At 43.6% G+C, this 288,358-nt stretch overlaps 3 protein-coding genes across 10 annotated transcripts in view; 2 read left to right on the top strand and 1 right to left on the bottom strand.

Annotated features, from left to right (window-relative positions):
* AXDND1 (axonemal dynein light chain domain containing 1) overlaps positions 1 to 34,117 on the top strand; it is a 383,395-nt gene extending 349,278 nt beyond the window's left edge. For 4 of the 5 annotated variants that reach the window (XM_033916370.1, XM_033916373.1, XM_033916369.1 and 1 more), the window contains 4 exons: positions 19,289 to 19,429; positions 21,477 to 21,568; positions 28,552 to 28,682; positions 33,484 to 34,117. In XM_033916370.1, the coding sequence (XP_033772261.1) occupies positions 19,289 to 19,429; positions 21,477 to 21,568; positions 28,552 to 28,682; positions 33,484 to 33,581 (462 nt within the window). In that variant the 3' untranslated portion in view covers positions 33,582 to 34,117. The remainder of the gene's footprint in view (positions 1 to 19,288; positions 19,430 to 21,476; positions 21,569 to 28,551; positions 28,683 to 33,483) is intronic. The other variant, XM_033916371.1, reaches the window with a different exon arrangement.
* Positions 34,118 to 58,126: 24,009 nt separating this feature from the next.
* NPHS2 (NPHS2 stomatin family member, podocin) lies at positions 58,127 to 96,883 on the bottom strand. 2 transcript variants are annotated; one of them, XM_033916889.1, is made up of 8 exons: positions 96,552 to 96,883; positions 85,444 to 85,547; positions 79,117 to 79,189; positions 77,612 to 77,694; positions 77,086 to 77,289; positions 72,582 to 72,637; positions 63,259 to 63,337; positions 58,127 to 61,466 (listed from the first exon to the last, which is right to left on the bottom strand). In XM_033916889.1, the coding sequence occupies exons 1-8, from the start codon at positions 96,871 to 96,873 to the stop codon at positions 61,191 to 61,193; spliced, it is 1,197 nt and encodes a 398-aa protein (XP_033772780.1). In that variant the 5' UTR covers positions 96,874 to 96,883; the 3' UTR covers positions 58,127 to 61,190. The 2 variants fall into 2 exon arrangements, with proteins under 2 accessions (XP_033772780.1, XP_033772781.1); XM_033916890.1 differs by having other exon boundaries at positions 77,612 to 77,649.
* A 35,316-nt stretch (positions 96,884 to 132,199) lies between these two features.
* TDRD5 (tudor domain containing 5) lies at positions 132,200 to 253,066 on the top strand. 3 transcript variants are annotated; one of them, XM_033916886.1, is made up of 16 exons: positions 132,200 to 132,339; positions 135,916 to 136,155; positions 150,045 to 150,416; positions 158,819 to 159,270; positions 167,396 to 167,479; positions 172,727 to 172,783; positions 184,698 to 184,848; positions 207,700 to 207,884; positions 214,092 to 214,312; positions 214,410 to 214,622; positions 215,340 to 215,406; positions 226,499 to 226,699; positions 227,116 to 227,295; positions 233,810 to 234,040; positions 239,868 to 240,135; positions 252,410 to 253,066. In XM_033916886.1, the coding sequence occupies exons 1-16, from the start codon at positions 132,231 to 132,233 to the stop codon at positions 252,670 to 252,672; spliced, it is 3,294 nt and encodes a 1,097-aa protein (XP_033772777.1). In that variant the 5' UTR covers positions 132,200 to 132,230; the 3' UTR covers positions 252,673 to 253,066. The 3 variants fall into 3 exon arrangements, with proteins under 3 accessions (XP_033772777.1, XP_033772776.1, XP_033772779.1); XM_033916885.1 differs by having other exon boundaries at positions 233,810 to 234,076; XM_033916888.1 differs by lacking the exon at positions 132,200 to 132,339 and adding an exon at positions 132,362 to 132,577 and having other exon boundaries at positions 233,810 to 234,076.
* The last annotated feature ends 35,292 nt before the right edge of the window (positions 253,067 to 288,358 follow it).

Here is a 288,358-nt window from a genome sequence, read left to right as displayed (position 1 = left end):
GCGTCTACCATCACTCCCAGGTCTCTCTCCAGGTTACTAACCCCTAGTGGTGTTCCCCCCATTTTGTATGTGAACATCGGGTTCTTTTTCCCCACGTGCATGACCTTGCATTTCCCCACGTTGAAGCTCATCTGCCACTTTTCGGCCCACTTTTCCAGCTGCGTTAGATCCTTTTGGAGATCCTCGCAGTCTTCCTTGGTTTGAGCCCTGCTGTATAGTTTGGTGTCATCTGCAAATTTAATGACTTCACACTTAGTTCCCGCCTCTAGATCATTTATGTAGATATTGAACAAGAGCGGTCCCAGCACCGACCCTTGCGGAACTCCGCTCGTGACCCCTTTCCAGTCTGAGTAGTGTCCCTTTACGCCAACCCTCTGCTTCCTGTTTGCCAGCCAGTTTTTGATCCATCGGTGGACCTCCCCTTGTACCCCGTGGTTACATATCTTTTTAAGCAGTCTCTCGTGTGGCACCTTGTCGAAGGCTTTTTGGAAGTCAAGGTAAATGATGTCTATAGATTCCCCTTTATCCACCTGGCTGTTCACTCCCTCAAAGAAGTACAATAAGTTTGTGAGGCATGACCTACCCTTACAGAAGCCATGTTGACTCGGTTTTAGCTGCCCATTTTTTTCGATGTGTTCACAGATGCTGTCTTTAATCAGTGCCTCCATCATCTTTCCCGGGACTGAGGTCAGGCTCACCGGCCTGTAGTTTCCCGGGTCCCCCCTTGCGCCCTTCTTGAAGATGGGCGTGACATTTGCTATTTTCCAATCCTCCGGGATCTCTCCGGTTTTTAAGGATAGGTTGCATATCTGTTGAAGTGGCTCCGCTATTACGTCTTTTAGTTCCTTGAGTACCCTTGGGTGAATGCCATCCGGACCCGGCGATTTGTCGCTCTTTAGTCTGTCAATCTGCTTGAGTACATCCTCTTGGCTTACCTCTAAACAGACCAGCTTATCGTCTTGGTCTCCTATTACGATCTCCTCGGGTTCCGGAATGGTGGTTATATTCTCCATCGTGAAGACTGACGTGAAGAACTCATTTAACCTGTCAGCTATCTCTTTCTCTTCTTTTACAACTCCCTTTCTGTCTCCATCGTCCAATGGTCCCACTTCTTCTCTCGCCGGTTGCTTCCCCTTGACGTATCTGAAGAACGACTTGAAGTTTGTTGCTTCCTTTGCCAGTCTCTCTTCGTATTCTCTTTTTGCTTTTCTAATCACTCGGTGACACTCTTTCTGGTGTTCTTTGTGCCCTTTTTGGTTCTCCTCTGTTTGGTCTTTTTTCCATTTTCTGAACGATGCTTTCTTGTCGCTTATCGCCTTCTTCACTGCACTTGTTATCCACATTGGGTTTTTTGTTCTATTTTTTTTGCACCCTTTTCTAAACTTGGGGATGCATATGCTTTGTGCTTCGTGCACAGTCTCCTTGAATAAGGTCCAGGCTTTTTCTACGGATTCCTTCTTCTCTATGTTGCCTTTGAGCTTCTTTCCCACCATTTTTCTCATGGCATCATAATTTCCTTTTTTGAAGTTGAGTGCCGTCGTTGTGGTTCTTTTCCCCTTTGATGATCCAATTTCAAGCCTGCACTGGATCATGTTGTGATCGCTGTTACCTAGTGGGGGTAATACCGCCACCTCCTTTGCTGTCCCCCCTAGTCCGTTGAAGATTAGGTCAAGAGTGGCATCGCCCCTTGTTGGTTCCGTGACCAGCTGCTCCATGAAACAGTCCCTCGTGACTTCTATGAATTTTGTCTCTTTTGCGCAGTTTGAGTGCCCAATACTCCAGTCTATCCCAGGATGGTTGAAGTCCCCCATCACCACCACATTTCCGCTTCTGCATACCTGCTTCAGTTCAGCCTCCATCTCCTGGTCGATTTCTTCCGGTTGTCCAGGTGGGCGGTAGTACAGACCCAGTTTAATGTCTGCTCCTGCTCCTCCCTGTAGCTTAACCCATAGTGATTCCAGGCCATCCGCCCGTACTGTTGTTTCTGTCCTGGCTGATGGTATGGAGTCTTTTATGTACAGCGCTATTCCTCCACCCTTTTTATGTGTCCTGTCTTTCCTGTATAGTTTGTACCCTGGTATGGCCACATCCCATTGATTGTCCTCGGTCCACCACGTTTCTGTGACTCCAATTATGTCTAGGTCCTTATTGCTGGCTGTGATTTCCAGTTCTCCCATTTTGGCCCTCAGGCTCCTAGCATTTGTGTATAGGCAGTTTAAGACCCAGTTTTTAGTCCTCTCTTTTTGTTTCCCTTGTGCTTTGGTATTCCTGTAGTTTCCCTCATGGTTTGCCAGCTCCTGAGCTTCGTCCTCCTCCTGTTGTGTGTGTGTGACGTCCTCTGCCTGTTTCCCCTGCGCCTCCTGCTCTCCTAGTTCCCACTCCGTCCTGGGCTCTTTTTCACAATGACTTTGCCCCTCTGTTTCCTGTTGTTCTGTGTTGGTGCCGCTTACCTGGTCCATTTGTGCCCTTGATCCCTGCAATGCGTCTTTAGGTCCTTTTTCATCCCATACACCCTCAGACCCGAGTCCTCTTTTACACTGTCCCAGTTCAGTACCTTTGTCAGGTACTGATGTCCGATGTGTCGAGGTCAGGTCGACTATCGGCTTTCCCCTTCTTCTCAGTTTAAAGCCAAGTCTATGACGTTCTGGACGTTGCGTGCCAGCATCCTCGTCCCAGCTGTGCTAAGGTGCAGTCCATCTTTTCTGTAGAGCTTGTTCTTCCCCAAGAAGGTAGTCCAGTTCCTAACAAAGTGGAAGCCCTCCTCCTCGCACCATCTCCTCAGCCAAAAGTTAATTGATTGTAGTTCGCTCTGTCTCTTTGTGTCCGCTCTCGATACTGGCAGGATCTCTGAGAAGGCTATCTTCCTTGTCCTTAGTCTCAGTTTCCTCCCCAGGGTCCTGAACTGGTCAGTTAGTGTAGTCCTGTTGAAGTTTCTCCTGCTGATGTCGTTGGTTCCGATGTGGATCACTACTGCTGTCTCCTCCGTCTCGGCTCCTTCCAGGATCCTCTCGATATTGCTGATGATGTCTTTTGTTCTTGCCCCCGGGAGACATGTTACCAGTCTGTCCTCTCTCCCTCCGGCTATATGACTGTCTACTCCTCTCAGGATTGAGTCCCCGACCACGATAGCCGATCTCCCCTTCTTCAACTGTCTCTCTGGTCTCAGATCTGTGTCATGTGTGTAGTCCGTTTGTCCGTCCTCTGGGCTCTGCTGTGTCTCCGCCCCTGGTCTCAGGTCTGTGTCATCTGCGCAGTTCGCTAGTCCTTTCTCCTGGCTCTGATGGATCTCCTCCTCCTCTGCCTGCCCAGGTCCTCCGCAAGGTCCTAGTTCCATGGTGTCTGGTGATTCCTGTCGTCCAACAGAGAAGAAGTATTATACAGAAGTTAGATATTAGATATTGCTGCTGGGCTGCCTGGGCTCCTTCTCAAGGCTCCTTAGCAAAGGCACTCTCGCTAAGGCGAGCGCCTTTGCCGCTCGCCTTTGCCGCGCGCCGAACGGCTGCGCGCCGTTGGCTCTTCTCCTATTAAGGAGGAGCCCGGGCGCTGACGCTGCCTCTGACGCGTTGGGGGTGGGCGGAGCTCCCTCTCGCCGCTACCCCAGCTGTTAGCCTGCCTGCCCGCCTTCTCCTGCTTCCTCGGCGGCTCTCCTGTTTCCCCTTCGGCTTTTGCAAGCCTCTCCTGCTCTGCCCTGCTCTCCGGCGCGGTCACAGCACGCGGTCCGAGTCAAGTCGCTCCGTTGGCTCTTCTCCTATTAAGGAGGAGCCCGGGCGCTGACGCTGCCTCTGAAGCATTGGGGGTGGGCGGAGCTCCCTCTCGCCGCTACTCCAGCTGTTAGCCTGCCTGCCCGCCTTCTCCTGCTTCCTCGGCGGCTCTCCTGTCTCCCCCTTCGGCTTTTGCAAGCCTCTCCTGCTCTGCCCTGCTCTCCGGCGCAGTCACAGCACGCGGTCCGAGTCAAGTCGCTCCGTTGGCTCTTCTCCTATTAAGGAGGAGCCCGGGCGCTGACGCTGCCTCTGACGCGTTGGGGGTGGGCGGAGCTCCCTCTCGCCGCTACCCCAGCTGTTAGCCTGCCTGCCCGCCTTCTCCTGCTTCCTCGGCGGCTCTCCTGTCTCCCCCTTCAGCTTTTGCAAGCCTCTCCTGCTCTGCCCTGCTCTCCGGCGCGGTCACAGCACGCGGTCCGAGTCAAGTCGCTCCGTTGGCTCTTCTCCTATTAAGGAGGAGCCCGGGCGCTGACGCTGCCTCTGAAGCATTGGGGGTGGGCGGAGCTCCCTCTCGCCGCTACCCCAGCTGTTAGCCTGCCTGCCCGCCTTCTCCTGCTTCCTCGGCGGCTCTCCTGTCTCCCCCTTCGGCTTTTGCAAGCCTCTCCTGCTCTGCCCTGCTCTCCGGCGCGGTCACAGCACGCGGTCCGAGTCAAGTCGCTCCGTTGGCTCTTCTCCTATTAAGGAGGAGCCCGGGCGCTGACGCTGCCTCTGACGCGTTGGGGGTGGGCGGAGCTCCCTCTCGCCGCTACCCCAGCTGTTAGCCTGCCTGCCTGCCTTCTCCTGCTTCCTCGGCGGCTCTCCTGTCTCCCCCTTCGGCTTTTGCAAAGAAGAAATTAATTTTAGACTATTTATTAATTGATATGGAAATTTCTACTCTATTCAAATGCTTATTCATATTGAATTTATTATGAATGATGATATGTGAGAATGTTTAAATTGATTGTATTAATACTACTATTAACTTAGATAAATTGTATGAATGGGTATATATAATTTAAACAATGAATATTTATATACATGGAATTATAGCTAAAATTGATTTGTTAAAAGTATATTGAAGGGGATAATATATTATTTTAAATTGAGGATATGTTTATAATTTTATGACTTCATTACATATTGATCTTATAATTATAAATTCACATAGATATTAATTGAAATGAATTACAAAAATTATTAAATAAAGGGCTAAATATATAGAATTGGTACCTTTAAAGATGGGATAATTAATTAATGAGCAGGTAAGGAAATATGGTAATCTAATTAAAATATATGACTATTATTACTATATTTAATAGATAATTATATTGAATTTCATATAGATACTTTTATATAAGAATATGGAAATGAATATTAAATGAATGAGTATATATAGATAAGTAATTAAAGATTTATATATAAGGGGGAAAATATTGTTGAATTTTTGGGATATATTAAGTAATATGGAAAGATATTAGTTGCCTGGGGGAGGGGATTTAGGTTTTGCTTACCAATGTGTATTCCAGGTCAGACAATGATTATGGGAGGGAGGGGAGGGAAAATAGAGGGAGGGAGAGGGGATCAGAGGACTAATATATTTATGAGAAATGAAAATGGAAGTACAGTAAAATTTTAATTGTCTTTATATAATTTTATCTTTTGGGGGGGAAGGGTTGGGGGAATTGGGAAAAGGAGATATATATAATAAATGTGCTGAGATCTGGTCATGTATATTATCATAGAATATTGGTTAAAATTTGATTATAAAATAGATGGATATAAAAATTTATTCTATTAATGTCAGTGGTTTAAATCATCCTATCAAGAAGAAGAAAGTATTATCGTTCCTTAAGAATCAAAATGCGGACATTTATTTCATTCAAGAGACGCATCTCTCTGAAAATTGAATCTAAAAAGTTATCTGGGGGTTGGATTTCTAAATGTTTATTTGCACCGGCTATAGGGAAAAAAGCTGGGGTGGCTGTTCTGATAAATAAGAAATGTAATGCAGATTTTAAATTAATAAATTATGACCCTTTAGGTAGATGGGTGCATATCAAAATGGTTCTAAGAAATACAACCCTGGATTTATTCAATTTATATGCTCCTAATTCGAATCAAATGGAGTTTTTCAAACAAGTTCAACAATTACTGTTACCACTGGCTGCTTCTAATTTAATAGTAGCAGGGTATTTCAATGCTGTAATGGATCCGATTTTGGATAAGAGACCAAGTAGAATTATGAAATCGTTAGGTTTAGATAATTTGATTCAATCTTGTGATTTAGTTGATATATGGCGTATTCTTCATTTTAATGATCAGGAATTTTCTTTTTGTTCTCAGGTCCACAAATCCTTTTCACGAATTGATTATATATTTGTTTCCAATAACATAACGCAGCAGTTATTGATCCCATTATAATTTCAGATCATGCTGGTGTGTGGATTGACCTTCAGAATTATGATGTTGAACACTTTAATTCAATTTGGAGATTTAATAATGCTTTACTAGCGGATTCGAACTTCCTGGAAGATCTTAAATTAAAAATGCAAGAATTTTTTCAAATTAATAATTCAGATAATATTAATGCTGAGATCTTGTGGGACGCTTTTAAAGCAACAATGAGAGGAAATATTATTTCATATTCAGCATTTATTAAAAAACAACTTAAAAAACAATTTGTTGATATGGAAAAACAAATTAAATTATTAGAAAATAAATTAATTGAGAAATGGGAAAATAATACACTACAAGAGTTATTAAAAGTAAAAGTTAAATATAATGAGATTTCTTCTCAATTGGTGAGGAAAGATATATTCTATAGACAAGTTCAATTCTATGGTAATTCAAATAAAGCTGGAAGATTATTAGCAAATTTTCTTAAAGCAAAGAAAAGAAAATCTAAGATTATTGCAATTAAAGATATACAAGGTAATACACACACTAACATTAAAGACATTTTAACACATTTTCTTGATTTTTACAAAGATTTATATTCTTCTGAATCTTATGAAAATAAAGAACAAGATGGATTAAATTTCTTAAATTCATTTATTGGGCCAAATGTTCCGGATCATACAAAAAGAAATTTAGAAGAGCCTATATCTTTAAAAGAAATAGAATCAGCATTGAAGTCTCTTAGAGTTGGATCCGCTCCGGGTGGTGATGGTTATACTGTTGAATTTTATAAATCATTTCAAAACATTATTTTACCATATCTATTAAATTTGTATCAGTATCAAATGAATAATGGAAATATATCAGGTACTATGGCTGATTCAGTAATTATTGTCTTACCAAAACCAAACAGGGATCCTACTTTGGTTTCAAATTACAGGCCTATCTCTTTATTAAATGTGGATGGTAAAGTGATTGCTAAAGTATTAGCAATAAGATTGGCAAAAGCTCTTCCTTTTATTATTGATGTACACCAAACAGGATTTATTGCTAAAAGACATTCATCAAATAATACTAAACTAGCATTTCACTCATTAAATTTAGCAAAAAATATTAATGATCCAGCTTTTCTAGTATCTTTAGATGCAGAAAAAGCTTTTGATAGAGTGGAATGGAGTTTTATGTATCAAGCTTTAGAATGGTTTGGTATAGGCCCCGGTTTTATTAAAATGATTCAGACATTGTATAACTCTCCTGGTGCAAGATTATATATTAATAATAATTTATCAGATAGATTTAACTTGCGTAGGGGAGTTAGACAAGGATGTCCTTTGTCCCTCTTACTTTTTGATGTTGTTCTGGAACCCTTATTAATTGCAATTAATCAAACTAAGGAGATAAAAGGAATCCCATTCTCCAACTGGGAATTTAAACTTTCTGCTTATGCAGATGATATTTTATTATATTTAAGAGAACCGGGGAATACTATTCCATGTTTGCTTAATCTGATAGAGAAATTCGGTAAATTTTCTGGATATAAAATTAATTGGAGTAAATCTGAAGTTCTTCCAATTAATGTTCATTGTACCAAAGGATTATTTGATTCATATTCATTTATCTGGAAAGATGATGGTTTAAAATACTTAGGAATTATTATCAAAAATACTATTGAAGATACAGTCAAAGAAAATGAAAAACTTTTATTAAGAAAAATAACAGAAATGTGTGAGCAATGGAATCCTTTACATCTTTCTTGGTGGGGAAGAGTTCAAACAATTAAAATGATGATATTGCCTGTGGTTTGCTACCAAATGAGTATTATACCAATATTTTTTCAGGGGTCATTTTATAAAAAATTAAACAATCTTCTTACAAAATTTGTTTGGTTTGGGAAAAGACCCAGAATTGCTTTAGTATCATTACAAAGACCAATTGTGGAGGGAGGGGTAAATTTTCCAAATTTTTATAGGTACCATCAAGCCTATATTCTAAGACAGGGTATGTATTGGATCCTCCCAGATCTCATGGAGAATGCACCAGATTGGTTATATTTAGAATGGCGGCTCCTGTTCCCATTACATTTAGAACATTTAATTAGTATAACAATGCCTAGAAGATACAAAGATAACAGAATTTTATTAGAAACTTGGAAAACATTAAGATATATCAGTAATCTATCACCAGAACCAATAGCTAAATCACTAAATCAATCTATTTGGGTAAACTCCAGGATCAAGATTTGCGGATTTAAGATCGTCTGGAAACAATGGATAATTGCAGGTATACGGACATTGAATGATGTCATTTCAGAAGGATCAATGCTTAGTTTTTCACAATTGCAAAATAAATTCAGTTTAAATAAAACACAATATTTTAAATGGATGCAATTGAAGCAGGCCATTCAGGCAGGGTTCCCTGATTGGAAAGATCTTAATACTCAATATAGTCTGCAGGTTTTATGTTTCCAGGCGGATTTTTTGGGTCACCAAGCCGCAAAATGGTATAAATTGTTATATGGATTTTTAAATAAAAAAAAGAAAACTGGACTTAGGGATATTTGGAGTATTGAGATTGGACAGACAATTTCTTCTTCTCAATGGCCACGATTTTGGTCCTGGAGATTAAGGTCTACAAGGTCAGCATCTATGAATCAAACATGGAAGTTCTTGTTACATAGAGTGTTATGGACCCCTACGCGCCTGCAAAAGATAGATAGTACTAGATCCAATAGATGCTGGCATTGTAGAATAGAAGTAGGGACGTTAGATCATTTAATTTTTTTCTGTCCCTGTGTAAATGCCTTTTGGAATTTAATTTGGCCCCAAATTAATAAGTTATTAGAAAATCATGTAGGTCTCTCATATGACACCATACTATTTGGCACTGCAATGAGAACTCAGAGTCCGATCTCAGCAAATAATAATAAGCTGCTATTAATATTGACAGGAGTCGCCATGCAACAAATAACTCAAAATTGGAAGGACTATACCAAATTAAATTATACATTCTGGTGGAACTCTGTCATATATACAAAATGGAAAAAGTAATAGCGTTACAACAAGGGAATCTTCATAATTTTAAGAAACTATGGCAACCATTGACTAATTATTCTACTGATCAGATTTCTTAGCACATTGGTAGTAGATATATAGGATTGGGGAGGGATTTGTATAATTTTTGGAAATAAGAATTGAAAAAAGGGGAGGGATTTATTATTTATGATACGATGTATTGATTGTAATTACAAATGTTATGTAATAATTAATTATATTATATGTGAATTAATTGCTGTAAGAATGGAAAATTAATAAATTAAAAATTAAAAAAAAAAGAAAATAGGTTTCTTTTTTTAAAAAAATTCTTTATTCATTTTTGAAACTTACAATAAGTGCAACAGTATATAACATCATTTTTATTTAAGTACAATACTTAATAATCTATTAAAATCTAATTCAGATTCCATATCCCTCCCTCCCCCCTACTTAATAACTTTCTTCAAACACAAAAACCACATAATATTCCCACCCCCCACCTTGAATGTGCAAATTTAAGGGGAAAAATGATATTCAATCTTTACAGTATCTTGTTAATGGCTCCCAAATATCCTGAAATTATCCCTGCTGCATGGCAAGTATCCTTTCCATTTTAAATATGTGATACAGAGTGTTCCACCAAAAGCTATAATTCAGCCTATACCAATTTTTCCAATTATTCATAATCTGTTGCATGGCAACCCCAGTCATAATCTAATCTAATCTAATCTAAACTTTAAGTTTATATACCGCATCATCTCCATGAGAATGGAGCTCGACATGGTTTACAAGAACTTAAAATAGTGGGTAGAGAAGAAGAAAAAGGATTACATGAATTTATGTGTAGAAGGGGGGAGAGAAAGGGGGGAAGGATAGAGCTACAATTTGCTGAAAAGCCAGGTTTTCAGTTGTTTGCGGAATAACTGAAGGGAGCTCAGGTTCCGCAGCGGGGTGGTGAGGTCGTTCCAAAGACCTGTGATTTTGATTTTGAGTAAAAGCTTATTATTATTAGAGGATATTTGGCTCTTACACCTCATTGACATACCAAACAAAACGGTATCATAGGATAATGCTACCAGATTATCCAACAAACTATTTATTTGCCCCATATTGATTTCCAAAAAGCACGTATCAAAGGTCAATAGAATAGCAAATGATCTAATGTCCTTACTTCAAGATGACAGTGCCAGCATCTATTAGATTTAGAGCTATCTAACTTCTGTAAACGAACTGGGGTCCAAAATGCTCAATGTAACAGAAAAAACCAAGTTTGTCTCATAGATGCCGACACTGTACATCTCATCCTCCAAGTCCAAATTCGTGGCCATTGAGCCGCAGTAATTTGATGCTTTATCTCAATGCTCCAAATGTCCCGTAGACCAGTTTTTGGTTTCTTATTTAAAAATCCAGATATTAACTTATACCACTGAGTGGCCTGGTATCCCAGGAAGTCCACCTGAAAACATAAGAACGGCAAACTATTCTGATTACTAAGATTTTTCCATTCAGGGAATCCCTCCTGAATGGCCTGCTTCAACTGCAACCATCTATAAATTTGTGATTTATTATGACCAAATTTGTGTTGCAGTTGTGAAAAATGAAGCAGCTTACCATCAGAAATATCATCATCCAAAGTGCGTATACCCGCCTTCATTCAATATTTCCAGATGACTTTAAATCCACCAATTTGAATTTTGGAGTTCAGCCATATGGTTTGATAAGTTAATTTATAAATGGGATTAGGTGTTAAATTATTCACACATTTTAATGTTTTCCATGTATCAACTAGCATTCTATTGTCTTTGTATAACCTGGGCATCTTAATACTTAACACATGACTCAATCTCAATGGTAACAACAAAACAACAAAAATTTGAATACTGTATTGATAAAATAAACAAATGACAAAAACCATTCACAAAACTCAAAAAAGAGACACCGATTCCAAAGCTATTTATTAAAATTTACTATAAACCCATTAAATTATGAATTAATCTTGCCTCGCTTGGTAGGGAAGTGGGGAATTAGCCTGTGATGTTATAAGGAGGCAAGAGATTAATTCATTCTTCTCTTGAATAGTTCCAGCAGGAAAGATTTACTCCTAAGTCTGAGGCATTTTCCCGTAATAATTAATTAATAATTTAAATATTTTAAACAATTAGATTTAAGGTTTATAGTAAATTTTAATAAATAGCTTTGGAATCGGTGTCTCTTTTTTGAGTTTTGTGAATGGTTTTTGTCATTTGTTTATTTTATCAATCTCAATGGTGATATAAGTTGCTATTCCAACCTCAACCAATCTGGAAAATTTTCCATGAGCTCTGGAAGGATCCAATACATACCCTGACATATAATATAGAATTGATGATACCTATAAAAGTTAGGAAAATTTACTACACCCTCCGCAATTGGCTTTTGTAAAGATACTAGAGCAAATCTTGCAATTTTACCATGCCAAATAAATTTTGTAAGAATGCTATTCAATTTTTTATAAAAAGACCCAGGAAAAAAAACTGACAACATTCCCATTTGGTAACAAACCACAGGCAGAATCATCATTTTCATAGTTTCAACTCTTCCCCACCAAGACAGATGTAATGGATTCCAATGCTCACACATTTCTGTGACCTTCTGCAATAAAGATTTTTCATTTACTTTCATTGTCTCCTAGATATACCTAGATATACCTAGATATTTTATCCCTTCTTCCTTCCAAAGAAAGGGGAATGAATCAAATAAACCTTTTATACAATGTACATTAAGCGGAAGAACCTCTGATTTACTCCAATTTATCTTATATCTTGAAAATTTCCCAAAATTCTCTATCAAATCCAGTAAATGTGGAATGGTTGTTTCAGGATTCTTCAAATGAAGCAATATGTCATCTGCATAAGCAGAAACCCTGTATTCCCGACCTGCCGAAGGAATACCCTGTATCTCATCTGCCTGTTGAATAGCCAATAACAAGGGTTCTAAAACAATATCAAACAGTAGAGGAGATAATGGACACCCTTGTCTAACTCCCCTCTGCAAACAGAAACGCTCTGCGAAATTATTATTAATATACAATCTAGCAGCAGGGGAGCTATACAAAGTTTGAATCATTTGAATAAATCCAGAAGCAATACCAAACCAATCTATTGCTTGATACATGAAAGTCCATTCCACACGATCAAAAGCCTTCTCTGCATCCAAGGACACAGAGAAGGCTGGATCGTTCATGTCTTTTGTTAAATTTAGCATATGAAAAGCCAATCTAGTATTATTGGAAGAGTGTCTCTGAGCAACGAACCCCGTTTGATGCATACCAACAATATAAGGGAGAGCTTTGGCCAAGCGCAAAGCCAATAACATAGTCAGAAGTTTTTCATCTACATTAATTAAAGAAATAGGACTGTAATTTGAGACTAATATGGGATCTTTATTTGGCTTCGGCAAAACTATAGTTAAGGATTCTGCCATAGTATCTGTAATGCAACCTTTAGTCAATTGAACCCGATATAAATTTAACAGATGTGATAATAAGGTGCTTTGAAATGATTTATAAAATTCTACAGTGAAACCATCACCACCTGGAGCGGATCCAATTCTAAGAGATTTCAACGCTGTCTGTAATTCTTTTAGCATACTTCCTTTTATTTGCTCAGGAATATTTGGTCCCTTAATTAATTTTAAAAATTCTAAACCCTCTAGCTCCTTGTTTGAATAAAGCTCAGAAGAATATAAAGCATTATAAAAGTTCAGGAATTGTTTTAAAATAGGTCCAATTTAAGTATAGGTATCACCTTTCTCATCTTTAACTGCCACAATTTTTGTCTTTCTTTTCTTTGCTTTGAGATAATTTGCCAATACTCTTCCCACTTTATTCGAGTTTCCATAGTTTATCAAGTTTATTAGGATTTTATATACCGCCTATCAAGGTTATCTAAGCGGTTTTTACAATCAGGTACTCAAGCATAATACAATGCTTGCTGTGAAAACAAATCCTTCCTGGCCAACTGTGACGAAATCTCTTTGTATTTTCCTTTAGCTTTTAAAAGGGCCTGCAAGGTAATTTGTTCCCACTTTTTAGCCAATTTCAACTCCAAAATCTTTCCTGTTCCAAATTAGAAAATTCCCTTTTGAGTTGTTTCCTAATATATGCTGAGTATGAAATGATTTGCCCCCTCATGGTTGCTTTTAAAAGCATCCCACAAGGTTTCTAAAGAGATTTCATCTGAGATTTCCATTAATTTGGAAATATTCATTCATTTTTAACTGAAATTCTTCAAGAAAGTTTGAATCTCCAAGCAGTGTATTATTAAATCTCCACACAGGTCTACTATTATCCTGTTCAGCAAATTTAAATTCTACCCAAACTCCACCATGATCTAACAATATAATTGGATCTATGGTAGCTTTTATTACCTGTTGAACTAATTGATCTGAAACAAAAATATAATCTATTCGTGAAAATGATTTATGAACCTGGGAGCAAAATGAAAATTCCCGATCATTAAAATGAATCCACCATATATATTTCAAACCACAAGATTGTATTAGATTTTCTAATCCTAATGATTTCAAAATTCTACTTGGTTTTTTATCCATCAATGGATCCATAGCAGCATTAAAATCCCGTGCCACTACTTTACTAGAAGTAGCCAGTGGTAATATCAGCTTTTGCAGAGTTTTGAAAAATTTTATTTGATTCGAATTAGGGGCATATACATTAAGAACATAAGAACATAAGAAGTTGCCTCTGCTGAGGCAGACCCTTGGTCCATCCTGCTCAGCGGTCCACATTGACGAGCACCAGCATATTATTTCCCAAGCTCATATCCACATGAATCCATCTATCTAGGGAATCTGCAGCAATTAATTTAAACATAGCTGAACACTTCTTATGAACTAAAATTGCTACCCCAGCTTTCTTTCCCACAGCAGAGGCAGAAAAACAATGTTTTTTACCCATCCTCCCTCTAGTTTTTTTGATTCTGCAGCCAAGTGTGTTTCTTGGAAATAGCATACATCCGCATTCTGTTGTTTCATAAAATTAAGCATTTTCTTTCTTTTAATTGGATGGTTGAGGCCATTAACAGTTAATGAAAAAAATTTAAATTCCATTATTTTTTTAAAAAATGAACCACAGAAAATCCCATAAAATATTCTGTTTTCTCGATAGATTTATAATTCCCCCGGATCTAAAATCTAAAATACATATCCATCCCCCCCAATAACCCCCTCTCCCAATTAATTAATTACTAATACAAGACTCTCTACCTAATTGTGAATTTATCCTTTTATAAGATCAAGAATTGAAGTAATCCTATTAAAGATATCATGCAGTTTAAAAATTAAATATTAGCTAATTAATCAAAATATTAAAACCAATTTAGCACATAAGTATCATTACTAAGCTAGCTAAATTAGAAAACCCCCTCAAACCTCAGAATGATATTAAAACACCCTATTATAAGAAATTTTAATAATAAATCCCATAGATTTGAGAAAAAAACTAAAACAAAGAAAAACCTAAAAACCACCAGTCTTATCAAATAAATAAAAATACCAAAAGTTTATCAAAAGTGACTCATATATCTTCATACATTTCAACTTGCTGACATGAAGAATCTTCAGGTTGAAGTCGCTTGCCTGCACCATATTTCCAAGACTATAATAGTTCAACTCATTTTAGAAATCTGCATTCAGGAAATGTCACTCCCCTGCCTTCATCGATTCGATATCTCTCCCAACATTCGAGCATGTAATTATTACTCCAGGAAACTTTCCAATCCACAACACTCAGAGCCATTAGCCAAAGCTAATAAATATTTCCATCATGTTAGCCTGAAGAATCTTCAGAATGAAAGTCTCTTACACAACCGGACTACCATTCTTCTCTGACATACAGATATAAAGACATGAAAGCTGACATGAAGAAACCTTTTGATGACATCACTTCCCCAACCAATTATCAAATCCTCCAAAGTGATTTCTGTGTCAATATCACATATACCAGGGGTGCCCAACATGTCGATCGCGATCGAACGGTAGCTCAGGAAGGCAACGTGAGTTGATCGCAGAGCCCATCCCGGGCTCCGTGATAGACTCGTGTTGCCGTCCCGATCTACCGGGCCTATCAGCCTTCCTCTCCCCGACGTCAAAGACGCCGATGCCAGGCATCCACTTTAGGGGGGGAGGGGAGCGTGGCAGCGGCAGCAGCAGCCTGAAAAAGAAATCATCCTGGCCGGGGTCGGTGTCATGCTCCGGAGCTTCTACAGCCTTCCTATCTCCCTCTCCCTTCTACCTGCTTCCGGCCACACCCACTGCTCCGCGGCTCTCTTCGGCAACTCAGCAGTAGCGATCAACACAAGTTTCTGACGTCGGGGCCTACCCTCTGCGAGTCCCACTTGTTTCAACTTCCTTTTTCCACAAAGGTGGGACTCGTAGAGGGAAGGCCTCGATGTCAGCAACTTGTCTTGATCATCGCTGCTGACGAATTGCTTAAGAGAGCCGTGGAGCAGGGGGGTGTTGCCAGGTGCAGGTAGAAGGGAGAAGGCCAGATGCAGGATTCATGGGTGAGGGAGGAGAAGAGAAAGAGAGAGGGGAGGGAAACAAAAGGAAATATTTCATACTGGGCTGGGCCGGAGTGGAGGGAGGGTGGAAAGATTCTGGCTACAGGGTGCAGTAACAAAGGAAAAGGGGGGAAAGCTGAAAATGGAGATAGTGACACAAAGAAGAGAAAAGGTAAGCAGGACCTACTGAATAAGGATAGAGATACAGAGGGGACATGAAGAGGAGGTGAAATAGAGACATAGAAGTAATGCTGAAAAAGTGGGGGGGGGGGAGATAAAGACATTGAAAGGGCAAATGGTGAACATAGGGTAAAGACAAGGACAGAGACAAATGAAGATTCTGAAAAAGTGGTGAGATAGGGATATAGGTGAGATGGACACAAAGAAGGGTGATGCTGGAAAATAGGTGGAATGGTAATTCTGACAGACACAGAAGGGAAATGCTGGATCAAGGAGAGATGAGACTCTGGCTGGATGGAATGAGGAGAAATGCCTTGTTGGCCCGGAACTTCCTCTCATATGTCAGAATTGACGTCAGGGAGCTGAATGCTGGTCAGCGCAACGCTTTTGCAGGGAAAGCTTGGGACGGCGGTGGCTTGGGGGCTGTTCTCCGATGGCGGTGGCAGCAAACCGAGTGGCTTGGGGAGGGCACGGAGAAAGAAAGAAAGTGGGCAGACAGGGAGACAGAAAGAAGGGGGAACAGGGAGACAGAAAGAAAAAGTTGAGGGAGAGAATGAGGTCTGGAGGAGAGGAAACATACAGGAGGCTGAAAGAAAGGAAGAAAGATTGGATGCACAGTCAGAAGAAGAAAGTGCAACCAGAGACTCATGAAATCACCAAACAGCAAAGGTAGGAAAGATGATTTTATTTTCAATTTAGTGATCAAAATGTGTCGGTTTTGAGAATTTATATCTGCTGTCTGTATTTTGCACTATGGCTCCCTTTTACTAAACCGCAATAGCGTTTTTTAGCACAGGGAGCCTATGAGCATTGAGAGCAGCGTGAGGCATTCAGCGTAACTCCCTGTGCTAAAACCACTATTGTGGTTTAGTAAAAAGGGAGGGGGTGTATTTGTCTATTTTTGTATTTTGTTACTGAGGTGACATTGCATAGAGTCATCTGCCGTGACCTCTTTGAAAAAACCCGGAATATGAATAATTAACATTTTCTCTGCCTTTCAGTGTGCTTTGTGTTTTTTTTAAATTTTATTGTTGGTAGATCATTTTGACTTAGTCATTACAAAAGTAGCTCGCAAGCCCATAAAGTGTGGGCACCCCTGATATATACCATCAATTAATTCAAAAATTTCCAAGACTGTTATGATCCTCCATTCAAGAACTAATCTTCTGTGACAGTGCAGCACCGACATCTCCCAGAATTCGAGTCTGTAATTAATGCTGCAGGACACAATCCATTCCATACTTCGCAGCCATAAAGCATAATCGCCACAGTCCTATCAGGAACCAATCATGCAAGGCTTTAGAGCCAGCCAATCCTCCTCATAAGTTGCAGCTATACTCACTCGAGCATAGAGAGAGGGGAGACATGATTGAGATGTTCAAATATGTCACAGGCCGTATTGAGGTAGAAGAGGATATCTTTTTTCTTAAAGAACCTATGGCGACAAGAGGACATCCGTTGAAACTCAGGGGTGGGAGATTTCATAGTGACACCAGGAAGTACTTCTTCACCGAAAGGGTGGTTGATCATTGGAATAGTCTTCCACTGCAGTTAATTCAGGCCAGCAGCACGCTGGACTTTAAGAGAAAATGGGATAAGCATGTGGGATCACTTCAGTGAAGAATTTAGGGGATGGGTCATTAGAGTGGGAATACTTGTTCTGCCATCATCTTCTATGTTTCTATGTTTCTATTCAGGTTAAAAACCACATTGCCCCTCACATTCAGTCCCCCGACTTTATCAGTCTGACTCCATATCCATTTCAATCTTCAAATGCAGAAATGAAACAAAATAAAATAAATATTGTTTCTAAAACAATCAAAAATAATATATATAGGAAAACAACTGAGTAAAGTCATTTAACTTAGGATTATGAGGACATTGGCTCTCCATTTTGATTCAAAAATTCCTGAAGCATATCAGGGTCCTCGAAGCTCATTGTTTTGTTAGCGTAAGTTACCCTCATTACAGCAGGATAAATTCAAGTTTCAAGTTTTATTAGGATTTTATATACCGCCTATCAAGATTATCTAAGTGGTTTACAGTCAGGTACTCAAGCATTTTCCCTATCTGTCCCGGTGGGCTCACAATCTATCTAACGTACCTGGGGCTATGGAGGATTAAGTGATTTGACCAGGGTCACAAGGAGCAGCGCGGGGTTTGAACCCACAACCCCAGGATGCTGAGGCTGTAGCTCCAGCCAAATTAATCCAAACTTGGCACCAAGTTGCCTAAGTTGTGGCCGTAGCTCCAAAAATCTTTTCCTTCAATTGGCAGTAGCCATCACAAGGTTGGGCACGATCATTATCTTGGAGTCCTGGCATTTTAAGTTTCTGTGTTCCTTTGCCAGCTTGACTACCTCCATCATTTGCTGGAATCTATGTAGTTTAAAAATAAATGACCGTGGCCCCGTTTGATGGTTGGATCTTCTAGCTGGGATCATATGGGTCCGTTCAACCTCCAAAGGATACTTCATGTTAAGAGGCAAAATTTTTGGCAAAAAGTTCTCCAAAAATGGTATTGGATCCTCTTTTTCAATCCCTTTTGGCAAACCTAAAATCCTTAAATTATTTCTTCTCTCCCTATTTGCACAATCTTCTAGATCCCTCGTCAGGACTTCAATTTTTGCCCGATCCAGCTTGTACTGAAGTATCTCCGCTTCAGTTATTTCAACTCTCTTCTCCAGCTGTTCTACTTTTACATTAGCAAGTTGTAGTTGCTTTGTGAGGCTGGCAACCTCTTCCTTGACCTCCTGAAGTTTTTGTGCGTTATCCAACACAATCTCCCTTATCCCTCGAAGTTCAGCCAAAACTTCATTGTTTTCTTTGGGTTTTATAGGGAGCGGAATTTTTGAAGGGGTAGCCGACTCGGGTTTTGATCTTTTTGCACTACCTGTAGCGGTCGCAAAAGCCGAATCAATCTTTGCCTGCCTCCCATTAGCCATTCTGCATCCAAACCACTCAATTTTAAGAGAAAAAAAATTTACTTTGTAACTTATACTTAATTCCAACGATGCCTGTCAGCGAGGAGCTCAACACTCACCTGACCATTTTGATGCGTTGCCAAGCCACGCCCCCCCCTAGAAAATAGGGTTCAAAAATAGCAATTTGGATGGCTTGGTGAAGAAAAAGTTCATATAGAAAACAGGTTTTGAAAATAGCGATTTGGATGGTTTGGTGATGAAAACACCCATCTTGCACTTTAGGCCACTTTTTAGACATTTTTCTCTTTTGAAAATGAGCCCCTTACTGTGGGGTCATTTTACTAAGGCGTGCTAGCTGTTTTAGTATGCTAAACGCTAATGTGTCCATTATAGTCTTAGTAAAAGGACCCCTATGTGATCAGATATCCATTTTTGTCTCCTCTTATTTATATCTACTTACAGGATTCCTGTACATCAACTTCCAAATCATCTCTGCCTAATGTAACTCATAGATTGAACTATGATTTCATGAAGATCATTGGTCATGACGCCAACATCTTTCAGAAGTCCATAAAGGTGAAAGAAGAGGCACTGTCACCAGGGGTAATAATCTCAGAATTAGGCTTGTGTGTACTTTAAAATGGATGCATGCATTGATGTAATAATTTTTAGTGCTGTTGGTTTCATACTTTCATTGATTTTCCCATTTATTCAAAATAACTTCTCCCACCATGTATCATAAGCTTCTCCCACACTCCACTGCAAATGTATCTGAACTGGCTTTAATTGGGACTATTTTGTCTATGCAATGCCTATGATATTAATAACACTGTGCCTTTAATTTCTTAGTCCTTTAGCTAGCAGCAAGAAGTTAAAGTTCAAAAAAAAAGGAGGCGGGGTACAGAAATGGTTATCATGTTCAGTTATAATAAAGAACATTATAAGGTAGTAAAGCCTTGTGTGTGTTATGAAGAAGAAAACATGACAGGGACTGTATGTACAGAAGAAAGGATAGTTTGATTCTGTGCAGTCAGGACTAGGGGCTAGATTCACTAAGCCCACCGATCGTGTTTGCGATCGTGTACCGACCCATTTTTCCTTCGACCTGATTCACTAACCTCGTGGCCGATCAACCTCCGATCCGCACATGCAAGGTAGGAAGGCAGCGATTCACTAAAGAGAAGAAGGAACACCGACTGGGCTGGCCAATCCAAAAAGAAGCTGACTCTCCTGCTCTCTGATGCCCCGACTTTACAGTAGTTTCAAAAGCAAAATCCCAAACTGCCTACACAGAAACAGTCATTCCCAGCAGCATACAATTTTTTTTTTCACTGTGCTTCAACGCCAACTGCAATATGCTGACCTTCCCTGCCCTTTTAACCCACGGGTTTAAAGTGGGGCTGCACTATGGGTGTCGGAACCGGCAGAAAAAGGACAGTGAAGGAGGACAGGGAGAGCGAGCACTGCCGGCAGGACTCAGTCAGCTGAGCCAGTGGAAAGGGGAAAGGGCTTCGGTGGGGAGGCAGGGAAACGCTGAGGGGTGGCCAGGGGACTCCCTCACGAGAGCCAAAAAAGCGGCGAAGGAGAGCAGTGGGCGCTGCCGCCACAACTCAGGCACCGGAGCCAGGAGGGATGAAAGACAGAGTTACTGGGAGAGTCAAAGTGGTCATGGGCGACGAGACGGAAGTCAAGAGAGCAAGCGCATGCGCAGACTATCTACAGGCAAAGAAGATGGGCTGCGCATGTGTCTGGATCACTCTGCAACAATTCATGCAGTCAATGTGGGGCATGCCTCCAACCGAGTCAGTTTGCATGCAGACTCGTCATGAATCGGTCACCCGGCCACGGATCAGATCAGAATGCTCATGGAGCGGTAAGGTTAGTGAATTTAGCCCTTGGTCTCTCTTTGAGTTTCCAGCTGGATTGTAATTATAATCTGATTGATGTAGGCAGGTGTCCACTATAATGTAAAAGAAAGTCTCCACACACTTCACATAGTCTGCTCAATGACATTTTGGTAACAATGAAGACGACTCTAATAAACATAGAGAGCCAGTGGCTAGTTACTCTTAGAAGCAATCATTCCTAGGATAGAAATTTAGGTTTTCACTGTGAGGCAATCTACAAAGACTAGACATTCTTGCCATTAGTTTTAATACATTATTTAACTTTACAATGTCTCCTTTTAACCTTGTTGCTTCCCTAACATAAACCTTAAAAAAGGAAAAGTTATTGTATATAATACCATATAAAAAGACAGAGACATAAAAATGGATAAAAGTCACAAATCATACAGATAAAATCAAGTATTATGGCACTTAACGCTGAGTTTTACTAAATCTGCATATTCATCATGTTCATGTATTGTATGTTATTTGATATACTTTTCATTGTAACTCATTTAGAGATACTATCTTAAGTAAGTCATCAAATTAAACAATAGACTGAACAGATAGGGTGCCAAATACCAGGTATCAAGATAAGTGAATAAGTTATCTGCTTATTTTTTAAATGTGGTTCTATGACTGTATGTTACCTCAAGAGATGACTAAATGATCAATCATAAACCATTTTGATAGGTAAGAAGATGTAATTATCTTTATCATAGAGGTACATTGTGCTTTCATGGGTTTGTTCATTATCTCTCTAGTGTACAGTAAGTGTCAGCAAACCACAGACTGCAAAAGCCTATGAAGCATTTAATTCACTGGTCTCACTGGATAATCTACAGCACCAGCTTCTGTAAGTTTGGGAACCTGTATCACAGCTTTACCACCTCACCCTCTCACTTCTCCCCCACTCTTTTCTCAGCCTTACAGCTACTACACTCTCTCCCTTTCATACAGAGATCCCCACTCTACTTATATGTATCTCTACCATGGTGTAGCCCCCATGCCTCTCCTACACACTCTCGTATCCTCCTACTCCTTCTCTTGCTCTCTGCTGGGGACATCGATCCTAATCCCGGTCCTCCCAATCATCCCTCAGCCTACTCGTGGGGATTGCGCTGCAGTCTAACAAATCTTATTTCTGTTCCTCTTGTCCCTCATTCCTCCCTGCCCTTCTCATGTGCCCTGTGGAATGCCCGCTCCGTATCTAACAAACTTACCTTCATCCATGACCTCTTTTTTTCTAAAAAGCTTCACCTGCTAGCACTACCTGAAACCTGGATCTGCCCTGAAGACTCCACTACAGCTGCTGCCCTTTGTCATGGAAGGTACTTTTTCTCACACACGTCTCACTCAGATTGTCATGGAGGCGGTGTTGGACTCTTACTCTCACCATCTTGTAAATATCAACCCCTTCACCTCAATCTCGCTGTTCTCCCTCCTTTGAAGTTCACTCCATCAGTCTATTCACCCCCCTGTCTCTCAGAGTAGCAGTTATTTACCGATCCCCTGACAAATCCTTCTCCTCCTTCCTCACTGAGTTTGACTCCTCAATATCCATGCTGATTCCTATATGTCTAGGTTTCTCGCTCCAACTGTGCTCCACCACCCTACTCACCAGAAAGACCACTGCCTTAATCTCATCCTCTTCTCCAACTGCTCTATCACCAAATTCTGCACCTCAAATCTTACCATCTCTGACCATCAGTTGTTAACCTTCACAACTCATCACCCTCCTCCCCAACCCTGACCCCGATCACTACCCGTATGTTTAGAAACCTTCAGGCTATTGACCCTGACATGCTCTCTACCACTGTCTCATCTCTTCTTTCTACTACTATGTCAAACAAGTCTACCAATGAAGCTGTCCTCTCCTATAACTCCGTTTGCTCATCTTCTGTTAATACCCTTGCCCCTTCCATTTCCCGTCCTGTAAGACGTGCCAAACCCCAGCCCTGGTTGACCCCCAAAATCCATTATCTGTGCTCCTGTGCCCGAACTGCTGAACGTCTTTGGCTTAAATCCCGCACGCTTGCTGACTTCATTCATTTCAAATTCATGCTGACGTCCTTCCAATCTACCCTCTCGCTTGCCAAACAGGACTACTACAACCATTTAACTAACTCTCTTAGTGCCAACCCTCGCCATCTCTTTGCCACACTCAACTCTTTACTCAAAGTGCCCCCGCCTCACATCCCCTCTTCACTCTCCCCCAGACGATAGCAGAGTTCTTCCATAACAAGATCCATCTTGAATTCTCAACAATGTCGCCTCCCCTGCCACCCCTTCCGACAGTCCACTCTATTGACCTCCCTTCAACAACCCTTACGACCCTTTCTTCCTTTTCTGAAGTTACGGAGGAAGAAACTGCTCACCTTCTCTCCTCCTCCAAACCCACCACCTAATCCTCTGATCCGATTCCTACTCGCCTACTCATATCCATCGCTCCCACTGTAATTTCTCCCATCTGTCACATCCTTAACCTTTCATTCTCCATTGCTACAGTTCTTGATGTCTTCAAACATGCTGTATTTACACCCCTCCTTAAAAAGCCCTTGCTAGACCCTACATCCCCCTCCAACTACTGCCCTATTTCCCTCCTCTCCTTCCTCTCCAAACTACTCGAACGTGCTGTTCACCGCTGCTGCCTGGACTTTCTTTCTTCTCATAATATTCTTGACCTGCTTCAATAGGGCTTTCACCATCTCCACTCTACAGAAACTGCCCTAGCTAAAGTCTCTAATGACCTGTTCCTGGCCAAATCCAATGGACTCTACTCTATCCTCATTCTTCTTGATCTGTCCGCTGCCTTCGACACTGTGGATCACCACCTCCTTTTCAACGGGTTGTCCTCGCTGGGATTCCAGGGTTCCACTCTCTCCTGGTTTTCTTCCTATCTTTCTCATTGTACCTTCAGCGTACAATGCCACCTCTGCCGCCATCCCGCTGTCTATTGGCGTACCCCAAAGCTCTGTCCTGGACCCTCTCCTCTTTTCCGTATATACCCGCTCTCTTGGTATGCTGATCTCCTCTCATGGTTTTCAATATCACCTCTATGCTGATGACTCCCAGATCTACCTCTCCAAGATGGATATCTCTACAGGTGTTCAGACCCGAATTTCAGCCTACCTGTCCGACATTGCTGCTTGGATGTCTCATCACCGTTTCAAACTGAATATGGCTAAAACTGAATTCCTTGTCTTCCCGCCTAAACTCACCTCCCCCCTCTCACCGTTCTCTATTTCTGTGAATAACACTATCCTCCTCCCTGTCTCGTCAGCTTGCAACCTAGGGATGATCTTTGACTCCTCTCTCTCCTTCTCTGATCAGATCCAACAAACCGCCAAATCCTATCGCTTCCTCCTCGCCAAATCCTATCGCTTCCTCCTCTATAATATTGCAAAAATCTGTCCTCTTCTCTCTGAACACACTATCAAAACCCTTGTACACACTCTCATCACCTCGCGCTTAGATTACATAGAAACATAGAAATAGACAGCAGATAAGGGCCACGGCCCATCAAGTCTGCCCACCCTACTGTCCCTCCCCTACCTATGCCCTGTGAATAGATCCCATGTGTCGATCCCATTTGGCTTTAAAATCAGGCATGCTACTGGCCTCAATCACCTGCAGTGGAAGACTATTCCAGCGATCAACCACCCTTTCAGTGAAAAAGAATTTCCTGGTGTCACCTCGTAGTTTCCCGCCTCTGATTTTCCACGGATGCCTTCTTGTTGTCGCGGGACCCCTGAAAAAGAAGATATCTTCCTCAGCCTCGATGCGGCCCGTGAGATACTTGAACGTCTCGATCATGTCCCCCCTCTCTCTGCGCTCCTCAAGCGAGTACAGCCGCAATTTGTTTAGCCGTTCCTCGTACGGGAGATCCTTGAGTCCCGAGACCATTCGGGTGGCCATTCTCTGAACCGACTCCAGTCTCAGCACATCCTTGCGATAATGCGGCCTCCAGATTTGCACACAGTATTCCAGGTGGGGTCTCACCATGGATCTATACAATGGCATAATGACTTCCGGCTTACGGCTGACGAAACCCCTGCGTATGCAACCTATGATTTGTCTTGCCTTGGATGAAGCTTGCTCCACTTGATTGGCAGTCTTCATGTCCTCACCGACGATCACCCCCAAGTCTCGTTCTGCTACCGTTCTTGCTAGGATCTCGCCATTAAGACCAGCGCTCCAGTAGGAGTAGGTCGTGTATCATGTTGTCGGGCGTTGAATCTTCGTCCGTTGTGCATTTGCCCACTACACTAGTGCAACATATTTCTCTCAGGCCTCCCACGCACCTGTCTCTTGCCTCTTCAATCTGTTTAAAATTCTGCTGTGCGACTCATATTCCATGAGAGCTGCTATTCTCATATTACCCTTCTCCTCAAGTCGCTTCATTGGCTCCCCATCCATTTCCGAATATAGTTTAAACTCCTCTTGCTGACTTACAAGTGCATTTCCTCTGAAGCTCCCCCAATATTTCTCCTCACTTATCTCTCCCTATGCTCCCCCCTGTGATCTTCGTTCATCGGGCAAACCCTCTTATCTGTACCCTTCTCTTCCACTGCCAACTCCAGACTCTGTCCCTTCTTTCATGCGGCACCGTATGCCTGGAACAGGCTGCCTGAATCAATACGTCATGCTCTATCCCTGGCAGTGTTCAAATCCAAGCTAAAGGCCCACTTTTTTGAAACTGATTTCAACTCTTAACTTCCACTCACTGCTTTCAGATACCTATACCCACTGTATCATTTCCTATACCATAATCTCCCCAACCCTGTAATGTCCTGCCTAAATTAGATTGTAAACTCTTCTGAGCAGGGATTGTCTTTTGTATGTTAAATGTACAGCGCTGCATATCCCTTTTCAGTGCTATAGAAATAATAAATAGTAGTAGTAGAGCTGCACGGGAGTGAGGACAAAGGGAATCCTGTGGAGCCTGCGGGGATCCTGTAGGGTTCCCCCTATTAGGGTCACAGGGATCCTGCGGGGCTCGAATGTTACCTCAGTAGTGCGCCTCATTTCCTGCCCTCAGTTGCACTCGACCATCCACAAAGCAATGTCCCACAGTCCTGCAAAGAAGTAAATGCAGCTGGAAGGCAGGAAGGAGGCGACTGACCTGGATGCCTCCAGTACAGTCTCATGGGAGGGGGGCAAGGAAGTAGTTGGGCCACTGAGAGGAAGCGGGCAACTGAGCGAGCGTGCATGTGTGCCATGGAAGGGAGAGGGGGGCATGAACTTGGGATAAAGGAGGGAGCACATTGGGATATGGGAGGGGCATGAACTTGGGATAAAAGAGGGAGCACGTTGGAACATGGGAGGGGCATGAACTAGAGACAAAGGTTGGAAGAAGAGAGGGGCACAGAAGGGAGGGATGGAGCGCGTTTGGACACAGAAGGCAGGGAGGGAGCATGAACTTGGGACAGAAGAGGAAGGGGGCACAAACTAGGGACATAGGATGGAAGGAGGGAGGGAAAGAAATGCTGAGATTAGGGAGGAATAGAAAGGGAGAATTTTGGGGCATGGGTGTGTGAGTGAGAGGGAAAGAGAGAGAGTGCACACGGAGAATGGAATAAAGGAGAATTGTTGGGCATAGGAAGGGAGAGGAGTGAGGTACATATGAATGGGGAAGAGAAAGATGAGAGGGAGAAATGGATATGGTAGTGGAGAGGGAATAGTGGGAGAGATTGAAAGGGATACAAGAGGGAGGAATGTTGGACATGGGAGAGATATGGCATGGTGCTGGAGAGGGGTGATAGAAGGAGAAATTTGATGGACAGTGAGAGAGAAAGGGAGATGTGTTGCACATGGGGGTGAAGGAGAGAGGAAGAAATGCTGTGCAGGAGTGGGGAGGGGAAAAAGAGGGAGAATGATCCAGGATGGAAGGGAGGGAGGATGTTGTACAATGGGAGGGAGGGAAGAGAGCAATGCTGGACCATGGTAGGAGGAACCAATGGCCAGCAACTGCTTGAAGAATAATTTGCAGAAGACAGGAAAACAGAAAAAAAAGAGGAACTGGGACTAACTTGATGGAAAATAAATCTCTAGACAACAAAGGAAAAAAAGGAATTTATTGACTCAAATATGTTAGCTTTGAGAAATGTATATAGCAGATGTCTTTATATTGTGTTCAAAAGAAAAGGAAATGCATTTCTGGTTTTATTTCTCCAGTGCTGAAGTACTTGCTGACCCTTGCTGTGGCTAGTGAGAATCCCCAAGCACTGCCAGCTGAGGACCTTCTCCATAGATGGCCAGAACTCTTCTCCACCAAGTGCAGCAGTCGCTGGCAGCATCCCTAAGCCACTGAATGCCATTATTTGTGACTCAGAGATGCTACTGCTGCCTGCCAAGCTTGGCAAAAGGGACTTCCGGCCACCTTCAGAGGATGTCCTCAACTGACATAACTTGGGGGTCTTCATCAGCTGGAGTATTTATATTTTATATTTACATTAGATGCTCTGGCAGAGACCCATTTACAAAGTACGTATTCTTCCCAATTAATATTTCCAAATAAATAAAGTGTCTTTGCTTATTTGTAAATGGGTCTCTACCAGAGCCTTTAATTCAGTAGTATAATTAAATGAAATAACTACTTCTATGGGGATGGAAAAGTTTACTTGCGGGGGTGGGCAGGGATGGATTAAATTCCAGCAGGGATGAACGGGGAAGGGTTTGATTCCAGCAGGGACAGGCTTGATTTCTGTCCCCGTGCAACTCTCTACCTCCCACTGAACTAGCTCGCTTCCCTTCAGTTTCTTCAAAATTCAGCTGCCCAACTTATCTTCGCCAATGTCACTACACTCACTCTTCTCAAGTCACTTCCTTGGCTCCCTATCCATTTCTGCATATGAGTCAAACATCTCTTACTGACCTACAAGTGCATTCATTCTGCAGTTCCTCAATATTTCTCCTCTCTTCTCTCTACCTACACTCCTCCTCAGAAATGCCGCTCATCAAGTAAATCACTTTTATCGGTGTCCTTCCACTCTACCATCAACTTCAGACTCTATTACTTCCACCTTGCTGTGTCATATATATGTTCCATCTGTGGCCTTGTTCAAATCCAAGCTAATAGACCACCCTTATGCAGCTGTTTTTAAATCTTAACCCCTAGTCACCTATTTAATACCCATGTTGTTTTCATTATTTCCATAACTAAAATACCCTAATCTCTTATTTGTCCTGTTTTGAATAGATTGTAATCTCTGTTGAGTAGGGATTGCTCTTTTATAGTGCTGCTTACATCTACTAGCACTATAGAAATTATAAGTATTAATAGCAATAGCAATAATAGTAAAAGCAACTAATGAAATCAGAAGAAATTGTTATACACTTGCTGGATAATTACCATGACAGAGTCTAACACATAAGTATAAAATATAGTCCCAGGACCAGGAGTCGATAGTGTTCTGAGTCCTCAAGCAATAAGGACCATGGGCCCCTAATCAAGTGATTATATTAGATAGAAGCTACAGGAGAGTGGGCATCCTACTGCTAAGGGTCCTCTTATGATCAGTCTGTCCCTGCGCAGTATCACATATATACTTTCAGATAGTTTTATTAGAATTATGAAAACCTTTGCTTGATTTAATTTTGAAAACTTTAGAAAGAAATTCAATTAAGAAACATGCCATCTTGGAATTTTGTTCCTGCATAGCTAATAGCTCTGTATGATGCCATACATTTTTATAGCATCAGGCTGTAGTTAGGACTTTCTACCTACACTATACATAATACTAACATGTATATGCTCTTATAATGTGTGTTTGCCTCTATGGCTGCTTCAGTTTCTGTAGATAGCTCTGTTCTTACACCGGTTTCTTTTTCTTGCAGGTTGACAGAGCTGCGTGCTCAGAGGGCAGAGGAGATAACAGCAAATCTGAATGAACAGCTTAAAATAGCTCAAGAGAGGTTACTGGAATTAGAGCAAAAATTAGAAAACCAGTTAGTAATTATAGAAGAAGGTGACTACAAAAATTCTCTCTTATATTTTTCCCATTTCCTTGGCATTTTTGCATATATAATAATTTCTTCACTTGCTGACCAGGTACTGGAGGGCACCTTTGAAGAATTTTATTTATGTATTTATTTATTTATTTACTGCACTTTCTTAATCACCTTTATAAAAACTGGTTGGAAAAAAAAAGTTGAACCCCCTTAACACTACCTTGAGTCAGTAGGTATCACCCTCAACAAAAGCAAGTGCTGCTATCTATCTCCCAGGTAGAATTGATCTTTAAAGGGGTGCAAACAGGGCAATTACCCTCGGTCCCCATGTTACAGGGGGCCTCAAGCCTATGTAAAGTTGAACAAGATATAGCATGATATGCTGAGCTTTGGAGCTCCCCACTACATTTCTATCCTGGACCCCAGCATATTTAATACTTGCCCGGATTCCAGGAGTTTTTAGGATCACCTCTTTTGCATACCCTTCGTGCCTATGTGATCTTTATGAGTGTACCCACTGTCTAACTGTCTTGGTTCGGTGTTTTTGTTAATTATCACTAAGGGCTCCTTTTAGGAAGGTGTGCTAGCGTTTTTAGCGCACGCACTGGATTAGCGCGTGCTAGCTGAAAAACTACTGCCTGCTCAAGAGGAGGCGGTAGCGGCTAGTGCGCGCGGCATTTTAGTTTGTGCTATTCTGCGCGTTAAGGGCCTAACGCGCCTTTGTAAAAGGAGCCCTAACTGTTCATTGTCTATTTTATTTAATGCTGTACATTAGTAAATCTTTGATTTTTCCATGTTCTAATTTGGGAAGTGGTTGAATGTGCATGTGCAATCTTCCAGCGCATTTCGAAAAGGGATTAAGACTGTACTATTTGATAAATTTATTTCTTAACTGAAGTTTTATTGTTAACAATAATTTTATACTGTCTATATCAGGGGTGTCCAACCTTTTGGCTTCCCTGGGCTGCATTGGCTGAAAAAAAAAGTTTCTGGGGCCGCGCAAACGCTGCAACAAGACAGAGGAGGGAGTCGGCAAGACGGTAAACACCCAGGGGCAGCAGAGGAAAACACTGCATCACCCTTGATCGGGCCGCACAAAATAATTCACGGGGCCGCAGGTTGGACACCCCTGGCCTATACTTTAGATAACATATTGTACTTTTATTCTCAATACTTTGTACTTTGCTGATTGTCCAGTTTCTCTTCTGTGTAAACCGCCTAGAAGTCGTTTGATTGTTGGCGGTATAGAAGAATAAAGTTATGTTATGTTACATGTCTGTTGTAATCCACCTAGAACTTTGGATAGTGTGGAATAGAAATGTAGAAAAAAATAAATACCCAACATAGCCTTTCCTAACATACAGAAGACAGGGCTATAACCAAAACTGTTACTGGATACTTAAAAAATTATTTCTTACATTTTAACCTGCTCCTCTGTAGAAAAGTAAAGCACCATTTACAACAGTGAACACAAACAGGTGAGCAGCACTGGCAACCTGGACATCTAACCTGCTGGGTTTTTGTTGAGAGGGAACCTCCCTCCATTCCACAAAATGATGCAAAAAACAAACAAACAACCAAACCACCCAAAACAAACCATTCACAACCTATAGAACACTAATTGTGTTGGTCCCAGCATCTCTTTTCCATTTTCCTCTTGGTTTTTGTTCTCCTGAATCCTTGTACATAGTTTCTTTTCCATTGTTCTTTTTTCTATCCTTCATCCTGTTTTCTTACTTCCTTAGATCCCTTTCTTTTTCTTCTTTCTTTTCTGCCTCCGTATGCACTTGTACCTAGATTTTATCCCCTCCTTCTCCCTCTCTCATTCTCTGTTTCCTCTTGGCATCTAATCTACAGTACCTACTAGTTAGTTTTCTATCTCTGTCTGTTCCTTCCCAGCCTGTCTCCGTGCTATTTCAGCCCTCCTGTACTTTATCCTTCTCCAATGTTTCTCCATTTCCCTGTATTGCTCATTTATTCCTAACTTCCAGCTCCTTTTTATTCTTTCTCTTACTCCATATCTAGCCTCCAATTACCACTTGTTCATCTCCTTCCCAAGCTTATTTTCACTCTCTTCTCATCTTTTCAGACCCAACTTTCTCCTCTGTCTCACACTCTCTCTCCATTTCTTTCCACTTCTTTTCAACACCTCATTCCTCCTACTTATCATCTTGCAAACTCTCCTGCCCTATTTAACAACCCTACATATATGTCCACCTGATGTAGCTCCCTATCAATCTGCCACCACTCACTCATTCACTTTGGGCTAGATTCACTAACTTGACTCTCTGTGCCCGATCCGTGGCCGATTAGTGCAGGCCCGACCAATTCACCAAACAAAAAAATTAAAATGAGGGCGATTAGAGGAACATCCCCCCTCCGACTGTACATATTGCTAGTGTGTGATCTTGACGCATTCACAGACCATCTGCTTTCACTGTAGGTGGTCTGCGCATGGTCTCCGCACTGGAAACTTTCTTATGTTGTAAAGGAGACTGAAATTAAGAGATGTCTTTGCACTGAGAGTCTTGGCGAGGGCAGGGGAAGGAGTGCCATTGTCTACGGGAAACCAATTGCCTCAGCTCCAGCTGGGCTATAGCTGGGGGGTTGAAGTGGCGCTCAGGAACAGCCCGGCTCTAAGCTTCCCATGTGCTGCTCTAGATCCACTTTTGATTTCTCCTTGCGCTGCAGAACCTGCCTCTAAACGTGTAATTTTAAAATTGGTTGTAATTCTGGGTAATTTAAGCTAACAGCTATTTGCCCCCAATGCCGGTCTCTTCGTGGGAAGCTGGGTTTTGCTGCCCCAATTCTCCTGCTCTCTGCCGCCCTTCCCTGCAGTGTAGCCCCGCTTTAAACCCACAGGTTAAAACTACGGGCTCACACTGCAGGGAAGGGCGGCAGAGAGCAGGAGAGTCAGGGCGGCAAGAGCAGGGTAAGGGCTATCCTCCGGTGCTGTTCTGTGAAGGAGAGGTGGCAGAGGGCAGAAAGCAGGGCGCTTTTGATGGGGCAGAGAACAGTTTTTTATACAAGCGACTGGTCCTCACCAGTTGCTTGTTTTTTGATTGGCCAGCCAGTTGGTCTGTCAGGAAAAAATTAGTGAACCGCGTCCTTCCTTTGCATGCCGTTTCCTCTCATTTGCACACACGGATTGGAATTGGATCGGAGGTTAGTGAATCGGGTCGGAAGGAAATCGGGTCGCAAAGGGCTCGCAAACCGATCGGTACACATTCGGTTTGCTTAGTGAATCTAGCCCTAAGTCCCTCCTTAATCCTTACTCGGCCTCTGAGCCCACCTTATAGCCCTTATTTCATCTTTATTAAAATACTGCTCATGAAGTTACTATCTAAGTGGTTTATACATCTATAAAAACAATTTAAAGAAAGCAATGGGGGAAGGAGAAAAAAGGGGCCTATTCTCCTAGCCAGTCTCTGAACCTTCATGCTCCCTCTTTCCAACCAAAATTATAGTAAATGATAGCAGATAAAGACATGAACTGTCCATCCAGACTGTGCAGTAGTCATGGTCATTATACATTCATGGTTTAATTGTCTTTTCTTTGATAGACCATAGAAGTCCACCCGGTATTGTCTTTAGGTTCCCACTGCTGGAGTTTCCATTGAATTTCACTCCAGCCTATCCTAACCATACTAAACCAAATCATCATATATGGGATACAGACCATGCAGGATTTCCAATACTGGCCTTAGTTTGTTTTATTAAATAGAAAAAAGGGGATAATACTATGAATCAAATACAATATATTTCAAAAAAGGTTTTCATAAATTTACTCAAAACTAGAAACTGAAACTAAGGAGGAGAGGACATCATAGAAAATAATGAATCAGATCATAGAATTTCTTATAACACACATTCCAGATCTCCATCCTGGGGTCACGATTCTAATCGTCCAACCCCTCTATCCAAATCAACTAATAACCAAAACACTGTTATTAATACTGAGGTCTGCAAATGTAATTCTTAGGTCCAGTGTTTCCAATAAATCACTCAAAAATGGCAACATTTATCTCAACTATACTCCAGTGCTGGTTTTGCTTTATAATGCCAAGTGTTTAAAGCTCTTCTGTGTCTGTGGATAATTTGGGATCCAAATCAGCTTCCATTTCCTATGTTATTTCTGACACCCTCTTTCCGTTGAAGTTTGAAGTCCAGCAGCCCTCCACCTCTCAGTGTTCCTTTATTAGCGGCACTAATGCACAGACAAATTTTTGTCCTGCTCATCCAGACATCACTTCCTTAGTCACTCATCAATGGGAGTAGTGGCATAGCAAGGGTAGGGGGTGCCTGGGGCAGACATGGACTTTTGCACCCCCCTGCATTCTGATCAACCCTCCCACAAAATCCTGGTGGTCTAGTGGGCTGTTTCTGTATTCCTCAGTTAATGAGGACTAGAAATATTACTGGAGATGTTTCCTTTCTTTTTGACAGACCTGCATTGTCATTTGTCTTTACTATTGCATTTTCAATTGCATTAAAACTTTCCAACAAAAAAAAAAAAAAAAGAAAAACACTATAGAGAAAGTTAGGATAAAATGCATATTGGCATCAATTTCATTTTTGGATGGAATTCCATAATAGGAGCATTTTACAAAATCTATTTTCAAGAAGAAAGCATAACATAGAAGCGTATGTATGAGATATATAGGTTCTAGTTTCTGTACATAGCTTTTTATTTATATTTTTATAGTGAGATGAAGAGTGTTTAAAATATCAATAGCTTAGAACCAGAATCAGATATGAGGTGATTTTTAAGTGAATTGTGCAGTTTAGGTTTCATAAAGTTACTTATCTATTTTTCAGAACCCCCCCCTGAGGAAGACCTTGCAGAATCCATGGTTTCAAAGATGGGAAGTCAACTGAAAAAAGCCTTTAAATCTAAGAAATCCAAATTTCCATAATGAGTCATTCACTTTATAAAGAAGGATGAGCATCACTTTATCACATTTATCTATTGAAGCTTTATTTTTAATGCATCATGGAGCAGAACAAACTTGGACTTTGTCAACATCCTTGGACCTCTGTGTAAACCCTAACTGAGGCTTCCTACGCCCAAATTTTCTTTGGTTTGAGGGGGTGAATAGTGCAAGATATTTGGATCTTGGCAAATATCAACTATTGTAGAATTAAATAGTCATGGAAAAGGAAAATTCAGCCAGCATTTTAGAAAGATAAATGGGCTATGACCCTTTTAGAGTTCACTTCGTCATTATACTATTTTCTGATTTACTCAGATCTGAACACACCCTTTTATATGATTCTCTCAGGCCACATACTAATGCACCCACACACATTTTCTTTCATCTCCATCAAGAGAACTCTGGCTTTGCAGGCCTAGTGTTAAAGGGACAGCAAAAACAAGAAGACCCAAGTTTCCACAGGAGAAGAAGAACAGATCCAAACAAATGAGACTGTGGAAACTCAATGTTCTCAGACCTTTGGTAGTAATTTATTAAAAGTTTTCTTGCTAAAAGCAAGATCAACAAAAAGACTTGCTCCACATGTGTCATAAGAGGACCCGACACGGGCCATGTTTCGGCTAAACATGCCTTTTTCAGGGATCCAAGATGTAATGTACAGTCTTATACAAATTGGAGAAAAGTCTTGAGAATCCAAATATAGGAGTCTGACTACTGAACACAAACATGTAGTGCTGAGGACAGTACTAAGGCAATGCATCAGTACTGCATGCTCTCATTCAGTATTCAGATTCCTATATTTGGATTCTCAAGACTTTTCTCCAGTTTGTATAACTGTACATTACATCTTGGATCCCTGAAGAAGGCGTGTTTAGCCGAAACATGGCCCGTGTCGGGTCCTCTTATGACACATATGGAGCAAGTCTTTTTGTTGATATTTCTTTTATCAAGAAAACTTTTAATAAATTACCACCAAAGGTCTGACAACATTGAGTTTCCACAGTCTCGTTTGTTTGGAGCTAGTGTTAAAGAGACCTTTCAGATCTCTCTCTTCTGATTTTTTTCAGTTTTCCTCCTTTTGTCCTACTTCCACTTTTACTCTATATGAAATGAATCTTTTAAATTTCCATACATTCCCTGGTTTAAAAAAAGATATTGCTCTTCTTCAACCTTTTCAGGTACTCCTTTAGGGAATACACTCATTCCATCATTTGCTTCTCTTCTCATTCTAAACTAAACTAAACTAAACCTTAGTCATTCTCCTTCCTTCTCTAACCATTACCTTCTGAATATTAACTGCAGTAGCCACACAACTGTTAATATATTTGTGAAGGCCTTTTTTGACAATCTTAACCTCATTTCTTTAATGGATTCTTTTCACTTTTCTGTTAATACATTTCCTGCCTTACATTCAGAACAATACATGACATTCTTTTATACTTGGCAATGAATACACGGGAGGCATCTTTTACACCACAATGCACATTTAACCCATTTTATACCTGCAAGCTTCTTAGTATTTAGCGTGCACTAAGTTTTAGTAAAAGGGCCCCTAAGACTCTTTCTTTCTTTGTATATACATTATACATAACAGTATATCACATATATTTTCTTTTATCATGGCATGGTGTAGGTGGGGCAGGATAAACATGTTCCTTCCCTACTAGAATGCCAGGTACTCTCTGCCCCAGCCTTCTAACTGATAGTGTAGATGTAATTGTGTAAATAAGGATGTGAAGATATACTATCCAAGATAAGGAGGCTGGAGGGGTTCTCCTGTGCAAAGACAGTATCTTGGTTGCTCTGTTTGTTTGTCTTTGTTATTGGTATTTAGAATATATTATGTAGTTTGGGTGTAGAGTAGACTAACTAGCAAGATATGATATAACTGCTCTATTTATCACCCCTAATCTATATCTGCAATTTTGATATCTGCTACTATACCTTTCAACTATATAATTTAGAGGATATCTTATTTACATTATGGTATCATTTTTGGTATAAATCAAATTATTTTTAGACAAAATTCTCTGTTGCTTTTTAGTTCCTGTTTTTAACAGGAGAAAGCAAGTTTTTTTTGTTTGACCTATGTTATTAACTTTAAGCTCTTTCTTCATGTTGATGGGAGAATTCAGACATTAATATTGTACTTTCTATATGCTTTCTCCATACGTGAATAATGTTCTAAGAGCCAGAGAGGTGGGGTTGGGAGAGTTGAAAGGGTTGTGGAAAAGAAAGAGAAACTATATATTTGGAAAAACAATACACTTCCCCCTCCGTATTCGCGAACTCCATATCTACGAATTCGCTTATTCGCGGTTTTAAATCAAAAAATACATTTTAATTTTTTGGGCTATTTTAAGCCCTGTAAGCACCCCTTTAAGCCTTACTTGGTGGTCTAGCGGGTTTTCGGGGCAGGAGCGATCTTCCCACGCTCCTGCCTCGTGCAGATCGCTCACAGGAAATGGCTCGAGAGACTACGGGAGCTCAAGGCAGCCATTTCCTGTGAGCGATCTGCACGAGGCAGGAGTGTGGGAAGATTGCTCCTGCCCCGAAAACCCGCTAGACCACCAGGTAAGGCTTAAAGGGGGGCCTACAGGGCTTAAAATAGCCGGGGGAAGCGGGGGTTAGGGGCAGAACTGGCCTGAATATTATTCACGGTTTTTTAAATATTCACGGGCCGGCTCTGCCCCTAACTCCCGTGAATACGGAGGGGGAAGTGTAATGAAATTAGAAACTTAGGGATAGATTTTCAAAGGGGTTTTAACAGGCAAGAGAGATTCCTGCCAATTTAAACCCTAATCAGCAAGCTGTCCCTGGATATTCAGCAGCACTTAACCACATGGTACCATGGACAGTGTGCAGTGGGCAGAAGATGGAAGTTCTGCAGGCACCAGCAATACTTAATGTCAAACCTGCATGGCTAACCGGGCAAGTAAGACTGCATAACAGGCAGTCCTAACTTTGCCTGGTTAGCTATGCAGGTGCTCGCATTGAATATCAGCTGGCTCCTGCATAACCTGTGGGTCTACAGTTGATCTGGATATTCAATACTGATGCGTGGACATGACCCAGCATTGAATATCAAATTAGATACAACCTGCGGCGGTCAATACCTTTGAAACAACTGACTGAGAAGGGCTGAATATTATGGGGGGAAGGGGAAGTGAAAAATAAGACGGTAACACATTCTATGGCTCTTAGGACTAGATGCACTAACAGGATTTTCCTAGTTTGTGTCTACAAGGAAACAGCTTGGTACATCTTGAAAATTATTACAGGTATTTTGAAATTTCTAATGTTTAAACATAGAATATACTTTAGTAAACCAAGGTTATTTGGATTTACTTCTTTTCTTGGTGGTTCAAATAAAGCTGTCCAACTTGAAGTCATCAGCTTGAAGTATTCTTAAGGTTAATTATTGATGCATTATGTTTGAAAAATTTGCTGTCAAAAACTATGAATATACTAGTGGTGTATAGTGACATTTATAGCAGGGGATTCAGTAGATGAGCTAAACAAGAGGTGACCAACCTCAGCCCTTGCCAAGTCAGGTTTTCAGAATTTCCACAATGAATATCTAAGGAAATACTTTTTATCTAAGGAAAAACTTTTTCACAGAAAGGGTAGTAGATGCATGGAACAGTCTCCCAGAAGAGGTGGTAGAGACAGAGACTGTGTCTGAATAGGCACGTGGGATCTCTCAGAGAGAGAAAGAGATAATGGTTACTAGGGATGGGCAGACTAGATGGGCCATTTGGCCTTTATATGCCATCATGTTTCTATGTCTAATATGCATGAGGCTATATGCATACAATGGAGAAAGTGCATACAAATAATCACTTGCATATTAATTGGAGAAATCTTGAAAACACAAATAGTTTGAGGCTCTTGAGGACCAAGGTTGGACACTCCTGTTCTAAACAGTGCAATACCCTTATCAAGGTTAATGTTCTAAACCAGGGCTGCCCAAGTCCGGTCCTCGAGATCTAATGGCAGACCAGGTTTTCCGGATATCCACAATGAACATGCATGAGAGAGATTTGCATACTAAGAAGGCAGTGCAGGCAAATCTCTCTCATGCAATTCATTGTGAATATCCAGAAAACCTGGCCTGCCAGTAGATCTCGAGGACCGGCCTTGGGCAGCCCTGTTCTAAACAGTTCTAAACAATGCAATAACTTTTATCAAGTGCAATAACCTGTTCTAAACAGTGCAATAACCTTATCAAGGTGAATGTGCTCACTGTACTGAACAATGTCACATCTTTGTCTCTTTCTAAGAGTCACTTATAACATTTGCTACTTTTCCTTTTGACTTCTGTATCGATGTGAAGAAATTTAAGTTCCGTATCACTACCACCTTTCCAAAATCTGTCCTTCAGAGTTATGTACAGACTGACATTATGTGATGTAGAACTGCAGATTCCATCAAAGAAATACTTTGAGCAATACAGACTTTGTGATATTGTGAAGCTGAAGCAGCAAGTTATTGTAGACTAACAAACAAGAGGCAAAAGAGAAAGCAGCAGACACAAGGTACATACAACAAAATCAGCTTTGCCTTGTCAGGTCATACTCAAATAGGAGCGACAGTAGACAATGCAAAGTCATTGAGACTATGAGCCAAACTGATGGTACAGTTGTCTGCAACATCCATGGAAATGTCCTCAACACTGGAAACAGAACCAGTTAACAACATCTCAACATATAATACTCCCAGAGAAACAAAAAGGGGCTCAGCAGCCCAAGCATATCACTTCATGCCCCCCAAAGAAAATGTCAGCTTCATCATATCATTTGTTTCTATTTCTAATGGTTCTTATCTGTTTAAGTTAACTATTGTAAACCGAATAGAACTTTCATAGAATGATGACTCGATATATAAAGCCAAGCATTACATTACATCCTCAAAAGGAGGTGATAGGTTGGTACTGCCAAGCCCCTCTTATTTTTCTGAGGCATGCCAGCTAGTTGCACCAACTTGAGCTGCCAATGCAGCACCGTAAGCATGCTCAGTTCATTCATGAGAACTGTGCGTGTTTGTGGTGCCAGCATCAAGCTGCTGCTGATTACCATCTGTTTCTGAGGGAAAACAGCAGCAGGCTCTTCATTCCTTGGGGATCCTTGCAATCTGAGGTATTGTTGCCTCCTCTCCCTTACCTTTTTGGCTACATTGCTGGTAGAAATGCTCTATAATTTTATTCTATCTTGTTATACAGCTTTTCTGCAAAAAACAAAACAAAAACCAACCCCTTAAATATCTTTCAAATTTCAAAAATGCCATAGGGGTAACCTGCATTGAATGGTAATTATAGCCCTAAACAAAACAGAAAAGGAGGTTATCCTGCATGGCACAACAATTACAACCCTAAACAAAGGTGAGGTTGGGGGGGAGGTAATTTCCAAAGAGGGACACAGGTGCATTTCTAGCTACCTTACTGAGCAGACTAGATGGACCATGCTGGTCTTTACCTACCATCAGTTACTATGCTGCAGTCTCCTATGCTCACAACCTTGGACTTGTCTTTGATTCCAACCTCTCATTTTCTATGCACATCCAATAGACTACTAAAGCCTGTCACTTCTATCTTTACAACATCGCCAAAATTTCTCCTTTCTCTCTGAGCACACTACCTGGACTCTTGTCCACACTTTTGTAACCTCATGCTTAAGACTACTGCAATTTATTTCTAACAGATCTCCTGCTGAACCGCCTCTCCCCCCCTGCAAGCGATGCAAAACACAGCTACATGACTTCTGCCAACCTCGCTACACTCACTTTACCCCTCTCCTCAAATCACTTCACTGGCTCCCTAACCACCTTCGTATACAGTTCAAACTCCTATTACTAACCTATAAGTGTGTTCATGCTCCTCAGATGCCTCCCTGAGAATTCCGTTCCTCAGATAAGCTGCTTTTATCTGTACCCTTCTTCACTGCCAGTTTCAGACTTCGTTCCTTTCATCTAGCTGCCCCTTATGCCTGGAATAAACTACCTGAAATTGTTTGTCACACCCCGTCCCTTACCTTGTTTAAAAGTAGACTGAAAACCCACCTTTTTGATATAGCCTTCAATTCATAACCCTAATCCCCACTGCCCTCTGTTCACCACCCTAGCCAGCAGATTAACCATCCCTCTCTAACTGTATCTCCCACCCTGGCATCTTGTTTGTATGTCTTATCTATTTAGATTGTAAGCTCTTTCGAGCAGGGACTGTCTCCTTCGTGACTCTGTACAGCACTGCATAAGTCTGGTAGAGCTCTAAAATAATTAATAGTAGTAGTACTACAGTCAGAAGAAAGCCTGACTCTGGACCTCCCCTCGCCCCCTCCTCAGTAACTGTTCCCATGTAGGTAGGATGCTGCAGAGAGGCGACTTCCAGGGCAAGCCAACGGCAGCCTCACCTTGTTGCTGCTGACGGCTGCCCGAAGATTCAATTGCAGCGGAAACCAATTATATTAATATTTTCTGATTGTTACTTTTTTCAGTATTTTTTTTTAGTTACTGTTAACCAAGTCGAGCTCCTTTCTTGCCCGGTATACAAAGCTAAGTTTTAGTTTAGTTTAGGTAAGTGGGTGGAGTCAGGAGAGCCAACCAACTCTGGGGCATAAGCTTGCCCTGCCAAACTGGGTGAGCTTGCAGTCTGGCTAAATCCAGACTCCCTCATTAAAAAAAAAAAGCGTCCAGACAGCCAGACAGTCCTCTAAAAAGAGGACATGTCTGGGTTTTCCGGGACATATGGTAACCTTACCTTTTTTGGAATACCTGCAGTCCTCCCACCTTCTAATAAAGTTAGTTTTCCTGAAGTCTAAGACCCTCAGTTTTGAATGAGCATAAGAACATAAGAAGTGCCTCTGCTAGGTCAGACCAGAGGTCCATCGTGCCCAGTAGTCCGCTCGCGCGGCGGCCCATTAGGTCTAGGACCTGTGTAGTAGTCCTCTATCTGTACCCCTCTATCCTCTTTTTCTTCAGAAAATTGTCCAATCCCTTCTTGAACCCTAGTACCGTACTCTGTCCTATCACGCCCTCTGGGAGCACATTCCAGTGTCCACCACCCGTTGGGTGAAGAAAAACTTCCTAGCATTGGTTTTGAATCTGTCCCCTTCAGCTTTTCCGAATACCCTCTCGTTCTTGTAGTTTTCGAAAGTTTGAAGAACCTGTCCCTCTCTACTTTCTCTATGCCCTTCATGATCTTGTAAGTCTCTATCATATCCCCTCTAATTCTCCTCTTCTCCAGGGAAAAGAGCCCCAGTTTCTCCAGTCTCTCAATGTATGAAAGGTTTTCCATACCCTTTATCATACGTGTCGCTCTCCTCTGAACCTTCTCCATACATGTTCTAATATTGAACCACACTATCTGGTGATAACTTGAAGCCAAATAATCACCCACTATCACATCAGAAACACATCATTCAAAAGGACCAAGTCCAGTATGGCTCCCTTCAACATGGATTCAGTTATTAGTTCCTGGCTGAACAGAATGTTTAAACACTGTGATTTAGGAATGCCGTTTAGGCACAGAGACATCTGGGCTTCAAAAACCAGAGCCCATGTATCAGATTATGTTAGAATCAGCCATTCCCTGAGGCTTAATGGGTGGCACTGAAGGGAACTTTCAGCAATAATTACTTCCTTGTTACACTGATTAAATAGTTATAACACTGGAGGGAATTTTGAGCAAGGATAATGGTTAAGGTGTTTTTAATCCCTCTTTGAAAAGCACAGTAGGAGTAATCTCAAGTCTCAAGGTACAACAGAGCTTGGGTACAGGGCAAAGATAAACACAGGGCAGGATTAACCAATAGGCCAAGTAGGCAGGTGCCTAGGGTCCGAAATGGTCAGGGGGGGCCCGATGAAGGAGGGCATCAACATTGTTTTTTTCAAACGGAAATGGGCCCCTCCAGCATTGATCAGCAACACGGGCCCCACCCCAATCGGCAATGCGGCCTCCCCATCGACAGAAAATAAGACAAGCAAGCAAAGTGGGTAAGAATGGCAACGGGAACTGTAATTGTGCAAGTGGTGCTGCTTGCCCAAAGCTTCCCCCTGACACAGCTTCCTGTTTCCACCTGGGCGCATGGTGGGGTGCGGTGGGGCAGGGGGCCCAGTGTACTTGTGTGCTTAGGGGCCCTCGACGAATTAATCCTGCTCTGTATGAACCAGCTTATGGTAGATGTTGCATGAGAGAAGTGTTTAGAACCTAGAGAGATAGGGTATGAAGCTTCAGTGATGAGAGGTATAGCTCTGGGGTGGTGGGGCAAGGTGAGGCTTTGGCACAAGCAGTATTGGCTCAGTGGAAGTTACTGGATGCTTTCCTGCTTCCAGAGGCAGAGTCTAGGCAGTGAACGGAGCAGGAGCTCAATTGGTACTGTTTGGGTCTCATGGGAGATGGTAACCAGAGGTGATGGGTCTCAGAAGTAGATGCACAGCCTTTTAGGACCTGCCACTGTTCAGAGTGGATTATAAGTGAGTTGTCCAGACTAGTCTATGCTGGGGCAGGGAGGGATCATCAATTCAGAGAGAAAATGGATGTGTACTTCAGAATGAAGAGAGTGTTGTATATCGCAGAATTGGGGGTTGCAGTTAGCATCCTGAGCAAGGGACATCGACGCCTTTGTGAAAGCTTCAGGTTTGAAAATAATAACACATGTAAAATTACACCAGCACAAGGTTTTAAAAAATTAATTAACATTTATTGAATTATTGTTTCTATTTTTCCATTATGAGATCAAAAGCGTCAGCATAATTGCTTAACAGTTGCGCTAATGGGAGATCATTATGGATGCCAAATGCTGGCCTTCTCATAATGGTCTCGTCTTAATAGCTCCAGATTTTCTATTATATGCTGTTGGATCATTATGACATCATCAAGTTTGACAACCAATAACATTTCTATGGGTGGTCTTAAAAGTTTAGACAAAGGAAATATTCCTCCACGTTTAAAAGTTAGACAATTTTAGAAAATTACTTTTGATTTCTGAATTAACATTATAACATTATTCAAGAGAATCTACAATTATTAACATGGTGCTGAAAAGTTCTCAGCCCTAAGTTTCATCCACACACAGTGCTGCAAAGTTGTTAGCCTGAAGGAGGGAGCTGACAGCTTCACACAAAAGCCCTCCTATGTTAAAGCAGGGGTCTCTGACTTAATTACTTCCAGATGTTGGTTTAGGATTTCTTTTAAGTTGCAAATATATATTATGTTTTTTCAAACCCTATGCTTTTGTTCAACACAGTCACACAAATCACTCCAGCACTTGCTTGGCCAAGCCTTCCATACATAATTTGCATTCAAACCTATATTTAATTCAGTTTGAGACACGTTATCCTTCTTTACCAGTCTAAAGCAAGCACATGTGGTATTAATTAACACCACGCTACTGAGAACAAAGACCTGGACACACAAAATGGATTCCTCAACTCAAAATGGATTCCATGTAATCATGATTTCCACCATGATTTGGCTCAACAGCAAAGTACATAAACAGATATTATTATGTTTTCCCTTATATTAATCTGTGGTGTGTTTTTCTCTGGCTTTAGTTACATATTATTCAGATTTTTTTTATTCACCCGTTTTTCCGTACGCTTCTATTTGGGCGTGTCCCTAACTGACACAGATGTATCTAACTAGAATTACCCAGAATCATACGAAAAACAGGCGCTTTTGTAGAAAAACTCCACAAAAAATATTGCACTTATCATGTCCTGACATCCATTCCCATTATAGTTCCATAAACAGCACCCCCTGCTGGCCACGAGCCACTACTCCTCAATCCCCTCTTGAATATTACTTAATTTATGAAGTAATATTCATAATTGAGCTCGTGGTCTTATCTGTGGCGCTGGGGTTTACTCTGGGTACGGTTCTTCTTATGGATCAGTGTGTGTCTGTGCAAGTATATTATTTTAATGCCAATTAGATAGCAAAAGCCAGAAAAATGTACTACCTAAGCCTGCAAAGGCAGGTGCCTAGAAGATCTTACCCAAAGCTTACTTGAATTCTCTAGTGAGAATGCAAGCAAATCCCATCCACTATTCTAGATAAAACCCATTTAAGTGTACATTTATGTAAATAGCTGGCTAAGCCATATCATACAGGAAACTTACCATTCCAGTGGTAGTTAGACAGTGTCTGTTCTAGGTGCAAGTACAGTCCCAGAGCAGAGACTAAACTAGTGTCTGTTGTTTTATTCATAGAGGTATTCATGAAACTCCAGTACTTTTGAAGTTAAAAAGGTCAGAAAATGTAAAGAAAGTATAGCTAAAGAAAAATAGAACCCTAGATTTCCCTAAGATAAAGAGAACCTCAGTATTACCTAACTTAATTGGTCCCTATGCTCAAATGTGGGGTTTTGTTTTTTTATAGTAACCTAGAATTCAATCAATAAAATGTAAAATACTGCATAGCGTTAAGAAAACCAAATATATGCTTAATATGGAAATGTAACTCGTGTGCAGATAATGCACTCAGTGAATGCACATCAGATATAAGTTTTCTTTTTCTGTGTGTGTTGCAAGAACTCATTTCTCAAATTTAAATTAAAATCATTAAAAGGACTGATGATATCAGCTGTTAAACCCAATTAAACAATATTGTGGCACTGTGTAACAGCTTAGAAGCAGCCACTGTATATGGAAATACAGTAATATGAAATAAAATTTAAAATACAGGATAAACAAAATATTTTCTGAGAACAATGCATAAAGACAATGATAAAGAAAATACAGTTATTAACACAATATCAGAATAAGTCTATTAAATTATGCAAAAGCATATTTAAAGTTCAGAAGCCTAATTCAAATGAAATGATTTAAAGTAACGTGGTTTAAGATAGTCTTTTCTTTCAAAAAATTTTTATGAGTCCAGAAATGTCTTTTGCAAATAGTTTTAGCAACTTGTAAGGTCGGAGTCTCTGAATTAATTTCAGTGAAATTTAAATCATGGCTTTAAAAGTTCATGCTGTAGCGTTTTCAGGATTCAAGCTCGTCTGTTCTGTAACTACGGAACTGTTGTTTTTTTTTTTCTTTCTTTCTTTCCTGTGTCCAAGGGAAAACACACCCGTACTGGTACAACTGAAAAATAAGCACAGCTAATTAGTTGAACAAAGACAAAGGAACACTGAAATTCCCACCGAAAATTCAGCTTCGGAATTTTTCTCTGTGTTCTCCACAGCTCTAGTGGTGGAATGTGGTACTGCTGGTCAGTGTAGATCATGGTCATTAACAAAAGGACAAAGAAAAGAAACACATGAAACGTTTTCCCCTCTGCAAACAGTGCTAGTTCTTGCATCGCAGAGTCCCAGTCTCTGTGTTGACTTGTGAAAAAGATTCAAAGGAGATTTCTTAACTGAAACACAAAACACACAGATTAAATAATCTTTTCCAGGGTCCTGTGGTACCAAATATGGCCACAGGAAAATTTAAACATGCAGACACATTCTCTACATGGTAAAATTAGACTTTCTTTTTTCCTAACACCAGGGAATTATTCTCAATCCATGTTCTTTATTAGGTTCCTATCCTGAAGAGCTTACTCGTAAAAATTAAGCAAAATTCAATTCCGAATTCATCCACTTACATAAACGTTTATTATAATTGTTCAGTACCGTTAACCAGGTTAGCAAGCCCTTTGTTTCACATTTATTTTAATTTTCAAAAAATATAGGTACTTAACCTCTATTTTTCTTAATCTTTTTATTTTTTACTTCCCAAATTTAATTTTAAAATATATTAACATTGATCACTTCCTAAAAATACCTTATAAACCATGCAGGGGAACAAAAATACATATTCAGAACTAATTTGAACCCTGAGATAAAAATACAAAGGCAGGGGAAACTTTTTCCCTTATGCACACTGTCACAAAAACAATATTTCTTTTAAAAATATTCCATCACTCTTTCCTTAACATATTTCACAAACCTTTCTCTAACATACTTTGCATTCAATTTCCTGCTTTGAAAACAGCTAGACTTTTAAACTAGCTATTAAACCTTTCTTTCCCTTTTCACTTAACCATCTCGCCCAAACATCACCTTCCAATTCCTTCTGATCCTACATTTCTTTTCTTTCAACACTTAAAAGTTAAGCTACACCTAACAACTTTTGACACGCTACCAAAATACCTCCATTGTTCTTAAAACCGCAGGGATCATTTAGCTATATAAACTACACTGCAAAAACCCTTTTGAACTTAACAACATACGCAAACTGTCTGTGTTTCCCCGACATCAAAAACAATTGGATTACATTCTCGCAATTCACAAGAAACTTTTCATCAACATATCGGCTGATCGGAACTCCAAACAGCATGCATGTTATAAGGCTGGTAAAGTTTTATCAGAGAGAGACCACATTGAATCCCCCTCTGGGTCCTGATATTCACACATCCTTGATTTTACATTCCTCTGCTAGCTAATAGTTAAAACAGAATTTTAAAATCGATACCTGTGTTTGAAAAATAGTAGAATTGCAGACAAAGAATCTCCATGCTGTGGGATTGTCCCCCTCCTTCCTTCCCCTTCCCCCTCCCCTCTGCCTGGTAGAGAACAAAGGAGAAGCTCAAAAAGCCCGCCTTCCAGCTCACGTGATAGCTCTGTGGAAGGCATCGAGGGAGGAAAAAGATGGGGGTCTCTTTCTTTCACACAAAGAAGACTGTCCAGCAAGGGAACGGGATGCCATTAACTTTATTTTTCTTTTTCCAGACACAAGAGAAAAGGTTAGGTCAGAGAAAAAGAGACAGAGGGAGACAGAAACTGGAGTTTAGAAAGACAAAGCTGAGAAACACAAATTTTTTTCTTTTCAAACTAGCAATACAACAGCTACCAGTTTGCTTTACTTCAGACAGGCACTGAAATGCATTGAGGGAGAAGAAGGAGGAGGGGGTGAATTCCCTCAGCCCGTTTTTTCAAACAAAGAGACGGAACAGCAAGGGAAAACTTTTTTTCCAAACAAAGTCAGATTAAAACGGACAGTTTTCTTTTTCACAGAGAGAAAAAATTTAGTTCAGAGACAAAGCTTAGACACACAGCAGGGAAAAACAATTTTATTTTTTTTTTTCAAACTCAGTAACTTCTGTTATCTCAGCATTCGTAGCTTAATTCAAATAAGCAGATGACTCGGCTCAGCAAAAACTTGCCGCTGTCTCACGTTCACAGAAGAGACTTGCTCTCTACTGGGCACTTTTACCTTAATTTTTTTTCATTAACATAACTGACTTTACACTAACGTCACACCCCTCTACACACAGATTTATACAATTATTTACAGATTTACAAGCATGCTATTGTTAAAAAAAATTTTATTTTTTATTTTTTTCCTTTTCCTCTCCTACTTATATCTTAAAAAAACATCTTAATAGTTAATACAGGTGCATACTCACAATTTTTCCCGTTTTGTCTCTAATTGCCACCATTTTTTCCTGCGCAGCCAGTCAAGGTTTGATAACCCGACTTAATACACTTTTGCTTCACACCCATGCGAAATCTCTATTCACTAGAGTTTCTATGAATAACCTATAAGCTTTTACGGCGTCTCAGATCCGAGTCACGGCACCAATTGAGCAAGGGTCTCTGACTTAATTACTTCCAGATGTTGGTTTAGGATTTCTTTTAAGTTGCAAATATATATTATGTTTTTTCAAACCCTATGCTTTTGTTCAACACAGTCACACAAATCACTCCAGCACTTGCTTGGCCAAGCCTTCCATACATAATTTGCATTCAAACCTATATTTAATTCAGTTTGAGACACGTTATCCTTCTTTACCAGTCTAAAGCAAGCACATGTGGTATTAATTAACACCACGCTACTGAGAACAAAGACCTGGACACACAAAATGGATTCCTCAACTCAAAATGGATTCCATGTAATCATGTAATCATGATTTCCACCATGATTTGGCTCAACAGCAAAGTACATAAACAGATATTATTATGTTTTCCCTTATATTAATCTGTGGTGTGTTTTTCTCTGGCTTTAGTTACATATTATTCAGATTTTTTTTATTCACCCGTTTTTCCGTATGCTTCTGTAGAAAAACTCCACAAAAAATATTGCACTTATCATGTCCTGACATCCATTCCCATTACCGTCCCATAAACAGCACCCCCTGCTGGCCACGAGCCAAGGAGCTCAATTGGTACTGTTTGGGTCTCATGGGAGATGGTAACCAGAGGTGATGGGTCTCAGAAGTAGATGCACAGCCTTTTAGGACCTGCCACTGTTCAGAGTGGATTATAAGTGAGTTGTCCAGACTAGTCTATGCTGGGGCAGGGAGGGATCATCAATTCAGAGAGAAAATGGATGTGTACTTCAGAATGAAGAGAGTGTTGTATATCGCAGAATTTGGGGCTGCAGTTAGCATTCCTGACCCCTTCCTAATCCTGTCTGGATCTGATGAGATGTGTAGAACAGTGCCAGTTACATGTATAACTAAATTGTTAAATTAGTTGCTAATTGGCTATAATTGGTCTTAACTGGCACCAATTTGCACCCTTGATATCCTACAGAATTGATACTGTGCAACTGCAAGGGGGGAGCTAGGAGGGGAGGGAATCAGGGATGTGCCTAGCATTTATACACATAAGTTATAGAACACTGTTAGTTATGCTTCTAACTGACAGTGGTTAGGCACCAGCCATTGACCAAGCATAAGTACTGGCGCTTAACATTGGGTGAATAATGGCTGACTTACAATGCTATTCTGTAATGGCACTTACACACATAATTGCTGATATAGAACTCACACTGAGCATACATCATCATCATCCCAGGAGGCAACTGGTAAAGAATCTTCCCCTATTGTATGTCATGTTTCGAGTCCTCAAAAAAAAGAGGAAAATCCAACACCAAATCACCTACGACAAGTATCATAGAAAACCACTTTTATAATAGATAACTAACAAAAGCGATTTATCCAGGTAAAATAAAAACAAAACAATGAGTACTGTGTTAAGGATTAATAACTGCATGCGCCGTAAGAATACCTGTCTAGAGAAAGCTGCATGCTAGCTCTGCCACAAATTATTCGGGGTCAGAAGCCACATTGCTGTTCCCCTATCTTTTTTAATGTGCAAGGAAACCTGCAAAGATATCAGTTTGGAGCAGAGAGCTAAACATTTTCTTCTTTTCAACTGAGTAGTCCTGCAGACTTGTCCTAAAGCTTAAAAATAACAAAATCCTTAAAAAAATATCCAAGAACCACCTCTTTATCAGATACTGTAGAGGCAAAGATAACAGCATAGCTGAAAGAACCTCATCTTCTTATGGAGTTCCACAAATGAGCATAAGATATAACCTATCAAAGAAAGGTACTACTGTACTTCCAATATTTCCAAAGCCCTATTAGAAGTACACAGCACAGTTCAGGTACACAAGAAAAAAAAAATCTTTCTTAGGGTCTCTTTTCATCTTTTTGACCTTAACATGGCCCACAAAAAAAAAAAAAAGCCCATACCTGATAAGTTCCTGAGAGGTCCATGGAGAGGTGGAGTCATATTGGGTTGATGACTGAGAGGCAAGCGACAGAGGAGAGAAATTGGGCAGAGGGCTGTGGTGGCACCTTACACAGCAGCAGGGCATCCACACATGTTTTGGGTTTCACCGACTTGGGGCTGAAATTGGCAGCTTTCCCTCCTCACTGCCTCCCCATTCTTGTTAGAAGAGGCGGGAACATGCCAGGGGACTGGGCGGGGCATTGTATCGCTTGAGCTGGCTGGGGATTCTAAAATCACTTCATTGTCTTCCCATCCATTTCTGAATACAATTAGAACTCCTCCTACTGTCTTACAAATGCATTCACTCAGCTACCCCTCATTAACTCTCTTCACTTCTCTCCCCCTATGATCTTATTGCCAGAGCAAGTGATTAAAGCAATTAAAGTAGCTGGATTTAAAAAAAGGTTTTGACAAATTCCTGGAGAAAAAGTCCATAACCTGTTGTTGAGTTAGATCTGGGGAAAGCCTTTGATTATTATCCTTGGGATTAAGTAGCATGGAATCTTATCGCTTTAAGGACCCTGCCAGGTACTTGTAATCTGGACTAGCCACTATTGGAATCAGGATAGTGGGCTAGATGGACCTTTGTTCTGTTCCAATAGGACAACTCTTACTAGTGGGAAACTTAGAGGCACTCTAGTTACACAAATCCTTCATACATTTCTTCAACTTTATCAGGTGAACAGAATCTACTGGCACTTTTTTAATAAGTGTTTTAGATTTTGAGTTCACTCAAACAATAGTTGTAAATTTTGTGTAGCAACACCACCAGGAATCAAAGTGGGCAAGCAGTCTCTCTGGTTCTCTCGCTCATCTTTCCAGTGCCCTGCTCATATCTTGGCTTATCTTTCTTTCTTTTTTTTTTCCATCTATATCCTCTATTATATTCTTTTCCCTATCTCCCTCAGAGGGTTGAGAGCAAGATATATAAGAGAACATAGGAAATTAGAAAAGAAGAGGAAAAAGGAAAGAGAAAAGTTTATTCTCTTAACATTTTTTTCTTTCCCCATTGTCATGCATTTCTGTAACAAGAATTGTACCCATTCAGATCCTCTGCTCCCACAACCCTCCTTACAGGTTCTACTTTTCCTACTTGTGATTCTTCCTTGTTTCCTCCATCTTCTCATCTCAATTTCCTGTCTAGTTTTTCTCTTCCTGTCTTTCCATCCATATTTCTGTTCTGTCCTCTTTAACTTCACCCACCAGGTGCTTCTGCTGTTGCTTTCCCCCTCTACGCCCTGGTTCTTATCATGTCCCTATGATTTTATAGACTTCCCTCTTCTCAGGCCAATGTCAGTGAGAACAGAATAGGAAATTGGCAGCACAAGTATGTATACAGGCCTTACAACTGTTTTTCCCCTTCACCTACCCCATAGTTTCCACTCTGGATAAGAAGCAAATAATTGAAAGGAGTCAGGGTTGAAACTAGAGTTTCCAGGACTTTGCTCTAGGCACCATATTTCTGGGGTCTTGATCTCCAGTCTTTGGTGAAAGAAGGGGGAACTCTGTCATACCATGATGTTGTTTGACATAATGTTTTTAATGCTGCAATGGCTGGTTCCAGTGCTGAGGAAAGCAGATGGTACAAAATTAGATTGTGTTGAACATGCTCACTGTCGCCAAGTAGAAGCTGGGATATGAAGAAAAAGATGCCTCTGCCTTCATAGGTGGTGGTGGTGGAGGTTTTAACCAGGTTGGGTTTTGGCCATCATGTACACTATATGGTTATAAAAGCAACCCATGTAAATGTTCACTTCAGATGCTGAAGATTATTTCCTTTCTAGCATTTAGAGGAAGCTCCATCACTTGTAGATAGGAAAACAATATCCTAGGCTTGAATTCCCTGGTCTGAAATTGTTTGGCACCTTGCTAAGAAATATGAGTATCATGGCCTATATTTCCAGGATCTTTTTATTTTGGGATTAGCATCTATAATAAATGGCAGCTTAGAAACATTTGAGCTGATATTCACCTGTCACAGCTGGCATTTTTTCAGTGGCCAAAATATCCAGATTTTCAGCACTGATATCTAGATAAAGGGCTGGCAATGAATATCCAGATAGAGGGGCCCTTTTACTAAAAGCTAACATGCACTAATGGACATTAGTGTGGAAGTCATGTAACCCATAGGTATAAAATAGGGCATGCAGCTAAGCTTTAATGAAAGGGTCTCAGAGTGGTAACTTACACCACCATCCAGATAATGGTGGCATCGAGCCCACTATCCGGATAACTAACTGGATAAAATTCACCTGCTTCCTGAAGTAGAGATAGTCTTGTATTAAGCGAAGCCTTTCAGGAAGTGCATTCCAGAGTGTGAAGGCTCGCTGGCGGATATCACATTTTGTGATGTCCTTTGGGGAGGGTATGGTTAGAGATTCCCTTTAGTGACCATGGAGGTGTATAAGGGGAGATCCTGTTCTTCAAGTACTCTGGAGTATTTCTTTTGAGGGCCTTGTAAGATCAGACACAGAGTTTTAAATTTTGCCCTGTATTTTTCTGGTAACAAGTGAAGTTTTTGCAAAACTGGTGTGATGTGGTCATGTTGTTTACAACCTTTTATTAGTCTTGCTGCAGCATTCTGAATCTAATGGAGCTGAAGCAGACCGTATGCAGTCAGACCAGTGTAGAATGCATTACAGTAATCCATGCACAACTGAGCCAAGACTTACCTTCTCAATGTAAGGAAAGAGGCTGCATAGTTGCAAATAATAGAAACAGCTCTTGAAAGTTGCTTGGATTTGAGGGATTAGAGTAAGTGTTGAATCTTGCTATATTCCAAGGTTGTTGATTTCAGATTTGAGGGAGAGTTTATATTTCCCAAAAGAGATTTTGATGTCAGGTATGTGCCCAGTTGTGTTAGGGACCCATAGAAGTTCAGTTTTAATTGGATTCAGGTTTTTAGCCCATTCTTGAACTGATGTTAGATAAGTAATCAGTTTATTCAGAGCTGTGGATAAATCAGGTTCAGTGGGTATGAGTAACTGCATGTCATCCATGTAGATGTTGATATTGAATATTCAATAAATAAAAATGATTGAAAGAAGAATGTTAGACAGCATAAGGATAATGGGCTCAATATTAGAATGGTTTAGGGATTTTTAGAGTCAAAGAGGAGGGTCTATCCAAGCCATGGCTTACGGATTGTGGTGTTTCACAGAGTTCCATCATTATCACCAATTTTATTTAATATCTAAATGAGTTCTTTGGGTAAAATTCTAGCCAATTTGGGTATATATTATTACAGCTATACAGATAGTATCACATTATTTATACATTTATCTTCATTCACTAATGGCTGCTCAGAGACTGTTTTCAAATTTTTTACTACAGTTAAAATATGTGTTTCTTCTCATTTTTTGAAGTTGAACAGAAAAAGACCAAACCACTTTGGTTAGGAAACTAGCATTCAAAATGGCTAGACAAGGAAACAAAATGGCATCAGAGTGAGGCATGAGTGAGAGAGCTCTCTCATCCTGAGGTTTAAATTTCCATGAATTACTTTCCCTTTTAACATATTTATGCCCCCAAATAGAGGGTTTAACCTATGGCTCCTCCTATCTCTTTCCTTTGGCAGGCTGATATTACAACTTTTATAATCCTTATCATTATGGGTGAATCTGCTGTTGGGCTTTGGAAGGAGCCTGTCTTGGACAATGAAGCTTTGAGCTTTGGTGGACTGTTTACCCCTCCCTCCAGGGATGTCACAGGCATTGCTAACAACTGTTAAGAGGATCCTGTGAGCAACTCTGGAAAGCTACAGCTGATACTCCTAGTGAACTCAGAAGTGTTTCTATAGCAAATGTCAGATGAAGCACGTTGCCATTAGGGAAAGAACTGCTGTTTGCATCCTGTGATGGTGAGAGTATGGTGCAATGAGTCGGGCCTGCTTTGGCAAGTCCTAAAGCCTTGGTAGATCTGGCTCTCTCAAGCCACTGGTGAAACAGGCCACAGTAGACATAGAGGTATTATGGACTGCTATGGAAAGCTTTCATAAGATATGCTCCAGTCATGTAATATTTTCACTGAAAACTGCCAGGATGCAAAATTTAGAGACTACTTTGCAACAGCACATGACAAGGATGGACAAAGTAGAAAAAACAATTGGAGAATTAGAAATTACAGTTACTCAATAGGCTGGAGATAAAACCTTTTTAATGAGGAAAACAGAAAATTAGGAAAACTCTGTGTCCAGATTACTGGCTCCTAAGGCAAGAACGACTTTGACGTTTCCAGAGACAAATAAGCCCCCTATTCAAAAAAAATGTTTTACTCGACAACATCAAAGGTAGAGACAGAGGCTGCTGATGAAATTACAGTTCTAGATGTTTCTGGATTCTTAGGAGTCCACAACTTTGACAGAAGAAGTTCTTAGCATTTTGTAAATTAGTAATATCATTGGGAGCTGTTTTTTTGGTTATGCTTTCTATGTAAATGTTTCATTTCTTATCAAGGTAACAGATGTATCTTTTATGAACTTGCTCTTCATTTTTTTCTAGAAGGTAAAGGCATTTCTATAGCAGCTCCTGCCACATCCTAGATATTAAGTCCTATGGGTCCTATGTAATTGGTAATGACAGGCATTCTGATATTGTCCTTTTTTTATTATTTATTGGAATATTCCAGCTTCCTATGGATATTTTACCTTGGTCTCCCTCTCTAGTAATGTGGACTGCAGTTTGAAGTCTGTATTTATTTTGTTAGCTAATGAGTTAATTAGCTTGTTACATTTCTGAATTTCTTTTCAAAGTTGTTTTTTTTTAAAAATGTAACTTTTATAATGCAAATAAACAAAACAAAATGGTTAGACAAAAGGTTAGATACCGGAGAGCTTCATCTTGTTTTTGAGACTTCATTGAAAGCACTGGGAGTATATCCAGATCCAATTTTGGTGTTTAATTTTTTTTTTTTTCTCAATTAAAAAGATACTTGGGTGATGAGACAGTTTTGAAGGAGCATTTAATGAATCAATACCTCCTTTTATCCTCAAGAAATATTTTTCTATATTTGGTCCATATATACATACATTAATCAAAATCAGTCTACAACAAAGTAAAGTACCATTAGACTGGAAAAAATCTCATATACGCCCGGTTATTAAAGATCAAAAAACAGGCTCCGATATAAAAAATAATTATAGGCCCATTGCCAATATTCCATATTTAGCTAAAATAACTGAAAAAATTATCTTCAACCAAATATCAGAATTCATAGAAAAAACCAATGTGCTACACCCAAATCAAACAGGATTTAGATTAAACCATTCTACCGAACACTCTTTAATTGGTTTAACAACATCAATACTATACCATTTAGATCACCATACTTCCGTTATACTGATTTCTCTTGATTTATCGTCTGCTTTTGACACCATTGACCATAATCTTTTAATAAATAGACTTCAATCAATCGGGTTGACTGATCAAGTTCTACTTTGGTTCCAGTCTTATTTCAATCACCGCACTTCGATCGTCTCTTTCGACGATGCCTTTTCAAATAGTTTTTCTCTTCCTTATGGAATCCCACAAGGTTCAATACTTTTGCCTATTTTATTTAATATCTTCTTAGCCCCTCTGTTGACACTGTGCCAATCCATTGGATTTACAGTATATGCGTATGCAGACGATATCCAATTAATACATCCAATTAACACCAAAAATTCACAAGAAATAGTAACAATAAATGAGAAACTGTATCAAATTTATTATTGGCTTGAAACCAATAAACTCGCTTTAAATATTCAGAAATCAAATCTTATGTTCTTCCCCTGGAAAGATTGTGAAATACTTTCTTCGCCTATATCTATTAAAGGCATATCTTTAAAGATGGCTAATAATATCAAGATTCTAGGAGTAACCTTTGACAATAAATTGTCTTTCCATGATCACATAAGCCAAGTGGTAAGATCTACTTTTTATAGACTTCGCCAGATTCGATCAGTATCAAAATTTTTATGTGCAAAATCATTGAATATCTTAATTCATTCCCTTGTAGTCTCTAAAATTGATTACTGTAATGCATTATTTATAGGTTTGCCACAGAAAGAGCTTAAGCTATTACAAATAATTCAGAACGCCGCTATTAAAATAATTTATAAAGCCAAAAAATTCGATCATGTTTCACCCCTACTTAAGAAAACACACTGGCTTCCAGTAGTACATCGAATATTATTTAAACAATGTTTACTCATCTTTAAAGCTTTAGAACATAAAACTCCAGCCTTTATATTTAGACTTTTGATACCTTATACTACATCTAGATCTCTTAGATCTCAAGACCAACACCTATTAGTAATTCCTTCACTAAAAGTTATTAACACAAGGCGTAACACAATCTTTTCTATAACAGCCCCTCAATCTTGGAACAACCTTCCACTGTACCTAAGACAAGAAAAAAACCTGGCAAAATTTAAGTCTGAACTTAAAAGTTTTCTATTTATAGATGCCTTTAATGATTAAATTCTTCGCATTCTTAATTTAATTACTAGGTCAATTGTCTTCGTCTCCCTTCCTAATGTTTTTCCCTTGAATTAATGATTTTAATACTGAATGTAACTATTAAATAATTTTCCTTTTGTTTCATTATAGTTTGTTGAAATACCCTCTAAATGTACCGTAATTTGTATATATAAGATTATCATTTTTTAATTTAATAATTGTAAGTATGTTATCAAAAATTTTATTTACTTGTATATCGCCTTGAATTTTGAATAGGCGATAAATCAAAATACTTAATAAACTTGAAACTTGATAAAGTATTAGTTCCATTAGGATCAGTTTTAAATACTGATCCAAGCCTATCGGCCTCTTTTACAAAGCCGCGCTAATGTCCCCGAAGCCCATAGAGATTTAAAGGGCTTTGGGGCCGTTGCTGCGCAGCTTTGTAAAAGAGGCAGTATATTTTGACACAACTTGATTTTTATAACAGCCTTTATATAGGCTGTGCCCCAAAAAGTTATTATTAAATTACAAACTTTTCAACCAGATTGTTATATGAAGCAGTAAATTTGAGAAGTTACTCCATTGCTCTATGAGTTCCACCAGTTGCATATGGATTTTAGGGCTACATTTAATCTAAATTGTTTAGTATTTAAGATAATTCAAGGTAAGGACCCTTTCCTTCTTAGCCAGCTAATATGTTTGCAACCATATTTGAAACAATTGTACCAGAGAAATAATTTTCAAAATTTCTCAGTTACAACAGAGGTAAAATATAAAAAAAGAGTTCTCTCAAATATTTGTATATCAAGCAGATTTCCATTTAAAATTAGATCTCAAAATAATTAAATGACTTTTCAAAATAAGTTGAAAACTTATCTGTTTGGGAAATATCTCCTTGTTTGAGTAAATCTCATTTATATTTAATTATTGTACATCCTATAAATGTCGTTATTCTCTTTTATGCTACAAATAAGGGTTCATAGTCAGTGGTGCGCAAGACACCAGCACGCTGACAATTCAGCGCAAGACAGAAGCGTGCCGCCGAAAAACGTATTCATGGAAATGTGGCTACATTAGAGGATACTACAGTTTTTGGAATCCAATAAATTGCAGGGTTTGAGCCAGTATGGTTGTCAGACAAATCTAATTAATTTCTTTGGCTTGGTTACCTGAGAGTTTGATTGAAGGAGAGTGCTAGCTGCGGAGTACAGTTTCAGCAAAGCCTTTGATATGTTCCATATTGTTAAATTTCAAATAAACTAGTGCCTTAGTATGGCCCCTGACTGACTGGGTTAGAAACTGGTTACGTGAGAGGATAAAAAGGGTAGTGGTAAATGGAGCTCACTCTAAGGAAAGGGATATTACCAGTGGTGTACCATAAGGTTCAGTTCATAGGCCAGATCTTTTTAACATTTTTGTAAGTGATATTGCTGAAGGGCTGTCTGGCAAGGTTTCCCTCTTTGCAGATGATACTAAATACTGCAATAGGGTAGAAACCCCTGATGGTGTGGCTAATGTGAGGTGACACCTAGCGAAACAGTCTCGGCATGCTCAGAGCAGGAAGAAAACGGAGAGTGGCGGCACTGTAGTTATTTGGTTGGTAGAGCTCAGTATCCCCACCTGCCAGGTAAAAGGATGTACTGGAGCTCTGGAGGGGTCCTGAGCCCAAAGTGAGGTCCCCATATGGCTACATTCCTGATGATGATGTTAAGGTACCCAAACAAGTAAAAGAGGCAATGGCAAAAGCCAGATAGATTCTTGGATACATAAGGAAAGGAAGGGCCAGCATGAAAAAGGTGATAATGCCTCTTTATAAGTCTCTGGTGAAACCTCAATTGGAGTACTGTGTATAATTCTGGAGCTCACACTTATAAAAATATATAAACAGAATAGAGTCTGTCCAGAGGGTGGTTACTAAAATGGTCAGTGGTTTTATTATAAAGCAAATGGAGACAAACTTAAAGATCTTAATAGGTATACAGTCTGTTCTTGTTATTCATAGTACTATGGTTTGTGGAAATGTTTGTGAACTTTGAAATTGCAAATAACATATCACAAGAATCTATGGGAAAATAGAGGTTAGGTTCCAGCAGTAATGCTGCCCGATTCACTGATTCACTTTGGTTAAACGATTCGAATCAATTTGTTTCCCAAAAAAATCAGACACCAATTCAGTAAACAGCCCTCCCCTTGGTGAGGCCTGATATATCTCCAGGGCCTCCTAAAGCAGCAGCGGCAGCAGCAGCAGTGGACGGCTAGCAGACATTGGCTCTGAACAGGCTTGTTCGCAGCCTGCCCTGCTGGGGTCTTACCTCTGCCGCATCACTGATGATATAACAGATGAGGAAGCAGAGAGAAGCCCTGGTGGGGCAGGCATGAACAAGCTTGTTCAGAGCCTGCATCTGCTAGTTGTTCACTGCTGCTGCTGCTGCTGCATTAGGAGACCCAACGGTATGACAGATCTCGGGGGGGGGGGGGGGGGGGAGGGAGGTGTTAGTTGGGAAATGCTGCACGGGGGGGGGGAAATTGTTGGACATGGGGTGGAGGAGAGGGAGTGCAACAACGAGGTAGAAAACATAAAAACATAACATAAATATTTATTTCTATACCGCAATACCAATAAGTTCTATGCGGTTTACAAAATAGAATAAAAAACTGCACATATACAGTTGAATGTAATACATTAATTTCCCCAAAATCTTGTAAATAAATACATTTTCAATTGTCACCTAAAATGCTGAAATGAGCAAAAGGTCACTATTAGAGAATTCAAATCTTTATCCCATATTGCAGCTTGAAATGACAGGACCTCTCTCATGTATATTAATTAGGGCTGTCTTGAAATTATAATCCGTTGACAGCACTCGAACGGGAATGAAGGCAAGATCTTAGGGAGAAGAAGGGATTATAGCGCTACGTAGCTGGTATGGATAGGGAGAGTGAACAGTATGGGAGGCATTTCTATAACTTAGCACCTTGGTTTAGGGGGCGCTACAATGCCACTTAGCGCCAATTCTAACACAGCACAGGCCCAACTAAGCAGTTTTAGAATATTACACAAACCTGCATGAGTGTGCCATAATTAAGTGCAACCCATTATGCCATGTCAATAGCAAGTGTAAATGGGTTGCACCTAAGTGCATGAAGTGATAATGCATGTAGCTGATAGTATCGGAGGCACCTTCAGTTCGGGCCCCCTCTGCTTTCATGGCTGGCAGGGATGCAAAAACCCACGAACAGAAGACAGCTTCTGCCTGAGCCACACCTACAGCAGCACTTAATTCAGCAGGTGCACTTTGGCCACTATACAGGCTCCCTCACACATGTTCAGTTCAGGTCCAAGGGAGCATGCTTGGGAGAGCTAGCATTAGTGACCAAAGTGCGCCTGCTCAATTATGTACTGCTCATTTCGCATAGGCACAACTCAGGCAGGAGATGTCTTCAGCTGGAGGGGCTTGGCATCCCCACCAGCACAGGTAATATTTTATGGCGGCAGGGAGAGGGGGAAAGGAGCGAAAATATCGGCTCCAAAAATTGACTTCTAGTTGTGCCCCTGGATAGTATTCTATAAGTTACCCCCTTACTTGGTGCCATGCTGTAACCAGACAGACATCGTGCCTGACCTGGTTCCAGCTAAAGTTCCTGCTATGACTCAAAAGAAAACCCGTAAGGGAATGGATAGGGATTGTTCTAGGGGTGATTTTCAGGTTAACCACCAGGGGGAGCCTGAAATCTCCAAGGACCTCCTGCAAGAGCCATATCTAGGTCACCACAGGAGGAGCCCAAGAGCCCCAGGCAGGTCTGCTGACTTAGGTAGAATAGGGCATGCCCCTGCAGTACAAAAGCCAGCAGCTGAGAGCAAGCAGACAGGCAGGCTAGGGAGAAGGTTCAGACCTTTACTCCCTGAGAGTCTCCTCGGGCCAAGCAGGGATGATACAGCCTCACCTATGGAGGTACAGGAGACTGGAGAAATGCTGGAGGAAGTTCTTTCTGATGCTGATCTTCCCATGGAACTTGACAACCTGCCTGAAGAAGTGAGTCCCTGTGAGGAAGCCATGGAGGTTGGTCTTTCCATCAGCTGCAAGTCCTAATTGGCTGAAACAGTGAGTGTGTTTCCAGCTCCCTTTGTTTGAAAGTGACTGTGTGCTGGAATTGAACCTTTTGGGATTTTTGCTTTACTTTTCTTTTGCTTTTGTGAAGCTGATAGTGTCTAGTTTGGGAGAGGTTTGCTGTTACCTGGGAGGGCAATTTTGTAGGCTATAAGATAGCTAATTGAAAGCAAACCTGGGACACTCTTCCTTGCCTGGCAGTGCAGTGAAAGGCTGCCAGAGGCTTCACTTTGAAGCACTGTGTATAGAAAATTCAGTGACTTGAACTCTATGTTTGGACTAAAATGTACAACCTGTTTGGGAGCAGGTTGCAGTAAGCTCTGAGGTGAGCCTAACCTCAGAGTAGGATAAACCTGAAGAGGAAATAGTAAAGAAGGCAGTGGAGCCTTATTCTTGGAACTGTTTATTGCTCACTTTTTGAGTTTGAGACTGCTTGAAGGTTTATGATTTACTTACCTGTTTGTTTGGTTCGTGTTTTTCCTGATTTTTTATGTTGGAAAGAATAAACCTGAAGTATTTTGATTTACTACCTTTTTGAACATTTTTTGCTTTTGATTTAATTGGTGTCAGTCCAAGCCTGCAGGGTGACTCCAGTCCGGGTCACACGCAAGTGCGAGTATATATTGTAACCACTGAGGGGTGCTGTTGAGTCACGATCTGACCAGGGTCCCGGTTACAATGCCTATTTATGCCCACCCTGGAGATACACACTACTGCACTTAGGCTCCACTATATAGGATAGCGCCTACTGCACTTATGCACAAAGCGCCTAGTGCACTTATGCACAAAGGTGCCATTCAATAAATGGCACCATCTGCCTAAAAAATGGCTGTCGATCGCGTGTCAATCACACAATGGCGCTTTTTGTAAAATCGTAACTTTGTGAAAAGTAGGTGCCGGAAAAGTAGGCCAAGGTTGGAAAGGCCTACATCCAGCGTTAGGCGCACCTACAATGGCATTAGGCATTGTAAAATGCTTCTGTAACCGCGATGCAGACACTGTTTTTTTTTTTATAGGTGCCTACATTTTTTTTAAACAATATTAATCATTTTTAAATGGCTTTTTTCACTTGTTAGGCACCTATCTTAAGGCGCCATTTATAAACTGTGGGCCAAAATGGCCAATTAATATTATCATTCATGTGCATACATAATGTGTTTTTATGTGATACAATTAAAACGTTATTCTTATTTTGGCCATGCATGTAGCCTTCTTCTATTACTTGCTCTTTTCTTTCAACTCATTTGAAGCATGCCCCCCCTCCCCCTTTTTCTTGCGATTTCTGTTGAGAAGCAAAGATTATTTATTTGTGGCAGTAATGAACCTCCTTCCTAAGATGGGATATGAAGAGTGTGATCTTAGTCCCTCAAACTGAATGCTGACATTCACCATAATACCTAGAGTTTACAGGATGTACAGAATATTACCTGTTCCATCCCTCTGATGGGAAGATTTTAATCTAATTCAAGCCAGAAGATTTTGTCCTGTATAAGAGTTTGTTGTGCCAGATAATAGAATCACATCCCCAGCAGAGCTCTACAACATAGGCGAGTCTTTTTTTATGCTCTCCTGTAGCATCTCTTCAGGTTGTGTTGTACTGGTTGAGGAGCTACTTGCTGGAGCCCTATTGGTAGAGATCATGCTCAACAGATCAAAGGGTAAAGGTAATATAATGGTAGAACGTTTCTCAGCAGATAGTGATTGGAGGGTGTGAAGGTAACGCAACTGGGTAGCAGCTGGGCTTCCAGACAATATTTCTGCTGCTATCTTCAGAGATTCAGAGGCAACCTTCTCACTTTCTGCAGCAATCACCTAGAACCAAAGGAGAGAGAGCTGTAACAAGCATCTCATAGTGACTGCATTGTCTCTTAGCTGTGATCAGAACTCCTGCACACCATTTCCAATTATATAGGTCCCCCTGCAGCTTTATTCTCTGAGCCTGTCATTGGCCATTTCCTGTTCTGCAGAATGCTTCCTTCCTTCCTGTATGAATATATATGGAACCTAACGGAGAAGTTAGAGAAGCAGTCAGGAAGACTGCACAAGCCTCTCTTCTATGTTCCCTTATTAAAGAAGGAACAGCTAAGTGGCAGTGCTAGAGTGTAGTAGCATGGAGGGACACCGAGCATGAGAAGGCTGGAGACAATTTGATTTTTTTTTAAATAAAATACTTTGTGCATTCTACTCCAGCCTCACGCTCCACTGATTGCAGACCACACTTGAAAATGTTTCCTTCCTAAGGAAATTTTAAAACTGGAAATATCTGAGTCAAATGTATTTCAGAAGGTTATATACCTTCCATCATCTCCAGCAATGTCAACTAGAGGATCTGTGGATGTAACTCCAGCATTAGCAGCTGGGGAACTTGCTGCCTTCTTAGAGGACACTCAAGATATAATTTCCACTCATTCAACTTTGTTGGTAACTCTCTTGTTGGAAAGAAATACATTGCTAGTTTTAAAGAATTACTTTAAATATTAAAAAGTTTTTTTTTGCGGGCAGCCAATTCAAATTTTTTCAGATGTACTGAGAGCCACTCAGGAACGTAGGAAACAGTTCAGGATTCTGGCGTTTGGAGCAACTTTTTTCCTGCCTTTTCCCTGTAGATATATTTTACATTATCAGGAGAAGAGGAGGAGCACCAGCCTAGTGTGGCTGCCAATATCCCTTACCCTTCTGCACTTAGGGCCACTTTTATCAAGTTGAATAGCGCGGGCTGGCACAGTAAGTGCACTGATGTCCAATGGGATTTAAAAGGCTTTGGTGCATTGGCCATGAAGCACTCACTAGCCCAGCTTGATAAAAGAGGCCCTTGGTACATAGTTCCAATGTCACGTTCCTTCAGCCAGCTAAGAGATTTGATACTGGAGCCTTTCCCAAAAAAGCAGAAGACTTGAGCAATCCAATTTCCTGATGCTTATGCTTAAGGGGAATGTAAACAGGAGTGTTCTGCGTGAGAAGCGGAGTTTGTCCAGTAGGATGTAGTGTTTCAGAAGGTAGGTGGGAGTGGTGCCGAAGAGTGTCTTGTAGCAGAGGCAGCCGAATTTGAAGATTATTCAGGCCAGTGAAGTTTCTTTTAATACGGGGGTTATGTGTTCGGATTTTTTCAGGCCAAAGATTAGTCGAAAGGCCGTGTTCTGGATTAATCAAATAAGATTGAAGAAAATGGAAATTTGTTCAAAACAAAAAACTAATATGAACCAGAGAACAAATTCATATCAAGTTTATATTGAATTTGTTCACGTGTTCTGGATTAGCCTAGAGGTGTCACTGATGCCTATAATTTTGCCTTCAACCATTGTTTCCTTAAAAGAAGATGATGAAATTGGAAGAACTGTGAACTCTCGCCTGGATAGTGTCCCATTCCCTCAGCAGGGAGAGACTGTTTTAGTGTCTTCTGACAGGATTCAGGTTGTTTAAATTTACTTCAGTCTCAGAAACATTTGAATTTTAGCAATACATTTAGTTGCGGTCTGATCAAGGTACAGTGAATGCTATTCTACTGCAATTATTCTACCCTTTTTTTCTCTCTTTGCCTGTCTACCTTGATATTCAGAAGACATACCACTAGAACCTGATGTTTCCTTGCTCTGAGTGCTATTACCTTCACTTTAGCTTGTCTCTGGGCTTCTGCTTCCACTGCTATTGACTGCTGAAGCTCAGCAGGAAGTCGTACATCCTTACTGCAAGAGAAGCAAACATTCAAATTGAGCAGACTGAAGAAGCATTTCAGCAGAAACCACACATGGATGTTCTCAGCTATAGAATTTCCATGTTTGCAGAAAGGTGGCAGACAATTAAAGGGAGTTAAACAGCTGGGAATGGCCACCAACCAGTGAATTCGCTTGGGTATAGCTATCTAGTCATTTTCAGCAGCACTTAAAAGTGGAAGGCAGCTATGTTAGGGGTGTTCTAGGGGTGGAATCTGGTCATCTCCCAATATTCAGAGCTAACTGGCCAGGTTTAGCCCAAAAAGCACAGTTACTTACCGTAACAGGTGTTATCCAGGGACAGCAGGCAGATATTCTCACATGTGGGTGACGTCATCCACGGAGCCCCAGCGCGGACAGCTTTTCAAGCAAACTTGATTGAAGTTTCAAGTTTGCACACTGCACCACGCATGTGTGTGCCTTCCTGATCCACTAGAGGGCGCATACCCTCCTCATGGTCCTCAGTTCAGATAGCTAGCAAAGAAGCCAACCTCGGGGAGGCGGGCGGGTTGTGAGAATATCTGCCTGCTGTCCCTGGATAACACCTGTTACGGTAAGTAACTGTGCTTTATCCCAGGACAAGCAGGCAGCATATTCTCACATGTGGGTGACCTCCAAGCTAACCAAAAAGGGACGGAGGGAAGTTGGCAATACAAGAAAACAGATTACGCAAAACCGACTGGCCAAACCGGCCGTCGCTCCTGGACAGAGTATCCAGGCAGTAGTGGGAGGTGAAAGTATGAACCGAAGACCAAGTGGCAGCCTTGCAAATCTCCTCGATAGGCGTCGACCTGAGGAAAGCTACAGAAGCCGCCATCGCTTGGACTTTATGTCCCGTGACTCGACATTGCAGCGCGATACCAGCCTGAGCGTAGCAAAAGGAAAAACAAGCAGCCAACCAGTTGGACAAGGTGCGCTTGGAAACTGGGCGTCCCAACCAATTAGGGTCGAAGGACAAAAAGAATTGAGGAACCGTCCAAGGAGACTGAGTGCGTTGAAGACAAAAAGCCAACGCCCTCTGACAGTCAATTGTGTGAAGCGCCACCTCGCTAGGAGGCGAGTGGGGCTTCGGAAAAAAGACCGGATCCGAAACCACCCTGGACAAGAACTGGGGTTGAGTACGCAGGACCACCGTGTCATGATGAAATACAGGAAAAGACGGGTCCGCAACCAGAGCTTGCAGCTCACTGACTCTGCGAGCAGACGTGAGAGCAACCAGGAAACCCACCTGCCAGGTGAAGTAATTCAAAAGAGCTTCATCAATGGAATCAAATGGAGGTATCACCAATTGAGCCAGGAACACACAAAGATCCCAAACCACCGGAGGGATGTACAATGAAGAGATCCCTCATAAAACGGGAAACCATCTGGTGGACGGAGAGCAGCGTCCCATTTAGCGGCCGAAGAAAGGCAGCAAAAGCACAGAGGTGGACTCGAATAGATGTAGATTTGAGACCAGACCGAGACAAGTGCAACAGAAAATCCAGCACTGAAGGCAAGGAGGCAGAGAGCGAATCCATGCGGTGCTCAGCACACCACTCAGCAAATCAGGACCATATCTGGGAAAAGCATTGCCGAGTGGAGATCTTTCGAGAGGCCTCGAGAACACCCCCACCGACTGAGAGAAACAGAAGGAGGGAGGCACGTTGCGAGGAACCAAGCTGATAAGTGTAGAGACTGCAGATTGGAATGCAACAGAAACCGCAACACTGAGACAGCGGAGATGGGAACATAGGTAGAAGCTGAGTCTCCCTGACACGCTGGAGGAGCAGGGAGAACCATGGCCGCCAGGGCCACAGAGGAGCCATCAAGATCCTGGTTGCGCAGACCGACAGGAGGTGTATCAAAGACCCGAGAATCAGAGTAAAGGGAGGGAACGCATAGAGGAACCTGCCCATTCCATCGAGAAGGCAAGCATCCTCCTCGATGCGAACCCAGGAGAACATCCTCGAGCAATATCGAGGCAACCAGTGAGTGAGGGGCGAAGCGAACAGAACTACCTGTTGGGTTCCCCACCGAACAACCACATGCCGCAGAGTCCGAGAATGGAGCAACCATTCATGCGGTCGAAAAGGGCGACTCAACGTGTCCAACAGACAATGCTGCACGCCCTGGAAAAACACCGCCCGAAGAAAGAAGCAGTGGTGTAACGTCCCCTGCCAATGACGAAGGGCTTCCCTGCAAAGTAACAGGGAACCTGTACACCCTGGCTTGGTCACAGAAACAACGCCACCGAGATGTCGGGACGCACCAGGACCCCGCAATCTTGCAACCCATAACGAAAATCCACCACGGCATTGTAAATGGCCCGGAGCTCCATCAGATTGATGCGGCTGCGACAGTCTGCACCCGACCAAGGACCCTGAGTCCGAAGGCCGTCGAGATGCACCCCTAAGCCCATGCCGAGGAGTCCATCGGCAGAACCTTCTGATGCGGGGATACGAAGTGGTGGCCCACCAACGAAACGAGCGTGTCCAGGAGGGAGGCACCACAATGTGCTGGGAAGCGGGATCCCGATCCTGCCATCACTGAGATGCTCGGGTCCAGCGGGGAACACGAAGATGAAACCAGGCGAACAGCGGGACATCACCGTGGAGACCCCTGATCCAAAAAGGATCAGCAACAGCTCAGCCGAGGCCAAAGACCGCTGAGACACCAACTGACTCAAGCGCCGACAGGCAGCCTGCCGAGGCAGAGGCAGAAAAGACCGGAGGCGGACCGAGGACAGAGGGGCCACCTTCCGGCATAAACAAACAAGGGCCTCCCCCTGAGGCCGAGACAAGAAGGAGCGCAGACAAACTGGGTCCAGGTCCGCCCCGACGGACTCCCGAGACCGGGGTGGGCAGAGTCTGACCCACTCCCGTACTAGAAACTAGTGCAGGTCACGAAGGGCCAGGACCAGACGCAGAAGGGAGGATGGGAATGCCCAACCGACAGAAGAGAGGCAATACTCCCGGTGCGTAGACACAGAGACACCCCTCCCGAAGGGAGGGGAGGAATCCCCAGAAGGGGAGCAGCCCAGAGGCTATGCGAGAATAGTCAAAAGGACGGCCAGGAGTCGCCGAAGCCGGCGGCTGAACCCTAACCCGGCGCTGCTGCAGCTATTGCGGCTGCTGCAAAGGAGGCCGAGATAACACAAGAAAGGTATCCAGAGGGCCCCTCCGGAGAAGGAGACCAACCCACCAAGGCAGACGGGATTTAGCTGGAGGCGTCCCGAGGGGCGAAGGACCGGTCGCGGTCTGAGAGGCGGTTAGTGGCCACCGCAAGAGAGGCCTGAAGAAGCGCAGAACTCACGCAAGTAAAAGCGGCGAGACGACCCTGGAGGTTCGGATCCTCAGCCACACTCTGCGCCAAGCGAGATGACGCATGGCGGGAGCAATAGAGCCGGAGCAGGGAGAGAGTCTCCTCCAGGAAACCAAACTCCGCACTACAAGATTCCGTCACGGCTGCCCGGAATGAACCGAAGAGAAAGCGGGGAAGCCTCTCGAACCGGAGCTGGAGACGCCGAGGCGTAAACCCGCAGTCGACGCCGAGGCCCAATACCTCAGCCGCTGCCGAGGTAAAACGGCCCAAGTGACGTCAAGGCACAAAGCTTCCGTCGACGGCACGAAGCCTCGGCAACGACGAGGTACCGAGCTCCAGCCGACGATGAGGCCCCCAGCCTCAGTCGACGTCGAGGCACAAGCCTCAGGCGACGTCAAAGCACCAGCGTCAAATGACGCGGAGCACACGGCCGCAGCCGACGTTGAAGGTACAAAGACACACAGCCTCAGTCGACATCGAGACCCCAAGCCCCAGTCGACATTGAGTCAGAAAATCAAAGCACAAAGCCTTAGACGACGTCGAGGCACCCAGCCGCATACTACGTCGAGGCACAAGGCCTCAGGCGGTGGTGAGGCACCAAGCCGCAGTCGACGTCGAGGCACAAAGCCTCAGTCGAGGCACCAAGCCCCAGTCGACGTCGAGGCACCAAGCCCCCAGTCGACGTCGAGGCACGAAACCTTCGTCGACGTCGAGGTACGAAGCCTCCGTTGAGGCACGAAGCCTCAGTCGACGTCGAGGCACGAAACCTCCGTCGACGTCGAGGCACGAAACCTCCGTCGACGTCGAGGCACGAAACCTCCGTCGACGTCGAGGCACGAAGCCTCCGTCGACGTCGAGGCACGAAACCTCCGTTGACGTCGAGGCACGAAACCTCCGTCGACGTCGAGGCACGAAGCCTCCGTCGAGGCACGAAGCCTCCGTCGAGGCACGAAACCTTCGTCGACGTCGAGGTACGAAGCCTCCGTCGAGGCACGAAGCCTCCGTCGACGTACGAAACCTCCGTCGACGTACGAAACCTCCGTCGACGTCGAGGCACGAAGCCTCCGTCGAGGTCGAGGCACGAAGCCTCCGTCGGGGCACCAAGCCTCCGTCGGGGCCCCAAGCCTCCGTCGGGGCCCCAAGCCTCCGTCGGGGCCCCAAGCCTCCGTCGAGGCACGCAGCCTCCGTCGAGGCACGCAGCCTCAGTCTACGCCGAGGCACGAAGCCTCAGTCGACGTCGAGGCACGAAACCCCCTTCGACGTCGAGGCACACAGCCTCCGTCGAGGCACGAAGCCTCCGTCGAGGCACCAAACCTCCGTCGAGGCACCAAGCCTCAGTCGACGGCGAGGCACGAAGCCTCCGTCGAGGCACGAAGCCTCCGTCGAGGCACGAAGCCTCCGTCGAGGCACGAAACCCCCGTCGAGGCACCAAGCCTCCGTCGAGGCACCAAGCCTCAGTCGACGGCGAGGCACGAAGCCTCCGTCGAGGCACGAAGCCTCCGTCGAGGCACCAAGCCTCCGTCGAGGCACCAAGCCTCCGTCGAGGCACCAAGCCTCCGTCGAGGCACCAAGCCTCCGTCGAGGCACGAAGCCTCAGTCGACGGCGAGGCACGAAGCCTCCGTCGAGGCACGAAGCCTCAGTCGACGGCGAGGCACGAAGCCTCCGTCGAGGCACGAAGCCTCCGTCGAGGCACGAAGCCTCCGTCGAGGCACCAAACCTCCGTCGAGGCACCAAGCCTCCGTCGAGGCACGAAGCCTCAGTCGACGTCGAGGCACGAAGCCTCCGTCGAGGCACGAAGCCTCAGTCGACGTCGAGGGACGAAGCTCCAGTCGACGTCGAGGCACGAAGCTCCAGTCGACGTCGAGGCACATCGAGTTTCAGAAGTCGGCACCGTACCAATGAAACTGGTAATAAAGGTGCAGCAGTGCACTCCATAAGGGCAACCTCGATATGAGTATTCCCATGAAAGGAGGCACGCTTTGAAGGTCTCGTAGAGGCGGGCACGATCGCACTCGATGCCTGGAATGCCTGAGACTCAGCCGGTGGCGTTACCGAGGTAACGCACCTAGAAGAAAGAAAGAAAGAAAAACTTACCGGGGATCGAAGCTGCACAGTCCGATTCCAACGAAGGAAAGAGGGTCCCGGCCATTCTGCTCACACGAGGTGAGCCCAGAGAGAGGCCAGGGAAGAAGAAAATACAGCTGCAGGCAAATGAGGCCTAGCCGCATGGCTGGGAAAAACACAATAAAAAGTCCTTTCTTTTTTTTTTTTTTTTGAAACAAAGAAATACACGATCAATTAACAAACGCACAGCGACTCCCTAACAAAATAAAGAAGCCGCGGTGCCAGAAAGGCACTTAGAAGAACGCAGAGAAGAGAGACAAGGTCTTTCTGGCTCAGCGGAAAACTAAGAACTGAGGACCATGAGGAGGGTATGCGCCCTCTAGTGGATCAGGAAGGCACACACATGCGTGGTGCAGTGTGCAAACTTGAAACTTCAATCAAGTTTGCTTGAAAAGCTGTCCGCGCTGGGGCTCCGTGGATGACGTCACCCACATGTGAGAATATGCTGCCTGCTTGTCCTGGGATAAAGGCTTTTTTGAGCCGCTTTTTCGGCCCTTTATTTTGCTCTTAACCCTTTCAGGACCATAAGGATCGTAGGCCAATTTTTGTGGTTTTGACGACATTTTTATGGTAAAAAGGGCTTGCAGATGCCAAAAAATTGATTTTTTTTTGTGAAATATCATTATTTTTATTTAAAAAAATCACACTTCTGGCTTATGGACAGTGTGGCAAGTGAATCTTCTCGTCAATCTAGCAATGACGCTAATGAATGAATGTCGGAACCAGTTTGTTTACATAAAGGCAGTATCATATGGAATCCGTACATATCAAATTTAGAACTGTAGACTATCCCAATCAAAATTTATAGGATTTTAAAGTTATGGGACAAATATGTCCCTTGGTCCTGAAAGGGTTAAAGCCTTTCACTGAGCATTTATTTACATCAATTACTTATTATTATAGAGACCGCATGATGTACGGGACAGGACTTATTAAGGTTTTCTAAACCTGGTGCTGGTCACCTATGAGTTTTCTTCCAGGGGCCACAAAAAGTTAAACTTAGGCCCGTACTGAGGTGTCTCACGTTTATTAACTTTTACTTATTTACAGCCAGTGGATGTTCTTTGAGAGCTCTATATAGGGTACTGCCAATGCTTTCTTGTCAGGTTTAGCCCATACATAAGGCCGCATAAATAAATAACTATCCTATCTTAGGCGCCAGCTCAGTGGTCTCCAAGCTTTTTCATGCAAAGGGATACAGTGTGAATACAAGAAAGCTCTGAGGGCCATCATAAGATTTCAAGCTCACATCCTGCTAATTTTTTTTTTTTGTAATTCTTTATTTAGACACTGTGCCCACATTTACAACAGTAAGGCAAGGGGGGGAGACTTTGCTTTTCAATGGGGAAGGGTAAGTTAGCTGGTTCTATGGGGGGGAGTTGGGAGGTTGGGATGGGGAGGGGGTGGGAGTGGGGGGGATCTGTCGTGGGGGGAAGGGTGTGGTATTTTGTATACACTGTACTCTTGCTGCTAATTTTAAAAACCGCCTTGTCCTGCATTGCCACCTTCTTCTAGGAAAAGATCAGAGAAGTTCTAAAGGAGAAACTGCCACTATATTAGATTACTAGTCTTATAGCCCGTTACATTAACGGGTGCTAGAATATATGTGTGTGTGTCTGTCTTTATTTTTTTTCTCTCTCCTTAGCCGCTTTCTGTATTTCTGTCTGTCATTTTTTTTTTTTTCCTTGGCTGTCCACTACCACCCCTTGCCTGCTCCCCCTGTCCATTCTCCCTTCCTTTTACCTCCCCTGTTATTAACGGGTGCTAGAATATATGTGTGTGTGTCTGTCTTTATTTTTTTTTCTCTCTCCTTAGCCGCTTTCTGTATTTCCGTCTGTCTTTTTTTTTTCCCTTGGCTGTCCACTACCACCCCTTGCCTGCTCCCCCTGTCCATTCTCCCTTCCTTTTACCTCCCCTGTGTCCTCCACCACCCCATCATAAGAACATAAGAAGTTGCCTCCACTGAGTCAGACCAGAGGTCCATCGTGCCCAGCGGTCCGCTCCCGCGGCGGCCCATCAGGTCCGCGACCTGTGAAGTGGTTTCTGACTATTTCTATAACCTACCTCTAGTTCTATCTGTACCCCTCGATCCTCTTATCCTTTAGGAACCTATCTACACCTTCCTTGAACTCCTGTAATGTGCTCTGGCCTATCACATCCTCTGGAAGCGCGTTCCATGTGTCCACCACCCTCTGGGTAAAAAAGAACTTCCTAGCATTTGTTCTAAACCCTTTCAGTTTCTCTGAGTGACCCCTAGTACTTGTGGTTCCCCACAGTTTGAAGAATCTATCCCTGTCTACCCTTTCTATGCCCTTTAGGATTTTGAAGGTTTCTATCATGTCTCCTCTAAGTCTCCGCTTTTCCAGGGAGAACAACCCCAGCATTTTCAACCTGTCAGCGTATGAATAATTTTCCATACCTTTTATCAGTTTAATTGCTCTTCTCTGGACCCCCTCAAGCACCTCCATGTCCTTCTTGAGGTGCGGCGACCAGTACTGAACACAATATTCCAGATGTGGGCGCACCATTGCACGATACAGCGGCATGATGACTTCCTTCGTCCTAGTTGTGATACCCTTTTTAATGATGCCCAACATTCTGTTGAGTCCACCATCACCCCCAGGTCTCTTTCAAGGTTGCTCACCCCTAGCAATGATCCCCCCATTTTGTAGCTGAACATCGGATTCTTTTTTCCTACATGCATGACCTTGCATTTCTCTATGTTAAAACTCATTTGCCACTTTTTTGCCCATTCTTCCAGTCTCGTTAGGTCCCTTTGCAGGTCTTCACAGTCTTCCGTCCTTCTAACCCTGCTGCAGAGTTTGGTGTCATCGGCAAATTTGATAACCTCACATTTTGTCCCCGTCTCCAGATCGTTTATAAATATATTGAACAGGAGCGGTCCCATCACTGCTCACCTTATCCAGCAGAAGCCCTTCTCCCTTTGTTTTACCTCCCCCTGTCCATCATCACCTCCTTCCTGCTCCCCCTGTCCAGCAGTAGGCCTGTCTTCATTTTTCTGCCCCCCTCCCTGTTCATCAGCACCTCTTCCCCTGTCCATCAACCCCTTTTCTGCCCTCCATTTCCGTGTGTTGCAGCATTTGGGTGGGCCTGAGCCTAAAGTGATTGGGCATGAGACCCCATCCCCTGCCCAGCATCTCTGCTTCTTCTCCTCTCCCCCCCCCCCAGGTGACCAGGAATCTTTGAACTCTGTGCCTTCTCGCTCATCCATACCTTTGAAAGTCTGCATTTTTGTTTTATTTTGATTTGATTGGAGACATCCGACTGGGGCCGTCGCGGCCGACATCCGACTCGGGCTGCAGCGGTCGACTTCCGCCTCGGGGGTGGGGGGTGGAGGAAGAGAGAGCGGAGAGGCGGCGAAGGCAACATGGAGCAGGACAGAGCAGGACAGAGCGTATGCCGCGCATGCGCACTTCCTATGTGTCGCTACAGCTCACGGAAAACCGGCACACACATAGGAAGTGCACATGTGCGGCCTAGAGTTTTATTATATTAGATTCTCCCGTGGCTTTTGCTTTCCTGCCAGTTTTAAGGGAGCTCTTTTCTTCCTTTTGATTTGATTGTAAATCACCCCGATATTTGCCTTGAAGGGCAGTACAGCAAATTAAACATAAAGAGGTAGGTAAGTGGAGGAGAGAGAGCAGCGCCTAACCCACAGGAGAATAAAATGGAGGGATTTATGTTAATGACATGGGACAGACAGCAGTCTCTATTTAATTATTGGTTCTTGAACCAGGTTCTCCTTTCATTAGGCATTTTCCTACCTACATTTCTGTTCTCTCCACTTTGATCCCCCAGCGGCATGTGACAGCATCCAGGGCCACCTGCAAAAATGAAACAGGACGTAATGTTGATTGGTAAACATCTGTTGAAAGGATCTGTAGTATACATCTGTTCAACTTCTAATTTTAAAAGATGGGGGGGCCTACAACTCCATTGGCTCCCAGTAATTTCCAGGGTCTGCTTTAAATGTGCCTGCCTAACTTTCAAGATTCTCCACAGCATTTTTCCCCCTTTAATTCCTCTGTCTTGGAATGCTGCAAGACCTGACATCACCAGATCTATCCAGAAGCTTAAATTATCTTTCCCCTCACTAAAAGGCATTACCTACATTGGAAAACTAGGGAAATCTCTTCATTTTAAAACGACAGAGTTCTGGAATAATTTCCCTGCCCAGCTGCACAACATGGGCTCTTTCCGCCTATTCCGTAGACAGCTGAAAACTTGGCTATTTTCAAAAATGTAAATTTCCGCTTCCCCCTACCACCAACTCCCACTGTACAGTAAACCCCTGCAAATTTGCAGTTTGCGAATCGCGGACTCAGTAATTCGCGGCATTTTCTTCCACCACTTCCTTATACTAAAGTCATGGTTACACTAATCAGGAGCTGCTTTGACACGCTAGTTGGCGTGTCAAAGCAGCTCCTGATTGATGTAGCCTGACTTTAGTAACAGGAAGAGGCCGTCGGAGCATATCGCGAGTGATTTTCTGCACCCACCAGCGCCCCAGCTGCCCTCTCCTGCCTTTTGACAGGCAAAAAAACATATTTGTGTTTTTTCAAAATTCGCAGGGGTTCCTGCGAATTTTTTTAAACCGTGTCGAGCTCTATATTTATAGAGAAGATGCGGTATATAAGCTTAAGGTTTAGATTAGTGTTTTCACTCTCTGAATTCCAGTTTGTGTTTTATTAGTCTAACAGTTCACAATGTACATGCTTAGCACTGTGCTGTGTACGAACTAAGCTGGCTTCATGTTCAGTTTACGGCAGCTCTTACTAGGAGATGCCTGACAAAAATAAATTATTTCAAAGAAAACCAACTCGGTACAAATAATTCATGTTTTGAGACTCATATATTCAGGTCTGTGTTTCAAAGTAATTAATGAACTCTGCAGTATGGAAAAAGGCAAAGAAGAAATTCTTAGGGATGAGGAAGTGACCCAAAGGTTTTTGGGTCAGCACCCTACTGTAAATTAAAATGCTGCCTTCTTCCATAGACACCCAGGATAAGGGCTGACCCTAGTGAGTTGCAGGTCCAAGGCAAATCAGTTGGAAAGGCACCCATTTCCCCTCAGATCAAAGCGCAGGAAAGAGCTGTCCATGTCATCTGCTGTTGTAGCTTCTTACGCAATGCAGAATTTCTACAGAATTGCACAGTCATGTAGAATTCCCTTTTCCCGTGCAGAATCCAGACTGTATCAGCATCTTTGGGTCATGGTATCAGTAGCAATTCCCACATGCTGCCTGCCACTAACCTGAAAGTCTCTCTGCAGCAGAGGGGAGGCTTTCGGGTTAGCGGCAGGCAGCATGTGAGAGTCACTGCCGATACCGTGACCCAAAGAAGCAAGCCTTAAGAGTACAGGGGAGGAAAGGAAGGAAAGTTGCTGGCACATGGGGAGGGGAAGGGTGAGAGGAAGGAAAGTTGGTGGCATAGGTGGAGAGGAGGGGTGAGAGGAAGGAAAGTTGGTGGCACGGGGGAAGGGAGGGATGAAAAGAAGGAAAGTTGTTGGCACAGAGGAGGAGAGGGGAGGGTGAGAGGAAGGAAAGATGCTGGCACTGGGGGAGGAAAGGAAGACATGCATGGTAAGGAGAGAGGATGAAATTGCACATAATGGAGGGGAGGAAGGGATAGAAGTTGCATGGAGGGGGATAGAGAAAAAATTAACACATGGTACAAAGAAGAGAGAGAGAGGTGGATGAGATGGAGGGAGAGATACACAGGAGGTGGAGGGGGAGAAGGAGGGAGATGGATCCAGGAGCAGAATGGAGTGATGGAGAGATGTCTGGAAATGGGAGTGAGGGAAGAGAGTGGGAGACATGCTGGACCATGCGTGAGAGTGCAGCAGGGAAGAGATAGGGCGATGTCAGACTACAAGGGTGAGGAGGGAAGGAAGAGAGAGCAGATGCTGGGCTATAAGGGTGGATGAAGGAAGACGCTAGGCACCTAACTTGACTTAGGCACCAGTAGGTTTCAATATTAGGCGCTGGTATTTTATTGATTCATTCATTCAGTTTTCTATACCGTTCTCCCAGAGGAGATCAGAACGGTTTACATGAATTTATTCAGGTACTCAAGCATTTTTCCCTGTCTGTCCCAATGGGCTCACAATCTATTTAAAGTACCTGGGGCAAATTTGACAAAGATGGAAAAATAAAGTTTACAAAGCATGGTAAAAATATATGACAAAACATAGCACGATAAACACAGTATTACAAAGCATGACTAACATAGTATGACATGTCTAGTAAAAATGGTTAAGCAAGCATGCATGACGAAACATAGCATTGTGTGGCAAACATGGTATGAGAGATCGTAGCAGGGCCAAGCTAGTATGGCAGATATATGGTGCATATGGTGTATAGTAAAGTATTCTAGGACAAGGATGACGAACAGTGTGACATAGTGTGGTAGAACATTGGATGATAAAACATGGCATTAGGCCAAGGTTTTCTTGACCTAATTTACCAATGCCTAAAGCAGATGCCTACCGGTACTTAAGGCATTCCACACCCAAACTCTGCCCCTAGCCATGCCTACTTTTGGGGTTTGTGCGGGTAGGCGCCTCATTGTAGGTGCCTACCTGAAAATTAATTTTTTTAAATTGTTTTTTATTTAGTTTTTAATGGTGCTGTTCAATTAACAGCGCCAATTGAACCAATTAAAAAAAATAGCAAGTTAGGGCATCCCAATCTAGGCACCTACCAGTAGGCACCGTTTATAGAATCAGGGCCATTGTGAAGTAATACAAAACCCTACAAATGTCACTCGGGACCATGCCATAACAGCACTGACCTCCAGAACTCACACAAGGACCTAGTGAGGCAAGGCAGTACTATAAACATTGGAGTGGGCACTAGAACATAAACACATAACTGGGAAAACTCAATAAGCCGGACTGCTAAAGATCTTTTTACAGAAGCAGGGCTAGTGTTAGAGATACAGGAGTTATGGGCAGAATTTGAGAGAGGGCACTAAGAACAATTCACAGGCAAGAATTTGGGGGGCAGGGTTGGAGCCCTCTGTGACGTGGCAATTGTCCTTTTTGCACCACTTAATGTTAACGCTCTATGGAAACGTCATGCAAACGGATTACACACAGTCTGACCGTCATCTCTCAAATTATGCAGACGAAAATGAAACTAAAATGTCAAGAATCCACCCTCTGTGGTGTGGAGTAGCAGTCTAATGGTCAGCGTAGAGGTTTGAGAACCAGGGGAACGGGGTTTGATTCCCATTGCATCTGCACAAGTCACCTAATCCTCCGGTATCCCAGGTACAAAATAAGCACAGTCAAATTTCGGTTTGCGAGTAACGCGGTTTGCGAGTGTTTTGCAAAGACGAGCAAAACACTCTTGCAAATCTTGTCTTGCAAACCAAGCATTGACTTGATTTGCGAGCCCACACCCCCGAGAACTGACATCGCACTCCGCCCGCCCAATCCCTTACCGCGATCGGGCACTGGCACGCAGCACCAACCCACAGGATGTGCCGGTGCCCAAAGAGCCTGCCGCTGATTCTGCTGGGCCTTGAGCATCTGCACATGCTAAAAGCCTTCTGGTTCCCGCTCTCTCTGAGATTCTAATGAGATTCTCGGTGTCTCCAAGAATCTCATTAGAATCTCAGAGAGAGCGGGAGCCAGAAAGTCTTGAGCATGCGCAGATGCTCAAGGCCCAGCAGAATCAGCGGCAGACGGCAGGCTCTTTGGGCACCGGCACGTCTTGTGGGTTAGTGCTGCGTGTCGGTGCCTGATCGCGGTAAGTGATTGGGCGGGCGGACGGGGGGAGATGTCGGTTCGCGGGGGTGATGCTGGTTCTTGAGAGTGGGGTGGAAGCGTGCCAGTGGCCTTGGGGGGAATCTTTTAGGGAAGTGGAACGAATCAAGTGAGTTTCCTTTACTTTCTATGGGGAAACTTGCTTTCATATACGAGCACTTTGGTTTACGAGCATGCTTCTGGAACGAATTATGCTCGCAAACCAAAGTTCCACTATACTTGTATATACAGTAATATATAAACTGCAGTAATACTGTAAAAGCAGAATGTCAAATTCCTTTCCCTCTGCATGCAGTACAGCACTGCACTTCGTATGCATAATATAGAGGAAACAAATCTATCTCATGCATAATTATTGCGGGTATTCTGAAAACCTGACAGGCTGAGTGTTCCCAAAGACTGGGCTGAGAACTACCATTGTATTAGCTTCTTCTCTTCCCTCCCTGGCTCCTTTGCTCTCATTTTGCTACCCTGCCCCCCCCCCCCCACACACCTCTGTACCTTAACTTCCTGGGCAATGCTTTTTCTTTCCAGCAGGATTTCAGAGAAGGACCTGTGTGCAAGTAGCCGTTTAATGGTTGCCTGTACTAACAGCTCCAGAGCGTTGGACAAATTGAAGATGGAGGTAAAGAGGAGACGGGCATTCTCCATTCTGTAATAGCAGATTGCATTGATCTCCAGAGTGAACATGTCTTTGGTTACAATCTAGACAGGAAAAAAACCGACACATTTTCTGAAGTCAACATCAACATGAATTGACTAGCAGAGTAAGTGCTGACATAGCCACAATTGTGGCTTGTTCGTCAAAAGAAGCATTTTCAGGTCTCATGCTCCTCATTGTTCAAGGATCAGTAATTACACTCAAAGATTTACTTTTACTGAGAGTCAGGAAATTGATGGAACAGTCAAACCACTGGTATCCAAATACATTTTTAAATGCCAACATTAAGTCGGAGGAAACACCAGTTACTAACCCACATTCAGCATTTATTTTTAAATGGTTATAGTATCATAAAATAGTACTTGCCTCATGAAAGGGGATCTCAGTGGTCTTCAGACGAAGGTCTACTTTATGATAGGTGTCCAGGCATGGCAAGAAGAAGAAAAGACCTGTTCAACAAAAGCAGATTAGCTCCCCTGAGGTGAAATCTCATTCTCAGGATATGACTCGGGCCTGTATCAGCATTTGGGCAAACTAGAAATAGGGGTCGTTTGAGAAGCCTTGCAGATCTCCACATATAAATAATGGCATTTACATGTGTAAATTGCACAAAAGTGAAAATGGCAATCTCAGAATGCTACTTTTTACATATACAGTGGTACCTCGGTTTACGAGTGCACTGGTTTGCGAGTGTTTTGCAAGATGAGCAAAACATTCGCAAAATCGGCGCCTCGGAAACCGAGCGTGGCTCGATTTACGAGCAACCCCCCGTGATCCGGCACCCCCCCCCCCGCTGCGATTGGGCACACCCCCCCCCAACGCCGCTTCTTACTGTCTTCTGGGCCTGGGCACCGGCATGTCCTGTGGGTTGGTGCCGTTGCCTGAAGATCTGCCTCCTCTTCTTGCTGGGCCTTGAGCATCTGCGCATGCTCAAGGCCTGCGAGTTCACATTCTCTCCGAGGAGATCGCGGAGAGAACGTGAACTCACAGGCCTTGAGCATGCGCAGATGCTCAAGGCCCAGCAAGAAGAGGAGGCCGATCTGCCCAGATGACGGTAAGAAGCGGCGGGGGGATGCCCAATCGCAGCTGGGGGGGAGGGTGCCGAATCGCAGGGGGAGGGTGCCGGATCGCAGGGCCTTCGGGGGGAGCAATGCCAGTTCTCGGGGGGGGGGGGGGGGGGGAAATGTATCAAAGCGAGTTTCCATTATTTCCTATGGGGAAACTCACTTTGATAAACGAGCATGCTCCTGGAACGGATTATGCTCTTAATCCAAGGTACCACTGTATATAGATGCACAGATTCAGAGGGGGTATGTCTTGGGCAGGCTAGAAAAATAAATAAATGCATTTTCCATTTGGAATGACTCTGTCTATCTCAGGTAGGCATCATTAGGAGTTTCAGGGTGCCTTGACTTAGATGTCACTAGGTGTTGAGTGCATATCCGCAAGCAACCTAAATTGGCAATTAAAAAAAAATTGTTTTAATGGGTTTTTAATGGTGTGGGCAGTTATCATGCCATTTAGCCCATTAAAAGAACAATTAAGTTGTGCGTGAATTTTAGTTAGGCATTGCTAGGCATCTGTGATTAGGGCACCCAGTGACGCCTAACCTAGACTTCGTTTACAGAATCAAGCCCTGCGCGTAAAGTTGGGCGGCCAATTTTATAGAATTAGGGGATAATGTGCTACATTTTGCTAGTGCAAACATTGGGCAGGAACATGTCAGTCACCAGAAGACGATAGTACCTAAGGCAGTGGAAAGGAACACAGTACATGTACAGAAGGGGGATCCCTGTTGCTTCAACCCTGTGTTCCCCAGGGAGGGGAGAGCAGGATGCTCTGAGATTCTGAGGCAAAATCAAGTTAGTTACCAGGTCCTCTAGCCCTTCCAGGAAGGAGACGCCCCAGTCGGAATATAACTGCTCTCTCGTACTCGCGCACAATCTGAAATATCAAAGCAAGAAAGAAGAAAAATGAGTTTGAAAAAATGATAGAGGCATGGAAACTAATAGAAGTGATGGAAATGAGAAAAGGAAACCAAAAAAAACCTCTGTGGAGTGACGATGTTCCTAAATGGACTTTATTTGAAAGTGTCAAAGTTCCAAAGGTACACTGAAATCATCCACATAAAATAATTCCATCCACATAAAAGTAAATTATCCACATAAAGAGCCTTAAAGGACCTAGTCTGCTAGGGATACAGGACCCAACACGGTCCGCGTTTTGACAAAAAGTCTTCTTCAGGGGTCCTATAAAGGTGAGTACGTGGGAAACAATTGTGTGGTGAGCCGGACACTTTCAAATAAAGTCCATTTAGGAACATCGTCACTCCACAGAGGTTTTTTTTTTTGTTTTCTCTGGATTTTCTTCTTTGTGGATATTTTGGGGTCAATTCCTTTTGTTTTTTGCTTGGAAACGAGAAAAGGGACAGAGACAAAATCTCAGGTCGGAAAAGTTTCTTTTTCAAGGTTCAACGATGTTATTAATGTACTGTATAAATCATATCAAAACACAAAGGGCTCGAAATTCAGAAAATGCTGAGCTTCTAAATTTATGATCCTATTTCTGCCCTATTTTCAACCACACTTAAGAGCATACCCTTTCAGCTGAAAATTTATACTAAATTAGAAGCTTAAAAATTATGCTCGTAAATTTAGGCCTGCCATTAGTTTGCCTAGATTTATGAGCCTAATTTATAAGCCTAGTGCTAAGCTCCTAACTTGTTCTCCCCATCCTAAATCTGCTCCTGGGGACACCCACTTTTTTATGCTCCTAAATGTAAGAGTTTAGTGAGATTTTGAGTAAAAATGTATTCACTCAGTTCTAGTTCATTTTCAAAGAGGCCAATTTATGAGCATAACTCTCAAAGTTAGGAGAATAATCATTTGAATATTGGACCTAAGACTTTTTTTTACTGAATAGGAAAAACATGGAGAAGATTGGAAAGAAGTTGTTCATGTAAAGTTCTGGGGGCTTTGGATGGATCAAGGGTGTAACAGGCAAACACAATTACAGTGTTACTTATTCTTACTTTTCAAATGATAGTCATAGTTTTCAGGGTATTTGAACTCTGACTCTTTCTTAACTATGAACATTAAGAGGGTTTACACTAGTGCTGCCCGATTCAGGAAAAAAAATTTTGATTCGATTCAGCCTATTTAATTGGTTTTTCGATTCGATTTTCCTTCCCAATTGGATGTTTTTTCAAACATCCTGGTGGGTTTATTTTACAGCCTCTTCACCCTCTTTGCCTTCTCCTAATCTCACTGGTGCTGTGGTGTAAACAAAATCAACAAACAAAAAAGACTTTTCCTCTCTCTGTTAAATCCTAACTCACGTTTGCGGTCTAACACCAGCTTTGGCAGGATACACATTTCAAATCTGACAAATTGTAATCACAAAACAGAAAATAAAATTATTTTTCCTACCTTTTGTTGTCTGGTCATTATTCAAATCTTGTTGGTCCCAGGCTCTGGTTGTCTTCTGATAACTTGCTTCCCAGGGTCTCCTTCTTTCTTCTTTCTCCGTGCTAACCATCCATCTGCCATCTCTGTCCTCTGTCCTCTGTTCCTTTTTTTTCGTCTCCCTCCACAGATCCTCCTTTTCTTAACTACCTTTTCATCCAGCATCTCTCCATCCTTCTCCACCACCCCAGGGTCCACCATCTCTCCCTTTCTTTTCTCAACTACCCTCCTATCCAGTATCTCTATCCCCCCTCCACACCATCCCTTGTGTCCAACTTCTCTCCCCTTCTGTTCCTTCTCTCCCTAAATCCCATTGTCCATCATCTCTCTTCTTCTCCTCTATTTTTAGACCCATTATTTCTTCCCCCAAAGTCCAGCATATGCATATCTCTTTGAACCCCCCCTTCCCTCCCTCCCTCCGTTGAAGGTCTGTCCCCCCTGAAGGCCTGCACCCCACCCTGAAGACCTGCCTGTCCCCCCTGAAGGCCTGTCTCCACCCCTTGAAGGCCCGTTTCCCCCCCTTGAAGGCATGTCCCCTTCCCTTAAAGGCCTGTCTCCCCCCCCTTGAAGGCCTGTCTCCCCCCCTTGAAGGTCTGCCTGCCTGTTCCCCCTAAAGGCCTGTCCCAACCCCCACACCAAAGGACTGCTCACACACACCCCTCCCACAGAAGGCCTGCGAGTTCCCCCTGGCCTGCCACTGGTGTTCGGCTTCCCCCCTGGTCTTCCTGCACCCATTTACCTTTGAAGAGTAGCCTGCACAGAAGATCGCAGCATTAGCGATGTCTGCAAACAGCTTCGGAGCTGTTTCCTCTGCCACAGTCCCGCCCCCTCCTCTGATGTCAGAGGAGGGGCGGAACCGCGGCAGAGGAAACAGCTCCGAAGCTGTTTGCAGACATCGCTAATGCCGCGATCTGTGCAGGCTACTCTTCAAAGGTAAATGGGTGCGGGGAAGCCAGACGCCAAGGGGGGGAACCGGACACCGGGGGGGGGAACCGGACGCCAGGGGGGGACTGGACAGCAGCACTTCGCGACTGACCCTCCCCCTCGCCCTCTAAAGCAGGTGCGACAGCGGCCGGCCAACAAGAGCAGCACTGCCGCTCCTGCTTTAGGGTGCGAGGGGGGAGGGTCAGCTGAATTGGGAAGCCGATTTTTGTTATTTTAAATTGATTCGAATCGATTCACCCAAAGTGAATCGGTGAACCGATTTGAATCGTGAATCGGGCAGCACTAGTTTACACTGATTGGTGAAGTAATCACATTGTGGAAGTAATCACAAAAGTGGAAGTAAAGGAGAAGTAGGGAATTACAGGCCGGTAAGTCTGACTTCTATGGTAAGCAAATTAATGGAAACGCTTTTAAAACAGAGAATGGTGAAGTTTCTAGAATCCTGAATTACAGGACTGGAGGCAACATGGATTCACTAGAAGTAGGTCTTGTGTGACAAATCTGATCAATTTCTTTGACTGGGTGACCAGAGAATTGGATAGAGGATGTGCGCTAGATGTGGTGTATTTAGATTTTAGCAAAGCCTTTGACAGTGTTCCACACAGACGTCTAATAAACAAACTAAGTTTCTTTGGGATGGGTTCCAAAGTGGCGGGCTGGGTCAAGAACTGGTTGAGTGGAAGGCGACAGAGTGTAGTGATCAATGGAGATTGCTCTGAGGAAAGGGATGTTACCAGTGATGTGCCTCAAGGTTTTGTTCTGTTCTTGGGCCTGTTCTTAGTAAGATCTGCAGATGATACCAAAATCTGCAATAGAGCAGACACGCTGGATGGTGTGAACAACATGAAGAAAGACCTGGTGAAGCTTGAAAAATGGTCTGAAATTTGGCAGCTAAAATTTAATGCTACGAAATGCAAGGTCATGCATTTGGGCTGCAAAAACCAGAGGGAACGGTACAGTTTAGGGCAGTGGTCTCAAACTCAAACCCTTTGCAGGGCCACATTTTGGATTTGTAGATACTTGGAGGGCCTCAGAAAAAATAGTTGATGTCTTATTAAAGTAATGACAATTTTGCATGAGGTAAAACTCTTTATAATTTATAAATCTTTCTTTTTGGCTAAGTCTTAATAATATTTTCATTTATAGCTAAAGAAACATATGATCAAAAAACTGTTTTATTTTACTTTTATGATTATGATAAACATACCGAGGGCTTCAAAATAGTGCCTGGCGGGCCGTATGTGGCCCCCAGGCCGCGAGTTTGAGACCATCGGTTTAGGGGGCAAAGAACTTATGTGCACGACAGAAGAGCGGGACTTGGGTGTGATTGTATGTGATGATCTTAAGGTAGCCAAACAGATTGAAACGGTGACGGTGAAAGCTAGAAGGATGCTAGGTTGCATAGGGAGAGGTATGGCCAGTAAGAAAAAAGAGATATTGATGCCCCCTGTATAAGACTTTGGTGAGACCTCATTTAGAATATTGTGTACAATTCTAGAGACCGCACCTTCAAAAAGATATAAAAAGGATGGAGTCGGTCCAAAAGAAGGCTACTAAAATGATGCGTAATCATCATCATAAGGTGTATGGGGACAGACTTAAAGATCTCAATCTGTATACTTTGGAGGAAAGGCGGGAGAGGGGAGATATGATAGAGACGTTTAAATAACTACGTAATATAAATGTGCATGATTTGAGTCTCTTTCATTTGAAAGAAAACTCTGCAATGAGAGGATGAAGTTAAGAGGTGATAGGCTCCGGAATAATCTGAGGAAATGCTTTTTTACAGAGACTGTGTCTGAATTCACGAGGACCTGGGATAGGCATGTGGGATCTCTCAGAGAGACAAAGAGATCATGGTTACTGTGGATGGGCCGACTAGATGGGCCATTTGGCCTTTGTCTGCCATCATGTTTCTATGAATACTTTCCCCATCTCTTCCTGTTTGTCAATGAATAGAAGTCTAATTTTCCCTTGCTTTGATTACTGCATCAATCTGTTGTTGAGTTTGTCAAAAAATTGTTTAAAATCTTTACAATTTACCCAAAATGTGACCCAGAATTTTAGCTGGATGCCTCAATATACTTACAGTATATTATACTATTTTGAAAAAAAAATTTCATTGGTTATCAATTGAACAAAGGGTAAAATTTAAGTCTGGTTTTTAAATCACTTCACTAAATGATTTCACATATTATCGCTTCAAGTTTGTGACTTTATCAACCTGCTAGAGCATTTCTAATTTCTAGCCAGGAATTACTTGAGATCTTTTTTCATCTAATTAGATTGGAAGTACATAGGAAATCTTTGCTCAGATTAATGGGTCCTAACCTAAGGCTGTTGTGATTTATCAAACGGACACTCACTGGAGGGCCTCTTAAGCATGCACAGATGTGACGCAATGATGTCACATTCATGCGCGCATGTGATTGCATCATACCCGTGCATGCTCAGAGGCCCTCCAGACACAGCCCTGAACTTGAAACCCCAGATGAACTGATGCTTTCTAAAAATCCATCTGCACACCCAGACAGTCCTCTAAAAAGAGGACATGTCTGGGTAAATCTGGACATTCGGTAACCTTAGTACATGTAGTCTAGTGGGCAGCTTACAAACAAGCTCAAAACAGTCCCATTTACATTAGATGGTAATATGGTCTAGTGCACACATGTCAAACCCAAGGCCCAGGCTCAGAATCTGGCCCGCCTAGCCATTTTATGTGGCCCACAGTGACTATATCACATCTAAGTGCCTGACTGTGCAGCTCCAGTGGTGCTCCAAGCGCCTGAACGCGCTGCCCCACTCCCAGCGGTGCTCCAAGCTCCTTACCATGCTGCCTCGGTATCCATTTGCAGGCAGAAGGACCCAGTCCCAGTGTAAAAGCTAGGTTGGATCAGGGCACTCCACAAGTGCCTGACCGCACCAAGGGTGTCTGAGGGTGAGGAAAGATCTATACTTTTACTAAGACACGTATCTTAATAAAAAATTTGGCCCGCGACTTAGCCTGTGTTTTAGATTTCGACCCCTTATGTGATTGAGTTTGACATCCCTAGTCTAGTGGATTAACAGGGCAAACTGATTAAAAGGAATTTATTTTCGTTATGTATTGTGCAATTGTTGTTTTTATATGTAACTCCCCCTCCCCCAGAACTTTGGAGGGGGCGGTTTATAAATTTCTTAAACAAATAAAATTGGATTGAATGGAGGCTGGGATAAGTGTCTGAATCCATACTTCCACAGTAGTCATTTTTGTTTGCTGTATTATCTCTGGAAACAGGCTTGGCCTAACAGCCTTTCAAACTTTCCCCAAATCCCTGCCTATAAATAAAACACGAATTTAGGGGGGGAGGGGCTTGTCTCTTGGAAGGTATGCCCAGAGCTGGTGGGTACCCTAGGGTCATCACAGTTCAGACCCTGGGGGAGCATGTTTCTTTCCTTTTTTCGTAGTACCGGCTTGCCTGGTCCTTCCTTGGGCTTTCCATGCTCGGGGTGGGGAGGGGGGGGTCTTCAAACTCCCATGCACCACGGCGGCAATCTCACAACCCACTCCCTTCTTGAGGGGGGGATTGGAGGGGATTTCTGGAATTCATGGGGCTAGCAGGTGGATATAAACGACACATGACTTTGTACTATTACGCCTTGTTCTAGTGGATTTCTCGCCTATTTTCGGTGTCTTTTGTATTTTCGGTGTTTTAGTATGGTTCCGCCTTATTTCAGTCAATAAAAATTGTTTACAATCTAAATAAAACACGAAAGTTGAGAACTATTGCAGTGAGAAGCTTTACTTACCTTCATACAGAACCAGATAGACAAGGGCAAAGTAAGCAAAAGCAGGAGGAATGATAGGATGATGAGGAGCCACTCACAAACTCCCAGACCGACAGCCTGGACACCTAACACAAACAGGGAAAAGGCAACTCAGTATAAATAAAACGCACAGATCTAGACAACACAATCTACTGATCCTGGAAAGACTGAGGGCTAGATTCACTAAACTCACCGATCATTTCCCGACCCGATTCACTAACCTTCTGCCAAATCAATCTCCCACCCAATCCAATCTGACCATACAAATGAGGGGAAATGGCATGCATGAGTAGGAAGCCCTCGATTCACTAAGCAGAAGAAACACCGATTGGGTTTTCCGATCCGAAATGAAGCGACTGCTAAGGACCAGTCACTTACTGTCCTTGCCGACTCTCCTGCTCTCTGCCGCCCTGAAACCCAAGTATCACGGTTACAACCCCAACCATCAAAATAAAAAATATAAAACTGTAAAATATCTATACATATGCATACAAACTCCCTTTTTATATATTCTGTAAAAGCGCAGTGCTAGTCCGTGGGTTTAACCCGCGGGTTTAAAGCGTGTTCTGTTCCATAATCTGGCTGCACAAAAATCATTCTTTTTTTTTTATTATTATAATTTTTAATAATTACAATATCCAATAACTCAAAGGAAAAAAAGGGATCTCATAAACAATACATAATCAATCATACATAATTCCTTTTTAAGCCCACATAATGGAGAGACATGATACAATTCCAACAACAAATTTTAAGAAAAGATAAATGAAATAATTCTCAATTCACCCTGGCGAACCTTGAATCATTCCTTACTTTAATAGGGATTCTAACTTTCTCCTCTTTTTTCTCAGCAGTGAAACTTAAAGGAAAATTAAACTCATTTCTGTTCTCTAGCAACTAAGAATTGTTGTAATTGAATGGGATCCCAAAAAACTTATTCAATGTCTTGTACCTTGATTAAATATTTACATGGAAATTTCAGGTAAAAAGATGCCTCTAGAGCCAAAACTCTAACTTTTAATTTCAAAAACTCTTTCCTCCTTAACTGAGTAGCTCTAGAGACATCTGGAAAAATTCTAATCAAGTCCCCACAAAATTTTGTTAACCTATTTTTAAAATAAAGTTTCATTATTAACATCTTATCTATCTCACTCATGCATGTTATCACCAGGGTGGACCGGCTCTGAATCTCATCCTGGGTATCTTCCAGAAATTCAGTCAGATTAATTTTGGTTGTGACCAAATGGTCCACCTCCTGGGCAGATTCTATTTTTTTTTTTTTTTTTTGAGGAACATAATAATAATTATTAATTGGAAAATTCTCTGCATTGGCCAATCCCAGTATTTCTTTAAAAAATTTCCTTAACAGAATTTCAGGTGATAGTAAATGAGTTACTGGGAAATTGACCAAGCGGAGATTTCTCGCTCTATGCATATTTTCCATAGATTCCATTTTAGAATGTATCGCTGTAGAATCTTTAACAGCAGATACTGAGACAGCTTGAAGTATATTACATTGAGTTTCCATAACGTTTAATCGTTTATCCAAACAACTCAAATTGGAATCTACATTTTCTAGTTTATGAGAAACAAACTGTGAAAAATCCACCATTTGTTTCATCGTTGACCTGAGAAACCCTTCAACTCTAGAAATACCTAACCACAAATCTTTAAGGGTAATATCCTGTGCTTCCTCCGTTAATGGATTTTCCTCTACAACACCTGAAAAATCAAGTGATTTGGGTATTTCAGTATAAACTAACTTATTAATCTGAGTGGAGGATACCACTTGTTCGTTGGAAATAGTAGGATTTATATTCCTACTATCACTTGATACTGGATGAAGAAGAGGAGTCCGTTCGAGAGGACTCATTGAAGCACCTGACAAAGAGGAATTCATATTAAGTGGTACTACTGAAGGATTTTCAGTTAATAATATTAAATGCCTATCCATAGGGCCAGATACAGCTGGTGTTGAGCTCTTAGGTTTAATTTTTATTTTCCCCATATTCAGTCTAACCACAAATATACAAGTAATTAATACAAACTTAAGTTCCGGCTCCTCGTGGCTCCAAGGGGCCTAGCGTGCCCCTTTGGGCACGCCCCTTCGGCCATGCTCTGCGGCCGCAACCACGGCAGCGGCTTCACTTTAAACAGTTGGAGACAGACCCGGTGACGTCAGGGGTCCGTCTCAATCAATGCCTGCCAGTTGAGCTAAGAGAAGGAACCGCTACTGCAGGAGGCTCAGGAGCAGCAACAAAAGTCACCTCCAATATCCCTCAGGGTAGGTATCAAGCTCCCGAGTTAGCCGCAGCAGCGGCTTCACCTTAAACAGTTGGAGATGGACCCGGTGACGTCAGGGGTCCGTCTCAATCAATGCCTGCCAGTTGAGCTGAGAAGAGAAGGAACCGTTGTTGCAGGAGGCTCAGGAGCAGCAACAAAAGTCACCTCCAATATCCCTCAGGGTAGGTATCAAGCTCCCTCATTCCTTTTAAAATGTCCACTCGTAGGGCCTGCAACTGCAGCCACCTCTCCCCCTGTATTTTGAGCTTGCTTGTGCGAAGAGCAAGCGCATGCGCAAATGGCATCTACAACTAACAAGGATAATCTGCGCATGCGTCTCGATCGTTTGTGGGCATGTGTCCGATCAGACCATTTGCATGTTGAATCTGTAGTGAATGGTCGCTCGGCAAAACTCGACCACAAATCGCCCAACAACAATCCAGATCGGTGAGTTTAGTGAATCTAGGACTGAGTCCTAAGAAGCAAAATAAAATACTGTAGATCTGACAGAGAAGTGGACAAGAGAATGTACTTTATTCTGCTCGCATTCTGGAATAAAAGACAGCACACATGTTTTTTTCTATTCATTTGAACTCCCTGTTTACCACAGCATTCATAGAATGGTCTCTTTATTGCCAGTGGTAAAACCAAACAAGTATTATAGACTAGAGCTGCCTGATTCACAATTTAAATTGATTCACTGAATCAATTCGAATCAATTTGTTTTATTTTTAAAAAAAAGTCACTGATTTAGGCCTGCTGTTAGGTTTTCTCTCTGCTGGAGTCCAATCCTGTCCCATCCCTGTTACCACCCGACAGTCTTCCTTCCCTAACCAATCCTATGGACTTATCAGATCCCCTCCATTCCCCTATATCCCCCCACCCCTTTACTCTAATCCCTTAACTCCCCTACTTATAGTGGCCTTATGTTCCGGCCCTCTAACATTGGCACTCCAATTCCCGCTGCTCATTACATTCCACTTCACTCCACTCTCCAATCCCACCAATAACTCGACTTGACTCAAATATCAACTTGGCAAAACAATCTTTGGCCGCAACTTTATTTCATTACAATTGTCTCTTGAATACATTCTTCAGCATAGTATAAGATAACTCATTAACACATTAGCCACCCTACTCCGCAGTGCAGCTGGGCAACTCCATCCGGTATCAGAACTAGTTCCCATTATTTAATGGTATTCTTTTACTCCTGTTTCTTTGGAGTATTTCAATGTCTTGACCTGGGTGTCCCCTCTCCATGTCCTATCTAAAAAGGGGACTTTAAATGTACCAGCCCTTCACTCAGTATGTGAAAATAACACAAAATTACATTTGAAAGACCCAACCAGTACTAACAACATCTCAATATTACTACTATTAATTATTTCTAGAGCGCTATCAGACGTGTGCAGCCCTGTACAGAGTCACGAAGGAGATGGTCCCTGCTCGAAAGAGCTCATAATCTAAACAAGAAAGACAAACAGGATGTCAGGGTGGGGGGATATAGTTAAGGTTAATCTGCTGGCTAGGGTGGTGAGTACTGAGCAGTGGGGAATAAGGTTATGGATTGAAGGCTATATAAAAAAGGTGGGTTTTCAGTCTGCTTTTAAACAAGGGAAGGACAAACTCAGGTAGTTCATTCCAGACATACGGGGCAGCTAGATGTAAGGAACAAAGTCTGGAATTGGCAGTAGAGTAGACAAGTACAGATAAAAGCAGCTTATCTGAGGATACTATAAGGAGAGATAAGAGAGGAGAGATACTGAAGGTCTGCGGCATTAACACACTTGTAGGTTAGTAATAAGAGTTTGAACTGTATGCAGAGGTGGATAGGGAGCCAGTGAATTGATTTGAAGAGAGGGGTACGGTGAGTGTAGCGAGGTTGGAAGTAGATAAGTCATGCAGCTGAATTTTGCACTGATTGCAGCGGGGAGAAGCGGTTCTGCGGGAGACCTGTTAGAATAGAATTGCAGTAGTCTAAGCATGAGAGTGTGGACAAGGTGAAAGTAAGTTGAGGCAGCGACAGAGAATAGCACGCTCGAGTAGCTTGGATAGGAATGGGAGAAGGGAGACAGGGCAATAGTTGGTCAGGCAGGCAGGGTCCAGTTGACTTCCCAGTTGCAATGCAGTTAGCCACAGCTTACCATTAGAGCTGAGAAAAGAGGAATCTTTAATCAATTTTAAAAGATATTTAAAGGCCCATTTTTTTTTATCAATTAGCTTTTTCATGTTCAGCTAACTGAAATCCTCTGTTACAATCTGCATTGTAAAGGAAAGTGCACTATAAAGTATATGGACTTGTATGTGGATTATAAAGTATATGGAGGAATGATAGGATGATGAGGAACCACTCACAAACTCCTAGACCGACAGCTTGGACTATTTTTACATTTGTGGTTGGGTTTTTTTTTTTTCTCTTTCCTATTTTTAATGGAGTTCATTTCATTGCTTTGATTATTTTGAAAACCGCTTTGATCTTATTTGTAGCTTAAGTGGTATATAAAGAGTTTTAATAAGCATAAACACAAACACATGTGGACATCTACTTGCTAAAACCACAGCCTATTACAATAGTAGAAATCCCAACCCAAAACAGTAGTGATTGTGTCGGTGCAACAAATCTAACAACAGAAATGTCACAAAACAGTTCAATAAGATTAAGAGTATACTTCTGCCAAACTGTCAAAAAAATAGAGTAAAACTGAGGGAGTGATGAGTATTTTCACAGTTATGAAGGCCATGTATTTTGTGTTCTATATAGCCACTATATAAATATATGCCCTATCCGGGCTCTGTCTGTGAACTTCCAGTGCCACTGTAAAGAGAGAGCGGCTAGAAATTCTTACACCATTCTCTGGATATTGTTAGTTCAAATATGGGCATTTCTTCTAACTATGGATAGTTGACAACATTTGGCTGCTCTCCAGATAGATATGTGGCCAAAATTAGAAAAGCAAACAGACTGGCCAAACGTAAATCATGTAGCTTTCCAGGTAGCAGCTGAATAATGTCACTATTTAATAGCTCACTTCCTTGCAATGGCAGTGGTTAAAGTTACATCCTCAGCACCCTGGGGTTGTGGGTTCAAACTCACGCTGCTCCTTGTGACCCTGGGCAAGTCACTTAATCCTCCCATTGCCCCAGGGATCCCTGAGGAAGACAGTTTTGTCGAAACACAGACCATGTTCGATTCATAGACCCCCAACAACTTGGGTCCTAGATATCTTGTCATGTGGATTATCTGACTGTACTTTCAATAAAGCATAAAGCCTGCATCTTGAACATCACCTTCTCCACAGTGGTTTTGTTTTTGTTGACCTTCATCATTGGCCATATGTTAATTTGTTTTTCATTTTTTGTTTATTTAAATACCCTTTCAAGGAATTGTGATATTTATGGTTACTGTTTTGGAATACATAAGTGGAAAAATTTTATATCATACTTTATTAACATACGAACAGCCACTGCTGGGTCATACCAGTGGTCCATCGTGCCCAGCAGTCCACTCACACGGCAGTCCCCAGGTCAAAGACCAGCACCCTAACCGAGACCAGCCCTACCTGCGTTCGTTCTGGTTCAGCAGGAACTTGTCCAACCTTTTCTTCAATCCCATTAGTGCTAAATAGAGAAATTCTGTGCTGCTGTTTCTGTGGAGAGCAACCCTGAATACAGACGGGCAATTTAAATACTTCCACCAGATCCCGTCTCCAAAACAAACATTTTGGGCCGGATTCTGTAAATGGCACCATTGTCGGCGGATGCCTTACAAGCAGCCACCAATCATATATCAATCATGCAATAGCACCAGGTACAGAATCATGCCATCCAGCACCAGAAATGTAGGCCTACTTTTGATGTGAATCACACCTCCGCAGGCGTTTTAGGTCGCCCAATGCCATTTCTGATGCTAGCCGCGCCCACAGTGGTGTCAAGCGGTCTAAAGCGCCCATGGAGGCACAATTCTGGAGCTCATTTTTTTAGGCGCCTTGAAACTCAAGTTAAAAATATTGTTTAAATGGCATTTTTTTGTACTGAGCTTGGGTGCCTACCGGCGCATAAAGAATCCGGGCCCTTGTAAAAGATTGTGTATGCTCCAGAGGAGATGCAAAAGTTGACAGGGAAATTTTGACTGCTGCATTTGAATACAAGGGGGGTGCTGAAAAGTTCTGCCCAACTTCCTTAAGTCTGAGCATTATTTTGCCGCTGTAGCTGAAGAGAGTGTTATTATAATTCATTATATAAAGGGTTGTATCAAAAAGATATCAGGCGTCTTCAACTCATTCAAAATACGGCCATAAAAATCATCACAGGTTTGAAAAAATTTGATCATGTCATTCCTTTGCTAAAGAATGTACACTGGTTACCCATCCCACATCGGATTACTTATATAAAATTGCTCTTTGTACTTTCAAAACTCAACAGACTAATGTTCCTGCATTCATAGATAGACTTCAAATTCCATATGATCCTCCCAGAACCTTAAGATCCATCTCTCAATATACTCTTAGGCTCTGATTCTGTATAGGACGCCCGGCAGGGGTGTCCTATACAGAATCAGGGCCTACACTAACCCCGATTCTGTAACCGGTGTCCATGTTACAGATGCCGATTAGAGTAGACTCGGCCGCTACACTTATCGCGACAAGGGATCTCCCTGCCGCGATAAGTATAGCGGCTGCTTGTCCGATCACCAGCAGGAGGGTGCCCAACACCTCCTGCTGGAACGCCCCCCTACCGAAACTCCCGATCGATGGCAGGAGGGTGCTCAACCCCTCCTGCCGGAATGCCGCCCCCCCCAAAAAAAAAAAAACTCCCAATCAACGGCAGGAGGGTGCCCAACCCCTCTAGGTGCCTGGGCCAATCAGGCCTTAGGGTTAGTGCTAATGGGCAACCCGCTATGCCTAAGGCCTGATTGGTCCAGGCTTCTAGAGCCTGGGCAAATCAGGCCTTAGACTTAGCGGGGATGGGCCGGGAAGAAGCGGGCCTGCCGGCTGGATGAAAGCATGACCTGTCCAGCCACCCAATAATTTAGAGGTTAATTGGGGGGGGGGAGGTTAGGGTGGTCCATCAGGGGGGGTGGTGGTAGCGCAGGGGGGTCATTAGCGTAGGGGGGTCCAGAGTAGAGAGCTGCATGGGATCGGGGATGACGGGAATCCTGCGGGACCCACAGGGATCCTGCGGGTTCCCCCTTCGGGTCAAGGGGATCCCGTGGGGACGCCTCCTAGGGTCACGGGGATCCCGTGGGGACGCCCCTCGTGGTCTCGGAGATCCCATGGGGTTCAATACAACTCGTCTGATTTTCCTACCTGCCCTGCTGCGAGGCTCGTCTTCCATTTCCTGCCTGCCCTGCCTCAGCACACATAGCCAATCGGAAGTCTTCCCCAATGTCAGCGCTGACGTCGGAAGGAGGGCTTATGGAAGACTTCCGGTCGGCTATGTGTGCTGTGGCAGGGCAGGCAGGAAATGGAAGACGAGCCTCGCAGCAGGGCAGGTAAGAAAATCAGATGAGCAGTGTTCTCCCTAGCACCCGGTTTTCCCCCCGCCAGCTCAGCCGGTGCAGAGCCCTCCTCTCAAGCACAGGCTCTGCACTTTCACCCTCTTCTCGGCGCCTTGGAGCCTGCATTTATCACTTCCCTCTCTCCTCTCACTTTTCCAGCCCTCTCTTTCTCCTCTCACCTCCCCTGCAGTGCTCCAAACTTGCTGTGGGTCGCTGGCAACAATTGTAAACAATCCACTGTCCCTAAATGGCTCTGGGTCACTGAAAACCAGGTATGTTGGGGACATTCTGTGGCTGGAGTGAGCGTTTGGCTAGTAAAGGACTGATATTCAAGACTTAACTTGCCAAAGTCAATGGGACTGTGCTTAAAACTCAATCCTTCCTTTATGCCATTCACCATAGACTGTTAAATACTGAATATCCCACTTAACCTAGAGTTTAGCTGATTGTAAACCCATAGAGACACTGGATCTGGACAGGGGGGGAGAGAGGAGAGAGAGACAGAAAAGGACCTTGAGGAGGGGTTGGAATGCAGACCTGAACCAAAAGGGAGGGGGAAGACAGATCAGATGCTGGACTAGAGGGGGTAGAGAGGGGAAACACACTGAACTGAGGAGAGAGAGATGCCAGGACCTGGGGAGAGGGAGGACAAAGAGAGTGAGACAGACAGAAAGACCTGGAACAAAAGTGGGAGGACTCAATATGTTAGCTTTGGGAAATGTATATAGCAGATGTCTTTGTATTGTGTTCAAAAGAAAAGGAAATGCATTTTGTCTAGCTTTCAAAATCCTACATGGGATCCTCCCTCCATGTATCCCTCTTTCTTGGAACTCCTCAAACCCTAATACCACCAGATCCACCCACAAATTAAAACTATCCTTCCCCTCATTAAGAGGCATTTCTCATAAAGGAAAACTAGGGACCTCCCTTCCCTTCAGAATCACCGAGCTCTGGAACAACCTTTCCTCCCCTCTTCGGAACCTGAGCTCTCTCCAACTTTTCCGCAAACATCTGAAGACCTGGCTATTCTCAAAAATCTGATACTTATTCCATCTCTGGCTTTCTAAGCCCTCTAAAAACTCTTCATACTTGGACCTCTAACCCTTCATCTCCTGTAAACCTCTACCTTTCATTGTAGTTCCTTTCTATCCCATTTCCTGTAAACCGTGCCGAGCTCTACGAATGTGGAGATGATGCGGTATACAAACCTAAGATTTAGTTTAGTTTAGTTAGTTTAGTTCTATTTCTACAGTGTTGAAGTACTTGTTGACCCTTGATGTGACTGGTGGGGATCCCCAAGCACCGCCAGCAGAGGACCTCCTCTAGAGACGGCCAGAACTCCCCTCCACCAAGCACAGCAGTCATTGGCAGCATCCATGAGCCACTGAGGTGCCAGCATCTGTGACTCAGGGACGCTACTGCTGCCTACCAAGCTTGGCAAAAGGGACCCCCGGCCAACTGCAAAGGAAGTCCTCAGCTGACAGCTTGGGGGTTCTCATCAGCTGAGTATTTATTTATATTGTATATTTACATTAGAGGCTCTGGTAGAAACCCGTTTACAAAATATGTATTCTTCCCAATTAATATTTTCAAATTAATAAAGTTTCTTTGCTTATTTGTAAATGGGTCTCTACCAGAGCCTTTAATTCAGTAGCATAATTAAATGAAACAACAATTTCTGAAGTTTATAGGGACGGGCGGGGATGGAGGTGATTCCTTACGGGGACGGGTGGGGACGGAGGGATTCCTCGTGGGGATGGGTGGGGATGGGTGGGATTTTGGTGGGGCCGGGTGGTATTTCTGACCCCATGCAACTCTGTAGTCCGGAGGAGGTGCGGCTTTCCGGCAGGAGGGGTTGGGCACCCTCCTGCCGTCGATTGGGTGTTTCGGGAGGGCAGCGTTCCGGCAGGAGGGGTTAGGCATCCTCCTGCCGGCGATAGGACAGGCGGCCGTGGCCGTTATACTTATTGTGGCAGGGAGATCCCTTGCCACGATAAGTATAGTGGCCGCGTCTACTTACACAATGTAGGCCAGCATTTTGCTGGCCTACATTGTAAGTGTCTCTTCCTCTACTAGGGAGACGCGTAGGGCAGCCTAGGTTCGCCTAAGGCCCTTAGGCGAGCTTAGGCGGTCTTGTGGGCCTCCCTAGGCTCTCGGAGGCACCTTCAATATAGGCGGCCTGCCTGGGAAGCATTAAAAAAAAAAAAAATGCATCCTGATTGGCTGATTAAACAGCTGTAGGACGCCTACAGCTGCCTAAAATCGGGATGTACTTTGCAGAATCAGGGCCTTAATGTTCAGACAGGTGCAGACAGGATCAGTAATGTGAGAAAAAGAGCAGAATGGAAAGGGACTGGGTTATGTGGTATATGAACAGGATCAGTGAATGTGATTTTGCAAAACAAAACAGGTCAATATCCCTGGACAATATAAGGATGAACATATGTAGGAACAGATATACAGTTTCTGAATAGTGCTCGAGATAAAGTGGGGGAATGAAAGCAAGAGAGACAGGATGAGAGGAAGGAGAGGAGTGAGGGAGATGGCTGGAGAAGTGATGACAGGGATTGACAGTCAGGTCAGGTCAGGGTCACGCATCTGATATACTGCCGTTCTATGATACAACCATAAATATATAGGTACTGTCTGCTGGGAATTGAGAAAGTATACCAGTTTTAAAGTTTTATTAAAATCATGTAAAATATGGAAGCCATTTTTTAAATTGTCTAAAATTTAATGACCTAAACATACAAAGAGTAACGATTGCCCGCTCAACTCATTCTACGTAGGTGTCACATTGAACATCCCTCGTCTTTGTCTTCTGATAATTGTGGGGTGTCATCACCACACAGTTTCTTGTTTCTTTTGAGTAACATTTTAAAAAACGTTTTCTGGATTTTTAAAAATGATTTTGTGAATGAAGTAGAAATTCTATTGGGATATTAGCATCACTGTTGTATGAGCAGGGTTTCCGATTCTAGAGTTTTTATAAACTATAGATGCGGATGTCCACTTTTAAGCCAATTGGAAGCTTTGAGATAGTATAGAAATTCTGTGAATATTGGTGCTTTGATGTGAAAGCGATTTCGCACCAGGTGTCTTTTTTTTTTTTTTTAAAGATTTTTGCCTGTCTTTTGTTTTGCCCCTATAGTACTCACCTTCCTACCTTATCTCCATATCAACACGATTCTTGCTCATCCCCACTCAAGGGTTCAATGCAGTTCACAAAAGCACAAAAAAATTATAGTATGACTAAAATACATTAGATATAAACCAATCTAACAATTTCTACCAAATAAAAGAATCATACCATCTTCATTCCTTTCACTGTCCAGTAAAGCCATCACCTCAGTTTCAGCATCTGAGCCCACCACATCATCCACATCTACCACTGTGGACGTAGTAACTTTGTTGTCTACCGTAAGAGTGCTTCTGGTTTCCTTCTTTCGGTCTCTCACTCTCTCTCTTTGGGAGTCCTGATGCTTCTGGATAAACTTATTCCTGGTACTCTCTGCCTTTGCTCCCTTATTTTCTTTAGCTGCAAAATCTTCTTTATTTCTCCTCTGGGACTCCCTGGAAGAGCTCCTAGATCCCGTCTCCATCTTCAGTGGGGGCTCTAGAGTCAGGAGCATGCAGTTGACAGGAGGCAGCTGGTTAAGAAGTCAGAAGGGGGGAACATGTTTTATTCATCTTGGGAGCAACAGTGGACAGGATTGTAATTGGAGGAGGAGGAGGAGGAGTTGTTGCACAATATTAATAAGATTAATAATGTGCAGATCCTGTGGCACAGAAGAGAAGAGCCATGCAGCTTCCCAATCTAAGGGGCCCTTTTATAAAGCTGCATTAAGTGTGTGGCACAGTGGTTAGAGCTACAGCCTCAGCACCCTGAGGTTGTGGGTTCAAATTCCATGCTGGTCCTTGTGATCCTGGACAAGTTACTTAACCCCCCCATTGCCCCAGGTACATTAGATAGAGTGTGAGCCTGCCAGGACAGATAGGGAAAAAATGTTTGAGTACCTGAATGGAAACCACTTAGGTAATAAGTGGTATATAAATACTAAAAGAAATAAAAAATGAACAAAAAATGGCATTAACATGGGATTTGCTGTGGTACTTTTGAGATGTACACATGCTATCCATGCGCTAAAAAATAACAAAAAATGTGGTATTAGCGCGTTTTCTAGCAACTGCATTGCCACCCGCTAACCGATTTAACAAACGCTTAGTACATGAGCCCTTGCTGTTTACATAATAGGTGGTGGTAGGAGCTCATGTGCTAATGGCAAAATTAGCATGTGGCCATTAATTAATTTAAAAAAATTTGAAAATTTTACCTCAGCAGTAAAAAATGGCCTTACCATCCAGAATTTTGTTCATATCCATTTTGTCTGCCTCCAAGGTCAGGGTCTCGTACAGCTCCACAGTTTTCATGCCAACGCATGTCAGGAGAATGGCAGTGTTTTATTTATTTATTTAATTCATTTTCTATCCCGTCCTGACCAAAGAGCTCAGAACGGGTTCCAGGTTAACATATGTAATATACAATTAACAGGTTACATAGTAACATAGTAGATGATAGCAGATAAAGACCCAAATGGTCCATCCAGTCTGCCCAACTTGATTCAATTTAAATTTTTTAATTTTTTTTCTTAGCTATTTCTGGGCAAGAATCCAAAGCTCTACCCGGTACTGTGCTTGGGTTCCAACTGCCGAAATCTCCGTTAAAACCTACTCCAGCCCATCTACACCCTCCCAGTCACTGAAGCCCTCCCCAGCCCATCCCCCACCAAACGGCCATATACAGACACAGACCGTGCAAATCTGCCCAGTACTGGCCTTAGTTCAATATTTAATATTATTTTCTGATTCTAGGTCCTCTGTGTTCATCCCACGCTTCTTTGAACTCAGTCACAGTTTTACTCTCCACCACCTCTCTCGGGAGCGCATTCCAGGCATCCACCACCCTCTCCGTAAAGTAGAACTTCCTATCATTGCCTTTGAATCTACCACCCCTCAACCTCAAATTATGTCCTCTGGTTTTACCATTTTCCTTTCTCTGGAAAAGATTTTGTTCTACATTAATACTCTTCAAGTATTTGAACATCTGACTCGTATCTCCCCTGTCCCTCCTTTCCTCTAGTCTAGGGTATACATATTCAGGGTTTCCAGTCTCTCCTCATACGTCTTCTGGCACAAGCCTCCTATCATTTTCGTCATCCTCCTCTGGACCGCCTCAAGTCTTCTTATGTCCTTCGCCAGATACGGTCTCCAAAACTGAACACAATACTCCAAGGTTACATATTTACAGTACAAGTTGTTTTTTTTTGGGGGGGGGAGTTCTGGTACAAATTTTTATGCTAATGTGACACATACTAGAGATCTAATACCAATATCTGAAATATACAGTTTACAGATTAAATTTGTCACAAGATTTCACAATACAGGTTTTTGTCCTAACGTGACACATACTGAGGATCTTATATCAATATACATTTCTTTGTAATCTATCGGTCTCAGGGGTTAGGTGAAGAGGTATGTTGGTTTTTTTTCCCTTTCCTAAAGTTGAGGAGTCCTTCAAGGGATCTTATCTGCGGGCGTAGTTGATTCCATTAGGTCGGTATGAAGTGAGAGTAGGAATGTCGTTTGGCGTTTCCAGCTGAAGGGTATGACCAGAGGGCGTTTCCTAATGGCTGTTCCTCCAGGTCAGTTGCACTTTCACAATCAAGCCGTTGCTTTTGAAACACTTAAAATTCCTAACTCAAACTCAGTGATAGGAGACATAGAATTGATTTGCAACTTTCCACGGCTAATCTACTTCTGAAGTTCTCACTCCAGATGGTCTCACAAAATTATTTACAAAAATTCAATTACCCGGATAATAGCACACTTGCATTCTCAGTCCAACATCCAAGTGTCCAAATGCTCAATTTTAGCTCAATTCTTCAAGTTTCAAGTTTATTAATTCTTTTGATTAATCGCTTAATCATAGTTCTAAGCGATGAACAATTTAAAATACATTCAAAGGGAAACAATACAATACAATACAATATAAACTATGAACAATACAATAAGGTTAAAAATTAACTCATCATATTCATAACATAAGGTAAAAAGGGGTAGTGAAATACAATTTAGAACAAAAAAGGAAAGGTACACGAGGGAAAAAAATAAAAGCATATTAATAGAATAAAATCAATGACCTGGGTATTAAGAGATTAAATATCAAAGGTATCTTTAAAAAGAAATGTTTTTAAATTACTTTAGAATCTTCCCAGATCCTGCTCCTTTCGTTAATAAATTGGAAGAGCATTCTTGTTGTTTAATATAATATAGTCATAATTTATAATGATGCCAATGTTTTTGTATAGGAAAAGAGGCCTCAGAAACACCTCCTCCGCCCTTGATAATAGACATATCTGGCGGGAATTGCGGTGTGAAATATTCATCACCGGCCTTAATTCATTCAAACTTTTTATAGATGCTTTAATTATTTTTTTTTTATATTTTATCCATTCATCTTCAGTATCAAAAAAGATAAATATGTTACTATATTTCATACTTCATTTCAGCTTTGGATTGACCTGGGAGCTAAGGATCAAGCTATGGATCTCTCTGGCATAATCCATTCCTCCAGATCGGTAAATCCCCCATTTTCTGGCCCAACTGGGCCAAAGCTGGGATATGGTTTCTTGGAGATGTTTGCAATTCGGCTCTTCAATTACTCTCTTTTGCTGATCTTCAAAACAAATTTGCTTTGCCATCCTCAATGTTCTACCAATGGCTTCAGCTGTCTCACTCAGTCAAAAAGTCCAACATTCTCTCTACTCTTCATAAAAACCCTCCTTCCTTGGTTTTCTTTTTTTCGCTATTATCCATAAAGGGACATTAGCCTCAAACCTTTACAAAAAGTTCATCAATTCTAGGTTTGATACTAAAACAGCATTGCAAATTTCCTGAGAAACGAACTGTACTCTTTCTGAAAAAGCTTGGTCTAACTTTTGGTCCAAAACCATTCGAACAATCACCTCAGCTAATTCATTGCAATCCATGTTCTTCTTACACCACAGAACAAACTGGACGCCTCAAAAACTTCATATGGCTGGGCTTCTCCCTTCAAATAAGTGTTGGAATTGCAAGTCATCTCCAGGCACATTATTGCACATGCCTTTTGAACGTACCCACTTGCATGACTTCTGGAATGCAGTCTGGTCAGTCATGCAATCTATTTTTCACCTACAAACTGTAATATCCGTCAATGTAATTATATTCAGATCTGAAGCTCCTTCTATTACGCTTCCCAATTCTCACCATGCGTTGTTTAATACTCTAATAATCCCAGCACTAGGGCTGGGAAATCCTTTGACTCATTAAATATTCATTTCTGGTGGCAATCAGTATTATTACAACACAAACGTGAACTATTGATCCCTTCGTTCTCTCCGCTGAACAACAAAACTAAAAAGAAATGGGCCATTTTTGCAACCTATTTACATTCTCTGTACCAAACCTTTCTTCCTTCTATTGTTAGTAGCTTTGTCTGCTTATATTTCAGGTCTTCTTTCACTCTTCTTTCTTTGGCCTCTGGGGAGTCTCTTTCTCTCTTTCTTTTATCTTTCTCCCTCCTCCTTCCCTCCCTCCCCTTTCTTGTAACTGTGCGTATATACTGTCTATTTTGAATGGATCGGAGGATTCAGTTTATGATATATGCAATATTGTTTTTTTGATGTTTCATATACCTCCATCCACTGTATTATAACAAGTTTCAAGTTTAATCAAATTTGATGAATCACTTATTACATACTAAGCGAATAACAATAAAATATACGTTGTACATTTTTTAAAAAAAGGGAAAAAACAAACTGACAAAACAAACATACTCAGGTACATACGGAAAGGAAAAAGGGAGGGTAAAAGTTACAAAACAGTTTTTTCCTGCTTTGAGTTTTTTCAGTTGTATTTTTTTTTCAAATTCTTTATTCTTTTTTCATCTTACATCAAGTACACAATATTACATCATTTAAAACTTTTACACATCACTTGAATTTCTTTCTATTGTCATCATAAATACAGCTGTATTTTGATAAAACTTTTCAATAAAATTTCATGGGGGAAAAAAAAGTGCTTTGTGAAATCTACCTTTTTGTTGATGATTGCACCACAAGACAGTATCATTAGCTACCTGACAATTTAACCTATGACAGTGGTTTCAGAACGCTGAATCATAGCTGACACTGTTAGACAATGTATGTGCCAAGTGATTTATTGCCTTAAGATTATAGAGCATGAGGGAAACCCAAGTTTACAGAAAGGAATGAAGAGGACTGTTCCCTTCTGCTGGTGTCACATGCCACTTTTTCCAAAGTACCATAAACTTTACTTCTGAGCCTCTTTTTGGCTACGAACTTAGCCAGAGTTAGAGCGATGAACTGAGGTCAGTCATTTCTTAGGCTTTGAGGCATATTTTGAAAGTGCTTAGACTTAAAGAATTACATTGTAATCTATGGAACATTGTATGTTTAAGTGTTTTGAAAATGAGCCCCTTTGTGTCTGATTGAAAGCCCTTAAAACTAGTATTCACACTATATTTGAGACTAAGATCTAAGTTCAGGTATTAGCTATGAATTGCCTATTAAAAAAGAACAACCCCCCCCCTCAAAAACAAAATAAGCAATTGAACTTGGGGGAGGGTGCAATCCTCTCCTGTTGAGCACAATTTGACAACCAAAGTAGAGGTCTGCACGGGAACAGGGATCGCGGGAATCCCGCGGGTCCAACGGGAATTCCCCCCCTAACCCACGGGACTCCCACAGGGATCCCCCTTTAGCCAACGGGACTCCCACGGGGATGGAAGGCTTTGGAAGCAGGTTCGTCCATATTATATAAAGGACACGTCAGCCTTAGTAAAAGAGGGGGTTTATAAGTTAATTACCTGAACAGAAAACAAAAAAAGGGTTCCACCAAAGAGATTCCACAAGGAAAACAGCAGCGCAAACACAAAAGAAACTGTGGAATTGATAATCCTGTCAGAAGTAATTGCTGCTTTTTATGGGGACGGGCGGGGATGGAGGTAATTCCTTGCAGGGATGGGTGGGGACGGAGAGGATCCTGGCGGGGACGGAGAGGATCCTGACGGGGACGGGTGGGGACAGATAGGATCCTGGTGGGGACGGGTGGGATTTCTGTCCCCGCGCAACTCTCTAACCCAAAGAGAGAAAATGTGGCCCGATATACATACCATGGGGCAAGGGAGACAGCCAGGATATCTCCCATGGGCAGTGGCATATCTGAAAATTCAATGCCAGGCTCTATCCGGCGACTGCCATCCAATTTCTGGGTTGGGGTGGGGGTGGGGTGGGTTCGGTCGCTAAAAACATAGTCGGTTAAGCTGACTGGCCAGATAAATTACAGCAGTCACTGCTATTTATGTGGGTCTATCAGCCTCTCAGCTTAGCTGGTTAGCCAATGAATACTGGTGCTAACTGGCTATGTCACACGTTATAGCTGGTGACTGGGCTAAGTGCTCAAATTCAGTGGCCATATTGTGCTGAATATTAGCATTTAGCCAGCTAAGTACTATTTAAACTGCCAGGAGCCATTCCTGGCCACTTAAATAACATTGAATATCAGGCTTGGAACAAGCTGCCCGAATCCCTATGGTGGGCTCCGTCTCTGGCAGTGTTCAAGGCCTGGTTAAAAGTCCACCTCTTCGAGAGTGCTTTCGACTCCTAACTCCTCTCACCTTGGGTTCTACATCCCCAACCCTATATGTCATGTCTGTCTGTCCAAGTTAGATTGTAAGCTCTTCCGAGAAGGGACCATCTATAAATGTCAAAATGTGCAGTGTTGCGTACACCTTTCAGGGCTATATAAGTGATTAGTGGTAGTAGTAGTAGGGAGAAGGTATCTAATAACAGCAGCAAAGTTTGAGAAAAACTAGGGGTGGCTTGGGAGAGATTAAAAAAAAAAAGATAATGTGACAGAGGAAAACTTGAAAAAACCCCTAATATCCACAACATAATAATCATAATACTTCTATCTAGAAGGATGCTAGGTTGCATAGGAAGAGGTATGGCCAGTAGGAAAAAGGAGCTATTGATGTCTCTGTATAAGACTCTGGCGAGACCTCATTTAGAATATTGTGTGCAATTTTGGAAGCCGTACCTTCAAAAAGATATAAAAAGGAAGGAGTTGGTCCAGAGGAAGGCTACTAAAATGGTGTGTGGTCTTCGTGATAGAGCATATAGGGACAGACTTAAAGATCTCAATCTGTATACTTTGGAGGAAAAGTGGAGGAAGGGAGATAGAGATGTTTAAATATCTACATGGCATAAATATGCACTAGTCGAGTCTCTTTCATTTGAAAGGAAGTTCTGGAATGAGAGGGCATAGGTTGAAGTTAAGAGGTGATAGGCTCAGGAGTAATCTAAGGAAATACTTTTTTTTTTACAGAAAGGGTGGTAGATGCTTGCGTGGAACAATCTCCTGGAAGAGGTGGTGGAGATGGACACTATCTGAATTCAAGAAAATGTAGGATAGGCATGTGGGATCTCTTAGAGAGAGGAAGAGATAATGGTTATTGCAGATGGGCAGATTGGATGGGCCATTTGGCCTTATCTGCCATCATGTTTCTGTTTTTCATCTGAGCCAGCTGTTCTGAGGGAGGAACAGTAAAAACTGGTGTGTGCTCTATGTGGCACCGAGGGATAGTCTTTGTTATTGTTGAATTTCTCTCTAATTAAAACTGTAGCCTCCTTTAAGACTGGATATTATTAGTATTGTTTGCACTAGATACTCCCTTGTATGTTTATTAACTTCAAGTCCAAATTCACGTGTCAGCAGGTTAAAACACAGCTGTATCTGCTCATAAGGACCTTAGAAATCTTTACACAAATCCAAATTAGGGAAAACCCATATAGATCTGTGCTTACTAACACAGAAGATAATTCTATAATAGGTTACCTAGGTAAGAGAACCAATTAGGTGGCTATTTGAGGCTATTTTATAAAGACAACACAAGAGCTTTTATGTCCACATTTCCATGTTTATTAAAGAACATAAGAATAACCTTAAAGGGTCAGACCAATGGTCCATCTAGCCCAGTATCCCATCTTCATGGAGGCCAATCCATGTCACAAGTGCAAAGATCCAAATAGTAGCAGAATTCCATGCTACTGATCCAGGGCAAGCAGTGGCTTCCCCATGTCTGTCTCAACAGCAGACGAAGGGCCACCGCCGCAAAAGGTTTCAGTGTATTGTCTATGATGACACCCAACTCTTTTTCTTGAGCACTGACCCCCAAGGTGAACCCTAGCATTTGGTAACTATGATTTGGATTACTCTTCCCAATGTGCATCACTTTGCATTTGTTCAGCATTTGTTCACATTAAATTTCATCTGCCATTTGGACGTCCAGTCTTCCAACTTCCTAAGATCTTCCTGCTGTTTTTCACAATCCGCATGCGTTTTAACAACTTTGAACAGTTTAGTGTCATCTGCAAATTTGATCACTTTATTCATCATTCCAATTTATAGATCATTTATAAATAAGTTAAATAGCACCAGTCTCAGTACAGACCCCTGCGGCACTCCACTATTTACTCTCCTCCATTGAGAAAAATGGCCATTTAACCCTACCCTCTGTTTTCTGTCTGATAACCAACTCTTAATCCACAATTGAACATTTCCTTCTATCCCATGACTCTAATTTTCTCAGGAACTTTGTCAAAAGCTTTCTGGAAATCTAGATACACTACATCAACCGGCTCCCCTTTATTCACACCTTCATAGAAATCGAGCAAATTAGTGAGGCAAGACATCCTTCGGTTAAACCCATGCTAATTCTGTCTCATTAAAGATTTAGGGCTCGTTTTACTAAGGTGCGCTAGCGTTTTTAGCGCACGCTCAAGATTAGCGCATGCAAACCATGCGCTAAATGAAAAATACTAACACAAGCTCTATGGAGGCGTTAGTGTTTAGCGTGCGTGGCATTGTAGCGCACGCTAAAACTGCTAGCACACCTTAGTAAAAGGAGCCCTTAATATACCAGTTAGGAGAAAACTATCAAAGCGGTTTACATCTTGAGGATAAAAACAAATGCAATTAGAAAGGAACTACAATAACATAGGGAAAAAGAAAAGAAAATACCACAAAACAGATATATATTTCTTTTTTCAGAAAACCGACACTACTGGAAGGTTGAGCCCACACCCAAAAAAATTGGTTTTAGTCAAAGAGCATTGCAAACATAAATCTAGTGGAAGCAAATTCCACAGTGTGGGGCCTCGCACATCACATATTCTTCTTCGAATAGAAAAGAAACGAAGTGCGCAACAGGTCGGTATCTGAAGAAGGTGACGTTGCGAGGAGCAGAGAGTTCCAGAGAGATTATATGGCAATAAGAGTTCAGAGAGGTACGAGGGGTGACCTGAGTGCAAAATCTTAAAGACAGGATACGCGACGGCAGCAGGCAGCTGCAAGTCAGCTGACGCCGGTGCGATCTCGCACACTTGGGCAGGAAGAGACGCTCCGGCATCGGCGTCAGCTGACTTGCAACTGCCTGCTTCCATATTGTATGCCAGGACTCCTGCCTGAAGGCTGCAGGAAGTTGCAAGTCAGCTGACGCTGACGCCGACGCCAGAGCCTCTCTTCCTGCCCAGTATGTGAGATCGAGTACAAGACCAGGTACTGCTGGACAAGGGGAGGAGGGGAGGAAGGAAGGGAGAAGGGGTACCGCTGGACAAGGGAGAGGTAAAAGGAAGGAAGAAGGGGTACTGCTGGACAAGGGGGAGGTAAAAGGAAGGGAGAAGAGATGCTGCTGGACCTGGCAGAAAGGGAAAGGTGCTACACACTGGAGGGGAGGGTGAGATGGTGCATGGGGGTGACCTGAGTGCAAAATCATTGGGTTAGGGGTGCGAAGGAGGGATGCCACTGAGGGAAGAGGCAAGGACAGAGAGAGAAAGTGTGCAGGAGGCAGAAAGTGTTGGACTCATGGAGAGGGAAAGATGGATGTGGAGGACAGAAAAGAGGGAAGGAGAAATGTTACACTAGAGAAGGGGGAGAGTGTGAAAAGTTGGACTCATGGAGGGAGAAAGAGAGATGTTGTTGGTTGAGGGAAGGAGGATCAGAGGAGAAGCATGCAGGAGGAAGAGAGAAAAAAAATGTTGGACTGGTGGAAAGGAGGGAGAAATGTTGGACTGGGAGGGGGGCCAGAAAGGAGGAAAGGAAGGAAGATGGACTGCAAGGAACAGAAAGGAGGAAGGGAAAGAGAAATGTTACACTGGGAGGGAAGGAGAGAGAGATAGGAAGGTAAGGTAAGATGGAAACGTAGATTTTGAGAAGAAAGCAGAAAAATTGAATGTTAAGTTAATGCCAAAGATGGATGCAAGGAGAAAGTGAAGACGGAGAGAAAAACAGTCAATGTGAACAAGAAGGCCCTGGAAACATAGTTAAAAGCACAGGAAAATAAAGTCACCAGACAACAAAGGTAGGGAAAATGATTTTATTTTCAATATAGTGATTGAAAAGTTTCAGTTCTGAGAAAGGAAAGATGATAAACTTTAACTGTGAGGGCCGCAGAAAAAAATAGGGTACTTGGAGAGCCGCAGAAAAAAATAGTTAATGTCTTATTAGAAATAACAATTTTGAATGAGGTAAAACTCTTTATAGTTTATAAATCTTTCCTTTAACAGATAAAGAAAAGATTTATAGATTATAAAGAGTTTTACCTCATGCAAAATTGTCATTTCTTTAATAAGACATTAACTATTTTTTTCTGAGACCCTCCAAGTACCTACAAATCCAAAATGTGGCCCTGCAAAGGGTTTGAGTTTGAGATCACAGGGTTAGAAGATGCAAACTTAAAAAACATCAACATCTTTTTTCATATAAGGCAGCATTATGGGGCAAAGATTTAGAACAATTGCTTCTGCTTACTGATATGTATGGGGAATTTAGGAGACATCTAAAAACATCTGTTTTTGAGGTACTTAGGTAGGTGATTTGTAAAATTTTTTATGCAATCTTCAGATCTTTTTAGGGTTTTAGTTATTGGCTTTTAACTTTTCAGTTTTATTCATTTTTATTGTATTTTTAACTATTGTAAACCGCATAGAACTTTACAGTTTTGCAATATATAAACTGTTTATTATTATTATATTTTAAAGCATTACAGTAGTCCCAACTGAAGTTCACAAGGGCATGAGTAAGAACATGAAGTGCAGAAATGGAGAATAATCACCGCACTGAATAAAAGCATCCTTAGCTTCAAACAAGTTTTCAAGCCTCAAAATATGGTGATGAAAAAGATAGAGGGGCATCTAAGATTACTCCTAAAACTCACACTGTGAGGAAGGACATGTCCTGCCATCTCCAAAGGCTGCAATGAAATAAAGTTATCAGGATGCTGGAAAAAAAAAAAATAGTGGTATATTTATCAACATAAGTGCATAGTCATTATTGCAATAAATACAACATTTGCCCATATAAGGATGAGCTAAGGCCAGTTTTTACCAAAGCTTTGTAAAAGGACCCCAGTCTGTCCTACTGCCACAAGAGCAATCTTGCACTAAGGGCTGTAAATGTTTCAGCTCGGATCACAAAACTGGTCCTGCAGTAGCAGTAGATGACTTCTGATGAATGCTGATGATGGGGATACGACCGGCTGCTGCACCACTGCATCATAACACAGAAAATAATGTGGCAATAAGCAGGCTGGCCTTGCTGAATGGGAGTCTCAGCTTCCTCGGCAGGAAAGCGGGAGACTTGGCAGCTTTGAATTATTAACCGAGAAGACTTGGAAAAGCCATCTCTCGTTCCTTGAAATGAAATATTTGAAATGGATCGACTTTTTGGGATCTGCAGGGGAACCTGTGACACAAATTGGCCACTATAAGAGACAAGATGCTGGACTAGATGGACTTTGGTCTGACATCAGTATCCTTTGTGAAATCTACCGTTTTGTTACTCATGATTGCACCTCGAGTCAATAAGATTAGCTATCTGATAGTTTAACCTATGACAGTGGTTTCAGGAAGCTGAATCACAGTTGATAATGTTAAATTACCTGGTACATACACTATCTAACTCAGGCTTGTCCAACCTTTTTCTATCAGGGCCCACATTTTATATTTTATAACACTCGGAGGTCCAAAAAACATGCTCAATGTATTTTGCCATATGCTTTGTCAAATAGTGGCAAAATACAAGAGTGTTTTGTCAAGTTTATTAAAAATTTGTTTGATCGCTTTACATAAAACTCAAAGCGATTTACAATAAAATAGGGGAAATGTTTAGGCTTTAAAAACATAATGAAAAACACAAATATGAATCACTTACTGGAACATATGGGAAAAGGGAGAACTACAATTTAAATAGGAATGGAAACAAATGGTAGCGGCGGGGGGGGGGGGGGGGGGGGGTGGGGGGTGTCCAAGACAGCGGAGTGACTGATGGGCTGTGGTCGACTATCTGGACTCCTGATTTTGTTTCCTCTTTTTGGCAATGCCGCACTTAAAGCGCAAAGGCATAGTCCGAACGGGCCCCTTACCGTTGGACTCTTCCACGCCAACGTGCCAAACGCTGCTTGACTTCACCACCAGAGCTCCTCTGAATAATGGAGAACGAGGTGCCGAGACATTGATGCCCCTGGACTTGGACATCACGCCGGAGCTGGAAGTTTCACTCTAGCCTCCAAACCTGACTATCCCTCCATGCCCTGCGGAAGAGACGCCTACGCTGCAGAGAAGGTCGGATCCCGAAATGGTAGCTGAAACCTTCTCGCTTGAGGGGAGCTGGATGGACCGAGGAGCCGCAGGGAAGGTGAAACATCAAGGGGCTGAGAGTTTTTCCTTGACCCCTTTGGAGGTAACTCTAAAGCAACGGTCTCAAACATGCGGGCCGCGGGCCTCATGTGGCTCTCCAAATTTTATTTGCGGCCCGCAGTCTGGACGCGATCATTCTCTTCGTTTTGCAGCAGCAGCGTGTCTGGCCGGCTCGTTCCGTTCAAAGCCGTGGGTTGGCAGCTCCTTGCGCTATCCACGGAAGAGCCGGCCAGACATGCTGCTGCTCCAGTGGCGTACCAAAGGGGGGGGGCGGTCCACTGTTCTCCCTAGAGTGCAGTTCGTGGCTCGTCTAGAGCAGTGGTGCCCAACCTGCTTCCCTTCCCTTCTCAACGCTGCCATTGGGGAACAGGCCGGCACCGTGTTCTTTGATCTCCCTGCTTCTCTTCCGCCTGACGTCAATTCTGAAGTCGAGAGGACGTTCTGGCTAGCCAATCGCTGCCTGGCTGCCCGGAATATCCTTTCCGATGTTAGAATTGGCCCCATGGAGAACAGAAGCAGGGAGATCTCGGCCTGTTCCCAATGGCGGCGGCGGCAGCAGCAGCAGCAGCCTATTCCCCGGCGGTGGTGGCATGGGGTAGGGCAAGAAGGAAGAAAGAAAGAAAGAAGGGGGGAGGGGACAGGGAGCCAGAAACAAAGCAAAAAATGGGACACAGAATCAGAGAAAGACAGACATAGAGAAAGAAAGAAAAAGTTGGGGGAGGGAATGAGGTCTAGAGGAGAGGAAGCATACAGGAGGCTGAAAGAAGGGAAGAAATATTGGATGCACAGTCAGAAGAATAAAGTGCAACCAGAGACTGATGAAATTACCAAACAATGGTAGGAAAATGATTTTATTTTCAATTTAGTGATTGAAATGTGCCAGTTTTGAGAAAGAAAAGATATTAAACTTTAAATGTGAGTGCTGCAGAAAAAATAGAGTACTTGGAGGGCCGCAGAAAAAATAGTTAATGTCTTATTAAAGAAATGACAATTTTGCATGAGGTTAAACTCTTTATAGTTTATAAAACTTTCCTTTAACAGTTAAAAGGAAAGATATATAAACTATAAAGAGTTTTACCTCATGCAAAATTGTCATTTCTTTAATAAGACATTAACTATTTTTTCTGCGGCCCTCCAAGTACCTACAAATCCAAAATGTGGCCCCGCAAAGGGTTTCAGTTTGAGACCACTGCTCTAAAGGATGTTTGGAGTTTGTTACAGAAAATGGAAGGAACGCTTAGAAAATCCACAGAGGAAACTGCGAGTTTGGTAGGCAAAGTTGACTCTCTTGTACAAACTGTTGAAGTCATAAAAAAAGACACTGAATCTAAGTTTCGGATGGTAAATGAAGAAATTGCAGCTTTAAAAACTATTAATGAAACTTTGGTCAAAGATAAATTACTGATTCATAGGAAAATTGAACAATTAGAAAACTTTAACAGAAGGTTAAATCTAAGAATATTACATTTTCTAAGATCACTTGATATTTCTCCAGTTGAATTGTTTAGAAATATTTGATATAAAATTTATGCTTCACTCCTGACACTATTCCTCCATTAAACAAAATTTATTATCTACCTAGTCCTGTAAAGAAAAGAATAAATCAGGAAACTCAGCAGGCCTCAATGGATCTTAGCAATATTTCTCAGATTATGGAGACAACATTATCAACAATTGATGAGAGGGCCACTTTACTTATCTCATTAGTCTTTTCACAAGACCTCAACGCTGTAATGAGAATGTATTTTAGAAATGCACAAACTCCCTTCTTGGGACAACGTGTCTGGATATATCCTGATGTCAACAAGGAAACCCAAGCAAGGAGGAAGCTTTTTCTTGCAATGAGGCAGGAAGCAAAGGATTTGGGGGCCAATTTTCAATTGGCATACCCATGTAAATATCTAATTAAGTACGCAGGATTGAAATATACTTTCTTCGCTCCGGACCATTTAAGGACTTTTTTGGACTTAAAAAATATCTCTAAGAGTTAAGATAGTTGGTAGATACATAGAGAGGAGCTATTACCGTTAATGCCATGAGATTGAATTTAATTTTCTTGCTTGTTAAATTTAAGTCCTTTTTTTTTTTCTAGGACAAGCCCCCTGTAGATTATTTGGGGGTCTAAGAAGAATTTAAATTGTTGCTTATTATAATTTATATTTGGAAATTTTTCTTTATCCTTTTCGTTTTGCTTAAATAAGTGTTTAATTGCTTGTCATGCATTTCAAAACTTAATAAATAATAAATTTTAAAATTTTAAAAAGGAAAGGAAACAAATAGGGATAACACGAATGGGAGGGGAAGACATGTTGAAAAGAAGGAGAGAGGATTGTGGGAGAGGGATCGAATTTAAGAATCAAAGGCATCTTTAAAAAGCCAACCAGTCTCTCTCTCTCTGTCTCATCTACCCGCAGCCTTCATCCAGCCTACTTGCTTTCTTCTCATGCGTTCCTCCCCAGCTTTATTCAGTCTCTTTCTCCTCACCTGGCTTCAGTTGCAGAACAATAGGCTTCATGATTCCCCACCGTGATTAAGCTCTCTGCAAATCTGAGCTGCATGGTACCGAAGTTCAGATTGATCTCATGGTGTCAAATCTCACGAGACTTGAAATTATGAGACCAATCCAAGCTTCCAGTGCTGCTCAAACTTACAGACAGTCATGGCAGGGAAGCAGGAATCTTGCTATAAGCACCACATGAATTACCAAGCTTCTGCGGGCCAGAAAAAAAGCTCATGGAGGTCTGGGCTCTGGCCCCAGGGCCATAGATGGACAAGCTTGGTCTATCTCCTTAGAGAATGAGAAAAACTCAAGTTTACAGCAAGAAATGAAGGGGACTGCTTCCTTCTGCTGGTGGCGCATACCACTTTTTCCAGAGCACCATAAACTTTACTTCTGAGCCTCTGCTTGGCTAAGATTTTAGCCATGGTCAGAGTGATAAACTGAAGCCAGTCTTTTCTTGGGCTCATTTTCAAAACACAAAGATATCCAAAAAAAGTGCCAATTTTCCAAAACAGACTTTCTGGACATCTTGCTATGGATTCTTGTCCGCTGAGTGTCCAAAGTTCAAAGGGACGTGCTGGAGGCATGTTATTAGCACTTGGATATCTTGTGGTGATAATTGAACCTATCCCAAGAGATCCAGCACACAACTTAAACGTCCAGAGCTAGACCTATTTTAAAAGCATCTAAGTGCCAAAAAGGTACCCGAACTGACCAGATAACCACAAGAGGGATGAAAGCATGGTCTCCCCCACTCCCCCAGTGGTCAATGACTCCCTCCCACCCCCAAGGGTGTGAAAGAAACATACCAACCTCTATGACAGCTGCAGATATTATAGGAAATCCTAAAAGAGTAGAAAACAGGTGTCTTGAAGAGCCTGGTGGGCGGTGTAGTGAACCATAGAGAGGGGGATCCAGGACCATATCTTAAACCCCCCCACTACATGTATGGTGGAAAGTGTGAGCCCACCAAAACCCACCCTAAACCTACTGTACTGTCATACGGGTAACACCTGTAGCCATAAGGGCTTTTGGAGTGGTGGACAAGTGGGTATAGTAGGTTGTGGGGGGAGTTCTGGAGGGCTTACTGTAAAGCGGTTCTGGTGAAATATGTACCTGGCACCCTTTATGTGAAGCAATGTCCCCTAAGGTGTCTCACTGCCCTGTTGGCATGCCTGTGTGGCTAGTCCATTAAGATGCTAATCCCTCCCATGTCCAAATGGGCTCGATTTGGATGTTTTGAACTTGGGACGTTTTTGTATTTGAAAATGCCAGGGCCAAGATGTCTAAATAGGTTATTTTCGGGGGGGGGGGGGGGAAATTGGACATCTAGAGGTTTTGAAAATTGACATTTCCCCGCCCCAATTTTGGGCATGCGTCTAAAGTCAGACTTTAGACTTCTGTCGAACATGCCCCTCTTTGTGTCTGACTGAAAGCCCTTTAAAACCAGCATTCACACTGCCTCTCTGGCTAAAATCTATGTGCAGGTGTTAGCTATGAATCACCTATTAAAAAGCACCAACAACAAAACCAGCAATTTCACAGCTGTGTGTGTGTGGGGGGGGGGGGAATCCTTTCCTGTTCAGCATAAAATTTGACATCTGAAGAGAATATGGTGTTTAATGCTAGCAGCAACGTTTGAGGAAAAACTAGGAGTGGCTCAGGGAGAGATGAGATTACAGGTCATAGTTTTCAATCTGACTCAGTTGTTCTGTGGGAGGAAGAATAAACACTGGTGTGTACTCATGGCCACTGGGGGAACAGCAGCACTGAGGAAAACAGTCTTTGTTGTATTCCTCTCTAATTAAAAGAATTAGCCTCCTTTAGATAATACTAGTATTGCTGAACTAAATCCTCCCTCGTGCATTCATTAATTGAACACCCAAATTCAACTGTCAGCAGGCTAAAACACAGCTGTACTTGTATCTGCTCGTAAGGATCTAAGAATCTTTATACAAATCTATATTAGGGAATACCCATAAATATCTGTGCTTACTAACATAGAAGTAATTTTCTAATAGGTAAGAGGACCTTATAGTCACCTATTTGATTCTATTTTATAAAGGCAACATAAGCACTTATGTGTTATAATCTAGTCTCATAAAACCTACAAAAGTCATAAGTAAATTGTACCCACAAACATTTATGCTTGTTCAAAAGTTGGTAGAAATCTGTGATTCTCAACCCAGTTTTGGTGGAGGAAAAGTCTAATGTTCAATGCAACCATCTGAGAACACAGGAAACCGGATTCCATTCCTACTGCAGCTCCCTATGACCTTGGGCAGGTCACTTAATTCTGCATTGCCTCAGGTACAAAACAGACTGTGAGCCCACTAAGGACAGAGAAGGTACCTGCATATAATACACTGTACTGTATATGTAAAACACTTTAGTTGTACCACAGAAATATAGGATATCAAATCCATCTAATATAATAAAGAGCTAGCCGCACATGCGCACTCCTATTTGCGTGTTCTGTGCGCATGTAGTTCTGTGGCTGAAGGAGTGCGCATGCGCGCTAATACGTCACCAGCCGATCGCCTCCACAAGCCGGACCACAGCCAGACGACGATCTCTATTCCTTCTGCCACCGCCGATCTCCGTTCCTCCTTTGCCGCCCACCCCCTTCTCTTCCCGCGGGCCCGGATGGCGATTCCAGCAGCGTGTGCATCAGTCTTCACACGCTGCTTCGGGCCCTTCTACTACCCTGATTTGCTCTGCCGCATCTCTGATGATGTCATCAGGGACGTGCCAGAGTAAATCAGGGCAGTAGAAGGACCCGAAGCAGCGTGTGGAAACTGATGCAAGCGCTGCTGGAATCACCACGTTTGTAGTCCGGACCGCGGGAAGGGAAAGGGGGGGATAGAGGAAACGCTAATGCTGCTGCACAGGGAACTTGTGGGGGGGAGGGAAATGGAGGGGGAGGGAATGCTGCTTTGGACAGACAGACAGAGAGAGGAAGGGAAACACAAAGAAAATAAGAAAGACACAGGGGCAGGTGCACAGGGAACTGGTGTGGGGGGAGGGAAATGGAGGGGGATGGAATGCTGCTTTGGACAGACAGGCAGAGGGAGGAAGGGAGACAGAAAGAAAAGAAGAAAGACACAGGGGCAGGGAGATACACAGAAAGACAGACAGGCAAAGGGGCCCAGGGACAGAGACAGACAGAAAGGACAGCGGGAGCCGCGTCAGGAGGGGTGCGGGATGCGGCAGTGGGAACTTTTCCAATGGGTGCAACTGGGCAGCTGTCGGGAACCTCTGATCAGGGGCAGAGCAAGGTAAGAGTATCATAGGGATAAGAAGGAGGAGGGGGGATAAAAAAGGAAGGGATGCCTACTGCTGGACAGGGGGAGAAGGAAAGAGATGCTGATGGACAGGGGGGGTGAAGAAAAAGGAACGGAGGACTAATGTTGGACAGGGGGAGAAAGAAAGAGGTGCTGCTGGACAGGGGGCGGTAAAACAAAGGGAGAAGGGCTGCTGCTGCATAAGGAGAGCAGTGAAGGGGTGGTGGTGGACACAGGGGAGGTAAAAGGAAGGGAAAATGGACAGGGGGAGCAGGCAAGGGGTGGTGATGGACAGCCAAGGAAAAAAAAAAGGCAGAAAGAAAGAAAGCGGCTAAGGAGAAAGAGAGAAAGAAATAAAGACAGACACACACACATATGTTCTAGCACCCGTTAATGTAACGGGCTTAAAGACTAGTAAGAACATAAGAATTGCCATAGTGGGACAGACTGACGGTCCATCAAGTCCAGTATCCTGTTTCCAATAGTGGCCAACCCAGGTCCCAAGTACCTAGCAAGATTCCAAGTAGTAAAACAGATTTTATGCTGCTTATCCTAGGAATAAGCAGTGGATTTCCCCAAGTCATCTCAATAATGGCCTATGGACTTCTCTTTTAGGAAATTAGCCAAACCTTTTTTTTAAACCCTGCTAAGCTAACTGCTTTACAAAGCTGCAGTAAAAAGTGGCCTTACACGGATCTTTCCATTTTTACCACAGCCAGATTATGTCATATACATGGCCATGTGCTAATGTCATATACATGGCCATGTGCTAATGTTGCCATTAGTTTATAGCATTACAAAGAATTAGTGTGTGAGCCCTTACCACCATCTATTTTGTAGGCAGTAATAGCACCTGTGCTAATCCCACACTAATCAGCGTATAGCATTGTAAATGCACTCACTGATTAGTGCAGAAATGCCCACTCTTCACCCCCTTGGCCAAAAAATGAAAAATAGTTTAAGCGTGTGGATGTTTCAAAATGACTGTAGGACAACTGAGTGCCCCGTAGTAAGCCCTTTCAAACTGCAATAAATGCGTGCTAATCTTACCGCAGCACAGTAAATGGACCTCTTACTTACATGAATAAATGTCTCAAGTGCCAAATTTTTAGCGCCCTTTATAGAATTGGGGGGTGACTATGCATTATGGCTTAATACGTTTAGAACAAAGACCTCCAAATGATATCTTCACTAGTACGAGGGGCCCGCTGAAAAGTTCCCAGCCCAACCAAGAAGAGAATGTCGCAGAGCCACGAAACCCACAAGCCGTTCCACACTTCTCCCGACACTTTTGATGTGAAACGAAACGAAAAGTGTGAAACAACCCGCAAGCTCCATGGCTCCACAGCACTGTTCTCCCGGTTGGGCTGTGAACCTCTCAGCGGCCCCTCATATTGTGATGTCACAATGCCTCATTCCACCAATGCCTAAGAGCCAACCACGTTGGTGATGTCACAATGGCTTGCTTCCCTATACTTGTGCCCCTTTACTAGATGCATTTGCTCACTGAAAGGAAACGTGTCAAGAAAAGTTTGGAATAACTTGTAAATTTCAAGGCTCCACATCATTCTCTTCTTGGTTGGGCTTAGAACTTTTCAGCGGCCCCTCGTTATCATGCAAACTGCTCTAGTCACATTTGTAGGTCCCAGTCTTACATTCATCGGAAACGGATGTTAAGTGCAGCAGAGGTAAAGTTAAGGAGTACCAGTCGGCAAAAACTTTCCATCTCATGAGAAAGAGTTCTTTTGGTGTATCAGACACTCTCCCCTTGTTTTTCTGCTATTATTAATTTGTTCCTGGGAACAGCAGGTGAAGACTAGCAGCTGATTTTTTTTGTTTGTTTGCTTGGTTTCTGCTCCCTGACAGCACCTTTGAGAAGCAGCTTTAGGATACTTTCAAGGGGTAAATTAAGGCTGCTGTAGTCAGTGTCATTCGATTAGTGTCCCTTGGCGGCAGCAAGGATGGATCACCGGAGGGCAGAAGTAACCTTCATGTTTTTAATCCCTGTCATTCAATAGCTAGAGGTTGGGTTTTTTTTTTTAAATTTCAACCACAAGCTTTATGTACTGAAGAAAAATATTAGTAGACAAAAGAAAATCAAGAATGGCACAATTTTCTAAAACCAATACAATACATAAAAATATTGTCTGATTTTATTATATACAAAAAGGAGTATGCAATACACACAAAATATTGCAAGATTCTATATGCAGAAAGGAGTTTGCATTACACACAAAAGATTTTGCCAGATTCAAAAAAGATCTGTGTTTTGGTGGTAAACACCTACCTCAGGAGTCACAAAAGCTAACCAAGAAAGAGGTCTGACTCTTATATAGGCAGATCTTTTCAACAAATCAGCATGTGTTGAGCAAAACTAGGCAGAACAATCTAGAAGCATCTCAAAGGCCAGTAAACAGTCAAGATTTTATTAGCCCACAGCCTGACTGTTTGCTAACCTATGAGGGGCACTTGTAGACTTCTATTTTTGCTTGGGCTGATATGCATGGATGGGGAGAGGGACCTTAGGGTGATAGTGTCCGAAGATCTAAAGGTGAAAAAACAGTGCGACAAGGTGGTGACTGCTGCCAGAAAGATGCTGGGCTGTATAAAGAGAGATGTAACCAGTAGGAGAAAGAAGGTGTTGGTGTCCCTGTACAGGTCCCTGTGAGGCCCCACTTGGAGTATTGTTTTCAGTTTTGGAGATCGTATCTGGCGAAGGACATAAGAAGACTTGAAACGGTCCAGAGGAGAGCAATGAAAATGATAGGAGGTTTGTGCCAAAGATGTTTGAGGAGAGACTGGAAGCCCTGAATATGTATACCCTAGAGCACAGTTCTTCAACCGCCGGTCCGCGGACTGGTGCTGGTCTGCAGAAAATTCCTGCCGGTCTGCGCAGGGCCAGCGAGATGGACGCCGTTAAATTTCCTGCCCCGGTGGTGTTCGTGGAAATCTTCTGTTCCTTCCAGCCTCAGGCGATCAAGACAGGCTGCCGACGTCGGCCATTCCCTCTGTGAGTCTCGCCTATGTGGAAACAGGAAGTTGAAACAAAATAGGTGGGACTCAGAGAGGGAAGGTCCCGACGTCAGCAGCCTGTCTTGATCGCTGCCCCTGCCGAGTCGCCGAAGAGGGCCCCGGGGAAGGTGCAGGTAGAAGGGAGATGATCAGCGTGCGCGGGGGGGGGGGTGTCAGCGTGTGGATTGGGGCCATCAGCAGCGTCTATGCTGAGAGTCTGCCCACGTGCAGGATGCGGCAGGTATGGGCCTCTGGCTCGTCTTGGGCGGCAGGCCTGCGGTGCAAAGCTGTTTTTGCCGGCTTGGGGGGGGTTGCGAATGTGGAGGGCACAGCAGGAGTAAGATCATGGGGAGCCTTCAACAGTGGCTGTCTCCTCTCCTAGCAGCTCTGTACTTACCAGGGCAGTGATTCACTTTGGCAACTTCCCCTTTCCTCAGAGGGGGCAACGGACCCAAGGCTGCCTAAGGAAATCACTGCTGCAGGGAAGTACTGAGAGCTGCTGGAAGGAGAGGAAGCCACTGTTGGAGGCTGGGAAGCTGCTGGATAAAGGGAGAGCTGCTACTGCACCTGGAGGGAGGTAGAAAGAGAGATGCTGCTGGGAGGGGAAGAGGGAAAGGGATGGGAAGAGAGCTACTGTTGGATAGGGGGGAGGAGGGAAGGGAGAAGGAAAAAAGGAAGGAAACATCTGGAAGGGAGATTAGAGGAGGGAAAGGGGAGAGACAGGAATGAGAAAGTAGAGAGAGATTGATGCTGGAAAGGGGTCAGCAGAGAAATGAGAGAGGGATAAAGATGCTAGATCTGGTATAGGAGAGATAAAAATGAAGAAAGCAGTGAAGCTGGAATGAATGATGTAAAAAGGAGAGAGGAGGCACAGGCTGGATGGAAAGGGGAGAGGGGCATAGAAAGAAGTCAGATACATATGGAAGGGGGAGAGGCCAGACAGTGGATGGAACGGGCAGACGCTGGAAGGAAAAGAGTGGAAAGAAGATGAAAGCAGAGAACACAAAAGGTAGGAAAAAAAATCATTTTATTTCTATTTTGTCATTACAATATATCAGATTTGAAATATATATCCTGCTAGAGACATAACTGGGGACTGCAAAGCCTAACACTATTCCTATCATGTGTGACTGCAGTATTCTGTTAGCATGATATTTCTGTGTAGCATTCTGTAATAATTTGGCTTGTTCAGTTTTCTTGATAGTAGAGGGGATATATGTGAAGGGGAGGGGAGACAGGGGTTTTGTTGGTCCTTGCTCTGAATATTTATAAAATGACAATTGTACAGAATATTGTTTCTTTTTATACTTTAATAAAATACGGTCAATATAAAATCATAACTGAGGCTTGTGCAGATGGGATCAGATGATTTGTAGGGACCGAGCTTGCGGAGACAGAGTGGAAATGTGTTTTTTTATTTCTGTCTTAGTAGTTTGCCAGTCCACAAAATAATTATTTTATTGCTGCCGGTCCACGGGTGTAAAAAGGTTGAAGAACACTGCCCTAGAGGAAAGGAGGGACAGGGGAGATATGATTCAGACGTTCAAATACTTGAAAGGTATTAACGTAGAACAAAATATTTTCCAGAGGAAGGAAAATGGTAAAACCAGAAGACATAATTTGAGGTTGAGGGGTGGTAGATTCAAGAACAATGTAAAGAAATTCTTCTTTACAGAGAGGGTGGTGGATGCCTGGAAAATGCTCCAGAGAGAGGTGGTGGAGAGGAAAACGGTGACAGAGTTCAAAAAAGCGTAGGATGAACACAGAGGATGTAGAATCTGAAAATAATAGTAAATAGTGAAGATTTAAGGCCAGTACTGGGCAGACTTGCATGGTCTGTGACTGTATATGGCCATCTGGTTGAGGATGGGCTGGGGAGGGCTTCAACTGCTCGGATGGTGAAGATGTGCTGGAGTAAGCTTTGACGGAGACTTCGGTAATTGGAACCTAAGAACAGTACCAGGCAGAGCTTTGGATTCTTGCCCAGAAATAACTAAGAAGAAGAAAATTTTTTTTAGATTGAATCAGGTTGGGCAGGCTGGATGGACCATTCGGGTGTTTATTTACCGTCATCTACTATGTTACTATGCTCAACATGTCAGTTTATTGAAAATAGGCATGTTAACACCACTGTACTTGATTGGAATTGAATTACCCCACCCTCATTCCTGTTATTTAGATTTCTATATATTTGTAGGGGGGGGGATTTCTTTCCTTTTGCTTTCACTACCAAATTAATTTGCCTCAAATGATTTCAAGTTACATGTTGACAAGGAAGAAGCAAAGCTGGAGACAGGAAAATGTTCTTGTATTAAAAGCTCATTGAGCTAAAATCAACATCTTACATTTAAGTCTCACTGCAAGCGACACTAGCAGCCAAAACATGTTCTTGTAGTAACAGTGTTGCACAATTAGAAGATTTAAGGTACAGTCAAACCTCGGTTTGCGAGTGTTTTGCAAGACGAGCAAAACACTTAGCAAACTTTTGACTCGCAAACTGAGTGTTGACTTGATTTGCAGCACTCCCCCCGATAACCGGCATTGCTCCCCCCCGCTCGCAAAGGCCCCCTCACTCCAACCAGTACCCCCCCCGCAAGAACCGTCCCCCCCCCCACCCGAACAACTTAAACTTACCCTCCCCCCGTCTGGCACCGGCACGCAGGCACAGATCGTGCCGGTGCCTAAAAGATCTACCGGCTTCTGCCTGCCTTGAGCATGAGCAGATGCATGCTCAAGGCAGGCAGAAGCCGGAAGATCTTCTAGGCACCAGCACGATCTGTGCCTGCGTGCCGGTGCCAGACAGGGGGGGGGGGGGGGAGATGGTCAGAGTTTGGAAAAGGCTGAGATAGAAACAAGGGGGATTGTCTGCCAGGAAGCAAAAAGAAAAGAGAAAGAGGACTCCAAACGCTTTAAAAAAAAACCCAAAACACCCCAACCATCACAACTCAACTCGTCTGCTTTTAATCAACCTAGGCAGGAGGCAGCTCTGCCTGAGGATGCTCGTCTCGGAATTGTTCCCATTTGCAACTACAAAGGGAAGTTGACCCACCTCCCCCTTGCCCCTCCCCCCCTCCGTGTGTGCCTGGGCTGAAAAAGTTCCATCGCGGGCAGAGCCATAGGGGCATCGGAAGGACTGCGGCACGTATTGAAAGCGGGAGCCGGGGCTGTGCGCGAGTAAGTTCCAAGCGCTGCACTTGTGCCCGCCCGGCTGGCCCGAGCATGGAACCCACCGAGGCGTTTCCCTTTTGAGCCGGCGCCGGAAGATCTCGCCCTCCCGCTGCTGTTGCCGTCACCTTTCTTGGAGCGCAGACCCTAGACCCTAGGGGAGTTCCAGGAGGATCAGCTGGCGCCTCGGGTCATTTCTCTGTTGCCTCCTGGGAGCGTTTCTTTGCAGAGGTAAGCCCCAGAATCTCAAACTTTTTCATCGCGATACGCTTTATGCGTGCTATCTCTCGCAAAGGTAGCACTGGAGTAGGGTTGAGTGTAACATCTGGTGCAAACGGCTTCATAGTCATGCATGCTGCTGTGTTTAACATTTGTGAGGCACCTTTGGAATTGGATCTTTAGATCTGAACTTCAAGCACTTGTAGCTACAGACCAGACCCGCTGTCACGTTATTTCCGAGTCTAAGTTGTTCGGGCGGGGGGGGGGGGGGTTGTTTCACGCGGGGGGGGGTGAGGGGGCCTTTGCAAGCGGGGGGGAGCGATGACGGTTATCGGGGTGAGGGGGGGAATGTATCAAAGCGAGTTTCCATTATTTCCTATGGGGAAACTTGCTTTGATAAACGAGCATTTTGGATTACGAGCATGCTCCTGGAACGGATTATGCTCGTAATCCAAGGTTCCACTGTACTTTGTATTAGCTGTAACCCTTTTAACTACACTTCCCCCTCCCCAGTCACGGTTTCTCCATTTGCGGTTTCATATAATCGCGATTTTTTTCTGGGGAGGGGGAAAATAAAAAAAGCAGTCTTAATTTTAAAATAACCCATATTTTTTTCCTCCCTGCCACCTTTCTAGCCTTACCTGGTGGTCTAGAGGGCTTTCGGGGCAAGAGCGATCTTCCTACGCTCCTGCCCTGTGCAGATCGCCATGAGGAAATGGGCTGCTGTGAGTTTCCGTAGAAAATGGCGGTATACAAATGGATTAAATGTTTTCTGAGGGGCGAGAAAGCATTACTGATGAAGAAAGGTCAGGGCGGCCAGTAACGAGCAGAACTGATGAAAACATTGCAAAAATTTGTCAAATTGTGGATCAAAATCATCAGCTGACTGTGAGAAGCATAGCAGACCAAGTAAACATCACTAGAGAAACAGGAAAATCTTAACTGAAAATCTTGGCATGAGAAAGGTATGTGCAAAAATGAACAAAAACAAAGGAGAGTCAAAGTTTGCCAACACCTTTTGGACAGGCAAGATGATGTTTTGGGCCATGTTATCATTACTGATGAAATATGGGTGGACCAATACAATCCTGAAACAAAGCATCAAAATACACAGTGGAAGTCAACCAATTCCCCATGACCAAAAAAATTATTCCAGTCTAAATTAAGAGTCAAAACGATTGTTCATTATGAATTTGTACCAACTGGACAAACAGTTAACCAAGTTTACCATTTGGAAGTGCTGAAAAGGCTGTGTGAAAAATGTTAGACGATAAAGACCTGAATATTTTGCCAACAACTCATGACTTGCATCACGACAATGCACCAGCTCACATGGCACTGTCTGTGAGGGAGGTTTTAGCCAGAAAACAAATAACTGTATTAGAACACCCTCCTTACTCACCTGATCTGTCCCCCAATGATTTTTCTTTACACGAGGATAAAGGAAATATTGAAAGGAAGACATTTTGATGACATCAGGAGTAATGCGACAACAGCTATAATAGGCATTCCAGAAAAGAGTTCCAAAATTGCTTTGAAGGGTGGACTAGGCACTGTTGTCGGTGCATAGCTTCTCAAAGGGAGTACTTCAAAGGTGACCGTAGTGATATTCAGCATTGAGGTATGTAGCACTTTTTCTAGGATGAGTTCACAAACTTGTCAGACTTCAAATGTTTCATCTTTGCCTTCACCATATACTGTCTATTAAAATGTTTTATTACATATTGTGTTGACATTGTAATACATCATACCATGCCATACTTTGTACTGCTATTTGAATATTTTTACTGCTGTAATTGATTATTGCCTATGTTTGGCTTATTCTTGCTGTACACCACCTTGAGTACATTCCTCCAATAAGGTGGTAAATCAATCAATCAATAATTATGATTAAGTCCTCCACCATTTCTGTAGGAACCCCAAAACAGGATATTCTATCACCTAAAAGGAGGACATCAGTAAAAGAACCTGTATTCAAAGGCAGGAAATTGAAATTAACTAATATCTTGTAGTCTAGTGTTGTTGGCATTGGGGTTATGCTGTGCCAGCGCCTTCTTTTTGCACAACAGTAGCAGGTGGCTGGCAAGTTGAGAATTAGAAGATCAATGTTACTACTACTGTCAGTATGGGTCAAGCTCTCAACTACACTAGGCCATATTTGCATCAGTCAGTATATGTCTTAAGAGCTTACCAGGAGTCAGACCAAAGCCAGCATTCCTCCCCCAGAAGGAGCTCTTTACTTCTGAGTTCTCTGTCCTGGGAGCTGTTTTTTTCAGCACCACAATTCACGCAGGGTAAGTGGACAGCTCCCAACAGCACTTGTAGCTCTTATGCAAATCAGCTCTCCTCTCAGGCTCAATGAGCTCAACTGTTTGGGCTCCCTCCACTGATCAGTGACAGATACTCTACCCAGTCACAGTCAATAATAGAGGAGTTTGAATTGCATTTGGAAACAGATGGGAATCAATGAATTGACTTTAAGAGAGGGGTAATGTGAGTATAGCGGCTCTCATGGAATGTGAGTCATGCAAATGAATTCTGAACGGATTAGAAGGGAGTGAAATGTCTAAGCGAAAGGCCTGAGAGTAGCGAGTTGCAGTAGTCTAAGCGCAAGGTGATGAGGGTGTGGATAAGGGTTTTGGTTGTCTGCTCAAAGAGGAAGAATTGGATTTTAGCTATATTGTAGAGGAAGAAGCTGCAGGCTTTAGCGATATGTTGTATCTGGGCAGTGAAGGAGAGAGAGGAGTCAAAGACGACCCCGAGATTGCGAGCAGCAAAACAGGGAGGATGAGAGTGCTGTCCACAGAGACAGAGAACAGGGGAATTGTTCATATTCTGCCACTCACACCTCTTGTGACTTTAGACAAATCATTATGGACTGAATTCTATAAATTGCACCAAAAAATTGGCACCAACTAAACACGCTAAGTGCTATTCTATAAATGGCACTCAAAGTTAGGTGCTGTTTATAAAATATTGCTTTTTACACCAACCAAACCCCAGTGTAAATCCTTATGCCTAAATTAGGTGTCGATCACCCTTATTCTGTAATAGCGTACATAAATTACAGGAATGACCCCGATCTGACCATGACCATCCCATGGCCACACCCCCTTTTTGAACTGCATGTAAGATTTACGCAACCTAAAAATACACACAAAGGGGCATTGCTTTTTTATAAGACGTCTAAGTCTGACTTTGGATGTTTTGAGAAACCTAAGGAAGCAGTGTTAGCCAAGGCTCAAGAAAGAGAAGTGGTTCAATGGGATTCATACACTTTGGAACTCTATCAAAATCTGGTGGCTACAATGCTGAAACGTAGAGTTCCTATGAGCATCCGGAGTAGCACAGAACATTTAGCCGGCGCTATAAACCACTTCTGCAGTTTTGTAAAAGGTGGGAAAATGTTCAAATGTTCACTTATTGTAATATGCAATTCCTGCTCACAATCGCACAATGTTAAATTTTTTTTGCAAGTCTTGATGGGTGGAGTAATGACCACAATGTTGTATGTGCTTGTATAACAACAGAAGAAGGGAATGTCTTTCTTGCAGAAACAATTGATACCTCATGAAATGCACATACAGCAGAATACGTACAGGAAGAAATAGCAAAAGCTATACACTTCTCCCTCCGTATTCGCGGTTTTAATTATTCACGGTTTTTGCTGGCTCCTACCCCCAAATTACATCAGCTTGCATAGAGAAATCGCTGATTCCAAGTGTTTACAGAGAAAATTGCTGATTCCCAGCACTTTCTTCACCGTGTTTTGCTTCTCCTTCAGGAACAGGCCAGATCTCCCCACCATGTTATTCGCGGTTTCACCATATTCACAATGGTTTTTAATAGAAAACAGCAAATAACATATTAAAAAGTTATTCGCGATTTTTCAGTAGTTGCAGTTCTGTTAATCCCCTATCACAGCAAATACAAAGGGAGAAGTGTAATAAAATAAGAACAAAACTTCAAATATCTAGTACACACAGTTTAGTCACAGACAACGCTGCAAATGCATCCAAGATGAGAAGAAATTTAGAAGAGCATGAAGAGAACACCAAGCTAATATATAACATATGGCTGCAGTGTTCATTTGCTACACCTCCTAGCTAAAGACTTCAGTGGCCCAGAAATAAAGACTAATGTAATTGAAATTGCTATATAATTCTGGAATGATTATTTTGCTGCAGCAGCTCTGAAAAGAAAAGAATGGATGGAACCTAGCTAACGCTCCCACTAGATATTAGATGAAACTCTGTAGTGGACTGTTTTGAGCAGTATATCAAGAACTGGCCTTTTCTGATGACATCTAGTTGTAAATATTAAAGATTATACCAGCAAGAATGAGTCTGTAGAAAACCATGATTTAAATCAAGTCTTTCGGACTAGTGATTTAAATCAATTTAATTTAAATCAAATCTACCCAGGTAAGACCTGCGAGCCAATGGCATCCTCGGAGACCTTGGGCGCCCCAAACAGGGCCAGCATAAGTGGGGGCTAACAGGCAGTTGCCATGGGCCACACAGCTCTACAGGGGAGGAGGAGGGTATGAGAGACTGAGGGATTCATCCGTCCCTTCCTTGTTCCCTAAGCGTCATACTCGAGAGACCGATAAATGGCAGATGAAGTTTAATGTGGAGAAATGCAAAATAATTATCAAAAGGGTAATATACCCATCACTGTGCACAGGAAAAGCAAAAAAAGTTTTACTTAGCTTGCGACCATGGTCTGAAACGCCATGCTGTGCTGGTAGAAAATGGTGCCGTAGTGTTTTCATCTACAGTCTGGTCAGACATTTTCTACCAGCACAGCACGGCATTTCAGACCATGGTCCCAAGCTAAGTAAAACTTTTTTTGCTTTTCCTGTGCACAGTGATGGGTATATTACCCTTTTGATAATTACATTTCAGTGGTGGTGGAGTTTTTTGCCAGTGATAGTACATAAGCAGCTTGGACTTTAAACAGTATTGAAGTTGTTTACTGCTGAATTGAAATTTGGACTTTAAACAGTATTGAAGTTGTTTACTGCTGAATTGAAATTTTTGAGGCTTTTTCTCCACTGGTTTGTGAAATGATTATCGGGGAAGTGTAACCCATCTCTGGTGAGTAATATTTTGTAGTTAAATTTTGGGATTTTTTTCTATTACTCTTAGTTTTTTTCTTGTGTGACTAAAAATTATGCCAAGTGTACACCTGGAAGGGCCTACGCATGTGCGGATCGCCGGACTTGATGGACCGAAGGTCTGATCCGGAGCTGGCGCTTCTTATGTTATGTTCTTAAGAGATTCCATTAAACCGAGAGCCTTGCGGCCCTGAAAGGAACTGAGCGATCCACTCACAAAAGAGAGTCCTCAACATCCTCAGAGAAACTCCCAGCAAGGAACACCGGGAGAGCTTCAGTCGCAGAGCAAGAGCAACCCACGAACACTGCGGCTCCTGGGCTCGGACGAGTGACTGAAAAATTCCTAATGGGATGTCATTCCCTTCTCCCCACCTGGTTCCAAAACTCTCCTCACCAGTATAAATGCATGGAGGTTGCTGGTACAGCAGTGATTCTCTAGCACTGCCTATAGCCTCCTCGGTGCTGTTCCTCTGCCACAGTCTATCCCCCCTGATGCAACTTCCTGTTTCCATTTGGGTGGTCTACGACAAAGGAACAACGCTGAGGAGGCCAGGGATAGCAAGTAAATCACTGCTGCACTGGTGATCTCCTTACATTTTTACAGGTGAGAGAGACTTTGAAAATGGGTGGAGAGGACATCCTGGCCCATGGGGTCCTCCTGGAACAGCTGATTTTTTTAAATGAAAGGATGCTGGATGGGAAGGTATGTGATGGATACGGGGGATGGTAGGGAGGGAGAGGGGGAAGGGGGAAGGAGGAAGAAAGAAGAGGGGATGAGAGGGTATTTGGTGGGTGGAGAAATTGGGGGAGGGGAGTGGGACAAAGGAATTGAGAGTACATGGATGGAAGTGAGGGAAAGATGGAACATATGGATGGAGAGAAGAAAAATGGAAGGGGAGCAGTTACCAGACTTGGAGGATAGCAGTGTGGAGACTCGTTGGTGGTCTCAGTTTCCAGCAACAGCGGCTTCTTTCCCTGTCAGCTAACGCCGACAGGCATCCATAGAGACGGACCCCTGACGTCACTGGGTCCGTCTCCAACATCGTAAAAGCAGCCGCAGCCGCGCGGCCGCGGGGCGTGCCCTAAGGGGCACGTAAGGCCCCTTGGGAGCCCCTTTGGAGCCACAAGGAGCCCGGGAGTCAACTTGCTGGTAAACTTAAAATTTGTTGAATATAGACCCTGGTCGGATTCTGCTCCCTGTAGTTGGATCCAAGATGGTCGCTGCATGTCTGCTGCAGTGAGGACGCCGTCGAAAGTTTCCTTTAACTATGCCGAAAAGACGGGGAAGGAACGTCGGAGGAGCCTCCCGGCGACCCTTAACTCCAGCGGTTACCATTGATGATTTTCTCCGACGCCTACAACGGGAGCAAGTAGAGTCGGGTGCTAGCTCGCTGGGGACGCCGGCGGAGAGTAGTGCGGTGGTGAGATCCCCTGGGCTCGATGTCACTCTTAGCCCCGACGTCAGGACGCCACCCCTTCAACCGACGCCGCAAGAAGCTAGCTCTCCACGGGACCAGAATGCACCCAAGGAAGTAGCTTCTTCTTTGTTCCCAGAGGCTAGCATGGAGGGCTCGCTGAACACAACAACGCAGAGTGACATGCTCTCTCTGCAAGGAATTGCGACCGGGACAACAGAGGCTGGGGGAATACAAGACGCCACTGAGGTAAAGCTAATTTCAGAACATTTAGATACTACACCATTACAACTTTTTTCACCTACAAAACCCCCTAAAGCCACACTTGATGCATTATGGGACTTGGTAGTGAATTTGGGGAATTCTTTAAATCCTCAAATAAAAAGTTTGGACAAAGAATTAAAAGAACAAAAAGAAGAAATAAATGTTTTAAAGCAGGATATTTCTCAACTAAAAATAGAGTCACAAAATACAAGTAAGGAGCTAATGTTTTTGAAACAAAATCAAGATTTGTTGGTTAAAGATAATATAATACTCAGGAGGAAGTTGGAAGCTCAGGAGAACAATGGTCGAATTAATAATTTGAGATTTATAAATTTTCCAAAGATCTTGTCAACTTCTCCTAGAGAAATGGTGAAAAGGTATTTTATGGAAATATTGGAAATTCCTGAAAGCTCCTTACCTCCTCTTACAAGAGTGTATTACCTTCCTGCCAAGCCCCAATCCAAAGAAGAAGGAAAAATTGAGGAACCCCGGGAGAGATCATTGGACATTTCCGCAATACTGGAACAATCGGATAGAGAATTGGCTTTTCCAGCCACTCTCTTGTTGTCTGTTGCTTTGGCTCCAGACAAGGATTGGATATTAAAACTTTTCTTTAAAAATAGGTCCAAAGACTTCCTGGGACACCATATTCAGATTTTCCCCGATGTCTCCAGAGAGACTCAAAAAAGAAGGAAAGAATTTCTACTTTTAAAACCTGGAGTGACTCAAATAGGGGGTATTTTCTTTCTGAGATATCCATGTAAATGTGTGGTTAGATATTTATCATTGAAGTATATTTTTACAGAACCGTCTCAACTGATTAGTTTTCTCTCAGCGAAACGTCTTGAAAAAGGAATAACAGCGCCCATGGAAGGTTAGCTCTCCTCACTGTAGTAAGACATGGATTTTCTTTTAATTAATTTGATTTATATTTGTCCTACTCTTTAAATCTTGGATCCAATATATGGAGGACTAGTGTGTGATCAGCTAGATCATTATTACCTTATTTATCTATTTTTATTTTCAACTGAATTATGATTGTGGTATATTTTAATTTTGGAAATTTAGTTCAGTATGTTGTTTGATCTCACTTTACTGTACAAGATGTATATGCTTGGTAATATTGTAAAATTCTATAAATAAATAAATAAATAAAAAAAAGAAAAAAAAAAAAAAGAAAAAGGGAAGATATGGTGCACATGGATGGAAGGGAAGAGAGGAGAGGAGAGGGAGGAGATGGTGTACATGGATGGAGGAGAGGGGAAGAGATGGAAAGGTAGATAGATTTGAGGTGGAGGCAGAAAAATGAATGAAAGCTGAATATGAAAAAAAAAAAAATCAACATCAAGGAGAAGAAAGAAATAGAACAGGGACCAAATTTGTCCCTGCGGATGATTGTGTTCAGTCCCCACAGATAACTGTATCTATCTCAACCTCAGTCCTTCTACACCAGCATTCTTCAATGCAAGGCTTGAGGCTCAGTGACTGTACTCATTCATACTTTGATTCTTCCCCTCTCTTCTTAAAGAATGACACAGGGATGGTTAATCGCAGGGACGGAGACAAATTCTGTCCCGTGTCTTTCTCTACGAAAAAAACCCAAAATGACCAGATAAAAGTAGGAAAAATGTTTTTATTTTTTAATTTAGTGATTGAAATAAATCAGTTTTAAAAAAATTGTATTTGTTGTCTATATATATTTTGGACTGTTCAGGAAGAAATGAATTTATTTCTATAACTCTTGTGTTGTACTATGTGCAGAGTCTGGCATCTTAGGGTTTCATTTGTGTACATTACTACCCCGCCCCCTTTTACTAATCTGTGGTAGAGGTTTCTACTGCAGCTCGTAGTGCTAAATGCTCCAAAGCTGTTCCGACGCTCATAGAATTCCTATGAGCATTGGAGCATTTAGCACTCCGGGCTGCAGTAATAATAACTTTATTTTTATATACCGCAAATACCACAAACAGTTCAGAGCGGTTTACAAAAGAAGAGACTATAAACAGACAGCGATATAACAAAAAAACTTTCAAAATTACATTAGCATGGTAAGATTAATCAAATTCTTCAGTAGAAACCTCTACCACAGCTTAGTATAAGAGGGCCTTAGGGGTCCTTTTATCAAGCCGTGGTAGGGGTTTAATGTGCGGAATACCGCGCGTTAAACCGCCTGCTGCGCTAGCCGCTAACGCATTGAGCAGGTGTTAATTTCTTAGCTGGCCGCGGGGGTTAGCGCGTGATGAAAAGTCCAACGCGCTAACCCCGCTAGTGCGGCTTTATAAAAGTACCCCTTAGTTTCTGGGTATACAGTACATATGAAAAAGATTTTTTCCATTTTCTGCATGTGTGACTGAGGCCTGGTGTTCTGGTAAGGAAGAAGCTTTGGTTGATGCTGTGGCCCAAAGCAGGAAGATATTTTTCGACTCTCCTTTTGACTCAAAATGGTTCCAACTGAAAAGTAGATGAAGATGGTTGCTCTAATGTATTTTGTACCGGTAAGAGTTCAAATAAATAACTCTCCTGGAAGAATAACGTTGCATTAGGCTGAACCATATATTTAGGCCCTCTTTTATGAAGCTGCATTAGGCTTTTTATCGCTGACCTTGGTGGTAATAGCTCTGACACTCATAGAAGTCTATGAGTATAAGAGCTTTTACCGCCGCGGCAAGCGATAAAAAAGCCTAACACGGCTTCATAAAAGGGGGTGTTAATCTGTGTTCACTCTAATTTACTGCATTTTTCACTACATCAAATATAGAACTCTTCGGGTAAGCAAAAGAAGATTCAAAAGAGAAAAGCGGAAAAAATTAAGTCATTGCATAGCACAACTAGAAAACCAACAGCTATGACAATAAAATATGTTGGATCCTGCCACCAGGCCAGAGCTATAATCTGAGCAGGCACAATAACTGCCACCAATAGAACCTGGAATTTACTGTTACTATAATTATTTTATAAATTATTTCTTTCTGCACCGCTACATCCTCAGCAACCTGAAGTTGTGGGTTCAAGACCTGCACTGCTCCTTGTGACACTGGGCAAATCACTCAGGCCAGGATTCTAAAAAAACCACGTTAAAAAGTGACGGTATGCTAACGCAGCCATTTTGATAGTGAATCTAAAAACCTGAGACATTCTTTAAAAAATGCACATGCAAAGGAGATTGGCGGACAGCAGCGAAGATTTGCTCAATTTGCATGTGCCCATCGCTAGTGATAACAATAGGCATATGTGCAGAAAAAAACGCTGTCAACGCCATAACCCCCCCAACCCAACAATAGCGGGAGAGATGCCCACACTCTTCCGCAGCCCTAAAATCGCGGCTGCGACCCCCTCTCCCCCTGCAGCAGAAGAGATACCCATTCTCTCCTGCTGCACTAAACCCTGCCATGACCCACCCCCCACTGCAACAGGAGAGATGCCAACTCTCTCCTGCTTCACTAAACCCTGCCACAACCTGACCCAACCGCCCCCCCCCCCACACTTAATAGTGACCCATCCCCGCCACCCCCTCCCCCTTACCTCAACAGATGAGCCAGAGGGATGTGGACACCCTAGTCCCAACTGCTGCTGCATCATCTTGGGATGCACCAGGAAGGGGCCTGAGGATCTGATTGGGTCAGGTTGTATTAATAGGAAGTATAATATATAAATAACTAAAATAAATACAGTAACTCTTATCAGTGGTTCCAGTCACTTAAATTGCTACACTGAGCATACAAGGATAAAGTGGTGTGATTTTAGTCTATTTTTTAAAGAATGCAAACAGATGTTAATATGAGCGTCTGCCACCATTCATGCATATAAGGTAGAACTTTAATTAAGCTGTCTTAAGTCATATTCACAACAGCTTCATTTCGTTCTACCTAAAACCTATACTGCCCTCCCCACCGCCCTTAACTCAGCCTCCAAGTCAATGCATTTGTTTCATGCATATTATTTGTAGAACCGGGGCAAAAAAGCCCCACAAAAAGTTATGCATCAGCATCGATCTTATAACGCCCAGTGCATTATATAACACTTACAGTTTTGGCGATAAACTACGGCTAACTAGCACTTATGCCGAAAGTCATCGGAGTCCTGGCTTCAATAAACAGATAAGGAAGGAGGTCATCCCCCGACCTACTGGCACGTGGGCGGGGCGACCTCGACGCGCGGCGATCCAGCTGCCACAGGTGATCAGGTGACCTCTGATGCTATCGGGGGCCTGTGCACGTGTCAGTGTGAGTGAGCCTAGCGGCTGCGCTGAATTCCCGAACAGCGAAATAGCACGCGGTACGCGGACGTCTTGCTGCATTCCGGGTACGTGGTTAGTCGCTGAGAGGCTCCTACCCTCAGGCCCCGTTCCCGTACAGTTCTTTATTTGCATCTTGAGCTCGCCCGCGATAGGCCCCGCACTTTTCCTGTTCTAGGAAAGCGCTCCGCTCTACTCTGAGCGTAACTTCCTGTTTCCAGCGATGGGGCATTCGCCCGAGGGAGTGAGGTTGTGCTAGAAGGGATGAGGCACAGGAGTTGTGGGATTGGCGGTGGGCGACCTCAGGTATGAGGTGGAGGGGTTTTTCAGGGAGAAGAGCTAGAGAGTGGACAGGGAGAACAGGGAAGGGCTAGCAAGTTGGGCTAGGGAGCAGGAGAGATCGGTGCTCCGGATCCCGAATGCTTGGTATCTCTGTTCTAAGAACCTTAAATCACTGTGCCTGTCCTGGCAATTTGCCTGACTGTCTTTGGACTAGTTTGGTCTCTCTAAGAATGGCAAGATTTTGTAGGTTTACCAAACAGCTCCAGAAAAAAGAAAAAAAAAAAAAAAAAGAGGACGGATTGAGATATCCGGGTTTTACTTCCTTTGAAAGCAGTAGAAGTAAAACCCACATATCTCAAACTGACCTTTTTCTGGAGCCATTTCGTAACTCTATATAGGAGGGCATTTCACTTGGATAAAGAAATTTAGACGTGGAAGGGGCATATTATAGATCAACTTAACCATAAAGGTTAGTTGTAGTTGTTTCCCTTGCAAAAAAATGTGTTATACTGCCTGTTACCAAGTGGTTTTCAATTAAACATACATATTTCATTAAGACAAATATCATTAGGAAGACAACATCTTACTTTACATCTTCATTACTAACTGCTAAAATATATTACATAAATTAACTAACAAATAATTGTTTATAGCAACTTCTTGAAATTTACATGATCAGCACAGAGTCGCACGTTCCCCGTTAATGCATTCCACATTTTCACTCTAGCTAATGAGAACATTGTAGCCCTGGTCACAGCATAGTGCATTCCCAATTCCCAAGTCTGTCCTGATAGACTGCCAGTGGACTGGATGTTGCTCCACTGGTCCATTTTCATCACTATGACAAAGGAAAACCTTTACTGGAAAGTTATACAGTATTGTCCCGGTCATTCGCAGTCGGCGTATTCATGGTCCCGGTCATTCGCTGTATTTTCCGACTGCGAATGACCGGGCAGGAGAGAGCAGCTGGAGCACTGGCGAGTGAAGGAAATCACTTGCAGTATGCTTTGACCACCTGTTCCTGCACTAAAGTTGGGCCTCACCAATCAGGAGCTGCCCAATGTCTCTCGCTGCCAACAAATACACACAAAAATCCCCTCAGCAGCAGGAAAAATACCCAATTGATACCCACCCCTCGCAACAGGAGAGATGCCCAATCAACACCCCCCCCCCCCCAACTCCCCTTGGCAGCAGGAGAGTTGTATATGCTCTCCTGCTGCCAAGCATCCCTCTCCCCATGCCTCAGATGACCCCCCTCTTACCTTATTTTCAGATGACTGGCTGGAGGGATGCCTATTCCTTCTGGCCAGCTGACCCACCTCTTCAAAATGGTGGGCCTTCCCCTCCCAGATGCACCGGGGTGGGACCTGAGACTCTGATTGACCCAGGTTGTTTAAGGCCCCTCCTATGGGTGGGTCCTTTCAGGGCTCATGCTGTTTGCGCCTTTCCTCCTCTGGTTCCTCTTTCCAGAGATCCTTTCAGAGCCCACGGTGGAAATTCTCTGGGAATAGGCAGTCCCAGGGCTCCGCCTTGCATCCGTGTGGGCAGCCCAAGAAGTCACAATGACGCCAGGACTCCAGCCCCTCTATGCAAAAGCGGGAGCAGGCTGCAGAACCTTCTGGAAACATGGGAAGCTTTCACGACTGACCAGTGGATTCTGGAAGTCATCAGGGACAGCTACAATTTGGAGTTCGCACATCTCTCTTCCTGGTTCGTGGACTGACCGGTGGCCCTGCCGGAGAGAGCTGCTCAGGTCCAGGTGACCCTGCAGAGGCTGTTCAACATTCAGGCAATTGAATGGGTACTAGACACAGACTTGGGATCCAGCAGATACTCCATATACATTGTCGTGCTCAAGGTTCAGAAGATTAGAGGCCAATCCTGGACCTCAAGAACGTTAATGCTGCTCTCAAAGTGCTCCATTTTTCTATGGAGACCTTCTGATTGCTAATAGCCTCATTTAAGTCAGAGGAGTTCCTGGTAGCTCTCAACTTGATGGAGGCATACCTCCACATCCCAATATTTCCAGATTACAGGCGCTTCCTTTGTTTTCATGGCCTGGAACAGCATTTCAGTCCAAAGCTCTCCCATCTTGCTAGTTACAGCCCCTTGGACCTTCACCAAGGTGTTGGTAGTGATGGCAGCCCATCTGCACAAAATGGGTTGACTTGTCCATCCTTACTTGGATGACTGGCTCATCATAAGAACATAAGAATTGCCGCTGCTGGGTCAGACCAGTGGTCCATCGTGCCCAGCAGAAACCTGGTCCATTCATATTTTCCAAGTTTTTACAGAGTGGATGTGGCCGCAACGGAGGACTCCTCCTTTGGGTCCTCAGTATTACGAGCTGGTGCTGAGGTCCCGCCCTAGATTTTGGGGACAGCTTTTGTATGGCCTGTCCATCCAGAATGATGCACCTATTGCACTAGAAAAAGAAATTAGGTGTGTCATTCTGGAATCCCGTCCTGTCGGTTATTTCCTGTGCCTGCCTGCTGTCTCAATCAGAAAGTTCAAGTCAAAACTGAAATTTTTGATGTCAGTCAGACCTTAAGGGGCAAATTTTATAAACGGCGTCCTGATTGTAGGCAGCGATAGGCATCCTATCACTGTCTGACCATCCGATCAGAATGCATATTAAAAAAAAAAAAGACACCCCAATGAGGGTCACCTACATTGTAGGTGTTTTTGCGAGCCTAGGGAGATGCATAGGGCCACCTAAGCTCGCCAAGGCTAGGCGTAGTTTCGCCCGGAAGTGGCCTTAGATGGCCCTAGGCGCCTAAATGTAGGCAGGCACAATGCTGGTCTACATTTCAAATAGATGTGGCTGCTGAGTCGAGTGCGGCAAGGGAATCTCTACTGCAATCAGTTAAGCAGCTGCGGCAGGGAACCTGTATGCCTTCCCCCCCCTTTGAAGACGACTGGCAGGAGGGAAGCCACCCCCCTTACCCCTTATGGGAGTGGCCTAAGAGATCTGGCCAGTCGGAGTCTTAGGCCACTCCCAATGCATCTCGGAATGCACTGGGAGAGAGGCCTAAGATTCCAGTTGGCTCAGGTGCCTAAGGCCCCTCTGTAGTGTGTTTGCAAAGGCAAAGAACAGAGAATGTTTTACTGATAAGAGACAGAACAAAGAATTTCTAATTCAGAAAACAATTTAGGGAATAAAATGTAAATGCCCACAATGAAGTTTGGAGTGTGCTGTCATATTTTAAAACAAGAGTTCTCATCTTAGACTTCAGAACCCATTCAGCCAGTCAGGATATCCATAATGAATATGTATGAGATCTGTATAGAATGGAGGTGGTGTCTTAAAATAAAATATATGTACTGATACTGATATTTTTGCTTTTTCTCTATTTCTATAGTTGCAAATATGTCGGACCAGGAGAAGATAATTGAAACTCTCAGGAAGGAAATCAGGTCTTTGCTAACTGCAGCTAAGGAGGGTCTGACACCTCGGCAGTTAGAGCAAGATTACCGCTCTATGATTGGTACCTATCTTCCATTGCGTCCCTTAGGATACCGATCCACTATGGAACTTGTCGAGGACATGCCTGATGTGGTCAGAATCTGTGCCTACAATGATGGTAGCATTATATTGAATGGTGGGTGGACATCTGCAGATGTAGTTATATTGCACAGTATTGCATGAATAGCCTTTTAAAAACAAAACCATATGAAAAAATGAAACCACGTATGTGCAAATGTCAAAAAGCTGCACAATGGAACAATTTATATTAAACATGCGTACTTTGTGAGTAAGTGAGTGTTGAAAAAAACCCAAAAAAATATATGGGAAATTCTTTATTTGGCAAGTGGCTAGAGATAATGGAATACCCAGATAAAATATTTATATAGTATTTCAAGGTATGTACAATAGTTGATACACTTAATTATTTTAACTCAAGTTTATAGCCTTGTCAAGGTAGATTAATAAGATGTTACATATAAGAAGCTTTGACTTGAGTGAAGTTTTGATTAGGAAAAACTAAACCAGATGATTTATAGAAGGTATTAAGGAAGGGGCATCTGGAACTGAGTGAAGCTGTAAGGAATCTAGCTTCATAAAAGGCAAATAAGAAATCAACCAGTGGGTGGGATTCTGAGTCCTTTTCAGGTGACTCTCCATCTGGAGAAAACGTCTTTTAGAACTAATTTATTGTGTGATTATTCACAAAATCCAACATGGACCCATGTTTTAGCAGTAAAGTACCTTCTTTGGGTGTTAACACATTCAATATCTGTATAAGAACATTAAAAAATAATAAGTAAAAATTAATATTTCTTGTACAATCCTATTTTGTTCTGGGACCAGTGGTTATTTCCCTTAACCTGCCAGGATCTGTAGGAAGCCTCAAAACTTCAGAGACTTTTACCCCTCCCTCTCATACCTCATCATTGAGTATGCTTCTGTGTACAGCAGTCTTTCTTCCTACAGGCCAGGAAGTGGAGCTTAATTTTTCTGCTCATGTTTTCATTTCGTGGTATTTCAGTATTTTTGTTTGAGGTTTTCACACTCATGCTGTGGAGGTTTCCTGCGGGGGGGACATCCTTGACTGCAGGAGATCGCAGACCATTGAAAAAAGTCTACTTCTGGGGGTTCCCTGCTAAGCAGTGAGCCCCCTGGACAGCCTGCACATCAGATCGGGGCTCAGGGTCCGTTCCCTTGTGAGCTTGCTCACCCCAGGTTCATCTGCTAGTGGGTAAAGCGCAGGCTGAGTGGTTCCGTGGAGGCGCAACTGGGATTGGAGCCAGACTGTGTTCCTTTGTCAGGTGGCCCGTGTAGCATGTCTGTGGATGGCGGAGGTCTCCAACAGTAGAAGTCAGGCTGGTGGGGCAGTCAGAAGATTTGTATTTGTATTACAGGCTGGTTGGGAACGGAAACTGAAGCGAATGGCGCGTTAGTGAGTAAACTCACCCAGACTCCACGCTAATGAGGAGTAAGTTAGCATGCCACCCCACTGAGCACTAATGATATCAAAACGTGGGAAAACTGCCTCCAAGGTGCTCCTGCTGAGAAAATACGAGCTGCAAGGGGAGAGCATGGAAGCACAGGAAAGTTGCTATTAAAATATCCTTACCGTGAGCGGACGAGCCATGAAGGGGCGAGTGATTGATGCCGGCTGTGTGGAGGCGTGGAAGCGCTACCTTTGGGTTGTTCTCACTGCGAGTGACAGAGGCTGTGAGGGGAAGAGCGCGAACTGCGAAGGAGATTGTTTTTGCATCCAGTGGACTGGGGTGGACTCCACCCGGCTGAAGAGAAGGGATTGTCCTGCGACGCTCTTGCTTCTGATATGGGTTGTGGAGGAGGAAATATTTCCTCTAAACATATCCTGCCAAGCTCTATTGAAGACGTGTTGGGCGAGACCAGAGATTGGCCCAGAAATGGAAGTGAATGGAGGGTTAGTGAGTAAAATCACTCGGACTCCACGCTGACGAGGAGCAAGCAGGCATGTCGCTTCATTAGTCGTTAGCAGCACTGAAGCACAGGAAAACGGCCTCTGAGACATCTGTACCCGAGCAGCGAGGGGGAGAACGAGAACTGCAGAGAAAATAACTTTGTGCCCGATGGACCATAGCAATTATCACTGGGACAAAGAGGAGGGGCTACTCCGCGGCGCTCCTAATACAAGGGCGAGTAGCGGAGGAGGATGACACACTCCCACTAATGGACCTTACTGGGCTCTGTGAGGCGAGGAGGAGTAGAGGAGCAGTGAGCTGAGGAGGGTATAACCCCTTCAATGGACCTTGCCTTTAGCCACGAGTGCTTGAGTGGTTGGGGAAGGTGATCCCCCGCCAACAGATGCTGCCCTGTCCCACTGGGTGTAGAGGTGAAGGTGCAGTTTGAGTGTGAGAGTGGTGCTCGCTGCAGGAGCACAGGCTGTGGATGAGGCAATTGGTTTTATCGGAGAGGATAAAGCTCCAGCTGGTGCTGAGAGAAGCACAGGAAAGGAGGCATTGTCCAAGCCTCATCAGAGAGAGGCAGAAACACAGAAGTAGGGCTTGAGCTCTGAAGATAAGGTCGATTTGAGGTGGCAAGCAGCTGAGTTGGTTAAGGATTGTGGCTGAGGACTTTTGATAGAGATCCCTGATGGTCTTTTTGGCAGGGGTGAGGCCTTATTTTTTTTCTTGAGACTTTGTATCTAAATTTTATTGGCTCAAAAAAACAAGTGGTCCTAGCCCTATTGGAAAAAAATTTTTGATTAGACATTTGGACTGAATGAATTTTGGAAATATGGCTACTAAAAAAAATAGACCTGACCTTAAAATGTTTGCTTATCGCGCAGAAGATGTAGTAGAAATGCCAGTCTCGGAACAAAAATCAACACAACAAGTAGAAGAGGAGGCAACTGTACTTGGAAAAGAAACATTAGAGACATTAGAATCCCCATCAGCAGACTTGGCATTGGCCAGTAAGGGGGATTTACTACAATGGATGGTCGATATTAAACTATCATTAGCAGTGTTCACTTCAGATATCAAAATAAACATTGATGGCCTACATAAAAAAAATGGATGATATAAGCCAGAGTCTTCAAGAATTTGAAGAAAGGGTTATCTCACATGAACAGGAGCTAACGGAAATTCAACAACATTGCAAACAAATAGATCTATCAATAGAGGAGCTACTTCTCAAAGTCGAAGAAGGAGAAAATAGGGCTAGGCGAAATAATTTGAGATTCCATGGGATACCTGAATCGGAAGATCTTAAAGACCCGATAGCTTATATACAGTCTATATGCCATAAGTTTCTGCAAACAGAAAACCCAGATGCTGAACTCCCAGCTATAGAATTTGAATGGATATATCGAGCTCTGGGTCCATGTAAATTGGAGAGGCCAAGGGATATAATAGTATGCTTTTTAAGATATCCACAGAAAGAAAGAGTGCTACAAGCCATGTGATGTGGAATAATGCAAAAGTGGAACTGTTTGCAGATATCTCTTCAGTAACTTTGAAATGACGCCGAGATTGCCGTGAAGTAACCAGATGCTTGCAACAAAATAATATCCGTTATAAATGGCATTATCCATTTAGGATTTCGTTTACGCTAGAAGGCAAACAACATAAAGTTACGTCAGCATTAGAAGCCCAACAACTACTTATACAGGCCAAACTTTGGATTACTGAGGGAGAAAAACAGCAAAAGGAACCATCACAACCTCCACCCATGGGATTGCCAAGTCAGAAATGGCACAGAGTAGAACATAAAAAGAGATTACAGAGACAAATAAAATAAAAAATGATCATAATAACAATGAGAAGAATTGTTGATATTAAAAAAAAATTTAATTCAATAATTGTTAGATAAAATAAAGATACGATGTTGCAAGGGGGCAGATAATAGTAAAAGTTGTGGAGAGCTAGGTTAGAATTAACTTTCATCGACTCTGATGTCTGGAAATGGATCAGGTACCCGGTCCCACCGACTGGTGACTGGATCTGGGTCCAGAGATAGACGACGAGAGAGGTTTAGAGGGGTAAGAGGAATGGGGGAGAAGAGGGAAGGGGAGGAGGGTAAATTATATTTTGTTTTTTTTTTTAGGAATGATTGGATGGGATTGGAGTAAGGGAGATAGTTGGGGAGGTAAGGGGACCTGGGGAAAAATTATAAGACCTGTAAGGATAGGAAAGTTAGAAAAAAATTGAAAAGAAGATTGAAAGAATGTATGAAAGTAAGCTAAGATTAGGAAGCCTAAATGTGACTGGACTTAATATACCTCAAAAACGCCAGCTGCTTTTAAATGAGATGAAAAGGTTGAATTATGATATATGCTATGTACAAGAAACACATTTACAAAAATCATCAGAAAAGATGGTCCACTATATATCCGGTGAGAGTTTGGGCTTCTAATAAAAAGGAGAAAAAGAAAATAGAATACTATTTGATAAAAAATTGAAAGTCCTCACAAAGGCTGAATGGAGGGATATGAAGGGAGATGGATCATTTGGGTGGGGGAACTAAATGGGGAAAAAGTGACTTTGGTGAACCTTTATGCTCCTAACCTTAATCAAGGGAAATTTTTTGAAGATCTTTTGAGTATAATCTTAAAAAATCAGGAAAGATTATTATTAGTGGGAGGGGATTTTAATCTGGCCTCTGTCCCTCGTTGGGATACTACGAGTACTAAAAGTGATAGATAGGAAAAAGATAGGAAAGAATTAAAAAAGATAGGAAATAAATAAAAAGATTTTTGGAAGTATTAAATTTATTGGATGGATGGAGAAATCTACATATGTTAGGAAGAGATTATACCTATTACTCTCCCCCACATAAGATATATTCCCGTATTGATATGATCTGGTTGGATAAATCCTTAGGAGGTAAATTAATAGATGCAAAAATAGAGGAAACTAGCTGGGCAGATCATGCCCCAATCTGGGTGGACTTAACCTGGGGATATACTAAAATAGGGACACGATATTGGAAACTAAATACTTGATTAAAAGATCCTAAGGTAGTTCAGAAACTAGAACGGTCTATTAAAAATATTCTGGAAAACAATAGTACTGATCTTTATTCACCCATTACGATTTGGGAATCTTTAAAAACTGTTTTAAGGGGAGAATTGATTTCTATAGCCTCTTATAAGAAAAAGAACCGCGAAAAGGAGGAAAGAAGATTAAGAGAAAAATTGATGGGATTAGTAATACCTAATGCAATGCGCTGTCGCACAAAATTCAAATGTAATCTTATAAAACAATAATTTTGAGATTAACTGGGATCTCAAGTGCTCACAGCCATAGTATTGAAGTATTTTTCAAAATCAATGGCCGATACCGTGAGCTATCATTGAACCCTTATGTAATCTCTATTTTCTCTTCTGCTTAAATTAAAGCCCCGATTAAAGCAGTTGGTTATGCAGACCACAAAGAAGTCTCCTAGAATTGATGTGAGACTCCAGCCGAAAGTATTTTCATGTCATGATTAGAAGCGAGTGAATGTTATCGCTTTCCTGACAAAGCCCCGTACAAAAGTTTGGGTGCGAAACGGAGATCTTCCGTAGAGAATAAAGGAAATAAAGTGAAATACAGTATCTAAGTGAAGGATGTGAGAATGAAATATTGAAGTGAACAAACATCAGGAGAAATACTAAGAAAGAAAATAAGATAAGTGATTTTACGCTATATGAGATAGTGAAGCAAATAACTTATACATTTTATAAAAAGAAAAATTATCAAAGAAAAAAGGAAGAATAAATAATAAAATGCATAGATAAGCAGAAGAGAAAATAGAGATTACATAAGGGTTCAATGATAGCTCACGGTATCGGCCATTGATTTTGAAAAATACTTCAATACTATGGCTGTGAGCACTTGAGATCCCAGTTAATCTCAAAATTATTGTTTTATAAGATTACATTTGAATTTTGTGCGACAGCGCATTCCATTAGGTGGATAGTGAATTTCACAATAATAGATTGAGTGGGATTAGTAATACAACATAAGAGGGGATCGGGTGGGGAACAGATTAGGACTCAAATAAAAGAGATTCGTATGATCCTAGGAAAAATGGAAGATGAAGCCATTCAATTTAATCTAGACCGCCTTAGACTTAAACATGAATCGGGCAGGGAAATTATTAGCATACCGTATTAAGGTACAACATTTACACGGTAATATTACACGCATACGATCTGAACATGATGATCTCCTGTCAAAAGAGAAGGATATCCATGATAGGTTTATGGAATTTTATAAGAAATTATACACATCAGAATATCAGGGACGGGAAGCATCTTTGTCACAATATCTGTCTCAGAATGAAATAAGCTTCAAGAAACAGAGGCCCAAAGAATGGATGAAGATATAATAGAGGATGAGATATGAGGAATAATACATCGTATTAAAATAGGCAAATCCCCAGGAATGGATGGTTTTACAGGGCTGTTTTATAAAAAGTTTATATCTTATGTAACTCCTTTATTAGTAAAATTATTTAACAACTTAAAAGATAGAGAACAATTGCCATACTTTATGAGATTAGCGGGAATCACAATTTTACCTAAACCAGGAAAAGATAATACTGTGCTAGCTATAGACCTATTTCCTTATTGGGAATAGATACAAAAATTATGGCCAGAGTTCTCGCTGATAGATTGACATCATATATGCCATCACTTATTCACCCAGATCAGGTAGGCTTTATCGTTGGGAGGCAGGCTTCTGATGGGATTAGGAAGGTGTTAGATTTGGTATGGAGGGCTAAAAAGGAAAGAACAGGATGGGTAGCAGTCTCGGTTGATGCTGAAAAAGCATTTGACCGAGTTGAATGGAGGTTTATGGATGCAGTTTTGGGATTGGATATTTACACTATATAATAGCCCATTAGCATGTGTTAAAATAAATGGACTTTATTCCACTACATTCGAACTTCAAAGAGGGACAAGGCAGGTTTGCCCGTTATCCCTCTTGATTTTTGCATTAGTTATTGAGCCTCTAGCACAGAAAATCAGACAATCCTAACAGGTAAAAGGCCTGAGGGTGGCGGGAGAAGAGCAAAAGTTGTCTCTGTTTGCAAATGATATATTAGCTATTGTTGAGGCATCTGAGAAGACTATCTGCCCTCAAGGATATCATGGGTGAATATGGCCAACTATCGGGATTTAAAACTAACTTAAATAAGATGGAAGTGATGAACATATCAGCATCGATGGAGAGGATTGCGGAATTACAAAAAACAGTGCCCCTGAGATGGGTAAAGGGTCCCATTCATTATCTGGGAATAACTATGGGAGCAGACTGGAGGCTTCTGTTCCAGCAAAATTATATACCATTAGTAATGGATATTTAGAAAGGTAGAATAAGTTGTTCATCTCATGGTTAGGACATATGGAAGTGGTAAAGATGATGATTCTTCCTAGGTTTCTTTATTTATTCCAAGTATTACCAATAAAAATTTCAAAACAGTTTTTCCAAAAATGGAATAATATAATATTGAGATTTATATGGGGAGGTAAGAGTCCAAGGGTTGAAAGACAGGCAATGTTTAAGTCTAAGGCAGAAGGAGGACTAGGTCTACCTTCATTGGAGAATTTATTATAAAGCAGCACAGCTGAGAGCAATAATTGAATACCATTTATCTCCATCTAAGCTTTGGGTAAGGTTAGAACAAGCAATGTTAAATGGGAGAGAAAGCGTTAGGGATCTGAAATATTTACCCTGGGTGGAAGAAAAAGATTTAAACAAATATAAATAATCCTTTTAGTAAATGCTCTCTGGAAATATGGAAAAGTATCAGGAAAAAACTTTTAGGTACAGAAAAAAGTATTTCCCCCCCTCCATTTTATATGCGTGGGATTTTGCACCAGATAGGGAGGGGGGAATTTTTAAGAAGTGATGTTTTATCTCAATTCTTGGATTATTATAAAGCCTTATACTCTTCTGAGCTAAATTCAAATAACGACAATGAAGGAAGAGATTTCTTGAAATCTATTGGGCCCAAAGTTCCAGAGCATATAAAAGAAAATCTTGAGGTGCCTATCAGTGTTCCCTCTAAGTGGGCGGGTGTTGTGAGCAAACTTTTTTCACTGTGAGCTAAAAATATCGGGCGCCAGCAAGTTATGAGCCAAATAAATATGTTGCTTTCTACCACAGAACTTCCTTACGTTTGTATGGAATCTATCCCCTTTCAACTTTAGAGAGTGCCCTCTCGTTCTCCCTGCCTTAGCTACTAAGTCTATTCCCTTCAGTACCTTGAATGTTTCTATCATGTCCCCTCTCAATCTCCTCTGCTCAAGGGAGAAGAGGCCCAGTTTCTCTAATCTTTCGCTGTACGGCAACTCCTCCAGCCCCTTAACCATTTTAGTTGCTCTTCTCTGGATCCTTTCAAGTAGTACCGTGTCCTTCTTAAAGTACCAGTGCTGGACGCAGTACTCCAGGTGAGGGCGTACCATGGCCCGGTACAGCAGCATGATAACCTTCTCTGTCTCTTCAGTCCAGCATCTGCCCCTTCCATTCACTGTCTGTCTTTCCCTGCCATCTCTCCTCCTGCCCCCCCCCCACCCCCCAATTTGGTCTAGCATCCATCATCTTCCTTCTGTTCCCCTCATGGTCTGGCATCTCTATCCTTCCCTCCCCCCTGTGGTTTTTAGCATATCTCTCTTCTCATTTCCTCCACTCAGATCTGATCATTCTCTGCTCTCTCTTCCCTTTTCTTCTCTGGTCTTCCTTCTCTATTTTCTGCCTCCATCTAAATTAAATTCTTTCTTACTATTTAGTCCCGTTTCCCTCTTTTCACTGTGTCTACACACAGCTTGTCACCCCTTTCCCTCACCCCTCCATTATCTTACTATTTTCTTCCCCCTTTATTTATCTCCTCCTTCCATCCAGTATGTGTTCTTTCCCCACTTCCATTCAGCATCTGCTCTCCCTTCTCAACTGACATCCATCTGCCTTCTGCTCTCTCTCCCTTCTTCTCACTTCCATCATCTGTCCCCTTCTCTCTCTCTCTCATCTCCTCCATTCCATCATCTGCCCCTTCTCTCTCTCTCTCTCTCTCCCCCCCCCCAACTTCCATCATCTGCCCCCCTTCCCCTCACCTTTGTGGGTCACTTTCTTTCCCCTGAGGGTGGCTCATGTCACAGGGGAAGCTTTGGCCGAGCAGAACCGCTTGATTGACAGTGGAACTTACTTGATTGATGTCGATGCTGGGGCCCGTTGCCGTTTGAAGGAAAAAAAAAAAAGGTGGAAAAAAGGAACCTGTAAAGGCGAGAGGAAGGGAAACCTCCAGGACAGCTGCTTTTTGCCCTCCTTCAGCGGCCCAAGAGTTCAGACCAGCAGCGGCAGCTCTGTATGCTTTTAACTTCGGCACAGAGCTGCCCCTAATCAATAGTTTAGCGCGGTTTCATGAGGCAGCCTCGGGGCCTTTGATAGCCGGCCCGCTTCGATGATGCGATGTGGGCCGGCCTAGCAAAGGCCCCGAGGCTGCCTTATGAAACCGCGCTAAACTATTGATTAGGGGCAGCTCTGTGCCGAAGTTAAAAGCATACACAGCTGCCGCTGCTGGTCTGGAGGTGCGGAGACAAGGCAGGAGGCAAACGCGGTGGAAGGCAGGAGTCCCGGCGAAGGCAGGAGTCCCGGCACAGCGACTGCAACAGGAAGTTGCAAGTCAGCTGACGCCGGCCTTTCGTTGCGGCGGGGACCGAATCCTTTGCGGACCGGCAAGATTTTGTTTGCGGACCGGCGGTTGAAGAACTGTGCTCTACACTGTGTGCGCTGTGACGAGAAACTTGTGCGCTGCGAGGTAATATTTTGTGCGTCAGCGCACCCCAGCGCAGCTTAGCGGGAACACTGGGCTATATCTTTTTCGGAGCTCCAGTCAGCATTGAAGTCTCTCAGAGCTGGGTCCGCTCCAGGTAGTGATGGATTTACAATCTTTTCAAAATATTCTGTTACCTTACCTTTTTCAATTATATCAATCACAACTGGCGAAAAGTCAGATATCAGGTACGATGGCAGAAGCTCTTACTGTCATTTTGTCAAAGCCAAACAGAGATCCCATGTTGGTTTCAAACTATAGGCCCATTTCTTTAATTAATGTGGATGGAAAAATTTTGTCTAAAGTATTGGTTCTGAGGTTAGCTAAGGCTCTCTCATATTATCGGAATGCACCAAACGGGTTTTGTTGCTCAAATACATTCTGCAAATAACACTAGATTGGCACTTCATATGCTTAATTTAGCAAAAACAATAGATGATCCAGCCTTCTCTGTATCTTTGGATGCAGAGAAGGTCTTTGATCGAGTAGAATGGACTTTCATGTACCAAGCAATGGATTGGTTTGGGATAGGTTCCGGATTTATTCAAATGATTCAAGCCTTGTATAGTTCTCCCTCAGCCAGAATATATATTAATAATACATTCTTGGAGCATTTTTGTTTAAAGAGGGGAGTTAGACAAGGATGTCCCTTATCTCCTTTGCTTTTTGATATTGTTTTGGAACCCTTGTTGTTAGCTATCCAGCAGGCAGAGGAGATACAGGGAATTCCATAAGCAGGTCAAGATTATAAAGTTTCGGCTTATGCAGATGATATATTGCTTCATTTGAAAAATCCAGAATTGACCATCCCTCATTTACTGGAATTGATTGATCATTTTGGTAAATTTTCCAGATATAAGATAAATTGGAGGAAATCAGAGAACATAAGAAGTGCCATCTCCGGAACAGACCCTAGGTCCATCAATTCCGGCGATCCGCACACGTGGAGGCCCCGCCAGGTGAACCCTTGCATAGTATTAGTCCCCATACTCTAAGCTTTTCATAAGAGATGCGCATCTAGCTTGACCTTACCTATGTATATCTAACTTACCTTTAAACCCTAAAACGGTGGGTTCCGCAATTATCTCCTCCGGGAGAGCATTCCAGGTGTCCACCACTCGTTGCGTGAAGCAGAACTTCCTGATATCTGTCCTGAACCTGTCCCCCCCTTAGCTTCAGTCCTTGTCCTGTCCGTGTCACATTAGACATTGTAAATAATTTTTTGTCGTGCTCTGTTTGGTCGATTCCTTTCAGTATCTTGAAAGTCTCGATCATATCCCCTCGCAGTCTCCTCTTCTCAAGGGAGAACGATCCCAGTCTCTTAAGTCGTTCCTCATATTCCAAGTTCTCCATGCCCTTTATTAGTTTCGTTGCTCGTCTCTGCACCCTCTCAAGTTCTTTTTAAATCCTTTTTTAGGTATGGAGACCATTGCTGGACGCAGTATTCAAAGTGTGGTCTGACCATCGCTCTATATAGCGGTAGTATTACTTTCTCCGATCTACTCGTGATTCCCTTCTTTATCATGCCTAGCATTCTATTTGCCATATTCGCTGCCGCCACTCATTGCGCCGACGACTTCAGGGTCCTATCGATTAATACACTAAGGTCCCTTTCCTGTTCGATTTTTCCTAGAGTTGCACCCGACATACTGTACTTGTGTTCCTTATTTTTTCTGCCTAAGTGCATGACTTTGCATTTTTCCACATTAAACTTCATCTGCCATTTATCTGCCCAATTTTCCAATCGACTCAAGTCGCTCTGTAATTCCTCACTGTCCTTCTGTGATTTGATTGTCCGGCATAGCTTTGTGTCATCTGCGAACTTGATGAGCTCACTAGATGTTCCATCCTCCAGGTCATTTATGAAAATATTAAATAAGATGGGCCCAAGTACCGAGCCCTGGGGCACACCGCTAGTCACAGTTTCCCAGTCTGAGAATTTCCCATTTATGCCCACTCTCTGCCTTCTGTTCTCCAGCCAGTTGCCTATCCATCTTAGTATGTCTCCTTCTATTCCATGGCCTTGCAGTTTCCTGAGGAGTCTTACAAAAATTGAAGTAGGTTCGTCAAACATGACTTCCCCTTCCTGAATCCATGTTGACTGGCTCTCATCAGGTCGTGGGTGTCTAAAGTGCCGGGTTATGCTGTCCTTGATCAGCGCCTCAACCATCTTCCCAGGGACCGATGTGAGACTCACAGGTCTATAGTTGCCCGGTACTCCTCTTGATCCTTTTTTAAATATCGGCGTGACGTTTGCTATCTTCCAGTCGTCCGGTATCTGTCCTGTTTTGATTGACAGGTTGGCAAGTTTTTGTAATAGTTCACCGATTTCCACTTTTAGCTCTTTCAAGACTCTCGGATGAATTCCGTCCGGTCCAGGAGATTTGTCACTTTTGAGTTTGTCGATCTGGTGATAAATCTGATCCAAGTCGACTTTCACTCTGTTGCTCCCTTGAACACTTCCACTGCTTCTGGAATTGTTCTTCCATTGAATGAATGTACACTGTGTAAAGGGAATATTTGATCCATTTCAATTCCTTTGGAAGGAAGAGGGAATAAAATACTGAGGTATAATGATTCAAAAGACATTGGAAGATACAATTATACTAAATGGAAGATCCTTATTGTTAAAGGTCAAATAAATGTGTGAGCATTGGAATCCATTACATCTGTCTTGGGGGAAGAGTCCACACCATTAAAATGATGATTTCACCTATAGTTTGTTACCAAATGAGTATGTTACTAGTCTATTTTCAGTTATCTTTTTATAAAAAACTAAATGGGATTCTTTCAAAAAATCTTTGACTTGGTAAAACTCCTAGAATAGCCTGAGTATCTGCAAAAATCTCAATCTATGGGAGGGGTAAATTTTCCAAATTTTTACGCAATGGCCACGGATTTGGACTTGGAGAATAAGATGTACAGCATCAGCATCTATGAGATAAACTTATTTATTTGTTTGTTTTTTGTTATATAGAATATTTTGGATGCCTGTTCGTTTGCAAAAATTGGATAATACAAAATCTAATAGATGCTGGCACTGTCAACTTGAAGTAAGGACACTGGATCATCTTTTATTCTATTGCCCGTTGATACTTAATTTCTGGAAGTCAATTTGGGGCAAAATTAACATGGTTTTAAGTGTCTCTATTCCATTGTCATATGGCGTGATTTTATTTGGGACATTGTTAACACTTAATAGTCCAATTGACAAATATAAAAATAGACAACTTCTTATTATGACTGGGGTGGCCATACAATTAAATACTAGGAATTGGAAAAATTGGGATAGGTTAAATTTTTCTTTTTGGTGGGAAACACTTTGTTTATACTATCGATATGAAAGGATGATAGCAGAATAATCTGGGAATAGTAAGGTTTTTAAAGATATTTGGAGTCTATTGGAGTCATTTGTTAAACAACGGAATGATTACTATCTTAGTTCCCTGAATTAATTTGGTTTCCACACACATCCAGGTATGAAGAGAAAGGTGGGGGGAGGTAATTTGTTTCAGTTATTTGCAAGTATGCAAGTGCTTTTCTTTGATATTTTTGAATTGCACATTTTGTATGCTTTGAAAATCAATAAAGATTTATTTTTTATTTTTAAAAAGGAAATATTTGTATTTTCCCGCCACAAAAAAAGAAAATCCCTTTTATTTTTCTTAAAGTAATTTCTCATTATTGTAACCTACAGAACATTTTTGGAATGGTAGAAGATGTATGGAGGGGAGGAACTGTGGCAGCATGGGGAATTGAGAGGAAAATAAATAAATTGAATGAAAGATGCTGGATGCAGGAACATGGAAGATGAGTTGCTAATCTTTGGGTTGCTCCTGCCTGCAGTATTTTTAAAGTCTAATTCAGGGGTGTCCAACCTTTTGGCTTCACTGGGCCGCAATGGCCGAAAAAAATGTTTCTGGGGCCGCGCAAACGCTGCAGCAAGACAGAGGAGGGAGCCAGCAAGATGGTCAACCCCCCTGGGGCAGCAGAGGAAAACACTGCATCGCCCTCGACCAGGGCCGCACAAAATACTTCACGGGGCCGCAGGTTGGACACACCTGGTCTAATTTAAGCAGGTTCATGAATGAAATAACTGGAAAATAAAAAGGGTTTATTTTGCTAGTATTAGACTTATGATTTTGTGATTTGTGTTACAAGCAGCCACCTTAGACTATTCTCATTCAGATAGAGGTTCACAGGTTAAAATCATTTGTTTTGTACTGTTTCCAGCTATTCCAGATGAAGCCACAAAGAAGATAGCAGATTTGGTATCCAGACAGAAGGACAATCCCAAAGCAAGGTTAACACACAGATACCAAAGAGAATTAATTAGTACCCACTTAAAACTGCCTCGCCGTGGTAGGACCATTCCTATCCTCCCTGCAGTAGTGAAGAGTGAGCTGAAAGATTTGTTATCTAATTCTCCAGTTTTGCTGTCTGACTTTGAGAGGGCTTTCCTCAAGCGATTTGGACATAAGTTCCAGTACACACGCTATGGTTTCTATTCCATGTTTGAAGTACTGCGGGCTGCATCTGATATCATCCAGGTACAGCAGACGAGAGCAGGCTCTTTGCTAACCCTGAAGAATTGCTCCTCTAGAGGTGAGACACAGAAAGAGTCACCAGATGAAGTGGCAGTTTCTGAGTTTTCTCTTGTGTTTTTTTGGAGGGAGGGGAAAGGAATCGGAACTTCTTGACTTTAAATGAAGAAATGGTGAAGCAGTATCTAGGCCGCACGACTGGGTTGTGGCCCTAGAACAGTGGTTCCCAACCCTGTCCTGGAGGACCACCAGGCCAATCGGGTTTTCAGGCTAGCCTTAATGAATATGCATGGAGCAGATTTGCATGCCTCTCACTTCCATTATATGCAAATCTCCCTCATGCATATTCATTAGGGCTAGCCTGAAAACCTGAATGGACTAGTGGTCCTCCAGGACAGGGTTGGGAACCACTGCCCTAGAGCAGTGGTTCCCAACCCTGTCCTGGAGGAACACCAGGCCAATTGGGTTTTCAGGCTAGCCCTAATGAATATGCATGAAGCAAATTTGCATGCCTATCACTTCCATCATATGCAAATCTCTCTCATGCATATTCGTTAGGGCTAGTCTGAAAACCCGATTGGCCTGGTGTTCCTCCAGGACAGGGTTGGGAATCACTGCCCTAGAGGACTGTGATTGCTCAACCTTGGACTATGAGAGATGTTTTAAGTCTTCAAGAAGAAATAGATCTTTGGTGTAATGGGATTTTAGTGTTACCTGGGATTATAGAAGGCTGGATTATGAGTTTTTACACCTAAAATACTTTCTAGTGTGTCATTCTGGACAAGTGGGTTATATCCCAGTGCTCTTGAGCATTGCAGAAGGAATCCACTCTGGAGTTTTTCTGAATCCCTCCTTCACAGAGGGCTCTGTTGACCCCTACAGTTTATTTCCTTCTGTACGCAAACCTGAAGAAGGGTTTGATGTGCTCAGCTTATTTCTTTATTTTTTTTTTAACAGTTTTTGGTGTTTTGGTTTTTTTTTAATGGGTTTGGTTTCGGTGCTAAGAGATCCCTTAGTAGGGAAAGGGAATGGGGACTTGTATACTGCCTTTTGTTGCTTTGTTATTTCAAAGCTGACATTCAAAGCGGTGGGCACTAGTGCTGCCCCATTTCCGATTCGAATCAATTCGATTAAAAAAAATATTGGCCTCCCGATTCAGTGACTGCCCCTTCTCCCCGTGCCTTCCTGTGTTAGGGGGCGAGGGGGGAGGATTAGTCAGGAAGGTTTGCATTTTCCTGCAGCGTCCCCATGAAGGCCTGCATTTTTTCCTGGCTTCCCCTGAGGGCCTGCAACCCCCCGCCTGAAGGCCTGCATGTTCCCCCAGCTTCTCCGCTCTTACCTTAAGATAATACTGCAGCCTGCAGGATCACCGGTGCTGTAGCGATCCTTGCAGCTGCCGTCGTCCTCAGCAGCACGTTCCCTGGACGTCGGAGAAAGGGCGGAACTAAGGCAGAGGGAATGTGTTGCTGAGGACAACAGCAGCTGCAAGGATCGCTAAAGCACCGGTGATCCTGCAGGCTGCCTTATTATCTTAAGGTAAGAGCAAGGAAGCTGGGTGAACATGCAGGCCTTTGGAGGGGGCAGGCCTTCAGGAGAAGCTGGGGTAACATGCAGGCCTTCGGAGGGGGGGAAGGCCTTCAGGGGAAGCTGGGGAAACATGCAGGCCTTCGGAGGGGGGCAGGTCTTCAGGGGAAGCTGGGGGAACATGCATGCCTTTGGGGCAGGCCTTCGGGGGAAGCTGGGGGAACATGCAGGCCTTTGGGGGGGCAGGCCTTCGGGGGAAGCTGGGGGTACATGCAGGCATTCGGGCAGGGGCAGGCCTTCAGGGGAAGCTGGGGGAACAGGCAGGCCTTCTGAGGGGGGAGTCCGGCCTTCAGGGTAGGGAAGCCCTGGTGTAGAAGTACACGGAAGGAGGGAAGGGGGGGTTCAAAGAGATGTGCATATACCGGACTGGGGAGGGAGGGGAGGGGGAAGAAATAATGGGTCTAAAAACAGAGGAGAGGGAGAGATGGTGGACAATGGGATTTAGGGAGGGAAGGAAAAGAAAGGGAAAGAAGTTGGACACTAGGGATGGTGTTGGGGGATAGGGGGTGGTTGGGAAGAGAAAGGAAGAGCTGGTGGACCCTCGGGTGGTTGGGAAGGAGGGAGAGATGATGGATGAAGGGTTGTTGAGAACAGGAGAGATGGTGGGGGTCCATCGCTGCTACTGTGAAGATGGAGGATGGAGGTGAAAAAATGAAAGATGCCAGACTTCCTGGGTAGAGAAGGAAAACGGAAGGGGAGGACAGAGATGAAAGATGGATGGTTAGCACAGAGAAAGAAGAAAAAAGGAGACCCTGATCAGAAGACAATCAGAGCCTGGGACCAACATGATTTCAATAATGACCAGACAACAAAAGGTAAAAAAAAATAATTTTATTTTCTGTTTTGTGGTTACAATATGTCAGATTTGAAATGTGTATCTTGCCAGAGCTGCTGTTAGACTGCAAATGTGGGCTAGGATTTAACAGAGAGAAGAAAAGTCTTTTTAAGGATCAGCACTGGGATTTGATCTCACAACCTCTGGGTGCAGAGGCAGCAGCAGTTCAACCAGTGAGTCACAGCTCTTCCTTTTTCCTGTGTGGAGGAGAAGCAGACTGAGGTCTGCAGTGGACAGGCCAATCCATCGTGATACATTTTGGAGCTTGGGGGTCTGGTCCATTGGAGCATCGCTTGCCTGCGTTGCAGAGGCTTGAGCATAGGCTGTTAGGTATCCTGTAGGGGGCTCAGCGGGGTCGTACAGGATGCTAACTTCGTTTTGCCTCTCCCCCCCATTTTTTTTGGGTCCATGGGGGTTGGAGACTCCGATCAAACTGGCATCCTGAAGATTCAGTGCTGGAAGGATGCTCCGTTTTGAGGCAGTGATTTCTTCTCCCATATCCAACTATCTTTGGAGCTGAGGCAGGCTGCAGCACTTTGCCAGCACAAGTTGCAGACTGTTACAGCCTATGAGGAAAATCAAGGGGGGGTCTGTAAATCTTGTTTTTAAAAGTTTCTGCATACTCCCTAATATTCCCCCTCCTCTAAAATTGCTAGTAGTTTTGTTTTATTTTAGCATCTTGGAACTTTTTTTGGTGCCAAAATGCTGCCATGGCATCCATCTTGGATTTCCTGACTCTTTTTTTTTTTTTTTTAAAGTGCTCTCCAGAAGCTCCAAATCACCTCAGGCTCTTTTACACTTAATTCATGCCAGGTCTGCGCTGGATAGGCACCCGAAGAGCGCTTTTGCGTCATGTGCCATACAGCACATGAAGGGTGGGAGCGGTTGGCTTAGTCTCTCTTTTGCTCTCTGAGGCTGAGAAAAGGGCAGATAGCCCATTGATTCAGGCCAAATTCCTTCAAGAGCACCGGGATGGTGGTCATCCTGAACAAGGGGCACGGAGGCCACAGAGTCCTAGAGATGCAAGCTGGAGTCCTCTGACGGAGACTCCGCACTGCCTAAGACAACCATTTTCTGCAGAATTTTTAATCTGGTGTGGAGAGCCTTTCAGGATGGCTGATTTCCACAGGTAGAGCATGGCAGTGCACCAGGAGATACGCAATAAGGTTGGGACTCCCAGGGCATTTCTGCCTCAAGTTCAAAGGCTGGCCAGATTCTGGTCGACCTTTCTGAGGGAGTAATTGGTCCCTGAGCATTAGAATGCTCCTGAAGGGTCCCTCACCATAGCTATGTAAATGGCTCGGCTGTATCTGATGGCACAGCAGTTATTCTTTCAGCCTAAGATAGAGTCTTGGTAGCGTAGGTTACCAAGTGCATGTCTCCCTGTCAAGTGTGGGAGATGTGGTATTATCTAGTTGGGCAGGGTGGCTGTGATTATTTAAATGTATTTCAAAGAGCTAGCCTTGTGAATCTAAGCATCTGAAGCAACTCCCTTTGTGTCACGTGCCTGTCTTACCAGGTTGCGGAATCCTGAGCTGGCAGAGGGCAACCTTTGTTCTTGTTCCTATTGGATGGTGTGGATTATGTAGCCAATGCTCTATGATGACATTAGAGTCATGATCAATGTTTCGGCTTCTTCAATCTCAGCCCGCAGTATGCTCTAGATCAGGCAATGAGCTCAGGTTTCCACCTCCAAGTCTGTCCTCAGCAGACTTCCTTTCAGGGGTCAGATATTGTTTGAACAGGACTGGATGATCACATAACCAGTTTGGCAGGTCATTGACTGACTTCTTTGCCTGGCAGCAGATCGCAAAACTCTAGTGACTCTGAGCAGTCTAATTTTAGTGGCTTCAGGCACTTTTGGCAGTCCTCAGCAGGAGCTGCCTCTCGAAGATCTTCTAAGAATCCATACATAGATTCTCAGATCCCAGGCAGAGTCTTTGAGACGATGCAGTGACACCAGGTCCAGAGCGCTCTCTCTAAAGATAAGGGGATGGCTCTAGATCTCTGTGGAAGTCTGGGCACAGATCTTGATAGATCATTCAGAGCAGTTACAAGCTCTAAGTTACCCAGCCCTAGTCAGATTGGGTGGTGGACTTCCTGTTGGGGTGTCCAGAGGAGGCAGCAGGGTCGCAGGTATATCTCAGAGGCTTTTAAGTTTTCAGGTCTTAGACTTGGTGCTGCCTGAAGATTCGGTCTCGGACACATTCTCTATACTTCGTTGGATCCTACAATGACTCAGATGAGTGGAGATCCCTTCTGGAACCTGTGTCACACAAAGACAATATGTTCAGTTAGAGTGGTAGCTCCAGGAAGTTTCTGGCCTCTCTTGATTTTACAGACCATATCCATTCCCATGTTTCCAACTCACAGAACTTTACTTATGTTGAATGTCCTGAAAACTATTGTCAGTTCTTAGCCTTTCCCTTTGAGGCTGGCAACAGTGTCTCGCTGGTTCACCAAGGAGTTTGTGGTGATAGCTATCCATTGAGATGGACTTACAAGTTTAGGTATACCTGGACATCTGACTGATGATAACTTTGCCGTTCATAGCAGTAGAGCAAGCTGTGGCTCATGAGGTCTGTGTTCTGCAGAACCAGGTTTGCTTAGTGCAGGACTAGGCAATTCCAGTCCTTGAGAGCTGGAGCCAGGTCAGGTTTTCAGGATCTCCACCATGAATATGTATGAGATGGATTTGCATGCACTGCCTCCTTGAGATGTAAATCTATCTCATGCATATTTATTGTGGATATCCTGAAAACTTGACCTGGCACCGGCTTGCGAGGACCGAAATTGCCTACTCCTGGCTTAGTGGATTTCTGAAAGAGCCACCTGATTCAGTCCCACTCTCTGGCATACTTCGGGGTCCTTTACAACATGACAGATGGTCATGTCTATCTTCCAGAGGCATGCAGACAGAAAGGCACCAAGAATGTGCAGCTGAATCTGGAAGTGCGGGCCTGGATGTTCTGGTCCAGCCGTGGTTAAAGAGCGATGTACAGATGTACGTGTTTTCTTCGTGACTGATGAAAGGATTGCAAGCCATCTGAGAGCAGTCATTCTGGTGGCTCCAGATTGACCACCCAGACCATGTTAGGCAGACCTAGTGCGTAATCTTACAGGCGCAGGTCTCACCCTACAAGTATAGCTGGAACCTCTTCTCAGGGACAATTGGTAGGAGCAGTTCTGGAATACTTTGATCTTTGAGGCATGGCTCTTGCACGCATGGTGTTAGCGCACAAGGGTTACTCAGAAATAATCATTGCTACTCTGTTTGTTTAGGTCTGCTTATGCTAAGGCTTGGACAGCTTTCCAGCACTGGTGCATCAGGGAAAAGGAGGAGCCTTTCTCTGCTCAAGTCTCTGTGGTGTTAGCCTTTCTCTAGGCTGGTCTTGCTGAGGAACTCACAGTGGCATCCTTTAGAGGCCAAGTAGTGGGACTCTCTTGTTTTATGGCTGGAGTCTCATCAATCAATTTAAATCTTGACAATCTTCCCACACAGTTCTGAGAAAGGCACGAGCCACAACCTTAAATATTACTAAAAACGAGCCTCAGAAACTAAGGTGAAGTAATCCAAACACTCGTGGTGATATGGAAAATGTTTGTGTTCTAATTTTGTTTTGAGCTTTAAGCCCTTTTCTCCTGAAGCAGCATGATGATGTGAAACAAGACTCTTGTCAAGAAAGGGTTGATAGTTGGCTGTTTTTTCTCTACCACAAGCCAGGAAGTACTTTTGTTGCTGTAGCATGCTGTGTTGGAGTGACGGCTGGAAACTGCAAGAGATGTGACTTGTTGCCAGTGTGGACTGGAATCCCTTTTGTTGGGGGTAAAGTAGTAAGCATTTAACTTGCGGAACTATACTTACCAAACTATATTGGAGGAAATCTTACAAGAGTGTTTGTGCTCTGAATGGTGGAATCTACCTGGGAGAAGCAAGCTTGCCTGCAGGGTTCTATGGGTATGCACTCCAATGGGCTTCAGCTAAGTACTTGGCTTAATTGTGTGGAGTTTTGTTTATTTTTGCTTTTTGTGTGTATGTATTGTGTTTTTGTATGACCACGTTTTTCCACACTGTGCTGTGTTAAGGTGCAGAATGTAGTTTTGCTCTGCAACTGAGACCAACGCAGGTTTTTCTCAAGTTTGAGTTTTTTTACTGCTGTGGTTCTCGGTTGCAAGAGGAGTTTATGATTAACTTGTTATAGCCTATGTAGCCATGGTGGCTAAATGAGGCTTGGTGAGTGTTTGGATTACTTCACCTTGGTTTCTGAGGCTCATTTTTAGTAATATTTAAGGTTATGGCTCGTGCCTTTCTCATCACTGTGTGGGAAGTTTGTCAAGATTTAAATTGATTTTTGAAATTGTATTTGACAAATTTACCTTTTATAAAAGTTTTTTGCAAGTGGAATCTCATCAAGACATAGCCAGATTTCTGAAAGGAGCACTTTGTATCAGGCCCCTCAGAAGGCCTCCAGTCCCTTCTTGGGATCTTAAGCTAGTTTTGCAGGGTCTCAGCCAGACTCCATTCAAACCGCTGAAGGAAGCGACCTTGATGGATCTGACGCTCAAAACAGTTTTTCTAGTGGCTCAGTGAGAAGGGTTTCAGAGTTACAGGCTTTTTATTGAAACTGTTTCTTTGCACACCGTTTCATCCTTTTTGCCGAAGATTTCGGCATTCCGTGTCAATCAGGAAGTAGGATTGCTGGCTTTCCAGTCCACAGGTTCCAGGAAAAAGCAACAGATTCTGAAGAAATTGGACATTAAAAGTGCTTTTCCAATAGCTTGAACTTGGTGCCCTCAAGATATCTGTCCATCTTTTTTTCAGTGCACTGGCTTCCAACGCCATGATTGCCAGATGGATCCATAGGGCCATTTTGTCAGCATATATTGTTTGTGGGAAACAGTCCTCTATTTCTATATAGGTGCATTCAACTAGAAGCGTGACTTCATCGTGGACATAAACTTGGGACTGTCCCCCTGAGGAGATTTCTAGGGCAGTGACTTGATCCTCTCTACATACATTTTCCAAATCTTTCCAGAGTGGATGTAGTGGCAAGGGAGGACTCTGCTTTTTAGGTCCTCAGTGCTACGAGCCGGTGCGTTGGTCTCGCCCTAGACTGCTTTGTGCGTCCCACTTGTCCAGAATGACACACCTATTACATTAGAAAAAGAAATCTAAGTTCTTCTCTTGCTAATATCTTATTCTAGTAGATAGATGTGTCATTCTGGACCCCCCACCCTGTCATTTATTTCCTGCACTTACCTAGTGTCTCACTCAGAATGTTCTTATCCAAACTTGCAAGTTGGATGCCAGTCGTACCTTAAGCATATGAAGACTAGTCTATTGCTAGGATATTTTGGGGTGGTATTAGAGCTCCATTAATGTTTGTTTGGTATGATTGTTTTGTCGTTTTGATTGATCAATGGTTAACATATTAAAATTTCAGGGCAGAACAGATTTATTCTTTGAGGAGTTCCCCGTACCCCTGTTTCACATCTGTTCTAGAAAGAGTGCTTGCCTGATTTGGAACTACCTATAGGGGGCATACTCCTCTGTTAAGTAGGAGGGATTCAGAAAAAATCCAAAATGGATTCCTTCTGCAAGACTTACTGGCACTGGGATATAACCCACTTGCCAAGAATGACACACCTATCTACTAGAAAATATATTAGCAATGTAAGGACCTAAGCTAATCTCTTTTTTTATTATAGTCATTGTCTATAGTCTTTGCACAGGACCTGCTGTACATTTTAATACCAAAAATCTATCAGGTACTTGTTGCTACTATGTGTTCTGCATACCTTCTTATGGTCATAACTGCAAAGTTCACATATTAGCCTTGTGTTTTCTGTTGTGATGGCAGAAAACCTCCATAGCTTTATTTGAGAATTACTGTAGATTTTTGCCATAGCAGTTCTTGTGCTATTCTGTGGGATCTCTTCAAATGCTTTAATGCCTTGCTCACATAAAGCAAGATGCCTTGTTAATTTACTTTCTATGATTCTAATTAACTGACTTGTTTCTTTTTTTGGTAACGCTAACCTAGCCATAAATCTGATTAAAATAAATCCACCTAGACCTACAGAGATGTTGGCTTCTCCCGTGATATCGCCAGTGGAGGCTCCATCTTCTCCTGAAGATATATGTAAGCAAACGACAGCACCTGTGCAAGTGCCGCTTTCTTCAGAGAATACACACAAACAGATATTGATGACTTCATGCCCACAGACGCCCTGTCCAGAGAATGCAGAGAAGCAGATGGTGATATTTCCTGTACCGGTGCCACCCTCACCTGAGCATATAGAGAAACATGAACCAGTGTCTCCTGTGCAGGTGCAATCTGAGGATACATGGACATATACATCAATGATGTCTCCTGTAAAAGCATCTGAAGATGCAGAAACACACATGCAGATGGCACACTCGCCTGAAGATGTACAGAACCCTGTAACAGCTTCAACAGAGATAGATTTGTACTTTGATTGCAGATTAAAGAAGGTAAGTTGAAAGCCACCATTGTTTAAAGCAGGGGTGTCCAACCTGTGGCCTGAGGGCCACATGCGGCCCCGTGAAGTATTTTGTGCGGCCCCGGTCGAGGATGATGCAGTGTTTTCCTCTGCTGCCCCCGGGAGTTTACCGTCTTGCCGGCTCCCTCCTCTGTCAGCTGCAGCTTTTGTGCGTTTGTACAGCCCCAGAAACATTTTTTTTGGCCAATGCGGCCCAGGGAAGCCAAAAGGTTGGACACCCCTGGTTTAAAGTTTATATGCTTTTTACTTGATTTAGAGGGGAATTCTGCTTCAGTGCAACAAGTTAAACTAGTGATATCCACTTTCAGTCCACAAACAGTTCTGGGGTTTTTTTGGATGCCATAGTGAATGTGTGTGAGAGAAATTTACAAGTATACTGTCTCAATTTATGTATGTAACTCTCTCATGCATATTTGTTAGCGATTTCTTGAAAAGTCAATTGTGGCACTTGAGGACCAGAAATGAATACCACTGAGTTAAAACCTGGTGTGTAGTACTGTCAGAACGCTATTGTTAATAGCTGATATTTCAAGGTGTTTGTCACTACAGTAAACCCTCGATTTAACGGACTGCTTGGGGGGGGGGGTTCCATTAAATGCGATTGTCCGGAAAATCTGCATTTTAAAAGAAAACATCGTTTCTCTGGTTGTCAGGAGTTGATCATACTTTTAGAATACAAAGTTCCCCAGCCGATACACATAAGCTTATGAAGATCTTTGAATTAGCAGTTAAATCGTATCAGCATTGTGTGCAGTTGATTATATCGCAGGTAGCAATTAAACGGTTCCTGCACTGTTTTCCTATGGAGAAATCCATCATCAAAATCACCAGTGGCATGGCTGCCAAAGGGGGCCGTACCTACTGAAAACAAGATATATAGAAGACATGCAAGACCCAATACAAACCAGAACTTCTTACCCTCTACTACACTGAAGTAAATTTTCTCAATCTTTTGTCTTAAAAATATTGAAAGAATACAAGCTTAAGGCCCTGCCTCCTAATGCAATAAGGCACATTACAGTTTACCACAATCAGAGCTTTGCATATTTTTTACAAACAAAAGGAATTTAAGTGCATTTGGTCTGCACTATCTACATTATAGGGATTTTTCCTGCAAAGATGAGGTATGCTGTTTTAGCATTTTGGAATAGTTTAGGTCGGCCAACTATCCTCTTGGAAGTGCCCGATGTCGAATATTTTACTTTAGTTTGTTCACAAGGTATGAAGGGGTTTTATTAGCAGGAACTCTCTAGCTTTTGTTCCTAAAAACTGAAAATAGGTCTGATTTTCAGGATATCCACATTAAATATTTGCATATATTTTTCTCTAAGGACTGAGGTCAAACTCTGAATACATCCCCCTGCACTCAATCTGTTTCAGAGAGATATTCTTAAATGTTGTTTATATATCTTATTATTCTAATGCTTAGACAATCTTTCCAGTTTTTCCATTTTCTTTTGTCTAAAGTTTCTATGCTACATTTTTTTATTTCTAAACTTTTTATTACAGATAGAAATATCTGATACAACATGAAGCAAACTGTACATATATCTGAGAGGCATAAGAACAGCCATATCACTTATAAAAAGAGTTCAATTAAAACATTTTTATAAAGTATAACCTTTGAACCCCCCCTAAAGTGTTATCCTGCAAACAATACAAGACACACTTCTAAAATTCTACCTAACAGTGGCTCAAATGAATAATTACCCCATCGGGATAGCATTTCATAAACATGCCATAAACCAGCAAGACTTGAAAAACCAAATTTAAATTGTTATATTATCATTTACCAAATTTAAAGTGAAAGGCATTGATTTAGAGCCCTCAAGATTGTTCGACTTGGAATCTCATAAGAACATAAGAAATGCCTTCACCGAATCAGACCCTTGGTCCATCTAGTCCGGTGACCCGCACACGCGGAGGCTCAACTAGGTGCTTGCTAATGAAGTCCTAGGTGGTCCCAGATGAGACCTTGTTTACCTATATCCCTCAATGTGATTAGCAAGGAGGTGTGCATCCAACTTGCTCTTGAATCCTATAGTGGAGGTCTCCATCACAATCTCCTCCGGGAGAGCGTTCCAAGCGTCCACCACTCGCTGTGTGAAACAGAACTTCCTAACATTTGTCCTGGGCCTGTCGCCTCTCAACTTCAGTCCATGACCCCTCGTCTGAGTCACATTTGACAACGTGAATAACGCTGCATCTTGCTGGATTTTGTCAAATCCCTTTAGTATTTTAAAAGTCTCTATCATATCTCCACGCATTCTTCTCTTCTGTAGGGTGAACAAGTTCAGTTTTTTGAGGCGTTCTTTGTAGCTCAAATTTCCCATAACTTTTACTAGCTTTGTGGCTCGCCTCTGCACCCTCTCCAGCAGGGTTATATCTTTCTTTAGGTAGGGAGACCAGTGTTGGATACAATACTCCAGTTGTGGCCTAACCATTGCTCTGTAAAGCGGCATTATGACGTTAGCCGATCTACTTGTGATTCCCTTCTTAATCATGCCCAACATCCTGTTCGCTTTCTTTGCAGCCGCCGCACATTGTGCCGATGGCTTCAGAGTCCGGTCTATCAACACTCCCAGGTCTCTTTCTTGTTCGCTCTTGCTCAGTGTTACACCTAACATTTTATATTCATGTTCCTTGTTTTTCGTGCCTAGATGCATCACTTTGCATTTTTCTATATTGAACTTCATCTGCCACGTTTCCGCCCATTTCTCTAGCAGGTTCAAATCTCTCTGGAGTTCTTCACTATCCATCTGTGAACCAACTGACTGACATAGTTTCGTGTCATCTGCGAACTTGATTATATTACTCGTTGTTTCGTCTCCCAAGTCATTTATGAATATATTGAATAAGATTGGCCCAAGGACCGAGCCCTGGAGCACACCGCTTGTCACCTTTTCCCAGTCCGAAAACCTCCCATTTATGCTAACCCTCTGCATTCTGCTCTCCAGCCAATTGGTTATCCATCTTAGTATATCCCCTTCAATTCCATGGCTTTGTAGTTTCTTCAGAAGCCTAGCGTGTGGAACCTTGTCAAGCGCCTTCTGGAAGTCCAAGTATATTATATCCACCGGGTCACCTCTATCGATTTGTTTGTTCACCTTCTCAAAAAATTGTAGTAAATTTGTCAGACATGACTTCTCCTTCCTGAAGCCATGTTGACTATCTCTCATCAGGTCATGATTTTCCAGGTGCTGCACTATGCTGTCTTTGATTAGCGTTTCAACCATCTTCCCAGGAACCTACGTAAAGACTCACAGGTCTATAATTGCCTGGTTCTCCTCTCGATCCTTTTTTGTAGATTGGAATGACATTCGCTATTTTCCAATCCTCTGGTATTTGCCCGGTTCTGATTGACAAATTTGCTAAGGATTGTAAGAGCTCTCCGATTTCTATCTTAAGTTCCTTTAGCACTCTCGGGTGAATTCCGTCTGGTCCAGGGGACTTGTCACTTTTTAGTCTTTCGATCTGATAGTATATCATATCCAGGTTCACACTCAGGCCCTGATTCTCCAAAAGTGCGTCCCGATTTTAGGCAGCTGTAGACGTCCTACAGCTGTCTAATCAGTCAATCGGGATGCACGTTTTTAAAAAAAAAATGCTCCCCAGGCAGGCCACCCGGGAGAGGCGTCCTATACTAAACGCCGATTCTGTAACCGGCGTCTTTAGAGAATCGGGTTAAATTAGACGCGGCCGCTATACTTATGGCAGCAAGGGATCTCCCTGCTGCAATATGTATAGCGGCCGCGGTTGTTGCGGCTGCCTGTCCCATCACCGACAGGAGAATGCCTAACTCCTCCTGTCGGAACCCCGAGCCCCCTCCCCCCCAAACTCGTAATCTCCGACAGGAGGATGCCCAACTCCTCCTGTCGGAACCCCGGAACCCCCTCCCCCCCAACTCGTAATCGCCGACAGGAGGATGCCCAACTCCTCCTGTCGGAACCCCCTCCCCCCCCCCAAACTCGTAATCGCCGACAGGAGGATGCCCAACTCCTCCTGTCGGAACCCCGGAACCCCCTCCCCCCCCCAAACTCGGAATCGCCGACAGGAGGATGCCCAACTCCTCCTGTCGGAACCCCGGAACCCCCTCCCCCCAAACTCGGAATCGCCGACAGGAGGATGCCCAACTCCTCCTGCCGGAAAGCCCAACGACCCCCCGCCCCAACCAATCTCCTTCCCCCAACTAACCTTTCAATGTTGGTCAGCTGGACGGGTCTTGCTGCCGTCCAGCCGACGGGTCTGCCTCGTGGAAATGAGACGGCACGCCCCTTCCCGGCCCATCCCCACTAAATCTAAGGCCTGATTGGCCCAGACTAGGCACCTTGGCCAATCAGGCCTTAGGATTAGTGGGGATGGGCGGACCCGCTATGCCTAAGGCCTGATTGGTCCAGGCTTCTACAGCCTGGGCCAATCAGGCCTTAGATTTAGCGGGGATGGGCCGGGAAGGGGCGTGCCGTCTCATTTCCACGAGGCAGACCCGTCGGCTGGACGGCAGCAAGACCCGTCCAGCTGACCAACATTGAAAGGTTAGTTGGGGGAGGGAGATTAGTTGGGGCGGGGGGTCGTTGGGCTTTCCGGCAGGAGGAGTTGGGCATCCTCCTGTCGGCGATTACGAGTTTGGGGGGGAGGGGGTTCCGGGGTTCCGACAGGAGGAGTTGGGCATCCTCCTGTTGGCGATTACGAGTTTGGGGTGGAGGGGGTTCCGGGGTTCCAACAGGAGGAGTTGGGCATCCTCCTGTCGGTGATGGGACAGGCGGCCGCGGCCGCTATACTTTATTGCAGCAGGGAGATCCCTTGCCGCGATCAGTATAGCGGCCGCGTCTACTTACAATGTAGACCAGCATTTTGCTGGCCTACATTTTAAGCGTCTCTTCCTCTACTAGGGAGACGCGTAGGGCCGCCTAAGTTCGCCTAAGGGCCTGTAGGCGAGCTTAGGCATCTTGCGGGTCTCCCTAGGCTCCCGGAGGCGCTTTCAGGCCTGCCTGGGGAACATTTTTTTTAAAAAAAACGTGCATCCCGATTGGCTGATTAGACAGCTGTAGGACGTCTACAGCTGCCTAAAATCGGGACGCACTTTTGGAGAATCAGGGCCTCAATGTGGTGAGGTTATCCTTGATTTCTCCCTTGAATACTTTCCCTGGTTCGGGCATTGATGTAGTGTCTTCCCTGGTAAAGATCGACGCGAAGAATGAATTTAGCCTATCGGCAATCTCTTTGTCTTCCTTGATGTACCCTTTTATTCCCTGATCATAGAGAGGGCCCACTGCCTCCTTTGCCAGTTTTTTCCCTTTTATATATCTGAAAAAGGGCTTGAAGTTTTTGTCTTCTTGCGCTATCTTTTCCTCATAGACCTTTTTGGCATTTCTTACCGCCAAGTGACACTTCTTCTGGTCGGCCTTATGACTGTTCCAGGCCTCTGTTGTTCGTTCGCGTTTCCATTTTATAAAAGAGTCTGTCTTTTCCCTTACTGCATCCTTCACTTCCGGTCACTAGCTCGTCTGCCCTATGAGCCTCCTTAAGGCGTCCTTAATGGACCTCACTGTTAAAGGCAGTTTTCCTGGTGGGTATAACTTCATCCTGCAGAATTTCTGAGCTTCAGGTTCTATCTTGCAGGGATCCCTTTCTTTTGATTATGGATTCCTGCGTGTTTCCATGTACTGTTCCTTTCTTTCTGCCGAAGGTGGTCTCTAGTTCCACATCATCCAGGAGGTCTGGCTTCCTACATTTACTCCTTCGGGTTCGAGGAAGCATGAAGAGTGCTGAGGTTGCTGGATGTGCGCAGACTTTTGTTGTGGTACTTGGAAGTCACAAACAAGTTTCCGACCACGTGTTTGTATTGGTGGGTCCTGCCTGTAAGGGCAGTCTGGCTTTGAAGATCACCATTTCGAAATGGATCTATATGGCTATTTCATCTGCCTATATTGCTGCTGGAAAGGAGCCCCCTCTTTCTGTGAGTGCTCATTTTACTAGAGGCATTGCCTCCTCGTGGGCAGAGTTGTCGGCGATTTCTCTTGAGATATTCAGAGCTGCTACCTGGTCCTCCTGACATACTTTTACAAAGTTTTACAAAATCAATATGGCAGACAAGCAAGATGCTGCTTTCGGTCCCTCTGTTTTGCAGCAGGCTCATCAATCCCATCCTGACTCTACATGACTGCTCTGTTGTATCCCTCTTGTCCAGGATTAGATTGGGTTTGTACAAGAACAAACAATTAGATTCTAACCTTTGCTAATGTTCTTTCTTGTAAATCCACACTCTGTTCCTGGAGCCCACCCTGGGTGTTGCTGATTCGCCGATTATTTGCCTTGATAAGTATTGGTAAGTTGGATTTATGGTTTCTTGACCAGCCTTTCTAAGTGTACCATCTGAATGTGTTATGCACTTTGCCTTGGAGGGGGGGTCTCTAGCTGTGGCGCTCTTCTTTGTTAGTGTAGGCTGTATCTCCTTATAGCACAGTTCTGAGGTTTATACTGTTTGCTAACTGTTTCAGTTGTTATAAAATGTAATGTTATGAGCAGATTAGACTTGTTTGTCGTGGAGTTTCCTCTTACCCTTTCTTTTTGTCTCTGTCCTCTACAGATGTTACTGTCTGCTTTTGCACAAACTGGACACCAGAGGGCAGTCCTGAGATAAGAGGGGAGGGTCTGAAAAATTATGTAAATGAGGCTTCCTACAAGCAGTCTAGACAAATATAGAGCAAAATATAGACAGCAGATATAAATTCACAAAACTGACACATTTTGATCACTAAATTGAAAATAAAATTATTTTTCCTACCTTTGTTGTCTGGTGTTTTCATGAGACTCTTGATTGCATTTCCAATATTTCTTTCTTTCTGCCTCCTGCATGCTTCCTCTCCTCCAGACCCCATTCCCTTCCCCAACCAACATCTCTCTTTCTGTCTCTCCATGAGTCCAACTTTTCCTCTCTCCTCCACCTCTAGTGGCAATATGTCTCCCTCGCTCTCTCTCACTGTCCATCTGTCTTGAGAGATCCAGGCATCTCTCCCACCCCCTCTAATGCCACATCCAACATTTATCCCACTCTTATCCCCGGATCATATGCAGCATTTTTCACCACTGCCCACCATCCCCATGCCCATTTCTCCAGCACAATGCCACATTTCTTCCTTCATCACTATGTCCAACATTCTTCCCCCTTGCATCCCCTTCAATCTGCCCTCTCCACCACCATATCCAATATTTCTCCTTCTCATCTTTCTATTTCCCATGCATCTCTACCTCATTTCTCTCTCTCTATGTCCAATTTTCCTTTCTTCCTTTCCCCATGTGCACCATCTCTCACTCTCACATACATGCCCATCAATTCTCCCTTTCTATTCCCTTCCTCCTATGTCCCAAGTTAGTGCCCCCATGTTCATGCCCCATCCACAGAAGCAGCAGGTGCCACCGGGGATCCCTGTCTGCCTCCCTCTGAAGTCACCGCCACCAGAGATACCTCCCAGGGGCACTGCCTGCCTGCTGCACCACCCCTGAAGCCAAGCCAGAGCCGACACGCTCCATCTCCCACCCCAGCAGCAACTCCGCACAGGGAAGGGCCACGACGGCGCGTGCTGCAACTCACACGCTGCATGCAACTAGCTCATAAGCCTTCCCCCCAACATCATTTCTGATGTCAGAGAGAAGGTTCTGGGCCAGCCAGGCAGCGATTGCCTGGCCCGGAACCCTCTCTCCGACGTCAGAATTGATGTCAGGGGGAAGGCTTGTGGGCCGGCAGCGTGCGAGTCGCTGCACTTGCCGTGGCCCGTCCCTGCGCAAAGTTGCTACTGGGGAGGTGGAGCATGTTGGCTGCGAGGTGGGCAAGCAGGGAAGGATCCCTGCCAGTGGTGGCTTCAGTGGGGGGCAGGCAGAGAGGGATCCCTGGTGGCGGCAGGCCACGTACCCCCAAGGGTATGCATTCTGCGTGTTGAGAAACACTGGTCTATATAATGGTTTGGTATTCTTATCTCTTGTTGCTGTTCACCACTATGCATATTTCTTGTTGTGATGTAAATGATTAGACTTTTATATACCTTATTTTAGAAATATTTGCTGGTGTGTGTTTGCTTTATGAATATTTTGTTTTATAGGTGGAGGAGGAAATGTATTTGAAGTTGGCACTAAAGGGACCTGGAGGCATCGTTGATCCTGAATTGAAGGAGAAGATTCGATTTGTAAGTGGATGAATTTAGAAACAAATCTCAGAATTACTGACGTTTTTCTGTTATAGTGTAGCTCATCCCAGTGTGAATTATATTTAGATGTGATTTTAAGTTTTAACTTATAAACATTGATAAAACACTGCCAACGTGAAAAAGTAAATAGGAGTTTCTAGAATAAACACTGGAAAGCTACCACTTGCTTTCATACCCTCTCACTCTTCTCTGGCTTGTCTTGCATCTTCAGCATAAATTTTTATTCTTTTTCAGTGATGACTCTTAAATGATGCAGATGTACATATTTGATTCTACCAGGAAAGATAACCCAGTAATGGTACCTGTAGCATGAAAACACAAATCGACAGATTTTTTTTGTTCCCTCTTGAACCCCTAATTATCTGGGAATAAACACCCACATTTACAATTTATAGAATCTTAACTATATTATATCTCCATTAAATGTCATGAGAGGAGACAGGTGAGAGAAAAAGCCCAGAATTTATGGAATCATCTTTCCAATGCAATAGGTGAGACATTCTAGAGTAGACAGTAGGGTTATTTCCCTTTAGCCGCATGGTTGCAGAAGGAATCCACTCTGGATTTTTCACTCTGCCTCTATAGTACTTCACTGAGCTGTTTAGCTCCCTCTACGGTTTTTTCCTTCTGCATGCATGGATGCAGTTGTGTGTGTTCTGCTCTCTCCATTTTATTGTTTTAATTCAATGCAATTTCATCCCCTTTTTGGGTAAATTAGTGCTTCTTGTACAATCCCACTTTATTCTGGAACCAGTAGGTTATTTCCCTCCACCCACCAGGATCTATAGGAAGCCTCAAAACTTTAAAGGCTTTTACCCCCACTCCCTCATACCTCATCATTGAGCATGCTCCTCTGCTCAATAGTCTTTCTTCCTACAAGCCAGGCTGTAGGAGTTTACTTTCATGATATTTCAGTATTTTTCATTCGCAGTTTTCACCCTCGTGCTCTGGAGGTTCCCTGCAGGAAAATCCTTGACTGCAGGAAATCGCAGACCATTGGAGAACATCTGCTTCTGGGGGGGTTCCCTGCTTGGCAGTAAACCCCCTGAACAGTCTGCACATCAGATTGGGGCTCAGGGACCGTTCCCTTGGGAGCTTGCAGCCTAGGTTCGTCTGCTAATGGGTGGAGCACAGGCTGAGTGTTTCTGTGGTGGGTGTGACTGGGATTGGAGCCAAACTGCGATCTTCTATCAGGCATTTGCGTGACATGTTCATAGATGGCACAGGTCTCCAGCCGTGGTGGTCAGGCTAGTGAGGCAGTCAGAAGACTTGAAATCCAGTTTCCAAGTTCCCTGAGGCACAGGATCTCCTTGTGAGCTGTTTCAGCTCTGCCTGCAGTTTCTCTCAGCACATGGCACAGTGAGTAAGGGGCTGACAGCCTAAATCAGCAATTTGGCGGGTGTTTAAAAGGGGATTTTGGGTGATTTCTCTGCATGCCGTACCCCTTCCCACCTCTAAAATCCTGAAATTGCCGTTTTTTGTGAGTTCCTGTAATTTTCCCAGACTATTTTTGATTAAAATAAGTACCCGCAACGGCCATCTTGGATTTTTCCCGATTTGAATTTAAAGTTACTTTTCATACTTCCCAGCTTCGTTTTTGCAAGAAAACCTCATAGATGGTCTCCCCCAGGGCAGGATTGGATGGATTAATGCCTCATTTGCGGTGGATGGCTGTCGGATGCGCAGCCATGTTTCATGTGTGCTGAGGGTGGCAAGATTTGCCTGGATGCAGTGTCTTCGACCTCCAGGGAGAATCTTCAAGTGCCTTCTGCCCTGACGCCTATGAAAATGGCATCAGTAGGCCCTGGGGAGTGTACTGGCGATGTTTTGGCAAAACGCAAGTGTGGCTCCGGTGAAAACCTCATAAATCTTCTTCCAAGCATTCCAAATCTGAGGCGCAGAAGTCGGCTCCCACCGTGGAGGATGGGTTTCCCTCAGAATTTGTGAATATGGCATACTTAGTTTCCCTTCCACCGACCTCTGTGCTGGTCACTGGGAAACCCTCCCTCCCCTCTGCACTGAGGGACCAGGGTCTTCTTGCTTTCCTGCAGGGGTACCGGGGAATAAGATGGCTGTGCCCACAGTCCATTCCTCTGTTTTCGTAGAGCAGCTCTGTTGTGGCCACGGATGTGGCAAATCTGGCAGATCTCCAGGATCCAGATTTGTGCGGAGCCTGTGATTTGGGGGAGGACCCCACTGTGGGCAGAGGAGCAGGTAGTGCAGACACTACAGTATCTGTGCTGGATAATCAATTTTCGGAAGAGCTACCTAGTGCCAACTCAATCCTGGAATACCTGAGAGTAGAGAATGACAGTGACTGTTACCTGCGGCTAACCTGCCGGAATGGAGGAAAAATTAACTGATTGTTGCGGGTATGGGGATAAGATCATTTACTGCCCCATGGAGTGGTGCGGGTATGGGGATAAGATCATTCACTGCCCCATGGAGTGGTGAGTGACCTTGTCCCTGCAGTAAAGGATCTGCCGCGAGTTGCCTTCCTTCCCACCCCTCCAGGTCAGCAGCACCCTTCGCAATCATGATCGCAGGTACAGCAGCCACCCCCTTCGTGAGTCCAGCAGCCACCCTCCCTCCTTATCATGGGTCGAACAGTCTCCCCCACTCTCACACTCAATGCATTTGCCGCCAGTGATTCTGTTTATAAACAAGCCCCCCCTCTGCCGAAGCCAACCCAGAAGGCTTCCCTCTGATGTCAGAACGAACGTTGGAGGGAAGCCTTCTGGGTCAGCCGGGTCAACAGTCCTCCTTCCAGCTGAGCTACACTTTCCTGCCTTCAGGGACACGTGCTGCGGCTCTTGCACGCTGCACGTGGCTGACCCAGAAGCCATCTCTACTACTACTATCCATTCAGTCGTGTCAGACCCTTGGATACTCTGTAGGCCAGTCCTCACCATGCTGAAGAAAGACAGAAGCCTCATACTCCCAGTTCATTTAACGCTGCTCTCTCAGGGACTGATAGCCCTGGATGATCCAGAATACTTATGGCATGTCTCTTGTGTGCTTGTTGCAAGAGCATAAAGGTTATTCTGAGATAGTTATTGCAACCCTTCATCGGTCCAAGAAACCAGCAACGGTTTCCGCTTATGCCAAGGCTTGGAAGAGCTTCCAAGGCTGGTGTAACTGTAGGAAAGTGAAACCCTCTGTGATGTTGATTGCCACAGTCCTGGATTTTCTCCAGGATGGCCTCAAGAAGGGCTTAGCAGTTGGGTCACTCAAGGTACAGATCACAGGTCTTTTGCACTTTCGAGCGCAGGTGGATAAGGTCCCCTTATCCTCTCACCCAGATGTGTCCAGATTTTTGAATGGAGCATTGCGTCTACTTCCACCAATGAGGCAGCCTTTTCCAACATAGAAACATGATGATGGCAGATAAATGTCAAATGGCCCATCTAGTCTGCCCATCCGCAGTAATCATTATCTCTTTCTCTCTCCAAGAGATCCCACATGCCTATCCCAGGCCCTCTTGAATTCAGACACAGTCTCTGTCTTCACCACCTCTTCTTTAACTTGGTTCTGAAGGCTCTCTGTCGGGCACTGTACAAGTCCTTAATAGGTCTTTTTGGTGGCTATCAGCTCAGAAAGAAGGGATTCAGAGCTTCAAGCTTTGACCTGTGGAGATCAATTTCTCTAGTTTTCAGAGGCCAGAGTCTCAATGCACATGGTTCCTTCCTATTGCTGAAAGTAGTTTTGGCCTTCCAGGTTAATCAAGAGGTCCAGTTGCCTGCGTTCAGTCCAACAGGTTCCAGAAAAGAAGATAAGATTTTGCAGTTTCTAGATTTAAGAAGAGCTCTTCTCAGATACCTCGAAGTGACCAATGAGTTTTGACTGTTCGATCATTTGTTCGTCTTAACGAATCTGAGCCAGTGTAGAAGGCCGGCTTCCAAGGCTTCCGTTTCAAGATGGATTTGCATGGCAATATCTTCCGCATACATTGGGAGTGAAAAACAATCCCCTATCTCAGTGAAAGCACACTCCACTAGGAGAGTGGCAGCTTCCTGGGCAGAGTCCTGGGTTGTGCCACCTGAGGAGATTCATAGGGTGGCGACATGGTACACCCTCCATACTTTCACAAGGTTTTACAGAGTTGATGTTGCGGCTCATCTGTCCTGCTCCAGACGCTAGGGACTGCTTAGGTATGTCCCATTAGTTCAGGATCTCTGCTCCCGTTGCATTGGAAAGAAAGGTTCTTACCTCGATAATCATCTTTCCTTTAAATGGGAGCAGAGATCCTGAAGATGTTATTGTTGCCTGCTTCCTGTTTTTGAAAAGTACTGTGATAGACTGCACTGTCTGTCTCAGACAAGTGTGTAATAACAGCTGCTTGAATTCCCCTTTCAAGCAGGGTCACAGAATGCTGAGGCTTTTATATCTAAGAGCCTATCCAGAGTTGGTATGAAACTCCTTAACATTTAGTGCAGGTTGCACTCAAGTAGTTGGCTAATGTTGTTCAACCTTGTTTTGCATTTAAATGTTTATTTTATCATATGGTTTATGCATATTACTTGAAGAACAGAGTTATAATTATTATGTGGGGAGTTTTTCTGTGCCCCTCCTTTCTATGTGTTCATTTATTTGTTAGTTACCTCCATTGCTTTGGGGCAAACTGAGGGGCTACAGCACAGCCCTCTGGGAGGAGAGGTGGAGCCATGCAAGAAGATGATTGGCAGCTTCTGCAAGGAAACTCGCAGTTAGTTCAAGATCTCTGCTCCCATGTAAAGGAAAAAAGATTATTGAGATAAGAACCTAATCTTTCTTTGTATGTGTTCACCTCATATTCCTTTGTAAGAGTTTTATTAACAATGGATAATGGAAAGATTCTTAGGATTCTTTTGAAGTTCTCACCAGAGATAATCATGATAGCATTGTATTCAGAGATGCTCCTTTATTATTTTGCCTAGCACTTATCATCGTAATCTTTCTCCTCCATTTAGGCTTCTAGTTAAGTCAAAATCACTTTTATGGGCTACAGAATATGAACCTTTCTCCTATTCTTCCCTCCAAAAACTCAAACCATATCCTAAACTGTAGACACCAGGGTGTCTGCATTGAATAGTGACTATGAATGCTAGCTTTGCAGCATGTTTAGCCAGTCAGAGGAACAGAAACCTAGTCTGCATGTTGCCACAGCACTTGTGACTGGGCCAGCCCAGTGTTACTGTTTTTGATCAAAGATAACCTTCATATAATTTGTGATCTTGATTCATACAGGTTGCAGCTCAGTATCCTGAGGGTTTGCCTGTTCATAGATTGCCTGCAGAATTCAAGGTAAATTTTATCTCATCTCGATAGATATTGATGAAAGAACCTTCAGCATAATCATTTTTGTACGTCTACTAGGTTTTTACTGCAGTGTTTCCCAGGATCCTATTTATAGACTTCCATTCAGTTATAAAACTGTGTGAAAATGAGGGCTTTGGATGTTAACAATCTATTAATTCTCTTATGCAAAAAGTCAGAAAAAATACTGAGGGGCTGATACAGAAAGCCTTGTAAAGCTGGCTCAGTGCACAGCTCTTCCACAAAAGTAGCGTTTCAAAAATACCATGCATGTTGTAAGCAATAAGCATGCAAATTACCATTGCATTAAAATTGTGACAATAATAGGTAGCTCATTGGTAGTTGTCGCCTTTCTTGTCTGTGCCTGACCAGGAAGGGTAACAAAAAAAAAATAAATAAGGATGGCGGAAGTGGAGCTGTCCGATTCAGTAAAAAAAATTTTTTATTCAATTCAATTTTGCCAATTGAATTGATTTTTCGACTCGATTCGATTCACTTTCTATGATATAGCTTTAAAATTAGCTGGTGAGTTTATTTTGCAGAACCAAGACAAAAAAGAAGATCCAAAGAAATCTGCAGTAAAGATGCGATAAACCAAGGACAAAGAAAGAAACTGCAGACAGGTGTACAAGATACAGGCAAAGTGTGCCTATCTAGCTTCTTTCAGCATTGCTTCCCTCAGTAAACCAATCTATCCCCTTTCAGCATTTCCCCTCTGTATCCCTATTGCCTCTTCTCTGTGCCACTGTTTGTCTCCATTTTCATCTTATCCTCCTCTTTCCTTGTTTCTGCATCCTGTAGCCTGCATCTTTTCACTCTCCCTCCAACCTAGTACGACAACTTTCCCTCTTCTCTCTCCCCTCCCTGTGCTATGGCATCTTTCCCTCCTCTCCATCGCCCTCATTCCCCAGTGCTCCCCAGGGAGCCCTGCATCTGCCATTCTCCCTTCCACCCACTTCCCCCTCTCTTTCCTTGTCTCCACACCTTATAGCCAACATTTTTCTACCTGCTTTCCCCCAGCCCAGTATGACATCTCTCTCTCGATCGCTCACACTCTCTCTTTCTATCTCTCCATGGGTCCTGCATCTGGCTCTTTCCCTTGCACCCCCTTCCCCACAGTCCTCTTCGGCAACTTGGCAGTGATTAGCATAGGCTGCCAGTATTGGAGCTTTCCCTCTGTGAGTCCCGAAGAGACCGCAGGGAAGGGGAAGGGTGTGCAGGTGCAAGGGAGAGGGCCAGATGTTGAGACAGCTGGAAGAGGAAGGAGTTCTCGGAACATGACGCCAACCCCGGAAGCATCCTATTCTAGCAGAGGGAAAACCTGAATTGGTGAGTCTGAATTTATTTTTTTCCCTAAATAAATCGATTTATTGAAAAGGTGAATCGATTCGAATCGGGCAGCACTAGGAGGAAGGGAAGGTGTACTGGGAGGTATAAGAACCCGCCCTCTTAGTACATGGGTTACTGCATTAAGAGGGAGCTGGTTGGCAGGGGAGGGAGATGATTTTAGATTTGATGTATAGCTGTTTTGTTTAAGCTTTGAATGTTATCTGGTTTTATCCCAGGACAAGAAGGCAGCATATTCTTAACGCATGGGTGACGTCACTGACGGAGCCCCGGTACGGACACTTTTAACTAGAAAGTTCTAGTTGGCCGCACCGCGCATGCGCGAGTGCCTTCCCGCCCGACGGAGGAGTGCGTGGTCCCCCGTTGAAAAACTAGTTTCTGCCTTCCCGCTCGCGTAATTTTTCGTTTTTCTTCTATTTTTTCCCTTCGGATTACTTTATTTTTTACTTTCAAAAAAAAACTCATCGACTTTGAGCAACCTCCCAAAGAATTTCTTAAGTTACCCGTCCACGATATCCTACGGGAAACTTTTTACAAAAATTGGGAGAACCCCCTCACTGTCCCCGGGGCCCCTCGCAAACTGGATAGCTTGTACCGGGTCATTCCAATCCCAGAGTTTGACAAGCCTCAATTGCCCCATGAATCTCTCCTGGTAGAGTCCACCTTGAAGAAAACTCAGGGCTCCAGTGTCTATGCCTCCACCCCTCCTGGCAGAGAGGGAAAAACTATGGATAAGTTTGGCAAGCGCCTTTTCCAGAATGCAATGCTGGCCAACAGGGCAAATAATTACACCTTTCACTTCTCCTTCTACATGAAGCATCTGATGCAACAACTCTCCTCCTTACAGAAATACATTCCTGAACGTAAGGTCCCCCTCTTCCAACAGCAAATTTCCAACCTACTCCAACTCAGGAAATTCATGGTGCGCTCCATTTATGACTCATTTGAGCTGACCTCTCGAGCATCTGCCATGGCTGTTGCCATGTGGCGTCTGGCCTGGCTGAGAGTTTCTGACCTCGACATTAACCACCAAGACCGCCTGGCCAACGCACCTTGTCTTGGTGACGAACTCTTCGGGGAGTCCCTGGACTCAACAACCCAAAAACTCTCAGCGCACGAGACCAGGTGGGATACTCTGGTAAAACCTAAAAAGAAGACTCCGCCTGCTCGCCCCTACAGACAGCAGTCCTCCTACCAGCGCAGGTTCTCGGCCAGACCTCTCAACCCGCCTCAACAGCAGCCTCGCCGTCCTCGTCACCAGCATCAAACTCAGGCTCACTCCCAGTCTCATCAACCTGCCAAGCCTCTCCCTCCGTCAAAACCATCTCAACCCTTTTGACTCTTTTCTCCAGGGCATAGCCAGTCTCCCACCATCATTGCCTCTTCCTCAGCCTATCGGAGGACGCCTCCAACTCTTCCTCAGCCGTTGGGAGGTCATCACATCAGACCAATGGGTCCTCAACATCATTCGCCACGGCTACTCTCTAAATTTTCAGACTCTTCCACCAGACAATCCTCCCATAGAGTTTGCTTTCCACTCCTCCCAATCCTCCCTCCTCCTGAGGGAGGTCCACTCCCTCCTCCTTCTCAACGCCATCGAAGAGGTACCCTCAGACCAAAGGGGTCAGGGATTCTACTCCCGCTACTTCCTGGTTCCCAAGAAGACAGGAGACCTCCGTCCCATCCTCGATCTCCGGGACCTCAACAAGTGTCTGGTCAAGGAAAAGTTCAGAATGCTCTCCCTTGCCACGCTTTACCCGCTTCTCTCTCAACACGACTGGCTATGTTCCCTAGACCTCAAAGAGGCCTACACTCACATTCCAATCAATCTGACTTCACGTCGCTACTTCCGATTTCAGATACAGCACCGTCACTATCAGTACAAAGTGCTACCCTTTGGCCTGGCATCATCGCCCAGGGTGTTCACCAAGTGCCTTATTGTGGTGGCGGCTTTTCTCAGGTCTCACAACCTCCAGGTGTTCCCCTACTTGGATGATTGGTTGGTGAAAGCACCTACGTCTCCACTTGTGCTACAGGCCACTCAGCACACCATCTCCTTCCTCCATCTCCCGGGGTTCGAGATCAACTACCCCAAGTCGCATCTGCTTCCCATACAGTGCCTTCAGTTCATTGGAGCCGTTCTCGACACCACTCTGATGAGCGCGTTTCTCCCCTCAGACCGCCAACGGACCCTGCTCCACCTCTGCCGTCAGGTGCTCCTTCGTCGCTCCATTCCAGCTCGGCAAATGATGGTCCTCCTGGGCCACATGGCCTCGACGGTCCATGTGCTTCCTCTGGCGCGACTCCACCTCAGGACACCTCAATGGACTCTGGCCAACCAATGGTCACAGACCAAGGATCCTCTTTCTCATCTCATCTCTGTGATATTGTCTCTTCAGCAATCTCTTCAATGGTGGATGAACTCCTCCAATCTTTCCAGGGGTCTACTCTTTCATCTACCTCCTCACTCCATGATTATAACAACGGATGCCTCCCCCTATGCATGGGGAGCTCACCTGGGAGATCTTCGCACCCAGGGGCTCTGGACCCCTCAGGAACGTCAACACCACATCAATTTCCTGGAACTCAGGGCCATGTTCTATGCTCTCAAGGCCTTCCAGCACCTTATCTATCCTCAGGTTCTTCTGTGCACAGACAACCAAGTCGCCATGTACTACATAAACAAGCAAGGCGGCACCGGATCTCCCCTCCTCTGTCAGGAGGCCATCCGCATCTGGGCCATGGCCCACAGTCTCTTCCTCAAGGCTGTCTGTATCCAGGGTGAACAGAACTCCCTGGCCGACACTCTCAGCCGCATCCTTCAACCTCACGAGTGGACTCTGGATCCTCCCACACTCCGCTCCATCTTTGCTCGGTGGGGCACTCCTCAGGTGGACCTCTTTGCAGCTCCTCACAACCATCAGCTGCCCCTTTTCTGTTCCAGACTCTTCTCTCCTCATCGTCTGGCCCCGGATGCATTCCTGCTCAACTGGACGGATCGGTTCCTCTATGCCTTTCCTCCACTACCTCTGATGTTGCGGACGTTATTCAAACTCCGCAGGGACAGAGCCCCAATGATTCTCATCGCCCCTTGGTGGCCTCGCCAACACTGGTTCTCCCTCCTGCTCCAGCTAAGCTCCAGAGAACCCATTCCTCTTCCTGTGTTTCCTACTCTACTTACACAGCAGCATCAGTCTCTACTGCATCCCAATCTGTCCTCGCTCCACCTGACAGCTTGGTTTCTCTCGGGCTGACCTCTCCAGAGAATCTGTCTCAGCCTGTCCGTCGCATTTTGGATGCCTCCAGGAAACCGGCCACCCTCCAATGTTACCATCTCCTCTTGGTGTCTACTACATCACCACGATCCCACCTCATTGGCGGTGGAAACTGTACTGGACTATTTGCTCTCTCTGTCCGATGCTGGCCTCAAGTCTACCTCAATCAGAGTCCACCTCAGTGCCATCACTGCGTTTCATGAGCCTATCCTCGGAAAACCTCTTACGGCTCATCCCCTGGTTTCCCGGTTCATGAGAGGCCTCTTCAATGTCAAACCACCTCTGAAGCCTCCTCCAGTCGTCTGGGACCTGAATGTGGTTTTATCAGCCCTCATGAAACCTCCGTTTGAGCCTCTTGCCACAACTTCACTCAAATTTCTTACATGGAAGGTGCTTTTCCTCATTGCCATCACCTCTGCCAGGAGGGTTAGTGAGTTGCATGCACTGGTTGCCGACCCACCTTTCACTGTTTTTCACCATGACAAGGTGGTTCTGCGTACCCATCCTAAATTCTTTCCCAAGGTGGTCTCGGAATTTCACCTCAACCAGTCCATTGTGTTGCCTGTCTTTTTCCCGAAACCCCATTCTCATCTGGGGGAACAGGCGTTGCACACTCTGGACTGTAAGCGTGCCCTTGCATACTACCTTGACCGTACCAGGGCTCACCGCTCGTCCCCTCAGCTCTTTTTGTCCTTCGACCCTAACCGTCTAGGTCGTCCTGTCTCTAAACGGACGCTTTCCAACTGGCTTGCTGCCTGCATTGCGTTCTGTTATGCTCGGGCTGGTCTCTCACTGGAAGGTGCTGTCACGGCCCACAGGGTCAGAGCTATGGCTGCTTCTGTGGCTTTCCTCCGTTCCACGCCCATCGAGGAAATCTGCAAGGCTGCCACTTGGTCCTCAGTTCACACGTTCACTACTCACTACTGTCTGGATACCTTTTCCAGACGGGATGGACACTTCGGCCAATCTGTGTTACATAATTTATTTTCCTAATGGCCAACCATCCCTCCTCCCTCTCTGTTAGCTTAGAGGTCATCCATGCGTTAAGAATATGCTGCCTGCTTGTCCTGGGATAAAGCACAGTTACTTACCGTAACAGGTGTTATCCAGGGACAGCAGGCAGATATTCTTACGTCCCACCCACCTGCCCGGGTTGGCTTCTTAGCTGGCTTATCTTAACTGGGGACCATGCACTCCTCCGTCGGGTGGGAAGGCACTCGCGCATGCGCGGTGCGGCCAACTAGAACTTTCTAGTTAAAAGTGTCCGTACCGGGGCTCCGTCGGTGATGTCACCCATGCGTTAAGAATATCTGCCTGCTGTCCCTGGATAACACCTGTAACGGTAAGTAACTGTGCTTTATGGTTTCTTGTATGGACTGCAAGTTTGATATGTTTAATGAAAGGATTTAAACAACCTATACTGCTCAGCTCATATATTGTATTCTTTGAATGACCACTGTTTAGTTCTTTCAGGTACCTACATAGGCCCATTTTGAGATGTCAAGGCATAGAAAACATTTTATTTCAAGACTCCATTCACCTGGAATAACCTGCCACTTTCAATACATAGCGTGACTTTGTTTAAAGATTTTAAAGTACAGTGGTGCCTCGCATAACGGACGCCTCGCACAGCGAACGCTGCGCACAACGAACTTTATGTCTTGATTCGTACAACGAACTTCGTTTCACACAACGAAGTCGCCCGAGCTGCATCCTTCCGCGCAGGCACTGCGCTTAACTGCCCTCTCTCCGCCTGGCTCCCTCTTGCCCCCCCCCCCGACTCCCCGACACGATCGGGGCAAGAGGGAGCCCAAGCCCTCTTGCCCCTCCGACTCCCCGACACGATCGGGGCAAGAGGGAGCCCAAGCCCTCTTGCCCCCCCGACTCCCCGACACGATCGGGGCAAGAGGGAGCTCAAGCCCTCTTGCCCCCCCCGACTCCCCGACACGATCGGGGCAAGAGGGAGCCCAAGCCCTCTTGCCCCCCCGACTCCCCGACACGATCGGGGCAAGAGGGAGCTCAAGCCCTCTTGCCCCCCGACTCCCCGACACGATCGGGGCAAGAGGGAGCCCAAGCCCTCTTGCCCCCCCGACTCCCCGACACGATCGGGGCAAGAGGGAGCTCAAGCCCTCTTGCCCCCCCCGACTCCCCGACACGATCGGGGCAAGAGGGAGCCCAAGCCCTCTTGCCCCCCCGACTCCCCGACACGATCGGGCCAGGAGGGAGCCCAAGTCCTCCTGGCCACGGCGACCCCCTAACCCCACCCTGCACTACATTACGGGCAGGAGGGATCCCAGGCCCTCCTGCCCTCGACGCAAACCCCCCTCCCCCCAACGACCGCCCCCCCCCAAGAACCTCCGACCGCCCCCCAGCCGACCCGCGACCCCCCTGGCCGACCCCCACGACACCCCCAACCCCCTTCCCCGTACCTTTCTGTAGTTGGCCGGACAGACGGGAGCCAAACCCGCCTGTCCGGCAGGCAGCCAACGACGGAATGAGGCCGGATTGGCCCATCCGTCCCAAAGCTCCGCCTACTGGTGGGGCCTAAGGCGCCTGGGCCAATCAGAATAGGCCCGGGAGCCTTAGGTCCCTCCTGGGGGCGGGGCCTGAGGCACATGGGCCCAACCCGACCATGTGCCTCAGGCCCTGCCCCCAGGAGGGACCTAAGGCTCCCGGGCCTATTCTGATTGGCCCAGGCGCCTTAGGCCCCACCAGTAGGCGGAGCTTTGGGACGGATGGGCCAATCCGGCCTCATTCCGTCGTTGGCTGCCTGCCGGACAGGCGGGTTTGGCTCCCGTCTGTCCGGCCAACTACAGAAAGGTACGGGGAAGGGGGTTGGGGGTGTCGTGGGGGTCGGCCAGGGGGGTCGCGGGTCGGCTGGGGGGGCGGTCGGAGGTTCTTGGGGGGGGCGGTCGTTGGGGGGAGGGGGGGTTTGCGTCGAGGGCAGGAGGGCCTGGGATCCCTCCTGCCCGTAATTTAGTGCAGGGTGGGGTTAGGGGGTCGCCGTGGCCAGGAGGACTTGGGCTCCCTCCTGGCCCGATCGTGTCGGGGAGTTGGGGAATCGGCGGGGCAAGAGGGCTTGGGCTCCCTCTTGCCCCGATCGTGTCGGGGAGTCGGGGGGGCAAGAGGGCTTGGGCTCCCTCTTGCCCCGATCGTGTCGGGGAGTCGGGGGGGGCAAGAGGGCTTGGGCTCCCTCTTGCCCCGATCGTGTCGGGGAGTCGGGGGGCAAGAGGGCTTGGGCTCCCTCTTGCCCCGATCGTGTCGGGGAGTCGGGGGGGCAAGAGGGCTTGAGCTCCCTCTTGCCCCGATCGTGTCGGGGGTGCCAGGGACCACACAGAGTCACCCACCGTACCACCCGATTCGGGTAAGCGCAGGTATCGGTGGGTGGCTTATTTGCGGGGGGGTGCCTTATTTTACATTTTTTTCTAAAAAGGGGGGGGCTGTCTTATTTGATGGCCCTGCCTTATCGGGGAAACACGGTAGAAAAAAAAAAAAAAATGAACAGTTAAGTCCCAGTTTTTGCCGCTGAGACTCTGCCCTCTCTCACTGTAAAATTAGACTCTACTTAGTCTGTCTTTAAATTTAAAAAATGTGTGTTGTTTTAAAAAACAATTATGTTTTTAGATGTATCTAAATAAAAATAATAACCAAAAATTTATCTTTTTTTATGTCATCTTAGCATATTTTATGCTGCAGAACGAATTATTTTTTTTTACATGTATTCTTATGGGAAAACGCGTTTCACATAACGAACGTTTCGCATAACAAACTTGCTCCTGGAACCAATTAAGTTCGTTGTGTGAGGCACCACTGTAGCTATAAAGGCTTGGCTTTTTCTGCAGGCTTTTTAGGTTACTTTAGCTGAGCACAGTTCTTTGTACAATCAGATCACATCTGCAAAACTCCTTTTCCTGCCAATTTACCCTTTGTGTGTGGTCTGCATGAAATTTGTTCTTTCACCTAAATGGAGCTCCTTTTTTTTTCTTATTTTTTAGTCTGTAAACTGCATAGATGTGTTTGTACAGTTTTAGCAGTACACTTCCCCCCTCCCCATTCGCGGTTTCGGCAATCGCGATTTCACATATTCGTGATTTTTGGGGGAGGGGGAAAAAAGAAAAAAACCCCATAGTTTAGCCTTCTCCCCGGCGTCCTGGCCTTACCTGGTGGTCTAGCGGGCTTTCGGGGCAGGAACGATCTTCCTATGCTGCTGCCTCGTATAGATCGCCAAGAGGAAATGGCTGTGGGGAGTTCCCGTTGTAGTCCCCAAGCACTGCCAGCGGAGGACCTCCTCCAAAGATGTCCAGAACTCCCCTCTACCAAGAGCAGCAGTCACTGGCAGCATCCCTGAGTCACTGAGGTGCCAGCTTCTGTGAATAAGGGACACTACTGCTGCCTGTCAAGCTTGGCAAAAGGGACCCTTGACCACCTTCAGAGGAAGTCCTCTGCTGGCATAGCTTGGGGGTCCTCATCAGCTGGAGTATTTATATTTACATTTACATTAGAGGCTCTAGCAGAGACCTGTTTACAAAGTACGTATTCTTCCCAATTAATGTTTCCAAATTAATAAAGTGTATTCGCTTATTTGTAAATGGGTCTCTACCAGAGCCTTTAATTCAGTAGCATAATTAAATGAAATAACTACTTCTGAAGTTTATGGGAACTGATGAGGTGCTTGATTTCAGTCCCTGTGCAGCTCTCTAGTTCTCACTGTATGCTTCCAGAATATCAGTTGGTAGGTATAGGAGGGAATTTTTCAGTAAGAGCTCTGTCATTTTAATTTTGTATTTCTTCAACTTGGGTGATAATTGTCTTTGATGAGCACTTATTCTTGTATCAAGATGCTAGTCTTGGCTATGATTTCATCAGAAATAGCTAAGAAGAAAAAATTTAAAAATTTAAATTGAATCAGGTTGGGCAGACTGGATGGACCATTTGAGTCTTTATCTGCCGTCATCTACTATGTTACTATGTATATGTTACTTTTTGTATTGTTCTGGTTATATCTGTTGGCATGACAAAAGCAGCATAGCTTTGCAATTGTGAGTGTTCACGTTTTTAATTCTTTACTAAAGTTTATTTAAAGAGTGTAGTTGAGTTACCGTATTTTCACCCATATACCACGCATCCGTGTAAAACGCGCACATGGGTATAGCGCGCAGGGAACATAAATTTATGTAATAAAATTTTAATATAGCGCGCACACGCATATAGCGCGCATGCTAAAACCTCCTCCTGCCTTCTCCGAACCGGCATCCTCCCCCCCCCTCTCGCGTCTCCTCCCCCTCGATCCTATATCCCCCCCAGCACCGCAAAGACAACTCTTACCCGATTGGGCACCGGCAACAGCGCCAGTGCCTGAAGATCCTCCCTCGTTGGGCTGGGCTGGGCTGGGCGGTGCGAGAGAGATCCTCTTTCTTCCTGTGCCGAGACCAGATCCTTCCTCGAGACCAGAAGGCTTTGAGCATGCGCAAATGCTCAAAGCCTAGTCCAGCCCGGCACAGAAAGAAGGAGGATCTCTCTCGCACCGCCCAGCCCAGCCCAACCCAACGAGGGAGGATCTTCGGGCACTGGTACTGGCACTGGCACATCCTGTGCATTGGTGCTGGTGCCGGTGCCCAATCGGGTAAGAGTTGTCTTTGCGGTGCTGGGGGGGATGTAGGATCGCGGGGGAGGGGGGGTGATGCGAGCGGGGGGGGGAGGATGCCGGTTCGCAGGGGAAATGCCGGATGAGAATGAAAAAAAAAATTTGTATAACGCACATGGTTATGCACGGTTTGTAAAATCGTGTGAAAATACGGTAGTTTGAGTTATTTCTATGTTTTTAGTTACCTCATTGCAAGTGCATATTTTATTCTAAGCAGCAGCCCATTGAAAACAATTAATTTTCAGTGCATTTTTTTTTTTAAAGCAAGAAAGGGGTATATACTCACATGTAAGGCAATCCTTCAGGGGTGAGGTGATCACTGAGAGACCTCTCCCCCAATAGCCAGGCCCCTAACAACTCACCTCAAAATCTCTGAGAAGACAGAATAGAGGCCATCTGAATTTTGGTTCCAGTTATATTGCTGAAATTGACCCAACATTCTTTTTCTGCCCAGTTTTGGTTAAAAATGGCTGATGGAGTCCAATATGTGTTTCTCCTGTTAGTCTCCCACCATCTCCTGCAAAACAGGAGTTGCCCCTCCCCCGGGGCCTACCTTATGAGGATGTGCTGAAAAGTTTGCAGCCCAACCAGCCAACTTCCTAAATTCTGAGCATTATTTTGCCAATGTAGCTGAAAGAGTGTTATCTTATAGTACTAATTTGCAGAAACAAAATTCTGTGTTTTGACATTATTTGAGATCATTGATTTAGCCATATCCATGCCGTTCTCTTCTTGATTGGACTGAGAACGTTTCAACACCCTCTCGTACAATCCCTGATGGTCTAGGAGTGTAGTTGGGGAAGCAGTGTTCTCCAGTTATTCCTGCTCATGCCGGCAGAGGTCTCAAAATGGTTGCTGCAACTGGAGCATTATCTCTTCCCTGACTACACCAGTAGACCACCAAGGATTGTAAGACAGTCCTGGGGGTGGGTGGGTCGATGTCTAGTCCTTTTTGTTTGTTTGTTCTGTGATTGCAAGTAATGGAGTTCTGATCTTGCACAGTAGTTTATGGCAGAGTACTCCAAATAAATGCTTTTGATGCAAAATTTTAGCAGGAATATTTGGGATAAGCTCCATAGGAATTAGCCTCCTTGTAGAGATATGATGCCAGCTGTCACTCCAAGTATAGCGCAGAGTCAGCTGTGTGGAAACTATTTTGCATGGAGGTAATTTAAATAATGAAAGGCCATATTTTATTATATTCTGGCTTGGATATTGTGGAATTAGCAGAGAGATGTAAGCTCTGATCATTCCCAGCAGCCCTTTCCGGTTCACATAACCAAACTTAAGTTATCAGTTTCAGCTTCAGCCGAAACCAGGAGATTAATTTCAGCTGCAGTTTTGGCTGAAAAATTTCAGGCAGTTGCAGTTGAGCTTTTCATGAATACTTGGGCACCGTAGTTCAATTTTAGAAGGCAATGGAAAAGGTGCTGGTACTTGGTACCCCTGAGTACCTCCTGAAAAAAGCCCTTTTAATTTTAATTTTATGGAAGTGTGTCTACTGTATTTTCACAATCCTAAGAATGCAGCAAGGCCAAAGTGAAGAATGAAATGTTACTGACTCTGACCTGGTTAGTTTCAAGGTGAGAGATGTAAATGTTTGTTCACATGTTTGTGTGACTGTCTTTGGCCCTAGATAGTCTTTGAAGAAAACCTTCCACTGAAACTGTTGGGTTTTGCGACCCTGATGGAGCTGGTGACATCCCTTAGTGACATTCTCCACCTGGAGTTTAAAGAAAGTGATCAAAACTGGCTGATTTTTGATGCTGAGAAATGGAAAGCTAATGGTAAGAGGGGGCTTATTCAGAAAATCAAGAAGTTATGACCTGTAATTTGGTTGTTGACTCTACTACTACTACTACTATTACTATTAATTATTTCTATAACATTACCAGCCGTACGCAGCACGAAGAAGACAGTCCCTGCACAAGGGAGCTTATAATCTAAACAGACAAACAAGATGCTATGAATACAGTTAAGGGGAATGGTTAATCTGCTGACTAAGTTGATGAGCTATGGGGAGTAGGGTTATGGATTGAAGGCTATATCAAAAAGGTGGGTTTTCAGTCTCTTTTAAAACAAAGGAAGTGGCATAGCGGACAAACTCAGGTACTTTATTCCAGGCAAAAGGGGCAGCTAGATGAAAAGAATGAAGTCTGGAATTGGCAGTGGAGGAGAAGGGTAAAGTTAAGAGCAGCTTATCTGAGGAACGGAGTTCTCTAGGAGGTGTATAAGAAGAGAGGAGAGATATTGAGGATTAGCAGAATTAACACACTTGTAAGGTCAACAATAGGAGCTTGAATTGTATGCGAAGGTGGATAGGGAGCCAGTGAAGTGATTTAAGGAGAGGGGTGACATGAGTGTAGTGAGGTTGGTAAAAGATGAGTCGTGCAAGCAGTTTTGCACAGATTGCAGGGGGAAGAGGTGGTACTGCAGGAGACCACGTAGAAGTAGATTGCAGTAATCTAAGTGTGAGGTTATGAGAGTGTGGACAAGGGTCTGGGTAGTGTGCTTAGAGAGGAATGGGCGAATTTTGGAGGAGATGTAGAGATAGAAATGACAGGCCTTAGCAGTTTGTTGGATATGCATAGAAAATGAAAGGTCGAAATCAAAGACAACTCCAAAGTTACGAGCAGAAGAGACTGGAACAATGACAGTATTATCTACAGAGACGGAGAAAGGGTTTAGAGGAAAAGAGGACCAGCTTAGTCTGAAACATGTTTAGCCAAAGAGGCAGAGACTTTCTTGGACTTTACGTGAAATTTCAGCTGTAGAGCGGTAGATCTGGGAGTCATCAGCATATAGGTGATATTGGAAGCTATGGGAGGAAATCAGGATATCAAGAGAAGAGGTGTAGAGAGAGAGAAAAGAAGAGGTGCTAAGACAGAACCATGGGATGCTCCTACCGCTATCGGGATAGTAGTAAAGAAGGACCCACCAACACGTACACTAAAGGTGCAATGGTAGAAGTAGAAGGCAAACCAGGAGAGGTCAGATTTCAAGGAATCCAAGTGAGGACAGCGAATTAAGGAGTAAGCTGTGATTAACAACAGGCAGCAGACAGGTCAAGGAGGATGAGGATTGAGTAAAGGCCCTTGGATCTGGCCATGAACAGGTCACTGCAGACTTTGATGAGGGCAGTCTCTGGAGTGTAGGGGTCGAAAGCCTGATTGTAGAGGATCAAGAATTTGTCCACATGAAAGCAAGTCAAGGCAGTGACAGAACAGCATGCTCAAGTAGCTTGGATAGGAATGGAAGAAGGGAGACAGGGCGATAGCTGGACGGGCAGGTGGGTACAGTGAGAAGTGGCTTAATCACTGCATATTTTGAAGGCAGCAGGGACAATTGCAGTAGTAAAGGATAGGTTGAGAAGGAGGGGTCGGAGGTGGGGGCACTTTGAGGAGGGCTTTCAGTGTGACAAAGAGACAGCGGAGGTTGGAAGAAAGGGAGTGAGTTAGTTGGATGTAACTTGACCAGTATGAGCTCAGAATTAAAGGTCAGCATAAATTTAAAGTGAAGAAAATCAGCATGTGTGCAAGATTTGAGCCAAAGGCACTCGTCTCAACAGGTACAGGAATGTAAGTGGTGGATACTGGGAGTGAGCCAAGGTTGAGGTTTGGTACGCCTGACAGAGCGGAGAAAGGGGGTGGGTGGGGGGTGCAAGGGTGTCCAGAGCAGAGGAGAGAATAGAGTTGTACTTCGAGACAGCTTCATGGACAGACTTGGATAACATAGTGGAGACAAGGAGAGGTGAAACAGTTGTTAAGAGCATGGAAGGATAGAGGGGTTGAAAATTTCAAAACTTGTTGGTGATGACTGAGCGAGGGGGATGGGGAGCAATTGTGAAGGTTTTCAGATGATGATCAGAGATGGGGAGCAGTGAGGTACATAAGTTAGAGAGCAGTTGGAGAAAAAGACAAGATCAAGGCAGTGGCCATCCTGGTGAGTGGGGATAGTGAGGCTGTAGTAAGATTTATGGTAGATACTGTTAAGTTTGTCTAGGGAAAACCATAAACTCTTATCCAGGTCCAAATATCATGGTCTGTTTATACGACACAAAACCCAGGCTAATGAGAAGTATCTTTATTATGAAAATAGAAAAATATAATTCACAAGCCAGCTGTAAAATCTAAATATTGTTCACAAAATATCAGATTACACAAATGAAACTCAGTACATAATTATCAAAATCTAATTGTTAGACAATTAAGTAATTCTACTTGTTAAACACACACTAAACAATTCCTTATAATAATAATCCCTGATTAGCAAATGATTATATTATCACCAATGGAACTTTTCAACCCTTATCCTTTATCACAAGTGATCCTTATCTAACCCAGCTGAGTGTAAATTCCGTATTCTCACCTTAGGATCAGCCGCTCGGGCGAAATTAGGTGGAAGGGAAAACTTCTTGTTAGCTTTGGAAGACGTCAGGAATCCTGTTGTTAAAGGTACACGTGTTGACAATCCTTGATGAGGCTATAAATCATCCGCAAACAAGTCCCGTTCCGTGCTGAGTTCAGAGCCGTTTTAAAAGTTTGAATTTCTCTCTCTTAGGCAGAGTCACACGAGGTAACTTACAGGTCTAATTATTAAAAGAAAAAGTTTACATATAGAACATCTGTGAGAAGATCTGAGCTTCCCCGCACCTTATCACAGACTAACTAATTAATTAATTAGCCGTCTTTCTTGTATCTCATCAGATGACCTCCTCGGACCAATCCAGAAACAGACTTGGATGAATTACCTTTCTGTGGAAAGTATCATATAGGCTGGTAGACCCAGGGCCGTTAGACAGATAAGAACAGGATAATTTCTTCAAGACTCACACCGTCCCATTATGAAGACACAGATGAATGTCCTTGAATAGTATAACATTCTGGTACATACCCATAATGCATCAGGCAGAAACAGCAAAGCTGTGTACTTCTTTCTCCTTGCAATTCATGCTGGAAAAATCTCTTGTTCAGCAGAAAGATTTCTTGAGAATGGTTCAGGCTTTGATGACATCAGAGAGGCCTAACCCACAGGTGTGAATACGGAAATATCCCTACAGTCCCCCCTCTTGAAGGAGAAATAACTTCAATGGAGTCTATTTCACCTTCAACCTAACTAAGTAGGAAAGGATCGTCAAGACCCAAGGTGATATAAAAATGCATAAACATAAGCAATACCATATAAATCAGCAATAAATCAAAGATATCAATGTATAATAATCATAAAGGCAAGGGCAAAATATATGAACCCAGCCAAATAAATGATAACAAAATCACTGATTAATGGCAATATATGATAAAATCAAAAATCATAACTACTTAGCAAGGCACAAAAGATATGCCAAAGCAAAAGTTAAGACAGATAGATCAAAATCAAAAATACGGCTGGCAAAATCACTCCTTCATAGCCGCAATGTAATCATGCTTTCTTAAGTCCATATGTGATGGTTTCTGACGAATAAGACGTCGAATCCGGATGGAATCATAGAGTGTAAAAACAGAGAACCCAAATAAGAGAGCCCACAGGAGAGCAAAAATTGGAATAACAACAGTGATAAAAAGGTCAATATTACGGGTATCAATAACTTCATGTACATTGGAGGAGCCAACATGAAAGTCCTCAACATGAAGCTTATCATTATCAACTTTCAGTTCAATGGTGTGGGAAGGCTTTGTCAACAAATATTGTTCCACTTCAAGGGTAAAGTTGATGGAATGTCCACGGAAAACATCCAGGATTTCCAATTCAGTTTCAGTAGGAGTAGAGTCCAAATAGAAAAGAGAAACATCGAAAGAAGATGTGCTGGAGCAAGATCTGGAACGGGAAGAACAAGGAACCAGGAGAATCTTGAAGGACAACACGGGACTGCGGACCAGGATCGATCACTTTGGTAACAACTCCAATCAGCAGGACAACAAGGAACAGCATCGGCAGAACTCATTTCGCCATCTGAAAAACAGAAAAGAGAGAGAGAACAGCCTAGGCTGTTGCTAGGTTAATGTCATTCATCACAAAAATGGTTTCATCCTTGGCAAATTTACTGGGATGACATGGTCTCAGTTGATTAATGTGGACCCATTTAAGCACATCTGCACCTGGAGAATTTGATTTGATGTGAATTTGATAGGCCACAGGTGAAGCTTTTTCCACTATAAGGAATGGACCATGCCAGCTTGGCAAAAATTTATGTTCTTTGGTCTTGGTTTTGCCAAAATTGTAATAGAATACCTTGTCTCAATTTGGTATTCCTATGATCATAATAGGCTTTTCTACCTTTAGCAGCAGTTTCCAGATTTTTCTGGGCAAAGGAAAATGCACCCTGTAAATGTTTACGTAAATGGGTGACTTACTCATGAGCAGTAGTAGCACTAGAAAGATTTACATCATTAGTTCTATACAACAAATGAACTGGTAATGTCATTTCTCTACCTGTCATCATTTCAAAAGGCGTCAACCCCGAAGACCGGTGAGGCATGGCACGAATAGCCATCAGTACCAAAGGTAACTTCATGTCCCAATCCTTACCAGAGGTAGACACGTACTTCTTCAGGATCGTGATGATGGTACGATTCACTCTTTCCACTTGTCCCGATGATTGAGGGTGATAAGCTATGTGCAATTTACTTTTCACTCCGAGCATCTTCCACATGTGTCGCATCACATCCGCAGTGAAATGTGATCCTTGGTCTGAGTCCACTCTCATGGGCAAACCCCACCTACTGAACACATGATTCAGTAATAAGGTAGCGGTAGTCTCTGCCGTACAATTGGGTGCAGGCAAGCACTCAATCCACTTGGTAAACAAACAGGTGACAGTCAGCATATACTTATTACCTCGGGAGGAACGGACCACTGGGCCAATCCAATCAATCTGGATGTTGGACCAGGGCATGACCAAACCCTTCTTTCTCAAGGGTGCTCGGTGAAGTGGTGTAGAGGGTTGAAATTGACAACAAGTCAAGCAACCTCTTGTATATAACTGCACATCTTGCCGCATATGAGGACAGTAGGCCACCTGCTTCAGTGTCTCATATGTAACTTCTTCACCTCTATGTCCTGCACAAGGTTCATCATGGGCATGTTGCAACATGATTCCTCGATATGCACGGGGTACAACCCACTGCACAATACCATGCTTACTCGTCCGAGTGAGCAGGTCCTGGTGAATCGAGAATTTCTCTCTGGAGGTGTAGAGTATCCTCAGTTCTTCATCCTTCTGGTCGTCTTCAGACAATGGATGATCCTGTGGATTCTGTATGAAGTTATAGAACTTTCCCAGGATAAGATCTGTCTTCTGAGCGGTTACAAGATCAAAGGAAGGGACATCATTTCCCCACTGCACTACAGGTGTTTCAGCTACCTGTTTCGCTTGGCGTCAAGTAATAGCATGTACCATCGAGAACAACTCTTCAGGGCATTGCCATAGTTCACCTGACAAAGCACCTTCTTTGGCCAGTTGATCCGCAAGGTCATTTCCGATCTTGTCAGAACTATTAACCTTGGCGTGACCTTTCACTTTCTTCCAATAGATGGTCATGTCATTGTCTCGTACCAATTGATCTAAGGCTAGAATCAAGTCGCCATGATGGACAGGCTTTCCTTTGGAATTTAATATGTCCTTCTTTTTCCACACGGGTAAGTGAGACACAAAGTTCTGATGCACATAATCAGAATCTGTACAGATAATCAGTTCTGGGATCCCCTTCTGAACCGCAGACTGTTCAGCGACCAGGGCTGCTACAATCTCTGCATATTGGTTGGTTTTAGCACCCAATCTATACTTCAAGGTTTCCATAGGTGTGTCGACATTCCACACTACACCTACTCCTGCGACCAGATTATGGGTCGAGGCCTGGTGGAAGGCACAGCCATCCACGTAAACTTGAGGTATATTGGCACAGATCTGTTCATCATAAAGATGATGATGATGGGGTTCCTCCTCTTCTGGCGGAACATCAGGTTCCGGTATACCTGTAAGAGAATCTTGTTCTGTACAATCATGCAATTCTGCTATCCCTTGGGCTACTGTGTTACTATGTTTCAGGGCATACTTTACCTGTAAAGGCCATCCTTGGAGAGCCAAAGTCCATGAGACTATTCGGCTATTGGAGACACGACCAGTCTTGATCTTGTCACTACCCAAGAAACTAATGGGTTGATGACAAGTCTCTACAATGAGTTTTTCTCCTTGAATGTAACTCCGAAAATGTTGAAGAGCCCAAACAGTTGACAGTAGAGCTTTCTCACATTCAGAATACTTCTTCTCCACATCAGTGAAGCCTTTGCTTGCATAGGCCACCACACGCTTGTCAGAGTCGTATTTCTGGTACAGGACAGCACTCATAGAGTGTTTGGAGAATCCTAGGTCGATGAAGAATTCACGACCACTCTCGGGGTAGGCCAAGCAAGGAAAGCGACTAAGCTGCTCTTTCATCTCTCGCATAGCATCTTCCTGTTCAGGACCCCACGTCCAAGGTACATCCTTCTTCAGTAAGGCGACCAAGGGTCTAGAGATCTCTGCATACTGATCTATGAACTGTCGAGAATAGTTGCATATTCCCAAAAATGAACGAAGTTCCGTCAGATTGGTAGGTCTCCTCAACTGTTGTAGGGCCTGTATCCTTTTCTTCTATGGTCGAAGACCTTCAGAGGAAATGTCATACCCTAAGTAATTCAGAGATGTTTGGCACCATTGACTTTTGGCAAGGGTCAATTTAGCTCCTGCATTTTGCAATTGTTGGAACACATGTTCTACCTCTTCCAGGTGTTTCTGAAAGGTGGGACTCTTGATCAGGATGTCATCCACATAGACTAGAGTTCCTCGAGCTTCCGCATCTGGAAGGGCTTTAAGGAGAAATATGTTGAACTCAGCTGGAGAGTTCAGAAAACCAAAAGGTGTTCTATTCCATGTATACTGTTTCTTCCCAAAGGTAAATGCTAGTTTGTATTGATCCGGTGGATGTACAGGAACTGTCCAAAATCCAGACGCTAAATCCAAGCTGGTAAAATACTTAGCTCCTTTGATGGTAGTCAAGTTCTGGTCAAGATGGGCCATAGGCCACCTAGACAAGGGTACCCGCTTGTTTAGCTGTCGGTAGTCCAAGGCAATTCTCCAACTGTTATTCTTCTTCAGGATTGGCCACAAGGATGAGTTGTATGTACTGTTACAAGGCCTAATGATACCCCTAGTTTCCAGGGTATCAAGTATCTCTTGCACGGATTCATACGAGGTCAAAGGAATCTTATACTGACGCACGAAGGCGGGCTTACTGTGGGAATCCGTAGGAATCTTGGTCACATGTAGATCGGTCAGGCCAGTGTCATAAGAATCCACTGCAAACAGGTCTCGATACTTGTACAACAACTGTGTTAACTGAGCCTTTTCTTCCTCAGAAGAGCACGCATCAGCTAGATCCACTTGTTCCTTTACCATGGCATCAAACTCAGAAAAAGGTTGGTTGGAAGAGATTTCCACTTGGTCTTCAATCTGTTCTTGCAAAGATGAAGAATCAATGGCATTCACCGCTTTAGATTGGTCAGACAGAGCTAACTTCCTGGATAAAAGCAAACAATCATTCTCCACTGTTACATGGGATGTCGATGCATCATATGGCCAAAGGAAGTCCAGTGAAATGAGTCCTTTAGGTGAGGTAAGAATAGGGTCCGGTATGTCCCCCCCCCCCCCTGGCAGGGGTCGACAATGGAAGACAAGCTACCAATGATAGGCAAGGTTACCTCAACATCAGGAAAAGATTCCCCCACCAGAAAACCCAAAGGTTCTCCAGCAGAGAGAAAGACTTCCGTAGGTTGAGCATTGACAATCAATACATGGAAAGAAGAGGTAGGTACTTCAAGACAGGGTAAAGCACCTAGAGAAAGACCATGCTCGAGAAAAGAGGAATTTGGGTTGAAAAAGCCAATATCATCGAGCATGCGTTGACCATGGGCCAAACGAAGAGGCAGAGCAAAATCCTGCACAAGGCCAGGAATCTTGACGTCTTCAGCACAGACCACTTCACAAACTTGAGGAAGAGGTCCAGCCTTCAGACCATCCATCAGGTCCACATCTTCTACCGGGGTGCCTTGCAATCTGCTCCAAAACACACCGTTCACCAAATCAACGTAGACTCCTAGACGAACAAGACAATCTGATCCCAAACACAAGGATGTGTGTAGGCCTTTCACCACAGAAAAGTGATGAGTGAAAGTCTTAGAACCCAGGGTCAGCGGAAGGCTACAAACCCCAACAAGAGGCTTGACCCCCTGACCTGGTATAGGTTGGTGAGTAGAGTGGCGCCTAACAAACAGAACGGGTGTGGTTCACTGAAGTTGACAGTAAAAAGATTCACTGATCATGGAGATGTCACTCTGGAGTATCAGTTGAGCTTGAACTGGGACAGAACCGTGCAGGTGAACATCAACAGACAAGTCAGTATCATCCTGGTGAAGTACAGCCAGTAGACGAGGATGAGAAGACAAAGAGCTGGAAAGAGATGAGGTGGGGTCTTGGACAGTCTCTTGAGGTGGGTCCGGCACGGGTAATGTAGACTTCAGAACAATCTCCAAATGGACAGCCTGGAGAACAATGTCAGATATTTGTTCCTTGGGAATGCTGACAATCTCGCGGTCTGTGGGACCCCCCTCTGGAACATTGGCATACCGTAGCTCCAAAATGTGTGGATCCGCTGAACGCAGGAAATTGATTCGAATTGAAGTATCGTTTCGCTCCACAGTACTGGCAACCTGGGGCAGGCGTGTAGTCGGTACCTGTCCAAAAGGAAGGGGACGAGTCACCTGGGCCCAGACAACTTCTTGGACGTAATCCAAAATAGGCCGCAATCTCTTCAAAAGATCGTTTCCAATCAAAAACTCCTCTCCTGGACTAGTGGTAATAATCACTGGGTGTTTGACAGTCATTTTGCCTAACTGCAAGGTAAGTCAAGTTTGACCAACTGTATCAATGTTCTGATGTCCATATGCAACCAAAGACAAATCACAGGGAATAATTGACAGTGGATTCTGGGTATCCAGGGTAGTCTGCAAACGTTGGAATAGTCCCTGAGTGATCAAAGTCACTTCGGAAGCCGTATCAAGTAAACCGGGACAAGACAAAACCTGTTGGAGAAACAAAGGTAAAGTGTACCGTTGACCCATAGGCGTTAGCCCAGTGGTTCCCAACCCTGTCCTGGAGGAACACCAGGCCAATTGGGTTTTCAGGCTAGCCCTAATGAATATGCATGAAGCAAATTTGCATGCCTATCACTTCCATCATATGCAAATCTCTCTCATGCATATTCATTAGGGCTAGCCTGAAAACCCGATTGGCCTGGTGTTCCTCCAGGACAGGGTTGGGAATCACTGCGTTAGCCTACCCAAGAAATACTTGTGTGACTTAATGGAATCCCACGAAGGAAGCCACTCTGTCCTCAGCTAATTCACTGGATTGTACCGGATCAATGTCTTGTGTAGCATCAGGAAATGTTGTTTGGACAGAAGATACAATAGTGGGTGGAGACATTGGTTCTCGGACTAGTCATGCGATATCGTCCTCCAACAATTCGGGTGTGTCATCCAGGTTGTCTACTGAGGGAGCCTGGGTGTCAGTTGCTACAGACTTGACCACTCGAGTGCCGGAAGTCTTGTAACCGACATTGTTATCCTTTCTCTTCAGGGTCTGTTCCCTTTTCACTGGGACAGGTACTGCCAGTTGTTTGGAAGCCAGTTCCAGGGCAGAAATACGATCTAGCGCTTGAGTAAACTGTTCCATTAGCACGCTGAGGTCACTCTGCTTCTGTTGCTTATTGGGCCGTCTCTTCTTCTGTGTCTTGGGTCCATCCCTATTGGGTGGTGCAGCAGAAGAGGAAGGCAGGTCCGCTGGACGGTGTGATACAGGTCCTGGAGTGGAAACTACAGGGCTATTAGGTTCCAAAGCAAGTGAAGTCTGTACAGCGCATACACTCAGCTTCTGTTCCTTAGATCGTGCTTTGGGCACTGGTTTCTCAGATTGGCCTGCAGGAACCCTGACTTTATGATCATAGAAATCCTCGGCGACGGCCAGGATCGATGAGTAAGAGGCCTTTTTCATACCAGCCACAACCACACTCATATATTCAGGCAAGGCTTTTGCAAAGAGAGATCGGAATTCTCTATACTCCAGTTCGTCCTCAGAAGGAGTCCTGTCTGGAAAGAAATGTCGTTTCAGACGGAAAGCAAATTCACGGGGATTTTCCTGGAGCCCACAGCGCAAATGGAATGCAGCTTTGCGAGATTCGATGGAATCAGCGTATGTACCATAACGTCTTTTGAGTTGTTGTTCTACCTCTAACACATCCGAAGTACCAGTGATGATGGATCGCAACGTCTCAGAACACTCGGAAGCAAAGGACCAACGTAGTAAACGGAGTTTATCACTGACCTCTGTTACTGCATAAGTCTCATAGAACTCAAGTTTCAAGTTTCAAGTTTATTAGGATTTTATATACCGCCTATCAAGGTTATCTAAGCGGTTTTTACAATCAGGTACTCAAGCATTTTCCCTCTCTGTCCCGGTGGGCTCACAATCTATCTAACGTACCTGGGGCTATGGAGGATTAAGTGACTTGCCCAGGGTCACAAGGAGCAGCGCGGGGTTTGAACCCACAACCCCAGGGTACTGAGGCTGTAGATCCAACCACTGCGCCACACACTCCTCACTATTGTATTGAGGCCAGATGTGCTTCAATAGTTAGCTTAGTTCCCTCTCTAAAAGGTTCTATCATTTGTTTAAACATCTTCATTAACTGGACGTGATAGAGTGGTATGGTATAACCACCTCCATGCTTTTGAGTTTCTTTCCCTGTTTCAGTGTTGTGATATTGTGGAGCATATTGTGAAATGTTTGGTGCTTTGGCGCCATCTGGTGGTTGTTTAGGCTCACTGTAAACTGACCTTACCGGATATGGTTTAGCATCAGCAGGTTCAGTGACGTCAAAGGAATTTGAGATAGACCTTACAGAGCGTGGTTGCTGCACTGGGCAATCAGCTAGTGACACCAATTTCTCAGGGCAGGGTTTGTTACTAGGTAACAAGTCCTCTGCAGTAGAATCAGAACACTCCTGCGAATTCCTGTACCCACCCCCCCTAGAGCTGTGAAAAGAATGAAAGACAGTTCTAGGAGCTGGCGTAGGAGAATGTGGAGGTGACACAGGGGGAGAGGGAGCCTGAATATCCCTCTCGCTACAAAAAGTAGCAACCTTGTCTTGCGAAACTTTCACATCAGTAGCTAACGCAGTCCTTTGGGAGGATATAGCTTGCACATTCTGGCGCAGAGCCAGATTATCGGCATCTGCTTGATATAGAGAGTCAGTCAGCTGTGAAACATGTGACTCACTCTCGGAAAGTCTGTTCTGAGATTCAATAAAGTCAGCTTGTAAGGCACACAATTGTTTGTCAGCTCGGACAGCTTTTTCATTAGATAAACGTTCAGTAGAAGCTAAATTTTCACCCAGAAAGACATAAGCAGCAGTTACGTCCGCTAATTCAGCTTGCAACCTAGACAAAACCTCAGCGTGTTTTTTCCCCTCTTTTTCATGATCTTTCTGACAAGTAGATAAAGAGAGCTGTAAATCAGCCTTCTGAGCTCTTACATTATTAAGTTGAGTTACCAAAGATGAACACTTCACACAAGAAATATTCACTGGTCTTTTTTTATGACTTTCAAGTTCAGCATTCAACTCAGAACATTGATGTCGTAACTCAGACATCACCTGATCATAATCGGAATGTTGATCTTCACAATTAGAAGCTAACAGTTCAAGAGAATCATTACGAGTCCGTTCTGCCTGCAAAGAATTTTTACAATCCTCTAATTGCTCATATAAATCACTCTGAAGCTGACGTTGTTGAGATAAACTAGCAGAGACAGAAGTTTTAAAAGCAAACAACGCACAGATGAGCTCTGAATAGTGTTCTCCTGTAGGTTTCGTCCTAGCCTGAAGAAGACGCTATAACACAGAACAATAAGCCTGATGAGATTCCTCTATTTCAGAATGCAATAAGAGAACCAGGTCAGAAAAATACACTTCAGAGTCTGGCTGTTTTAACACTTGCACAACTAATTTCTGAAAAACGTCTTTTTCAAGAGCATGCCACGAAATTTGAGTCTCAGTGTCAACAGACATGGCTATGGTCGTAAAATAGATACCTAAATATCCCGGACGAGCCCCCAAATCTGTAGTAAGATTTATGGTAGATACTGTTAAGTTTGTCTAGGGAAAACCATAAACTCTTATCCAGGTCCAAATAGCATGGTCTATTTATACGACACAAAACCCAGGCTAATGAGAAATATCTTTATTATGAAAATAGAAAAATATAATTCACAAGCCAGCTGTAAAATCTAAATATTGTTCACAAAATATCAGATTACACAAATGAAACGCAGTACATAATTATCAAAATCTAATTGTTAGACAATTAAGTAATTCTACTTGTTAAACAAACACTAAACAATTCCTTATAATAATCCCTGATTAGCAAATGATTATATTATCACCAATGGAACTTTTCAACCCTTATCCTTTATCACAAATGATCCTTATCTAACCCAGCTGATAAGAGTGTAAATTCCGTATTCTCACCTTAGGATCAGCCGCTCAGGCGAAATTAGGTGGAAGGGAAAATTTCTTGTTAGCTTTGGAAGACGTCAGGAATCCTGTTGTTAAAGGTACACGTGTTGACAATCCTTGATGAGGCTATAAATCATCTGCAAACAAGTCCCGTTCCGTGCTGAGTTCAGAGCCGTTTTAAAAGTCCGAATTTCTCTCTTTTAGGCAGAGAGTCACCCGAGGTAACTTACAGGTCTAATTATTAAAAGAAAAAGTTTACATATAGAACATCTGTGAGAAGATCTGAGCTTCCCCGCACCTTATCACAGACTAACTAATTAATTAATTAGCCGTCTTTCTTGTATCTCATCAGATGACCTCCTCGGACCAATCCAGAAACAGACTTGGATGAATAGCCTTTCTGTGGAAAGTATCATATAGGCTGGTAGACCCAGGGCCGTTAGACAGATAAGAACAGAATAATTTCTTCAAGACTCACACCGTCCCATTATGAAGACACAGATGAATGTCCTTGAATAGTATAACATTCTGGTACATACCCATAATGCATCAGGCAGAAACAGCAAAGCTGTGTACTTCTTTCTCCTTGCAATTCATGCTGGAAAAATCTCTTGTTCAGCAGAAAGATTTCTTGAGAATGGTTCAGGCTTTGATGACATCAGAGAGGCCTAACCCACAGGTGTGAATACGGAAATATCCCTACAAAGCACAGCTGAAGGTGAAATGAGGAGGTTAAGGCAAGAAACTTAGAAGCATTAGTGTCAGTAAGATTGTCAGGGTGAAAGTTAAAATTCTGAAGAATGAGTGAGGGAGAAGATCATCCAAGGAAGACTGAAAACCAGGAGTCAAATTCAGTGAGAAAGGAGGAAGGGGACATGTTGGGGAGGGACAATAAATATAGAAACAGACGGCAGATAAGGGCCACGGCCCTAATAGTCTGCCCACGCTAATGACCCTCCCCTACCTTTGCCTTGTGAATAGAACCCATGTGCCGATCCCATTTGGCCTTAAAATCAGGCACGCTGCTGGTCTCAATCACCTGCAGTGGAAGACTATTCCAGCGATTAACCACCCTTTCAGTGAAAAAGAATTTCCTGGTGTCACTTCGTAGTTTCCCGCCCCTGATTTTCCACGGATGACCTCTTGTTGCTGTGGGTCCCTTGAAAAAGAAGATATCTTCCTCCGCTTCGATGCGGCCCGTGAGATACTTGAACGTCTCGATCATGTCCCCCCTCTCTCTGCGCTCCTCGAGCGAGTATAGCTGTAGTTTGTCTAATCGTTCTTCGTACAGGAGATCCTTAAGTCCCGAGACCATCCAGGTGGCCATTCTCTGAACCGACTCCAGTCTCAGCACATCCTTGCGATAATGTGGCCTCCAGAATTGCACACAGTATTCCAGGTGGGGCCTCACCATGGATCTATACAAAGGCATAATGACTTCCGGCTTACGGCTGACGAAACCCCTGCGTATGCAACCTATGATCTATCTTGCCTTGGATGAGGCCTGCTCCACCTGACTGGCAGCCTTCATGTCCTCACTGACGATCACCCCCAAGTCTCGTTCTGCTACCGTTCTTGCTAGAATCTCACCATTGAGGGTATAAGTCTTGCATGGATTATGGTTGCCTAGGTGCATAACCTTGCATTTTTTGGCATTGAAGCTAAGTTGCCAGGTCCTAGACCAGAGCTCTAGTAGGAGTAGGTCGTGCATCATGTTGTCGGGCATTGAATCTTAGTCCATTGTGCATTTGCCTACTACATTACTTAGTTTGGCGTCATCGGCGAATAATGTTATTTTACCTCGAAGGCCTTCTGCCAAGTCTCTTATAAAGATTTTGAATAGGATCGGGCCCAAGACCGAGCCCTGTAGCACTCCACTGATCACCTCCGTCATTTCGGAGGGGGTCCCGTTCACCACTACCCTTTGAAGCCTACCTCCAAGCCATTTTCCAACTCATTTCGTCAATGTGTCATCTAATCCTATAGAACTCATCTTGCTCAGCAACCTGCGGTGTGGCACGCTATTGAATGCTTTGCTAAAGTCCAGGTACATGATGTCCAGGGACTCCCCAACATCCAGCTTCCCCGTCACCTAGTCAAAGAAGCTGATCAGGTTGGATTGGCATGATCTCCCCTTAGTAAATCCATGTTGATGGGGGTCCCGTAGATTCTCCTCATCCAGGATCTTATCCAATTGGTGTTTGATTAGCGTTTCCATTAGTTTGCTCACTATCGATGTTAGACTCACTGGTCTGTAGTTTGCAGTCTCCATCTTTGAGCCTTTCTTGTGGAGTGGAATGACGTTAGCCGTCCTCCAGTCCAACGGGACGCTGCCTGTACTAAGGGAGAGGTTGAAGAGCGCTGACAGTGGCTCTGCCAAGACCTCACTCAACTCCCTAAGCACCCTGGGGTGTAGATTGTCAGGCCCCATTGCCTTGTTAATCTTGAGCTTTGACAGTTCGCTGTAAACACTGCTGGGCGTAAACTCGAAGTTACTAAACGGGTCAACTGAGTCAGCCCTTTCTGTAGCTGAGGGCCAAGCCCCAGCGCTTCACAGGTGAAGACTGAGCAGAAGTATTCATTTAATAGCTGGGCTTTTTCGGAATCCTTTTCCACATAGTCTCCGTCTGGTTTCCTAAGACGTACAATCCCGCCTGAGTTTTTACTTCTGTCACTGATATACCTGAAGAAGAATTTATCTCTCTTCTGGATATTCCTTGCCAGAGACTCCTTCATGTGGAATTTAGCCTCTGACTGCTGTTTTGACGGCTTTTGACCTGGTCAGGTAGTCTGCTCTAGTGTCTTGTTTCCCCGATTGTTTGTAAGAAATGAATGCTTTTTTCTTCTCCTTGATGAGGTCTGAGATCTCCACAGTGAACCACTGCGGCTTGTTGTTCCTTCGCTGTTTACTTACTAATTTAACATAGCGGTTTGTCTCTTCCTGTATGGTGGCTTTCAAAGTCGACCACATTTCTTCCACGCTATCGGTTTCCGCTTGGCTTTGTAGCGCCTGGTGAACAAAGGAACCCATGTCTTGGAAGTTTGTGTCCCTGAATTTGAGGACCTTGGTCATCGTGGTAGATTTAGTGAAACCTTTCCTAAGATTGAACCATACCATGTTGTCACTGGAGGCCAATGTTTCGCCCACCGAGACCTCTGTGACACATTCTCCATTGGTAAGTAATAGGTCAAGTATTGCCTGATCCCTTGTTGGGTCCAACACCAGTTGCCTGAGACCAACTCCCTTCATAGAGTTTAATAGCCTCCTGCTGCTGCCAGAAGCAGAGGTGAGTGTATCCCAATCCACATCAGGCATGTTGAAGTCACCTAACAATACTATATCCCCATGCAAGGTGATATTTTCTATATCTCTGATTATTTCCATATCCAGGTCATCCTGCTGTCTTGGGGGTCTATAAATTACGCCAAGATACAAGCATTTATCCTTCCCTCTGGCCAAATTAACCCAAAGGAGTGTACTGGACATCTGAGATTCTTGTGACCTTAATGTCATCTTTAGTATATAATGCTACACCTCCTCCCAATCTGCCCTCTCTGTCCCAGCGAAGCAAGTTGTAACCTGGTATGACCATGTCCTACCCGTGGGAGTCTGTGAGCCAGGTCTCAGATATTGCCACCACATCCAGGTCGGCATTCCTTATTTCTGTTTCCAATTCCAGGATCTTGTTTCCCAAACTGTGTGCGTTGACGTACATAGCCCTCTATGTTGTATTTTTGTTATGTCTCAGTGGGGATATTCCTGCTTGAGCTACTTGAACACCTTTAGCATTATTTGCGTTATTTGTGTTCCCCCCTAGACCCAGAACTACAATGAGTATTCCCCAAAGACCCAGAATTACAATGTGGCCCATACTTATGAAGTGCAACTACCCCCGACTCGAAAGTGTGTGTACTCGCCCCTGACCCAGACCCAGAATTTTGGTGACTACTTACCTCATCCTCAAAAAAGTATTGGCAGTTTAGTTCACCAGGTTTGTGTATGTGCCCTCCCCCGACTTACCTAGTTTAAAGCCCTGTGAAGTAGGTGGGCTAGACGGTGTCCAAGGACATTCTTCCCTCTTCTGGTCAGGTGTAGCCCGTCGTGTCCCTGTAGTCCTTGCAAAGCTTCTCCATGGTGCAGGAACCCGAAGTTCATCTCCTTGCACCATCCTCCTCGCAGCCAGTCGTTCGCCCTCTGTATTCGATCATCTCTGGCTCGGCCCTTACCCCTCACTGGGAGAATCGAGGAGAAGACCACCTGCGCATCCATCTTCCTCAGCTTTTCCCCCAGGGCCCTGAAGTCTTCAGGTATGCTGTCCGGGGTGCTCCTGGCGATGTCGTTGGTTCCAACATGGATTAGAATCATGGGGAAGTGGTCTCGGGGCTTGATGAGTCTGTCAAAGCAAGCGGTTACATCCCGGATCCTGGCCTCTGGCAAACAGCAGACCTCTCTTGATTGTAGGTCTGATCTGCAAATTGGTCCCTCGGTGCCCCTCAGCAGCGAATCCCGGATGACCACTCTGCGCTTCTTAAGGGTGGGCCGTACTGTTGATTCCGGAGCTGGAACCGTCTGCTGGACAACTTCTTGTACCTCGTTCTCAGGACCTTCCTGTAGCAGCTGATATCTGTTCCTCAGGGCGATTTGTGGTGTCGATGTAGAGCTGCCCTGTATGTGAGTAAAAGAGACAGAGTTAGGTCCTCTGCGTTTTCCTGTGGAGGAAGTCACTAGCTGCCAGGAGTCATCGTCTCCAGCCACTTCCTGCATTCCGGCGGTTTGTCCCAAGTTAGCAGGTTTGGATGCTTTGGGTGTTCCCAAGGTGGTCTTGTCAGGTTCTTATTCAGCGATCTGAGACAGCTCCTGGATGACGCCATCAATGAAGGTCTCGTCATCTTGGATGCTCCTTAAGCGCTGAACCTCCTCTCTCAGGCTCCTCAGCTCCAGCAAAAGGCTTTCGTCCAGCTGGTCCATTACTTCTGTTTGCGTTGAGACTGTAGACATCTTTGAGGGGATGGCCTCGGTCTGTACAGAGACCTCTGTCCTCCGTCCTGGTTCCCCTTCCATATGTACTCGGACCTTAGCCATCCCCTGGGTACTCTCGGTGACTGAACTGCCCGTTTTGATTGAAGTCTTGCTGCTTCTAGTCCTACCTGCCATTTACAAAGGTTTATTACTATTATTATTGAATTAATTAATTATTTATTTATTTATTTTTTTTTTTTAAAGATATTTGCTATGGTGGGGGCTATTAGGTGTTGGTCAGTAAGTGTTGAGGGAGGGATAGAGGTAGTTAGTTATTTCTTGGTCTGAGGGATAGGGTAGTTAGTTAACAGTTAGTTGATTGTCAGTTAAGTTTGCCTGCTATCCGAAGAGGTAGAGTGAACTTTAGAGCTCAGCAAGTAGTGGAAATTTAAATATCATGTACCAGCTGATTGGGCGGGTCCAGCAGTCAATGAGTTGTTCTTTTTGCGTTCACAAATTATTTTGACCCTCTAATCTACAACTAATTTTTCTTACCCTTTGGTCAGGATTTTTGGAATCCCAGTCCCTTTGGGAATTATTGTGCTACATCCCACAGGTTCTTAGCTGGTCTGGTAGGGATGCTAAGGAAGGAGAAATTGTGTTACCTGATAATTTTCTTTCCTGTATTCCCACCAGATCGGTCTAGGAACTTACCTTAGTTAATTATTAGTAGACATGCTTCAGTTTCTAGAATGTTCTCCTTTCAAAGTACTTCTACTTTGCATTTCCTGCAGGGAAGGTAGAAGTTGCCACGGGGTTCCCGCAGAGAAGGAAGAAGTTGACATGGGCCATGTAGCCAAACTTCTGGTGATCCAGAATGAGGCTTGGAACACTCATAAGAACATAAGAAGTTGCCTCCACTGGGTCAGACCGAGGTCCATCTCGCCCAGCGGTCTGCTCCCGCGGCGGCCCATCAGGTCCGCGACCTGTGAAGTGGTTTCTGCCTATTTCTATAAACTACCTCTAGTTATATCTGTACCCCTCTATCTCCTTATCCTCCAGGAACCTATCCAAACCCTCCTTGAACCCCTGTACAGAGTTTTGGCCTATCACATTCTCTGGAAGCGCGTTCCATGTGTCCACCACCCTCTGGGTAAAAAAGAACTTCCTAGCATTTGTTTTAAACCTGTCCCCTTTCAGTTTCTCTGAGTGACCCCTAGTGCTTGTGGCTCCCCACAGTTTGAAAAATCTGTCCTTATTCACTTTCTCTATGCCCTTAAGGATTTTGAAGGTTTCTATCATGTCCCCTCTAAGTCTCCTCTTCTCCAGGGAGAACAGCCCCAGCATTTTTAACCTGTCAGCGTATGAAAAATTTTCCATACCATTTATTAGTTTAGTCGCCCTCCTCTGCACTCCCTCGAGTATCGCCATGTCCTTCTTGAGGTATGGTGACCAGTATTGAACACAGTACTCCAGGTGCGGGCGCACCATTGCGCGATACAGCGGCATGATGACTTCCTTCGTCCTGGTTGTAATACCTTTTTTGATGATGCCCAGCATTCTGTTTGCTTTCTTTGAGGCTGTCGCACATTGCGCCGATGGTTTCAGTGATGTGTCGACCATCACCCCCAGGTCCCTTACAAGGTTACTCACCCCTAGCAGTGTTCCCCCCATTTTGTAGCTGAACATCGGGTTCTTTTTCCCTACATGCATGACCTTGCATTTTTCTACGTTAAAACTCATTTGCCACTTTTTTGCCCAGTCTTCCAGTTTCGTTAGGTCCCTTTGCAGGTCTTCACAGTCTTCCGTGTTTCTAACCCTGCTGCAGAGTTTGGTGTCATCAGCAAATTTGATAACCTCACATTTTGTCCCTGCCTCCAGATCGTTAATAAATATGTTGAACAGTAGAGGTCCCAGCACTGACCCCTGTGGAACTCCGCTCGTGACCCATTGCCAGTCAGAGTATTGGCCTTTTACTCCAACCCTCTGCTTCCTGCCTGCCAACCAGTGTTTGATCCATCGGTAGATATACAGCTTTTTAAGTAGCCGTTCATGAGGTACCTTGTCGAAGGCTTTTTGGAAGTCAAGGTAAATGATGTCTATGGATTCCCCCTTATCCATCTGGCTGTTTATTCCCTCAAAGAAGTACAGCAAGTTCGTGAGGCATGACCTTCCCTTGCAGAAGCCATGTTGGCTCGCCTTCAGTTGTCCATTGTTTTCTATGTATTCGCATATTGCGTCCTTTACCATTGCTTCCATCATCTTCCCTGGAACCGAGGTCAAGCTCACAGGCCTGTAGTTTCCCGGGTTACCCCTTGATCCCTTCTTAAAGATGGGCGTGACATTCGCTATTTTCCAGTCCTCTGGGATCTCTCCTGTTTTTAGGGAGAGGTTACATATTTGGCGAAGTGTCTCTGCTATTTCGTTTCTCAGTTCTTTTAGTACCCTTGGGTGGATGCCGTCCGGGCCTGGTGATTTGTCGCTCTTTAGTCTGTCTATCTGTCTGAGGACATCCTCTTTGCTCACCTCTAGTTTTACCAGCCTTTCATCTTGTTCTCCGTTTATAATCTCCTCGGGTTCCGGAATATTGGTTGTGTCCTCTCTGGTGAAGACTGACGAGAAGAATTTGTTTAACCTGTCAGCTATCTCTTTTTCCTCCTGTATCGCTCCTTTCCTGTCTCCGTAGTTAGTTGACTCTATTCAACTCATTAGTTGAATAGTGAATACTATCCAAAAAAACTACAGTAGGTTGTTGGCGTTGAGAGAAAACAGAGGGCTAAGAGCAAGCAAATAATAGCGTTGACTCTTATGGGTACAGGTGGGGATGGGGAAGAATAATTGTGGGGATGGAATGAATCTTAGCAAGTAAGGGCTAGATTCCATTGGGGATGAGTGAAATTTCTGTTCTGTGTAATATCTAGTGGGAACATGAATACCATTGCTTGGTTATTTGAAATACTGTGCGTTTTAAGGAAACATAATTCCCTTAAGGGCGAATCACTACCTTCCCTGTCTTCCATCCACTGGTCAACGGACATAACCCACAGTTTCTAGACTGGTCTGATAGAACAAAAGGAAAGAAAATTACTAGATAAGACATTTCTTAAGTCCTGACTTCAGATGTTGTTTCAGATCAATTATATCCCACTTTACCAGAGGACAATTAAGGACCTGGAGCAGTGGATCAAGTTGGACCATTCTTGGATGGATAGGGCAGTGTGTATCAAAATATTACCAGTTATCTATATTTATACAATACCCTACCAATTAAAGTATGACTGGGCTATTTTTAAGAAATTACAAAAAGCTGTTTTACATTTGGAAAGGGTGCTGTGCAAAGTGGTGTTTTTGCTTAAGTCCACAGGGTGAATTTTCACAGGTACTTTGAAGCTACTGAGCACTGGCATGATGGGAGATTGAGCATAAAGAGTGGCCTCTAATCAAGCAACAGAAAGAAAGGGTGGCACCTCTATGAGAGAGGCTATAGATCCTTGCAAGGCTGAGTGGCCTCTAATCAAGCAACAGAAAGAAAGGGTGGCACCTCTATGAGAGAGGCTATAGATCCTTGCAAGGCTGGCTCAGCCATTCAACATACTTAGGGGCAGTGGCAGAAGAGCCCTCCCTTGCTTTCTCACTGCTGGGGCTGCAGCTTTTGCTGTGCTTCTACAAAAACTGAGATATATGTATCAGGGAGGATTCATCGCAGGACATTTCACTGCGGATGTGATTAATTGTCTCCTTCCAGTAGCAGTGATGAATCGTCCTAGAACCGAAAGCAAAGGGTTTTTTGTTGTTTTCAATTTTGTGCTTGCTTTAGGATTATTTCACCTCCCCCCTCTTCTGTCAGTTACTTTCATAAGCAGAGTATGTTCTTTTTATCACAATTGCTTCCAATTTGTAACGAAAGATACTTATCAGACCACAGCAGGCTGAGAAAAAGAGAAGTTAAGGTGCTGCTCTCTTGACAAGTTTTCACCTGTGAGTGTTATTGCCTTTTTTTTTAATGAAATTGCTTGATTTTAACTCCCTCACTAAAAAAATTGCTTTCTGAAAGTGAATTAAGAGGGGGAGAAAAAGCACTTCTGGTGGGGGTGCTCAAGAGAGAAGTACTATATCACAGATGAATTTGCCCTCCCCCCCAGGGGGAATAAAAGTGACTTGTCCTAAGATCCCACACAGATTTGCTAGCAGAAATGAGCCTTATATTTATAATGCGGAATGGGATGATTAACCATGGACAATTCAGACCTGAAACGGCCATGCTGAACTGGCCACGAAGAAACAGCCGTAATGAATTGTCCTAGACCCATATATATATATAATATGTCCTGCCTCACAACTCTAATGTTAGAGGATAGAGCGTTTTCAGAAAACTAAGACACCTTATATCAAATTATTGAAGCATCGGAAACATCAGAATATGTTTTTAGAACCTGAATTTAAAGGATTATCTGGTATTGTTATTTCTGATAGCAGGATCTTTGGGTATATGAAAGGTTATCTGTATGCCTTAACACTGATATCTAAGGTTGCAGGGGGGGGCAAGGAAAGGGGAGGATGAAATTAATGTGCAATAACAATTCTTACTGAAAGACTCCAGTTTTGATTTATTGATCTGTTGAGGGGGTAATGTCTGAAGAATGTCATAGAAATTAAGACAGGGAGTGGGTTGGATGATTCTCAGGATTTTTTTTTGTTTAGATATAAGCAATGTTTCTGGTTCAATGTACTGTACTTGAAATATAATAAATTGATATAAACCTCCATTTATTACATATGGAAAAGGAGATTGGGGACAGGGAGAGATTGATGGTTTGCTATAAAAGTGTTATACAAATTATTTGTTGCTGTGTTTGTATTGTCTTTATTGATATTCAATTTAAAAAATGTTTAAACATAAACCTCCATTTAGTAGGGCATTTTTCAAAATGGGGTTTCTTCAGATAAATACACATTTTCTTATTTTGAAAATTCTTCACAGACATTTTAAGACTTCTCATTATATTTATGTCAACAATGTAGCTAATGAATTATTTTTATTTCTCTGCTGATTTCTTTGCCTTATATTTTAGGTCAGAAAGAGAACAAGGAATCTGTGAAGCACAAGGATTTGCTTCCTGCAGAAATGCTCTTCTCTAACTTCCGGTTCTCCAACTGGGAATATCCCCTTCAGAACCTTGAAAAGAAAGAACCAAAAGGGCATAATCTGATTACTGATAGTTGTAATGTACAGGTAGTCACAAAGGAGCAGCAGTGGGTGAGCTTCTTTTGAATATAAGGGCTAGAGAAAACTACTAATGTAGGCCTTGAGTAGGAGTGGAAAGGTGTCAAGATTAATTTCATCATCCATTTTCTTGCTGTCTACATATTGTATAACCCAAATTATACAGTAATCAAGTTTCAAGTTTATTGAGATTTTGATTTAAACGCAATATCAAATATTTTCAATGCGTATAACAAAAAATAATTTGGGGAAATAAAACCATTTGAACAATAATCATACAAACATATCCATAGATGTTTAAAAATACATAAGGAATACAAGGATAAACTACATTTGTTTAAAATAAAAAAAAACAAAAGAAAAAACATTTAGGGAAGAACAACATTAGGAAGGGTAAAAAAAAAACAAAAAAACAAACATTGATTTTTTTGAAACTTGGTCTAAAATACATATTTAAAAGAAAGCTTAATCTAAGAGTTAGTAGGAGGATCATAAAAAGAGAAAAAATTATCTAATCTAAGATTCATTTGCATCTTTATAAAGATAGCTTTTTAAATTACTTTAAAATTTCTCTAAAGAGGTTTCGGCGCGTAAAGAGATTGGAAGTTTGTTCCAGATCTGAGGTCCCAAAATAGAAAAGGTTGTAGTTCTTCTAGTGTGTAATTGTAAGAATAGATTATAACTTTATTGAGTACAGGGGTCCAAACAGTCCTGCAAAAAATAGTAACAGTGCCTTTTATGAGCTGGGGTAACATCAGTACAGTAATTAGTAAGGAGAAAAGATAAGACATTTGTGGAGGGGAGGAAAGTTTGCAACTTAATCCTCAAACCAAAAACTATTCCACAACAAACAAAAATTGGTAAAAACACCACCAACCACAAATTGTGGAATTAACTACTGGTATCCACTGAATGAAATTTAAATTACTCATACAATGGATGTAAAGACCTCAGAAGTTTGGAAGCATGCCTCTATTAGTGTCACCGGGGCTTCTTGTTGCCACTGACACAGACTCACTGGCCCAAGACCTTCAAAACTTCATTTTCTTAATATCTCAATGTGATGGTGAAGTTCCTGTCCCAGGCCAGCAGAGGGAGCCTGAGCAGTGGTGTGTGGAGCTCATCTGCATAACATTCTCCAAAGACTGCTGGGAGCTGTCCAATCACCATGAGAGAACAGTAAAGCTGAAAAGGATAGGTCCTAAGCAGAGAAAATCAAGAGCTCCTTCAGGAACCAGGCGACCCTCGGGAGGAGGAATGCTAGCTTCAGCCTAACTCCCGGTAAGTCCAACACTGGCCAGTGCTAACAGGTGGCTTGGCACAGCAGAGAGAGAGAAAGAAACCCTATCCTGTGATGAAGCCTACCTGGTAGAGTTCGGAGGGACTGGAGAGCCCTTAAGCTTGACAACCAGTAGCAGGTCCAATGAGAGAGCATCTGAGGAATCTGGAGAGTCCTCAGAGAGAGGGAACCTAAGATGCCAGCAACCAGAGAGACCATTAGTAGCCCAGAGCGAGAGCCTACCTATTAGAACTTGGAGGAACTGGAGAGCCCTCAAGCTTGACAAGCAGGGGAGGGCCAGTGAAAGGGCATCTGAGTGACATGGAGAGTGCCTGAGGGACCAGGGAGAGTCCCCAGTGGAATGCCTGAAGGACTGGAGAGAGTCCTCAGGGAGTGACCGGTGATCAGATGGTCGGTGGAGAGACCAGTGTACTGGTGAAGTTTGGGCTGACAGTGGCTGGTGGAGAGACCAGTGGTGACTAGTGGAGGAATTTGCGGGACCAGCTGGAGTCAAGAGACCAGCAACCAGAAAGGATTGGTAGTGTCCATGACCAGTGGGGACCCGAGAGGCTGGAAACCAGAGTGACCGGTAGGACCCAGAGTGAGTGACCAGAGGGACTGGCTACTAGAATGTACAGAGATTTGGTAGTGACCATAATGAGTGGCCAGTGGTAACTAGAGGGACCTTCAAAAGCAGGAACTATCTTTGGATGTCCAAGAGACCAGGGAGGTCAGGTGAGAAAGGAGGACACAAAGAAAGAAGATCAGGAGCACCTGGAAGTGGAGAGGTGAAGAGCAATGATTGCTTGGCCTGTTCACACTCGGTTAATTCCTTGGGCTGGCAATCTGTGACTTGCAACCGACTGACTGGCTCTGGGTTGGGAGCCGGTGTGTACTCTGAGGCTGGTGCTCCCACTGCTTCTGGAGGCAGCAGACTGCTCATGCCGGAGAAGTTAAAAAGGAAAGGAGGCAAGGGAGGGGCGCCACTCACCCTTACTACACCACTGCTCTGCCGGACTCAATCCTGTCCCCCTCCAAAATTACTGGAGACTGGAATCAACCTTTTTCCCCCCTTTTTTTTGGGGGGAAAAGGATACCTCAGTTTTTATATTTGAGTAAATATGGCATGAAGGAAATGACGGTTTTGGAGGTTTTTGACTAATAATTAAAGTGAGTCTGTGTCATCAGCAGCAAGAGGTCCTGGTCCTGATACCATATCTGGTTCCTTTTCTATTGTACGCCTATGGCTATGAAACAACTTGAATCTCGGAGAGAGTGAGAGCCAGAAGGCCTTGAGCATGCGCAGATGCTCAAGGCCCAGGCAAGAGGCAGGATCTTTGTTCACTGGGACCGGCACATCCTGTGGGTTAGTGCTGCGTGCCGATGCCAGATGGGGTAAAGGCTTCTGATTGGGCGGGCGGGGGATACCGGTTTGCACAGGGGGGCATTCATGGGCAGGGGGAGCGATTCTGGTTCTCGGGGGGGGGGGGGGGGTGCTTGCAAATCGAGTCAATGCTCAGTTTGCGAGTCATCATTTGCGAGAATGTTTTGCTCGCCTTGCAAATCACTTTCAAACCGAGGTTTGACTGTAGTTTATTCCAGGCATGTGGAGCAACTGGATGAAAGGAATGAAATCTGGAATTTGCAGTGGAGAAAGGTACAGCTAAGAGGAGAGATATTGGTTCTAGAATGTTGCATGAATAAAACCTAGGCTTCAGAGTGTCTCTCTCTTTATATTTTAAGTTTTTAGTTCTATTTAATTTAATTTTGTTGGTTTCTACTTTATTTTGTTCCTTTCATCTACCTTATTCATAGTTTTACAGGGTTCTGTACTTTTTTTCTTTTAATTTTCACTCAGGTAAGTCAGAAAACATTTTGAATAGGAGGAGTTTGACAGTTATAGAATCACAGCATAACTGTCTACTAACCTAAAGGCCCTTCCTACCTGCGTGTGGTGACTGGAGATCGCTGCGGGGAGATTGTTGCTAGAGGCGGGACCAGTGGAGGCATGGTTGATCACTGCTGGTGGTTGCCTAGGATGGGGTGGCGTCTGCTCTCTCATTGGGGAGGAGCTGGTGGTGTCTCCGGATTTGTGGAGTGAGACCATGCCGTGGACTCCTCCTCCCAGATGTCCGATGGAGGCAGAGTGCTGTATTCTTCGAGAGCTGCCCAGTCTATGAATTATTTTAAATTTTATTCCATTGTTTTTACCCCCTATTCTTTTTATTTTATTAACTGAATTCTATAACGGTTCCTCCCTTCTATTCCTTTTTGCATATTACTTTAATTCATTTAGATGCTCCTATTTGTAAAGTTAGGAATTTCTATGAAATATTCTACATGCTTCTCTCCTCTTCACTCCTTCCTGCCCTCCATAGTCCTCCCTACTCTCTTCTAACCCCTTCCTCTGTAATGTCATCTAGAGCTTGTATAGGTATGTGCGATGCACAAATGGAAGGAAGAAAATTAATAAATAAATATTGAGGGGCAGAAAAATGGACACGCTTGTAGGTTAGTAATACGAGGTTGCGGACAGAGGAGACTGGAACGATGACAGTATTATTTACAGAGACACAGAGTGGAGTGTTTAGGAGGTAAGAGGAGCAGCTCAGTCTTGGATATGTTTAGTTTCAGATGATGGCAGGACATCCAGGAAGCAATGTCGGCCTAATAGGATGAGACTTTTTCTTGGACTTTAGGTGAAATTTTGCATACAGAGAGGTAGATCTGGGAGTCATCAGCATATCAGTAATACTAGAAGTCATGGGACGAAATCAGGGCATCGAGGAAGGAAGTGTAGAGAGCGAAAAGAAAAGGTCTTAAGACAGAACTCTGGGGTACGCCAACTGCTAGTAGAATAGCAGTAGAGGAGGACCCACCGATTCATACACCAAATATGCAATGGGAGAGGTAGGAGGCAAACCAGGAGAGGACTTCTTCGTGGAATCCAAGCGAGGACAGCATATCAAGGAGTAAACAGCAATTAATAGTGTCAAAGACAGCAAACAAGTCAAGAAGGATGAGGATCAAGAAAAGACCCTTAGATTTGGACAGGAACAGGTCACGGCAGATTTTTGAGGGTAGCCTCTGTGAGTGTAGGGGTCAGAAGCCTGATTTTAGAGGATCAAGAGTGTTATGAAAGTTGTGTCTAGACCAGGGGTCAGCAACCTTTTTAAAGCAAAGAGCCATTTTATCCTAAATGTTTGACCCAAGATTTACAAAGAGCCACAATGGGTAAAGAAGTGGATTTGAGAAACTGTTTTTAATGTGATATGGGTATATATGTATTTAACACAAAAACAAAACTTTAAATACTAACAGAAAATAAAAATTAAATGAAGCTTTATGCTCTTTCTTGCTTCAGCAGGTCAGTGGCGATTCCTGCAGCTGCCTGCTGCTAACTCAGAAGCCTCTCCGCCCGGGCCAAAACAGGAAGTTCTGACAGAGGGTGGGACGTGGCAGAGGAGAGGCTTCTGGGTTAGCGGCAGGCAGCTGTACGAATCACTGCTTCCAACCCATTGAAACAAGAGATGCGACTGGGAGCTCAATTCAGGAGGTAAAATAATTTGTAGGGGCGATGGTGGCTCCACGAACAAGTTGAATACATCTATTGCTCTGAGAAGAGCCGCAGGTTGCCGACCCCTGGTAGGATTTTGTCTGTCATAAGAACATAAGAAGTTGCCTCCGCTGAGGCAGACCAGAGGTCCATCTCGCCCAGCGGTCCGCTCCCACAGCGGCCCATCAGGCCCATTGCCTGAGCAGTGGTCCCTGACTAGCTCTATAACCTATCTCTACTCCTATCCCTATAACCTCTCTACACCTATCTATACCCCTCAATCCCTTTGTCCTCTAGGAACCTATCCAAACCTTCTTTGAAGCCCTGTAATGTGCTCCTGTCTACCACAGCCTCTGGAAGCACATTCTTATTATGTATGTTGTGAGTCATTTTAAGCAAAATGTAAATAAATATTGACACTAATGGTGGTGTGCTTCTAGACTTCTGGTCCTCCACTGGATGAATACGTTAATTTCAATTAGTGTGTACTTAATTTGTGGTTGGGGAGTAGGATTTGACCACAAAGACATAACTAGAAAAAAAAAATAATATTGGAAAGGCATGACCTGAGTGACTCCTCCCCAACCACCACCACTAAAACCCCCTCCTACTTTTTTGCATCAAGAATATTTCTCTGTAAGAACTTCTACATTTATGCTTGATACAGGAATCTCAGGAGCAGTTTCACTCTTTTCTGTCTTGACAGTTTTCAGGTGTCTGTAACTTGGAAATCCTCTGTTCCATGCTCATTGAAATATGGCATTCCTGAGGGGTTCCATGCTTTCATCCATACTTTTTAATTTATATAATCTAGCCTTTGGCAAGGTTAATTAGAAGTTTTAATACTCAGTTTTGTTCTTATGCTAATTTGAAAGTTTTTGTACTCCTGAGTTATTTAAGAATGTTAAATTAATGCCTTGCAACAGTGACTAATTGGTTGGAAGGAATAAACTGAAACACAATAATAAGTTCCAGGTTTTATGGATAAGGAAATAAAGACAGGAGTTTCCAGTACTATCCAGAAGCAGCGGATGTTTAGTACTATTCCATGATCAAGTTTATTGTCTGGAAATGATTTTTGGATTATGAATTGAATAAGGCCATGCAAACTGATGGAGAAAATAGCCACTCTGATTCATGCATTAGTTAATACAAGGTTAGGTTATTTTAATACCTGTGCATGGGTTGTTCAAAGACCACCGACTTGAAATAATTGGTTCAGATTTGTTGACAGGCACTCAAGGATCATGGGTATGTTGCCAGTTTGTTGGGTTATACTGGCCACCAGTCAGAATAAAGTTTAAAAGCTGTTAATTTTGCTGATCAAGAATATACATAATTTGGGGTGTGACTGTCAAGATTTATGAACCAGGCCCTTGGTGTTCTTTTTCCTTCCCCTCTGTAGCAGTGGATGACAAATGGACCACCACTAATTGTAGAAACAGCACACATGGAAATCCCTCCTGATGCTGTGCAAGACAAATGTCTGCATACCTTGCCCATGGTAGAGCAAGGCACTTTGGTTGGTGTGTTTGTGGAGAACATCATTTCACCGAGTCAGTTCTACATCAATTTGTACGGCCAGGATACATCAGAGATGCTGCAGAATATGATGATTGAGATGAGGTGGGTGAGCGCCACTTTTTATCTTGTTGGCAGTCTATCCTTTTTTATTCACCTTTTAGTTATCAATCATTGTGATTTTTTTTTTTTTTTTTTGCAGACGCTGCTATTCCAATACAAGCATTTCTGAACGTTACATTATTCCATGTGGATGGATCCGTCCTGGCCGGTTATGCTGTTTAAAGCGTCCTCAGGATGTATGGTGGTATCGGGTCATTGTGCATAAGATACTTAGTGAAGAAGAAGTGACTGTTTATTATCCTGATTTTGGAAATATGGCAGCTGTGAAGGTGTCCTGGTTGAGGTTCCTTAAGTAAGTAACAGATGATATTCTAAAATGATTGTCTTTTGATGTTGAGTCACTGTACAGTCCATGACAGCGATGCTTTTTGTGTGTGTTCTAGGACATTTATTTATAGCTTTGTTAATTTCTTAATGTATTGCACTCTGTACTATCATAGTTCACAAGGACTTATCTGAGACTTATATAATTAATGTGGCTGGAAGCAAACCATATATTCCCTTTTCTGATTCTTTTAAACCCATTTGCCCTTCGTCTGATTCTTAAGATCTCAGAAATTTATATATGAGCTTTATCGGTTGTCATAGGAACTGGTGTGTGTAGCTGTGACTGAGGATACTCTGCCAGTACTGGACAGCTTGTTCCAGCATAATGTTCTGCTGAAAATAGCATTTTTAGATAAAAAGTTGGAGTCTAAAGCAGTACTTCTTGACTCTCTTGGAGGCACACATATCTTATGCATATTCATTGTAGTGATCCTGAAAACTTGGCTGGCTAGATTTGCATATAATGGATCTTGGCTATATGCAAATTTATCTCGTGCATATTCTTTGCAATGATCCTGAAAACCTGACTGGCAGGAGTGGGTAAAGAAGCAGTGGTCTAGAGGTGTAAATATTTGGTCCCAGTACTGGTGTGCATTGTCTGTCTAATCAAAATGCCTCCTGTTCCTCTATAAAAAAAAGAAAAAAAGCCCACCATGCCTGTCTTTTTTTTTTCTTATTACAGAAGCTGCTACTCAAAACTTCCTGCACAGGCTATTCCTTCTGCTTTGGCATGGGTGCGCCCAGTTGAGGTTTGTATAAATTGTATAGATCTGTTTAATCTGTTTAAAACTAGTTTGTGGACACTCCCCTCCAACACACACACACTTTGGTGGGCGGTGGCATGTGACATCAGATGCTGCTGCTAGAAAAACTTTAAAAGCTGGGAGTTCCTAAGAAGTACTGAGGCAGCTTGTTTGTGGACCCCCCCCCCCTTAGAAAGAGAAAGATTGGGGCTTTGGTGGGCTCTGGCGCATGACATTAGACGCCGCTGGAACAACTTTAAAAGCCGGAAGTGCCTAAGAAGTACTGGAGAGGGAAATATAAGGGCTTTGGTGGGTGGTGGCACATGACATCAGATATTGCTGCCGAAACAACTTTAAAAGCTGGGAGTGCCTCAGGTGCATGGCCTCGAGGCATGCCACAAGGGGCACACCTAGCCCCTTTGGAGCCTGAATCCTGGTTGGATATTTATTTTAAGGCATTACTTCTTTTTATTTCTTTATAATAGTTAAAAGAAAGGCAAAGATTAAAAATACAAGTACTCCAGAATGAATATTCTAGGTCCTGTGGACAAGCATATTCAAATACAGCTGCCTACATCAGCCCCAAGTGAACTGTCTGTTTCTGGTGTTTCATTGAGTGAAGGTGGAAGATCTACCCCTTCCCCTCCTTTTACTCCAATCTTAAAAGCTGGTTACCTGTTCAGCAGAAAATTTGCTATAAAGCTCTGTCAGTTGTTCATCAAATTTTGTACTCCTCTTCTACTTGCTTTCAAAGCTTGTGGGAAATCTATCAACCTGCAAGATGTTTGAGTTCTGAGGGAGGGATGTTGCTCCTCAGTTTGAGAGAATGGGATTCACAATGTAAAATCTAGAATATCTATTTTCTCAATTGCCAGTAAGAATCTCTGGAATTCAGTTCCAGGTATTCAAGTTTCAAGTTTATTCGTTATTTGATTGATCGCCTATCACAGTTACTAAGCGATGTACATAAATTATAAATATAAGGTAAACAATAACAAGAATATATAAAAAATATAAAAATCTTTTAAAAATAGACCGATTACAACAGGAAACACTAGGATAGAAGGGAACGAAATACATTTTATGATAGGAAAGGAAGAACATTTAAGGGTAATATACAAAGGGAAAGGGAAAACGAAATAGTTTATTGGGAGTATAATACACAATTGAACAAAATGAACGGCAGTTATAAAGAGCAATTGGCATTTCAATTAGATATTGAAAGCGTCTTTAAAAAGAAAGCTCTTAAGTATTATGAGATTATGCTCTTAAGTATTATGAGAAAGCTCTTAAGTATTATGAGATTATGCAAAGATCGTATGTCTTTCAAGAAATTATTAAAAACACAATTGTTTGTGGACGCCTTTCTCTAACTCCGTGGTTATTATTTGTTTTAGATTTAAATAATTCTGTATTAAGGAAATTTTGTGGGTAAGATTGACTTATTTGTTTACCGCGTTTTATAATGTTCGTTTGTGCTTGAAATTGTGGATTTTTTGTACATCGCTTAAATTTATGTGATTCATAAATTTTTAAAAGAAATAAATGTCTGGCAAGTGGTGGTTAGGAATGAAGAGTGTATTAAATCTACCATACCACAGCTTTGCAAATTTTCTCAACAGACGGTTGACAGATTTCATGATATAGACTCAAAAATTGGTGATATGGACACCAACTGTCACAAATTTCTTCTATTAAGACAAGTTACCAATCAACATATTCAGCTTTTATTAAAGACAGTTTGATAATCCATAGACAAATGGAATTTCTAGAAAATCGTATGCGGTCAAAAACATTACGTATATTGAATTTTCCTATATGTCATCTTTTGTTTTCTGAGATACTGTTTTATAGATATTTAAATGAGATATTGCAATTAGATAAATCTGACAAATTGGTTATTTCAGAATGTCAATAAGTGTTTGTTCCTCAAACTGGGGCCATTATGGGGGCGGCAAAAGAGGTTGCCAGTTTAGAATCAGTATATTTGACTAATTTGTTTTTTTAATCCTCTCAGGAGGATATTGCTAGAAGGGCAACTCTGAACTGAACAGGAGAAAATTTAATATATAAGTTGTATTTCTGGAGAAAAGATGTTCAGTTCTGTGGTCAGCCAGTCCTGATTTTTCCAGATTTGGCTAAGACCACACAGCTGCATTGAGAAGAGTTTCTGAAATTGAAAGACAGGGTAACAGGGTTAGGAGAAGCATTCTTCCTTCAGTTCCCTTATAAATGCCTTCAAACATGCAGTAGTTAAGCTGCTTCACAAAAAACCTTTGCTGGACCACTCCTGTCCGTCCAAGATTCTCAATAGTACTCTCCGTCTCTGCTTGGACTTCCTTTCAACTTGACAGATTCTCAGTCCTCTACAATCTGGTTTTCGCCCCCAACACTCCATAGAGACTGCCCTCACTAAGGTCTGCAGTGACTTGTTCAAGGCCAGATCTAAGGGCCTTTACTCTATCCTTATCCTTCTTGACCTGTCTGCTGCCTTTGATACTGTAAATCACATTTTACTCCTTGATATACTGTCCTCGTTTGGATTCCGTGATTCTGTCCTCTCCTGGTTTGCCTCCTACCTTTCCCAACGCACCTTTAGTGTATGTGTTGGTAAGTTCTCTTCTGCTGCTGCCCCGCTAGCTGTTGGTGTACCTCAGGGTTCTGTCTTAGGTCCTCTTCTCTTCTCTCTCTACACCTCTTCCCTTGGTGCCCTGATCTCCTTCCATTACTTCCAGTATCACCTATATACTGATGACTCCCAGATCTACCTCTCTACACCTGAAATTTCACCTAAAGTCCAAGAAAAAGTCTGCTTGTTTGGCTGATATTGCTACCTGGATGTGCTGCCGTCATCTGAAATTAAATATGTCCAAGACTGAGCTGCTCCTCTCTCCTCCTAAACCCTCTGCTCCTCCTTTCTCCATCTCTGTAAATAATACTGTCATTATTCCAGACTCCTCTGTTTGCAACCTTGAAGTGATCTTCGATTCTGACCTCTCATTTTCTGCGTATATCCAACAAGTTGCTAAGACCTGTTGCTTCTATCTCTTCAATATCACCAAAATTTGCCTCTTCCTCTCTAAGCACACTACTCGGACCCTTGTTCAAGGTCTCGTAACCTCACGCTTAGATTACTGCAATCTACTCCTAACTGGTATCCCTCAGTGTCGCCTTTCCCCATTGCAATCGGTGCAAAACTCTACTGCGCGATTCATCTTCTGTCAGCCTCACTATGCTCTTGTAACCCCTCTCCTTAGGTTACTTCACTGGTTTCCTATCTGTCATTGCGTACAGTTCAGACTCCTATTGCTGACCTGCAAGTGTGTTAATTCTGCTGCCCCTTAATATTTCTCCTCTCTTCTCTCTCCTTATACACTTCCCAGAGAACTCCGTTCCTCGGATAAGTCACTCTTAGCATTAACCTTCTCCTCCACTGCCAATTCCAGACTTCGTTCCTTTCATCTAGCTGCCCCCTATGCCTGGAATAAATTACCCGAGTTTCTCCATTAAGCCCCTTCCCTTCCACTGTCAGAGGAAAGGACACAGTCTTGTAGAGCCCGATTGCTGCTTCACAGGAAAACTCTGGTGGATCTGTGGAGCCAGCTTGCTGTGTGCCACCCTTCTTAAACTTGGGATTCCTTCCCCTGGGAGTTTGCTTGCCTGCTGACCTTGTCATAGGTTTTAAGCACAGGCTGTGTGCGTTTGGAGTGAAACCCCCAGGACTTCACCATCAACTATGGCTACATTCCCCTGCTCTCTGTGAAAAACCCTGTTACCAAGTTAGCAGCCTCACTCTTTTTTTTCAATCACCCCACCCCATCCCCTCTTCTTTAGTCTAGCATATTCTGTTTCCTATCCCCAAGGTGTCCATATCTCCTCTTATCCCAGGACAAGCAGGCAGGTATTCTCACTAGTGGGTGATGTCATCAGACAGAGCCCCGGTACGGACGTCTCACAAGCATGTGTTGCTTGTAGAAACTTAAAGTTTCTAGATGCCCGCACCGCGCATGCGCCGGTGCCTTCCTACCCGGAGATCCGGGCGTGTCTCCTCAGTTCTTTCTTTTCCGCGGAGCTGAGAAGTTCAACTTCATCATGCGCTAGCTGAATTCAGTTAAATTTGCCTTCCTTGTCCGCGTTTTCGCTTTCTTTTAATTACAGTTAACAGTACTTTTCTTTTTCAGTAAAAAAAAAAAAAAAAAAAAAAAGAAGATTATTTCCTCCGGCGGGTCGAACGGGCCGGCCACGTGGCTCAGGCCCACTGGCTTCGACCTCGCGGCGGAGATTTTCCGGCCTATGTCCCGGCCAATCACCGGGTTTAAAAAGTGCAGCAAGTGCCAACGCGCGATTTCACTCACGGACCCTCACTGGCGCTGTTTGCAGTGTTTGGGCCCTGACCACATCCCGAAATCGTGCAGGCCTTGCTCTACCCTTACGGCACGCTCATTCAAGCGGCGTTGCCTATTGTGGGAATCGATGTTCAAGATGGACGCAGCTAAGGATCCCTCAGCCTCCACTTCATCTGATACCTCCCCGGTTCGGGCGAAACCGGCATCGACCCCTCCTGCATCGAGTGTGGTGAAACCGGCATCGCTCACCCCGACACCATCCACGAGCTCGACGTCGGTGCCTGCCCCGGTCTCCTCGGTTCAGGTACCTCTTCCTTCCACAGTGCCACCAATGGTCATCAAAGTGCCGAAAGCTACTAAGCAGAAGCACTCGGCCTCGAAGGAGCGCGATGTCCATGCAGGAGGACCCCCTTTCGGTGCGGATCCCTCCTTATCGGCTTCGCTACGGTCCGTGCTGGAAGCTCAATTCGTTGAGCTCATGCAGACCATCGGACCCGGGCTCATCGCTGCCATACAGGGTGACCTCCCGGTACCGGTCCAAAGGGGCGGTCCGCCCCCTCCCCCTCCCCCACACCGTTCGACCTCGACAACCAACGAGGACGAACGGGGGAGGGCGGCGATGCCCACGCGGCAAGCCTCGCTTACCGATATGCCGCCATTAGAACCCATTACGCCTCCGCGCCAACATGGGACCAGACCTCCGATCGATACTCGAAGCCCTGGGCATAGTCAGGAAGAGTTCTTCCGTACTCCTTACCAGACTTGGGCAGCATCGCAAGAACCCGCATCGCAAACCCAGTTGCGATCCACCGCTTCCAGCCCTATCCACTTGGGGGCCTTGGGAGACCATGCGATGCACAGACGATCCCGATCCCCGTCCCGCCACCGAGACGGGCACCGATCGAGACACTCATCCTGGCACTCCTCACGCCATTCGGAGGTGTCACCGCAGAAAAAACTGCAACGTAGGGGATACTCCTCATCAGAGGTGTCCCCTCCGGGGGGCCCGGAGTACGAGGAGACATCGGTGCCCGATTCTCCTTGCCACTCCCCGATGTCCATGGACCTGGAGGCCTCCTCCTCCTCCAGCCCGTCCCACAGACCGACGCTGGCGGAACAATTGTCCTTCTCATCATTCCTCCGACAAATGGCGGATGATCTGGATGTGACCCTTGACACGGGCTCCCGATACTCCAAAGAGTATCTGGACACCATGCATTTACCTAACCCTCCAACGGAGTCGCTTCGGCTCCCCTTGCATAAATTACTGGACCAGACCTTCATGCAGTGCTTCGAAACACCGTATTCCATACCGGCGATCCCCAGCAAACTCGATGCTCGATACCGCATCGTGCACCATAAAGGGTTCGAGGGCCCTCAACTCTCTCACCAATCCCTACTGGTCGAGTCCTCCCTTAAACGCTCTCATCCCTCCCAGGTCTACGCCTCTGTACCGCCGGGCCGAGAGGGGAGAACGATGGACAAATTTGGTAGAAAATTCTACCAAAACTCCATGATGGCGTCACGGGTGCTAAACTACAATTTCTTTTTCTCTTCCTATCTGGAGTTCTTCTTGCCGGTACTCCGCAAGTTCACTCCGTTCATAGACAACCAAGCTCGATTCGAGTTCGAGGAAGTGGTAGCCTCCCTCTCCCAATTACGCCTCCAGCTGATGCAATCCTCCTTCGATGCATTCGAACTCTCGGCACGCGCCGCCGCAAGCGCGGTAGCTATGCGTCGCCTGGCATGGCTCCGTACAATCGATATGGATCCCAACCTACAGGACAGACTCGCCAATGTACCATGTGCTGGAGCTGACCTGTTCGATGAGTCTATCGAAACTGTTACCAAGAAGCTGTCGGATCATGAAAAATCTTTTCAATCCATCCTGCGGCCCAAACCCAAACCTCAACAGTCTCGACCTTCCAGGCCACCCCTGATTTACCAGCGGCGTTACATGCCCAGACAAACGCCTGCTGCGAGACAGCCTGCGAAGAGACAACCTCCCCAGAAGTCTCAGCAAAAATCTCAGCCACCGGCTGTACCTAAGGCTCCCCAGCCCTTTTGACGCCCCTCCCGGGAGCATAACCTCGGCCTCTCCCATAGGGGGCCGCCTCCATCTTTTTTACCATCGATGGGAGGCCATAACCACGGACCTATGGGTCCTCACCATCATAAGAGAAGGATACTCTCTTCAATTCCACCGGGTCCCCCCGGACCATCCTCCAAGAGAGTATCCTTCAAGCTCGACGCAGACCACCCTTCTTCTTCAGGAAGTCCAAACCTTACTTCAGCTTCGGGCTGTCGAGCCGGTCCCGTCAGACCAATTGAACCGAGGGTTTTACTCCCGGTACTTCCTCGTCCCGAAGAAAACGGGCGACCTGCGACCCATTTTAGACCTTCGGGCCCTCAACAAGTTCCTGGTCAAAGAGAAGTTTCGCATGTTGACTTTGGCTTCTCTATACCCCCTCCTCGAGCAGAACGACTGGTTATGCTCCCTGGATCTCAAGGAGGCCTACACTCACATCCCCATTCACCCGGCCTCCCGAAAGTTCCTCAGATTTCGGGTGGGAAATCTGCACCTACAGTATCGAGTGCTACCATTCGGCCTATCTTCGTCCCCCAGAGTCTTCACAAAGTGCCTGGCGGTAGTGGCCGCGGCACTCCGGGACAGGGGTCTACAGGTGTTCCCATACCTCGACGACTGGCTCATCAAGGCCCCGTCAGCCCCAGAGGTCACTTCGGCGGCCTTGGCTACAACCTACTTCCTCCAGAATTTGGGCTTCGAGATCAACTTCTCCAAGTCTCACCTACAACCCACCCAGTCCCTCCCCTTCATCGGAGCGGTCCTGGACACCACCCGACTCCGAGCATTCCTGCCTCTGCAACGCATGGAGTCTCTTCTTCATCTCTGCCAGTCGGTGTCTACTCGCCAAACCCTACCGGCGAGACAACTGATGGTGCTCCTGGGCCATATGGCCTCCACAGTACATGTGACACCCTTTGCCAGACTCCACCTCAGGATCCCCCAGTGGACCCTGGCATCACAGTGGAATCAGACGTCCGATCCACTATCCAAACACATCTTAGTCACACCTGCTCTTCGGCAGTCTCTACTTTGGTGGATGACCTCTTCGAATCTATCCAGAGGTTTGCTGATGCACTCTCCCCCCCATCAGAAAGTTCTCACAACCGATTCGTCGAATTATGCATGGGGGGCCCACCTGGAGGGTCTCCGCACCCAAGGATTCTGGACCAGTGCGGAAAGACTACACCAAATCAATCTACTGGAACTCAGAGCCATCTTCAATGCGCTCCAAGCTTTCCAACACCTACTTCACGACATGGTAATCCTCATTCGCACAGACAATCAGGCCGCCATGTATTATATCAACAAGCAAGGAGGCACGGGCTCGGCCCTCCTTTGCCAGGAAGCTCTACGAGTCTGGGACTGGGCGGTGCGCCACAACGCCCTACTCAGAGCAGTATACATCCAGGGGGAGAACAACGTCTTAGCAGACAAACTAAGCCGTCTGCTACAACCGCACGAATGGACTCTCCATTCCAGCCCCCTTCACCAAATCTTCACGCAATGGGGGACGCCTCAGATAGACCTCTTTGCGGCTCCCCACAACTCCAAACTGCCTCAGTTTTGCTCCAGGATCTACACTCCTCATCGCCTCGAGGCAGATGCTTTTCTACTGAACTGGGGGAAACGATTTCTATATGCGTTCCCACCATTCCCGCTGATCCAGAAGACTCTGGTCAAGCTGAAACTCGAACGGGCCACCATGATTCTAATAGCTCCTCGGTGGCCCAGACAACCTTGGTTCTCCCTCCTACTTCAACTCAGCAGCAGGGAACCAGTACCACTTCCAGTGTTTCCTTCACTACTTACTCAACATCAAGGATCACTACTTCATCCCAACCTGCAGTCTCTCCACCTGACAGCTTGGTTCCTCTCAACGTAACCCCTCACCAATTCTCACAAGAAGTGAGGGAGGTCTTGGAAGCTTCCAGGAAGCCCGCCACTCGACAATGCTACTCCCAGAAATGGACCAGATTCTCCTCATGGTGTGTTTCTAAGTCAAAGGAACCTCAGCGAGCTTCCTTATCCTCCGTGCTGGACTATCTCCTACACCTATCTCAATCTGGGCTCAAGTCCACATCCATACGAGTCCACCTGAGCGCTATTGCGGCGTTCCACCAGCCCCTACAAGGGAAACCCCTCTCGGCCCATCCGGTGGTCGCCAAATTTATGAAAGGACTCTTCCATGTTAACCCTCCTCTCAAACCACCCCCAGTAGTTTGGGACCTCAATGTAGTCCTTTCCCATCTCATGAAGCCCCCGTTTGAACCTCTCAACAGGGCCCCTCTTAAGTATCTCACCTGGAAAGTGCTTTTCCTTGTAGCCCTTACGTCCGCTCGCAGAGTCAGCGAACTCCAGGCATTGATGGCGGACCCACCATTCACAGTATTCCATCATGACAAGGTGGTCCTCCGCACTCACCCGAAATTCCTGCCTAAGGTGGTCTCCGAATTTCATCTCAACCAATCCATTGTACTTCCAGTATTCTTCCCTAAGCCTCATTCTCACCACGGAGAATCGGCCCTTCACACTCTAGACTGTAAACGTGCCTTGGCTTTCTACCTGGATCGCACCAAGCCACACAGAACCACTCCTCAACTTTTTGTCTCCTTCGATCCTAACAAGTTGGGAAGACCCGTATCAAAGCGCACCATCTCTAATTGGATGGCGGCTTATATCTCTTTCTGCTATGCCCAGGCTGGATTATCACTTCCTTGTAAGGTCACAGCCCATAAGGTCAGAGCAATGGCAGCCTCAGTAGCATTCCTCAGATCAACACCAATCGAGGAAATTTGTAAGGCTGCCACCTGGTCCTCGGTTCACACATTCACCTCACATTATTGTCTGGATACCCTCTCCAGACGGGATGGACAGTTTGGCCAAACAGTATTGAAAAATTTATTCTCTTAAGTCGCCAACTCCCCCTCCATCCCACTGAGGTTAGCTTGGAGGTCACCCACTAGTGAGAATACCTGCCTGCTTGTCCTGGGATAAAGCAATGTTACTTACCGTAACAGTTGTTATCCAGGGACAGCAGGCAGCTATTCTCACGTCCCACCCACCTCCCCTGGGTTGGCTTCTCAGGCTAGCTACCTGAACTGAGGAGACACGCCCGGATCTCCGGGTAGGAAGGCACCGGCGCATGCGCGGTGCGGGCATCTAGAAACTTTAAGTTTCTACAAGCAACACGTGCTTGTGAGACGTCCATACCGGGGCTCTGTCTGATGACATCACCCACTAGTGAGAATAGCTGCCTGCTGTCCCTGGATAACAACTGTTACGGTAAGTAACATTGCTTTCCTGCTCCAGCTCCCTCCAGTATGTCCAGCATCTCTTTCCCTCCCACAACCCTGCTTTGTCCATTATCTGTCTTTTCCACTGCTACCCCTACTTTTGTCTTGAGCAGGAAATGCAGCGTGCAGTTTTTCAATTCCTGTGCTGCTTTAGGCCTGCAGAGCCCCGTCTCCTCTGACACAAACTTCCTATCAAAGTGGGTCAGGTGCAGGTGGCCTTAAGCACATCTAGGTACTTAAAAGCCCTATTGTTGCTCTCTTGCCAGCTGTGCTCTATGCTGCCTTAGATCCCTCTTCTCAGTTCAGTCACTGTAGGAAGTGGTATAGGATTGACCATAGGAGCCATGCCCCCCCTCATACGTCATCACCATGGCATTTTTTAGTGTTTCTAATTGCAGAATTTAATATGTAAATATATGCAACTATGAAAATGTGATTTGTTAAACTCTTGAAAAATCTGCTGTAGAAGATGCATATTTGCATTAATTCCTTATGGTGTATACTGCTTTCTTGTAGCCATGTTGGTTTACCCTTAGAAGAACAAAAAGAATGCTGAAAATAGCACTAAGAACCCAGTATAGTGGAGGCATTTAATGTGCTTGGCTTAGGGGGCTGGTTAAGAGCACCTTTAAAATTCTAGAAATAAAGGACTTTGTTAAAGATGCTAAGGTCCTTTTTTTATAAAACTCCGCCTTTATTCATAGACTATTGATTTCTTACACTCCAGCAAGATTACTTAGATCCAACGACCAACATTTATTAATTGTTCCCTCTCTCAAAAACATTAACACATGACGGCAATTCATTTTTTCTGTCACAGCTCCTCAAACATGGAATTCCCTCCCCATTCATTTAAGTGAAGAACACAATCTAGACAGATTTAAGAGCAAGTTAAAATGCTTTCTTTTTAAAGATGCATTTGACTGCTAGAAAGATAGATTGGAGCCTCCAGTGATTCTTATTTTCTTACTTATTGTAAGTCTACTACTTTTACTCTTCCTGGTGTTTTTTTCCCCTTATTTGTCTCATTTACTATCAACAATTTGTATTTCTTTCCCTGTTTTTTTTCTTCTTTTTAATGTTTTGTCGGGTTAGTCATATTTGTTTGTTTTGTCTCCCCCAGAAATTTGTAATTTTACTTTTTGTACATTGCTTAGAATTTTGAATAAGCGATTAATCAAATTTTTAATAAACTTGAAACTTTTTATTTTTTTTTAGGTAATGCACATCTTTGAAATCTTTCTAGAAGAATGCTGAGCAGAGCTCTAGTATACTTCTTCCCCAATACCCTTCCCTTTCTTATGTAATGTCAAGAGGAACAGAATAATGGTGTCGATTCCCTTACCTTTTTTTCTTCTCTGTTATTCTAGGCACGTTGGACTGTCAGCGCCATCAATCTATTCCGAATGTTATGTGCTGTGAGACCACTAGTGGGCGTTGTGTACAAGTACATAAACCATGTTCTTTACCTCTTCCTGTGTGACACATCCACAGGTGAAGACATCTACCTACATCGTGTCCTGAAGGCTAAAAATCATGCTGTCAAGCAAACTGACCACATCTCATTCAGGGTGAGGAAAGGTGCCACTGGAGTACAGAAAATGTATCCTGTCTATTTATAGAGAGAAAACTGAATGCTTTAGGAATAGGACTGAAGTATGTCTGCTCACTCTGAAGCCACTCTACTGTCTAGGGGTAAAGACTGCATGAGGGCTTAGGAAAGGATATGCCTAGCACTTTCTGATGAACCTCTGCAGCTTTCAGAAGGTTGATCAATGAACCACTGTAGCTGCCGTGCTAATCCATTTGGATTTGTAGAAATCATGATCAAACAAATTACAAGTGATCAGCCTTTTTACCTAATTTAATATGCTTCTGACTAAGTTAAAGAAGTATATATTCTTCAAAAGCTGTTTGTAGAATGAGCTCAAACTTTTAGTGTTTGATGAATTATATGTCAATAAAATTGAATGCTCTCTCTTTACAGGCATTTCAAGAGCTAAATCCTTCTGTTCTGTACTTGAAACCTGCTCCAGAACAGCCAGTAGAGGAGGAACATATTTCAGAATTAGTTCTTTCTCCTTCAAAATCGGGCCCCGAGGAGAGCAACCCCAATGTGCAAAGGACAATGAACATGGAACTTAGCACAGGAAAATCAGATTCTTGGGTAGGAGAAGTAATCATTTTCTCAAAACAAATAACCACTGCAAACCTATTTAGTCTTTAATACCTACAGCTTCAGACATTTCTGATGATGTATAAACAGAGCAATTGTCCTCAAGGTCCAACCTATACAGGCCTGAAACCTCTGGTGTGTTTGGACGGAAGGAATCTCAAGTTTAACTGGGAACTTCTTCATTGACAAGCAGAGAAATGCCTACACATTAGGGTTGTCCAGGAAAAACTAAAGTTGGAGAAACTTTACTAATTGAAGTCTTTCCCATGAATTTGTTTATGCTTGATCACAATATATTTTTTGTACAATGTTTTAGGCCCATCCTGGGGTCGCTCAAAGCCAATGAATATAAGCACCATCAAAATCTGTTTTTTCCCTTAAAATCAGCTGATAATTTTGCATTAAACAGGTGATAATGCTATCATTATGCTATGGATGTAGATTAGCCAAAAATAAGAACTGACTGTACTGACAACTAGTGCACAGAGAGTGGAAAGGATTTATAAAGAGTATGCTCAGAAAAGTGAAACTCTGAAGAGAGAGTGACAACCCTCTCTTGGGGTAAGAGTTTACCGTCCAGTCATTGCATAATTGATTCAAAAAATCACTCTCTGAGAACTAGTAAAGGTAATAAAAACTAATTTTAAATCTTGTAATTTCTAAACACAGTCCAGGTTCAAAAAAATTTTTGAGATATAAAATATAATAAATCTCATTGGATTTTTGATGATGCATTTATCTTATAAAGATAAACTTGTTATAGGGGTCTCGGGTCTCAACGTGGCCCCGTTTCGTGGTCTGCTTCAGGAGACCCAAAATCAATCTTTAAACATTATACGTTGTGATGCATTAGATGATCATTTGCAGAAGGAATTCAAAATTTATATCCATGAGAAGATCATTTGCAGAAGTGTTTCTGATGCTCCAAACAATCAATTTGAATCAATTATGCAATGACTGGACGGTAAACTCTTACCCCAAGAGAGGGTTGTCACTCTCTCTTCAGAGTTTCACTTTTCTGAGCATACTCTTTATAAATCCTTTCCACTCTCTGTGCACTAGTTGTCAGTACAGTCAGTTCTTATTTTTGGCTATTATACACACTTTGGCTGACTTTTTGCATAATCTTTCCCTGTGTATACTGTGAACATGGATGTAGATTAAACATGTAAATATAAGTAAATTTGACATTAGGCATATTTGAAAGAATTTCTGGGTTACCATGTCATATAGAAATCAAATAAATTCATAGAACAACTAAATGTTTGACGTGTCTGATTGGGCTTGTCCAGGCAAGTATGACATCTGCAGATGATCTACTGCCTAAGAAATGCTTGTGAGCACCCCCACCCTTACTCAAACATCAGTTCTAGTTCTAGGCATGTTCTGAGCTTGCTTGGGCAAGAATTTCTTACTGCATCTAGTTCCGGCACCTATATAAACCTAATATTGGATACGTATAAGTTCACTTTTATTCAAAGCATTGTTTGAGTTTTGCTTGATACTGTGGTATATTTTTAAGTTTCTAAATATAGTTTCATTAGTAGCTGAGCATATCAACTAGAAGTGGAAAAACCTCTCCCCTGACTAAGCAGGTGACAACAAAAAGAATGGTTAGCAGATGCCCGGCAGCCCAAGAAACACAAGGCTAAGTCATCTAGGGGTAACTCTGCATTCCATTGTCCGGAGGCTTTCTCAGACTTTGTGAAATTTTTGTGGAATGCCTATCATGAGAGTCATGCTTCTCCTATGCAGTTTAGCTACGCCTTGGACTTGTCTCCCTACGGCTTTGCCTCCCAGGGCATTTTTTCTTCACAGTCTGTTGCTATTCCAGATTTGGGAGATCCTGCTCATGCAGATTACTGATAATAGCCATTTTGCAGATCCTTTATAATCGAGGGATGTTTTTCCCTTGGCTGGGGACCTGGGAATGTATGCTGGCTCTCAGGATCCTGTTCTAGCCTCTGAACTGGGGGATGATCCTTCAGTCCTGTGCTTCTTTAAGTCTGTGGCCTTGCCAGATCTTATCTCTAAGCCCCTGCATTTAAGCACTCAGCCAACTCCTTGTATTTCCTCTTTCTTCATGTGTGGAGTGAGAGCTCAGTCCGCAGCGTTTCCCTGATATCCGGCTGTTAACATCCTCATTTCGGAGCAGTAGGATGCGCCTGGGGGAGGGGGGCTCTCAAAGTGGCGAGAGCCATGTCCCATTTGAATCCTTTGGCACAGGAGTGTCAGCAGCTTTTCAATCAGAGTAGAGTGGATTCCCTGATGGCTCAGGCTACCAAGTGCACCTCCCTTCGAAGCAAAGGTGACATGGTGCTCAAAGACATGCAGGACCACCAACTAGATGTCGTTCTCAAGAGGCTTTTCGAGGTAATGGCCCTGGGAATCAAAGATGCTTCGAAGGCATCCTTTGTCCCACACATCTGTCCAGCCTGCGTACTTTGACACCTGAGGCGGTCGAGCTTCCTCCTCAACTTTTGTTCTCTGGTATGGATATGTTACTGATGCCCTATATGACATTCTATGGGTCCTGGGCAAAATGTCAGCTTATTTAATTTCTGCTTACAGAATGATCTAGGTCAGACAGTGGGCTAATGTTTCCACCTCTAAGGCTACTCTCACGAGACTTCCCTTTGAGGGGCAGTTTGGCAAGGGTCTGTGTGATCTTATAAATTCTGTGGTGGACAGGTACCCAAGGACCTTGTCTGGCAGCAGACCCAGAACCTCTAGGGGCTCAGGGCAGTTTAATTTTTGTGGCTTAGGCGATCTCAACAGTATTCCAGCTGCACATTGCAGCGAGCTTCCCCGGGCTACAGGCAGAAATTCTTGGGACCCAGACGTAACTGGTCGTCCTCGAGCAGCTCCCTCGGCCAAGAATTCACATTGACGCCAGGCTAGGGGCTGCCCTACTCCATATAGGGAACAAACTCTCAGCATACTGGCAGGCATGGGTCCAGATTTCGTCCGATCAGTGAATCTTTGACATAATCCAGTTCGGCTATGAGTGGACATTTGCCCAACCTCTTACAGATTGGTTTGTGGACTCTGGTGAGATGCCTGGAAAATGCTGTCAAATTGCAAGCCATGGTCCAGTGCTTGTTGGACATTCAGGCCATAGAACAGGTCCTGCCCAAAATCTTGGGCTCAGGCAGGTACTCAATATACTTCAGCGATTGGAGACCCATCCTGGATCTTAAGCATGTGCATGCAGCGCTCAGAGTGCCGTGCCTCCGCTTGGAAATGGTTCAGACAGTCATAGCAGCAGAGTTCCTAGACTCTCTGGATCTGACAGAGGCCTCCTTGCACATTCCCATCTTCCTGGACCACAGCAAGTTTCTTAGATTTTATGTGCTGCTAAATCTTTACCAATTTACAGGTCTTCCTTTTGGCCTGGCGAAGGCTCCTCGCACCTTTACCAAGATGGTGATGGTAGTAGCAGCTTACCTGTTCAAGATGGGTTTACAGGTCCATTCCTGGCTGGCTGTTCAGGGCTCCCTTGTTTCCTGAAGGTCAGCGAATGGTGGATTGGGTGCTACGAGTCCTGTAAAACCCAGGAGGCTTGTGAATTACAGAAAGAGCCATTTGACGCTGACACAGTCTCTGGAGTATCTGGGTGTTCTATTCGACATGGCAGTTGGTCATGTTTATCTGCCTGAAACATTCAGACAGAAGCTGTGCTCTCTGATTTCCTGTCTCCTGGATGAGGCAGCTCCATCGGCATGGACTATGGTCTTGGGGGTCCATGGCAGCTGTAGTCGATGTGCCTTGGGCAAGAGCTCACATGCGTCTCCAGCATGCGTTCTTCTACTGGTCCCCACAGACAGACGTGCTACAAAAGTGCCTTCTTTGGATGCTGGCAGCTTGAGCTAACATGAGTTGGTGGTTGCAGCCTCAGACCCTTTCAATGGGCATGCCTCTGCGGATCACTTCCTGGGTGGTAGTCATGAGCGATGCCAGCCTCCGGGGCTGGAGAGCCCATTGCATTTGGTGCCCACTTCAGGGGCGTTGGTTGCTCTCACAGAAGAAATGGTCAATCAACCGACTGGAGCTGCGCGCCATTCGATTAGATTTGGTGAGACTACAGGAGACGGGAGGGCCAAGTGTCAGGGTCTTCTCCAACAATGCAACAGCAATGGCATAAACCATTCGCCAGAAAGGTACCAGGAGTGCATCTCTGCTCTGGAAACTCATCTGCTTTTCCACTGGGTGGAGCATCTCCAGGCGTTCTCGGCGGCCCATGTAGCGAGAGTGGACATTGTTAAGCAGATTTCCTCAGCAGACAGACTTTGAATCCAGGTGAATGAACGCTCTCTCTGGCAGCATTTTAGGCCATTGTTCTGCACTGGGATTGCCCACAATTCAACCTTATGGCAGCAGCAAAGTACAAAAATGCAGACAGGTTCTTCAATCGAAGAGTCAAATCTGGAAGTGATGGGCTAGATGCCCTAGTCCAACCGTGGCCTCAGGGAGTCCTGTGGTATGTTTTTCCTCCCTGGCCCATTATAGGCCAAGTCTTTTGGCGGATAGTGGCCCATCAGGGCAGTGTCATTCTGGTGGTTCCAGATTGGCCTCGCAATCCGTGGTAAGCAGATTTGATGCGTCTTCGCAAAAGACGTAGCCTCCAGTTTCAGGTCCATCCAGACCTCCTGTCTCAGGGTCTAGTCTGCCTAGAGCAGGGGTGTCCAATGTCGGTCCTCGAGGGCTTTCAGGATTTCCCCAATGAATATGCATGAGATCTATGTGCATACACTGCTTTCAATGCATATTCATTGGGGAAATCCTGAAAACCCGACTGGATTGCGGCCCTCGAGGACCGACATTGGACACCCCTGGCTTAGAGGATCCGAATCACTTTGCTCTTTTTGTATGGCAGCGCTAGAACGAAAAGGCTATTCTGATATCATTGCAACTCTTCTCAAGTCTAAGAAGTTGACTTCAGTCTCTGCTTATGCTAGGGCATGGAAGACTTCCAATATTGCTGCGACCATGACGGTGTGGAACCGTATTCAGCTTCGGTGTCAGTGGTGCTTGCCTTCCTCCAGAAGGGTCTGGACAAAGTCCTCACTGGGCTCTCTTGTTTCATCCGGACATTGCCAGATTTCTGAAGCTACAATACAAAATCCTATGTCTTCTATCAGAAAATCATTCTTCACTCCCACCCCATATAAAAAAAACACGTCATCCAAGAACCTCTTCCACAATATTACTGGCGAAAAATAAGTAAAAGGATATAATAGCGATGTCTCAAAATAAACCATATATTGTATAATGTGGCAACTGAGGGTTCAAAAGTAGCACTTATGGCCACCCCCTGGACCTGTTGATAAAAATCTTCAGAAAACCAGTTTCAGCTATACGAACTCCTCTAATTCTTGAGTAGAAATGTCAAATTTGTACTCTGAGATCCTCAATCAGAAAAGTTGGATTTATCAGTGTCTCTTTTGGTGGACCTGTCCAAATAAATTTTGTATTATCTTTGTTTAATTTCAGTCTATGAGTAGATACTTATTTCTCAACTAGAGACAGGCATAATTTAATACCTAACAGATCATTAATAGTATCTTATGGTAAAGGTAGAATTGTTGTATTATCTTTGGGGTATGTGTAAAATGAAACATTAATCCTGTCAAATATAGCACTCTGTGAATGTATCATAAGACTGAACAAAATTAGGGAGTGTGAGCCTTATGGAACATCACAATCACTGTCCATATATCAGATAATGTTCCATCAGTTTTTACTCTATATGTTCTCTGGGTTAGAAAACCCTCAAACCAGTCAAACACCTAATCTGTAATTCCAATATCATTTAAAATCGGAAGCAATATCTTGTGATCAAAAGATCAAATGCACTAGACAAATCGAATTAAACCAAAATAGCACAACTTATTAAGCCTAGGCCAATAATATCAATGAGCCTACTACAGTCTCTATGCTAAACCTGTTCCAAAATCCAGATTGAACTGGATGTAAAATATCAAAATTTTCTAGATAATCGGTTGGGTGATATAGGACATGTATCCAAAATATATTTTCTCAGATCTCAGAACTTCAGATCTTGTAATAACATTAAACTGGGACCAAATCCTATCTTCTGGTACTGTTAGGATTTGTAGGTAATTCAATAAGAGTAGCCCTACAATTTTTATCTTTCCCTAAATGTAAAACCTTTGCTCTATATCTTTATTGGACTCAGATTATGGGGAAACAAGTAGAACTGGAATAAAGTGTAAGACCTACACATATTTTTTTCATATCTGTTTGACAAAGGGAATAATTGTATAGAACATGTATAAAACTCCTCTTTAAAATTGTCTTCCTCCCTTTCCCATGCACAAGTGTGCAGTATGACAAGTAGGTAATTATTTTTTATGTGACCCAGGCCTAGGCATGCTTTGGGAGGAGTTTGGATAGAGTGCATGTACAGTCACAAGATATGTTCATTTTATCCTTTATTTTCTGTGATCTGTTATAAAATTACCTTATCTGTTCTGTTTTTCAGGAAGTCCAGGATAATACCTTGGAGTTGCCATACCTTGAGCCAGTTTCTGTAGGTATGGATGTCTGGGATGAGAACTGGTCTCCTCTGGATGCTAAAGTTTCCACTAGTACTGTGGCAACCTCCTATCCTCCTGATGAGATAGTATCATCTCCTAAGTCCTCTGTCGTCAATGGGCCTGCAGACCAATTTTCTGAAACAGTGGGATTTTTGGAGCAGTCTTCTAAAATAGAGGTCAGCCAGCTGCAAAGCAGAGCAAAACAACAAGAGGTATATGTGTGAGTCAGGTTGGGAGTGAGGGATGAAGCATTGAGAGATCTGCTCCTTCCTTGCAGTGCCATGTGGGAAAGTGATATTTGTTTTACACTTGCCCACTGTCACAAAAGAAGAAGCCAACACCAGCAACTTATTAGAACAAAATGAAAGAGAGATAAAACCAGTAACAGAATGCATGTGATGGAAGCACAGACATTAAGCACCATTGTTTGGCAAGCCACATTGCTTCAGTGGATAGATATGAGTGTAAAGGAGTTTTGTCATATTATAAGTTTCAATTGCATGTGTCTTAGATTTCTTCTAAATGTTTTATTTTCTGTAGACTATAGAGTTGAAACTGATAAAATTTGGATAAAAGTGATCGATATCAGTTCAACTGTATAATCTACAGGAAATATATACTATATGATATGTGTGTGTGTGTGTGTCTGGTTTGTTTCTTTTGTTCTGTTCTTTTTTCTTATTTGTTATTTTCTCTAAGATGCATGCCATCCTGTCACAAAACTGGAGTCTTAAAACCACTGGGTGGTTTCAAATAACAAAGGGAGAGCAAAAATTGGTGAACAGAAGTCAGACGATTTGGGGAGAGTAGTTGAAAATTCAGGATTTTTACTGTTAAATTAATCCAAACAGATTCCAGTTCTATTACATATACACAGGAGTCTATACATTTGGTGATCGATCCATGCTTACGAACTACTTGCAGAAGGGTGTCAATTATATCATTTAACTCCTCCTTCACCAACTGGTTGAGTGTAGCGCTCTCCAGTTTTTCCTTCTGCAAGCAAACCAAGAAGAGGTGTTCTGATCTGCTCTGTTCATTTTTTATTATTTTCAGGATTTTTTACTCCATTTTCAAGAGGTTTTGGTGCCAGAGGACCCTATATTTGGGGCTACACTCCTCGGAAAAAACACAAACACCATGAGGGCGGACTGTAGCTTGCAGGGCAATCCCCAGTTCTTGTATAATCCTGCTCTATTCCTGGACAAGTGGATTAAGCATCTGTAGCAACTAGACAGCTTGTAGGTAGCATCATTTACATAATGTTTTCAGTCCCTCCTCTCCTATCTCAGGACTGCCCACAGAACTCCAGTTGCATTCCTACAAGCTAGACAGGAAGAGCTTCTGTTCGTGTTTATTTTCTTTAAACTCGCTCTTTTTTTTTTTCACGCTTCATGCCTTTGTGGTTCATAACTTTCCAGTAGGGACAGCTGGCTGTGGGAGATCACAGAGACCCCAGGTTCGTCCACTAGCGGGTCTGAGTGCAGGCTGCATGGCTACATGGGGAGGGAGTGTATCTGGGATCTGGGCTGACTGCGTTCCTTTGCAAGGTCGCGTCCGCAGGGATGTCTGTGGGTCAAAAGACCAGCAGTACAGTTTGCATGCTTGTTGAGGCAGAGGATGCCCTGTGGGTCCATTCTTTGTTGGAGTCTCCTAAGGCATGTGCCTAGATGGGAAGGGTTAAGACAGGTAGTAAAATTGGTGATTTTATTATATAGATAGCAGGGTGGCTGATGGACATTTGGATTACTTGGTCACTTGCCTGCCTGGTGCGAAGGTAATGTGCTTCCTACATAACCTAGATTAGTTATTAGTCAGTGCTGGGGAGGAGCCAACTTTCTTGGTACATGTGGGTACTAATGACATAGATGGGAGGAAGGTTCTGGAAGCCAGTCATACTTTTAGATAGAAAGTTAAAATTCAGAATCTCCATAGTAGCTTTCCCAGAAATGCCTGATCTACACACAAGATCCGAGACAAGGCAGAGATTCAATGTCTCAACGAGTGGATGCAATCATAGTGCATGGAGGAGTGATTTAGATTTGTTAGAACTGGGCAACATTCTGGGAAAGGAGGAGCCTGTTTCAGAAGGATGGGCTTCACCTTGACCAGTGTGGAGCCAGGCTGTTGACATCAACATTTAAAAAGGAGATAAAGCAGTTTAACTACAACTTGAGGAAAGGCTAACAATCACTCAAAAGTGCGTGGTTTAGAATCGGCAATCTTTGAGGATCACCAAAACAGGGAAATTTAGGGCATCCTGGTAGATAGGTTGTAATAAAGACAATAGTAGGCCAGGTGACTTTAAATAAAGATCAGACAGACTTGAAAGACTGCAAATTTTCACTGACAACTGCTGCACAAAATGTTAACCTCAAACAAACAGTGTTTTTGTTGCTATTATTTGTATACAAATGCTGGAATCCTAAAAAAGTAAAGATTGGAGAATTGGAATATATAGCAGTAAATGAAAAGGTACTTACAGTAGGCATCTCAGAGGCTTGGTCGAAAGAGGATAACTAATGGGACATTGCCATACTAGGATACAACTTATATTAGAGTGAAGGGGTATACTTCTGTGCACCTGGCCAAAACAAATAGATATTGAAATGTTAGTAGAAATTAGGGAAGCTAACAGATTAGGTAACACAATAATAGTGGGTGATCTCGATTACGCCAGTATTGGTTAGATAGATTTAACAGAAGAGCATCCTGGGGAAGTAAGGTTCATAGATAAATAAAGGACTGCTTTATGTAACTGCTGGTTCAGAACCCAACAATAGGAAGAGCAAGTCTAGATTTACCCTTACTGGGTCACATGATCTAGTGCAAGAAGTAACAGTGGGACCACTTGACAAGAGTGGATCATAGTATGATCAAATTTGATTTAATAACTGGAATAAGTACACATGAGTCATTCAATATGTTAGCATTTATCTTTCCCAAAAAATCGAATGTAATAAAATGAAGAGAATAGTTAAAAAAAAGAAAAAAGAGGAGCAGCTGCAAAGGTCAAAAACTTTACACCAGGCGTGGACTCTGATCAAAAATACCATCCTAGAAGCCCAGACCAGATATGTTCCATGTATTAAGGACAAAAGAAAGGCCCAACAATAGCTGGCATGGTTAAAAAGTAAGATGGAGGCTATTGGGGCTAAAAGAACATTCTTCAGAAAACAGAAGTTTCTGAAACTGAAGATAAAAGAAGTGGCATAAGGAATGGCAGGTCCAATGCAAGGCACTCGTAAGGAAGATAGAGACTGAAAAGAGGCTTGTTTCAGTGGCAAAAACACATCATAAAAACTTTAGGTATATTTGAAGCAGAAACTTGTTTGTTGAACTGATATGCTTCTATAAAGGTTAGTGCTATAATATATTTGGCAAATTGAAAACATTTTTTTTAAGATAAAGAAAATATATTTTAAAATAAAAGTTGTATTGACTGATGATGATATAATGGCGAGTCCTGAGTCATGTGAAACGAGTCACCACCTAGGTCTTTAAAAAGGTGTTTATGATTTTGTAGCTGCATTGTAGTTATTGATATATGTTGCCTTTTGTTAAAGCACATGCTGTCCTCTAGACATGGTAATCAAATCTTATTTTTAATTGGATTATTGAGTATGATTATGTTTGTTATAAACTAAGTACGAGACAAAAATATCAGGGGGGATGGGAACATAGTGAAAAGCTAGTGGTAGGATGCTGAACTAAAGTTTAGTTTTTAAAATGTCATCTAATATGAATTATGTGGCTGTGGGATCTCTATTTGTTGTTGTCGGTCAATGTATGGGTTGTGATCTCATCTGAGTCTCACTCTGGGTGTGGGGTGGTAGTAGAGGGGGAGGGTATATAATGTCTTGATGTCTGTATGTCTGTTTCTTTCTCTGAGTTTAGAGTGTGTGCCCCTGTTTGTTTTTACTGCTTTCAACAATTTAGAATGAAAATTGAGTCTTTAAGCTTGTGTGTGTATGTAAAGAGCACACACATTATTTCATCCCAACTCTGCCTCTGCTCTACCCAAAACATGCCTCTATACACTGTCCGATCATGTACTTTTTATACAGATATGCTAATATTTAGATGGAAATTTGCTTAGCCTTGGAGAATATTATTAAAACAATATCCTGTAAAGTCACGAAGTTAGGTAGTATTAATATATTTGTGGAAAAGGCTGCTGTGTTCCTTGCCATCTGCCTCCCCCCACCAAGTGAGAAAAAAGTTGTAATGTGGCCTTTACAAAAGTTGCATAAGGTTTAAATTAGAGAATGACACGGGGAAAAAAATCTGTCACCGCCCCGTCCCCGGCCCACCATCCTCTGCACCGCCCCGTCACCGCCATCCCTTTCACCGCCCTGTCACCGCCACTGCCATCCCATTCATCGCCCCGTCACCATCCCCGCAGCATCCATATAAGCCTTAGTACTGTAATATTTAGCTTATTCCTTTCTTATAAATCAAAGTTCCTGCTGCTGAACTAGAGAAAGAGATGTTCAGCTGGTAGGGCTTTGTTTATAAATATTTATCAACACAACTAATATACTACTTTATCCTAAAGCAAAAAATAAATAAATAAATAGAATTTTTTTTTCTACCTTTTGTTTGGTTTCTGCTTTCCACATCTTCTCATTCAATTCCTTCCATCCACTGTGTGTCTTCTCTCTGCGTCTTCCATTTGCTGTTACTGTGCCTCTCCCTTCACCCCTCCTGCCAATTGGTCTAGCACCCATCTTTTTCCCTCCGCTCCCCCATAGTCTGGTATCTGTCTTCTTCCCTTCCAGCATCTTCTCCCCACTCTGTCTTCCACATTTCCCTTCAGGGTCTGTTCCTCTCCACCCTCCTTCAATATCTGTTCTATTCCTTTCCACCACCACCCTTCCCTCCCTCCTTTACCATCTGTTCTTTTCTACCACCCTTCAGCTCCTCTCGCATGGCCTATCTATCTACCTTCCTCCCTCTTATTTTCGTGGCACGTTACAATGTAATTTGTGCAAGCCACTGGAGCCTGCGAGCTCGGTCCCTGTCCCATCCCCACAAACCATCTCGCTTCTGTGCTCCTATTTTCCCTATTTCAAATATCTCCCCTATGTATCTGCCATTGCCCCCCCCCCTGTGTCCATATGCCATCCCCATGGCATGTCCCCTTTATGTCTCTGTCCCTATGCCCCATGCACATAATTTTCCCTCTTTCTGTTACCTTCCTGTGTTCAGATTTCCCCTATCTTCCTCTTCCATACCAGTGTGTCTCTTCTTTTCAACCCCATCTAGCTTCTTTCCCTCTTTCTTCCCCCCCCCCCCCCCCCCTGTTTCCAGCATCTGGCTCACCTGCCTGTCCTCCCCTTTCTTTCCTGCTGTGGGTTTTTCTTTCCGTCTTCATCCCCTTGGCCCAGAATCCTTTTCCCTTTCACTCTCTCCTTCCAGTGTGAGCCGGGAACACGCGCGGTCCCCGCAGCCCCCACCCGCCTGCCCGATCAATCGTACCGTTTAGCCAGCTCCCTCCCTTCACCTCACCTTAGTTTGCAGGCTTTCTTTTTCGGCGACCTGCACGCTATCAAAGAGCCGCGCACGCGCGGCTGCTCAGTGTTCAATCTTCTGCTCTGCTGCAACTTCCTGTTTCTGGTTGTGTTAGAGCAGAAGATTGAACACTGAGCAGCCGTGCCTGCGGGGCTCTTTGATAGCAAGCGGGACGCCGAAAAAGAAAGCCTGCAAACTAAGGTGAGGTGAAGGGAGGGAGCTGGCTAAGATTGATCGGGCAGGCAGGGGCTGCGGGGACCGCGCGATCCTTGATGACTCACTGCGGAGACAAGACCATTCACCGCTCCACGGGGCGGTGAATGGCCTTGTCCCCGTCCCCGCAGCGACTGCTATTTTTCTTTCCCCGTTTCGGCAGGTTACCCGCGGCTAAACGCGGCTAGCCGCCACCGTGTCATTCTCTAGTTTAAATAGACTATATTGAACTAATTTGTTACCTCATTTTTTTATGCTTTACAATTTTGAACACAGCCATCCAGCTTTATGGGGGATGCCATGGAGCCTGCTGTTCTGACAAAATGTTTTGAAGAGTGCTATATCTCCTTACCACATCGCAAACAGCAAAACCCTCCACAGACACCAGCTAAGCAAACAGAGGAGCCTCACTTACAGCACATGCCGCTTAAACAACCTCTGGAGCCCAAGTCACTGCAGACAGCGCCTGAGAGACCCTCAGAGCCAGTATTGCAAGAGTCATCCAGACAGCTTCAGCTACTGGCCACAGAGAGGGAGCATAATGGTAAAGCATCACTAATATCAGTATTAACAATGCTGTAAAGTAGTTCATTGCTATTTACTTGGAAAACAAAGTAACCATTAAGTTATTCATCTAAATCAGTGGTCTCAAACTCACAGCCACATTTGGCCTGCTAGGTACTATTTTGAGGCCCTAAATATGTTTATCATAATCACAAAAGTAAAATAAAACAGTTTCTTGATCATATGTCTCTTTAGCTATAAATTATAATACAGTGGAACCTTGGTTTACGAGCATAATTCATTCCAGAAGCATGCTCGTAAACCAAGTTACTTGTATATCAAAGCAAGTTTCCACATAGGAATAAATGGAAACTCGCTTTGATTCGTTCTACCTCCTCCTCCCTCCCCCCCCCCCTGATGCTACCGGTGATGCGCCATCACCCCCTCCCCCTCGCTCTAACCGGCATTGCACCCCCTGAACCGGCATCGCAAACCCCCCCCCCCCCCCCAGCGAGAACCACATCGCACCCCTGTGCTGAAAGAGGCATCCGCCCGCCCTCCCTCCCAAACATGCTCCTTACCCCATCTGCTGCTTGTGCGAGTGAAAGAAAGCTCCCGCCTCTTACCTGGGCTGGGCCTTGAGCATCTGCTCATGCTCAAGGCCTTCTGGCTCTCGTTCTCTCCGAGACAAAAGTTTGCTAAGTGTTTTGCTCGTCTTGCAAAACACTCGCAAACCGGGTTACTTGCAAACCGAGGTTCCACTGTATTATTATTAAAGACTTAGCCAAAAGGAAAGATTTATAAACTATAAAGAGTTTTACCTCATGCAAAATTGTCATTTCTTTAATAAGACATTAACTATTTTTTCTGAGGCCCTCCAAATACCTACAAATCCAAAATGTGGCCCTGCAAAGGGATTGAGTTTGAGACCACTGATCTAAATGAATCAAAATGTATTGACTTGCTATAGTTTTAAGCTTGGAAGCTTTTGGGAACTTTTGGAATGTAGTAGGCCTACATTCTGGAGCAATGTCTATGTAGTAAAGCAGTAGGGGGTGTTCATGCTCTGAAAATACTGAACTAATATTTAAACTCATCTGAGATGTTCCTGTTTTATTCTGGGCAATTTTTTATCCCTTCATTGCTGTTGTCATGTTTAACGAATGGATGCTCAGATTGACCTTTTACATATTTTTTCCAGCATACATTCATCAGAGGAGTTGATAGAGCTTCAGTAGGTTTGTTCTATATACATTATAGCAGAGATGGGATTAGCAGCTTGAAAGATGCCTTTATGTGGCTTTAAGTGCTGCTTAAGGGAGACTATGGAAATTTTTTTACAATTAATCAATAGCCCTATATACATACAATAAAATTCATACTGAACCAAATAAAACTTCATAAAATACATGAATACCTATTCCTTTAGCACCTCTCCAGACTGATATAATTCACTGATGGGTAATAGCTTACCATGAACAGCAGGTGGAGACTGAGAGAAAACCTTTTGGCTGTAATACAAGTATTTATTTATTTTATTTTATTTATTTATTTATTTAGATTTTTATCCCGTCCTCCCAATAGCTCAGAACGGTTTACAAATGAACATACACAGTGCGGAGTAACTAGACATATAAGTAGTACAACAGGTTTAGTGGTTGGATTTATAGTTTTTAGAGAGAATTGAATACAGGGAGATTAAGCAGAGAGAGAGAGGGGGAAATACCGTAGTTTAATTTACGGTAAGTTATAAGCATATAGATGCAACTTTTTCGTGGATAGAGTAAGAGAGGGTCATACTGGAGTTTCGGGAAGGAGATAGGAGAGTGGAGGGAGGGGCTTAAGGGGGGGAGAGACAGAGGAGATCTTTAATTGAAGAGGAGGGTCTTTACCGATTTACGGAATGCTAATAATGAGTTCTGTTGTCTAAGTTGGGGGGGAAGTTGGTTCCAGAGGTGTGGAATGAAGTGGCTGTAGGATCGTTTGTGGGCAGTTTCTGTGAGCAGGGATCTTCCGGGGGGGACGCATAGGCGTGTCTCTGACTTTGAGCGGAGGATGCGAGTGGGGTTGTAGATGGGAAGTTTGGATTTTATGTAGGAGGGGGTGGTGGAGTAGATTCTCTTGTGGGCAATTGTTAGGGCTTTGAAAGTACAGCGTTGGCTAATTGGGAGCCAGTGTTCAGCATGGAGTGCCGGGGAGATGGAATCGCGGTAGTTGAGGTTGTGTAGGAGGCGGATGGCTGCATTTTGGACCCGTTGGAGGCGTCTGATATTATTTTTGGTTAGTCCGTTAAATAGCGAGTTACAATAATCCATTCTGGAGAGGACATATGCGTATAGGAGTTGGGCGAGGTCTGGTTTGGAGATGTAGGGTTTGATCCTTTTCAGTTGGCGAAGGTAGTAGAAGGAGGTGGAGACTACTTGGGATATGTGGTTGGATAAGGATAGGTGTCCGTCTAGGGTTACTCCCAGGCTGCGAACTTGATCTGCTGCCGTTAGTCGAGTGGAATCCCATGTTAGTGTAGGTCGTAGGTATTTGGTGTTTTTGTTTCTGATCCATAGGAGTTCGGTTTTGGATGCGTTAAGTTGAAGCTTGTTGTTTGACATCCAAGTTTTCATGTCAGTGAGGCAGAGTTCGAGGTTAGCAATTTGGGATGGCCGATTTTCGCCTAAGGGGAGGAGCAGCTGGATGTCATCTGCATAAGAGTGGATTTTGATTTTATATTTTTGCGCTATATCGATGACGGGTTTGATGTAGAGATTGAATAGAAGGGGGGATAGAAGGGCGCCTTGAGGAACGCCATATTTGATAGGCTTAGGGTTAGATTTATGTGTCCCTAGTAGGACTGTTTGGGTCCTTTGGTGCAGGAAGGAGGTGATCCATTGGAGGGCTGTGTCTTTGATTCCGAGGTCGTGGAGCCTAGATGTGAGTAGGTGATGGTCAACTGTGTCGAAGGCAGCGCTAAGGTCAAGTAGGACTAGTAGGGCGTCGTTGCCTTTGTCCAGTATTGACCAGCTGTCGTCGATGATATCAATGAGAACTGATTCTGTGCTGTGGCCCTTACGGAAGCCAGATTGGACTGGGGATAGGGCAGCTGTGCTTCCCCTTAACTTAAGCAGTCTGTCCTCAGTCTCAGCAGGTGTGGTAAGCTGTTGCCAGGCTTGGTTATTGTAGGTCTGTTGGAAGTTGTTTAGTGGCCTTCTTGTCCCTATCTGGTGCCAGACTTGAGGAAAATAAAATCCTGAGGTAGTGCCAATCTGAAGGGAGCCTTCAATTGTCTGTAATTGATTTTTTATTGTTAACCCAAGTTGGCACATGATCAGATCAGGTGACAGATTCTATTCCTGCCGTGTTTTAATATAGAGAAATGCAAGGTCATGCATGTTGGGAAAAAGAACCCGATGTTCAGCTATGCAATGGGGGGATCATTGCTAGGGGTAAGCAACCTCGAAAGAGACCTGGGTGTGCTGGTGGATACAACAATGAAAGCATCAGTACAATGTGCGACAGCTTCAAAGAAAGCCAACAGAATGCTGGGTATTATCAAGAAGGGTATCACGACCAGGTCAAAGGAAGTCATCATGCCGCTGTATCGTGCTATGGTACGCCCGCATCTGGAGTACTGTGTCCAGTATTGGTCGCCGTACCTCAAGAAGGACATGGCAATACTTGAGGGGGTCCAGAGAAGAGCGACAAAAATGATAAGAGGTATGGAAAACTTGTCATATGCCGACAGGCTGGAAAAGCTGGGGCTGTTCTCCCTGGAAAAGCGGAGACTTAGAGGAGACATGATAGAAACTTTTAAGATCCTGAAAGGCATAGATAAGGTAGATAGGGATAGATTCTTCAGACTGTGGGGAACAACAAGTACAAGGGGGCACTTGGAGAAACTGAAAGGGGACAGGTTTAGAACCAATGCCAGGAAGTTCTTCTTTACCCAGAGAGTGGTGGACACATGGAACGCACTCCCGGAAGCTGTGATTGAACAGAACACAATACAGGGATTCAAAGTGGGTTTAGATAAATTCCTGAAGGAGAAGGGGATTGAGGGGTACAGATAGAAGTAGTGATAGGTTATAGGATGAGTTCAGGGACCACTGACAGGTCATGGACCTGATGGGCCGCCGCGGGTGCGGACTACTGGGCACGATGGACCTCTGGTCTGACCCAGCGGAGGCAACTTCTTATGTTCTTATAAATATGGTTGTTCCTAGAGTAAGAATCATGCACTGCAGAGTAGTGGGTATAATCTCTGCCTTTGGGATACAATCAGCGCCACCTATCCTCCACATTAAGTTCCTATCTTGTGTCTCTCAGAATTCATCTATCTTTCTTTGCATATTCTACCACCCTCCCTGAGTTAACTAGGGCTGATGTCATTGTCAAGTTGAAATCTCCCCTTAAAATTAGGGAGCCCTCTTTATACTGCAATATCTTAGGTGTTAGTTATTGTAAAAAAAAAAAAAAAATCTCCCTTGTTCTCATTAGGAACATATTAACTAAGGTGAACATAAGAACATCCTTACTGGGTCAGACAGTCCATCAAGCCCAGTAGTCCATTCTCACGGTGGCCAATCCAGGTCCCTAATACCTGGTCAAAACCCAAGGAGTAGCAATATTCAATGCTACCGATCCAGGGATAAGCAGCAGCCTCCCCCATGTCACAGTCAAAAACAGACTATAGACTTTTCCTCCAGGAAATTGTCCAAACCTTTCTTTAAAACCAGATATGCTATCCGCTCTTACCACAACCTCTGGCAATGCATTCCAGAGATTAACTATTCTCTGACTGAAAAAATATTTCCTCCTATTGGTTTTAAAAGTATTTCCCTGTAACTTCATCAAGTGTCCCCTAGTCTTTATAATTTTTGATGAAGTGAAAAATCAATCCACTTGTATCCATTATTCTCCATTCAGGATTTTGTAGACTTCAATCATATCTTCCCTCAGCCTTCTCTTTTCCAAGCTGAAGAGCCCTAACCATTTTAGTCTTTCCTCATACAAATAATAATAACAGTTTATATACCGCAGTACCGTGAAGTTCTATGTGGTTTACAAAAGACTAAAAGAGGTACAAGTAGATTGAATTTAAAAGAGGTAAAGGAAAGAAAGTGGTAATAGGACAAAAGAACCGTTAAGGAGAAAGAGATGAATGGGTTAGTTGTCTAGATACTTTAGGAACAAATAAGTTTTTAGGCATTTTCTGAATTCCTCGTAGGAGTGGACGAGAATAATTGTTCTAGATCTTTATCCCATAATGCTGCCTGATGTGAGAGAAGGTGTTCATGGTGTTTTTTCAGTTTACATCCTTTAACTGGGGGGGAAACGAAGTGCGAATGTGAGCTTCTCTTGTGTCTGTTGGCTGAGAAGGAGAAAAGATCAGTTATGTATTTATGGGTTAGTCCGTATAGTACTTTAAAGCAAAAGCAGGCGAACTTAAACTTTACACGTGCTTCCATTGGTAGCCAGTGCAACTGCCGGTAGTAAGATGTCACCTGATCAAATTTCTTTAGCCCGAAGATTAGTCTGACCGCTGCATTTTGCATTAATTGTAAACGTCGCATATTCTTTTGGGAGATTGCTGAATAGGCGATGTTACAGCAATCCAGTTGGCTTAGTATGAGGGATTGTACCAGGATTCTGAATGCTGACATATCAAAATATGGTTTGATGGATCTAAGTTTCCAGAGAATGAAAAAACCCTTCCTGATTAAGGAGTCCACCTGGTCTTTCATGGTTAGGCATTGATCCAGAGTTATGCCCAGTATTTTCATGGTAGATTGAATAGGATAACTAAGGTTATTGATGCATAGAGGTTTTTTGTTGTTAAGCGAATGTGGCGAAGCAACGAAGAATTTCGTTTTTCTGAATTAAGTTTGAGCTTGAAGTCAGTCATCCATTGCTCCATCAAATTTATAGCTTCTGATGCCTTGGGAATGGTTTCCGAGATAGCAAATGGGATGATGATCGTGAAGTCATCAGCGTAACTGAATAATTTTATTCCCAGCTGGGTTAATTGCGCACCCAGTGAGGATATGTAGACATTGAAGAGCAATGGGGACAGCGGTAAACCCTGCAGCACACTGGATGGATTGCTCCAGGTATCGGAGAGATCATAATTGAACCGTACCTGATAGGTACGGGACACGAGGAAGCGATGAAACCAGTTTAACACCTCATCCCTGATACCGATAGCGTCCAAACATTGTAGCATTTTCCCATTGTCTACTAGATCAAAGGCAGACCTCATGTTAAATTGCATGATCAAAGCATTGAGGCCCTTGCTAAACAATAGACACAAGTTATCTAAGATAGCCGCAATTACTGTCTCCGTACTGAATAAAGGTCTAAAACCGGATTGAATTTCATGTAGGAGAGAGAACTGGTTAAGATATTCCATCAGTTGGGTGTGTACCAATCCCGCCATGATTTTTACAATAAATGGAATGGATGCTACAGGTCTGTAGTTGGTTACTAGAGCTGATGATTCTTTACTGTTTTTTAGGATTGGGGTTATTATTATGTGACAGTTGTTAATGAGGAACTTCCCATTTTTTAGGTTATGGGCTAAGTAGTGCAGCAGCGATAGTTTAAATTTTAATGGCGCCATTTTCATAATTTCCGGGGGACATGAGTCCAGAACGCAATATGACTTAGAGTATTTGTTATATAGTTTGGTATAATTATTCCATTCTAAGTCTTGAAAGGAACTCCAGATCATATCTACTGGTATTTCATTTCCTTGTATACAAGAGAAGTTCATCCCCTTTATCATCTTGGTCGCTCTTCTTTGAACCTTTTCTAGTACTGCTATATCTTTCTTGAGATAAGGAGACCAGAATTGAACACAATACTCCAGATGAGGTTGCACTATGGAACGATACAGGGGCATTATTAACATTCTTAGTCTTGTTAACCATCCCTTTTTTAATAATTCCTAGCATCCTGTTTGCTTTTTTGGCTGCTGCCACACATTGGGCAAAAGGTTTCATCATATTGTCTACGATGACACCCAGATCTTTTTCTTGGACGTTAACCCCCAAGTGGACCCTAGCATCCGGTAACTGTGATTCGAGTTATTCTTCCCAAAGTGCATCACTTTGCATTTGTCCACATTAAATCTGTCATTTGAACGCCCAGTCTTCCAATTTCCTAAGGTCTGCCTGCAATCCGCATATGTTTTAACAACTTTGAGCAGTTTATGGTCTTCTGCAAATTTAATCACCTCACTTGTCGTTCCAATTTCCAAATCATTTATAAATAAGTTAAATAGCACCGGTCCCAGTACAGATCCCTGCAGCACTCCACTGTTTACTCTTCTCCATTGAGAAACATGGCCATTTAACCCTACCCTCTGTTTTGTATCTGATAACCAATTCTTAATCCACAACTGAACTTGTCTCCTATCCCATGACTCTAATTTTTTTCAAGAGCCTCTTATGAGGAACTTTGTCAAAAGCTTTCTGAAAATCTAGATACACTACATCAACCAGCTCACCTTTATCCACATGTTTATTCACCCCTTCAAAGAAGTGAAGCAAATTGGTGATTCAGGATTTCCCTCGGCTAAACCCATGCTGACTCTATCTCAGTAGATCATGTTTGTCTACGTGTTACACAATTTTATTTTTTATAATTGTTTCCACCATTTTGCCCGACATTGAAGTCAGGCTTACTAATCTATAATCTCCCGGATCTCTCCTGGAACCCTTTTTAAAAATTGGCATAACATTGGCCACCCTCCAATCTTCAGGTACTACAGACGATGTTTGAGTTCTTTTTGTACCCTGGGTTGTATACCATCCGGTCTAGGCAATTTATTACTTTTTAACTTGTTGATTTGGCTCAGTACAGCTTCCAGATCCACCCAGATTTCTTTCAGTTCCTCTGCATCATCACCCTTGAAAACCATTTTCGGTTCAGGTAGATTTCTTACATCTTCTTCTGTAAAGACTGAAGCAAAGAATTCATTCAGTCTCTCTTCTATGGCCTTATCCTCCTTGATCGCCCCTTTTGCTCCTTGATCATCCAACGGTCCAATTGATTCCCTCACCATTAAAATCTTCCCTGGAAGTCTGATTACCTTCTTACATCCACATTAAGCCACCTAGCCAGTAATATTCTCACCCCCGCCTTTTTAAATAAACTACCCGTAGAGACCCAATAAATTTCTGGAAAGTGCAAGTCCCTCACATACTTTTCATTGGCTCTTACATTATAAGTTCCTATTCAAAATATCTCCCCAGCCATTGTAAATATATCCAAGATTGATTCAAAGTGTTCTTTCCCAATATCTCCCTATCCCAGACAATGTTCCCCACTCCCCGTCCTCCTGGGCCACATGGCCTCGACGGTACATGTGCTTCCCCTGGCACGACTCCACCTCAGAACACCTCAATGGACTCTGGCCAACCAGTGGTCACAGACCTCGAACCTTCTTTCTCATCCCATCTCTGTGACATCGTCTCTTCAGCAATCTCTACAATGGTGGTTGAACTCCTCAAATCTTTCCAGGGGCCTTCTTTTTCATCTGCCCCCGCATTCCATGACCATCACCACGGATGCCTCCCCTTATGCATGGGGAGCTCACCTGGGAGACCTACGCACCCAAGATCTTTGGACCCCGCAGGAGCGTCTTCATCACATCAATTTTCTGGAACTACGAGCCATGTTCTATGCTCTCAAGGCCTTCCAGCACCTTCTTTGCCCTCAGGTTCTGCTCCTGTGCACGGACAACCAAGTTGCCATGTACTACATCAACAAACAGGGCGGCACCGGATCTCGCCTCCTTTGTCAGGAGGCTCTTCGCATTTGGACCTGGGCCACGGCCCGCAATCTCTTCCTCAAGGCTGTCTACATCCAGGGCGAACAGAACTCCCTGGCCGACAATCTCAGCCGCATCCTTCAACCTCACGAGTGGACTTTGGATCCTCCCACGCTCCACTCCATCTTTGCTCGCTGGGGCACTCCGCAGGTGGACCTATTCGCAGCTCCTCACAACCATCAGCTGCCCCGGTTCTGCTCCAGACTCTTCTCTCCTCATCGTCTGGCCCCGGATGCATTCCTTCTCGACTGGACGGATCGGTTCCTCTATGCCTTTCCTCCTCTACCTCTGATGTTGCGGACTTTATCCAAGCTCCGCAGGGACGGAGCCACCATGATCCTCATAGCTCCCCGGTGGCCTCGTCAACACTGGTTCTCCCTCCTGCTTCAGCTCAGCTCCAGGGATCCCATTCCTCTACCTGTGTTTCCTACTCTTCTTACACAGCAACATCAGTCTCTACTACATCCCAATCTGTCTTCGCTCCACCTGACAGCTTGGTTTCTCTCGGGCTGACCTCTTCAGGAAATCTGTCTCAGCCTGTCCGTCTCATTTTGGACGCCTCCAGGAAACCGGCCACCCTCCAATGTTACCATCAGAAGTGGACCAGGTTCTCCTCTTGGTGCCTCCGTCATCATCACAATCCCACCTCTTTAGCGGTGGAAACTGTTCTGGACTACTTGCTCTCCCTGTCCAACGCAGGCCTCAAGTCTACCTCTATCAGAGTCCATCTCAGTGCCATCACGGCATTTCATGAACCTGTCTTAGGAAAACCTCTCACGGCTCACCCTCTGGTTTCCCGATTCATGAGGGGCCTCTTCAACGTCAAACCACCTCTGAAGCCTCCTCCGGTCGTCTGGGACCTGAATGTGGTTTTATCTGCCCTCATGAAACCTCCCTTTGAGCCGCTTGCCACAACTTCGCTCAAATTTCTGACATGGAAGGTTCTTTTCCTCATTGCCATCACCTCTGCCAGGAGGGTTAGTGAGCTTCATGCACTGGTTGCCGATCCACCGTTCACTATTTTTCACCATGACAAGGTGGTTCTGCGCACCCATCCAAAGTTCCTTCCAAAGGTGGTCTCAGCTTTTCACCTCAACCAGTCCATTGTGTTGCCTGTTTTCTTCCCGAAACCTCATTCACATCCCGGAGAACAGGCATTGCACAGCCTTGACTGCAAGCGTGCCCTGGCTTACTATCTTGATCGTACAAGGGCTCACCGCTTGTCCCCTCAGCTCTTCCTGACCTTCGACCCGAATCGTTTGGGTCGACCGGTCTCTAAACGGACGCTATCCAACTGGCTTGCAGCTTGCATCGCGTTCTGTTACGCTCGGGCCGGTCTGTCACTAGACGGTGCTGTCACGGCCCACAGGGTAAGAGCTATGGCCGCTTCTGTTGCTTTCCTCCGTTCCACACCCATTGAGGAAATCTGCAAGGCGGCCACCTGGTCCTCAGTTCACACATTCACTACTCACTACTGTCTGGATGCTTTCTCCAGACGGGATGGGCACTTCGGCCAATCTGTACTTCAGAATTTATTTTCCTAATGGCCAACCATCCCTACTCCCTCTTTGTTAGCTTGGAGGTCACCCATGCGTAAAGAATATGCTGCCTGCTTGTCCTGGGATAAAGCACAGTTACTTACCGTAACAGGTGTTATCCAGGGACAGCAGGCAGATATTCTTACGTCCCACCCTCCTCCCCGGGTTGGCTTCTTAGCTGGCTTATACTAACTGGGGACCACGCTCTCCTCCGTCGGGCGGGAAGGCACTCGCGCACGCGCGGTGTGGCCAACTAGAACTTTCTAGTAAAAAGGTCCGTACCGTGGGCTCCGTCGGTGACGTCACCCATGCGTAAAGAATATCTGCCTGCTGTCCCTGGATAACACCTGTTACGGTAAGTAACTGTGCTATATCTCCCTATCCCAGACAATGTTCCCCACTCCCCTCCCATCTACCTCCTCCAAACAATCACAGTGGGATCCCCACAACCTCCCACTATATTACAAGAAAGTTATCATCCCCCTCAGCCCATTTCACTTCTATCTGCACCTCTCAATGCTCCTTGTTCCAAAACGCTCAAGCATCAACACAGTCTCCTAAAAATTTCTTCATGTCTTCCATCTCCTCACTCACAGCATAAACCTCCCCATACATCCCCTCCTCCACTTGTACTATAGTCTTTAAACTCCTATCAGAATCTCAATCACACACAATCACTGCATTTTCTTGGAGGCTGGCTGCTTTCTGCTCCCACTGAACCTCTGTCACAACCCCTGAAAGGACCTCTGTCCTTTGGCCTCCTGCATAAGAACAGAATCTTCGAGAGCATTGAAAATTCCTGTGCCCTGAATTTCAAGTTGCTTGGGGTCTGCTGTCCAGGCCATCATGTCATCCAGATCCTTTCCAAACAGCATCCCCTTGGAAGGAAACCTACTGAGGGTGGCTTTAGAGGCCGAGTTTCCTGCACATTCTCTAATCCAGAGCATCTGTCAGACAGAGATAGAATAGGCTGAGAACTTGTGAGTTCAGATGACTACTAGACACATCTTCAAGAAAGAAGATTATCGAGATAAGAACCTAATCTTTCTTTGCTTAGTTACTGCAAAACATTCTGGTGTAAATTTGAGTGTAAAAAAAAAAATTTAGGAAGATTTGTCTACAAACATATAAATCTCGGATATGCACTTAGGTGATGGGGCGGAAAAGGGTGCTAAAGTGCTGATTACTTCAATTTTTTTCCTGGCCACCGTCTTTGCTATAAATTTAATAGCAGGAGAAAGCTAAGACATTTGGAAACGAACAGTCACTTAGCATTTCATTGTTTCCCATAGTGAAGCAATATTAAGAGGGTTTATTTTCTGAAAATGCTGAACTCATCCAACTATTTCAGTTTTTTAATGTAAAGTTAATTTGCCTTCAAGGATAAGGGAAATGTGGACCACCTTTATGTTGTTGTTTTCCGTATTTCCGAGGTTAGGTAGCATAAGAGGTAAGTTTAACCCCTTATTCCTATATATGCGAATTTGGTGGAACTGCTTGGCTTTAGAGGAAGGAAATTTACTTACCTTAACAAGTGTTCTGTTAAGATGTAGTTCCCAGATTTTCCTCTTTCCCTTCTTTCCTGAAACTGAGCTTGTAAGCTTAATTATAGAACTGAAAGATGCTTCCTTCAATGTCACATATTCTCAAAAAAGTTTCAGAAACTCCTGGAAAACCATTTTCTTCTGATGCCACCCATGTATATGATGTGAACTGCTTTCTTCATAATTTACTACTTATAGGTAAACAAGTTCACTTTTCTTCTGCTTCCCAACTTTGTTATGTACCAGAAGTTATTCTGCTTTCCTCTTCTATTTGATCTAGTCCTCTGCACCCATCCTGTTTTTGAAAATTGACCTCCAAAAGTGTAATGGGGTGTTAATCATGATATAATTTCAGCACACATTTTGCCAACCTGTTTTTTTTCTTTCTCTCTTTCATTTCATTTTTAGGGAGCCATTTACCGAGAAAAGACTACTTGTCAAACAGTAAAACTCTAGTTTTTAGTACCAGTAGCCATGATGGCAGCGTCCCTCATCAGCAAGTAGACAAAGAGCACAAGTCGTCATTGCTGCCAGCAGGCTCTAGGACATTCTCCCAGATCAGTGTCCCTCGTAGCACTGTGACAGCATCCCTGGGAGCTGCTGCACGCTTAGCCACTGCTGGTGGCCTACTTCAGTGGTTTTCTACCACCGAGAACTGGAAGTACAAATAAAAGGAAATAATGAAGCTGGAAACTAAAAAGTTATAAAACTATACTATATCCCAGACAACCCTCAACAAAGCAGATTTCTGTGGAAACAGTGATTTTAACAATAAGGGTGTAAATAAGCTGTCTGAACTGAAAACTTACTGGGGATTGGAACTATTTGGTGGATCAGACTAATTTTAATTTGGTTATTAGAGTTAAGATAGCCCATATACTTCCATTTTCTTACAAAGCATTGCTGTTTTTTTCATGGGAGGAGAACTTAGTTTGGGATTTGAGTTATTAGTATTACTGTTATTGAACTTTTCTGTACTTTTAAAAAAATAGCATTGGAATAGGTACTTACAGGATTATTGTATAAGTGTAATAATTGCAGAATAAATCAGTGATAATGCCCTAAACATGATGAAAGTGTCACATATTGTGTTGAGGATTACTATAAATTAACTGAATTGCAATTGTGACAGCTAAATAGAAACATATAATCATGAAAGCAGATAAGACCAAATGGCCCATTCAGTTTGCCCATCCACAGCATCCATTATCTCCTCTTCTCCCTAAGAGATCCCACATGCTTGTCACACACATTCTTGAACTCAGATACAGTCGGAGACTATTCCACGCATCTACCACCCTTTCTGTAAAAAACTATTTTCTTAGATTATTTCTGAACCTGTCACCTCATCCTATGTTCTCATATTACGGAGCTTCCTTTCAAATGAAAGAGATTTGCCTCATGTGCATTTATGCCATGTAGGTATTTAAACAACTCTCACAAGAAGAATATAAAGAGTAACAATAGAAACACCACCTCAAATAATTTTATATTACTCGCCAGAGATGGGCTGTGGTCCCACGATAAACATTTAATGTGATAAACATTAAGGGCTCCTTTTACGAAGGTGCGCTAGCGTTTTTAGTGCATGCACCGGATTAGTGTGCGCTAGCCGAAAAACTACCGCCTGCTCAAGAGGAGGCGGTAGCGGCTAGCGCGCGCAGCATTTTAGCGAGTGCTATTCCACACATTAAGGCCTTAACACGCCTTCATAAAAGGAGCCCTAAATGTTTATCATTGGACCACAGCCCATCTCTGGTGAGTAATATAAAATTATTTGAGGAGGTATTTAAACTTCTCTATCATTTCTCACTTCTTCCACCTTTCCTGCAAAGTACAGTTTTGGAGACCGTATCTGGCGAAGGACGTAAGAAGACTTGAAGCGGTCCAGAGGAGGGCGACGAAAATGATAGGAGGTTTGTGCCAGAAGACGTATGAGGAAAGACTGGAAGCCCTGAATATGTATACCCTAGAGGAAAAGAGGGACAGGGGAGATATGATTCAGACGTTCAAATACTTGAAGGGTATTAACGTAGAACTAAATCTTTTCCAGAGAAAGGAAAACGGTAAAACCAGAGGACATAATTTGAGGTTGAGGGGTGGTAGATTCTTTTTTTTTTTAAATTCTTTATTCATTTTCACTTCAATTAACAAGTATACAATATGATATCTTATACTATACAAAATCACTTGTACATTCTTAACCATAAATCTTAAATACTTTAAATTACCCCCCATCCCATCCTCCCAGCCCTCCCTATATCAATAATATTCATTCATAAATGTATTATATCCCTTCTTATTATAAAATTTCAAGTATTTAAAGGTGTCTAATCATTTGAATATTCAATCAATGGCCCCCATATCTTTCTAAACCTATCATAATTCCCATTCTGTAAAGCAAGAACTCTTTCCATCTTATACATATAACATACTGAACTCCACCAAAAAGTATAATTGAGTCTTGTATAGTCTTTCCAATTCCTAGTGATGTGTTGAATGGCAACTCCTGCCAATATTAATAGTAATTTATTGTTAGACATTGAAATTTGACTTTTAAACCTCATTGAAGTACCAAATAAAATTGTATCATATGACAAGGCAACAAAGTTTTCTAATAGCAAATTAATTTGGGGCCAAATTGATTTCCAAAAGGCATTAATACAAGGACAGAAATAAATTAAATGATCTAAAGTCCCTGCATCCTTATTACAATGCCAGCATCTATTAGACCTAGAAGTATCTACTTTTTGTAAACGAACTGCAATAAAAACACTCTATGCAATAAAAACAACTATGTTTGCCTCATAGATGCCGACATTGTAGACTTTAATCTCCAAGACCAAATTTGTGGCCATTGAGATGCAGAAATTTGGTGCTTGATCTTAATGCTCCAAATATCCCTCAACCCAGTTTTCTTTTTTTTTATTCAGATATTCATTAAGTAATTTATACCACTGTGCGGCTTGGTGACCCAAGAAATCCGCCTGAAAGCAAAGGAATTCTAAACTATATTGATTATTAAGATTCTTCCATTCAGGGAACCCCTCCTGAATAGCTTGCTTCAACTGCAACCATCTAAAATTTTGTGCCTTATTTAAACCATATTTAATGTTGTAATTGTGAAAAACTAAGCATCGAACCATTTAAAATAATATCATTCAAAGTACGAATACCTCCACTAACCCATTGCTTCCAGCCGAATTGACATCCACCAATTTTAATCTTGGAGTTCAGACAAATGGATTGATGTAATGATTTAGAAATTGGAATAGGTGTCAAATTACTAATATAACGTAAAGTTTTCCAGGTATCAACCAATATTTTATTCTCTTTATATCTTCTAGGTATTTTTATACTAATCAAATGCACCAGATGTATAGGAAACAGGAGTCGCCATTCTAAATATAACCAGTCTGAGACATTCTTCATGAGCTCTGGGAGGATCCAATGCATACCCTGACGTAGAATATAGGCTTGATGATACCTATAAAAATTTGGAAAATGTATCCCTCCCTCCGAAATTGATTTTTGTAAAGATACTAATGCAATTCTTGGTCTTTTACCCAACCAAACAAATTTCATAAGAATACCATTCAATTTTTTATAGAAGGACCCCTGAAAAAAAACCGGTATCATACTCATTTGATAGCAAACTACAGGCAATATCATCATTTTTATAGTTTGAACTCTCCCCCACCATGATAAATGCAACGGATTCCATTTTTCACACATTTCTGTTACTTTTTTCAATAAAGGTTTTTCATTCTCCTTTACTGTATCTTCAATATTGTTTTTAATAAAGATACCTAAATACTTTAAACTAGGGATGCCCAATACGTTGATCGCGATCGACCAGTAGCTCAGGAAGGCAACGTGAGTCGATCGCAGAGCCCATCCCGGGCTCCGTGATAGAATCGTGTTGCCGTCCCGATCTACCGAACCTATCAATCTTCCTCTCCCCGATGTCAAAGACGCCGACGCCGGGCATCCACTTTAGGCTGTTTTTGTCATTTCGGGGGGGGGGGCGTGGCGGCGGCAGCAGCAGCAGCCTGAAAAAGAAATCATCCTGGCCCGGGTCGGTGTCATACTACGGAACTTCTACCTCTTCCAGCAGCCCTCTCCCTTCTACCTGCTTCCGGCCACACCCCTTGCTCCGCGGCTCTCTTCAGCAACTCAGCAGCAGCGATCGACACAAGCTTCTGACGTCGGGGCCTACCCGCTGCAAGTCCCGCTTGTTTCAACTTCCTTTTTCCACAAAGGCGGGATTCCTAGAGGGAAGGCCTCGATGTCGGCAGCCTGTCTTGATCACTGCTGCTGACGAGTTGCTGAAGAGAGCCGCGGAGCAGGGGGTGTTGTCGGGTGCAGGTAGAAGGGGGAGGGCCAGATGCAGGACTCTTGGGTGAGGGGGCAGAAGAGAGAGAGAAAGAGAGAGGGGAGGGAAACAAAAGGAAATATTTCATGCTGGGCCAGAGTGGAGGGAGGGTGGAAAGATTCTGGCTACAGGGTACATTTACAAAGGAAAAGGGGGGGAAGCTGAAAATGGAGATAGTGACACAAAGGGTAAGCAGGACCTACTGAATAAGGATAGAGATACAGAGGGGACATGAAGAGGAGGTGAAATAGAGACATAGAAGTAATGCTGAAAAAGTGTGTGGGGGGGAGATAAAGACATTGAAAGGGCAAATGGTGAACATGGGGTAAAGACAAGGACAGAGACAAATGAAGATTCTGAAAAAGTGGTGAGATAAGGATATAGGTGAGATGGACACAAAGAAGGGGGATGCTGGAAAATAGGTGGAATGGTAATTCTGACAGACACAGAAGGGAAATGCTGGATCAAGGAGAGATGGGGCTCAGGCTGGATGGAATGGGGAGAAATGCCTTGTTGACGTCAGGGAGCGGAATGCTGGTCAGCGCGACGCTTCTGCAGGGAAAGCTTGGGACGGCGGTGGCTTGGGGGCTGTCCCCCGATGGCGGTGGCAGCAAACCGAGTGGCTTGGGGGAGGGCACGGAGAAAGAAAGAAAGGGGGCAGACAGGGAGACAGAAAGAAGGGGGAACAGGGAGACAGAAAGAAAAAGTTAGGGGAGAGAATGAGGTCTGGAGGAGAGGAAACATACAGGAGGCTGAAAGAAAGGAAGAAAGATTGGATGCGCAGTCAGAAGAAGAAAGTGCAACCAAAGACTCATGAAATCACCAAACAACAAAGGTAGGAAAAATGATTTTATTTTCAATTTAGTGATCAAAATGTGTCTGTTTTGAGAATTTATATTTGTTGTCTATATTTTGCACTATGGCTCCCTTTTACTAAACCACAATAACGTTTTTTAGCACAGGGAGCCTATGAGCATTGAGAGCAGTGCGAGGCATTCAGCGTAACTCCCTGTGCTAAAACCTACTATCGTGGTTTAGTAAAAAGGGAGGGGGTATATTTGTCTATTTTTGTATTTGTTACTGAGGTGACATTGCATATAATCATCTGCCGTGACCTCTTTGAAAAAACCCGGAATATGAATAATTAACATTTTCTCTGCCTTTCAGTGTGCTTTGTGTTTTTTAAAAAATTTTATTGTTGGTAGATCATTTTGACTTAGTCATTATAAAAGTAGCTCGCAAGCCCATAAAGTGTGGGCACCCCTGCTTTAAACCCTCATCTTTCCAGCTAAAGGAAAAAGAATCAAATAGTCCCTTGACACAATGAACATTAAGCGGGAGAACTTCAGACTTACTCCAATTAATCTTATATCCTGAAAACTTTCCAAATCTCTCTATCAATTCAAGTAAGCATGGAATGGTGGTCTCTGGATTTCTCAAATAAAGCAGAATATCATCCGCATAAGCAGAGAGTTTATATTCCCAATTCGAATAAGGAATACCCTGTATCTCCCTTGCCTGATTAATAGCAATTAACAGGGGCTCCAAAACAACATCAAAGAGCAATGGAGATAAGGGACAACCCTGTCTAACACCCCTTCGCAAGTCAAATCTATCTGATAAACTATTATTAATGTATAATCTTGCACCAGGAGAGCTATACAGCGTCTGAATCATTTGAATAAAACCAGATCCCACCCCAAACCATTCTAATGCTTGATACATAAAATTCCACTCCACTCTATCAAATGCCTTTCCTGCATCTAGAGAGACCAAGAAAGTTGGATCATTCATATTTTTTGTTAAATTTAAAGTATGAAAAGCCAATCTAGTATTATGAGAAGAATGTCTCCTTGCAACAAATCCTGTTTGATGAGTATCAATAATAAAAGGGAGAGCTTTTGCCAATCTTAAAGCCAATAATTTAGCAATAATTTTCCCATCCACATTTATTAATGAAATAGGCCTGTAGTTTGAAGCCAAAGTAGGATCTCTGTTTGGCTTCGGCAAAACAATAACCAACGAATCTGCCATAGTACCTAAAATACAACCTTTAGTCAGTTGATATTGACATAACTTTAACAAATGTTGTAAAAGGTTAATTTGAAATGATTTATAAAATTCTATTGTATATCCATTACCACCTGGAGCGGATCCAGCTCTAAGAAACCTCAATGCTGTTTCTAATTCTTTTAGAGATAAAGGTTCTTCTAAACTTCCTTTTATATGCTCAGGAATTTGTGGTCCAGTAATTGAGTTTAAAAATTGCCTACCATCTTGTTCTTTGTTTCTATAAGTCTCTGAAGAATATAATTCCTTATAGAAAGCCAAAAATTGTTGTAAAATATGCTCATTTTTAGTATATGATTCTCCTTTGTTATCTTTTATTACAACAATCTTTGTTTTCCTTTTTTTGCCTTAAGATAATTTGCTAATAATTTCCCAGCCTTGTTTGAATTTCCATAATACTGAGCTTGCTGATAAAACATATCATTCCTAACAAGCTTTGAAGATAATTCATTATATTTGGCTTTAGCTTTTAACAAAATTTGTAATGTACTTTGTTCCCATTTATTAATTAACTTATTTTCTAGAATTTTAATTTCTTTTTCCAAATCATAAAATTGTTTTTTAGTTTGTTTTCTAACATGTGCTGAATATGAGATTATGACCTCTCATTGTTGCTTTAAATGCATCCCATAACACCTCACTATTAATATCACCAGAATCATTAAATTGAAAAAACTCAATCATTTTTGATTTAAACTCTTCAAGAAAATTTAAATCTGCAATCAAAGTATTATCAGATCTCCAAATCGGCTTTACCTCAACTTGTTCATCTAATTGTAATTCAATCGAAACACCACCATGATAAATAAAATGATAGGATCTATGATGGCTTTAGTCACTTTCTGAGCTATTTTATTTGAAACAAATATATAATCAATTCTTGAAAAAGACTTATGAACTTGTGAACAAAAAGAAAATTCCCGATCATTAAAATGAAGAATACGCCATATATCTATTAAATCACAAGATTGAGCCAAATTATCTAACCCTAATGATTTTATAATTTTACTTGGACTTTTATCTACAATTGGGTCCATTACAGCATTGAAATCTCCAGCCACTACCAAATTGGAAGCAGCCAGTGATAATAATAATTGTTGTATACTTTTAAAAAACTCCAATTTATTCGAATTAGGAGCATATAGATTAAACAAATCAAGGGTATTATTTTCCATGCTCATTTTGACATGCACCCACCTTCCCAACGGGTCAGCAGCAACCATCTGAAAATTCGCTAAACATTTCTTACTTATTAATATAGCAACCCCCGCCTTTTTCCCATTTGCTGGAGCAAAAAAACATTTTGAAATCCATCCTCCTTCCAGCTTCCTAGATTCATTAAATGACAGGTGTGTCTCTTGAATGAAATATACATCAGAGTTCTGCTTTTTAAGGAAATCTAACATTTTCTTTTTCTTGATCATATGATTGAGGCCATTTACATTTAATGAAAATTTTTTTACCATCATTCAACTAAAAATCTATTCCAATAATAATATACATTTTTAATTATTATAGAATGATTAGACACCAGCACTATCTTAATTTCTAATAATAAATAGATTAAATATCCATTCCCTTTATTCCCAAAATTTATCATTAAGCATATTATTAAACCCCCCATCCCCATCCCTCCTAAACCCTCCCACCAATTGGTAACACTTGTAACGCACATAGGATATGTAATCCATACACTCCCCCCAGGCAACGTTTAAAACATTTCATCTTTATCATAATAATAAAAATATATTTGTTTTTAAAATAGCCTTATCTTAATTCATTTAATTAAAAAATTAAATATTCCTAATAAAGTAAAATTCATAAACCTTTATATTTAATCAATTCTTAACTCAAAAATCAATTAATTACCCTCATATACTATCCTTTACCCCATTATAATTATATTATCAATCAATCACATTTAATATAATTGCTCCATAACTCATTATTTTAAAAAGAAAAAAAAAGAAAAATAAACAAATCAATTATACAGTTAATGAAATCACATTTCATAGACATAAATCTTATAAAATCGAGACACCATGCTTCAAATTCTTAAATTCATACTCAATTCCCTCTAATTCATTAAAACCACTGCCTCAATTAATAATATCCAACCAAATCTTAAGAAGAACCCAGTAAACAAATGACACATAACATTTATGACATCCTTCCATCATCATACCATGACCTTCATAAGAACATAAGCAATACCTCCACTGTCCATCGTGCCCAGCAGTCCGCTCACGCAGCGGCCCAACAGGTCCAGGACCTGCGCAGTAGCTCCCTATCTATACCCCTCTATCCCTTTTTCCAGCAGGAAATTGTCCAATCCTTTCTTGAAATCCAGTACCGTACTCTGCCCTATTCATTCAAAAGAAAAAATACTGAAAAGAACACAAATAAATAAACTCAGACCAGAAACATCCTTGAAAAGCAATAGACTCTCTTTAGACTTAACAAAAGCTCAATAATAATATAACTTTAAGACAGTTAAGAACATAAGCAGTGCCTCCGCTGGGTCAGACCATAGGTCCATCCTGCCCAGCAGTCCGCTCCCGCGGCGGCCCAAACAGGTCACGACCTGTCTAAATCACCAGAAGGGGCCCCCATGCCTCCTTGGTTTCCTAATTGAGTCCTATCTTCCTATCAAAGTCCTAGCCCTCCGGTCTTGCACCTGCACGACCTGGTTGGGTTTCTACATTTATTTTCTGGTTAGCTTTCTCAGTATCCCACAATCCCTTTATCCCTCAGGAATCCATCCAGTCTCTGTTTGAATCCCTGTACCGTACTCTGCCTGATCACTTCCTCCGGTAGCGCATTCCAAGTGTCCACGACCCTCTGGGTGAAAAAAAACTTCCTTGCATTCGTTTTGAACCTATCTCCCTTCAGTTTCTCCGAATGCCCCCTCGTACCTGTTGTCCCCTTCAGCCTGAAGAATCTGTCCCTATCCACCCTCTCTATGCCCCTCATGATCTTGAAGGTCTCTATCATATCACCCCTGAGCCTCCTTTTTTCCAGAGAGAAGAGCCCCAGCCTATCCAACCTCTCAGCATATGGGTAGTGTTCCAGCCCTCTTACCAGTTTCGTTGCTCTCCTTTAATCCTCTTCATTTCCTCCTTCTTCTATTTCTAAAATAATATATCTGGAAGTCAGTCCATCCTCTTCATTTCTTCTTTCTTCTATTTCTAAAATAATATATCTGGAAATCAGTTAATCCTCTTCATATCTTCTTTAACATATCTGGAAATTAGTCAATCTTTTTCATTTCTTCTTTCTTTTATTCCTGGAAACACTTCACATAGACATTGGCTCTGAGGTGGCAAGGAAACTTTTCAGTTTTTCTGGATCCTCAAAGTAAAGTGACTTATTTCCAGAGGAAATTCTCATTCTTGCAGGGTAGTATAAGCCATATTTGTATCCTTTCTCTTTCAACTGCGCTCTGAGTTGAAGAAACTGCTGCCTTACAGCCACAGTACTTTTTCAAAATCTGGCAAGAATATCAGCTTAGAGCAGTGTTTTTCAACCTTTTTTGGGCAAAGGCACACTTGTTTCATGAAAAAAATCACGAGGCACACCACCATTAGAAAATGTTAAAAAATTTAACTCTGTGCCTATATTGACTATATATAAAGTAATTCTCTTGAATAGGAATCAAATAAACACAAAGAAAGTATTTTATAATGCTGCCACCGCCAACAACACCGTTGGCGGCGGTGGCACTCAAGTGGCTAAAGAGCCGCAGTTTGCCGGCCTAGGGACAACACTGGAGGGTGGCCAGCTGTGCACCCCCTTGGGACGTAAACCCGGGGTGGGGCAGACCGCCCCCCCCCCACCCTGGTATGCCACTATCTATACCTCACTCCCTCCCTATGACCAAAAATTCTCCTTTCTTCTATTCCCCGTGTACACAACCATCTCTTTCCCTCCCTTCCTCTCTCCAAAGTCCATGCCTTCTGTGTCCAAACACTCATTCCCTCCCTTCCTCTCTCCCAAGTCCATTTCTTCTGTGTCCAAAAACGCATTCCCTCCCCCACCTCAGCATCTCTTTCCCTCCCTTCCTCTCTCCCAAGTCCATGCCTTCTGTGTCCAAAAATGCATTCCCTCCCCCACCTCAGCATCTCTTTCCCTCCCTTCCTCTCTCCCAAGTTCATGCCTTGTGTCCAAAACGCACTCCCTCCCCCCTTTTGTGTTCCGTGTTTGCCTCCCAGCCCATCTTTACAACTTTCTCAGCAAAACGAAGTTCAAGCCGCAAGGCTTGTCTTCTGCTTCCTGCCTGCCCTGCCGCGCACAAATAGCCGAACGGAAGTATTCTCCGACGTCAGCGCTGACGTCGGAGGGCAGGCTTTGCTTAAGCCCTCACTCCGACGTCAGCGCTGACATCGGGGAACACTTGCGATCAGCTATATGTGAGAGGCAGGGCAGGCAGGAACAGAAGACGAGCCTCGCGGCTCGAGATGTATTGAACTCCGCGGGTCCCCCGTCCAGCTCTCTCCTGTCCACGTGGGGCGGACCGCCCCTCTCCCTAGACTGGTGGTACTGCCCTGATGGCGGCCCTGACCGTACGGCACACCAGGCAACATCTCGCGGCACACTAGTGTGCCGCGGAACAGCGGTTGAAAAACACTGGCTTAGAGCCTTTGTAGTTTAAATTTTTATCAGCTTTTGCCAAGCTCAATATTTCAAATGCTTGACTGAACCTCAGAAGTTTGAAAATCAGAGGTCTAGGCTTGGAGTTATTTGCTGACCGTTGGAAAGGAATCCTGTGTGCTCGTTCAATCTCTAGAGGGTATTTAGTGTTCAGCTGCAGCAGCTTTGGGAGCAAATTCTCCAGGAACTGAACCGGGTTTTCCCCTTCCAAATTTTCTGCCAGACCAAAAATTTTAATGTTCTTTCTTCTGCCACGGTTCTCATAATCAACCAGCCTTTTCTGTAACTCTTTGATGATTTTATTATCTTCCTTAGCTTGAACAGCAGTTAGTTCCATCTGATCCATCCTGGATTCTAAAACTGTCATTCTTTGAGAAGCAGCCTCTAACTGCCTGTTAATGTTTAAAACTTATTTTACATCCTGAATGCTTTCTGCATTCTTCTGGATCTGTTTTGATATTTTTTTAAGTTCAGCCATTATATCCTTCTTCACGATTTCTTCTTCCTCAGGAAGTGGGGCTTTTGCTGCCGCCGCCAAATCTTGCTTGAGGCGCTTTGCCCTACCGGATGTCGCAAAAGTGACATCCCCTGGCGTGTGCTGGTCATCTTCTCACAGCACCCGGACGACAAAAATTTAATTTTTTGGCAAAAATTTATAATATATTTATAATAACCGCTGCCTGGCTATCAGAGCTCCACGATCACACCTCCATCCACTGCACATGCCAAGCCACGCCCCTCCCCGAGGGGTGGTAGATTCAAAGGCAATGTTAGGAAATTCTACTTTACGGAGAGGGTGGTGGATGCCTGGAATGCGCTCCCGAGAGAGGTGGTGGAGAGTAAAACTGTGACTGAGTTCAAAGAAGCGTGGGATGAACACAGAGGATTTAGAATCGGAAAATAATATTAAAAATTGAACTAAGGCCGTGCAGACTTGCACGGTCTGTGTCTTTGTATGGCCGTTTGGTGGGGGATGGGCTTGGGAGGGTGTAGATGGGCTGGAGTAGGTTTTAACGAAGATTTCGGCAGTTGGAACCCAAGCACAGTACCGGGTAGAGCTTTGGATTCTTGCCCAGAAATAGCTAAGAAAAAAAATTTAAATTGAATCAGGTTGGGCAGACTGGATGGACCATTCGGGTCTTTATCTACTGTCGTCTACTATGTTACATATTGATCTTTAAGTCTGTCCCCATACATATTTTGATGAAGACCACGCCCCATTTTAGTAGCCTTCCTCTGGACAGACTCCATCTTGATTATATCTTTTTGAAGGTGTGGTCTCCAGAATTGTACACAATATTCTAAATGAGGTCTCACCAGAGTCTTATACAGGGGCATCAATACCTTAAATTCCTATTGGCCATATCTTTCCCTGTGCACCCTAGCATCCTTCTAGCTTTCGCCATCTTCTTTTCAACCTGTTTGGCCACCTTTAGATCATCACATACTATCACACCCAAGCCCCACTCCTCTTTCATGCATAAAAGTTCTTCACCCCCCCAAACTGTACCATTCCGTTGGGTTTTTGCAGCCCAAATGCATGACCTTGCATTTCTTAGCATTAAATCTTAGCTGCCAAATTTCAGACCATTCTTCAAGCTGCGTTAGGCCCTTCCAAGCTGAAGAGTCCTAACCACTTTATTTCCTCATATGAGAGGAGTTCCATCCCCTTTATCATCTTGGTTGCTCTTCTTTGAACCTTTTCTAGTACCACTATATTGATACTTTTTAATTTCCTGAACACTTCCTGGTAGGAGCACTATGGATGAAGTAGATCATGCACCAAAATCATTCCATACGCATTCCGTTTACTAGACTCAGCAAAGTGTCCACATGAAAACAGAAATGGATTAAAAGGTACCATCTTCCTTACCAGCAGATGGTACTATAGGATAAGACTGTACTCTTGTGCCTAAAAGCAACATTGACCATAGTTGGGCTTATTGTTAATCAGTGGTAAAACCTACTTTACTGGGGAAAGGTAGCCTTGAATAGAAAACTGGCTTTGTTAAAATTTTCATCTTAATTCAGGAACCTTGGGAGAAATTTATAAAAGGCTTGCATTCATGATTTCTTTCTCCTTGGAGTGTTTCTGTATGCCTACCTACATCAGAGACATTGATTGTACTAAGACCAAGATTGTACTGTAGTATATTCTTCCAAGGACAGCAGGATTGTACAGCCAAACAGGTGGTAACAGAGAGACAGAGCTATATCAGGTTTATCCTCCCAGAACTCAAAAATCTGCAAATGTTAAGAGACTGCTTTTAATAGTCTCATGCTCCCTCCAGTGACAGTTCCTATTAGTTATATATTAACTGCAGTCAATCAGATATTATTCCTCTGTTTCTAAATCATATTGAGACAGGATGAGTTCAATCTTGAATGTAACCTTATTAGAACAGGTAGTTAAAATGTTAAAGAGAAAACAGGATTTAAAAGTTGTCCAAAATACAACTGGAAAATACCCATAATGGGGAGAGACAATCTGTACACAGTGTATGGGTCCCACACATGAGGACTGCTCTCAGTGTGCTAGAAAGGGATTCAGAGCTCAGAAAGGGAGCTAAAGTTGCAAGAGTTTGATCAAAAAATCAAAGCTGCCAATTGAAAGCTCAAAATGGGGGAAAATTTCAAACGCTTCTGCTCTGTATCATGTGACAGAGAAAGTAGGGAGAGACTAAAATCCTTCAAAAGAAAAAACTGAGATCCAGTCCCAAGTACTCAAATAAGGATTTCCCTTTGGAGGTAGGAAGCTTCTTCCCTGGCACCAACAAGAAAGCCCTGCAGTCCAAAAATGGCAGAGGTTCCCTGGCACCACTTCACTGTTTTATAAAGAATCTACCAACACAGGGGCATTTCCCGTAAGACATCCAAAAGCTGGGGTGAGGAAACATGTATTTTCAAAACCATTAGACATTCAACTTTTTTTTTTTAATGACCTGTTTGGACGTCTTGGCCGTTAGGACATCTAACTTTGCCATTTTTGACCACAAAAACATCCAAGTTCAAAATGTCCAAATCCAGACCATTTGGACATTGGAGGGGGCCAACATTGTAATGGATTGGCTACACAGACATGCCAGCAGTAGTGGAGCACCTTAGAGGGCACTGCTGTGAACTTCACATAAAAAGCGCCAGATGTACATCTCACCTTAACCCCCTTATTATTTCTGGTGAGCCCCTGAAAACCTCCTATACTCACCTATGAACTACCCCAATAGCCCTTATGGCTGCAGGTGGCTCCCATATGGCAGTATAGTAGGGTTTTGGTGCCCTTACACTTGCCACTGGAAATGTAGTGCTTATAGTGGTTTATGGGCCTGGATCCTCCTCTTTGGTTCACTAGCCCAGCCACTAGGCTAATTAAGACACCTGTGTGCTGCTCTACTAGGCTTTCTCATACCAGGTGCTGCTGTTCTAGAGACAGGTATGTCCCTTTCTATGTCCTATTTGCATTTTAGAAAATTGTTGAAATCAGTGCTGTTTGCCAAATTTTTGGAAGCTAACCTGCTCTATCATGATTGTTTATTCTTTTCAATTTATTTAAGATCAATGTCAGTTGTGAATCTTCTGGGTAATCTTCTGGGTACATCACTGATATTGTCTCTTAGTTTGGAACTGCAAGGTTTTGCACTATAGAAATGTGATGTTATGTATTTGTTTAATTCAAATCTTTCTGGGATGGGAGGTGTTCATTACATAATCCCTCCGGTGGTCAGCTGGTCAATTTGAGTACCTTCTTGACACTTAGACACTTTTATGTTTAAATGATTTTTATTATTCCAGCAGTAAGAAGCAAATACAAACAGTAGTACCATTCAGGAAAAAACATTTTCAACAATATAATCAGTTCCCCTCCCCTCCCCTCCCCAAGAATCTATGGCCAGTCCAACAGCTGAGAGTGGGAATAAAATCTTAAAGATTCAAAAGTCTACTGCGAGCACGCGGTATGAGGTCCTGCCAGAAGTGCTCCCACACCTGACAAAATTTGCGACCCGGGTCAAGAGTCAAGTCTCCCACCATGCGTCTCTCCAGTGTTGCGTGCACTATCATTAGGGATCTCCATTGTGCATATGACGGGGGATCACGGGAGAGCCAGTTGGTGAAGATGGCTTTTATTTCCCATCAAAAGGGCTCTGGAGATAAATGCTGACATTCCCCTGGGTTTGGGCGAGGCTATATTATAAAATCCAAATAACGCCCTCGGTTGCAGAAGACTTAGACACTTTTAAAACAGGTCTAGCTCCAGACATCTAAATTTCATCCTGGATGTCTTGGGAAATGTTCGATTATCGCCGCAAGATGTCCAAATGCTAAGCCCACCTATAACATGCCTCCAACATGCCCCCTCGAACTTTGGACATATAGTGGCTAAGGGTGACATCGCTGAAGGGTTAGAAGGAAAAGTGTGCCTTTTTGCAGATGATACCAAGATTTGTAACAGTAGACACCGAAGAGGGAGTGGAAAATATGAAAAAGGATTTGCAAAAGTTAGAGGAATGGTCTAATGCCTGGCAACTAAAATTCAATGCAAAGAAATGCAGAGTAATGCATTTGGGGATTAATAATAGGAAGGAACCGTATATGCTGGGAGGAGAGAAGCTGATATGCACGGACGGGGAGAGGGACCTTGGGGTGATAGTGTCCGAAGATCTAAAGGTGAAAAAACAGTGTGACAAGGCAGTGGCTGCTGCCAGAAGGATGCTGGGCTGTATAAAGAGAGGCATAGTCAGTAGAAGGAAGAAGGTGTTGATGCCCCTGTACAGGTCATTGGTAAGGCCCCACTTGGAGTATTGTGTTCAGTTTTGGAGACCGTATCTGGCGAAGGACATAAGAAGACTTGAGGCGGTCCAGAGGAGGGCGACGAAAATGATAGGAGGCTTGCGCCAGAAGACGTATGAGGAAAGACTGGAAGCCCTGAATATGTATACCCTAGAGGAAAGGAGAGACAGGGGAGATATGATTCAGACGTTCAAATACTTAAAGGGTATTAACGTAGAACAAAATCTTTTCCAGAGAAAGGAAAATGGTAAAACCAGAGGACATAATTTGAGGTTGAGGGGTGGTAGATTCAGGGGCAATGTTAGGAAATTCTACTTTACGGAGAAGGTAGTGGATGCCTGGAATGCGCTCCCGAGAGAGGTAGTGGAGAGTAAAACTGTGACTGAGTTCAAAGAAGCGTGGGATAAACACAGAGGATTTAGAATCAGAAAATATTAAATATTGAACTAAGGCCAGTACTGTGCAGACTTGCACGGTCTGTGTCTGTATATGGCCATTTGGTGGAGGATGTGCTGGAATAAGTCTTAACAGAGATTTCGGCAGTTAGAACCCAAGCACAGTACTGGGTAAAGCTTTGGATTCTTGCCCAGAAATAGCTAAGAAGAAAAAATTTAAATTGAATCAGGTTGGGCAGACTGGATGGACCATTCGGGTCTTTTTCTGACGTCATCTACTATGTTACTAAGATGTCAAGAAAGCCGGCTTCGCAAATTGGCACTTGGACATTTTAGCAAGAAAAACATCCAGGTACCACTTTATGCCATTTTTTGGATGTCTTTTATTTTTGAAAATGAGTCCCATCAAAATGGTGCCAAATAAAGAGCAATTGGCACCAAGGCAAGGATAATGCTATAATTCTTACTTCAATGTGGATTTAAAAACCAAACAAACACATTAGACCAAAAGCCTCAGAATACTACATAAATGTAAGCATTCTCCAGATATGGAGATTAAAGGGAAGGCACAATTGAACCATCTAAAGGAAAGAGGGTCTAAATTGATTTCTTGTACAATTCCACACTCTTCATGGATAAATAGGTAGTCAATCTCATCTTGCAAGATCTCTTCACCTCTTAACCTCAGAATTGCCCTCTGACTTTCAGTTGTCTTCCTACAAATGAGACAGTAGGAACTGTTCTTTGATGCTCGTGTTTATTTTTATTTTTCTTACCTTCAGTGATTTTGTTTTTCTGGGAATTTCGTGCTGCAGAGGATCCCCTCTGGCTGCGGGAGATTGCAACCTTAAGTGGGATGGAGTCTGCTTTCAAGGGGTGGCTGCTTTGCAGTTCACGTCCTTGGACAGCCTACTTTTCCAGTTTCAGGACTATGCTCACTTCAGGTTTGTCCATTAGTGGGTTGGAGTTCATTCAGACTGTGCAGCTCCATGGCAGTGTGTCCAGGATTCCCCCCCCCTCCCGGGTACTGTGCACGAAGGGTCTGGTGGGGGTCGAAGTTTCTGGCCAAATCATGGGCCCGAAAAGCAGTCAGAATAAACTGGCTGTTCCATATTCCAGATTTGTTGAGGCAGAGATCTCCCTGTAAGCTGTTTCAGCTTTTTCCTGCAGCTCCTAGCATACTGCATAACGCAGTGAGTAGCAGACTATGTCAGTCTGAGAGATCGATTTGGGGGGGTTTGTAAATTTAAGAGTTTCTGGAATTAGTATTGGGTTCCCCACCTCAGAATCTTAAAATTGCTATTTTTTTGTTTTCTGTGTAGCTTCCTGGGGCCAATTTTAGTGCTAAAATCACTGCCACTGCGACCATCTTAGCTTTCACGATTTCAGATTCATTTTTGGTTTATCAAAATTTGATTAAGAACATAAGAATAGCCTTACTGGGTCAGACCAATGGTCCATCAAGCCCAGTAGTCTGTTCTCATGGTGGCCAATCCAGGTCCCTAGTACCTGGCCAAAACCCAAGGAGTAGCAACATTCCATGCTACCGATCCAGCTTCCCCCATGTCTTAATAACAGACTATGGACTTTTCCTCCAGGAATTTGTCCAAACCATTCTTAAAACCAGCTACGCTGTCTGCTCTTACCACAACCTCTGGCAATGCATTCCAGAACTTAACTATTTTCTGAGTGAAAAAATATTTCCTCCTATTGGTTTTAAAAATATTTCCCTGTAACTTCATCGAGTGTCTCCTAGTCTCTGTAATTTTTGATGGAGTGAAAAATCGATCCATTTGTACCCATTCTTCTTCACTCAGGATTTTGTAGATTTCAATCATATCTCCCCTCAGCCGTCTCTTTTCCAAGCTGAAGAGCCCTAACCTTTTTGGTCTTTCCTCATATGAGAGGAGTTCCATCCCCTTTACCATCTTGGTTGCTCTTCTTTGAACCTTTTCTAGTGCCGCTGTATCTTTCTTTAGATAAGGAGACCAGAATTAAACGCAATAGGGGGTCTGTGTCAAAAGAATTACAATAAGAGGCTAGAGGACATCAACATGTATACTGTGGAGGAGAGGAAGGACAGGGATGATATAATACAGACATTTAAATATTTGAAAGGTTTTAATGTAGGACCAAATATTTTCCAGAGAAGGGAAGTTGGTAAAACTAGAGGACATAAATTGTGGTTGAGAGGTGGTAATTTGATGCCTGGAATGCCCTCACAAGGGAAGTGGTGGAGAGGAAAACAGTGATGGAATTTTTTTAAAAATGTGGGATGAACACAGAGGATCTCTAATTAGAATATGAATGGGCAAACTTTCACGGTCTTAATCCTGCAAAGGAGATGTTTTGGATAGACTGGAGTGAGCTTCAACTGCTCCTCCAGTAGTTGGAACCCAAGGATAGTAGTGGGTAGACTTCTAAGGTCTATTGCCCAGAAAACCCCCTCCCCAAATAAAAAGACAATTTAATCATGAAATTGTAATGCATGTAATTACAGTGCAGACTGGATGGATTGTTCAGGTCTTTTTTTCTGCTGTCATTTACTATGTTAACTGCTAAAACAGAAGGTACAAGAGTGCATATAGAATTTCACAAGTGTTAAATATTATTAGGCCAAGATTAATACTTTACCCATTTCTCCCACTGTTAAAAATACTAAAGAAATGAATAGTGTGAGTGTAACTGAGACGATAGGCTACATCCAGCTGAATAAAAGCAGTGCACGCCAGTCTTCAAAGTTCCATAAATGGGTAGAGGGGGCAGCAGCTGTCTGATGGAATCTCTTTGCCTTTGTGTTCAGCAGAAGAGCCGGAAAGCTAGTAAATGGAAAGGCTTTGAGTTTTAAGTGGAATGTCAGAAAAAATTTGCCACTGTTCAGTGGAGACAAGAAAGTGACTGCTCGTGTGAGATGTAATACCTGCCAGAGCCTGGATTGTAAGAGCTGAACTTAGCCTTACCTGATACTTAGATTAAAATATGAAGAAATGAAAGATGCAGTAAGGTGAACTGTACAATAGAGAATGACACGGGGGGAAAATCTGTCCCCGTCACCACCCCGTCCCCGGCACACCATTCTCTGCACTGCCCTGTCACCGCCATTCCTTTCACCGTCCCATCACCGTCACCGCCATCCCTTTCACCGCCCCGCCACCGCCACTGCCATCCCATTCATCACCCCGTCACCGTCCCCGCAGCATCCATATAAGCCTTAGTACTGTAATATTTAGCTTATTCCTTTCTTATAAATCAAAGTTCCTGCTGCTGAACTAGAGAAAGAGATGTTCAGCTGGCAGGCTTTGTTTATAAATTTTTATTAACACAACTAATATACTACTTTATCCTAAAGCAAAAAATAAATAAATAGAATTTTTTTTTTCTACCTTTGTTGTCTGGTTTCTGCTTTCCACATCTTCTCATTCAATTCCTTCCATCTATTGTGTGTCTTCTCTCTGCGTCTTCCATTTGCTGTTACTGTGCCTTTCCCTTCACCCCCCCCCCCCCATTGGTCTAGCACCTATCTTCTTCCCTCCGCTCCCCCATAGTCTGGCATCTGTTCTTCCCTTCCAGCATCTTCTCCCCACTCTATCTTCCACATTTCCCTTCACCCTCCTTCAATGTCTGTTCTATTCCTTTCCACCACTACCCTTCCCTCCCTCTTTTACCATCTGTTCCTTTCTACCACCCTTCAGCTCCTCTCGCGTGGCCTATCTATCTACCTTCCTCACCTTGAACCTTCTTTGGTATTAGTGCAATAAATAAATTGAAGGAGATATCATCCACAGCAAAGACCAGGGCTAGTTGATGAGGAGTAGATAGGGAGAAAGCACCCGGGGTGGTTGTGAACGAAGGCTTAGGATGCCATTGTCTAAGGAAGTTTACTTGCAAATGAGCCCCAGAAAGCAGAAGGGACCATCTACTTCCTGTGCCAGCATTTCCTTCACCAGCCCAAGCTCAAAGGAGCTTCTTGAGCTCCCTCCGGAATTTTCACCCATCGAAAACCCATCATTCCCCCCACTCTCTACTTCCTAGCACTGATTTTTCATGCCTTGCTTTGTCACACAGAAGGAAGGGGCCAAAAGCCTTACCTTGAATTGGACTCGAGAGCAAGGAAGCGGGGCGAGGCTGCTCCTTGGCCAACCTGCCCTCTTTTTCCGCGCTCTTTCTTCTCGGTTGCACTTTGCCGCCCTCCTCTTCGTTTGCGCAACTGAACACAACTCTGCTGCCAGAATAGTCGACAACGATGAGCAGCCCGGCTTTCCTCGACTCATCCTCTCCTCTCCTTTTGGCCAGTGCAGGGCCTTTGCTGGGGGCCGCGCCCGGTTCCTTCTTCGGTGCGCCCTCGTGCAGGTGCATTATGTCGGCAATGTGGTTCAAGAAGAGCTTGAAGCGGAGGCTGTGGTGCTGCTGCACGAGCCAGGCGTAGGCATTCTTCTGGGGAGGGGGCGGCGGATACATGGGGGAGGGTTGCCCGTCATTCTCACACCAATGAGGCCATTTTCCTTGGGGTGCTTGACCTGAAACCGTCGGCCTCCCGGGCCAGAACCTGCCCATCACCAGCTGCTCAGTGTTCAATCTTCTGTTTTGCTGCAACTTCCTGTTTCCAGTTGCGTCAGAGCAGAAGATTGAACACTGAGCAGCCGCACGTGCAGGTCGCCGAAAAGGAAAGCCTGCAAACTAAGGTGAGGTGAAGGGATGGAGCTGGCTAAACGCTACGATCGATCGAGCGGGCAGGCAGGGGCTGCGGGAACCACGCAATCCTTGATGCCTCACTGCAGAGACAAGACCATTCACCGCTCCACGGGGCGGTGAATGGCCTTGTCCCCATCCCCGCAGCGACTGCTATTTTTCTTTCCCTGTTTTGGTGGGTTACCCGCGGCTAAACATGGCTAGCCGCGGGTAACCGCCACTGTGTCATTCTCTACTCTACAACTGTATCTGCCTGTAGTGAGATTTTGGCAACTCTTTTCTTCTTCCATGTCATCAATGGTCTGTAGATCTACCACGGGTCAATTCACCGACTGGCGCTGCTTCCAGTATCGCAGCTTGACGGAACTCTAGGTGTCGGAAATGTAGGCCAGGGTTTCACAGGCCTACGTTTTTGGCGCCCAGGGTCATGTCGGAATCGCAACCAGTGGCGCATAGTGATGCCAAAGTCTGATGCTGGCCCTAACCACACCTCATTCCGGGCTTCAGTGGCACTATGTGCTGCTAGCCACCAGGGAGATAGGTGCTGGTCAGGGAGGCTGCTTAGTGGCGGCTATTTGTTTAAATCACCTTTTAATTGGTTCTAAATGATGCAGTCAATTACCACATTGTTTATCACTAGTTAAAACAAGTTAGGCGGCAGTAGGACGCCTACCGCCGCCTAACTCTCAGCAGCCCTACAAGAACCGGCTCCTTTGTATTTATCTCACACAGGTTAACCCTTGCCAATTGCTCTGAAGTATAGAACCCTCATACTACAGTCAAGAAAGCTCTTGCTAAATTCTGCAGATGAAATTTTATATTCAAAAATACTGACCGTCTCCTTTACTTTGTGACTGGCAGCATAAGGAAGATGTATCTGTGAGAGTACGCCAGAGGTGAGTGATTGAATTTTGTGTTAAACTTGGAAAGAGTGGTAATTAGACTCTTGGAATGTTACGGCTTCCACCACCGAAATACCTGCAGCATAGTTAATTGTTTTCACCACCATATGCTTGCCATGACATATCTTCTCATCTGGCATGGTGAAACTTACGAAGTTCTTCCTCTCACTGTGACTCGACTAATAAAGAATATGGCAGTCTAACTGCAGGTTCAGAAACATCAATGCATAAGCTTCACAAGAACCAGCACAGTGTTACCACGTCTACTTCTTGGAAAGAAAAACAGAGGCAGGCCATCTTATTACTTTTCAGTCAGCCCTCGTATAGTGTTGCCAGAAAATCCACACCCCCTAGACCCGCCCCCCAGGCCCACCCAATCCCGCCCTAGCTGCACATCACGCTGCCTGCTCTTGTCGGACAGGAGGACATCTGCGCACGCCTGACACTGATTTCTTCAAAGCTTTTCAAAACCCGTCCGGGGAAATCTGGACGTCTGGTAACCCTACCCTTGTATATCCCAGCAGTTGAAAGCTGAAAGGGATATTTGACGAGAGAAAGATTTTTAAGAGGGAAATAGTGAAAGATTTTTAAGAGGGAAATAGTGAAAGAGAGGCACTCTGCACAAATTAAGTACTTTTTATCACTAGAAGAGTTAGAAACTCCTGAGTAGGATGAGGAATAAAGGAGACATCTTAATGAGTCTTGTGTGATTACAGATGGACACTGAGCAGATTTCTTGCAGGTCATGCAAGTTCACTTGTCTCTTCAAAAAGCTTATTTTTCATTAACTACAATATCTTAAACCTCAATCTCATTTTTCAGTTCAAATCAGTACTGAACACTAATACTGTACAATATATTAAAAACACTAACAGTATATAACTGAAGAATTACTGATTAAATGCAGTTTAGCTTGCTTAGAAGCAGTACAATTGCATATGTAGCTTCTAACAATCCTCCCTCTTTTACAAAGTCTGATAGTGCAGGCCGCTGCGGTAACTGCCCTGAAGTCCATAGGGATTTAAAGGGCTTCGGCTAATATGGCTTTGTAAAAGGGGTGAATATGATGTACAGTGAGAGAGGGAAGAAGAGGAGAGAGATGCCAGACTATTGGGGGAGGGAAGGGAAGGGAAGAAGATGGATGCCAGACCAATGGAGGTGGAGGGAGATATGGAAGGGGGAGGCAGACAGTTTCTGAAAGGGGCATAGAAGGCGAGAAAATGCCATATAGAAGGCAGAGAGAGGGCAGACAGTGGATGGAAGGAAGAGCGTGACGAGAAGATGAGGAAAACTAAAACCAAAGAAGACAAAGGTAGAAAATAAGATTCTATTTATTTTTTTGCTTTGGGATAAAATAGTATTGTAGCTGTGTTGATAAATAATAGAAAATGGAAATAAGGTGATCCTTTTATTGAACTAATTGTAATATATTTTTGACTAATTCAGAGATCAAAACCCCCTTCCTCAGGTTAGAACCTACATCTTTGAATATATTAATACATTCCTTGGTGATCTCAAAAGTTGATTACTGTAACGCCCTTTTCATGGGAATCGCCAAAAAATAAATAAGACGTCTTCAAATTATTCAAAAGTCACAATAAAACATGAAAGCAAAAAAATTCGACCACGTCTCACCACTTCTCAAAAAAGCACGTTGGCTTCCAGTTTCTTCCAGAATTTTTTTATAAAATATGTTTATTAACCTTTAAATGCCTTCTTCATAAAACCCTGGCTTTTATCGATAGGCTTTTAATTCCTTATGCCCCTATAAGAATTCTTAGGTTTAATGATCAGCATTTATTTTCAGTTCCTTCTCTTAATATTATCAATACACGCTGACAATACATCTTTGTAACGGCTCCACAACTGTGGAATTCTCTTTCCATTCATCTAAGGGAAGAATGCATGTTAGACCAAGGTAAATTGAAATGCTCTCTTTTTAAAGATGCCTTCAACTGCTAGTACTCTTATCTTGATTCATTCCTTAGGGTCTGCTGTATGACCTTATTTACTGTTCATTCCCTTTTTGTTTTATTTTCTTTAAAATATTGTATTTCTTTTCCCCTTTCCTCACTATGCGTAAGTCTTGTTTGTGGTAAAATGTGGCATGTTTTGTCTCCCCAAAAGTTGTATGAATTTTAGCTATGACAATTGCTTTGAAGTTTGATTAAGCGATCCATCAAATTTTAAATAAACGTAGAAAACTTAGGCCCTGTTTTACTAAGGTGCGCTAACCGATTAGCGCACGCTAAATGTTAACGCGTGCATGTTAGTCTATGGACGCGTTAGCATTTTACACGCACTAATTCAATTAGCGCACCTTAGTAAAACAGGGGGGTTAGAAACAGTGTACTTTACTGACCTGAGAAAAGAGGTTTTGGCCTCTGAAAACTAATTGAAAAATGTATTAGTCCAATAAAATGGTATTATCGTCTGTTCCATTTTTGTTTTATTCCCCCATCCCCTTTTTGGCCCCCTTATATGAAGCCACATTAGGCTTTTTTATCGCCAACTGTGGTGATATTAGCTCAGACGCTCATAGGTATTCTATGAGCGCCAGAGCTTTTACTGCCACGACTTCATAAAAGGGGAGGGGAGTGTATGAAGCCACGTTAGAGTTTTTTATTGCAAGCCCTGGTGGTAAAAGCTCCGATGCTCATAGAATTCATAAGAGAGTCTGAGCGTTTACTGCTGCTATTTCTCTGTTTTTTTCAAATTTACATCTGCTATCTTTATATTTTGCACAATATTTGGGGGCATGCATCACTGTTTCTGTAGTGTTGCATTGTATGCAGAATCCAGCGTCTTGGTGGTTAATTTTAACTTTTGTCTACATATTTCTATTTTAAACCTCCCCTTCCCCTTTTTACAAAACCGAAGCACAGTTTTTAGCGCCGCTCATGAGCGACAGAGCTGTTACCGCCATGGCCAGTGCTAAAAACTGCGCTACGGTTTTGTAAAAGTGGGGGTTAGCTTATGATTACATATTCCATACTGGGTGATGGTGTGTACGAAAGACAAAGTTCTCTGTTAGCATTGACTATGCAGGATCAATCTGTACTAGTCTGGCTTGTTTAGTTTTACAATATTATCACACACTCCACATCCTACCTAAGTTTCAGAAAATTAGTAAAAACAAACTTGTTTAACCGATTTGTAACCTAAGACCTCTTAAGCCTCATCTCTTCAACGTTAACCGAATTGTTTCCCAAGATCTCTTATGCCTTACCTCTGTATCCTACTCTCCTGTATTTTGATGACTTTACATTGTACCTATATTCGCTGATTGTCTAGCTCTTCTTTGTTGTAAACCGCCTCGAACTACTACGGCTTTGGCGGTATATAAGAATAAAAATTATTATTATTATTATTATTATTGATGTTCTGCTGCTCACTGCAGTATGTAAGATGGTTCATAGACAACGGCGCGAAAGACAAAGGCGCGCCCAGACAATTGAGCGCAGCGCGGAGGTGCGCGCCGCTCAAAATTACTGTTTTTAGGGGCTCCGATGGGGGGTTTTGTTGGGGAACCCCCCCACTTTACTTAATAGACATCGCACAGGCGTTATGGGGGGTTTGGGGGGTTGTAACCCTCCACATTTTACTGTAAACTTAACTTTTTCTCTAAAAACAGGGAAAAAGTGAAGTTTTCAGTAAAATGTGTGGGGTTACAACCCCCCCACACCCCCCACAACGCCCCCACAACGCGGCGCGATGTCTATTAAGTAAAGTGGGGGGGTTCCCCCTCCACGCCCCCCATGTCGGAGCCCTAAAAACACTAATTTTGAGCGGCACGCACCTCCGCGCTGCGCTCAATTGTCTGGGCGCGCCTTTGTCCCGGCACGCTTTTGACCTGACACCATGTAAGATGCTGCATTTTCCTAGGTACACTCTTCTGTGATGTATAGATGGTTACTAAAAATCATATTTTTCATATAGATGACGGGGGGTGTAACAAAATGATGGGCCCCGGGTGTCACATATGCTTGCAACACTACTACCTACCTCTAAATGAGAAAATCCACTTAAAAGTCGATTAAAAAAAACAGTAATGGCAATAATTTGAGAACTTACCAAGGAGCATCACCTGCTCCTTGGGCATGCTTGCCATAATAGTGTGCAGTTTAAAGGTTTTAAGTTGGAAGTGCTTACAGAGACTGGCGGTCACGTGACTGCTATTAGCGTTCAAGTCTGGGGACAGTATGCAGCACAGAGACTGGCGGTCACTATTAGCAGTCAAGCCTCTTTTTGAACTACTCCCATCTTCATCTCTCAAGCATCTTATCTGGAAAGTGACCTTCCACATATCCCTCACATCCACACGCCGAGTCGGTGAACTCCATGCACTCGTGTCAGATCCTCCCTATATGGTTTTCTATCATGACAGCCACCCTAAATCCTTCCTCTTGGACTTTCTTCTCAACCAGTCCTTTGTGCTTACTACTACTACTATTTATTATTTCTATAGCGCTGAAAGGCGTACAGCGCTGTACATTTTAACATATACAATAGGAAGCGACACTCCCCACTTTGCACCGTTGCTTACTACTTGGATTGCACTAAGCCTCACAGGACTTCTGCTCAGCTGTTCCTGTTCTTTGATACCAATAGTCTAGGCGTTCCTGTCGCCAAAAGGACTATCTCCAATGCTGGTGTTGGACTGCCACTTGGAAACCGTAGCATGTCACACAGAGTGCGAACCATGGCAACTACAGTGGTTCATCTCTACTCCATTCCCATTGAGAATGTCTGCAATGCAGCCGCCTAGTCCTCTGTTCACACCTTCACGTCCCACTACTGCCTGGAGATGCATTCCAAGCAAGACAGCCAAGCCGTTTTGCTAAATTAAGTATTTTTTCTACACTAGAAGAGTTAGAAACTCCTGAGTAGGGTGAGGAATAAGGAGACATCTTAATGAGTCTTGTGTGATTACAGATGGACACTGAGCAGATTTCTTGCAGGTCATGCAAGTTCACTAATTTCACCCAAAAAACTCTCCTTAAAAAGCAAATATTAGAAGCAAATATCCCTCCAACCTGCTTGGCCTCACCAGGCTCATAGTAGTGGATATGCCCTCGTCTTGGAGGCATGGTCCTGGCAGCTTGGGAGTACCATATGTGAGGATAACCCAGCCTGCTTGTCCTAGGATAAAACACAGTTACTTTTCTGTAATAGGTGTTATCCGAGGACAGCAGGCAGTTATTATCACAACCCTCCCCTTATTGGCTTGTTATTAAACTGTGGATTATTATTATTTAAGTATTTATATACCACTTATAGCCCAAGTGATTTACATTCAGATACTCCCCGCCTGTCCTGGTGGGCTCACAATCTAATGCAGTGTTCTTCAACCACCTGTGCCGGTCCACAGAAATTTCCTGCCGGTCCATAGGGTCGGCATGTGCATCAGGCCCAAAACTGTGTTCTTCGACTGCCAGTCCGCGGTGCAATCGATGCGTTGTTAATAAGATTATATTGTGTGTATATGTGAAAAATGAATGGAAAAAATAGTGTTACAATTAGGACTATGGGGGCATGGTCTGGGGTGGAGATTGGGGAAAGATGGGCAGGGTCTGGCCCACAACTTAGGCCAGTGTTCTTCAACCACCAGTCTGCAGACTGATGCCGGTCCACAAAATAATTCTTTTATTTCTGCCGGTCCATAGGTGTAAAAATGTTGAAGAACACTGATCTAATGTACCTGGAACAATGGGGGATTAAGTGACTTGACCAGGATCACAAGGAGCAGTGTGGGGTTTGAACCCACAGCCTCAGGGTGGCAAGGCTGAAGCTCTAACCTTGCCATACTCTTTTTTTTTTTTTAACTTATCTGCAGCAGTAGAACTCTCCTCTGACTGACAAATGATGCCGTGGGTTTCTTTTATAAATTTGCTTCAGAGACTTCATGCTATGACAGCAGTTGTCTAGCTGCAAAATGGCATGGCTATGTTTAGGCTTCCGGCAAGAAACCCTTCCTCTAAATGACATGATGATACAATAAACTATTAGCAAAACAAATACCATAGGCACAAGTAGATAATGCTAGTATCGTACTGGGTTAGAAGTAACATATAGCTATAAATTTAACAGTAAAAGAGCTAACTACCCACCCCACTGACTTGAATTCTCCAAAAATCTACATATCATATTCAAAACAATTGAGTTCCATCCAACTGATTCATTGAGGCCTCTGGGTTGGACAGATTGTAATTCAAATATCCAATGTTGTTCCCTGCAGGCCTAAAGCTAAAATCTCCACAAGGAGAAGGCAAAACCTGATCAAGAATGAACCATTTTAAATGCTCAAACGGCATGACAGCAGAATTCATAACATTGCCATAACTTAGGCTTGAAAATCAAGTCTGAGGGATTCTCCTTTTTCCTAGTGGTTATTGAGATTTTTTTTGTAATTTTGTTAGGAACAAATTTTAAACTTTTATTATTTTATCATTATGAATTGGGGATAACAGGATTGTAGGATAAGAATACAAGAAAAGCCTTGCTGAGTCAGACCAATGGGCCATCAAGCCCAGTATCCCGTTCTCACGGTGGCCAATCCAGGTCACTAGTACCTGTCCAAAACCCAAGGAGTAGCAATATTCCATGCTACCAATCCAGGGCAAGCAGTGGCTTCCCTCATATCTTTCGCAATAACAGACTATGAACTTTTCCTCCAGGAACTTGGTCAACTTTTGAAAAAATGGATGACAAGGGGCTTTTGCATTTTGCCATAACAGTTTGGGTTCTCCACTACTTTGTTTTGCATTACTATTGCTACTATTCATGCAATCGCGTACAACCCTTGGATACTCTGTAGGCCAGTGCTTGCCTTGCTTCCCTGTTTTCCACAGCTTCTTTCAATTGTTTGATGTTCATTCCCGTGTCATTCTTGATGGTATCCAGCCAATGGGCATTTGGTCTCCCCCTGCTTCCTTTTACCACTGACCATTCCAAGTAGCACCTCCTTCGCCCTCATCACATGTCAGGTCAGTTTCTGACTGGTATTCTTGCCTTCCAGGGACAATTCTGTATTCGCTACTTCAAAGGTCAGGGTGTGATACCCTATGCAGCAGCTAATTCAGATTCTTGCCAATGAACGCTGGTGCTCCTTAAGGAGGAGGTGATTGCTTTGTAAATTATACAAGGTAGAAGAAGATAGCTCTTTATTGAAGTGGTCATTATTTCTGCGTTCAGATAACTAGCACTCTTTGCTGTGAAAGGATCAATATTTATTAGGTACTTTATAAACAGCAGATAATGGATCCCCCTGAGCCACAGTCAGTATGGTCTGATAGTTAGATGTTTATTTTGAAAGATGATGGTTATGAGATATGCATAACATACCTCGTAAAGAATCAGTTGTACATGAACTCGGTGAAACCTAAGATGGGAAGGCAGAGAGAGAGAGAGCAACCTCATTGCCTGTAATCCTGATAAGATCCAAGAGAGGAACAGCAGAAGGAAATGCTGTCAGTGCAATTATTTGACACATACATTTTCCAGGATCCTTCTCTGTCTCATTAAGTAATTTTTTTTCTGCAAACAACAGAACAAATTAATGCCTGTCTGTGCTACAGGCTGAGAGAAAAGTCCTGCGGGAATGTGAGAGAGCAAGGAGCAGCTGAGGTGCAGCTCTAACTACTCCTCAGCAAGTGCCTGACCAAACCTGTAGCCAGGGAAACTGAGCAGGGCCCAGGGGAAGGCTTCAAGCTCCACTTCAGTGAACTCTGGGGCTGGGTCTAAGAGTTAAAACAAATAAAGTTGAACATCTGATGATCTCTCAAGTCAAGTGCACATGATATGTAGCGGTGTCTGTGCTGCACAGACTTACAATAACTGTCCGTATTAAGACACTGATGCTCAAAAGCTTGCCTTGCAAGTAAGCCAGTTCAGCCTCATGCTCAAAAGTGTTCCTGGGGCCTTTACCAATCATGGTAACAGCCACTGAGAACTAGTGTTGCCCGATTCAGGGAAAATTTTTTTTAAATTCAATTCAGCCTATTGAATGGATTTTTCAATTCGATTTGCTTTTCCTGCCCAATTGGATGTTTTTCTCAAACGTCGTGGCAAATTTATTGTGTAGCCTTTTAACCCATCCCACCCCCTTGGCCCTCTCCTAACCACGCTGGCACTGAGGTGTAAACAAAATAAAAAAGACTTTTCCTCTCTCCTTTAGGTCCTAGTTCACGCTTGCGACACACCAGCTCTTGCAGGATACACATTTCAAATCTGACATATTGTAATCACAAAAAAAAAAACCAACATTCTACCTTTTGTTGCCTGGCAATGATTCAAATCATGTTGGTCCTAGGCTCTGGTTTCTGTTAGTCTTCTGATAACTCGCTTGCCAGGGTCTCTTGCCCATATGATGTTTTCTTCTTTCTCTGTGCTCACCATCCATCTTCCATCTCTGTCCTCCACTTCCGTTTCCCTTCCCTTTTTTCGTCTCCATCCCCACAGTCCAGCATTTCTCTAATGACCTCCCCACCCCACGATCCTCCAGCAACCACCCTCTACTCCATGGGATCCAATAAGGCAGTATACTTGCACCCTTGGGGCCACCGGCAGCATGAATGAAGCTTTCCCTTTGCTACTGCTTTCCACCTAAGCGGGACCAGGAAACAGTAGCAAAGGGAAAGCTTCCAGCCTTGGAAGGCAGTATGATTACTCCACTTACGCTTCCAGCAGCCAAAAGAATGAAAGAGCAGCTGCAGCAATTGATCCCACCATCCCCAGATCAACTATCTCTCCTTTTCTCAACTATCCTTTCATCCAGCATCTCTCCCTCCTTCCCTACCATCTCTCCCTTTCTCTTCCCAGCTACCCTCCTATTCAGTATCTCTATCCCTGCTCCCTCCACAATACACCTTGGGTCCAACTTCTTTCTTTTTCTTTTCCCTCCCTCTCTCCATCTCATTGTCCACCATCTCTCTTCCTCTCCTGTTTTCAGACCCATTATTTCTTCCCCTTCACCTTCCTCCCCCCTTAGTCCGGCATATGCTCCTCTCTTTGGACTCCCTCCCTCCATCTAATAGCTATACCAGGAGGCCCCCCAAAAGACCAGCATGATTTCCCCTTCTCTCCACTGTCATCCAGCTTCCCCCTGGTCTCACTTTAAAAACTAATTACAGCCTGTAGAGTATTGCCAGTGCTGCATCCTGCCGTCGGCCTCCGCCGCATGTTCCCTCTGCTGCAGTCCTGCTCCTCCTCTGATATGGCATCCTTTTTTGGTCTGGGATGGACCACGGCAGAGGGAACATGCAGCAGAGGCCGATGGCAGCCTGCTAGAATCACTACAGCACCGGCGATCCTCTGCAGGCTTTAATTAGTTTTTAAAGTGAGACCGGGAGGCCAGGGGGAAGCCGGACGATGGTGGAGAGAAGGGGAAAACATGCTGACCTTAGGGGAGCCCCCTAAAGCTGCGGGGCCAAGGGTAACATGTTGTATGAAGTCCCCAAAATATTGGGGGTACTCAAGCACCCAAAGCGCTGGCGCCTATGCCCCTATGCAGCACTTCCCAACCAATATCCCCCCAGCATGAGCTCTGACATTGGGCTTCCTAAAGCAGGAGCAGCAGCGGCAGTGGACGGCCAGCAAGAGGCAGCGCTTAAGACAGGCTTTTCACTGCCAGAGCGCTGCCACTCTTGCTGTAGGAGGCCCAAAGTTATGCAGGGAGGAGGGTTGGTCACTGAATTGGCGATCCCTATTTTTTTAAGAAAACAAATCAATGATTCACTGAAATGAATCGGTTTGAATCGGCAAATCAGGCAGCACTACTGCGAACCCTATGCAAATGCATTACAAGGAGCTCAGTAGTATTAAAATGAGCACTCCTTTTGTAATGTACAGAAGTGAACGCCCACCTCTTTCGGGTCAAATTTTCCAGCAGGTCTGGAGTTGCATGTAGCTGTTTGTGCATATGTTGGCCCATGCCTATACTCGGAACACAGTTGTTAGTTGCAGGACACACACACAACAGTTTTATCCATATCATGTGTTAAAAAAAACCAAAACACTTTAATAAACTGCTCTCAAGCTCCAGTGATCAGGAGCTGTTCTGGGTCTGTGCAGATGAACTTTGGCGACCGCTTAGCTTTTCTGCTCAGGTGTCAGGCACAGTTCCTACCCCTTATACCAGTCTACTCAGCACAATGAGCATGCATTAAATTTGCATGTTATTTGGTCTGAGCATAGCCCATGAAAACAAAATTGTTCCCAACCTGGTATTTTTATATCAGGTTGCTGAAGGTTTGTGCATCCTGCCCTAAATCTGGAGAAAACCGCGTTCCTTGCACCAGTATAAATAAAGATACTATTTTGTGGTGATGACTGTGTTAGTAATCACAGCTATGGGAAGTTGTATTTATAAATATATTAGTACTGTAATTGAAATGACATTATGGACTGTTTGGTTATTTTGCAAGAAAGATACATTCATGTGATAGACCCCCTGTGATATCTGTGATCTGATTGCCACTTTAGTGATCTTTTTTTATCTATATATTTTAATACTTTATCAAGAAATACAGTTCTTGTACAGAAATGAATAAGCTATACAATTCCTATCAAAGGAAATTAAGTTAGAAAAAAAAAGTAAAATTATTCACTTAATCAATATTTAAAGTCCCATATTGATAAGGTCCAAGATTCTAATGAGTGAAATTTAAAAAAGGAAAACACATCTTATTTCACAAAATAGACGGTCAACTGTTAGTGAATACAGAAACAATTTTTTATTAAGTTGTTGTTAGAATTCCCCCTTCAAGACGCTTCATGATTAAGAATCCTGACAGCTGCGAAGGTTCAAAAAATATATAGGTACTAGACTTAAATTTTATAACACATTTGCATGGATATCGTAGAAGAAAAACAGCCCCCATTGCAGTCACCCCTGGTTTTAACAACAAAAATTGTTTTCTATGTCTCTGGGTTTCTTTTGTCACATCTGGAAACACTTGAATTTTTTGACCCAGAAACTCCTTATGTCTGTTCTTAAAGAATAATTTCAAGATCCAATTCTTGTCAGGCAACAATACTACTGTGACCAACAAAGTAGCTGGTCTAACTAATTCTTTCAAAGAGGTATCCAACATAGTTGTTAAATCCATCTGTTGATTCTGGTCTTGTTGTAGATATTGTTGCCCCTCTTGGTCTTTTATTGGAAGATAATAAATTTTTGAGAAAGGAGGAAACAGTTCTTCTGATATATCAAGAATTTCATGAAAGTATTTTTTTAACATTTCTTTAGCTGATATTGAGGAAATTTTGGGGAAATTCAAAAATCTAAGGTTATTTGCTCGACTATTATTTTCCAATGTTTCCATCTTCCTTCTCAAATTCAAATTATCTCTAATCATAGTGGATTGTATCTGATTAACTTCCAATAGGTCTCTTTCAATTTTTTCCACTTTTGTATTTATTATGATATTATCTTTTTTCAAAATTATGTCCTCCTTTTGTTCCTGGAACTTCTGCTCTAAGTTTTTAATTTGTGGTGACAAAGTCTGACCCAAAGTCATTACCAAGTCCCATATTGAATCCAGGGTAACATTAGTGGGTTTAGAAATTGTAAAGATACTTGCTGTCTGTGATTCTTCCTCACACTTTAGTGATCTTTTTACTTTTAGCTACTTGAATCCTTCATGTCAATATGGGAAGATCCCTATATAGGTTAAAGGGTAAACGATCTTAGATACTGAATGAAGGCAGATCCTGTCTTCAAAACAGGCTTTGCTTCACTCAGTTCACATTGACCTTTGGCATTCATGTTTGTATTTTGAGAATTTCACTATAATGCCACAACTCGTGTAGCGTCTCTATATTTCTCCGAAGAGGGCCTACCTTTCTAGGTTTCATCCAACTGCTGCTTGTCTTAAATGTGGTCACCCAGAGGCCAGTTTTGGTCACATGTTTTGGTGTTGCCCCTCTGTCCTGGCTTTCTGGACTCGGCTCATTACTTTTGCAGGTGCTATGTGGAAGATGACAGTTCAGAGTTTCCCTTTAAGAACATAAGAATTGCCACTGCTGGGTCAGACCAGTAGTCCATCGTGCCCAGCAGTCCGCTCCCGTGGCAACCCTTAGGTCAAAGACCATTGCCCTAATTGAGTCTAGCCTTACCTGTGTACGTTCTGGTTCAGCAGGAACTTGTCTAACTTTGTCTTGAATCCCTGGAGGGTGTTTTCCCCTATAACAGCCTCCGGGGTTCTTCCTATTCATCATCCCAGACAGAGGGGCATGGCCACTTTTCTTAAGTGGACTGTCCTGTTTGCCTTGAAATGCTTACTTCTCAAGTGGTTAGATTCTGATTCTCCCACTTTCTCACTTTGGAGACCACAGTTGATTACTTTGCTGATGTGGGAGTGTCAGGATATTGTGGACTTTTCCTCAGCACGTGGGGTTCACTTTCAATGGGCATGGGAATCATTTTAGTCTATCATGACCCCCTTTGCATGCAATAGACTCCCGAATTGTTGATATCGGCATATGTCCTTTTTATTCCTTTGTTCTTTAACGCCTGTTCCTATACTGTATTTCTTTATGGACTCTGATAGGGGATTGGGGGGGGGATGGGACAGGACTGTTGCTCTTTTCTTCTAAGCATAAACTGATGAGCTTCATGTCACTTTTTGTATATTCTGTACCTTTGCTGCATTTGGCTCAATAAAAATGATTTGACATAATACCACAGCTTCACAACATTGATCTCATTCCATGTGACAGAGAAACCAAAGATGGGACCATCCCAGTGAAGGGTTTCATTGGATTAGATCTGATTTTCATATTTTATATACCACTTAACACCAAAATAAATAGAGGGTCATTTCATAAATAATGCACAGGTTGGCAACATTGGGACCGGAGTTCCCTACCCCTGTACTAGACCACGGAGGGGGGGAGGGTACAGTCCCTTGAGCCAGCCCTGTAAGTGGGCAAAGATAAGACTGCCCTTTTTGCATTCCCATCTGCCACTGGCACTGAATGTAACTGGTTCCCAAGTAACTGTCAGCTCCTTCCCAACTTTGCCTCTGGACCACCACAGCACTAATCTCACAGTAGTCAGAGGGGATATTCAGTAGCAGAGCGGTTTTAAGTGGCCAGCAGCCTCTCCTGTCCCCTCCCACCTTTATATCTGTTAACAAGCTTGTTTTTTGTATGTCTCCTGTCAACAAAGGGGAAAATAAGTCTAGGTTAGGGGCAGTTATCAAAGTGATTTACAGATCAGGGAGGGGCAGGGAGCACCTGGTCCAAGTATTAAACTGCAATGAAACTAGGGCAGGGGTAGGCAATTCCGGTCCTCAAGAGCTGGAGTCAGGTCATGTTTTCAGGATATCCACAATAAATATGCATGAGATTTGCATCTCAAGGAGGCAGTGCATGCAAATCCATCTCATACATATTTGTTGTGGATATCCTGAAAACCTGACCTGGCTCTGGCTCTCGAGGACTGTAATTGCCTACCTCTGACCTAGGGTTACCATATGGCTGCAGAAAAAGAAGCACTCTTAAAAACAAGGTACAGTACTTTTGTTTTTTCTTTAACCTGTGATCATTATTTTAATACCCATTATTTTAATATATTTAACAATGTAACTTCTCAATCCATCTCATTAATGAACTTGTTTTCATCTGTTTCAATCCTCTTAATCCATTTCATATTTCTTTAATTACTGGTTTACATTCTACTAAAAATAACAGTGTTATTGCGTCCTTATAACAAGTCCAAAAACAAAAGCAGAGTGTGCTGGGTCTTCAAACAACACATGTGGTGTCTTTCGTTTTGTAATTGTGGCTCAGTTTAGTCAGTTTTTTCACTGTCTATTAATTTAGGGATCAATAATTGTTGTATTAATCTTTTTTGCATCTTTCACCTGTAGTTTGCAACGCACTGTGGGCTCCTTTTACTAAGCCGCGTTAGGGCATTAATGCGCGGAATAGCGCGCGCGCTAAATTGCCACGTGTGCACTAGATGCTAACGCCAGCATTGAGCTGGCATTAGTTCTAGCCGCATAGTGCAGGTTTAGCGTGTGCTAAAAACGCTAACGCAGCTTAGTAAAAGGAGCCCTATGTGCTTGCGATTATTTTATGTTATATTTTATTTTTCTGCTCTGCAGATGATGTCTGCTTCTGTATGCATTTGAGATACTTCTGATTTGCTATTTATGTCTTTTCCCGTACTCTTTATGATCTGGCATTCCCTTTGGGAATACCGTTTATATATCTGGTTTGTCACTCACCAGGTATGTTTGCTCTATTCAAAACCCTCCGGTGTTGCGGTCACGTGATAATCTCTTCCAATCATCTCACTGGATCAGATGAGCATCATCCACTCATGGCCGCAAGAATCTGTCCGGGTATTTTTCAGCATTGACAGTCTTTGCAACTGCAAGATTGCTTCCATGAGCAACTATTTGTGGCTTCTACAAGCAGTAGGAATATTGGTGAATTATAGGAAGAGAAGGTGCCATTCAGATGGACTGTGGCTCATGTCAAT

The sequence above is a fragment of the Geotrypetes seraphini genome, chromosome 12 (assembly GCF_902459505.1).
Source record: "Geotrypetes seraphini chromosome 12, aGeoSer1.1, whole genome shotgun sequence".
NCBI classification, from domain to species: Eukaryota; Metazoa; Chordata; class Amphibia; order Gymnophiona; family Dermophiidae; genus Geotrypetes; species Geotrypetes seraphini.
The sequence above is the reverse complement of the archived record's forward strand: the minus strand, read 5'-3'. Positions and strand labels throughout refer to the sequence as shown.

Excerpts from the sequence above, each read along its gene's own strand:
- TDRD5 (XM_033916885.1), top strand. The coding sequence starts at position 132,231 with ATGCTATCGGGGGCCTGTGCACGTGTCAGTGTGAGTGAGCCTAGCGGC. Across the intron at positions 167,480-172,726 it reads TGAAGGAGAAGATTCGATTT|GTTGCAGCTCAGTATCCTGA; the intron begins GTAAGTGGATGA and ends TGATTCATACAG. Across the intron at positions 234,077-239,867 it reads GCAGAGCAAAACAACAAGAG|CCATCCAGCTTTATGGGGGA; the intron begins GTATATGTGTGA and ends TTTTGAACACAG.
- NPHS2 (XM_033916889.1), bottom strand. The coding sequence starts at position 96,873 with ATGCTCCTGACTCTAGAGCCCCCACTGAAGATGGAGACGGGATCTAGG. Across the intron at positions 85,548-96,551 it reads CAGTGAAAGGAATGAAGATG|GTGTCCAGGCTGTCGGTCTG; the intron begins GTATGATTCTTT and ends TGTTTGTGTTAG. Across the intron at positions 79,190-85,443 it reads CTATCTGGTTCTGTATGAAG|ATTGTGCGCGAGTACGAGAG; the intron begins GTAAGTAAAGCT and ends TTGATATTTCAG.